Consider the following 251,174-nt stretch of genomic DNA (forward strand, 5'->3'; position numbering starts at 1 on the left):
GCTCCTGCAGCCAAGCTGGTGGCCACTATATTGCTTTGCCACATCAGTGAAGCCGAGAGAGGGGTCTTGTTGCCTCAGCAGCCCAAGACCTCCATACACACAGCCCATGCTTGCACCCTGGAAAGGTCACCTTGGTGCTGCTAAAGCAGCAAAAGCAACGCGGGAGGCAGTAGTTATGAGTTACCGGTCTCTGCAGCCACAGCAGGCGCTGTGATTCTCCAGCAGTTTGGCTTCACCCCCAGAGGTGCACTCCATTGTCTCCTGAGACAGACAGATGCCAACAATAACTCTGCAGCCTCCTTGGCTTGCTGCACTTCCCGATACGAAAAAGGCCCACAAGATGACCTGCTTTATAATGTTTCTGGCTTAACTGAAGCATGGGAGCCATGGCTACTGAATACCTAGGATTGGTGCGTCTGCTGATTTTGTTTTAAGGGAAGTATTTCCTTTGGCCTTTTAAAAAAAAAGAAAACCACACTGATGCCTTTAAAGGTTATGTTTAACAAAGTAAGAACAAGCAGCTATCAGTGAAGAGTAGGCAACCTCCCAGTGCTAACAGGAAAGCCCACTGGAGGATGTCATGGGGTTTGCAGGAAAGATGAGCACCCAGGAAGGCTACAGAGTGCAGACCACCAGAGAAAAGATATGTGAAATGAAAGAGAAGACCCTCACAAATGTCCTTTGGCTCACCTTGAAAGTAAGGTAAGCAAAGCAAAACCCTGCACTCCACCCATGAGAATGTTGCTGAAATCTTCACTCATCTTCAATAACTTTCAAATACAATTTCTATATCATTAATTGATGGAAAATGGTTAAAAATAATGCAGAGTTTTGTGTGTGCGCTTGGGCGTGAAACCCTGCACTATTTTGAAAATATACTTTTCAAACAGTGTAATCCATAGCCCAGAACAATATATTTATGGGATCAATAGGAACTAACCAGTTAAAGCACGAATATTTCAACTTAACTGGCCACACAATCCTATGCAATTTTTTAAGGAAGTTAGCTCCATTGAGCTCAGTGGCACCTACCTCTGAATAGAAAGCAGGACTGCACAACTCACTATGGATCGAAATTAAGACTTCATTAAGATTTACAGTACAATCCTGTTTTCATGAAACATTTTCAACGCTGCCCGTTTTCAGAGCAACAGTTTTAAAAAGAAAGTCAAGTACAAAAAAGGGAATAGTTTGTTTCCATTTTATTGTTCAATTACTTTATTTCATGTATCATGATCATCATTTTGCATTATGTTTGGTCCCACTGTGAAATGTTTTTCTGTAAACAACATAAAAATACAAAAAGGAGGACACAAAATACATAATAAAAGAAAAACAAACCAATAACTTGTCCCGCCCCCAAACACATTTAAAAGACCATATAATGATCATCAGCCCAAGGCCTGGTTGTAGAGAGATGTTTTCACCTGGCACTTAAAGATATGTTATGAAGGTGCCAGGTGAGCATCTCTGGGGAGAGAACATTCCACAGACAGGGAGCCACTGCAGAAAAGGCCCGTTCTTGTGTTGCCACCCTCTGAACCTCTTGTGGAAGAGGCTCAAGTGATGATTGCAGGGTCACTACCAAGCAAGCAACAACTATATGAAAAATAATTTATTGTTAATCCCTTCCCCCAAGGTATGGAGACACGTTAAAGTGTCTCATGCAACATGTCTGGCAACATGACTAAGAATCATTTCCATTAATCACAGTTCTTATAAAATTTGGTAAACCATTAAAAGGAAATGCATTGAAATCCAACCAAGGGGAAGTGAGGAAGTCACTTAACAATGTGTAATTTTTAATAAGGTTATGATTTATGTTAGTTTGTTATATGTATTTGTTTATAATTTTGTGGAAATCAATAAAAAAAGTTGGGGGGAGAATCATTTCCACTAATACTGCCTTTTTTTCATTTCTGATACATTCTGTGTGCGCCGTGAATTGATTTTGAGGAGACGCTGCCATAAAAGGAGCATGGAGAAACTCTAAATCTTTTTCTAAGCTTTTGGCGCCCTCATGTGTCTAGTCCTGTTTATGGCTAGAGAATTTTTTTTTGTCAATCGCATCCTTGCAAAATGGGAAGAGCAACTGGCACTGTGTGTGTCACAGTTTGTACTTGACGGGCAGGTATCAACTGGCATTCTTTTCATAAGTATGCTGAAATAACAACACAAAGAACATGATTAAAAAATAATTGCTTGGTTGCCGGAATAATAATAATATAATAATAATAAATTTTATTTATATCCCGCCCTCCCCAGCCGAAGCCGGGCTCAGGGTGGCTAACAACAATCAAATAATCAAACAGTAAAATAGTCACACAATCTAAAAATATTTCATTATAAAAATTAATTAAATCAAATTGATGGCAACCAATTAAGCAAAATTCTGTGCAGGTTGCCAGAGGAGGGAGTCAGGCTGCGCCCTGACCAAAGGCCTGGCGGAACAACTCTGTCTTGCAGGCCCTGCGGAAAGATGTCAGGTCCCGCAGGGCCCTAGTCTCTTGTGACAGAGCATTCCACCAGTTTGGAGCCGCAGCCGAGAAGGCCCTGGCTCTAGTTGAGGCCAGCCTAACCTCTCTGAGGCCTGGGACCTTGAGGATGTTATTGTTTGCAGACCGTAGGTTTCTCTGTGGGGCATACCAGGAGAGGCGGTCCCGTAGGTACGAGGGTCCTAGGCCGTATAGGAAGTAGCATGGCTTAGCTTTTCCTTTACAGCAGTGGCAGGAGGCAGGTAGAGTTAGGCTTACCAGATGTCCCTGGTTCCCAGGTACAGTCCCCAGATTCACCAATCTGTCCCTGGACAAAATCCATCCCCGGAATGTCCCCAGAATTTAATTAATGTCCCCTGATTTTTCCCAGAGAATGGGAAACCCAAGCTGAGGAGGTGCAGGACAGGCCCTTCCCTCACACACTGGGCCACCGCTCTTGCCCTCCAAGCAGCCGCCCCACCCACCTGTCACTCTCCTTGGGCATCCCCAAGTACCACCAGCAGCAGCAGCAGCCCCAGCAGCAGCCAGAGGCACAGCATGCTCGGTGATGGCCACAGCACCAGCAGCAAGAAGGTGCTTGGCACCTCCACCGCTGCACCATTGGGCGGTCTCACTGCTCTTCTGCACAGAGCCCGACCTCTCTGGCTGTGTGGCACACGGGCAGAGAGAGAGAGAAAGAGGGAGGGAGGCGGAGGCGAGCTGTGCCCCCTGCGGTGGGAGCAAGTCAGCGGGGCCTGTCGCAAATTCCTCGCTGCGCTTCTAGCAGAATGCTCAGAGTCCCAGGTTCTTTAGTGCAGTATTTATTATTGTGAGCTAAATATATATGCAAATATCTACAGAAGCAGTTCATATAATCAGACAGAGTACCTGGCTGCACCTTGAGGCGAAAAGACGACACTCCTCTACATCACCACAATTACTATTGGACAGGCTTCCCTTTTAAACTGGCGACAGCCAGCACCTCCACAGAGAGTATTGCATCAGCCTGTTGTATAATCTAGCAAACTGAAGCCTGCAGACTTACTTACACAGCATCCTGTGAATCCCAACAGGGCCAGCGGTGTGACCAGCAGGAGAGAAGAGACATGCAATGGACGGCGCTTGGCTAGGTGAGGAGGAGAGAAGAGGGGGATTGGGGGGTGGTGACCAGATGCTTCGGAGAGGCAAGACTGGGTTGCTTTACCCACCGAGGAAGCCGGGGGGGAGGGAGCAGGAGAGATTTTGCCAGATTTCACTGAGGGTGGCAACCCCAGGAAGTGTTGGCTTGACAACAGTGCATTATGAAAAGGATATAGGGTATTAGTAGACCAGAAGCTTAATATGCTTCAACAGGTTGATGCAGCAGTAAAAAATGATAATGTAATTCTAGGCTGCATCAACAGAAGTACAGTGTCCAGATCAAGGGAAGTAATAGTACCCTATTCTCCCTTGGTCAGGCCACACCTGGAGTCCTTTGTCCAGTTCTGGGCACCACAGTTTAAGAAGGATATGGACAAGCTGGAATGTGTGCCGAGAAGGTCAGCCAATATGATATTGGGTCTGGAAACCAAGCCTTATGAGCCAAGGCGAATCTGGGTTGGCCAGGTTGGTTCTGTCAAGAGTGCCCGGGGGGGGCAAAAATCATGCCTTGCTACTCTGGCATGGTGTGGCTAGAAGCCCACACACTCCCTGGACTGCTCCTCCACTGCTCTGGGTGACCAGGTGAGATGTGCTGGCTCCTCTGGCAAGGGCACATGAAGCAGGGGACACCGATACAGGTCCTTGCCAAGGAATTGTAGCTCTGTGAAGGGAATGGGAGTCTCCAAGCAACTCGCACTAGCCTTGCCAAACTACACTTGCCAGGATCTTTGGGGGAACCCATGACTGCTTCAAGTTGTATGAAATTCAATGTAGCCCATTTAGCACCATCCACACACCAGAGGGAACTGTGAGCTTAGAGTAACCTCAAGGTCAGCAGCACTCCCCAAAAATCTTTAGGGTGGGAAATCCTCAAGGGGGACCAAGGCCCAAAACGGCCCAATGCGGACTGGTCACAAAATGCTCAGAAATAGCTCAAAAATGTCCAATTTCTTTGCAAAAAAGCTCAACAACTTCTAAAAACAGGTAGGTAGCTGTGTTGTTCTGAGGCAATTGAAATGTATTTAAAAATATAACAAAATTGTCCAGTAGCACCTTAGAGACCAACTAAGTTTGTTCTGGGTATAAGCTGTCTGAAGAAGTGTGCGTGCACACGAAAGCTTACACCCAGAACAAACTTATTTTAAAATTCTTTTTTTAAAAAGTGTCCCCGGATTCGTTGAAAAAAATCTGGTAACCATAGGTAGAGTGGAATCTACTCAGATGCTGCTTTGGGCTTGTATCTCAAGACATCAGAAGCTGTCTTAGGGCTTCTTCTGTGCAAGTTCATGTGGATGCCCTATGCTTCCTATGCACAGATCTGAGCAGCTTTCCATTTGCTCTGCCATGTCCTCCCAGGGAAACCCAAGTTACATTTGCTCTGATTCAGCAGCAAAGGGCAGGTTTTCTGAGGAGAAAACAGCAAGGCAAGCAGTTGTGCGAATGATCGGATCCCAGCTAAGCAAAGCTGCTCAAAGGGAACACAGAGTCCTTCTCACACAGCCTTCCCGGAGCCAGCTCAGTTTTATGAGTCTGGGATCGGATCAGATCCCAGCCTTGCAAAGGAGCACAGGGCTAGTTTGGGGAGGGTGGCATGAGTAAAAGGTAAAGGGACCCCTGACCATTAGGTCCAGTTGTGGCCGACTCTGAGGTTGCGGAGCTCATCTCACTTTATTTGCCGAGGCAGCCAGCGTACAGCTTCCGGGTCATGTGGCCAGCATGACTAAGCCACTTCTGGAAAAACAGAGCAGCGCACAGAAATGCCGTTTACCTATTTATCTACTCGCACTTTGACGTGCTTTCGAACTGCTAGGTTGGCAGGAATTGGGACCGAGCAACGGGAGCTCACCCCGTCACGGGGATTTGAACCACTGACCTTCTGATTGGCAAGTCCTAGGCTCTGTGGCATGAGTAGCACCCCCCTAAACACACCCAGGGCGATTGCCCCAGCAGTACTCCTCATGCTATGGCCCTGCATACAAGGAATACAGATCTTAGCACCTCTGCTGGTTGTCGTTTTATACATTTGCCTATTTCTGCCTAACTTGCCAAAGCAGAGTGAGGAGCATGCTCTGAACTGACTTCCAAGACATGTAAAAAAGAAAGCAAGATAGTAACTGATGGTCAGTTTGCACAATGAATGGAATGAAATGGCACTCACCCAGGGTCTGTGTTCCTTTGGAAAACAGACATGGTGGAAGCTGCGTAGCTTTAATACGGTAAATGGTTTATTCACCTATTTACACCTCCAGTCTGCATGGAGGGGTCCAGATCTTGCAGCATGGTCATTTCAAGAGGAGCAGTGCAGCATCAGAACTCACAGCCTGCCTTCAGTCAGCCTGCCCAAGATGGATCCCAGTCATTGTTCTCCTTCATCCCAGAACACCTTGCTCAAAAACCCTCTTGGCCTGGCTGCAGGCGGGGTCATCCTCTTATATACCTGCTGGGATTGACAAGGCATTTGACCCTCACCTGAATCTCATAGCTCTCTTGATTAGTTATCATTTAACTCTTGGGGAAAATAATTAGCATCACACGTCATGTGCATGGAAGTTGCTGAACCAATTAACCGACTAGAAGGGTTACTGTTAATAGCACCAGTTTTCCTATAACTTGTTATTACTGGATAATTCTGATGAACTGCAAAAGCATTTTAAGTTTGCTTTCTGTTGCTACCCTGGAACTTTTCTTTATTAGTGCTACTTTGTTTTGTACGATTCCTTGCAAATGAAGGAAAACAACTTTTCTGCTTATATATGTTGATAATATAATTTTGGTTACTAAGGACAAACAAGATTGTACAAAAACAAGATTAGGTGCAGGCCTGGCCAGGGCATAGGCATCCTGACTGTAACAAAGGTGACCTGTGTGCTTGCTTGGTTGATTAACAGCTGTTGGAAACTTCAAGGTCCCTGCTCTTCCTTCTTATGGTCTTTGTACTGGACCTGGAGACTCCAATAGAGAGCATTCCATGTCAAGAAGGAGGGCAAGTGGGCACTCTATCAAATGACTGGGTAGGAGTTACACGGAGCAGGGCCATTTCACTGGTGGTGCCCATTGTATGCCTCGCTCTTCCCAGACCTACTCTCTTTTGGCCTGTATTTTAGAGCTTTATAATTTAGGAAGACTATGGAAGAACTGGTTGACAAGTTTTATCAGTCGCTGATATATGAGCAGATTTTATTTGCTGCTATTCTGGGCTCACCTAATAGCAACAGTTCTGCTACTCCTCCTTGCCAAAGTTGCGCTTTGTGTGTGGAGGGAAAGCGGCAGGTTTAACCTTTTGCATGGAAGCCTGCTCTCATTTCATTTTAAAGCACATAAATATATATCAGTCATCCCCACCTCCACGCAGTCTCCACTTTTCTTTTTCCCCCAACCGCGATGGATGACAAGAAGGGCAGATGCCAGGAGCGCAAAAAGTGTAGTACAACAAGCAAGCCAGACGGGAGATGTGATTGGGGGCAGGGGGGAAGTGTTTCCAAGCCTCAGCCCCTGCTCCAAAAGCAATCGCGGAGAGCAACGGCCGTGAATGAACTGCTGCAGCCCAAAAAAACACAGACACCGAGCAAGCATGCCTAGAAGAAAGGAGGAAGAAGAGCCGAGCGGAGGAAGAGAAGGAAGAAGAGGAGACAACAGCTTGCTACCTACCACCCGCCCTTTGCACCCTGCTGCCCGCTCTGGCCCCGCTTGCGCTGCTTGTCTTTTTTTTTTTTTTTTTTGCAGAGCTATGCAATATTGCACTTGACCTTCCCAGCTCGCCAGAGCCGCCAGCGCGAGACGGGAAGCCGAGGGGAGAGCAGCAGAGCCGGTGTGAGCCCCCAGCCAAGTGGGTGGGGCTCGAGTCGCCCGCAGCCCAGAAACTGGACGGGGATGGGAGCAGAGAAGATAGAGACCCTGTCTGGGCAGAGGCGAGGTCACGTGGCAGGGAGCTGCGCTCACCTCTTGTAAAAGAGAGGGGGCGGCAGAGGGTCTCTCTCTGACACATCACACCGCTGCCAAGCTCCCGGATTGCACATGGGCGCGCGCCCCAACACATTTGGAGCCTCCCTCCTCCCTGGCCGGCAAGGAGGGAGGGGGAGGAGCTGCTTCTTTTGAAACACAGGAAATTTAAGGGACTTTATCAATCCGGGACAGCAGCGGGACATGGCGCTGGGATAAGGGACTGTCCCGCCAAATAAGGGACGGTTGACAGCTATGCCCAGAAGAAGGCTGGAGAAGGAAGGGTGTGTGTGTGTGTGTGTGTAAACCTCTGGCCTTTTGTACAGCTGGAAATGTCACCTACTGTACATTTTCTCACCTGGCCCCACTCAGCACCATCATGCTGTCCCCATAACGTTGCCCCAGTGAAGCCCTTGCATTGAAAAGGTTTCTCCACCATTGGAGCCCGGTATGTATTTGTTTCCCTACAGTTCCTTTTTCTCAAGCGGAGACGCACTTGGGAAGTTACTACATGTTTCTTTGAAGGTTGAGATGCCTCCTTCCTTCCACAGTTAGTGTATTTTACAGTGCAGCATGACAGCATGCTGCTGACAGAGAAAGAGAAAAATCTGATATGACTTTTATTGAAAATTAATTGTACAATTTCTCGTTCTTTCTCTAGTAACACTGGCTTACCCTTTCTGAACCAGGCGTGGGGAAAATGAGCCAACACTACCATCTGCTGGTAGTAAATCATATATATTCCTCCTGGATTCACCATGATCTGTTATCTCACTGTTGCAATTGCTTGGTTTATTTTTTTCCATACAGAAAGAGCTTTGAATTATATTCTTCCATTGAAAAGTTCACAAGGTGGTATTCCCTTATTTAAAAAAGAAAAAGTTCAGAAGAAGAGGTGCATCTGAGAAAGTGAACTCCGGTCCATAAAAGCTTAGTCCATAAAAGTTTTGTCGTATTCAGGGTCCTACAAGAATTAATTGCTTCTCATTTTGTTGCTTTTAATGAACTGCTCATTTGTATGATATATATTTGATGATGACTGTTCTTTGATTTATGTTTTCTGATGCTCCGAGTACGTTAGAAGGAGAACAGGATATAGAAATAAATAAACTTAGGTTTTCTGAGGTTTTGCTGCAATAGACGAACGTCGCTGGAAATTTTGCCACTGATATCGAGCCCTACAAATCATAGAATCACAGAATTCCCAGTTTCACCCAGACTTGGGAATTGGATTGCAGCTTGTCTGCCTATTTGTCCAATGGCAGGCAGGCAGGCTGCAGTCCCAGTCCCAACACTGGGGCAGATCCGACTGAAGCAGCAGGCTTCACTCTGGTTCACCCCATGGATTTTAAGAAATAATTTTACAATTTCAAGCTTCAAGGTGCCATATTTACAACAACATATTTCTTTACAATGTTGTAGGATGTAGATACATAAAAGAATGCAAATTTGTCACGGCATCCTTCTGTTTGTTTGCTTAAAGAAGGTAGATTTCGATGGGAGGGGGCTGAGTTATTTATTTATTTATTTTCTGAAAAGGGAGTGGTAGGCCAAATAAGTTTGTAAACCTCTGATGTAAATGTTTCACATTTTATCAAAACTCAAAGCATAGGCATGGTGTCCAAATGTAACCACTTCTTCCTTAAAGGAAAGCTTTCTCTAGTCCTTCCATAGAAAGCAAGACATTCCAAACTGACAACTGATGTAGCTATAGATATAGATGCAGAAAGATAGATATCCAACTTCTGCTAATGTGGGCACATGCAAATGTACAGTGGAACCTCAGTTCCCGAACACCCACATTGTTGAACGTTTCAGTTCTCGAACGCCAAAAACCCGGAAGTAAATGCTTCCATTTTCGAACGTTCCTTGGAACTTGAACATCTAACACAGCTTCCGCTGAGTGCAAGAAGCTCTTGCAACCAAACAGAAGCCACACCTCGGTTGTTAAATGTTTCAGAAGTTGAACGGTCTTCCAGAATGGATTACATTTGACAACTGAGGTATCACTGTACATTAAATTCTTGTATGTATGTATGTATGTATGTATGTATGTATGACAAAGAGCTCTGTGCAATGCAAAACTTGGCATGTTCTGAATTTATCCCACACAATTTCTCCCTTTTCTTATTCAAGATCTTCTATGCCCTGGGGACTAAACAGTCTAATTCAAGCCTCCTATGGTCACCTGATACACTGGGTGCCTTTGACTCCCATGGTTCTGCTCACATTGCTGACCGTCAGTGGAAGGAAACAGCCAGAGAACAATCTTAGAGAGTGCTAGGCAACATAATAGCAGGTGCTACAGCAGATCTCAACCTATAATTTGGAAAGCTCCAAAAGCAACTGCTGCAGTTCTTTAACACAAATGCAAGCCATAACTAGCAGAGTTCTTAAGATATTGTGTTCCCCCAATTTACACCTTGCCCATGAGAAGATTTGTTACTTGATGCTAACAAGTTCGGGAGAGTTATTTTCCTTTGTTTGCTTTTAATAAGATGATCCCAGTTTAGTTGACTTCAATGGAATTACAGGAAGGTCTGCCCATCAAATGATTAATCCATTTCTTGAACAGATTTAGCCCCCCAAAAGCCTGCAAGGATCAAGAGATTGAAAACACCCTTCTTTTGATCACAGGGTTTGATGGTTCAATGGGTAAAGGGAAGTCCTCTTTCTGCACATAGCTGTTAGTTCTCCTTCTGCCCATAACTGCTGCATTATGGGGAAGCCTTGCTCCTTTTCTCTTGCATCCTGGGAAGTCTTGCTTATAATCTGCCTCTGCACAAACTGCACAAAACTGTTCCAAACACCAAGACATTCCTTCCTTGTTCAGTCATCCTAAGCTCATGGAAAACAAACTGTACCTGCTCTTCATGCCTAGCTGAGCACATCTACAGAACTTGATTGTTATAATGTTTCATGTTATGATCAATCATTAGTAATTGTTTGTGCCATATTAATCTCTAGTTACAATTTAATTAGGAGGCTTCATGCCTGTCTAGTTCTAGCTCCGATTCTCAGCCTTTAATGATCATATGTAATATGATAAATGATCATATGTAAATCCCACCTCTCACATGTAATCCCCGCCTTGTACTTATGTTAACCAATCACAAGTTTCTTTGTGTATGTATCAACCAATCAGCCACAGGCCCACCTGTGGCAATGCTTGCAACATTCAATAAAAGAGGCTCCCTGACAGACGCCTCATGTTGCACCTGCCTCTCTCGTCTCCCGTGATTTTTCATTCCTACAAATGGGGAAGAGATTTTTGCTATGTTTGCAATAGACTAGCTTTCTTTCTCATGTTAGCTGCTACTCATTCTTTCTTGCAGGAGAGTGTTTTCTTCACACCCCTCCGAAATGAGGACAAGCTAGAGCCTAGCATATGCTGCAGAGTCTTCTATGACTTCTGTCTGCCAAGCAGGGAGGCATTATTCAAAAGTTGAAAAATCAAAGAAGACGAAGAAACCACCTAGAGTAGGGAACTAAAGTGCAGTTCTTTGATTTCCAAGTGATCTTATGTTGTTTTGCAAAGAATAACTGAGCACCTTCACTACCCCTTTGTGCGGTCTGGCTGTACTGAAGCTCTGACACAGCTGGAGCTTTCTGACACAGAAAATTTATTTGCCCTAGCGAGCAGTTCCCATAATGTACCATGTTTGGACTCACAGCATTTCTGACAAGAGAAAAGTCCAAAATGGATGCTGAGCAGAAAAACTTGTGAGGTGCAGGAGGAAACAGCAACATGGGCACTTGATGGCCTAATTGCAGTGCTGTCTATTGCTGGGAAAACAACTTTACTCAGTGACACAACCCTGGTACGCATCCCTATTACAAAACCCTATTATAAAATATCATCATAAAACATGTTCTCCGTTTGACATGTGTCAAATGCCATGGTCCAGCTGATTCCACTTCATGCCATATTCTTAGGTTTGTTGGATGAGAACAGCTTCAGCTCCTGGTTATAATTGTTTTAATTATACTGTATTTCCCCTACTGCCTTGAAAACTCCAATTGATGTGTATGTATATATGATGGATGATTCAGTCTGCTTAGCACAGTGGCATCAGATGGCGCTTGTTTATACAAGTGCTTTTTTACTTTTTTATTTTGTTTTTTGCTTAGCTCACATCTCTGTTGCAACAAAGCCAGCTGCATTCAAACAGAGAAAGAGAGAGAGGGAGAGGGAGAGACAGAGAATGCAGTTCAGCAAACTGGCAGGGCAGGAGAAGAGGGGAATTATGGAGCTTGTTCGAAACCTGAGTTCGCCTTAAGAATCTCCAAGCAAAAATGCTGGATGGCTGATGTAAGTTTATGGATGATTTGATATTCTGCCACTTGCTAGATAATGAACTGGCTGGGCCATCTGCCCTTGGAGAGGTGTAAGATGGCAGTGAACCCATCATTTGCTCTTTTTTTTCCTAGAAATATATATTGAATGCTGAAATCAGGACATTTTGCTTATGTTTTAATGAGCCAAGATGATACTTCAAGCTCTATTTCCCTCCCACTGGCTTGGAAAATTGTTGCTTTAAAAAAAAAACCAACCCAGAATCCGTGGAGCTTTTTGTCTTGTCATCAGGCAGGCTTCTATTTTCCTTCCATTCTTTTCCTTGTTGCCTCATTTGAGGACCCTTAGCCAGCAGTTGCAGGATAAAATACTCAGAGCTGAAGTTGATTGCATGGAAATAAATGCCAGCCAGTAAGTGGGCATTGCTCTCCAGAGGGAGAGTGCATTGAAACTAAGAGCAAATAAAAGGGGATATAATCTGAGATTTTATGGGGGAGGGGGTATTTCCTCCAGAAATGTTGTGTGCATAGCAGAATTTAAATGCATGGACAAGCATTGCCCCTGTAAAATTCAGATTATAAGAAATACACAGTGGCTGGTTACTCACTTAAGAGAGTGTTTCAGCTGTAGAACAAACTACTTCAGGACATGGTGAGCGCTCCTTTGCTAGAAGCATTTAAGCAGAAGCTGGGAGACCACCTGTCAGGGATTCATCTTTAGCCATTGATCCTTGCAGTGGGGAGGAGTTGGTCAGGGAGACCTCTAAAATTCCTTCCAATTCTAGGATCAAATGCTAGGATTCTGTGCACCTCACAAATATGCTTGAGTCTAGCTCTTGAACAAAAACATAACAGTCCAGTCATGATTATGATTATTTCTAATTATATTTTATTAAGTTTCAATGTTTTTAACATATGCAGTCAAAACACAATTTCATCTTTTCTCTTGTTTTTGTCGACTTCCCACACCTTTTCCCCATGGAGTTGTTGTTTCTCTCCTTCTGCTGCACCCTATCTTCAAATCATAACCACAGTATTATAATCTAATTACTTCTGTTGCTCATAGCTCAAATCCTGCTTGCACGTTCCCCATATTGTAATATTCCCTGCAGTAAATAGTCCAAAAAAGGCAGCCATTCTTACATAAAACACGCATTAGATTCTCTAAATTTTGCTGTTCGTTTTGCCAGTTCTGCATAGTCCATTATCTTACTTATCCATGAGGATTGAATAGGAAACATGATGTCATGTAAAATAGTATCCTGATCCAGATATCTAATAAAGGGGCAGACTGACTGCAGGGCAATCTTTACAATGGGCATGAATGACATATATGACCAGCACCGCTCGCGGGGCTAGTGCCTGCCAGTTGTGTCCTTCTCAGCCACCCTCTGGCAGCTGGCACTCTGAGAGCCCAGCCCCAGGCCACACTGCTTTGGAGAGCAGCATGCCAGGCTCTGGGGTGTCTGGACTTATGCATCACCTTGGGCTTATGCGTGCCACCCCTAGAGGTAAGTGCCACCGGGGGCGCCCTGCCCTCTTGCCCCCTAGCTATGCTACTGTGTCACAGACTCTTCTTGTCCACTAACCCATTATCTATTCAGCTCCTGACATCTCCTCCTCCTCCCAGTCTTCTCCCTCCCCCCCCCCAACCACTCATCGTTGTCCCACTACAAATCCTCTGGCTCTTAGCCTTCTTCCCTTGTGGATTCCCCAACTGGTGCCTCTCACCACTCGTGCATCCAGCCACTCAATGGCATTAAAGGGACCCCTGACCATTAGGTCCAGTCGTGACCGTCTCTGGGGTTACGGTGCTCATCTCGCTTTATTGGCCGAGGGAGCCGGCGTACAGCTTCCGGGTTATGTGGCCAGCATGACTAAGCCACTTCTGGTGAACCAGAGCAGTGCACGGAAATGCCGTTTATCTTCCCGCCAGAGTGGCACCTATTTATCTACTTGCACTTTGACGTGCTTTCGAACTGCTAGGTTGGCAGGAGCAGGGACCGAGCAATGGGAGCTCGCCCCATCACGGCGATTCGAACCACCAACCTTCTGATCGGCAAGTCCTAGGCTCTGTGGTTTAACCCACAGCACCACCTGCGTCCCTCCCGTCAATGGCGTTAGGGATAAATAAATAATTCTTTGTAACGTTTTCTGTTGCTTTGAACTTCCATGCAAATAAGGAACTATCTCATGCTGCATCAGCTATGTTCCTTTTCCTTTCCCCGTGTGCCCCCAAAATCTGCTCTGGAGGGTCCCCCCAACCCTGCAGAAGTGATCTGAGAGCATGCTGGGGGGGGCTGGAGAGGGACCTCCTTTGAGCACACAAAAGTCTGTTGCACCAGCAAAGCTGCAGCATTGGATATGGCCCAAGGAACAACTTCATCGCCATAGTGTCTACAAGTGTAGCTTGGTCACCAAAAGAGCTCGGATGCAAATAATAATGATCAGGCAGACCCTGCACAACCAAAGAAACCATTTTTTAAAAACTCCTTTTCAAATGGATATAGCCAGAAGGGAGGATAAATAAGGAGGGTATTTCTGAGTTGTGTCAGAGGAAGAGAATGTGGGGCACTGTTTTAGAAGGGGAGGGGAGGAAACAAGCAACCAATAAAGCTGAAGAGAACTGCCCTTCTTTTGGGAGATATGATTTCTCTATTCTCCATGGGAGTGTGGGAAAAAGTGGTTTCACAATATATAATTATGTCTGAATCAGATAGTAGGTAGGCAGTCAAAAACCTGGGAATCTTACACAACTCATGGATTAAATAAGAGCATTACTATCGGTGTACACAACCTAAGGATATACCGGTAAGTGGTATACTAACACTCTGTAGTTGCTGCAGTGTAGTATTTTTATCAACATGCTACAGTAACACTAATGGGATGATAACAAAATACAAAAATAATGATAGTACATTACAGTGGTACCTCGCAAGACGAATGCCTCGCAAGACGAATGCCTCGCAAGACGAAAAACGCGCAAGACGAAAGAGTTTTCCGGTTTTTGAGTCATTCCACAGGACGAATTTCCCTATGGGTTTGCTTCGCAAGACGAAACGTCTTGCGAGTTCTTGCGAGTTTGTTTCCTTTTTCTTAAAGCCGCTAAGCCGTTAATAGCCGCTAAGCCACTAATAGCCACTAATAGCCGTGCTTCGCAAGACGAAGAGACTCGCGGAACGGATTAATTTCGTCTTGCGAGGCACCACTGTAATTGCCATTGGTGCGACTTAAGGGAATGAAATGTTGTCAGTATGGTGGGAAACAGGAGACAGGGCAGGTGCACACTTACCGTAATTCCAGAAGCTGTAAGTTTTCATATGTGTAGTGCATATCTGAAGCTGCCATAATGGCATAATGCTGTGTGTGCCTACTCAGTGTGTTCAGTTGGCCTTCCTTCCAAGTCAGTGTGCACAGGACTGCAGCATGGCAGGGCAGTCCCACATTCCTTTCCTGTGAACATCTTGTATATAAATATTTTTTACAAATAAAGATGAAGTGAAATTAGTTGCAAACAAGTGGCTTTGGAAATAGCAACTTCTGCTCAAGGCATTTGAGCTCTGCAATGCATTTTGCCACCTCAAAAAGGTAAAGGGACCCCTGACCATTCACCTCATACTTGCCAGATAAAATCTCCATTCTAAGGCACTTCTTTGTTTTGGTGCCCCACCCAGGCTTCCTGGCCATCTCTTCTACTGCTGAGTAATTTGTACTCTGATAAGATTGCTCCTATCCCTTGCTAACATTCTCCTGGGTTTGGGAGATTCCACTTAGATAAGGATGCCGCTGCTCTGCTTCCAGAAATTCAAGTCCTATCCATTTGCATATCTCCTTTCTCACATAGATTCATTTTACTTTCCAACCTGTGCATACTGGAGCCTTTGGTTTAAGGGCATGTGAAAGAAACAGAGATCTTGAATGGGTGTGGGTGAGTGGGCAGGTTGGAGTCCATCTCTTCAGGTTGGTTAGAACCATACTAACCACCAAGAGGGTGCCTGAGGGGAAGAGAGCAGGCAAAGATTCCAGTTCTGTCTCATTAGCTGGTTCTTCCAGCTCCTCCAGCTTGATCTCCTGTTTTTCTCTCCACCATGCTCTTCTGCACTCCCTCCCTCCCTCTTGCTTTCTGTTCCAGTTTGGGATGCAGCATTCCTACCACCACTACTCTGTTGACAAATAACTTACTCTCCCCTCACCAAATACCTGAAAGGGGCTAGGCCTGCTCAAGGGTCCTTTTTTGCTGGTCACTCTGCTCCATGACTGACTCTCCGGATGGTAAGTGCTTACTTCTGACCATCTTTTCCAGTTCCACAGACTCACTTTCATACAAACAAACAAACAAACAAACAACAAGTGTTGACAGGCTGGTCCTAGACCAGGAGTCAGCAAACTTTTTCAGCAGGGGCCAGTCCACTGTCCCTTGTAGGGGGCTGGACTATTTGGGGGGGGGGGGATGAACGAATTCCTATGCCCCACAAATAACCCAGAGATGCATTTTAAATAAAAGGACACATTCTACTCATGTAAAAACATGCTGATTCCTGGACTGTCCATGGGCCGGATTTAGAAGGCGACTGGGCTGGATCTGGCCCCCGGGCCTTAGTTTGCTACCCATGTCCTAAGCCAAATATCACCTCAGGCAAGGAAAGGCTTTGACACCTTTCTTCAAAGTTTTAACTTTTGAAGAGCCTCTTTTAAAAAAAAATATTTGCTTTCCAGTTCATGACTGGGATGCATGATTTGCAGACACGATTTACCAGGCTAGGATCAGATTAACTGTTAATATTATTTATTTCAACTGTTGACGGGATATTTAAGTAGATAGCCTACACAGCATGTGTGCGCCGCCGCCCCCCCAAGCCTGGCACCCCAGGGAAATTTAGGGTCAATTGGTCCTAAAGCCAGCCCTGCATGCACGGCACCGATTCACTCAAATACAACAGCATGGACCATGAGAATCTCCCCCCACCCCCAGTGGCGTAGCGTGGGTTGTCAGCACCCGGGGCAAGGCAAGTAATTTGCGCCCCCTAACCCGTGGATTTTAGCACTCGAGTGCGAGCGCGCCCCCCAGATGTTGCGCCCGGCCCCCCTGCACCCCCCCACGCTAAGCCACTGGGGCTGGGGGCGAGCGAAGGAGCCAAGGACCCCCCCCCCCAAGGCTCAGCAGGAATTTATTAAATTTATTATTTGCGGAGCCCCCGCGGGCCGAGGCAGCCGAAGCCCCCTCCCCTCGGGCGCCTCCCCGCCCCCTCCTCTTGGGCTGTAGGTGGAGCTCCAGATCCGGGCTTGGTGAGCGCCTCTTCTCCTCCCGGCCGGGTCCGGGGGCTTCCAGCCTTGCTCTGTCCTCGCCCCCCCCCCCCCCCGCTGAGACTTACGCTGAGAGCCGGAGCCAGCGGCACCCCCTTCTGCCGGGAGACCCTCGCCCGCCCGCCGGCTTCCTCTTGGAGGGTTTTGGGGAGCGCAGGGCGCGGCGAGGCCCTTCGGAGCTCTCCTCCCTCCCAGTCGGCAGAAGCAGCTGCCGCCTGTGGCTGGGCCGAGGGGATGGCGTCGGCGTCGGGGTGCGGAGGCTGCCCGTGCCCGGCCAGGCGTCGGTGGCGCCGTCGGCGCTGCTGCAGCGGCTGCTCCTCCTGCGAGCAGTGAGTGGAGTGCAGTGGCAGCGGGGGGCGCGCGCGCTAGGGCGCAAGGCTGGCGGTGGCGGTGGGGAGCCCGGCAGAGGAAGGAACTTGTCCCTTCCCTCTGGACTCGCGCCCCCCCAGATGTTGCGCCCGGTGCGGCCGGCACCCCTGGCACCCCCCACGCTACGCCACTGCCCACCCCCACCTTCATGTGCCCTTGTCCTGTGCTGCAGCTTTGGATTCTTGGTGTAAGAAGTGACTCACTCAGCTATGTATGGCTCTTTTGGTGACTCAGTGGGGAATCAGTGACAAGTCTCAGTGGAACGTTTGTAAAAAGCAGGTTGAAATATACGCTCTGTGTTCAGGTTTGCAGCTAAACAAGCAAGTGTGCAAACTGCTGGATCAGCTACTCTGTTTGTTGATGGTGGGGGTCAGTACAAAGAATTGAGGGCAAATAGAGAGGACTGTATCAGGGCTTGATTTCCCAGAACAAACTGTATATCTTGTTACGTATATCTGTATATCTCCCCTTTGGGAGAGGAGCAGACTCGCCATAATCTCTAGAGTCGGTGAAGAGTTACAATTTGAGCAAACTCATAAATTCACGAAGTAAGCAAAGTCTGGTTTGTTAAAACTAACCCAAGTGCTGTTGCATTCAGTTTAGGAGCAGGTAGGTAACCAGGGATAAGCCAAGCCTATGACAAAAGGCATTGATAGTCCATCTAAGTACGTAACCACCCAGTAACAATAGCATGTGCATTTGTGGTTTATTTAGCAGGAGTTGAGGCTGTCTCACCTTGCCTGGGAGAACCTGCACTGAATTCAGTGGGACTTACCGTACTTCTGAGAACACAGGGTTAGGATTGCACTGTAAGTCTATGAATGTGTATACACCACACATTTCAAGCACATGACTCCCTCCCCCCCAAAAAAAAAACCCAATAATGGGAACTGTAGTTTGTTGAGGGTGATGGGAATTATAGCTATGTGGGGGGTAAACTACAATTCCCATTATTGTTTTCTCTCTGTGTGTGATTTACATCCTTTAACTATGCTTTAAATGTATGATATCAGTAAAATTTAATCTTTTACTGCACCTTTAGACCAAACATTAATTTGGGGACCCATTTCACCTTTTTTCCTATTTTTAAAACCACCAACTTTAATGCTGTGTATCTTCTTTGTTTTACCCAGCATTTTCAGCAATGGCCATGAATTCACAAATGCGTCCCATTCTGACTCTTTTCATCTTTGCGGTTTTCCTCTCCATCCTATTCTACACCTCAAGACTATCAGATGAAAACATCCCAAGGAGATTCAACCAGTCGGCCACCTCGTTCTTAGCAGAAACTTGCAAAGCTATTACTGAAGGGAAAAAGCACTTCTCACCCCGAAAGATGCTGAAGACATCCTTTGGGGAACCCAACTGCAGTGATTACATGACCCAAAGCCACTACATTACCAGACCCCTCTCTGCAGAAGAAGCTGCCTTTCCTTTAGCCTACGTGATAACCCTGCACAAAGAGTTTGATACTTTTGAGAGGCTCTTTAGGGCCATATATATGCCCCAAAATGTCTACTGTGTCCACGTGGACAAGAAGGCCACCCGTGCGTTTAAGAGAAAGGTGGAGCAATTACTAGGCTGTTTCCCCAATGCTTTCCTTGCTTCAAAATTGGAGCTGGTGGTTTATGCTGGGGTATCGAGGCTCCAGGCTGATCTGAACTGCATGAAGGATCTTGTAAAATCCAAAGTGCCATGGAAATACCTTCTCAATGCTTGTGGGCAAGATTTCCCCTTGAGAACCAACAAGGAGATAGTTCGGTACCTGAAAGGGTTCAAAGGGCAGAACATCACTCCGGGGGTGTTGCCTCCACATCATATTCTTAAGAGGACAAAATACATCTACCGAGAACAGGTTTACAGCATCTTTTCCTTCATGCTGTGGACTTTTCTGCGGAAATCACCAGCTCCGCACAACCTGACCATCTATTTCGGCTCTGCTTACATTGCACTTTCAAGGGAATTTGCAGACTTCATCCTCAATGACCAGAGGTCTCTTGATCTCCTTGAATGGTCTAAAGATACCTACAGTCCAGATGAACATTTTTGGGTGACACTCAACAGGCTTCCAGGTATGCTCCGTTTCCTTCAAAAAGTTGTTCTGTTGTTGATAATAATGGTGGTAATAATAATAGTGTTACAAACATCAGGTGCCCACCCCCTCTGCCATGCGATGGCAAGGGTTCATGGGGTTCCAGGCACTCACCCAGGGTCTGTGGTCCTTTGGAGAACTGAGACATAACGGAGACTGTCATAGCTTTAAGATTTACACCTTCAGTCTGCATGGAGGGAGTCCCAGTCTTACTGCATGGTCATTTCAAGAAGGATTTGTTCCCTACAGCAGTGCAACCAGCCTTCAGCCAGCCTGCCCAAAATGGATGCCAGTCCATCTTTCGCCAGCAACCCTTGCTCAAAACTCTCTTTTCCTATCATGCCCAGTTACCCAGGCAACCTTCCAAACCCCTGTCTCTGTTCACACCTCAGGGCATGGGGCAGGGGAGGACAGTTCTCTTGCGTTGCCAATGGCCCTCAATGGCTCTGTATTGTTTCTTAATGGCCCTAGCTTGGCCAGGTCATTTTGCATAGGCTAGCCCAGGAATTCCTCTGCAGTTTCCATTTCTCCCTTCACATCTGAAATCATCAAAATCCTACAATTCATAAATTCCTACGGTCCCACACCCAATCTATAACAATATTAACCAACTTTTCAAGGCAATCTTCCAGTGATGGAAAGGAGGGATGGGGACCTATGGCCATCCACTCTACAGCTCCCATCAGCAGGTTGAGGGGCTTGGCTCTTCAGAGAGGTGGGCTGCCTTTGCCATCCTGGCTCCTTCCATAGGCTTTGAACTTTGGTTCCCATCAGCCCCAGTCAACATGCCTTAGATCGGAAATGTTGTGAGAGCCCTCCAGATGTCACTGGGATACAGCTCCCATAATTCTTGACCTTAGGCCATACTGGCTGAGGCTGATGGGAGTTGGAGTTGGGGTTCAACAGCATCTAGGAGGTTTCTCATCTCAAACTTAGATGTAAAAAGATGACTAGTGGCTCTTTTTCTCTTTTTCAACTTTTCAAAGAAGAGGCTCACAGTGGCACTAGGGCTCCTATGCCCAATCTTTCCATTGGCATTTCCTAAAAGGGCTTCAGCACAATGCAACAAAACATGCCATTGTTTTTGCTCTGGTTGCACTCCAGATGAGTATGGCAAGAGGGGGAGCCACAAACTAGACTTCCAGGACTGGGTCTGGAGTGCCTTTATGCAAAGACTCAGATCCCTTCTGTGGACCCCTGTTGGCCCAGAGAGCGGGCAGTTTCTGATCTACCTTCCTGCCCTCTGGAACCAGACTTGAAGGTGGGGGTGGAGAGGCATGAGTCCTCAATTAAGAGCTTGGACAGAGATATAGACTGTGAACACACCATACATTTACAGCAGGTTTAAAGCCCTTGACTCCCCCCCCCCATTAATCCTGGGAACTGTAGTTGACTCCTCACAGAGCTACAATTCCCAGAACCCTTTCCAAACTACAGTTCCCAAGATTCTTGGGAGCAGTCATGATCTTTCAATGTATGGTGTGTACACAGCCAAAGATCCACAGCAGTTAACACTCCAGTAGTCGATGTTTGATGTGATGGTCCTGGGGCAGGGTGGGAATTGAAACTGCCATTATTTTCAGTTGGTCTGATATTGTATCCAGTCACTCCAGCCTCCAGTATGGAAGATCCTAAGTGGCTTACAGAGCACATAGTTCTACATAAATACCTAATGCCTCCCCGAATTTTTTTTTTTTTTTTGTAAGATCTGTGCATTTTATTTCTCAAGCAAAGTTTCAAAATGGCATGTGTCCTTGACACACATACTGTGAAACTATTCTATAATCAAACTTTCCTGGCAAACTATGTAGATTTCAACTTGAGTTTGTTCTACCTCATTTAACCATGCGATATGTTGTCATTTCTCCACCACATAGTCCTCCAGAACCAAATGCAAATCAAATACAAGCATCTGGAAAGATGATTGAAGTACTTCTCCTATCTGAGAGAGGGCAGTCTAGAATAACATTTGAAAACTGATTTGCCTTCAGAGGGAAGAACGTGAGATGAAGTTGATTAGGCAGAGCTGGCAGAAAAAGAGCAACCGTTCCACGCATCTGCACAAAGTATCCTTCTCTCTCCCCATTGTGGAAACACATTACGTAACATTGTGTTGTGTGTTCCCACACTACAATAATGCGCCACATTATTGGCTGCTGTAGAGTTTTGTAATTCTATGAAAGGAGGACCTGAATGTGGAGCTAAACATCTGGCAACAGTGGAGATACCATAGGACCCACTGTGCTTGCAGAAGCTCCTAGCTGGAGCCCTTAGCATCACCAATTAAAGGTACCATGTATCAGATGATAGTAAAGGTGTCTGTCTGAGACCTTGGTGAGCCAATGTTAGTCAAGACTTTGTGCAAGTTAGTCATGGAGGATAGGATGTTCAATAGCCACTTGCCATGGTGGCATTGCTCTACCTCCAGGAATGGAGGCAGTATGCCTTTGAGCATCAGTTGCAAGGAATCACAAGTGGAGGAAGCGGGACGCAGGTGGTGCTGTGGATTAAACCACAGAGCCTAGGGCTTGCCGATTGGAAGGTCGGCAGTTCAAATCCCCACGAAAGGGTGAGCTCCCATTGCTCGGTCCCAGCTCCTGCTCAACCTAGCTGTTCGAAAGCACATCAAAGTGCAAGTAGATAAATAGGTACCGCTCCAGCGGGAAGGTATACGGCCTTTCCATGCGCTGCTCTGGTTTGCCAGAAGCGGCTTAGTCATGCTGGCCACATGCCCCAGAAGCTGTACGCCGGCTCCCTCGGCCAATAAAGCGAGATGAGCGGCGCAACCCGAGAGTCGGCCACGACTGGACCTAATGGTCAAGGGTCCCTTTACCTTTTTACACACTGAGGCAGGGAAGAATGCGGAGGAATCACTGAAGTCCTTGGGAAATGTATGTGTGATGTTTGCCTGAGAGTTCAGGAAATCTGGCTGCGTCTGCACCTTCTATTAATAGAGAGAGAACTAGAAATGCCAAAGGAGGAACAAGGAAGAAGAACCAGGAGCCAATTCTCTTTGCTGGTAAGAGAGGAAGTGGTTTTCATTCAGGGGACAGGAATGAGGATGAAACTTATCAAAAGAGAATGGAACCACAGTATTACAATGCATTACAGTCATCATCACAGCAGCTTTCCCTGCAGCCCGTATCATGCTTAACTTCTTCAATCCAGGGAAATGTAATCGATGGGGATGAGATGGGTATCAGGATGGTAAGAGGGAAGGGCTTGTGTTGTTTGTTTATGGAGCATTCAGTCTGATTTGTTTGTGCAAAGTTTGCAGGGAGGTCACATGACACCAGCTGTTTATTGAGGATTCAGTCTGATTTGTTTGCAAGGAGGTTAAGGGATGCCACTTCAAGAAGTTGTTATCCCACACCAGGGTTCAGCAACCTTTTTCAGCCATGGGCTGGTCCACTGTCCCTCAGACCATGTGGTGGGCCGGATTATATTTTTGGGGAACAAATGAACAAATTCCTATGCCCCACAAATAACCCAGAGATGCATATTAAATGAAAGCATACATTCTACTAATGTAAAAACATGCTAATTCCCGGACTGTCTGCGGGCCAGATTTAGAAGGCGATTGGGTGCATCTGGCCCCCGGACCTTAGTTTGCCTACCCCTGTCCCATACTTTCCACCAGGGCATTTTCCTGTCACTTTCTTAACCACAAACAGTCCACGGGGCAGGAGGAGAGAGAAAGAGGGTTTGCTGTTCAGGAGCACCTAATCTACTTTAACTGGGCAACCTGAATTTACAGGTATGCATTTTCATCCCACCCACAAAACAGTGACAGTCTGGAAGTGACCCTAGAGAAGAAATTGTGGGCTCAGGCTGTTAAGAGGTGTGGAACAGAAGAAAAGGAGGCATGTGGATTAAGAAATTGTGTAAAGTTGTGAGGAAACAGGGATGGGGCTGTGAGAATGTGCAGCAACTCACTCTCTCCAATGTAGCTATTAGAGATACAGCCTGGAGTTGTACTAAATTGAAAACCGAAGCAACAACTTTGAAACAGCAATTGATTAGAAAAGAAAGAAAAGCAAATGGGAATTTGGGAAATGTTTATTGATTATGCATCCTGATGTGTTTGCAGAGAGATTAGATGAAGCTGGCTATTTAATAAGCATTCACCCTGATTTGTGTTGCATCAAAGCACATTTTCCAGTGCATTTTCCAGTGTGTGTGTGTGTGTGTAGTCCAATCTTTTCAGGAACTGGGTTGTTACACAAGACCTCCACCTGACTGTAATGGTGCAACCTGGATTTCTAAGTATGTGATTGATTCCCACCTGAAAGTAATGATATCTGGATGCGCCCTTGGTAAAGTAAGAGGGATAGCCATGAAAGGTGTTGTCTGGCTGAACGCCTGGTATAGACAAGTAGAAGTTTCATGGAATAGACAAGTAGAAGTATAAAGGTCACATAATGCCTTTTGGGGAATTTTTAGGTGGAGTAAACCTAATGGTTGAATTCAATGTCATTTCTGCTTGCCTGATGGAACCATCTCCTCTCTCTTCCTCCCTGTTCTATGGGCTCTCCCAGCCCCCCTAGAGAGGAGCTCAGGGGTGCTCAGGGGTGCTGGGGAGAAGGGGGGAAACCCTGTTGCACTAGCAGGACTTGTTGCATTGCCTCCCACTACCTCAACTATTTAGTTGGATCCAACTCAACGACTTGATCTGGAGTTGTATTGGTGGTAACAGCCCATTCCTGATTTGATAACTGATTGCAACATGGTGGCATCCTCAGCTGAAGGTACAGCACCACCACTCTTATCACTGTTATGTGATTCTTTGTACAACCTTTGGACATTACAGATACCATCTTCGTCAGGCTTCCTTACATTTGCAAAATCCAAAATGCCACCCATAGCTTCTTCCCTATCGCACTCGGTAATCAACATTTCCTCTTTGATTTGGAGAGGGTGTTTTCATGTCTTTCATAATCTACCTCCAGGTAACGTATAGGGGTGCCCCATTAAAACAGGACTCTCTGCATTTTTCTCCTCATATGGAGCAAGCACAGCTTCTGTCCCCCAGGGCCCCGGCCTCCAAATGCATTGGACAGAAGAAGCATGTCAGCAGAAGTGTCTGTCTTGCCATGTGGAGTCACTAATGTCTTTGGACCCGTTTGGAAATTTGAGAAAGTATTGTGGGCACCACCCCTCCCCACCTTGTCATTCTGCACATGCAGAGAAAGCACACACACACTTTTTGCTTTTCCATGGCCCTGGGTAAAAGTCGGACCTAGCAGAATAAAAAACGGATCCTCTTGGTTTTACATACGGTACCTCCTCCAAACTACCATCAGATTAAAATTTACATTGGTAGGTAAAGGTAAAGGTACCCCTGCCCGTACGGGTCAGTTGTGTCCAACTCTGGGGTTGCGCGCCCATCTTGCTTAAGAGGCCGGGGGCCAGCGCTGTCCGAAGACACTTCCGGGTCATGTGGCCAGCGTGACAAGCTGCATCTGGCGAGCCAGCGCAGCACACGGAAACGCTGTTTACCTTCCCGCTAGTAAGCGGTCCCTATTTATCTACTTGCACTTAGGGGTGCTTTCGAACTGCTAGGTTGGCAGGCGCTGGGACCAAGTAACGGGAGCGCACCCCGCTGCGGGGATTCGAACCGCCAACCTGACGATCGGCAAGTCCTAGGCGCTGAGGTTTTACCCACGTCCATTTACATTTTACCAATACAATACAATACAAATTACCAATTTACATTGGTAGACCGCAGAGTAAAAAGAGAAACGGATCCCGTGCCTGCCAGCACCACAGCACCACTGAGCCAAGGCACAGATCCTCATGGATCTCCTTGATTCTCACCTGGCATAACAATAATGTCACTGACAAATAACAGAATACAACTGTGGACACAGAAGTCGCCTGTTATTAGATGATGACTTTGAAGAGATCCCTTGTAAAATCCACAAGTGAGTGGGATGGCTGGCTAGCTCAGTTGGTAGAGCATGAGACTCTTAATCTTAGGGTTGTGGGTTCGAGCCCCATGTTGGGCAAAAGAGTTCTGCTTTGCAGGGGGCTGGACTAGATGACCCTTGTGGTCCCTTCCAACGCTACAGTTCTATTATTCTATAAGGCTTTATTACTCAGTTTTTGTACAATGGCAGCACTGGAAAGACTCAGGTCTGCATTTTTTAATAATATAATATAATAATAATAATAATAATAATTTATTATTTGTACCCCGCCCATCTGGCTGGGTTTCCCCAGCCACTCTGGGCGGCTTCCACAGAAACCAAAAAACACTAAAATATCATACATTAAAAGCTTCCCTGAATAGGGCCGCCTTAAGATGTCTTCTGAATGTCAGGTAGTTGTCCATCACCTTGACATCCGATGGGAGGGCATTCCACAGGGCGGGCGCCACCACCGAAAAGGCTCTCTGCCTGGTTCCCTGTAGCCTCACTTCTCGCAATGAGGGAACTGCCAGAAGGCCCTCGGCGCTGGACCTCAGTGTCCGGGCAGAACGATGGGGGTGGAGACGCTCCTTCAGGTATACTGGGCTGAAGCCGTTTAGGGCTTTAAAGGTCAACACCAGCACTTTGAATTGTGCTCGGAAACGTACTGGGAGCCAATGTAGGTCTTTCAGGACCGGTGTTATGTGGTCTCGGCGGCCGCCCCCAGTCACCAGTCTAGCTGCCGCATTCTGGATTAGCTGTAGTTTCCGAGTCACCTTCAAAGGTAGCCCCACGTAGAGCGCATTGCAGTAGTCCAAGCGGGAGATAACTAGAGCATGCACCACTCTGGCCAGACAGTCCGCGGGCAGGTAGGGTCTCAGCCTGTGTACCAGGTGGAGTTGGTAGACAGCTGCCCTGGATACAGAATTGACCTGTGCCTCCATGGACAGCTGTGAGTCTAAAATGACTCCCAGGCTACGCACCTGGTCCTTCAGGGGCACAGTTACCCTATTCAGGACCAGGGAGTCCTCCACACCAGCCCGCCCCCTGTCCCCCAAAAACAGTACTTCTGTCTTGTCAGGATTCAACTTCAATCCATTAGCCGCCATCCATCCTCCAACCGCCTCCAGGCACTCACACAGGACCTTCACCGCCTTCACTGGTTCTGATTTGAAAGAAAGGTAGAGCTGGGTATCATCTGCATATTGATGGACACCCAGTCCAAACCCCCTGATGATCTCTCCCAGCGGCTTCATATAGATGTTAAAAAGCATGGGGGAGAGGACGGAACCCTGAGGCACTCCACAAGTGAGGGCCCAAGGGTCTGAACACTCATCCCCCACCACCACTTTCTGAACAAGGCCCAGGAGAAAGGAGCGGAACCACTGTATGACAGTGCCCCCAGCTCCCAGCCCCTCTAGACGGTCCAGAAGGATGCTATGGTCGATTGTATCAAAGGCTGCTGAGAGATTCAGCAGAACTAGGAAACAACTCTCACCTTTGTCCCTAGCTCGCCGGAGATCATCAACCAGTGCGACCAAGGCAGTTTCAGTCCCATGGTGAGGCCTGAACCCTGATTGGAAGGGATCCAAATGGTCCGCATCCTCCAGGCGTGCCTGGAGTTGTTCAGCAACCACACGCTCAATCACCTTGCCCAAGAATGGAAGATTTGAGATTTTTATGAGTTATGTCAGTTTAAAATGTAAAACTGCACATGGTGAGAGTATTTTTTTTGTCGCTGCTTATTAAGGTTAATAAATTGATGTTTGTTTTATATCAGGAGTGTGGAATGTAGTAATCAAAACATGGAGTGAGGGGAGATGCCTGCTTTTCTGGCTTGTCTTATTACCACTTTTTGCATCTGAATGCTCTATTACCTTTATAAGGCATGTGTGTGTGTGTTTTCCTCTTTGAGGTTTTTAATCTGAACTCATCAAGAATAAGGCAATGGAATGGTGGGACAGTGCTTCCCAGCTGAAGAGTTGCAATGCAGTCTCCTAGGGCAGTGTTTTTCAACCTTTTTTGGGCAAAGGCACACTTGTTTCATGAAAAAAAATCATGAGGCACACCACCACTGTGTGCGGAGAGGGAGATGTCAGAGCCCCGCTGCTCTCTATGGGGAATTGGATGAGAGCGCACCGCTTGTCCGCTCTCATCCGATCCCATCCAATCTGATCCCCACCCAGAACGGATGGAAAATAGGGTGGACACAGTCCGGTGCCAGCCTAGTGGGCAAAAATTTGACATTTATTTTTTAAAAAATATTTTGAATTTTTCAATTTTTCCCACGGCACACCAGGCAACATCTCGCGGCACACTAGTGTGCCGCGGAGCAGTGGTTGAAAAACACTGTCCTAGGGAGATGCAACAGGAAGGGAGGGGTTGGTTAAGTTGATTGCAGCCAGGGTGGGGTGATTAACCGCTTCCCTGCCCATGGGGGCAAAATAGCAGGGTTCTCAAGAGGAATTGTTGCTGCGGGTATGAACATTTCAATGAGTACTTTCATGCCAAAACTCTCAAATCTTGTTTCACTTCTTTTCTTTTCTTTTTAAGTGACTTCCTGACTTTTGATGATAACGTTGCAGGTAGATATGTTACTTCCTTTTTAAAACAATTTAAATCTTGAATTCATCCAAGCATGGGCATCTGAACAACATTGCTATAAATCTCATTTGCGTTTGGAACCCTTCCACCCCTGGTCTCGCACTGAATGTTGCATTGTCAACGCAGGATCAGTTGATGAAAAGCCTACAGTAATATAAATGCTTTGCAATGCATAAAACTTGAGTCTTTTGTGTGGTTTACAGTTGCCTGGTAGACTCCATCAGAGACGGGTAGCTACCTTGGTCAGTAGATAGAAAAAAGTGCATGGGCGTAGCCAGGATTTTGTTGGGGGGGCAGAACCTCAGTCAGCTATGTATTTTTATTTATTTTTATTGATTACGGGGGAGCGGCTGCCCCTTCCTGCCCCCCCCTCCTTGGTTATGCCCATGGTAGATTGTTCTGTATTTCACCAGCAAAGATCCCTGTGTTCTCCTAAGTCCTGCTTGGTGCATGCTCAGGCTGATTTGCAGTTAGGGATTGGTCAATGTGCGATTCTTTTTTGGCAACAGAATGTTCAGTATTATTATTATTATTATTATTATTATTATTATTATTATTATTATTATTAATCTAAGTGGACCAATAATCTAATAATGGCCGTATTATAATTACAGTTTCCTATGCATCAGTGTTAGTTTTCAGTGCTCCTCCTGACTCAAGTGCGTTCAGAATAAGATTGCAGGCTTCTTTTATTGTATCGCATGCCTGCATGTGACGTATGGTGAGCTTCTGCTTACCAATTTGCAAGGTGCTACCTATGGCCAGGAGACGTGGGTGGCACTGTGGGCTAAACCACAGAGCCTAGGGCTTGCTTATTGGAAGGTCGGCGGTTCGAATCCCCGCAACAGGGTGAGCTCCCGTTGTTCGGTCCCAGCTCTTGCCAACCTAGCAGTTCAAAAGCACATCAAGTGCAAGTAGATAAATAGGTACCGCTCTGGCAGGAAGATAAACAGCATTTCCATACACTGCTCTGGTTCGCCAGAAGCGGCTTAGTCATGCTGGCCACATGACCCAGAAATGGTACGCTGGCTCCTTTGGCCAGTAAAGCGAGATGAGTGCCACAACCCCAGAGTCGTCCGTGACTGGACTTAATGGTCAGGGGTCCCTTTACCTATGTCCAAGCCAGCAAAGGGTGAGAAAGTTCAACCAAATTAATGTGTGGGCTCGGACAACCAGTTTATTCAGTGGTGTACAGGCACGCACACAGTCAGAAGTCACAACAGCTTATTTATAGCAACCTCCTCCTTCCTGAACTCAATTAATATTATATTTCATAAAAAAATTAAAGTGGCTGCTGTATAAGATAAACTAGGAAGGCTATATTTCTATGCCTGTTAATAAGAAATAAATAAATGGTCAAAAAGGTCAAAATCACACTAAGTGTGTTCTTTCTGTGCCAACATTTCCTCGTATTTGACAGCACAGTATTTTAAATGGCTAGCAGCCATGAGGTAGAACATGACTTCAAACTGAACATTAGGGAAGGCAGGAGTTAGTCATGCCTTCCTTATCCTTAGCATTAGGATTACCGGTAAATATTATTTATTCAGCTTTTGGGGTAGAATTAAGAAGTTTAATATTACGTTAAGCATAACGTAGAGCAACACAATCAACCCTCCTTTAAGTTATTGCCACCTCCTTTATGAATCATATGTTTTCTAGATTGCTTTTTCTTTCTTTCTCATTTATGATTTTATTGTCTAAATTATGCCAATGAAGGCTGAATGAATGAATTGATGAATCATATGGGTGTGAATGTTAAGAATGTTTGGACAAATCAAATCAATCTTGGTTATATATTTGGCTTTGAAATAAAACGATGACTGAAAGGTTGACTTGTCACAGACTTACGGGCTTGCCAGACAAGCAATATTGTTGCCAGAGTCCTTTCATTTTACACAAAGGTCAACTTCCGGATTCAGTACAAGGGTTGGGTAGCCAAAAGGGTAATTTCGGATAGGAGATGCAAGATACCATAATTCTCTGCCTTAAAAATTGCACTGTAACAGCATTAGGCTGTGCCTATGCCACAGATTTACAAGAACTTCAGTTCTCTGCAGTAATCGTGATTCTAGGCTTGAAACTGTGAATTGCAATTGTATGAAAATGAGGGGGTTTTGGGGGGGGTGGGACACAGAATCAACAACTTTGATATTTCATCCCCTCCTGGAAATGCTTCTGTTTCACTAGGTGTTTTTTGAGAATGAATTTGCTTCAGTGTTAGTAATTTGCTCCACATTTTATTTTATAATTTTGTGACATTTTAATGATTTTAGTGCATACCACCGTGATAGCTCTTTGAACGATGTCAGGGGTTCAGGAGCAGAGGCGAGGGCAAGGGAGGAAACAGAGAGCGAGGGGGAGGAGGCAGAAGAAAGGATGAGTGACGACGACGACCCGAGATCTCCGAGTCTGTCCAGTGAATCAGAAGATTCACAAAGAGGAGCACCAGTGGCAAGGGCAAGGGGGGAGACTAGGGGGACACCCCAGGAAGAAAGAGCCAGAGGGGACTCAGAGGGGAGCAGTTGGAGATCGGGACCTACGTCACCGCCAGAGAGTAGGGAAGAGGAAGAGCGCCTGGGAACTAGCGCTGGCAGCTCACAACAGGAGGGAGGGCACGAGTCAGGAGTGGCCACACCTTCATCGGGGAGCGAAGTGACGGTTAGACGGAAAGTGGAAGGTTGGGCGCGCGCGCCAAGTTCAAATGCACAGGAAGGTGGCGCAGTAGGCAGCCCGGAAAGAGAGCCAGGTCCTAAAGCCCGGCGCAAGGAGACAGGGGAGTCAGGGGGGTCAGCGTCAGAAGAATCCCGGAAGGGAGAGACCCAGGGGGGCAGAGGGACCCAGAGGAGAACTGTCAGGCGGAAAAGGTGGAGCAGGGCTAGGATATTAAGTTGGTGCGCAAGGGGCGGAGACTCAGAAGGAGCTTCGCCGACCTAAGCATAAGGCGTAGGGTTGCACGCAGCAGCTCAAGAATGGAGACTGTAACTCAATAAAGACTTTTAATCAACAACCGCTGGCTAGCGTGATCCTCTGTGAGCTAGGATCTGGAAGTAACCCTGACAGTAAGCTCCTTCTCTTCAAATTGTGGACATCCACGACCTCGCGGAGAGGAGGGAAAGCGGGTGCCTACAAGAAAGCTCACGAACGGTAGACAATATGACGGCCGAACAGCAAATAACGGAACTCAGAGACGCGGTTTCACGACTGACTGCCGAGGCGGTGGCGTCCAGGAAGAGAGAGGAGGACGCAGCGGCCGCCTACAGGGATCTCCAGGTCAGGTTGGACGTGCTTACGAAGCAGGGGCAACAGACACCCAAATCAGAGGGGATTGGGTTGGGGAGACGCACAGGCAGTCTGGTCTCGCACTTCGATGGGAATTTGCAACAGTACCCCAATTTTAGAGCAGACGTAATGTGTGCACTACAACTACTGCACAAAGACTTTAGAGATGAACAAGAGAAAGTGGGGTTCATCATGTCCCATTTGCATGGAGACGCTAAAGCATGGCTGCGCAATTTGTGGAGGGATAAGGATCCTGCGCTCCAAAATGCGGACGCCTTTATTAAAGCGATGGATGGCTGTTTTTTATCAAGCATTGACGTGGATCTTGCCCGAAGGGAGGTGCACGGACTAAGACAAGGGAGGGCCAGCGTACGGCAATATCATGCCCGCTTTTTCGCTTTGGTCAGTGCCCTGGAATGGGACAGAGATTCGGCTCCCGTCAGAGACCTTTTTTGGGAGGGCTTGAACAGCTCGGTGAAAGATGAGATTGCGAGGGGGGAGAGACCCCGGACCACGCAGGAGATCGTTCAGAGGGCGCTGGCGGTGGGAGTGCGGCTGGAAGAACGTCCGTGGAGCAGGGACGAAGGGCGCAGCGGGCGCGAACCAGCCAGGGGCTCCTCCTTCCTTCCCAGAGAAGCAGCGCGTGCGCAATCCACGCCCCCAACAGGGGGAGGGGTGGAACCGATGGAGGTTGGGAGTGCAAGGGCTCAGTCGGCAGCCAGAGCCCTAGCACCGGCAGCAGTGAAAGCGAAGCCTCCTAGAGGGAACAGGAAGTGTTACATCTGCGAGGATCCAGGCCATTTGGCGAAAGAGTGTCCCCGGAGGCTCCACAAGCACACTGCAGCCTCAGCAATGGTGACTGCAGCAACGCAGCAAGGAGAACCACAGCAGGGAAACGACGATGTCTGGCTGGAAGAGGAGGCACTGGGGCCCAGCCAGACGTGTCAGTGAAGCAGTCCCCAGAGATTTTACCGCCCATGGACCCCCTCCCGCCCAAGCCAGTAGTGAGGCTCACCGCATCGCTCCAGCTACCCAATGGAATCACCATGGACGTGCCAATCACCGTCGACTCGGGAAGCAATGCAGACTTCATAGGGCAGGACTTTGTCGACCGGCACGCTATACAGTTGCTGCCTGCCACGCTGCCCCTGCAGGTTGTCACGGTGGATGGCAGGGAGCTGTTAGGGGGGCAAGTGGTGAAGCAGACGCCACCTATGGTGCTGCGGCTTGGAAATCACAAGGAGATTATCAGCTTCAACGTCACTCAACTCTCAGACACGCCTATCGTATTGGGCATGAGTTGGCTGGACAGGCACAGCCCGACGCTGGCTTGGTACCAGAGGCAGCTGACCTTCGGTTCTTCCTTTTGTGCTGAACACTGCATCATGCCCCAGCAAGAAGGGGAGCAAGAGGAGTCACAGCTGCTGCTCGGCACGCTGCAAGCGATTCCCCACAAGTACGCAGAATTTTTGGAGGTTTTCTGCGAGAAGGAGGCAGACAAGCTACCCCCCCACAGACCATATGACTGCAAGATTGACCTGCTGCCGGGGGCGGCGCTGCCCAAAGGGAAGCTGTATTCCATGTCTGAAGATGAACTGCAGGAACTCAAGGAGTTCATTGATCATAATTTGAAACGCGGTTTCATCCGAGAGTCCCAGGCAGCGGGGGGCAGTCCTGTATTCTTTGTGAAGAAGCGAGACACGCCCCAGAAAAGGCTCGTGGTGGACTACCGCATTTTGAACAGTGTCACCAAGCCGTCGGACTTCCCCATGCCCCGAATCGACGACCTCCTCGCGAAAGTACGCAAGGGCAGCGTGTTCACCAAGTTGGACCTGCGAGGGGCGTACAACCTGATTCGCATGCGGGAAGGAGATGAGTGGAAGACAGCCATGTTCACACCCCTGGGCACCTACGAATATAGAGTTATGCCTTTTGGATTGCAAAATGGCTCCCACGTTTTTCAAGCTTTCATGCATCACGTGTTGGCGGGGCTCCTCTACAAGGCGTGCGTCTGTTTCTTGGATGACATCCTGATCTTTTCGGAATCGCAGCAGGAGCATGACAGACACGTCAGGGAAGTGCTGAGCAGGCTCCAGCAACATAGGCTTTACGCCAAGCTGGAGAAGTGCCAATTCGACGTGACGGAGGTGGATTTCCTGGGATACAGGTTGTCTGACAAGGGGCTCGCCATGGACAGCGCCAAGGTTCGAGCGGTGTTGGATTGGAAAAGCCCACGCAACCGGAAGGAGGTCCAACGATTTGTCGGCTTCGCGAACTTCTATCGCAAGTTCATCAAAGGCTTCGCTATGCAGACTGCAGCCATTACAGACACGCTCAGTTCCAAGAAAAAGAAGTTCATCTGGACAGCGCAGGCGGAGCAGTCCTTTCAGGCACTCAAGCGTCTTTTCGCCTCGGAGGAACAGCTGCTTCATGTCGATCCTAGCAGGCCGATGAGAGTTGAAACAGACGCCTCGGACAGGGCCGTCGGAGCAGTCCTGCTGCAGAAGGACCCGCAGGGGGTTTGGAGGCCCGGAGCGTTTTACTCCAGGAAGCTCAGCAAGTCCGAACAGAATTACACCATCTGGGACAGGGAGTTGCTGGCTATTCATGCAGCGTTCAAAGCATGGAGGCACTTCCTGATTGGAGCCAAGCACACGGTGCAGGTCTGCACGGACCACAAGAATCTGGAGCACTGGCGCACGGCACAGTTCCTGAACCAGAGGCAGATACGTTGGGCTGAGTTCTTTGCGAACTTCGACTTCCGAATAGAGTATGTCCCGGGGGACACCAACATCATGGCGGACGCGCTATCCCGTAAGCCACAGTATCTGGAGGACGCCACGCCAGCGGCCGCCATGCACATCTTCGCACCAACAGTGTGGGCGTGCGCTGCAGCGACAGTGGACCTGGAGGCGGTGCGACAAGCGTTGCAGAATGACTCTTTCGCGCAAGCAAAGATGGCTGAGATGCGAAGGGGCACGGCAGCGACCAACGGGTTCCAGCTGAGAGATGGATTGCTCATCCGCAAAGGGGCCATCTACGTGCCGGGAGACGAACTTCGCGCCAAGGTACTGCATCAGCTGCACGACGCGCCCACTGCCGGGCACTTTGGCAAGGAGAAGACGGTGGAATTAGTCGCCAGGGATTTCTGGTGGCCCGGAATGAGAGGGGAGGTCGCGGACTACGTGGCGAGGTGCGACACCTGCCAGAGGGCCAAACCAGTGCACAGACCGCCGGCCGGACTGTTGGAACCGCTGCAAACTCCGGTCGAGCCATGGGAGTCGCCCTGGACTTCGTCACGGATCTGCCCAGCTCGAGGGGAAAGACGGCCGTGCTGGTGGTGGTGGACTTGTTCTCCAAGATGGCGCATTTCATCCCGTGTGCGAAGGTGGCCACGGCGGAACAAACCGCCAAACTGTTCATAGACCACGTGTTCAAGGTTCACGGTCTGCCACGGTCTATTCTGTCCGACCGCGGGCGGCAGTTCATCTCGAACTTCTGGCAGAAGCTGATGGGCTTCCTAAACGTCAAGATCAACCTGGCGTCGGCGAGACACCCGCAGACCAACGGGCAAGCGGAGCGGGTCAATGCCATCATGCAGCAGTACCTGAGATGCTATGCGAATCAACAGCCTGCGACGTGGGTGGATTACCTGCCGCTCGCCGAGTTCGCCTACAACAACACGAAGCACGTGTCCACGGGGGTCACGCCATTCTTCGCCAACAACGGGAGGCACCCCAGAACCTTCCCGGGACTGGAAAGACTGGTGGAGGGGGAGCCGCAGACAGCAGATGCGTTCGCGTCGGAGTTGCAAGAGGTTCACGATCAGCTGCGGCGGCACCTGGAGCTGGCCAAACACGCATACAAGGTGCAGGCAGACAAACACAGAAGGGTTGGCGAAGAGATCCAGGTGGGAGACTGGGTCTGGTTAGCAGCCCACGCAGTGCCGGCCAGGTCGTTGGCCAAGAAGAAACTAGGGCATAAGCAACTGGGGCCCTACCAAGTCGAAGAGCAGGTCAACCCGGTGGCTTTCAGGCTGGCGCTTCCGGAGGGTTCCAGAATGCATCCGGTGTTCCACAGATCGGTGCTCACTCCCTACAAGGCACCGCACAGGTTTCAGGAACCCGGCACGGCGCCGAGTCCGCTCCGAGAGGGAACCAGGCAACGGGGAGTGGCACAGGAGGTGCGCCTCAACGAAGTCACGGAGATTTTGGACTCCAGATGGGGGGAAGAGGGGGTAGAATACCTTCTCGCTAAGGAGGGCACCCCGGCCAATGCCAACAGCTGGGTGCCGGGCTACGCTCTAGATGAACCTCTGCTCAAGGAAGAGTTTCATGCCCTCTTTCCCCATAGGCCAATGCCGGCGGACTTTTTCGACGACTGGCTTTTCACGCCCACGCTTTCAGCCAGCACGTTCCGGGGGTTCGACTCGGATGAGGAACCGACACGAGACGCCCGTTCCCCGGAGGGGTCACCCTCGGGATCTGCCTCAGAACCCTCGTATTGGTGGGATGATCGACCAGAGGAGCAGTGGCGCAGGAAGTGGCTGGAGGGTCCAGGACGAGCTACGCCTACAGAAGGAAGCGAGGGAGAGACCGACATGGACTTTTTCGGGGACAACCAGGGTCTCGAGCACGGCGGCACGGAGATGGAAGCAGAGGTGACCGTCGTTGACGAGAGCAGGGAGGAAGAACCGGGAGTCTGCGGATGGAGGCCGGCCACGGGAAGCGAACTGTACCCGACATTCGTCCCTTTGACACTGCAGCACCCAGTTCCCGCACCGGAGGGAGGGGAGGGGGGAAGGGGGGGCTTTGAGGGGGGGATGGATGTCAGGGGTTCAGGAGCAGAGGCGAGGGCAAGGGAGGAAACAGAGAGCGAGGGGGAGGAGGCAGAAGAAAGGATGAGTGACGACGACGACCCGAGATCTCCGAGTCTGTCCAGTGAATCAGAAGATTCACAAAGAGGAGCACCAGTGGCAAGGGCAAGGGGGGAGACTAGGGGGACACCCCAGGAAGAAAGAGCCAGAGGGGACTCAGAGGGGAGCAGTTGGAGATCGGGACCTACGTCACCGCCAGAGAGTAGGGAAGAGGAAGAGCGCCTGGGAACTAGCGCTGGCAGCTCACAACAGGAGGGAGGGCACGAGTCAGGAGTGGCCACACCTTCATCGGGGAGCGAAGTGACGGTTAGACGGAAAGTGGAAGGTTGGGCGCGCGCGCCAAGTTCAAATGCACAGGAAGGTGGCGCAGTAGGCAGCCCGGAAAGAGAGCCAGGTCCTAAAGCCCGGCGCAAGGAGACAGGGGAGTCAGGGGGGTCAGCGTCAGAAGAATCCCGGAAGGGAGAGACCCAGGGGGGCAGAGGGACCCAGAGGAGAACTGTCAGGCGGAAAAGGTGGAGCAGGGCTAGGATATTAAGTTGGTGCGCAAGGGGCGGAGACTCAGAAGGAGCTTCGCCGACCTAAGCATAAGGCGTAGGGTTGCACGCAGCAGCTCAAGAATGGAGACTGTAACTCAATAAAGACTTTTAATCAACAACCGCTGGCTAGCGTGATCCTCTGTGAGCTAGGATCTGGAAGTAACCCTGACAAACGAGTTCATGGTTTATAAACACACTTATCAAGCAATATAAGTCATTTTCAGAACCCACTAATTCACTTTCAGACCAGTTTAAATTTGCAATGTAGATATGCCAAATATTAACACAAATTTTAATGGCATTTAAAACAATGAACTTTCAGATGAAGTAGTGCCATATCAGCAAATATTTCTATCACCTTAAGCCGGCTTTCTCCAAAAAAAGTGTCATTGGTCCCCATTCCACTACATTAAGTTGAGAAGATGCCAAGGATGCTTTCTTAGGGAGGAAAGTGAGCCCCATTGTATTCAATGGGACATAGGTATACTCCCTGGAGTGTGCAGGAGTGCAGTTGTGTTTATGCTGAAATATTGCTGAGCAATAATCTCCCCAGAGAGGCTTGTATGGAGCATCCTTATGGCCCTTTTTATGTTTCAAGTTTTTAAAATTCTCTCAGGTTTTTAAAATCTCAGTTTTTATTATACTGGTCACATGGATATTGGTATATTGTGATTGCTGTTATAATATTTCAATATTGCATCTTATGAATTTTTCTTTTCTTTCTGAGCTGCCAATAAGAATATTGTGAGCTGCCTTGAGCACTGCTTTGATTTGTGTGTGTGTTTTTTTCTCAAGAGTGGAAAACCAGGATATATGCATATAAATAAATTCTTGCATTGTCGGAGACCTCTGCCACCTGCTACCTGGTTCACCCCTTCCCAAATATAAGGCTTTGCTTCTTCAGCTCTAGGGCCACATTCTCTCACAGGGAACATGGGGTGGGCTTGGAGGGAATGCAAGGGGTGAGCAGAGCCAGAGAGAAAACTGCATGGAGCCAGAAGCAAAAAGTGGGCAGAGCAATGGGTGTGACTCTTACCTTTGTACAATAGATTAAATTCCAGTCACATAAAAGTCAGAGGTTCCTACACATGTAAAGGTAAAGGTAAAGGGACCCCTGACCATTAGGTCCAGTCGTGACCGACTCTGGGGTTGTGGCGCTCATCTCGCTTTATTGGCCTAGGGAGCCGGTGTACAGCTCCCGGGTCATGTGGCCAGCATGACTAAGCCGCCTTTGGTGAACCAGAGCAGCGCACGGAAACGCTGTTTACCTTCCCGCTGGAGTGGTACCTATTCATCTACTTGCACTTTGACGTGTTTTCGAACTGCTAGGTTGACAGGAGCAGGGACTGAGCAACGGGAGCTCACCCCGTCGTGGGGATTCGAACCACCAACCTTCTGATCAGCAAGTCCTAGGCTCTGTGGTTTAACCCACAGCACCACCCTTGTCCCTCCTACATATGTACACACCTCTAAAGGCTAGCAAGAGGCACTATCACAATTCAAACTAGGCAAAGAGGACTGGGGAGCAGTGTGGCTTGGGGAGCAGACATGTGTGCCCCAGGGAGAGCATTTCCAAGGCTGGATAGAAAGGGCATGGAGGGCTGCATACCCTTGTTTCAAACATGGCGGCAGTGGCAGAGCTTTATGCTCCAGCACCGGGGGTGGGTGGGAGTGGAGAGCAGGCGGGGATGGGGCTGGCACGTGTCCCAGGGGTGTGCTACACCGCCACAGGGGTGTGACGTGCGTCCTGGAGGTGTGGAGCGCCACCCACAGGGATGTAGCATGCGCCCTTGGGGAGTGGCGCTTAGCACAGGTGGGGGATGCAACTGCGATAGCACCACATTGGGATTGTGCTGTCAGGGGCGGTGCGCTCCCCCCGCACTCCTCTTCCTCCTCCAGTGCATGACGGGTTTTTATTTGCATAAATCTACTCAGCTACAGTGGTACACTGGGTTACATACGCTTCAGGTTACATACGCTTCAGGTTACAGACTCCGCTAACCCAGAAATATTACCTCAGGTTAAGAACTTTGCTTCAGGATGAGAACAGAAATCGTGCTGTGGTGGCGCGGCCCCATTAGCTAAAGTGGTGATTCAGGTTAAGAACAGTTCCAGGTTAAGAACGGACCTCTGGAACGAATTAAGTACTTAACCCGAGGTACCACTGTACTCTGCCTGCATGTTCCATTCCGTGATGCCAAACCAGGGTTTTTGTGTGTGAGAGAGACAAAGAGTCCACTGCAGCATACTAGCACTTCTTACTTTGCTGCCCATGGCAGCCAGTTTGTGCCGGCACCTGTGGCACTTTTATCAATACAGTGGTACCTCAGGTTACATACGCTTCAGGTTACAGACTCCACTAGCCCAGAAATAGTGCTCCAGGTTAAGAACTTTGCTTCAGGATGAGAACAGAAATCGTGCTCCGGCGGCACGGCGGCAGTGGGAGGCCCCATTAGCTAAAGTGGTGCTTCAGGTTAAGAACTGTTTCAGGTTCCGAACGGACCTCCAGAACGAATTAAATACGGTACTTAACCCGAAGTACCACTGTATATGCATACCAGAACAATTGTAGGTTTTTTTTGAAGTGCAGAACCAATGGAAACTCCCTCCGGATGGTGTGTGAGAATGCTGTTGTGATTTGAGATAGCAGGGATTTTATAAATCCTCACCATAGATGGGACTAGAGGGGGCAGGTGGGGCAATTGTCCCATTCCCCCACCCCCACTGCCACCGCTGCCAAAGGAGCTCACTTCCTCTCTCGCCTCCCCATTTCTGAACTCCTGTCATTAACATCTGCTGTTATTTTTCTTTCGTACCCACCGAGAAATATAACCACCTCCTCCTGCAACAATTTTTTTTCTGGTGCTGGTACTTACTTTCACACTAATGTGTGTGTGTGTGTGTGTGTGTGTGTGTGTGTGTGTGTGTGTGTGTCTTCTCTCTCTCCCTCCCTCCCTCCCCCTCCTTCCCCTCTCCTCCTATTTACACAATTTTTCAATTGTTGCAAAACTTTGAAATTGCCACTAGCTTCTAGTGCTTGGCCAGCTCGTTCCTTCACCATTCAAAAGCCTGAACATGGAAATAAATAAGCAAAAACCTCTCCTCAGAGCACAGCCAAATTCTGCCTTTTAACACAAAGGTGTACACTCAATAAGAATTAAGTCTGCAGCACACCCAGAAACTGGTTTGCTTCCCCAAATGATGTTGAAAAAACACACCAAGGCTGACCTGTCAGGTTCATGAAAAGCAGGAAGAGGAAACCTGAACCAAGCTAATAGTTACACAATCCAGCACTTGGAGCCATTTGTTACTGTCCACTGCTGGGTTAAAGGCTACAGGAGTCTAGGGCCACACACACCGGCTTTGGGCCTCGTATCAGATCCTTATAGAGCCCTGTCTCCTGCTTCACAAGGCAAATGAGAATGCAGGTTCACAGTCTTGAGCACTCTATATAATATTGTAAAACACCACCCCAATCTCTGGAGCTGGATCTAGACGCAGCAAAGAAGCATTTCAGTTTAAAGAGTTGTAAACTTAAACAGGGAAAACAGGTAGAGGAAAAGTGGGATTCCACGTTGGCATCTGTGGGCACAATGTTATACTGCACATACAAAGCATATGAATCACTTTTTCTTTACAAGTCTAGCTGAGTCCTGGGCAAATGAGATATTCCAGCGTTTCCAGGTGCTCATCCAGGGTTCAGTTTCCTTGGAAGGGCAGCAGATGCCATGGCGTCTTAATTATATAAGGATTATTTACACATATATACAACCTGGGGCTAATTTGGGGGGGCCCACAGCGTTAACACCTCAAGAGGTCTTGCTTCTCCCATAGTCACAGCCTTGGGTTCAAGCAGAAATCAAGCATGGCTCTCATTCTCTCACTTCTGCCTGTTTATAACCCATCTCTCTCTCTCTCTCTCTCTCTCTCTCTCTCTCTCTCTCTCTCTCACACACACACACACACACACACACACCTACCTCTGTCTTTTGTTTTTCTCACTACCAGCCAGGTGATGGAGGGACCCCCCACCCACCTGCCCTCTGGCACAGGGCCACTTCCTCTGTTATGCTAAAAACACTATTTAAGCCATTATCTCACTAAGAAGCTTACCTGGCTAGTTCAACAATGGAACCCTCTATTAGATTTAACCCTCTCTGGATTTTACCCCAGGAACTAGAAAGGCCTCGGGCATCATGCAGACTAGACTAACCACAAACCACACACCCCACCCCCAGCTCACAACAATTTTATTTTGGGGTTTGGCAACCAGAACTGAACACATCATTCCAGGTTTAGCCACACCCCAGATTTGTACCAACAGTTTTATTTTCAAATCATTTCCTCTTCATTCCTAACACACAGAATACAACCCCCCCCCCAAAGTTACTCCATACTTTAATTCAGCTGTCCATCTCTTTCTTAGCTGGTCAATGCCTGTTCAAGCCCCATAGGCATAAATGTGAAGTCTGGATTTCTTTTGCCACAAAGTTCCATCAACCCCAGGCAATACAGTCAATGATCAGGGAAGATGCAAGTTGTATTGCCGCAACATCTGATGGGCACCACATTACAGTGGTGCCTCGCAAGACGAAATTAATTCGTTCCGCGAGTTTTTTCGTCTAGCGAATTTTTCGTCTTGCGAAGCACGGTGTCAGAAAAGTTTTGGAAAAGCTTCAAAAATCGCCAAAAACCTCAAAAAAGGCTACCACACCGCGTTCTGTGAGTTGCTCCTTGAAGTCAAGTCGCAACTGTATTAACAGTGTTAAGAAAAAGGAAACAAACTTGCAAAAACGCAAGACGTTTTCGTCTTGCGAAGCAAACCCATAGGGAAATTCGTCTTGCGAAGCAGCTCAAAAACCGCAAAGCCCTTTCGTTTAGCGAGTTTTTCGTCTTGCGAGGCATTTGTCTTGTGGGGCATGACTGTAGATACCTCTGACCTAGAAGGAGTCATTGTTAATACTGGAAATTTTCCTCTGTTCGTGTTTCCCTACATTTTATTATATACATTATATACTAGCGTTCAAATAGTAACATATAAATAAAAAGACATCTGTATTTAAGAAAAATCATTTTGCAAGCTGAGTACAACATGTCACACACTGGTTTTATTAGTTTTCTTCCCCACCTTAGGTAAATTTGGACTTTGGATAACTAGGTTCTGTCCTAACCAGGAAGTATGTATATAGCTCATGTTAACAGTAAATCCATTAAAAAATAGCTCTTTCACAATCCTCAAAGACTGTACATGGGGTGTTAATTTCCTATGCTGGCTATTCATATCTGTAAGATTTCAGCCTTAAGACCTGTGTTTTATACTAGTGTGTACTGGAAGGACAACACTAAACAAAAAAATTACTTTAGAATTTTGATTATGCATTTGAGGCACAAGTCAAAGTGAAGATATATCCTTTTTATTACTAAGCTATCTTATTTAATCTATCTTTTCAATAGGTTATTGATAGATATTGACATTTCTTTCAAAATACAGTGGGCTATGATAGGAAACCCATTATTATCAAAAACTGGGAAAGTACCTTGATCATCCTCTAGTCCAGGGTTTCCCAAACTTGAGTCTCCAGCTGTTTTGGACTACAATTCCCACCAACCCTGACCACTGGTCTTGCTAGCTAGGGATGATGGGAGTTGTAGTCCAAAAACAGCTGGAGACCCCCGTTTGGGAAACCCTGTTCCAATATCCTGCTGATATAAGAAATGCATAATAGGGGACCATCTAGGCTCTGGTTTAAAAACTCCAATGAAGGAGAGTCCATCAGGCCTGACCTGGGAGCAGGATAGGAGGAGAGGTGGTGGGAGCACCACTGGGCTGCCCAGTCTGCCAGGGGAGCACCACACTTGCCCCGCCCCGGGAGCCAGCAGCCACTGCTACGCCACTGGTCCCTCATGTCCCTAAACTCTTGATTCATGCTGCCTGTGTCTGTGTGTGTGCATGTGAGCCGAGTTTGATGGGGAGGAGGGAACAAGCTGTCTTAGTCTCTAGGGAGATCTTCACTCCCCTCCCATTCTGTTATACCAGAACCACCCTTGTTGCTCAGGGCAACAAAGCCCTCAACAGTTCATATACAGGTACCCATTCAACAACTTGCAGAGAAGTAGCCAGTCTCAGTGCATTTCTGCAGAAGACAGAGGGATGTCCAACGCCATATGGCAAAATTTGGTGCCTTCCATAGTACATAGGCCTACCAACTGAAGATAAAACACCTGATGCATCTCACGACTGGTCCAAGACTGTCATCTGTTAGTCTTCAAGGTGCCACAAGCCTCTTTTGAGGTATTCGTTTATATTCGTCTAAACGTGGATATGAAGAACAGAGGTTATGGTGACTGAAGTATAAAAGACGTGCGGCGTAAACGGTGGAAGTCTTTTAAAACATTTTAATTAAGGCTGATATCTTGTAAGATGGAAATATATAGCCGTATGCAAGTATAGATCTGAAACTGCTGTTTATGGTGAACACTTTTCTATTTTCTAAATTTCCATCTTTAATTTTTCTTTCTTCTTTTATTCTTTTATTCCTTTTTTCTTTCTTCCTTTATTCTTTTTCCCCTCCCCCTTTCTTTCTGAATATTGCTTTATAGATGTATAAATAGCTATGTTTATGTGTATATGTATGAAATTTGTTTCGTATTTCTTTTCTTATTTGATATTCTTTTTTTGTATTCAATAAAATTTACAATAATTTTAAAAAATTAAAAATTTGAAAAAAAATATATTCGTGTAAACGTGGCTTGCTCAATGGAAAGAAGACCCTGGGTTGCTGTTCAGCTCTTTGTTTCCCAATATGTTCGCCTTGGCTTGCAGGCTTGTTTCTCCCTCCTTCACCCTGAGGGTTTCCCTTTCACATGCTAAGCGGGTCGGGCGCCCCAAACCTGCTCCACACGCGCCCGGAGGTTTCGGGCCCCAAACCGACAGGTGGGCGGGGAAGCCGCGGCGCCAGCAGCCAATCACACGGCCGGGAGCAAAGAAGAAGCCCGCTCCCCGAAGGCGGGGCCGAGCCGCTGAGCCAAAGGGCTACCAAAGAAGAGCCGGCGAGGAGTCCGGCGAGGAGGGCGCGCGCGCAAAGAGAGAGAGGCTCTCGCGCCTCTGCGCTCTGAGGGGACGCACAGCCTGCTTCCATTGCGGCCGCTAGGAAGAGGCAGCCGGGCGGCTTGCTTAGCAACAGGCTGAGCGAACACAAAAGCCCTGCCTTGGCGACCCCGCTAGCCGCGGGCATGCGGGAAGAAGCCCCATGCAGCGCGGCGGCGCCCAGCTGAGGAGCCGCCGCATGCCTCGCGCGCAGCAGGGCTGCAGCCGGCGGGAGCTCCTTCCTGAGGCGGTGGGCGGGGGGGAAGGCGCGCTGCGCCTGGCGGCTCTGGCGTCGCGCGCCACCATGCTGCCTCGCAGGCTCTCCTGCCTTCTGGTAGCGCTCGCCCTCAGCAGCCTGACGGCGTTGCTGGTTTTCCTCCGCGGCCAGCCCGACCCTCCGGGCCCCAAGGAGGAGGCCCGACGGCCGCGGGGTCAGCAGCCCCGGCCTGGGAGAGAAGGGGACTTCCTCCGCGGGGCTTGCGGCGCCCTGGCCGCTGAGGAGAAGGCGTTCGTGTGGGGCAACCACCTGCGCACGCCCTTCGGGCAGTCGCCCGGCTGCGCCGAGTACGTGGAGGGCAGCCACTACGTCACGCGAGCCCTCTCGGAGGAAGAGGTCGCCTTCCCGCTCGCCTACGTCATCACCCTCCACAAAGAGTTCGCCACGTTCGAAAGAGTCTTCCGCGCGCTTTACGCGCCCCAGAACGTGTACTGCGTCCACGTGGACGAGAAGGTGTCCGGCGACTACAAGCAGAGCGTGGAGAGGCTGGTGGGCTGCTTCCCCAACGCCTTCCTCGTCTCCAAAGCCGAGCCGGTCATTTACGCGGGGATCTCGCGTCTCCAGGCCGACCTGAACTGCATGAAGGACTTGCTGCGCTCCGAGGTTCGCTGGAAGTATGTCCTCAACATGTGCGGCCAAGACTTCCCGTTGAAAACCAACAGGGAAGTCGTTCGCCACCTGAAAAGCTTCAAAGGGAAGAACATCACCCCCGGCATCCTCCCTCCTGAGCCGATCACCGTAAGGACCAAGTACGTTTATAAGGAGCACATAGACAGAGAGTCCTCTTACATGAAAAGGACTGGTACCCTCAAATCACCTGCGCCCCACAATCTGACAATTTACTTTGGCTCTGCCTACATTGCCCTCACCAGGCCGTTTGTGGAGTTCCTTTTCCAGGACAAACGGGCCCTCGATTTGCTGGAATGGTCCAAGGACACCTACAGTCCGGATGAACATTACTGGGTGACGCTCAACAGGATACCAGGTACGTTAATGGCATCTGGCAGTTTCTGATTTGGGTGGTTTCTGGTCTCCCAAGGCGTGCGTATTTTCTTTTGTCCTGTAGCCAGGACTTGCTTGCTAAGGGCATTTCCAGATGGAGCCTCTTTAGCGTGGGAAATAATTCACTGCATCTCTCAAAACTCCAACCGTGAGCTGTCCAAACCACAGAGCAAAACCTTATACAGCTTTCCACCTTGCTTTTCTTTTTCAAGGACACATTTCCCACCCTTTCCAGTTCAAAAATAAATCACATTGTTCCCAGTGGTGCAGGGAATAATTGCCTGGATACAGGCACCGCTGTTAAGGGTTGATCACACAGGACCCAAGATTATTGAGCTCTGTAATAATAACAGCATATGGAACTTAGTTCAAAGTCCTGCCTAACTTGGCAGATGCAGGATGAGAGGACAATGCCTCTTTCTTATAGATAGACAGATGTATCAGAAAGAAGGAAGTAGTGGAGTTTCCCAATAATCTTGTCCTGGGGCTATTTAATGTAATTTATTTGTGCGTGATCTGGAATTGAGGGTAAGCAGTGAGGTAGCCAGGATGAAAACTCAAGGAGGTAAAGCGCTCCAAAAGAATCTCACCAAATCTATGCCTGCAGGTGAGAAAAGGGAAAATGAAAGTGAATGTAAGTAGGTGTGAAATGATGCATATCTGGGGCAACCACACACACAGCTTTCCATATGCACTTATGGGATCTGAGCTGGCTGTGATTAACAGCACCACAGGTATGTCTGGAATGCCTGCCAGTGGCTGTTAACATGAAAACGAACAGTGAAGCGATATGCCTATCTATTTAGAAGTAAGCTTCATTGAGTTAGGTATTGCCACCTAAATGTTAGAGCCTCCATGCCTCTCAAAACCAGTTGCTGGGTAACTTACAATGGCGATGAGCTGTTGCCTCCACATTTTACATTTTTGGGCTTCCCTGGTGCATCTCCTTCAGAGGAAAGGTTAAGCTTAGCAGGAGAAAACCATGAGTAAGGAGAGGGTGGCATGATAGAGATGTGTAAAATTATGCGGAATGTGGAGAAAGCAGACAAACTTATTTCCTCCATCTTTCATAATGCGATAACTTGGATTGCTTCAAATTAAGCTAAGAGTTGGAAGATTCAGGGCAAACAAAAAGGAATCACTTTTTCCACACAAAACCAAGCTAAAATATGTGGTTCATGTGATTTTACCACTGAAAAAGTGAATCTGTTCCTTTTGGCAATTGAAAACCTTAATTCCATGACAAGTTTGTAGCAAATGAATGGGCTGTGATGTTCCTAGCAACTGACAAAGCTCTATGAAACATTGCGTTAAGAGTTGAAATCGAGAAATGATATAATACTGTGCTTGATGGCAGGACCTAGGGCTCAGAACAGGCATGCAAACTTGGACTCCAAGCATGTTGATTATGGAAAAGATAAACAAATAAACCTGATATTGTGTTAGGCTTAACATATTTTAACAACGTCAGAATATTTTCAATGTTGTCTCCCTTGGTTACCTCATGTGGTCAGAAGAATGTGTGCAGTATATATTCGTAATGGTCTTCTGGTTTGTGATGCATTTCATTGCAGTAGCTGCAGTGATTTGGGGTGTCACACAGAATGTGAGGCACTCTCCCAAATCTTGCTTCAAAGGGAAACTCCACTCAGAGGCTTCCTAGCTTCATTTGCAGTGCCTGCCATGCCTCTATGCTGGCTTCATGCTGCATTCTCAGTAGAGTGTTATCTTTGGGTACTGAACCAGATAGTAAATCACACTTTCCTTTGACTTATAGAATCATAGACCTGTACAGTTGGAAGGGATCATGAGGGTCATCTAGTCCAAACCCCAGTAATATATACACTCCCCCCTCCCCACTTGTAGGTTATATAGTGGGTAAGCTTTAGACATAAAATGTGTCGTGAGATGCAACATGAAGATGCAAATGTGGCTGGTCATTCCACCATTTTCTACAGACCCTCATTCACTCCCCCGCCCCCCAATTTCCCCCCTTTTCTTATTTATTGAATCAGTCTTATTGTAGCCCCAGTTTTCACTTTTCCTCTGAGAAAGATGTTTTCTTTATCTAACAGCCTGCTACCTTTGCTCTTTTGGTTGGGTACTACACAGTGGCCATACCAGCTCCCTGAAGGTATGGTAATAGCTAGTTAGTTGCATCCCCTAACAAGCCCAGGCAGGTGAATTGGGCCCGTGGAGCAGGGTGGTTGCTATTATTGTCCATGCATCCTAGACACAGGAACATTTGGCACAGAGGGAATTCTCAGTGCCCTTGCCTTTTCTTCCTTTCAGATCTCTGGTTTCTCTTATTAATGTTGCTTCCCGAAAGAAATAAAATTGCAGAAGCTTTGTTCACGTGTGTGTGTGTGTGTGTGCGCGCGCGCGCGCAATTTGAATTTGCAAACTATTTTCCAAAGAAATATAATAGAACTTGAAAGTACCTCCAGTACATAAAGAAGGTTATTAGATGTCAGTGTCTTAATGCATTTCTGATAACTCAGAGGGATGTATCTGACTCGGCCACACTCACAGCTGACCTAATGAAATCAATAGTCTTAAGTTAATTGCATTTGATTTAAATCCATTCATTTCAGTGGGTCTACTCTGTGTATGTCTTGAATATAACTCATGCTGATAGCTTCGAGAACACTGTCCAGCCATCTCGTCCTCTGTCGTCCCTTTCACCTTGTGCCCTCCATCTTTCCCAGCATCAGGGTCTGTTCTTGTCAACTAAATGCTTGTGGGAAGCACATAAACAGAGCCTGAGCACAAGAGCACTTCCTCGACCTCAGCCCCCAGCAACTGATATTCAGAGGTATAGTGCTTCTGATAGTGGAGGTGCAACATGATCATCATGGCTAGTAGCCACTGATAGTCTTATCCTCCATGAATTTGTCTGATTTTCTAAATCAACCAAGTTGGTGGCCTTCACTGCCCCCTGTGGGAGTGAGTTCCACCATTTAACAGTGTGCATTGCTGAAGAATATCAACAATGGCCTTCATGGTGGAACTGGATGATTACTGTACTGGGTGCTGAAGCTTTCGAAAGGCACAGATTGCAGAATTATCTCATAAATCTGTTCGTTGGACTAAAAGGTCTGCTATGAATGTTCTGTAAACCTTGGGACCTCACAAATCAGGTTTTTCTGTGGTTTTGTGGCATGGAACATGTTGCTTTTCTGATGTTGTTAAATTCCATCTCCCATGAGACCCGGCTAGCATCTTAGTGTATTTTTGGTCTCTGTGGAAGCTGCCCAGAGTGGCTGGGGAAACCCAGCCAGATGGGTGGGGTACAAATAATAAATTATTATTACTATTATTATTATTATTATTATTATTATTATTAGCATGGCCAATAGTCAAGGGTTGTAGGAGCTTTAGTCCAGCAACACTTGACAAACTGGACTCTGGCACACCATTACAAATTTGTCATTTTTTGCTGCAGTGGAGCAACACCACTATCCCTTTGGAAACAGGACTGTGGAGAGGCAGAGAAGCTGAGCATCAGCACAAAGCAGAGATGGGGAAGCTGTAGCCCTTCAGTGCAGCCAATGGTCAAAGATGATGGGAGTAGGGGGCCCAGGAGCATCCGGGGGACCATCAGTCCCCATCCCTAGCAGTCTGCAGAACATGAGACTCCTAATCTCAGGGTCGTGGGTTTGAGCCCTATCTTGGGCAAAAAAAATCCTGCATTGCAGGGGATTGGACGAGATGACCCCCCGTGGTCCCTTCCAACTCTGCAGCTCTATGATTCTATGATCAGCCAACCAATCCTTCTAGGAATGCCCATGATGAGCAGCCTGGTAAAGTAGCACAACCACCCTGGCTAAAGCACACAACAGCTTTGATGTATCGCAACAGTACTTGCTGCTTGTTGTGTAATTCATTTTCTAAGAGCCCAGCCCTTTTCTTCCCGAGCTACTTTTCCTGACCTTAAAACCTTCCCTGAGGGCACTCCTTTGTTAGGAGCGTTGCAAAGTGCTCATACTTGTCACCTGGGGTAAAGTAATGTTTCAACTATCTTTCAAATTATACCCTTTGGCAAAAAAAGAAAAGAAAACCCACCTCCTTGGATCTTGTGAAAGCTACACTGGCTGGAAAGACAGGTCAGCCCTCCTGAGAGCTTCTGTTTCACCCTTTCCATTGCTCCAAGCTATTTCTCAATCTTCAAGAGTGAAACCTGAACAACAACGAAATGTCCAGATATTTACATGCCCTTTCATCCATTTCCTGGGGGGCAAATGAGCCAAAGAAAAGGAAGCAAGGATCTTAGGCATAACCTTGGGGTGGGGTGAGGGGACAAAGTGTTTGGATGCCAGAAGTGCATAAAAGATAGCATAAAATTGGTTTCACCATCATGAGATTTCCAAAGAAGCTGGCCTGAGGATTATAGTTGGGGGGGAGTGTCCCAAGTAGTACTCACCTGAAACCCCCCCAAAAAAAATCCATTGGACTGCTGCTATTATTAGTTTATCTGCAGTGACTTTGATCCAAGATACGGTTCTCATATTTTTCTTGGGCTCCGGCAGTCTCCTATACACAAACTCCAGAAAAAGCCTCATGAACAATAAATAGACATACATACATACACATGTACATACATACACATTTGATGCATTTCCATAGTTAAAACCATGCTCAAAGCAGCTTACAACATGAAAAAGAAACCAGAATTACAAAAGTTGAGAGAAACAATAAATAAAACACATCAAAAAGCACACAACCAAATTGAACAGTTCCAAGATAAATCATAGTAAGATAGCCAAGAAGATGGTCTCTGGCCTCTTCAGCAGCCTTAGCGTTTGTAGCTGGAGTCAGTCAGGGCCCCTCCCTCCCAGACCAGGTGGGGAAAAGCCTGCAAGGCAGGGGGGAGGCAAGGTCTTCCAGGACTCACAGCCAATATGGAATCATCCAAAACAAGGCTGTGATCCTAGGCTAAGTTGACTGAAAGAAGTACATAGAAAGAGCATTTCTGTCCTTTCCTTCTGCCACTCTCCGTACCCACATTCGCCAAGGCTGTGCCAAAGTGACTGCTGCTTCCAGGCCACCTCTGCCATCAGCAAAGCAGACATTAGGAATCTGTGGCCTTCCAGATCTTGGTTGCTGGACTCCAAACTTCCATCAGCTGCAGCACCCTGCAGGGCCAGTGATTGGGGATGATAGGAGTTGTAACCCAGCAACGTCCGGGAGGCCACAGGCTCCCCAGCCTAGCATGAAACCCAATGCGGTGGGGTGACTTGCTGGAGACACTTCTCAGGGGCCCTTCAGGCAGCTTTGCATGCAACTATCAACCTAGCAGGTTGATAGACTAGCTAATAACCTGGGATTATTATTTTTTATCCCTCTTGCTTGAAAACTGGCACCACAATGCCAGTCTTCCAAACTCAGTAGGCTATTCCTTTTCCATTGATTGTGGCGAGTAATGCCACAAGACCAGAATGCCACCAGTTAAGGTTTGTTGTAGGGATTTGTTGCCCCCAAGAACCTTGGAGCTACTTACCATTTTTAATGAGATTCAGTTTCATTGGGGAACAAAGGAAGCCAACTAAGTATATCATCTAAGAACCAGTTCAGTATATATATCTGTGGTATTTGGAAGCTTAGCTGCTGAGCAGTGTCCTTGAAACACGCTGGGAATTGTTATTGTGATCAGCCGACACTGAGAGTCAGGAAAGAAGCCTATCTGCTTCTACCATAGGAAGGAAGTGGAATTAGGGAGTTGAGAGTAAGTGCCATTTATTGAGCATAATTTGCTGTTTCAGGTTTGTTGCAGAATGTTGTGCGTTGATTCTACTATTGCGTTGTAAATAATCTTATGCATGCCGTGTCTACTGTTACTTTAGTGCTTTTCCTCTACCCCAGAGATGGGTAAACAAGCAGATCAGAATCTGCTGGTAGATGTTTGTGTGATCTGTAGTAGATAGCCCTGGCTTTCTGACTCCCAGTTGCTTAACAACAGGAAGTAAAATATGCAAGTTAAAAAACAAAATTATCTGGGAGGAATTCAACATCATTATATGGCTAGCGGTGCATTTAGGGCAGTGCGACTGGTTCCCGTGCACTGGGCGCCAAGCCTAGGGGGTGCTGCAGGACATTGCAACTATAACGTAGTGAATTGAGCAGAACAGAAGATGAGAAGTGGGGGGTGCTGAATTTTGGGCCCACACAGAGCACTGCTGAAATTTGAAAGATCAAAATCTGCCTCTGCTATGGCCATTGTTCCACCAGTGCAAACATTTCAGTTTGCCAGGTGGAAGGGTCACCCATCTCTTGTCTCCCCCTTGCACTGTTTTTTTTAGGGGGGTTCTCCCACCCACCTACTGAACCAATTTTGGGGGCACAAGGACAGGGGTAAGCAGCTCTGCATTACTAGAAGTCTTTGTGTGGGCTTCTGTTAGCAAGGCTCATTTGCCGAATCTTTCCCTCTGTGTTGTTCACCTATAACAGGCTTCCTCAACCTTGGCCCTCCAGATGTTTTTGAGACTACAATTCCCATCATCCCTGACCACTGGTCCTGCTAGCTAGGGATCATGGGAGTTGTAGGCCAAAACCATCTGGAGGGCCAAAATTGAGGAAGCCTGACCTATAACATATTCATATTCATTGGTTCCCTTTTACCATATCTTAGTGCAACCCTGTGGGGTAGTTTTAGAGGTTTGTGCTTAGAATCCTTAATCTGCAGTAACTCAATACATATGTACACCTGGAGAATTTGGGCTACAGTAGGTAAGGCTCCCATGCTCCAAAAGCACCGTTTTGCATTGTTCTGCAGCTGCTATTTTGCACCGGCTCTGATTGGTGGACCTTTGGGTCATAGTAAAAATGAAGTAGATGCCACAAATTTCACCTTTGCTGTACTCCATTCATGCCTGTGTACAGTGCAACCAGTTCTGTTGACTCTCGGCATTTCTTCCAAAAGTTGGTATTGGGTCCAGGAACACAAACATTCCTCATGGCATTTGCAGGACGTATCATAAGCAGCACATGCAGACTGACCGGAGATAGTATTTCCTCCAGGCTCGTTCTTGTGCATGGACAGTCAACTTTGTTTTACTGCAGGGTTCACAGGTCGACAGGAAAACCATACCTCCCTTTGTGATGCAGAAACTATTTGTACAGCTGGAGATTTTGGAAATAACTTTTAGAGATCAGGATATGTGTGTTGTTTTTAACACAACCTGGCTTGGGCAAAAGCCAGAGGCTTCCAAATAAAAACCTTTGCCTCTGAAGAAACTGAGATGAATGAGGATCTCCAACAGGGTGGCACAACAGTGTTCACTTCTTCAAGAGCGAACCACCTCATTTTAAGAATAAGACTTACCTTTCTCTTGTGTTCTCTCTTCAACAAACAGGTGTCCCCGGCTCCATGCCAGATGCTAGATGGGAAGGTGACCTGAGAGCTGTCAAGTGGAGCAATGATGAGACTAAACATGGAGGATGTCACGGTAAAGAACACATAGTTTTGGCATTTTGTTTCAGTCAACTGCAGGAAGCTTGATTCTCCCCAGTGATTTTTTTCCCCAAAACCATTGTTAACATCCATAAAGTAGGAAAGATAAAGATCCAGTTAGCAAGGTGAAAGGGTAAAATGGGACTTTGTTTTTAGTAGACCTACATAAGACTGCTCAGCTGTCTCACGTACAGAACCCTTGCTCGGTTGACTATATCTGGGAACAAATCTGTAGGAGTTGGGACTGTAAAGAAAAAGAAAAGGAGAAGAAATATCAGATGCACAGAGGTGGAGGAAAGGGAAGAGTAGGAGGCAGAAAGGGTGGCATATTGAGAGGAAGGAAGTAGTAAAGAACAGGAGCAAGAAACAGGAGAAAAACAAAGATATAATGAGCAGAAAACTATTGACAAAATAGAAAAGAAAGAAGAGGAGCTAGAAAAAAAATAGAAGGGAAGGCACACAAAACAATGGTTTTGAACTGCAGCCATAGTGAACAAGCTTAGAGGAAATGACAACAAGGAGGGTGCAGCAGCCAGAATTTTCCCGGAAAGGGAACTGCCTGCTACTCCCTTCCCTCAGTAGTGGTGCATTGTCATTTTGCTCAGCCGCCGGGGATGGAGCCACCAGCCAGCGTGGAGGGAAGGGGGCTGCTTGGGGACAGGGATCCAGGATGTGGTCGTTCCACCCCTCCTGAACGTCACACCTGAAGCAAACTGCCTCCCTTTGATTCCAGACAGGGCAGTCTCCTAAAGAAAGCTTCCTTTCTTTATTGCTCTTTTGTTTATTTCTCTGTAGCTTTGTGTACTTTGCTCATCCAGCCATGTAGCACTCATCTCCTTGAATCTGAAAGGAAAACAAAGACGGGAATGTGGTTTTGCTACACAGCAGAGATTTCCCTCTTGCAACACAGCTCTCGCTACTATGTGGTCACATTAAATGTTTCCATTGGTGATACACTGAGAATGCTCCACTAGCGCCCCTCCCCTTTTTAGTAATATGTTAAAATGCCTGGAAATTACATAAAATATTTACACGCATAGAATCATACAATTACAATTACACACACAGAATCATAGAAGTGTAGTGTTGGAAGGGACCCTGAGGGTCATCTATCTCAACCCCCTACAATGCAGGAATCTCAACTAAATCATACATGGCTGATGACCACCCAGCCTCTGCTTAAAAACATCAAAGGAAGCAGCTGGGATTCTGTTTCACTGACAAACAACTCTTACTGTCAGAAAGTTCTTCCTGATACAGTGGTACCTCGGGTTAAGAACTTAATTCATTCCGGAGGTCTGTTCTTAACCTAAAACTGTTCTTAACCTGAAGCACCACTTTAGCTAATGGGGCCTCCTGCTTCTGCTGCACCACTGGAGCACGATTTCTGTTCTCATCCTGAAGCTAAGTTCACAACCCGAGGTACTATTTCTGGGTTAGCGGAGTCTGTAACCTGAAGTGTCTGTAACCTGAAGCGTATGTAACCCGAGGTACCACTGTATTTAGTTGGAATTTCCTTCCTTGTAACTTGAAGTCATTGGTTCGGGTCCTAGCCTCCAGACGATGAGAAAACATGCTTGCTCCATCTTTCACGTGACAGCCCTTTAGATATTGAAGATGGCTATCATATCTCCTCTCAGTCTCCTCTTTTCCAGGCTAAACATACCCAACTCCCTCAACCTTTCCTCATAAGGCTTGGTTTCCACACCCTTAATCATCTTGGTTGCCCTCCTCTGCACACATTCCAGCCTGTCAATATCCTCCTTAAATTGTGGCAGCCAGAACTGGACACAGGAGTGGTCTGACCAACTTAAGGTCTTGGGCACAGGCATGCATTCCAGGCCCTTCCTGTCTTGTCCACAAAAAAAGAAGAAAAGTTTTTGTGTGTGATTATTTTTTCTTCTTCCCCTATTCCTTGGCAGGTCGTTATGTCAGAGCCATTTGTATCTATGGAACTGGTGATCTGAAGTGGCTGCTGAAATCCAAAAGCCTTTTTGCTAACAAGTTTGAACTGGAAACATACCCACCAACCGTGGAATGCCTGGAGTTGAGTGTTAGGGAGAGAACACTCAATCAGAGTGAGATACCAGTGGAACCAAGTTGGTACCTATAGGAAAAGATACCTTTTAAGTTGATGAACAGAAACAGTCATGGAAAGCCAGCATTTTGGCTGGACCATTCATCGCACCTTGAAGCTGCGCTTCTTCTTCAGGATACTCAATACGAGCCATTTTTATAACACTTTGAACACCTTTGCACTAAGACTGAAACAAGATTTCAGGGCAATCAATATATTAGCTGAGCTTCCTTGATATTTTAAAGATTTTGGAACAGGGTTATTCACCCTGCCCAGAAAAAAAACACTCAGGTATTATTTATTAATACTTTGGGAACTGGTTTGTATTAACCAAGAGAAAGACAGTGACTTCAGATTTCAAGCTGGTCACGTTAGAGCTTGCCCTTTGTTACAGTCAGGTCTCACTAAGTGATGGTTCAGGTCAGTGGATTAAAATTGACTACATCTCCTCAGCTTCAGCTTTCAACTCGTTAGCCGGGCAACTTGTGCCAGCTTCTGCTGTCCTACATACAAGCATTGTACTTGATACTGAATTGACCTCTGCCAACAATTTAGAAACCTGGTTCCTGGACCTCCAGGATTCTCTCAGTAGAAGGAGAACCCCACACCCAACCCCACAAATGTCAACTGAGTTTTATCTCCCCTCTTTAACCCAGGAAGTATTGCATGTATGGCCAGGGTAGTGTGGGAAGTCTGAATCACAGCCCCAGAGGGTTAAGTAGGAGAGTGAAATAGAAACTCAGAAATGGGAGGGCAAATGTTTCTATTGGACCAGTTGCCTGTTTACACTTGCCATATTTGGCTTGACTGTTAATTGATCCCAGAAATAAAAAGGAAAGGGGCTATCAGTGGTGTCCAGGACCTAGTTCATTAGGCCCAACTCTCTTTGTGGCAAGGAACTGTTGCTTGGGAGAAACGAGACTGCCTTTTTCAGAGGAAATGAGCCTAAGCACTATTGCACACATTCTGATAAAGTTAAGCCAGATCTGTATCTAGCCAGGGTTGTTGTTTTTTTTGTCCCAGGTGAAGCCTCCAGGGGGGCACCATTGAGAATCCCAGCCTGTGTATGTGTGTACACAAATGCGCGTGGGAGGTGGGATGCAAACTGGGTCTTTGACTCGGGTGAAATAAAGTCTAGTTTCACCTCTGGTTAAGCAGAAGTCATTTCCACTTCTGAAAACATTTCTGCCCACAATCTAAATCTCCCAACTTCTGGGATTTAGAGACAGAAAAGGTGATTAAGAAGTGCTTAAAAGCATTGGGGAGAAAGCTAAATAGCCCAGAGACATTTCCCTCTCCAGATGTTAATATTATAAGATTACACACACACACACACACACACACACACACACACACACACATTTTGTGCATGATTCCAAACTTCTCCCCATAAAAATGCAGAAGGGAGTGGTGGTTGGAATCTTGCACAAAATGTTTTATCCATCCCAATGTCCACCAGCTCTTCTGAATGCTTGAAAAAGGTGTGTTAACATTTGGGGTTGATGGATTTGTTAATAAAATATCCACTTCGAAAACTTGTGATACAATTTTAGTTAAACAACTTGTGATACAATTTTAGTTAAACAACTTGTGATACAATTTTAGTTAAACAACTTGTGATACAATTTTAGTTAAGCTCTTGCTGTGAAACATAACCTGTCTCAGATATGATCCATTGACTGCTGCATTTTTAACTGAATTGTATGTTTTCCTACTAAGGAAGCACATTTGCACATACCAAGGATTGGAGGCTACTCACTGTAAAATAATAATAATAATAAAGTTGGTTGGTTTCTTGTTAATTTTTAAAAGCAACCCTCACCAAACTGACAAGTTGCAGGTATAACTCAGTGTCTCCATGCTATGAAAAGTGTTACCTGCTAATTTGTACCAAATTGCTTTAAAATGCAAAGACCACTGTATGAATTGGTGGCAGAAGCTTGGGCCAGCTGTAGTAACAACTTTCAGGACAAGGAATTCACCATTTGCATGGTATTGACCATGCCATAGGGGCTACAAACAGAAAGTGTGTGGGTGCCAGAAAATCCAAAGGTTCTAATCTTCTGATTATTTTGAATATTTTAAAAACAACATGAGGTAGGATGGGTTGTCAACACTTTGGGAACAATGAGCATATTTGGAATGCTGAGAAAGACTGGCTTCTGTGGGCGCCAGTCACAAAATGGCTACCATGGAGGTTACAATCCTCAGAGGAAGGGCTGTATAGAAATTTAATAAACATATAATAATAATAATTTATTATTTATACCCTGCCCATCTGGCTGAGTTTCCCCAGTCACTCTGGGCTGCTCCCAGTCGAGTGTTAAAAACAATACAGCATTAAATATTTAAAACTTCCCTAAACAGGGCTGCCTTCAGATGTCGTCTAAACGTCAGATAGTTGTTTATTTCCTTGACATCTGATGGGAGGGTGTTCCACGGGTGCCACTACCAAGAAGGCCCTCTGCCTGGTTCCCTGTCACCTCACTTCTCGCAATGAGGGAACCACCAGAAGGCCCTCGGCGCTGGATCAAACAAACAAATAGCAGACCAAGCTGTTTGCTAAGTGCTGCATATCAGGAATGTTGGGTGTACCTTGTGGAATCTCAGTCACAGAAAACAGCCATTTAGTAGAGTTGTCTTTACTAGGTTATCACCAACATACTCGCAAGGTTATCAGTGCATAGACAAACAGTAGTTAGGCTATCTGTCAAGATAGGGATGCAGCTGGGCCACTAGATGAAGCTGGTGGCGACTGAGGCCACCTGAGCCTCAAGCAAAGGTTCCAGAAGTAGTCCCAAGCTATGTACCTGCTCCTTCAGAGAGAGCATAATAACCCCATCAGGAGCAGTTGTTACAAGTAGTCATCTCTCTCTGACCCCAGAGAGGGTTCTTTGCTTCAAAGTCCTTGCTCTGTTAGTCCACAGCCAAGTCCTTAGTTCATTGGCTTGCAAAGCTCTGAAACAGATAAAGAGGTTTCAAATTCTGAAGTCTGGCAATATCCCAACTTCTTCCTCAGATGTTCTCTTCGAAAAATCCGAACTTGAATCCACAACCAACCCCAACAGAAAGCTTTCAACAATTCATGCAATCTCCTCCCACAACCCACACAGTATACATGAAGTTACACACAACCCACCCTTGTATACATGAAGTTACTTGCCAAATCTGCCCACTAGCACACATAAAGAGAGTCGCAAGGTGCCTGCAGGTGCATTATGGGTGGTTGAGTTGTGTCTGCTGACTTATGGAGAATTAGCCCATTAACTGCATTACAAGGGACGCTAAGCAGTGTTGCTAGGCTATAGAATGAATGCTGAAATGCACATTATACAAATGAGATACTCCCAGGTGTTCCTGTCATCCTTTAAATAAATAAAAGGTGCAGAGAAACATATGAACCAGAACTGACCTTTGACCAACCTCCCACCCACCCCCATTCTTGAGGATGTGTGCATTGCAGCTACTTTTGACCTTTCTCAAGGTCAGATATGTAGAGGCGAATCTTTTCATAGCATGCTTAAAAGAAAATTAAAAGTAGTGGAAACAGATTCTGCTGCCTAATTTGTGTGCATCAAGCTGCTGTTAAAAGGCACAGCAGACCCAAAGCTGCAACTGGAAATCAAGCAGTTGTTCACCATTAAAAAAAAAAAAAAAGGATTATCAACTGCGTATTTTCCACACTGGCTTGTTTACTCCTATAAGTTCTGTCTAGGCAAAAACGATATCTGATAACAAGGAAGTGTAAAATAGAGACACCAATATTGTTTTGCATCGTTTGCCTTTTGAACAGCAAAAAGTTCATGAGTTTCCATCAACAGTTTTAAGGTCATGTCTTATCACTGGCATTTCTAAGCTGCTCTATGAGCCTTTTGAGTGAGTGAGCAGGAAATTAAATGAAAAAATAACAATGCATGGCTAAATCATAAAACCTGTTTAGTTAGAATTACAAACCCTCTCAGTTCAGCAAAGCTTTCTTCCTAGTGAGCAGGGTTAGGATTGCAGCTTGAATCTGTGCAGGTTACTCAAGAGCCAGCCGCACTTATTACTTCAAAGTTGGTGTGTTCAGGATTGCAGCTTTGGAGTCCCGTTGACTTCTGCAAGGCTGATATTATATCTGCAAAGGCTACAGGTGCCTTTCCCTAGGATCACAACCTAAACAGGCAATGAGAATTCATGTTGTGGGGTGGGGGAATTACATGGTCAGTTCAGAACTGTTAAAACGACCTCTTTCCTCACACATATCACTATAATCAGTACAGATATATACAGGCAGAGTGGGTAGGTGTCATTCTCCAACCAATCTTTTCCCTGTTTTGTATACTTCATTCTAGGGACCTCTGTATGTTTTTGTGCAATGGAAATTAATAAAACATGTTATTCAGATGCATTCCATGATAACGGATTACTAGAAGAAACATGAACTTCCTTCCCTGCACTCTTTTAAATCCATTAATTACATGTTTGTTCAGTTGCATTTATTGTATTTTAATGATCTGCTGGAAGCCGCCCAGAGTGGCTGAGGAAACCAAGCCAGACGGGTAGGGTATAAATAATAAATTATTGTTGTCATTTATATTTATGCAGATGCATTTATATAGTTCCCTGACCTTTTCCTGACACAGTTCTGATCTTTGTGAAGAGTTCATATGTAATAATAATATTAACAACAGCTTCACACAACACCCTCCCTTTAAAATAATACACTGATCAAATCAGCTCCGTACATTTAAAGCACAAGGCTATCTCCAAAGAATCCAGGGACCTGTAGTTTACCCCTCACAGAGCTACCATCCCTAGCACCCTTAACAAACTACATTTCCCAGGATTCTTTGGGGGAAAACATTGTGTTTTCAATACATGGTCTGGATGTGACCAGGGTTAATTTCATGCCACCACTTAAGTAGGAAAGCCACTTCAGATTATTGTGTGCTCTGTCGTCACAGAGTGTGCCAGTGAGTAAAATCAGACCATTCAATGTTGGACTTAACTCTTTATTAACAAAAACATGATCTCCACAGACCTGGCTGAAGGTCAGGTATAATGAGCACAGCAGCTCATTCCTTGTGGGTCTTACTCCATGAAATCAGTTGCTGAGACTAAGGTCCCTGCCTCCCCACAGCTGTCTATGTTACCTCCTCTCCAAGGTGTTTTCCAAACAATCTGAGACTGTGCCTGCATGCAGCCAATCTCTTCATCCTTTTCATGCCTCTCCTGATTCTGGGAGATGGGCAGGAGGAGCTTGTCACAGCAGGAGTCAGGAAGCGGAGACACCTGTGACTCTCCACCAGCCTGACTCATCTCTGTCTCTTGGCCTTCCTCATCCCAGCTGCCAGGTTCAGCTTCTGATTCTTGACTTCCTTCTGCCACAGACTCTCCCAGCTCACCAAGTCCTTCCGCTTCTGACACCTACTCTTTCCAGTCTTCTCCCTCTGACCACTTATTGTTATCCCATCCCACTCCCCAGACTCTAAGCCTTCTTCCCTTGGTTGCTTTCCCAACCTGGTTCCTCCCACCATTCCTTTGCATCCAACCAGCCCATGACAATTGTCCACAAATAGTACACACAACACACACTTTCACACATACGTGATTAGGGCTGCTACTAATTCTACCTCAGTAGCTGTGCCTAACAACAGCTTGAGCCATAGAAATAAGCAAAGGAGGCATTTCATCTCTCATGACAATGTGGTAGTGAAAGGATTGGGTTGGGGAGATTTCCACTCAGCCACAAACTGGACTAACTCAAGAAATTTTGCTGACTGAGACTGCAAAACAGAGTACCCCTTTCCCCTCATAAGACTAGTTAAGTTACTTTGGAACTTGATGGCAGAAAATCACACAAATGCCTCTTTCTGGCAGCAAAAATAGTCATAAATCAAAACTATCCATTTGCTGCCTTTCTACTCTTTCTCTTGCCTCACTCTGCCTAGTGGTAGGTCTATCCCTATCCACAAAGGCTTACTGGGCAACCTCGAGGCAGTCACTGTTTCTCAATCTAATCCACCTCACAGTGTTGTTGTGAATATAAAGGTGATGTATCCCTTTACAGCAGCCTGGAATCTTGGAGGAAGTATGGGGACACCGAGCTGATAGGCGGGGTATGACATTTATCTTGTGAAATCTGAGAATTGCTGCAAAACAACCCGCTGTGACAAAATCCAGTTGAAAAGGTGCTGAGCATCGTAACCTCCACCGACCTTAATGGTATTTCATGCAGCTTGCAGCCAATCTTTTCTGCAAAGAGGCACAACAGGTAAAGTAGATGCTGACTGCAAGCAAAACGCCCGTGCGCTATTACAAGCTGCATGTCATATGCCTATGATACGTTGCTTGAAAAGCTAGGGTTGTCCTCTTTCAAAAAGCAAAAACCTTTGCGAAACTTTCCTGTGAACAATGTTTTAAACTATGCTGGCAGAGCTGCCATATCTTTTCAACACCTGCGAAATACGTTGCCCCTTTGTTTATTCTCCATCTAACACCATGAAGCCCCAAAGGATTCCTCAGAGCACAAAAGATCCACTTTGCTTTGGAATCCTGGGTGTGTTTCTGTGATAGCTGCCACTGAGAATGCCTTCTGCCAGGCTGCTGCCACCAGCACCCTGAGCCTCTGAGGATGGAGGAACTACCAAGAGGGCCTCCTCTGCCTGTCTCAGCATCCTAGAGGGATGCTGTAGGGAAGGAGGCAGTCTTCCATATATTTGAGGCCCGATTTATTTAGGGCTTTAAACACCAACGTAAGCACCTTGAACTGGGCCCAGGAACAAACCGACAACCGATGCAGCTGTTTTAAAACAGTGGTGATACAAGATCTAAATGGAACCCTAGCTGTTAATTGGGCTGCTGCATTTCTGAACCAACTGATGTCTCCAAGTCATCTTCAAGGGCAGCCCCTTTTACAGAGTGTTGGAGTAATAATCCAACCTGGAAGTAACTGAAGCATGGAGTACAGTGGCCAGATCATCTCCGTCCAAAAGGGATCTGCATCCAATCCATCACTGCCTCCATGCATGGATCTAACTAACACCTCAAGTAGCTCTCCTGATTCAGATGGAACAGAGAAAGAGCAGGGTGCCATCAGCTCCTGGAGGCTTCGTATAGTGGTTCCCAATTAGGGGTCCACGGCCCCACCCCTTGCCTCCCACCCCTATTTTTTGTCATTTTTGCATGGTAATATCACAGATTTTATGGTCTTTTTGTTTGTTTTTAGCATACTTAAAATCCTTTGCTTATTAGGGACTACCCCACATTTTGTTCAAAAAATTGTAGAGGTAATTGCCATAGAGTTATCAAAGTTTTCAAAAGTATGGGGTCCGTGGCTTGGCTTTTGAAAAATAGGGGGTCCTCAGTGATTAGCTAATTGGGAACCACTGATATAGATGAGAAATGACACAGGGGGGTAAGACTGAACCCTGTGAGACAACCCAAGACAACTCCCATGTTGCTGAATGGAAGCTTTCCATGATGACTACATTCTGGAATTGAGATACTTTCCCAACCAAGTATGTGTGCACATTGAACTGTTTTTTTCTTTGACTTGTAAGTGTCATAGCTACAAGTTTTAGGCATTGTTTCTGTAACCGCGGGTGTGCCTTTATTTTGATTGTGTGCCCTGTACAGTATAATATTTCACAAGATAATAAATAACTCATGCTCAAGCTACACCCACCTGAAGGCAAATATGTCAGTTAAGGTTCAATGGAATGCCTTTAGACATTGTACACTTAGGTAAAAAGGTAAAAGGAAAAGAACCTCTGGATGGTTAAGTCCAGTCAAAGGTGACTATAGGGTTGCAGGACTCATCTCACTTTCAGGTCGAGGAAGCGGGCATTTGTCCACATACAGCTTTCTGGGTCATGTGGTCAGCATGACTAAACTGCTTCTGGCACAACGGAACACCATGATAGACACCAGAGTGCACGGAAACGCCGTTTACCTTCCCGCCGCAGCGGTACCTATTTATCTACTTGCACTGGTGTGCTTTCGAACTGCTAGGTTGGCAGGAGCTGAGACAAAGCAACGGGAGCTCACCCCGTCACAGGGATTCGAACCACCAACCTTCCAATTGGCAAGCCCAAGAGGCTTGGTGGTTTAGACCACAGCACCACCTGCATCCCTGAGATTGTACATTCAATGATGTGCCATAACTTCAATCCCTCATTGACATCTGCTTCCACCTACATTGATTTTGCAGAAAACAACAAAACCAGAGGTTTTTTTTTCTTTCTTTTCTTTTTAAAATCTGTCCCCCGCCCCCCAGGCCTTCACATCTCTAAGTTAAGCCATGGCTTACTACTGCATAGCAGAGCAACAGAAGGATCTCTGGAGGAGTGCTGTGATCTCTCTGGGAGTGCACACATTTGCTGGTTCATGCTAAGTCATGGTTTGGCTAACTGTTATGTGCCAACCAGGTCTTAGGTGGCAATTCTATACAGTTACTTAGGCCCAAGTCCCATGGAACTCATTGGGGGCTTACTTCTAAAAAGGCATGTTTAGGACAGTGCTCTCAATAACACCAAATATTCTACCTTGCTGTACTCAAATAATTATTTGATATTAAGGAGTTAAAGGCAGAGGAGCTTATTCTGGCACTGAAAAGCAATTTCCTCCTATCCTTTTATAATCTGCAAACAAAGGATTGTTTTTTCATGGCTCTGAGTTTATGAGGAGAGTTTGAGATTCCCACGCATGCATATCTAGTTGCATTTACAGTAGTTAAAGGTCCTCAGTTTGCAGTTGTAATTTGTTTTGTGGAAACAAGATAAGTGGGGCGAGGCTGAAATTGCTTTTGAATTGAGAAGCTTCATCCCTTGGCCTTCCAATGCCATTAAAACCCAAGGAGATAAACTCCAGTTCATTAGAGGTGGCTGTGGTGAAAAGCGTGCTCTCTGCATATGATCTGAAGCACTCTTAACATTCCACTGAAATTTATAGAGAACCGAACCCTGGTATTCAAAGCAGTCTCAGCAGATGTGTGTGCAAAGGTAAAAAAAGAATGAAACCCAGCTTCAAAAGCCCTTCCCATTGGCCGATGAGTTGCAAATGACTGTGTGTGGTGGAGGTGTTGGCTAAAATGGTTTAAAACTTTGCCATAAAGTCCCTCTCTCTCTCTCAGAGAATTAGACAAACACATTTTGATGGCCTGAACAAACCCCCAAACAAGTGCTGTCATATATTATTAGTGGTTGTTTCACAAGATCAGCCCTCAGATATAACATTTTCCTGGTAATAGGAATTGTAATTGATTGCATGTTTGGTTCCTATATTCTAAATTATATATATATATATATATATATATATATATATATATATATATATATATATATATATGCTTTCGTAGATTTTCACGGGTACAGGAATGCAGGTTTTGGTGTCTTCGGGTGTCTTCCCGTGTAAGAGTCGGGGTGTCTGTGCGACGTTTCGACGAGGTCTCACTCGTCATCTTCAGGCTGGTGCTTTCGGCTTCTTGTTACTGGAACAGAGCAGAATCTGGTGTTTGAGTTCCTATAAATACTGTTGAGGGGTGTGGTGTATAGCCTCCAACGTTCTGGGCAGAGAGGAAGTTCCTAGATTAGTGTGCCTTTTCTTCTTTTGTTCCTTAATTACTTGAGGGATATCTTGAGTGATTTCATGAGTGATATTCTGAATACCACTGGGTGGGTCATTAAGTGTAGATTAGTTGCTAAAGCTTTCGTGTCTTGACCTCTTGAGCTTGTGAAGAGTTTTTCTGAGAAGATGGCTGTGCTGCATTTAGTTGTGCTCTGGCTTGGCTTCGTGTATAGGGGCGAGCTGTAATTTTGTGCCTTGTGCCAGCCAGATCTGTGTAGGGATTGCAGGGGGGTGCAGCATCGGGAGGTGCCACTATAGTTTGGCTACTGGATGGAGTCTGTAATATGTCTGTGGAGAGGGTCTGGGTTTGGGTCTGGTGTGGTTGATTGGTGACGGCGTTCTGTGTGCCTCTGGTTCTGGTGTCGGTTTTTGTGGGGAGGGCTAATTTCCAGATGTCAGGCAGGCGGGACGTGTCGTCACGCTTGTTCATGTTGTGAGGGTGTTTCTCTATCTCGATGGCTTCCATGATTCTTCTCTTGTGGTGATGTTCCATGTTAAAGAGCAATTTGGAATCTGCAAAATTAATTTCGTGTCCTGTTTCTTTCATGTGTTGGAAAAGAGAGGAAGTTTTTTCTTCTTTTTTGACGGCATTCTTGTGTTCTGCGATACGTGCATTTATTCGTCTGTTTGTTTGTCCAATGTACGTGGCTGGGCAGACTTTGCAGGGTATTTCATAGACCCCTTGGTTTTCGAGCTGTTGTGATGAACACATCGGACTACCAAGCAAAACTATCAAATCTACTCCAAGACCCTACCTACCAACCTATAAAAACAGATCCCACCACCTATCTGGAAAAAACCACCAAATCCAAAATAAAAGCCTCTCCTATCAGTGAAGAAATCCAGCTAAGAATCATCCCCAGAGAAAAATCATCCAGATGCCCCAAACTCTACGGTCTCCCCAAGATACACAAAGAAGGAACACCACTCAGACCAATAGTCAGCTCCATAGGCTCACCTCTACAAAATCTCGCTAAATTTCTCGCTAAGCAACTTCAGCCCTATGCAGAATCCATCGCTTCACACGTTACTAACTCCTTCCAGTTCATAGAAACAATAAAGAAGCAATACCTACATCCCGATGACCTACTTGTGAGCTTCGATGTTGTATCTCTCTTCACTCAAGTGCCCATTAATGAAGCCTTGACAGCCATTCAAAACAAATACAACCCCCCCAAATACATTCTGGACCTGACCAACCACTGCCTAACCAACACGTACTTCATCCACAATGGACAAAGATACAAACAGATAGAAGGAGCACCTATGGGATCACCCCTCTCACCGGTCATCGCAAATTTGTACATGGAACACTTTGAAACCAATGCTTTAGACAAGTCAGAACACAAACCCAAACTTTGGCTCAGATATGTTGACGACACCTTTGTAATTTGGCCACACGGGAAAGAAAAACTAGATAGCTTCCTCACACATCTCAACAGCCTACACCCCAAAATACAATTCACTATGGAAATAGAAGACAACAACCAACTCCCCTTTCTTGACGTCCTAATCTACAAAAAACCTGATGGCTCCCTAGGACACACTATCTACCGGAAAAAAACACACACCAACCGCTACTTACATGCACAATCACACCACCACCCTGCACAAATAAACTCCGTAGCCAAGACTCTCATCTCCAGAACCAAACGCCTGGCTGACAAAGACCACTTGACAACTGAGTTACAGAATCTCTCAAATGTGTTAATCGCCAATGGATACCAGAAAAACAAGGTTACGAAGCTAATCCAAAAAGAAACACCCCCAAAAAACCAAGACACAGAAGAAAACAATGGCATGGCCCTCCTTCCTTATATCAAAGGCACTACAGACAAAATTAGCAAAATCCTCCATAAACACAATATCAAAACAGCCTTCTGCACCAACCAAAAAATAGCCAATATCCTCAGAAACCCAAAAGACAAAATCCAGCTCGAAAACCAAGGGGTCTATGAAATACCCTGCAAAGTCTGCCCAGCCACGTACATTGGACAAACAAACAGACGAATAAATGCACGTATCGCAGAACACAAGAATGCCGTCAAAAAAGAAGAAAAAACTTCCTCTCTTTTCCAACACATGAAAGAAACAGGACACGAAATTAATTTTGCAGATTCCAAATTGCTCTTTAACATGGAACATCACCACAAGAGAATAATCATGGAAGCCATCGAGATAGAGAAACACCCTCACAACATGAACAAGCGTGACGACACGTCCCGCCTGCCTGACATCTGGAAATTAGCCCTCCCCACAAAAACCGACACCAGAACCAGAGGCACACAGAACGCCGTCACCAATCAACCACACCAGACCCAAACCCAGACCCTCTCCACAGACATATTACAGACTCCATCCAGTAGCCAAACTATAGTGGCACCTCCCGATGCTGCACCCCCCTGCAATCCCTACACAGATCTGGCTGGCACAAGGCACAAAATTACAGCTCGCCCCTATACACGAAGCCAAGCCAGAGCACAACTAAATGCAGCACAGCCATCTTCTCAGAAAAACTCTTCACAAGCTCAAGAGGTCAAGACACGAAAGCTTTAGCAACTAATCTACACTTAATGACCCACCCAGTGGTATTCAGAATATCACTCATGAAATCACTCAAGATATCCCTCAAGTAATTAAGGAACAAAAGAAGAAAAGGCACACTAATCTAGGAACTTCCTCTCTGCCCAGAACGTTGGAGGCTATACACCACACCCCTCAACAGTATTTATAGGAACTCAAACACCAGATTCTGCTCTGTTCCAGTAACAAGAAGCCGAAAGCACCAGCCTGAAGATGACGAGTGAGACCTCGTCGAAACGTCGCCCAGACACCCCGACTCTTACACGGGAAGACACCCGAAGACACCAAAACCTGCATTCCTGTACCCGTGAAAATCTACGAAAGCATATATATATATATATATACACACCCCATCACCTCCCATCCTCAAGCACATCTGCTTGGAAATGGTTGGTACCACCCCTATGGGAAAGGGCCATAGCTAGTAGTAGATAATCTGCCTTGCATGCAGAACATCCCAGGACTAGGTATAGGGCTGCCATAACTGGGATTTGGCCATCGCAAACAGTGTCTGGGCAGAAATCACTTTAAAAACAAACAAACAAACAAACAGAAAAGTCTGGGGAAATCTGGAAGCATTGCAACCCATGTCGGAAGTGTAGATTTTGCAGAATTTATTTAAGAATAGCTTAAAAACTTCATTTTATTTTGGGAGATTTTGCAAAAAAAATACACACCCAAAAAGTTCAATAACTTTGGGTAAAACTAAAAAAAACCCAAAACTCAATACCCCCCCCCCCAATACACCTGGAGAGCCATTGCCGCTCAGTGTAGACAATACTGAATTAGGTGGACCAAAGGTCTGATTCATAGAATTGTAGAGCTGGAAGGGAGCCCGAGGGTCATCTAGTCCAACCCCCTGCAAGGCAGGGATCAAATCTGAACCAGGATTCAGTATAAAACAGCTTCTTATGCTCATGGGGTAACGCACGCCCCTCTCCAAAAACAACAACAAGGGACGGCAGCTAAGCAAGAGAGTCACCGCACTGAGAGGGCTTGGCTCGTGAACTCCGGGCAAAGTGCCGCTCGTCCCTCCCTCTCGAGCACGGAAACTTCGGGCGTGCTGCTGGTTGTCCACGCTTGCGCGCTCCCGCAGCGGAGGGAACTCTGGGAGACCGAGTAGCTCGGCGTCAGCGGGGGAGGGGGAGCGTCCCAGGCAATCCTCTCGCTGTGCGCCCTTGGAGGAAGAAGGTCAGTCTGGGGCGCTGCGCTGTGCGCTCCGTTGCAGCAGGGGGGAATCCTTTGCCTTTGCTGCAACTTCCCTCTGAGTTACAATTTGGGGTTGGAGGAGTAGGAACTGTGGATTCCGCCCCATTGCAATGGTCTATGGCTGCCTGGTTGGTGCAAATGTGGGGCGATCAAGCCAAAGTGGTGGATTTGCTTCCTATATGGGGGAAAGAGATTCCCTACTTTGCAGGTGCATCGGGGCATCTTGCTGCATTGGGCGCGCTGCCCTCGCTTGCAGGAAAGCACCCGATCATCGCGGAGGTTGTGCCTCCGGCTAGACTCAGCCGGTCTCCGCCCATTGCCCGGCCTGTTTATTATTAGCCCATCTAAAGGCCGCGAGTTACAGTTCCTCCGCCGCCGGGATACAGTTGCTCTCTCTGTTTCCTTAGTGGGTGATACATTGACTGACTGTTTCCTTACTGGGTGCTACATTGTTTTAGACTCCAGATCAGGCATAGGCAAACTCGGCCCTCCAAATGTTTTGGGACTACAACTCCCATCATCCCTGGTCCCGTTAGCTAGGGATGATGGGAGTTGTAGTCCCAAAACATCTGGAGGGCTGAGTTTGCCTATGTCTGCTCTAGATGCTGGTGGAGGCTCAGAGCCCCTGAACAGCGGCACGGCAGGTGGATGTTCAACAGGCGCAGCAGGGTGTGGAGGGGGTTAACTTCCCCCCTGCCACACAACTTGTTTCAAGGCACTTTCTGGTGGTTCACCTAATGCCAGCTGTTTTGCTGAGGTTCTGACCCAGAAAAGCGCTTAGAATCATAGAATTGGAGCGTTGGAAGGGACCCCAAGGGCCATCTAGTCCAACCCCCTGAAATGCAGGAATCTCAGCTAAAGCATCCATGACAAGATGACCAACAAACCTCTGCTTAAAAATCTCCAAGGAAGGAGAGTTCACAACCTCCCGAGGGTGTCCCTTCCACTGTCAAGCAGCTCTTGTTGTCAGAAAGTTTTTCCTGATGTTTAGTCGGAATCTCCTTTCTTGTCAACTTGAAGCCACTGGTTCTTTTGGCACCCTGAAGCAAGAGTGCCTTTTTCTGGATTACTTAACACAGAATAGTCCTGCTTGTCACCTTCGTATATTTTAAATGTGACTGCAGGGATTCTAGACTGCAACAAGAAGAATGGTCAACCCACTATTAAGCTATTAAGGAGATAGCTCAGTCTGTAGAGCATGAAATCTCAAGGATCGTGGGTTTGAGCCCCACATTGGGCAAAAGGTCCATGCATTGCAGGGGGGTGAGATTAGATGACCCTCGGGGTCTCTTCCAACTCTGATTATTAGCTCCTTTCTCGCTGTGTGGTGGTCCCCTCTGGTGCCTTTCCCCTGACATAAAATTTTAATTTTAAATACAGTGGTACCTCGGGTTAAGTACTTAATTCGTTCCGGAGGTCTGTTCTTAACCTGAAACTGTTCTTAACCTGAAGCACCACTTTAGCTAATGGGGACTCCCGCTGCTGCCACGCCGCTGGAGCACGATTTCTGTTCTCATGAGGAAGCAAAGTTCTTAACCCGAGGTACTATTTCTGGGTTAGCGTATGTAACCTGAAGCATATGTAACCCAAGGTACCACTGTAGATGGATGTGTGCTTTTTTACACCTGGATTTCCCCTGCAGATTTATGAACTGTAGTAGGGGTAGATAAGCTACTGTTGTTTCATGACCTTCACTTCCCCTGTGGTGGGACTCATTCATCGGTACTGTTTTGTTGCCACCCTCCTTCTTCCAAGGACATTGAAGCAGAGCTCTCGCCTCAACAACTCTGCATTCTGTCGTGTCAAAGTGTTGTGTTGTGAAGGTCACTTTCCCTAACATGGTAAGATCTGTCTTACAATGGAACTGACTGCAAAGAGGTAATGGTGGAGTCTCCCTTCCTGGAGGTCTTGAAGCCGAGGCTAGGAAGCCCTCTCGATTGAATTAAGCAGGCCACCAGGCTCCCTCCAATTCACTGATTTAGGCATCATTACCAGTAGGGAATGGCATGGTAGGGATGCAACACTCACCTGACCTCTCTCTGGCTGCATCACGGCTGCATACCTGGACAGAAAGGGGGAGAGGAGAGGAGTAGTGATGGTGGCGAGATCAGTGCAGTGCAAATGCGCCGGTGGAGCCAAGCCAATGCTCCTGCTGCCATGTTTGCACTGCACTGGCCTGGCTCTTGTTGACATGTCATGGTGATACTTGGTAGTTCTTAAATTTGCAAGTGAAATCCAAGTGTAAAACAGGTATATGCAAACATTTCAGGGCATGGAATATGTACCTTTTTATCCTGTTGCCCTTGCCCCCCCCCCCTTCAGCCTCCTCTGCGCAACATCACCTCCAAGAGAGGAGAAGCATTAAGATAAGGACGTATTGCTGTAAAAGAACCACGAGACCTTGGGAAGTGGAACCGCGTGCCCCTAGCAAACAAACAGGTGAGATGAAAGCCAGAGGAAGGAGAGAGGTAACTTTTGTTCTGAGTTACCTTCTACTGCCCCTTACAAGAAGACGGGTCTGTAGCTCCTAAGCTTGCCTCTTGTGCAACTGTGCATGCAATACCCCAATGCATGCTAAATAAGGGAATGTTTACAGTGTATTTAGACCTAGGAAATACTGCGTTGGTTTTCCTGATTATAAGGCTAGCACTTCTGTCCCATTTGCTAATATATCATTCACGGTACCTGTCACATTCTGGAACTGTGGCTTTTGGATCAACATACTGGCAGGTCACATTAAATTTCATTTGCAAGTAGGCATGGCGTGACACGACAACAAACGTCATTGGGCAGTGTGACTACTCCCCCACTCTTTCTGCACATACATGCTTCTGTTCCCCTATGATTCCCCCATGAAGACAGTGGGGGAGAAATGCATGCTGGTATTCTGCCCCACATTTCATCACTTTACGCCTGAGATTTTCTGGGCTAATGGGGGTTGCAAACATCTTTTTTCCCTGGAAGCAATTAATACAGAAATGGGTGCTAACATTCCATTACGTTCCACTCCAAAAGCGTTTTTTTTACTTTGTGCGAAAGCTCAGATATAATGTCTTTAATAAGTTTTGATGAATGAATTAGGCATTGCAGCCTCCATTTTTAATAGCCATGAAATCCTTCGCCATCAGCTCAGCTGAAAATATTTGAACATTGCATTTTCATCTTTATGTTCCAGAATGAGTACGGACTGGCTTGGCTATGGTTACGCAGCACTGGTTGCTTCAGGTGGAGTAATTGGCTATGCAAAAGCAGGTATAGTATTAAGAAGTCAGACCCTTTTTCTGTTTTCTCCATCCTTCATTCAGTATTATGACATGGATATTTGTGCTTCGTAGCCTTTGCTGGTACAATAATTTTTAGTACGCACTTAGTATATGGCAATAAAGGCATGTGGTCCTCATTGTGCCAAACATTCAGGGATAGCTATCAGCAATATAGCAATGCCTGCATTTTGGAATATAACATGCTGCAGTTTGCTTTCTTCCATGATTCGTAGTCCGCATTGATTTGTTGCGGGAGCAAATAAATAAATCACAAAACTCAGAACTCACTTCATTCCCATTATCACCAAATGTTGATTCAGGGCAGACAAAATCATTTATTCAAACAGCACATTAAGATAATTATTTCAATTATTATTTTAAGCAGCATGAGCATGTAATGTGTTTTTTAATTGTACTGTACTTTAAAAAATTAAGCATGTGTTTTCTTCCCTGGGACCATTTGGTTAACGGTTCATTACAGTTTTTCCAAATAAGGTTGACTATGGACTCAGCACCCACAAAATGTAATGTCCCTTCATTGTCTTTTCTCAAAAAGAAATACTGGTTTGTAGATTTAATAATGGAACTCGCTTCCCAGAGGACATCATTAGGCCACCTCTGTTCTTCCTTGTCAACAAATTATTTTTTCTGTTCCAGGAGCCTTTCAGGGGCTAGATGAGTTTTAATTGCTGTTGGCTAGCTTGCCTTGAAAAGGGGCCTGTTGCTAGTAATTTGAGCCACGTTAAATTAATTTATTATGTGCTGTTTTTATTCTCTTTTAGGATTTCCAGTTTTAATGGTAGTATTATTTTGTCTGTTGTGACATGCAGTGAAGTAAAAAATTCAGACAGAAACTGAATGGCCAGGCCCTGTTCATTTGCATTTGTGTCCTCCCTCACTTTAGTAAGCCTTTCAATGCTGAAGAAATCCAAGGGAGTTTTGCTGCTGAGGCCGTTACTACTCATTGGCCTTCCACAACCCTCTTGTGCTTTTACTCTAGGTAGCGTTCCTTCTCTTGCTGCTGGTCTCTTGTTTGGTGGTTTAGCAGGCGTGGGTGCTTACCAGCAGTCTCAGGATCCCAAGAATGTTTGGCTTTCTCTGAGTAAGTATTTTATTTAGATTTGACTAAAACAACAGCCCATCCAATGTAATTCCTTCTTCTGCAATCTCTTCCCAAGTTCCCATTTTCTGCAAAGGAAATGGGATGTGACATGCCCAGCAAGCTTCCCCCCATGTACAACTGCTGCCTAGTGTCCTTTCTCCATTTTTAAATAGCAGCAAATTCAAATTCTAAGCAATGAAACACAACATGGAACCAGAAATTGCAGAATTTGGGGTTTTGATGTAAGGAATTATACAATTCCTTATGCAGGCTTGGGCTGTGGTCTAAACGTGACCATGTCTTATGGCATGCGTAGGCAAACTAAGGCCCAGGGGCCGGATCCAGTTCAATCGCCTTCTCAATCCGGCCTGTGGACGGTCCAGGAATCAGACTGTTATCACATGAGTAGAATGTGTGCTTTTATTTAAAATGCACCTCTGGGTTATTTGTGGGGCCTGCCTGGTGTTTTTACATGAGTAGAATGTGTACTTTTATTTTAAATGCATCTTTAGGTTATTTGTGAGACATAGGAATTCATTCTTTAAAAAAAATAATGGTTCGGCACCCCACAAGGTGTGAGGGACAGTGGACTGGCCCCCTGCTGAAAAGGTTTGCTGACCCCTGTCTTATGGTATCAGGTGATTCCTAGGTTGGCAGTCCCAACCTCTTTTAAAGTGTCCTACAGAGGGCTGGCCACCCTGGATCCAGGCAGGAGTCCAAGGGGTGGAGAGTGGAAAGGGGATTTGTCATGTTCCGTGTCACCCATGAGGCAGGGCTGGGAGAAGAGGAGGAGTCCAGGTGGTCAGAGAGAGGAGGAGAGCAGGCAGAGAAAGAGTTGTGCTATCTCCAAGGACAAGGAGGGGCTTAAAGTGGCAGCAGCAGCTGGAGCTGCCTTGCAGAATTCACCAGTTGCTTATGTGCACTACATCAGATGAGGGGGATTAACTGAGCTGGAAGGGGCATCATCGTGCTGTTGCTCCAATGGTCCAGGTTGCAGCACAAGTCTGAAGAGGGAGGTGCCCAGCTAGCTATTTAGCAGGAGCGGTGCATATAATTACTGCAATTTAGGAGCTGATGTAATAGTTGCCAATAAAGAACTAAACTTCCCAATGTTTGTCTTCACTGGAGCTGGGTGCTCAGAGGACACCCCTTGTCTTAAGGCACAGGACGTAACAGTTTGGCAGAGGCTAGAAAGGTCTAGGTCTGCATGGGGGAAGCACCTGGGAACTTTATGCATCCAAGCTTCGGCACCACTGAACAAAATGCAGGATGTAAATGTAACACTTGAATGAAGCTTTGGCTTGCATTAAGCTTTACAGGTAATGTGGACTCATGTATCCTCCTCAATTCTTGTGATTTCTCTCCATTAGTTGCTTCTGGAACCTTAACCGGTGTGATGGGAATGAGGTTTTATAACTCCAGGAAATTCATGCCTGCAGGGTTAATTGCTGGTGCCAGGTACAAAATTCCATTTTGCCTCTCCATCTTTCCTGCCATGAACTATTATTTGCTTTAATGGAATGTGTGTACCTGTAAGATATAGTTAACACAGTCATGACAACATAATTACGTCATTATCGTAAACTACAGTGAAACATTTAGATTATAGTACTGTGTTGTTTACTGAAATGTTGGTTTTTGTTTGAATTTAAACAGTCTGTTGATGGTGGGAAAACTTGGACTACAGCTGATGGAAAAACCCCTCCAGCCATAAGCGTGCAACAGATAAAAAGTAAATAAAGTACCTGAAGACAGCTTTCAAGCCACATAAAAACAGCTGAAGTTTCTGACTTTTTAAAATATTGTTAGCATCTGGAGAAGATACTTAACTACAGAAGCAGAGCCTTTCAATGTGAACAGCATATTATCTCTGTTGGCTCCTTTTGCACTATTCTAAAGTGTCATAGCTACAAAAGTACAGCTTCCACATCACACTTTTTAAATTAAAAAACGTACACATTTCTTCCCACAGCCCTGTGCACTTGAAGATTGTGAATGGGGGGGTGGGGTGGCAGTGATAACCACTGCTGCTGCTGTGTTCTCTATCATAAATATTTCCTTAACTTGTATTTCACTTCTCTGTCTTGAAAAACTTTTGATGCTGCATAGAGGGACTTCTTAATATAAATTTGTATCTGTACTTACAGGGCTACTATCAAGGTGACTAATTTTGTTTAAGTGTCTACAAATAATATATATTTTAAAAATCAGGTGAAAGTTCGCTAAATCTGTTGAGTTTTTTAAAAAAAGATAGTAGTAAATAAACCATTTATCCAATAATAAAAAACAATTAGTTCTAAGTACCTTTCAGGCTGGAAGGCAGCTTTTGTTTTGTGCATCTCTGTGTGTATGGGTATGTTTTACTTGCTGGCTTCCCTTGGTCAGCAGTACCTGAAAATATACTATTCAGGTAAAGATACTAAATGCTTACACAGATATTTGTTGATGGTTAATTGCCTTTAAAGAGATTATGGTACTGATCCAGTGATTATGTGGGTGCTGTGATATATCCCTACTGTAGCAGTTGAATGGAATGAATACATTCCCCCCAATGTTGCATGAGGATAGCACTGCATTGCAGCGACTGAAGCGGGGCAGGGCACTGTTTTTAATAACAGTCCAGAAAGACCCTAAAAGCAGATAAAGAACAGTCCTAAATGGCTTCATGAATACATAACCCCTTGCTGCTGAAGTAGGAGAGCTGCTTCTTCCTTTGTCTGATTCAGGCAATTTTAGTCACACTGTAAACACAAGCAGTCCAGAAATTAAGTTATCACAATGACACTTTCTAAGTTTCCAAAATCTCCTGCCGCAACCAACATCTCAACTTTGAAGTCATGCACCCCTGTTAGCATAGGAGCCAACTCCTAGGGGCTGTGGGGGCTTTGGCCCCCACAATAAAATATTTGAGGGGGACATTCCCCAAAATTGATGGGCATTGCCATTCACATGGTGTGTGTGCATTGTGTCATGTGATCAATTATGTGGGGCTTACCTGGGCCCCCACAATATTTTATTCAAGTTGACACTCCTGCTGTACCATTTCCCAGAAACTAAGCATGAAATCACACGTTCTAAAGGACACTGCCACAATGCCCCTCTCTCCATAACATCATTTACCCTGTGGGTTGAGGTCAATTTCATGTTTCCATCCTAGCCCTACCTAGGGGGAAAACATACATAAGCATTATGTCTAGGTACAGAACAGAACGCGGGTGGCGCTGTGGGTTAAACCACAGAGCCTAGGACTTGCTGATCAGAAGGTCAGCGGTTCGAATCCCCACGACGGGGTGAGCACCCGTTGCTTGGTCCCTGCTCCTGACAACCTAGCAGTTCAAAAGCACGTCAAAGTGCAAGTAGATAAATAGGTACCGTTCCGGCGGGAAGGTAAACGGCGTTTCCATGCGCTGCTCTGGTTCGCCAGAAGCGGCTTAGTCATGCTGGCCACATGACCTGGAAGCTGTACGCCGGCTCCCTCGGCCAATAAAGCGAGATGAGCGCCGCAACCCCCAAGTCGGTCACGACTGGACCTAATGGTCAGGGGTCCCTTTACCTTTACCTTTACAGAACAGAACAGTTCATTACAGGGATGGAACAGGTTCTCTGTAAATGTATAGCTTCAACCTAAAGTTAAGACTCTCGTGTGTGTGTGTTCTAATGGAAGACTATTATAGTCTTGTGTATCTGAGAAGTTAACTTTATTATAAAAGAAAATGATTTTCAGCTGAAAACACCCCAGTCAGAAAGGCAAGTTCCTTGCTTTTTCCTAACATACAAACCTGTAGATGGTTACCTACAATATAGCATTTCAGTGAAACTGTAAACCTGGAGAGACTGAAACCCCACTTAACACGAGGGAACTAGTACAGTATTAGTCTGATTAGCTCTGCATAGGAACATAATATTGCCTGCATAGCAGCAGCTTAGATAAACTACTGAGTTAATATAATCACTTGCCCCCTTTTGCTACTAGTTAATTCAAGGTTTTCATGTTAAAACACACTTAACACATCAGTAAACTATTCAAATTATGAAAATGTGTTCAAGTGAGTTATAGCTTAAATCCTAATTCAAGCCTCAAATCAACCAATAAATACTCTACAACAGAACTGTACATTAAAAAACACATAAAAATACATGTTAGCCTGCAAATAACTCTAACGTTTTACAAGTTAAAAATATACAATACAATACATGCTATTTTTTAAACTTTGGATTGTCAGGTTTAATACAACATAACATATTATAACATTTAGCAGTTAAAGCAGCAGACCTTATATCTCTCTCCACAGTTTGTATCTCTGTTGTCTAGTATATTAGCAAATCTACTAAAAACAGAAATATACTGAAATAGCAAATAGGTTTGGGGCCACTGTGTACTTTATGGTATCCAAAAGGGGGAAAGGAGGTCATAAATGTGTCCCTGGCCAGATAATGCAGCTAACTCTATGCTACGAGTATGAGATTTCAACGATAAATACGCTTCTGGAACTAGTAGGAAATTCTATAGTTGTTCAGCTTTGGTTACCAGGCAAAGGCACTACAGTAAGTGGGACTAACTAAAATTTCTGATTCAACAAAATTAGTGAAGAGTAAAAAAAAAAACAAACACAAAAACCCACAGTGGCCTAGACTTCCTGCAGACAATTTGTGACAAAACACCAGAACTCTGGTTCCATAAAGGTGGGGATAAACGTTGCCTCCAGAGCACAAAGATTAAAGGTCTTCAGTCAGTAATTACAATTAAAATACCCATCTATTTCCTGGCTTGGCAATTATGCTAAACCTATTGGGTAAGAAACCAGGCTTTCTCAACACCATTCAGAGGTTGTATTTCTCAATCACAAGATTAAACTTGCAGATGATCTCCAAGAAAACTTTCACCTCAATCCAGGGGCTCTTTAGGGTTCCAGTGTTCCTGTTCACACATCCTTTGTGCAATGAAAGGCTTCTTTCATTGCAGTGTCATGCAAAGGTAACAACCACCACATACATGTATCCAGTACACTTTTGCACATAACAGTCTGGGCATTAGGGCAAAAATGCTGTACAGATGAATCTCTTCCCTACTCACTTGTAAGTCAGACCCAGAGACAAGCTGTATACATTGGTCACTAGTTAAATAGTTTACAAGGTTTACAGCCTTCACAATACTTCTGCAGGATCCACATGCAAGGAGGGGTCCCATGCCTGCGTAATACAACATGAAATGGGCTCTTGGGGATATGTCACCTTTGTAAAACACTTATTTTCGTGGGCTCGCTGACTACGGATGGCCGAGGTGGGAAATCTGTGGCCCTCTAGATGTTGTTGGCCAGGATGATGGAAGTTGCGAGTCCAGCAACATCTCAAAGGCTGCAGTTTCCTCACCCGTGACGTATGGATTCACTCTCTGCAAACAAAAAGGTAGTTAAGGACATAGAGCAATCCAAAACAAAGTCAAATGGCTGTGGTTTAGTTCTGGACCCTTTGATGCTAGCTAGACAATGCAATAGAAGATTCTTCTCCAGCAATCATTATGACTTTCATTCTTCAAATCTGATTTTATCTGTAAATGTTCTGGAAGCAACATCCGTTTGAAAGTCACCCTTTACCCTACATTTTGCACATCTGCTGTTCTCCACATAGAAATGACTCACAGTTTCTCAATGGTAAACATGTGCATTTGCTTTTTTTATGTCATTTAAAAACATTTTTAAAAGGAAACATCAAAGGGATCCAATAAAAACTTACCTAGAAAGAGTTGAAATACTCATTAGTTTTGGCAATATACTTTATAGAATACTTTGTAATGTAAACAAAATTAAACAACAACAACAACAACCCTACCTTAGAGACACTATTTTGAAGAACGCTTTCTAAGTAAAATGTATTTATTATTATTATTTCCCCCTAGAGGTAATAAAATACAGGCTCTCGGTTCTTTCCAGAATTGATATTCTATTAGTAGAAACGTGCTTTAAAGCGTCCTGGAAGTAAATGAAGGGAAGTGTATAACAGTCACAGTAAAGCATACATAGTGGGAGCAAGCCCTCCTATCGATGCCCGCCATATTTGGCCACCCAGTCAGTCCTTCCATGGATGGGTTGCACTGGAGGTGGGCGAGTTAAAATGTTCATGCCTTTCGCTGCTGGGTTGTATGTCGGCCCTGGTAACTGAGAACGAGCAGCTTTTGTTTTCCAAGCATATTCTGCATATTCTGAATAAAAAAACACAAAAGTCAATATAAGCCAGAATCCAGTGGCTAAAACTTTACTTCTCTCTCTGTTAAACACAGTAATAGGGGTTTTTTTTATTTTAATAAGTTTATAGTACACAATACTGAATATTACTATTCACCCAAAAGGGGGGGGGGATATACTCTAGCTGTAATAGCACACATTGGTAACGAGCAGAGAAGGGAAAGAAGGGCGTTTATCTTCACTTTTTGCTGATGTAATGGCATATATGTCGCTACCAAAGCCATACAACTAATCACCTATGCCAAAACCACAGAGTTCTACAGCAGTACAAGGACAGACAACAAAGCAGCCTCAAGGTAAGCTATTTCATTCCTGGATAGTTTGGCTGTCTGCATCAGTGTTAGAAACTCAGATATATATAAGCTAGGCGCCAAATGGCTCCTTAAACCAGGGTTACAGTTGCCAAAACAGAATGCCTAGTTGCCCTTTTGGAGGCAGACGGCTTGAAAGTCACATTTTTCAATACAACTTTTTGGTTCCTGAAATTCATTTTGATTGTGCAGATAAAATATAATGGATAGAATTCTATAGGATGTGTTGCTAGTGTGTGAAAACAGTCAAGATCCAAGGATCCCCAGGCCTGCACCTCCAGATGGCGGAGACATAAGCCACCATCCTGGCACCCAGGCATCTTCACTTGGTTGCAAGTGGCCAATAGCCAGGTGCAAAATGCACCTGGCAAATTTCAAACACTGGCCTGTATCGTAACTGCTACCAATGGGAATGTCTCTGGACCTTGTCATCCAGCAATACCTTAAATTATAGAACATATTTACTTTTTGCTATCACTCACAAGCACCTAAATACCTATGAACCCACAAAACACATCTCTATAAAGAGCATGAATAAACATACACAACTCATTCAAATGCTATGGAAACAAACCTTTAATAGCATCAACTTACTAAATATTGCCATATTCAAGTTTTTAAACTGTCATATTACCCCACCCGCCTTATTAAACAAGCATATACCTGTCCACACAACCAAAACATATAAATGCAGATATAGGATTCATTTCTAAGCTAACTTTAAATCATGCTTCAAACATACCAACTGGACTAACAAAAGCACTTCTCAAAATCTTAATGAGTGTTTTCTTCACTGTGGCTATTAAACTTGTTTTCCTTAGCTTCTCCATTCTTTACTCTTTCCAAGAAGTTTGATCTATTCAAGTCCAACTGCATTCAATTGAGATTACTTCCCAGTAAGTGTGTATGGGAATGATGCCTAACCTTTCCCGCCTAATTTCAGCACTGCATGAAATAAAATAAAAACTAGATGCACAGCCCTAGGCAACCCTCATTTATATCAGACAGGAGAGGTGATATTGCTGAGAATGGTACCCAACCATGGAGCAAGGTAAACAATCTCTGGACCTCCCTAAACCAAAGCCTCCCAGAAGATAGAGAACTCCAGACTGAATTCACTTGCACTGCAGAGAACTGCCACCCTGTTCTTCTGAATATCACCCACACAGACCAGCATAATAATGATAATAATAATTTATTATTTATACCCTGCCCATCTGGCTGGGTTTCCCCAGCTACTCTGGGCAGCTTCCAACAAAATATTAAAATACAATGGTCCTTAGATATTAAAAGCTTCCCTAAACAGGGCTGCCTTCAGCTGTCTTTCAGCTTGAGGCAGGTAAGCATTGCTTTGTTTGCTTATTCATTAAGAAGTGCAAATACTGGCACTCAACTCCAAAAGAATAGAAAAGTCTCAGCTCATTCTCTGACATTTCAGATCCATCATCCCACATACTATTGGCAGGGACTCCAGGGAAAGGAGGAGAGAAAAGCGATGTTGCCAGAGATATGTTCAGATTCAGCAAGTGCATTTGAGGTTTTATTATAATCAGTGCTTCCCTCCCAGGGGGGAACTCGCAGTACCGGCACCTCTTTTTGTTGTTGTTAAAAAGTGTGGCACTTACTGTAACAACTTCATGGTGCAGACCGGCACCTATTTTTCCTAGAAAAAAGCACTGATTATAATTAAGTGGTATACAAATCTTGTGAAAGAATAAAGTAAGTTCAGTGGCAATTTGCAGTCATCACTTGTGGCACTGAAAGACAACTGCACTTAGGAGCCACGAGGGGCTGTCTCTTTGCCCCCCCTAAAATATTTGCGGGGCCCCGGCTCCCCCCCCCCCAGGTTGATGGGCATTGCCATTCAAATGGTGTGTGTATAATATTTTGTCAATTATGCAGGGAGGGGCTTAACCAGGCCCTTCAATATTATTTTCAAGTTGTCACCTGTGGAACTACATATAATGAAGGTAATCCACTCTGCACCTTTCAGCCAGTATTTGCCTAGATGTGCTTTCCATGAGGCAGCAGATTCAAACCCATAAACTTTTATCAATAGGGTATGCTGGACACACTGCTTTATTCATGCTCCTCATGACATCACCATCAGTTCTAAACAATTTATTCATCACACAGCTTCCTAATTTTACCTTTCTTTGTGTCACAGATAGTAGGAAGCTCTGACAGGCAAAATAAATGAAGTGATAAAAAGGTGAGAACATGACAAGAAAAATAAACATGTTTGCTGTATAAAGTGGGAGGAGAAAGCTAGAATACAATAGAATAGTTAAGCCTTTCCCTCTGGGTGTTACAGAAAAAGATCTCCAGCTTTTTCCTGACAGAGTTTCTGTTCAATTAAAAGCTGCACAATGGGCAGAAATTCAGGGTGCCATGTTTTCCATACCATGGTGATTTAATGGGGAAACTGTAGCGGTTGGTATTTCTGAACACCAGGGAGCCATTATAGAACTGATCTCTCTTTCAGGGAAAAAAAGCTGGTGGGCAGGAGGGAAACTAGCAACCCTAGTTATGGGGCAAGGATTCCCACTGGTAACTGCATTCCTAAAGGTTGCAGAGTCAAGGAATAATTTTCTCCAACAAGCAACCAACAATTTCTAGTCCATGTATGTAAATGACTAGAGACAAACCCATTATGTGGAGACAGTTAAAAGGTGACTAGATATGGCACTAGCCAGACAGCACGTTTTGTGGAATAAGGGCTACAGAAATCGATGTGCCTCACACACTAGATCTGTAGTGAGTTGGAATACCCATCTCTTACTCTGCCTTTGATGTTTGTGGTTTTAAATGGGTGTTTTTTTCCTTGTTGCAACTATCAAGGCCCAAGCAGAATAAGGAAGTGGGACCTTTTCACCCACTATGGCAGTACCTAAGTTTCCTACCTCAAGATTGCTCTGCCCACACCCTGGGTCCGCTCTCTCTCTCTAAAAAGCCACTTCCACAGCCCTTATATCCAGGTGGAGATAACGAGCCACCTGCAAATAGTGAGTCAGTAAAACACACACAGTTCTAGATCACCTTCCGAAACATGGGAGCGCCAAGTATTCCCAGCTTACTCCTTTGTAAACTTAAGCCCTTGTCAAAATAAAAATACACCGGCATCATGAATGTAATTCTGAAGAGTATAACATAAAATGTGTGTCCGGAATCTATAGAATATTCATTACTTTAAAAAAGTATAGTGGCCAAGCGGTCCTGGAAGGTGAAGTAACAGGTTGCCAACTGTTCAATTCACCTCTATAGGTTGTGATTTGAACAACGGCAATTGGCAAAGGATGCATTTTATCTCCACACCATGAAAAGTTTCACCTGCCAATTCCCTGCATATCACCCTGCTTTTAAAAATCAACAGCTACAGGGTCCGGCTGAAGACTTGGCAACCCCAGGGTGAAGTTTCATTTAGTCTTAAAGTGCTGTAGTCTGCACATCTATTACTGGGCACTTAATCAAGGGAATTCGTGAACGTCCGATTCTTGCTTTTATGGTGCTTTAAAAAATACTCTCCAATTAATCAAGGGTTCTTTGGCAAAGGGGTTTCAGGTATGTATGACTTATCACAGACCATAAAGTAATACATTATTAGCCACATTTTAATATGGAGCCAAATCTTTAACTGCTGCACAAAAAAACAAACATCCTATAACGTTTTTAAACAGAAAGCCAAATGTTAATGCTCAGTGGCAGTTGTGGAATTTACTGTTAACAAGATAAATGTCATTTGTGGTGCAATACCCTATAATAACAACTAGAAAGCTTTTCCCCCCCCCCTAGCTCCTACATGAGATAGATGTGACCTTTAAATAATTGCCAATAGGAATCAAAACTAAATATGCCAAGCTGAAGTGAAGTTTTAATATGAAAATGGGCAAACCTACGCTTGAGAACAGTTTTATCACTGTAGTTCAGTTCAGTTAGTTATGGGTGGTGTTTATGCTACTCAGTAACAAAGTTATATTTGTGTCTTACAACAAAGAAAACAATTTAGATACAAAATAAGATATAAAATTATAAAATCAAGACAACTAAAAAACAAAAACACACCTCATCACACACTCAAAATTAAAACCTTTGCAAGACCAGTCTAATGTTTCAGACGTGATACATTAAGGGTGTTATTCAAGTAAGTGTTATTCAGAATAGACCTACTGAAATTAATGGAGCAGTCATGTTCATTCATTTCAATGGGTCTAGTCTTGAGAAAAACCTTAAGCACAGCCATAGTGATAGAGGCTTCAGAAACATGTGATGGTTTGTTTCACTATAGATAAGACAATAATGCAACCTTACCAGTCGCTGATGGACCAAGAGGTGCTAGTTGTATCCTTTGACCAGCTGAACCAACCTCCTTTTTGTGAAAGGAAGGAATATATCCAGTGGTATTGTAAGCAGCTCCTACAAAGCCAGGATTTCCTGTTGAAATAAACAAATTTTAAAAATAAATAAACCAGGGGGCGTTTCAAGCACCCAGCATATTCTTCCAAAGATCTGAAGGGTCATTTTAGGACTGTACTAGTCATTCAGAGGTATTCAAAGATGTGTTCACTGTTCGTAATTTTGTAACTTTCTTCTTGCCTAGAAACTTAGATGCAAGGGATGTTTCCTGTGTGTTATAAGCATCCCCAGATAGACTGGTACATACAAAACTGGTACAAAGAATTATCAGCGGAATTAGATGCAAGCATTACATCTTACATAAAGTGCAGGCAAACCACAAGACAGTAGAAATGCTGTGACAGAAAGTTGTTCAACACAAAAACCCCAATGATCAGTAAGTGCACCAAGTCCAGCTTTCTTCTCTCCAGGTCTTACTGGTTCATTCTTCAGTGTCAGTGTGCATACAACTAAAAATGCAATCATACTGACAAGAAATAGTACTATCTATAGTTTTGAGGCAAGCGGCACTGCACTGGACGATCAGCTTCCGAAAAACGTTCCAAAACTGGAACACTTATGGTACTTCCGGGTTTTTGGCGTTTGGGAGCCGATTTGTTCGTGAACTAAGCCTTTTGAGAACTAAGGTTCCACTGTACAGTCTTGGTTTTAAGAAATTCAATCTCCAATGAAGCCCACTGGAGTCCCAATGCCAGCATCACACTTCTAGTGGTGCATCTTGCCCAAACACTGAACTCTTGATCAGAGACGTTTTCAGGGAGATTAATGCACACAGTTGGTTTTACTGTCGTTCTCTAGCCCCATGTAGGCATCCAAGACCTCTCTGAAACAATAGTATCTGCACCAAAGGAACCGATTTATCTATGCAGTCTCAGAATGAATTATCATTAACCCTCCACTGATAGAAAAGTTGACTTTTCCAATCCAGTATTAGGGGTCAAATGCACCTGAAGAAAGCCAGAGAAATAAAATACTGGGTGGAAGTCGTTAAGCACAACACTATTGGCTAATATCATGGAAATGTAGCTTGTCCTAGGCAGGACTTTAGTTATCTTAAATAAACAGGCAAGAACAATGATAACCAGCAAGGCGTCCATTTATTTATTTAATTCTGCTACAGCAGGTCTTTACCCCAGGTCAAAACCCAAAGGCACAGCCCAAACAAAGAAATTGTCAAGCATTTCATACATTTTAAAAAAAAATCCAAATGATTTTTATTGGTTTTCATGTAAATACAAGAACCACATATAAATACAGTAACTTATACATTCTTATTCAGTTTCATATGCAGTACACAAGCAATACGTTTACTTGGGCACTTTCAATTCAAGTATCCTCTCCACAAAGATTCTTGTCTTGTGGGTGGAATAAAAGTATATTTTGTCTCATTTATAAAGGAAAAGAATGGAAGCCAAGTCTCACCAAAAGTGTCTATCTTTGAAGTGCCTTTAATTACCCTTCTATGGCGAGTAAGGTATCCCGATAGAGCTACATTCCAAATATTATTTACCCAGATTTCTATGGGTTGTTTCCAGTATTGGGCATTTTTTTGTAACTAGAAAATAATGAGCAAATATTGACAAAATGTATCAAAGCAATGAAAATATGGGTGTTCATCGGCTTTATCTAAATTTGTATCAATATTCTTTATTGCTGCTTATATCTGTCAGATGGTCAATCAACCTCTGCTTAAAAACCTCAAAGGAAGGGGAGTCCACCACCTCTTGTGGAAGTCCATTCCACTTTCAAACAGCTCTCACTGTCTGAAAGTTCTTCCTGACCTTTAGTCGGAATCTCCTTTCTTGTAACTTGAAGCCATTGGTTCAGGTCCTACCCTCCAGAGCAGAAGAAAACAAGCTCTGCTCTGTGTATTCCTGGCTGAGTTGGGGTGAGAGAGTTATAATCAAAGGCATAAGTTTTCAACAGAAAATGGAATGTATGCAGATTTGCATTCTTAAACATATGCGCTTCATTAGGTATATTTGAAAGTGGGGGCATGTGGACAGCCTGCCGGGATACCCTGCAGATCTAAGTGTTGGGAAGGGGGGAAAGAGAAGAGGACGGCTAATTAGCCGAAACCCAAGAAAAATTGTTTTACCAGTTTTATTTAGAAAACTTTTTTTAAAGGTAACCTCAGTTGTGTTCCCCATCACAATTGGCTCCTTTGAATTCTTACTGCAGAAGGCAAAGCAGAGAGTTCAAAAGAAAGTAGCTGAACCTTTTGCAAGCCATATGGAAATGCATGAAACATGGAATGTCTCCATCTCTGGAATCTAGTTAGAAATACAAAAGAGAAACAGATTGTCAGTGTGGGTAAGAGGAAAAGCTGCAACAATAAGAAGAAAATTAGAAAATATTAAATCCAAGCCTACAAATACGGAAAGATTAGGAAAGGGGAATCCTTACCTCTTCCAAGCACTGTCATTCACAGGTGGTTGTGTTCATCCTCATGCGTATATGGCCTCCCAGACCTACAGATGGTTTGGAAGTGAATACAGAGGGAATTGTGTACTCTCTGCAATGGTATCAGCCAGAGTGGGATGCAAGCCGTACTACTGTAAAATTATGCAATATTCTGAGAATCATAGAATTGTAGAGTTGGAAGGGACCCTGTCATGCTGGCCACATGACCCGGAAGCTGTATGCCGGCTCCCTCAGCCTATAAAGCGAGATGAGCGCCGCAGCCCTAGAATTGGCCATGACTGGACCTAATGGTCAGGGGTCCCTTTACATTTAAGAGACCCTGAGGGTCATCTCAGCCAAAGCATCCATTACAGATGGCCATCCAGCTTCTGCTTAAAATCCTCCCTCATGCAAAAAAGAGCAATCATCATTTGAAGCAGCAGTTGGAACAATTCAGATGTTTGAAAAGATACACAGTATGCCAGAGAAACCTACCAGCTGATTACACACTAAAGTGAAGGAACTGGAAACCTGATGGGAACCAGAATCGGGTATGCTACACTTTGTAATTATTACGTTTGTATGCACATACAAATCTCTCTCATCAAAGTAAGTGCTTCAGTACCTCAGCCCCAACCTTCTGGCATGGGAAAACCTACAGAAAGAAACATAGCATGCCACTGTAAGCATGATTCAGACAGCTCTGCCACATTACAGTGGTACCTTGGGTTACAGATGCTTCAGGTTACAGACTCTGCTAACCCAGAAATAGTACCTCGGGTTAAGAACTTTGCTTCAGGATGAGAACAGAAATCGTGCTCCGGCGGTGTGAGGCCCCATTAGCTAAAGCGGTACCCCAGGTTAAGAACAGTTTCAGGTTAAGAACGGACCTCCAGAACGAATTAAGTTCTTAACCCAAGGTACCACTGTATTAAAATGAATGGCATAAAGTTACGCACCCATTTGTGCCTAGCAAATTTAAACAAACCAACAGGAAATTAGAGGACTCCTTAAAGCCTCTCATACTTAAGCGAGTCTGTTTACACAATCAGGAAACTTTTGCACATTTCCCATGCATTTGTAGTGGATTGCGCCCTTTGCAAATTCAACAGAAGAATCACCATCTCAGTGCAGCCCTAGTCAAAGGAAATTATTGCCATTTTCTTTTGCATATTTTCATCTTGTTTATACAACAAAACATAATAGGATACAGAAAGAAACACAATAAAAAGAGACATAAACAATATCAACATCATTACTCCTAGTTTCCAAAACACTAAGTCCATTGTAAATAACAAACAAACAAGGAGAAAGCAAGTAGAAGTAAATTAAAACTTTTTCAAATAACTCCAGAGATCCTTGCTCAAATGTGTTGGAGAGTCACACAGGATATGTACAGTTTCTTAGGTCTTTAAAAACCTAATCCCAACAAGGTATAGTTTGTACTTGATCTATAATGCTTGATGCAAAGCCAAAGGGGACAAAGTTCACTTTGGAACATATTGTTTACGCTCCATGAGTACCATCTCTAATTCTATACACATTTACCAGGGGTAAGCTACATTTACTTTTAAATATACATGTATATGATCTCACTGTAAGGCAGCAATTCTGTGTGTATGTACCTGAGTGTATGCCCTATTGTACACACACAGGATTGCTCCGTAAAGATTTTTCTAAGTATAACTCCCTTTTCAGCTGAGGGAAAAGACACACCCTTCAGGACAGTGAACAAATCCTGATTCTACTCAGTGTTCAAAAGGTCCAACTTCTGTCTTCCATATCCCTGGAATAATCTAAATATGTGCAAGTACCTTCAATTGCTGCCCAACAAGTCTGGCTTAGATTGCTTCCCTGAATTATCTGGACCTAGTTAGCCTTGAAGCATCTTCTCTGTGCCTGTGACACACAGTGATCCAGAGACTGGATGGATTGATGGCGGTTGATTTTTCATTTTTTGGCAAACATGTTTGACCAGATGGCCCTGTGGAATCTTCCAAATCCAAGAGCCTCTTGCGATCTCTTTGATCATAAAAGTGAACAAGGAAGCTTCTGCACATACAAGATTCTCTGTGCACATTGGAGATGCTGAGCTAAAGCCATGACATATGTCAAACTAAAATACTAAGGCTCAAATGATACAATTAATGTCTTTTCAAAAGCCAATAAATATGATTTGAATATGAAAAAACCCAAAACCTGCAAAAGATTAAGCACTGCCAAACATAATTGCCAGGAATTACCTTTTGGGTCCTCTAATTTTTCATTCACTCTTTCTTTGCATGACAGTTTTTCAATTGGTTTAATTAAGTTTTCTTCTTCAGAGGAGGCAGTAAAACAGATGGAGGAAAAGAAAAGGATGAAAATAAATACCTTAGGCAAACAGAATGAATGGATGAAACTAATGGAAGACACACACAAAAATAAATAAAAAAGCAATCTGGAATATAGCATGTGTGAGTGAGCCTCTAGGATGCCGTATCAGTTCTGTAAATGTTGAAAGATTCATCTCTAAAACAGGAGCTAGACCAGTGAATACTTATTACCAAGAATCAAACAAGCAAAGCAAAAGGTAATTAAGATTGGTTATGATCATAAGCATGATGAAGGAATAGGATACTGAAATACCAAATTACCTTTATTAATCCTAGAAAGAGAATATTACAGAATTCTAACAAATCTGTATTTAAATGCATAGTGTATTTTTATTGTACGAAAAGGTTGCAGGACAATCCTATACATGTCTCCTCAGAATTAAGCCCCGTAGACCAATTCTCATATACCGGTAAGTGTGCATAGGGCTGCAGCCTTCATATGTGCAGTCAGCTAATAATCATCAATACAGTAAAAGTAATTACTATTATTTGCTAACGGAAGAGTACTTCAAATAGGTTAAAGAGTAAAGCTGATTTACCTGCCTCTAAAGCCCAGACAGGATATTTATAATATTTTCATATATATTTTTATCTGCCCTGTATGATCATGCAAAGGTTTAATACAAACCCAGAAAAATAAAGCAAATCTAGCCCCACGTAGAGTCATAGCAATACGAGCTTTATTCCATGTGCTGCAAACAGATAAAGTGAGTGGTCTGAAGAAAAGAACAGAACATTACTTACCAGAAAACCTGGACCCTCCAATTTCACAATATACAAATGTCATTGTAACACAAAAGAAGCAGTCTTATTTATTTGAGATTTCTGATTATCTTGATATTTAGGGTATTATGCAAGGGTTTGAAATAAACTGCCATGGAACTGTAATCATAGCTGTTTTAAAAAAAAGCTCAACCTGAAAAACGTTGTCTACATAGAAATAGACTAGAACTTAGGTTATGCTGCTTTCAATAACTTAAAATGTTTTGAGTTTAGTCAGATCTACAGTTTTAATTTTGAAGTAATTTGCTTTCTTTTGATAAGCGCTTCTTTAATATTGTTTGGCATCAACAGAAGAATGATGGAGGTCAATTTACTTGTAAATTAACACAGGGTAAATATGAAAACTTCCCAGGCTGTGTTTCAGCATTATACTTAGCATATACTTGCCCTATACATGTCCCAATTCCCTTTCTCGACTGAGAACCCCTCATACACAGACATGCATCTGGACGCTGATGAATACCATAAAACACATTCCGACAAGAGGCATTTGACACAGCCATGTTCAGCACTATGTAGTGCAACGCTGATACAAATGGACAATGACCGTCTCGGGCTGCATACTTGCTGCTCTGCACATTGATAGCAGAATTACAAATAGAACACTGAAAACACACGCTGCTTGACAACCATCACAAAAATAACATAGTAAATAAATTTTACAAAATCTATCAAATATATCAGACAGGGGAGTACACAGAGATTTTTAACTATCCATTACATTAATTACCTGCACTGACTCTGCTGAAAGACAGTCCTCCAATTGGTGCCATCGGTTTTGAAAACAAGGAATTATTCCAGTTACCGTGGGATCCTTCTTTACCAGCTGCTGCTGAGGAGACATTCTTAGGGTTTACACCTTAGAAAAATAATAATGATATCAGTTAGAATATAGTTGCCAATTCAGGGCATAGCCTATCAAGAGCGCTGAAGTCACAATGTGCTTTTCAACACCTTTCACTGAAAACTGTGCCTCTTGAAATAAAGTTTGTTCTAGCTCCTGGATTCCTCCCTCTTCTTTGCCCACTTATTCCTCTGACCTATGTATACTAGCAGAAGAAAAGGCAGAAAAAACCCCCACCACCCAACCAATGTAATCAAAAGCATTAAAGAATTGCCTCCTTACCAGGTAGGTATCTTGACTGTTTTAAGTAGTACTGTTTTGCTGAAGTCGTTGATATTCCAGAGTCATTTCTCTTCAGAACTTTGTTTTCTCCTGTTTGGCCAGATCTGGGGGACATACACCCAGGAACACTGAAAGTGAAGATAACCCATGACACAAATTAACTCTTGATCCAAAACAACAGTGTTTTCCAGCATCTTAGGGATGCTGCATTTTCACATTCAGTGCAGAGTTGAAGCAGACCTAGACCTAGAATGCAGATTCCATGCAGAGCCTATACTGAAAAAGTTTAGGCAAGAATGTCAGAAAGCTGTGTGGGAACAGTTAAAAAATGAAGCACTTCTGGAAAAAAACCCTCTTTGTGATTCAAAGAGATACACTGACCATAATTCCACACTAAACCCGCAGGCAATGATTGCAATGTGTATGGATAGGTCCAGCCTGCCTTTGTGTATTTTGCTGCTTTGGTATAGGAAGCTCTCCAGACTTGAGGTGGTAAAGCTCTGGGGGTGGGGGTGGTCTCAAGCTAGCCCAATGGGACATATTCCCCAAGCTACAACCACCTGTCCACCAGCTGGGTGACGTCAGCTAAGGGGCAGGGTTCAAGCCTGCTGGGTACTGCTTCGCCCACCCTGTGGGTCAACGTTGAAAGGTGAATGGGACTGCCCACCTGTAAGATACCCAATGTCAACATTACATCAGATGATTAACAAGTTAAGTGGTCCTGCCCATCTGTCAATGTTGGCCTGTGGGGGTGGGTGGGGAATAAGTATCAGGCCTACTGGGCCAAAAGCTCTAGAGCAGCGGTTCTCAACCTATGGGTCCCCAGATGTTGTTGGACTACAACTCCCATCATTCCTGAGCGCTGGCCTTGCTAGCTAGGGGTGATGGGAGTTGTAGTTCAACCACATCTGGGGACCCACAGGTTGAGAAAGGCTGCTCTAGAGAAACAACTCATCCTGTTTTTGGTCTTCAGACGGCAAGTATTGCAGATTGCTTCCCTGCTCCCACACATACCGATTATAAACTAGGAGGGAAAACAGGACAAAATATAATGCCTTACCTAAAAACAGATTCCTTTGTTTTCTTTTCACTTAACATGGTGATGCTAGGCTTCTTAGAATACGAAATCCCAAATTCGGAGTCATCCAAATTGTCCCAGCTATCCATCGCCTGTAACATAGTCTGCCCCCATCGGCGCCGACAGTTTTTCAGGCCTACTGCGCCATTTGACGGTCCTATGGCTATCTGCTTCTGTTTCAATTACACAAACACAAAAAGGCTATATTATTTCTGAAACATCTTGCTACCTGTACATTACTATCCTAAACTGGAAAGTGGTATTTCTTGGTTTGTAGGAGTTCTGACTGCAAAACTAGAATAAATCTGGTGTGCAGAGAGTGTACGTGCTACAGGGTAAGGAAAGAAGTAAGCACCACAGAGAGAAAAACAAGAGATATCAGAGAAATCTATAGTAGTTTGCTTGAGGGAAAGGAGTGGCATGGGTACAAGTGGAAAGTGGCTTTGTAAAGAATGGATTTCAGAATAAAACACCAAGTCAAAATTTACACAGAATGCTGCAGATTATGCAACCCTATTGAATTAATACGAATGTAAAACAGGACTTCAGAGTAATTACTTAGTACTTTTGACTTGTTCATAGGTAAACAGCCACTTGACAGCAACTTACTGGTGTTGAATTTTTATTGATGGCTGGAAGGAATGATTGCTGCTGCTGCTGCTGCTGCTTTGATGGTTGATGATTGGCTGCATTCTGTGGCAACTGAATTGCCTGGAGGGGCTGCTGGCTATTCTTTGATACACACTGCAGCTGAAACTTATCAAGGACATCTGGTGAAGACTGAGATTCTGGCTTAGATACAGGTTCTAATTTTGATACAGGGTCCAGCTTGGATAGAGACGGCTTTGGATCTGCTGCTTGAATTGATTTGGGATGAGACTGTTTCTGATCCAAATATTGTGGAGGGGGTCCTAAAACTTGGCCCACTTGAAAGTAAGGATACTTCAATGCCTGAAGAAAGAGAGAATGCTGATAACTAGAATGCAGATAAAATGACTACAATCATTCTAGCGTACGGCTGATAAAACAGTTCTCCTTAAGCAAAATCCTATACAAGCAAGTTTTGTGGCATGGACAATATCATGCACAGGATAGAACACCCAAGGAGGAATTTTAACTGCATGTAAAATGGAGAAACTGGTGTAGCAGTCAGAAGTCCAAGGCAGGACATTCCCAACTGAAATATCATATTAACCTTAAGTTCAACAGGCCCTGGGAAAACAACAATTTCTCAATTCCTTTACAACATGGGAACAGCATTACTGGTGTACCTCGCAGGGGTGGTATTATTAAGGTAACATATGAGATGTGCCTTGTACGCTTGAAAGAACCTTTTATGGATTTTATCAACTTTGTTTTATTCTCACTTTTACTGTTCACAATGCCATAAAAATAGGAAGCAAAACCAACCCAATACTGAATAAAACATCAAAGCCAGGTACAGCACTGAGCAACCACCTGAGGTCAATTGCTCCCCCTCTTTCCTTTTGATCTAGGCTTTGCTCAACAGGTTAAATCTTACATGGGCACTTGAAGGCCAGCAAGGAAGGATATGAAGATGCCTCTTGGAGGATATCAGTCCACAAAGATGGAGCCACCACTAAGAATGACCTGCTCCTTACTGGTGACTATCTGATTTCCACAGAAGGAAAGAGTTTGTAACATGCCCTTCAAAAATGAATTTAGAACCCCCAAACTTTCTATTGGAGTGCTACTTTCTTTAAACTTTAAACTGTGATAGGGAATTAGATGTTGCTGACTTCATTTCCCACAGTCCCTAACTACTGGCCATGCTATCTGGTGCCGATAGGAGCAGTGGCCCAACTACTCATGATAATTTTTTTAAACTATTTTGCATATGACATACCTGACTTGCTGTAGGTCGTTTCTTTGGATCCCAGTTCAGCATTTCACACATAAGCTGTATTGCCTCATTACTGGCATTTGGAATGAGAGTCTTCAAGTTTAGGGAGACACATTGAGGGAAGCGAAAATTCATTGCAGTGGCAAGTTGGTATCCTTCTGGCCAATCATTCTGAGAAAAAGGCATACAACAGCAGTCATGAAACATCAGATAAGAAGAGGATTCATTTTTTAAAAAAAGCTGGGGGTGGGGAATGAACTCTTCTAGACCAGGAGTGGGCAGATTTCAGGCTTGCGGAATCTACTTTCTTTTTTATTAGAAATCTGAGATCCACCAATGGGAGCCTAGTGTAAAAGACATACAGGCAACACCCCATTTACGCAGGGTGGGTGGGTGTTCCGAAGCACAGTTTGTGTCCCCTTGTGGTGCCAAAAACAGAACATGTGTCAGTGATCATGTGCTTGCTGATCACACACAAATGGGGGAGCTGCCTGCACATTTAAAATTAGAGAATTATGAACCCAGAAATTTGTTTTCAGTACAAAATTAAATGGAGCTCACATTCCGGCGTGCTCTGGTCCATGGGGTCACGAAGAGTCGGACACGACTAAACGACTAAACAACAACAACAACACCACATTCCATCTACACAAAAACACTCCTGGTTACCCGGCTTTCTGCCTTTCAGCAGTGTACCACTGTTAAACAATATGAATAATAAATCATTGCCCCTATTTCACATTGCTCAGGAGCCTCCTCATAACCCACTGCAGAGGTGTGGGGGCAGAGAAGAGATGACAAACTTTCCATTTGTGAACTTGCTTAATTTAGCTTAGCATCCAAGCCATTACATATTCTCAGAGTAGCTTACCTTCTTTGGAGTGCCTAACACCTGGCAAATTTTGAAGATTTCATCAACTTCACTTGTTCCTGGAAAAAGTGGTCTTAGTGTGTATAGTTCAGCCATTATGCTGCCAACAGCCCATATGTCGATAGGAGAACTATAAACAGAGGATCGCAGTAAAACTTCAGGTGCACGGTACCTGTGATGGTGAAGAGAAATAATTGAATACATTCATGCAGAGATGCAAAAGGTAAGTCAAGGTCATGCTGAATAACAACACAGTCCTAACCATGTCTATTCAGAAGCAAGTTATGTTGAATTCAATGGGGTTTACTCCCAGATAAAGTGGGGTTACAAATGCAGCCACACTTACCATCTGGTAGAAACATAATCTGTATATGGAGGCTGAGATCTAAGTTCTCTAGCCAGTCCAAAGTCAGCTATTTTAACAAGTTCAGGACCCATACAGAGAAGATTTTCAGGTTTCATATCCCGGTGGAAAAATCCTGTAAATGTGAATACGGACAAAGATATAACAAACAAACAAACAAACAAACAAACAAACAAACAAACAAACAAACCACAGTATCAACAACTACCTGAAATATGGAACTAGGGCATGGAATTCAAGTGGAAAATAAAAGTAATCTCTCGAATTAATTCTAAACTAGTTTGCCATTTCTTTTTAAAAAAATCTGTTTATCAAATTAAATACAGAGAACATTCTGACCTGTAGCAGCTGGCATCTAGTAATTATGGCAACTAATTAAAGAATTTTAATTAAAGAATGATGAACCATCTACTTTTAAACAAGGGCAAAATCCTGCAGCCCCAAAAATGGTGGTGGTGGGGTGTTAAAAGGTCTCCCTGTGGCACCTGCATTTTAACTGCCAGAGCAAATCTATCTGTGATACTTGCACTTTACTGCTTTACTATTTTAAGGTATTTTTACCTACTCATATGTACTACTCAGTGTTAACATTGTGCTGGATCATACATTGGCATAAAGTTTTTAATGGTTTGGATTGCTGCAACACAGGGATGGGAAACCTGTTGCCTGTCAGATGTTGCTAGACTACACCACCCATCATCCCTGACCAATGTCCATGGGTAGCTGAAGCTGATAGAGAATTCAAATATAAAGTCAACTTGAATTATGTGCTTAGGAGAATGTGCTTTGGGGGCATGGTCAGAGCACCTCAATAACCAGGGTCATTGTTTGGAGCATGGTCAGGCCAGCTGAGAAGTGGCTGCATCTGGACCATCTCTCAACCATCCCAGTTTGAATGACTATGTCAATTTGCCTCCCACTGCTCCCCAAGTGGTGCTACCGATGAACGCATCAGCCAATAATAAAATTACCACCATCCATGATTTCATTTTGGATGAAGGGGTCAACTTGCAATGTATTCAGAAAACCTGGGTGGATCTACCTTGAACCAGCTCTGTCTACCTGAGCATTTTGTACAGAACCAGCACAGGCTGGTGGGTTGGAAGGGGGCATCAGCCAAAAAAAATGCAATCTTTCTTTCAGGGAAGCCAGTGCACCTGGGCACCTGATTTGATACTTTCTTCCCTGTGACAGAACAGGGATCTTATTAGTGTACCATCAATCCCACTACTAAACAGCTTCACTGTGGCCATGAAGTCCTGGGGCTGGCCTGGAGCTTCATAGTCTCCATGACAACCATGCGTCTGTCTCAGTACATCACTGGCCTAACACATGGAGCAGTCCTAGATATTTATTTTTATTGCTACAGGGCCTTCTGCTTGAGGTCCAATGGTTGGATGGATTCAACTTGAGGTAAAATTAATATTGCCTTGAAAACTGAAGATAGAGCAAAGGATTTAAACATAACACTCCTTGGGTGGGTGAGTGGGGAATTGCCAACTATTGTGTAGTGACAAATACACAGCCTGGGAGTCATTTTAGATTCACAGCTGTCCATGGAGGCACAGGTCAAATCTGTGTCCAGGGCAGCTGTTTACCAGCTCCATCTGGTACGCAGGCTGAGACCCTATCTGCCTGCGGACTGCCTCGCCAGAGTGGTGCATGCTCTGGTTATCTCCCACTTGGACTACTGCAATGCACTCTACGCGGGGCTACCTTTGAAGGTGACTCAGAAACTACAACTAATCCAGAATGCGGCAGCTAGACTGGTGACTGGGGGCGGCTGCCAAGACCTATAACACCGGTCTTGAAAGACCTACATTGGCTCCCAGTACGTTTCCGAGCACAATTCAAAGTGTTGGTGCTGACCTTTAAAGCCCTAAACGGCCTCGGTCCAGTATACCTGAAGGAGCGTCTCCACCCCCATCATTCTGCCCGGACGCTGAGGTCCAGCACCGAGGGCCTTCTGGCGGTTCCCTCATTGCGAGAAGCAAAGCTACAGGGAACCAGGCAGAGGGCCTTCTCGGTAGTGGCGCCCACCCTGTGGAACACCCTTCCAGCAGACGTCAAAGCGATAAACAACTACCTGACATTCAGAAGACATCTTAAGGGAAGTTTTTAACGTGTGATATTTTACTGTATTTTTGGTTTCTATGGAAGCCGCCCAGAGTGGCTGGGGAGGCCCAGCCAGATGGGTGGGGTATAAATAATAAATTATTATTATTATTATTATTATTAGCTGTAGCTTTGTTTCAGAGGACCGTCTGAATTATGTATCAATCAGAAGGTTCCTTCTTCTTTTGATCCACTGACACTGCATAACAGTAATAATATACACCAATCTTACTTTAACAAATCATGAAGCATTTCCCCCCAAGTTACAAATGCTTATCACTGTACATTTACTTTACTCAGATAAAGCAAGAATAGTGAAGTGTCTTACCGTGTTTATGGATGAAAGCTAACCCTTGTAATATCTGGTACATAATGTTCCTGATAACAGACTCAGGGAACAATTTATTTCTGAGAAGAAACAAATTGACAATGTCAGCAGATTTTTGTAACATTAAAGCTTTTTCTGCTTATGAAGCAGAAAATCTCATTTTAAAATGCAGCAGCCTTATATAAATGCAGTAAATCAACACATAAAGTGAACAGCCTTGATTTAACCATCCAAAATGGCATTCAGTTTTCATTTACTTCTTCCAGTGAATTCACACCGCAACTTTTCTAAGGATGCCCAACAATATAAATATAAAATCACAATGATTGATGTTCACAATTATTCTGAACTTTTCTGCAACTCTTCCTACATGTAAACAATTCTGAACTCTAGCAATCTTCTCACTGATCTTCTCTAGGGGCGATATGAGAGCAAGCTTACATCCCCCCCCTCCCAGGTATGTTCCCAGTTCTGCCAGACATCCACAAATATGCACTAACATCTGAATAGAGCATATGTGCATAAAAAGCAGTAGGTGTAGGCTTGAACAGTGCAGTCAATATCCATGAACAATTTGGAAATCATGCAAATTGTACCTATGCGCACTGTGTTTTATGCACTCTTCAAACACATGGGTGGATGTCTGGCAGCATTGGAGACTGGCAGATGGGTCTGATGAGCAGGGCAGAAAGCTGCAACCTTGCCGCTCTGCTGGTTCTCCCAAGTGATCCTATGGCTTTGATGACCACTTCATTTGAAAGCTGCTGGGTTAAAAATTCAATTTCATTTAATTTAATATTGACTACAGAGCACAACTGAATACAAATAAATAAATATTAAATAGTATAACAGAATCTATATTACACCAGTTAAAGCAATAAAAAAGCGAAATGATTAATCTGTACTTCTTGATGGCAATTATGACATGCAACTCAACAAAAGCAACACAAGGTTTAGATAATTCCCAACATGTTGCTGACTAACAACAGGATACAATTAAATATGTGCACTAGTGCATGGATTAGCGCTATGGGACTTCCCCCCTCCCCGTGCATACCCCACTCTGTTCCAAAATCTTCTCTGGAGGGTTCAGGAACTCCCAGAACAGATTTAGGGGGCGCACAAGAGGAGGAGAGGGGCAGAACATTCCATTGTGCAAGGAGAAATCCTTGGGCTGAAAAAACATTCTCTTACTGCAATGTTGAGTACAACTCTTAAATAACAGTCTGACACTTTCTGGCTAACAAAGTAAATCTTCTGAAGAGTTCACTAGTTTTCTTTGTCCATCATAAATTGCAAGAGAAACTTGTTTCAGACTGACATACAGATAGGATGCCAAGGATGTCAAAAAAGTAATATACAAGGTTCTCAGTTTCTGTTGTGCCACATAAACAAGGCTCCCTTCCAAGACAAATCGAAAAGCATCCAATTAAAATTGAGTAACAAAAAGGCTCTTCTCAGAGGAAAATAATTGACCTGCTTAAGATACCTGAGCTTGCAATAAACATAGAATAATAGAATCATAGAGTTGGAATAGACCACAAGGGCCCTCGAGTCCAACCCCCTGCCAAGCAGGAAACACCATCAGAGCACTCCTGACATATGGTTGTCAAGCCTCTGCTTAAAGACCTCCAAATAATATTCACATGTTCAATAGATCTGCTGTAAACCAACTAGGTCAGGTTCTTAGATATGTGAAACATGAACATTTCCCCTTTGATATTGTAATAATCACCTTTCTGTGCTGTACTGAGAACTGTGAACAGAGTTCTAGGGGAAAAAACAAACAGGATGTTGTACCCACTGAGCAGTGGGTACCAGATCTAAGCAAAGTTTTAAAAGTGGACATACCTGTCTTTCATTAGCTGATAGAGATTTTCCTTCATATATTCAAACACGAAATAAAGATGGTCATTTTCTCGAATAACTTCTTTCAGCTTTATCACATTGGCATGATTAAGTTTTTTCAGAGACTGCAATACATCAGAGAGAATACCGTAAATTTCGCTCCATAACACGCAGATTTTTCCTCCTAGAAAGTAAGGGGAAATGTCTGTGCGTGTTATGGAGCGAATGCCTACAGATGGCGGGGGAATCTGCTGCAGTCGTGAGCAGTCCGTGGCTCGCTTTGAAACAGCAAAGCGGGTGTAAGCGGCTCCTGTCAGCTAGCGGAGCCGGGGAGGAGGGAGAGAAGCAGAGCGGGAGTTGGCTGCTTTAAAACAACCCCTGCTCTCTGTCCCTGCCTGCAGTTTTTTGCTGTCCGATTTTGGATTAGGCACTGTAGGGGCTGTGTGTGTGTGTGTGTGTGTGTGTGTGTGCGTGTGCTTGAGCTATCGTTCTCCTCCTCCTGCTTCCCCTTCACTCTCCCTGCGCCCCTGCGACGTTAGAATCCACACTCTGTGTGTCTCTGTGTGTGTGTGAGGGCTGCTTCTCCTCTTGCTTCCCCTTCACTCTCCCGTTAGAATCCACACTCTGTGTGTCTGTGTGTGTGTGTGAGGGCTGCTTCTCCTCTTGCTTCCCCTTCACTCTCCCGACGTTAGAATCCACACTCTGTGTGTCTGTGTGTGCGTGAGGGCTGCTTCTCCTCTTGCTTCCCCTTCACTCTCCCCACGTTAGAATCCACACTCTGTGTGTCTGTGTGTGCGTGAGGGCTGCTTCTCCTCTTGCTTCCCCTTCACTCTCCCCACGTTAGAATCCACACTCTGTGTGTCTGTGTGTGCGTGAGGGCTGCTTCTCCTCTTGCTTCCCCTTCACTCTCCCCACGTTAGAATCCACACTCTGTGTGTCTGTGTGTGCGTGAGGGCTGCTTCTCCTCTTGCTTCCCCTTCACTCTCCCTCTGACGTTAGAATCCACACTCTGTGTGTCTGTGTGTGCGTGAGGGCTGCTTCTCCTCTTGCTTCCCCTTCACTCTCCCTCCGACGTTAGAATCCACACTCTGTGTGTCTGTGTGTGCGTGAGGGCTGCTTCTCCTCTTGCTTCCCCTTCACTCTCCCAACGTTAGAATCCACACTCTGTGTGTCTCTGTGTGTGATTTGCTTCCCATTCACTCTTCCTGCGACTTTAGAATCCACACTGTGTGTCTCTCTGTGTGTGAGGGCTCCTTTTCCTCTTGCTTCCCATTCACTCCCCCAGCGCCCCTGCGACTTCCAGCGCCCTGCAACTTTAGGGCCAGTTCTCTCTCTCTCTCTCTCTCTCTCTCTGTGTGTGTATGTGTGTGTGTGTGTTGACCTCACTGTGCTTGTTGGGGGAGAGTGTTGGTCGCACTTTTTCTTGATTTGTCTCAGAGTGGTTACTATCGTGGTTTCCTTGCTGGGGAGGAGGGAGAGATGCAGAGCCTGCTTGTTCTAAAGGAGCAAAGCCGGAGAGGAGCCTCTCCTGCATTATTAGCAGCACCCTTCTCCACACACCCCCACGTGTGCTCCTTGTCCCTTGAGTGCTTTTCCTTCCCTCCCCACTTAAAACGTGGTTACAAAGCACGGATCCACATGGATCCTCAGGATTTTTGCACTGGGTCACCCCAAATTCACCATCAGATCACATAGCATGTCCATGGCTACAGCCTGCACAAAAACACACACACGCACCCACTGTTTCATGGGGCCGCAATGGGGCAAAAACGTGGTTACAAAGCATGGACCCACATGGATCCTCAGGATTTTTGCATTGGGCTACCCCAAACTCACCGTCAGATCACATGTCTGTGGCCACAGCATGAACCACAAAAATCATACATCCACTGTTTTGTTTAGAATATTTTTTTCTTGTTTTCCTCCTCTAAAAACTACGTGCGTGTTATGGTCAGGTGCGTGTTATAGAGCGAAAAATACGGTAATTATGATCATGTCATTGGTTTCAACACAGGCCTAAACAGTTATTTAGTAAATATGAGCATTACCTTGACTTCTCTAAGATTCATACATTCATCCCAAGAGTAGAACTTTCTTTTCATTCTGAAATAAAAGTTACAAGGAACCCATGCTTATTAGGTAAAAAGTGAAACACACAAAGAAGATAGAAAGTAGAGTAGATTATACAGAGCACTGAAATATTATTTCCCGATTCAGAAGTTACAACCTGCTCTACTTAATGTCAGAACAAATTTAAAAGTCTTGGCAGCAATTTCAATGCAAGCTAGTGAACAGAATTTGAAAAAGGTAAGAAATGAATGGGCAGTGTACACTCCATGACGGCTTATTCCAATCAGCATAACTTAAAATAAAGCAGCGCAGAAAGGGTCCCAATGCTGCAATTCAGCTAGCCAGAAGCAGCAGCCCAGCAAAAGGTAAAAGGCAATCTCAGAAGGCAAAGTGGGAGAAAAATGAGGTGGCTCACAGAGCACAAGCCAACAGGGGGGGAAATTACATGTGATTTCTACTACTGCTTAAAGAGCATCCAGAATGAGGCTTCAATCATTTACATATTTGTTGTTATTTATATTTTGTTAATGTTTCACTAGCAGCAACCAACATCATATGCTGACTCCTTCCTACTTGGAAGTAATTCCCACTGACCTCAATGGGGCCTACTTCTGAGTAGACATGTGTAACATTGCACTGTCATGCATGAAGATTGAATGGCACGTACCTTTTGATGGCCACAAGCTCCCCTGATTCATTGCTCTTCCCCATCAGTACACTGCCATATGTTCCATCCCCAAGTTGCTTCATGGTTGTGTAGCGATTCATTTTGTAAAAACAGGTTAGCCAAATCCTTAAAAATGCTAAAAATGCTTCTTTTTCAAGCAGGGACTTTTGAGAACATGGGCGAGTAATCTGTCATAGTACTTGCTTAAGTCATCAGTCTTCTTTTCCAGTATTATAACCACACTATCCGGAAATAACGTCGTAGTGAAGGGAATAATGCTGCCATTCTTACAAGAGTCCTTAACAGAAACAGATATTTTGTTTAAGTATTCTGTGGGAAAGCATGTTACTATCATGCAACAAGCAAACTAAAACATTTTATATTTAAAAAGTAAACATGGATTTGAGCTAAATCCAAGCAGAATGCCAAACTAGCTTTCCTGCAAAGTGGGAAAATTCCCTCTAGGATAAAAAGAGAGAGCAAGAAGGGCTAATACTACAGTAGAATCAAGTGAAACGACACTGCAGGTTCTGACTATTAATAATCATGATGACTAATTAATTATACAACATATTATTTCAAGCCAACATATAGGCTGCCATATTAGCAGTGCATTCCTATTCATGTTTACTCACAACTAAGTCCTCTAAGTCCTACTGAGTTTAATGGAACTTACTCCCAGGTAAGTGTATAGGATTGCTGCTTTAGACCATACCTAAACCCACTTACTAGAAAGTAAACACTACTTAACTTTGTGGGACTTACTATCACCATTTACTTAATTAGTGGGACTTAATTCTGCCATAGGACTGTGCAGGATGTCACCAAAGTGATCAAAGTTTTCATTTCTAGACTGCCACAACACTAGCTACAATTCTAATACTCTACAATTTAATTATTAAATACAGGTTTCTAGCTCTCATGGAGGTAAAGAAAGCTCCAAAACATGATTCTATTAGGCATGTCAGAGTAGTTCCCAAACTGAGATGCTATAGCAGCACATATGCTACAGTGAATGCTTTTACAAGGAATGCTCCAAACAATGCAGTGAAGAAAAATTCCTAAAGCACACAAGAGGATCTTCAGTGACCAGTGGCTTGTATGAAAAGAGATTCTCTGGTGGTGCTGAAACAGATGAAACAAATATAGAACCCCCAAAAGGATACTTTATGTGTTGTCTGATAAAAAATAATAATAATATAGTGAAAAACCAGAAGCCCGTGAAACTGTCACCTAGCTATATTTGAAGGGTACAAAGGAGACAATTGTGTCAAAATAGAATTAAAATGGAATTAACTGGGTAGCTGAGTTTTAGAGGATGGAACTGAAGGACAAAAATATATCTGAAGTAAATTAAATGGTTTTGCAGCATTTCACAGCTGTTGGTATGATTTAATTGCATAACAGAGCTTTCAGAGGAAGTATCTAAGGAGAGAATAGGATGGTGGTGCAGGAATAAGCAAATGAAGTTCTTCTGTTTATTGCACATTCCACCCACTTCTTAATATGATTTTTAAAATCATTATTCTTAAGGACAATTTGATCAGGGACGCAGAGCATTATATGCAGGCCCCACAGCATACTTCTAACTCTTACGCAGAACTTGGAGACAAGTGTATATCACATTCCCCTGGGAGTTTCCCAAGGGAGATGGAGAAAAAATGCTATTGTAAACAACAGATTGTTCCTCATTGTTCAAGACATGCTGCCAATAATCTCCTCAAGGAGGATCAAGGGAGGATTAAAGCAGAGGACAGATAAAGGTCAAGTTGCCATAATGCAAATGCGCCTAGCAGTATCAGAAAAATTGCAGAGAGCGATAGCTAGCCATGTATGAATCAAAGTAACACTGAACTGACTAACTGCCATCCTTTCAAGACAAATTTCAATAAAAAGATAGTTACCAGAAATGCCATCTTTATGTTAAGGCGTAACCTTATAGAGAAAGCATCACAACTGAAAGAGAGCCTGCAGAAGCTCTGATGCACATACATTTGTTTCCTAGAGATGGATAACTAGAAATTTTTCAAAAACAGAAGCCATACTTAGTGGGCAAAAAGCACATCAAAGTTGATGACACTGCCTGTAAAAATGCTATTCTAAAAATAAAATAGTACAACTGGCAGAACTAAAGCCTAAGTAATCAGTGCTGACTAACCAGTCACTGCCAGTAAAACACACACACATTCTAAAAAACCATCTGTGGAAATGTGCCATCCTTCAGGTAATTAAAGTCATTAGCAGCAACAACAGAAGATGCCTATATCACCTTTCCAGTTACTTGCTCAAGTGATTCTTCTGAACCAAGAGAACTACTATGGGACATTGGCTTGTCAATCTGCTACTGCAATCCTATACTTGTCTACGTAAGAAATAAACCCCACTAAGTTCAATGCGGCTCACCCTCAGGTCAGGGAATATAGGACTGTGTAACATACTAGCTCACAACAAAATGCCATTATTTTCAGTAACATTCACTGTTTAAAATCAGGGCATGACAGCCAGATCCAAAAGCCTATTGTCATTTTAGGGCTTTGTGAAGACATCATATATAGGAAAGCTTAGAAAAGAACAGAAGCATTGGCAAAATGGGAGAATGAGAGAGGATGTGGATTTTGCCCAAATATTTGGAACTTCACGATCTTTAGACTTCATTTGCTTGACTGAGCAAATGAAGAGGCACTAATTGGGACAATGACAGCGTACTCTCCATCAACACTTGTAGAGGGCATGAACTGGTTCCTTGCAGAAGGCCCATGAAATTAGGTTGAGGGTCACAAGTTGCCTACCCCAGCAGCCAAGTATGGCAAAGCCATTCAACTCTACCATACTTTTAATGAAAACCACAGGTGTGCTACTGTGCGGGATTACATAAACAACCTTAGATCTTGTGCTGTGGGAAGGAAAATCCCTTCTGTGCTCAAAGCAAGCATGTTGCACTGAATAGCAGCGTCACAAAGGGGCTAGGGGAAAGCAGAGGCATAGTAGTGCTGATAGCTAACAGTTGCACCATTGGGTCCCTGCACTGGAAATAAAGAAACAAGAAAATATCAGTTGATATTAGTGTCTTGTTTAGAATACTGCTTCACATTTTTTTTAATCGAAAAGCAGGTCACACTGATCACCTCCCAGAAAACTTCTCACAGATAAAGATAAACCTTATGAATACTAAGCAATAAAAACCCAGATCAGAATCACCTTGCAAACAATTTGGTCACTGGATTCGTGAGAACTAGCAGTGACTGTTCAGTTCATTATTATTATTTTGTTTAAAAATGCAGTAACAAAAATTGACAGAAAATTCAGAAAATGTTCAGAAAGGTAGCTGCTCACAAGCAAAACTCTTGCTCCATTGGCAATAGGAAACAGATGGTGTTTAAATGCATGGCAGGGGGAATTAATGCATACTCATATACTTGAAGAGATTTCATTTTGCTTTAGTTTCCTTTCCGTGTTTACTTTTACAGGACAAACTGCTGCTGTTGCTAAACAGTGACAAGTGGTAGTCAAGGTAGTAAACAAGGTAGTTTCACATATTTTTATTCAAGTGGAAACTGCACCCTTCATTCTGTGAATAAAGAACACTATTTGAACTCTTCTCTTCTTGGCATTTGTACATCTGTCATCATCCCTATAGTTAAGAGAAGACGCTGTCCCTACCCTTCTACGTTTCGTTCAGCACACCTAGAAACAATATGCATTCAATAATTTCACCCACTTTATTATAATCTGCTCTTAATTGTATTTAATTGAAAATGTTTATAAGTGATTTCAGTGGAGGGAACATTAAAAAAAATACAGTACTATCAAGTGCAGCATTAACCCTACCTATTGGAATCAATGTAGAATTTCTCTGCTTCAGATTGAGCTCAACATATATTTAGGGTTGCAGCCATAGTTCTAAATTATCTTAGGCTAATTGAAAATTTTAGATTTCTGAATCTCCACCTCATAGCAATTTTAAAATATTTCTTTCCCATATGAAAAAGCTTATAAATGATGTTTGGCAGATTGTGGTTGATCTTTGTTTTGATCAGCTTCTTGAAGGCAAAACCAATCCTCCCGCCATGGAATTTCAGCCCACAGCCTCCCAACAATAGTTCTATCTAACTCTGCAACAATCCTGTTATCACAAGTGAATAGAAAATACCTAAGTTTGGATGAGGAAGGTGACAGCTGTGATTGGTCAAGCAAAACCTGCACAGGTGCTTCTTTTTATTTTTGGAGGGGATGGGGGTTGATGACATACTGTAGATCAGTGTTTCCCAACCTTTTCCCAACCATGGTCCCCTTCTGACCTTGTTTCCTTCTTGTGGCCCTCCAGTCTTACCAGTAGATAGGGTAGCCAGAGATTTTAAAGAAATACATAGTTGAGTTGGGATAGCCCAGTTCGTAGAGCATGAGACTCTTAATCTCAGGGCTGTGGGTTCAAGCCCCATGTTGGGTGAAAGATTCCTGCATTGCAGAGGGTTGCTCATGCTCTCTTCCAACTCTACAATACTATTATTCTACCATCTTACAACTCCCCATTACACCCATCAGATCTCCTTCTGGGTAGTACACGTTTCGGACTGCACCGTCATTCTTGGAAATTTCAACCCACGCCTCATTAGATACCCAGATTAAGTACTGTTAAGAGCCACTGTAACACAGTGGAAGAAAGTAATATTAGATCCTGGGAGGAGGCCCGATTCAAACCCGCATACAGCTATGAAACTCAGTGGGTTGCCCACCTCCTTTCAGGCTTACCCACTCCTCCCTGCGTGGATAAAATAAGTGATGCGAGCCCCTCGGAGGAAAAAGTGAGATACATAAACGAAAAGCGCAAAGTCGCTCCTATGCTTGATATCCCATTTTAAGCTGCTTCCCACTGAAATAGACGCGATTCTAAAGGCCCTTATAGCTTGATCGCGCCTGAAGTCCCGCCCAAAGTTAACGGGAGCCTGGGAAGTAAAACCCCAAGTCACAAGAATCATGGAACCGTAGATTTGGAAGGGGGTTCCCACGGTCATCTAGACCAACCCCCTGCAATGCTTCAAACGGGGCTGCTCCAGAATAAGACCGCGCGGGGGGGGGGGGGATAAAGGCTTTTTTCTTTGCCTGCCCGCCTCGTCACCCTCCTTAATCCGCCCTCCCTGCCGCCGCCGCCGCCTTTAGCCTCACTCACCGCTGAGCTGCTGGCCGCCTGCGGAGGCTCCGGGGCCGCCCCCTCCGGGTCCTCCTCCTTCTTCCCTTGGCCGCCTCATCCCAACCTCCGAACCACCAGCAGCTCCCTCGACTCTAAACCCGGCCAGGGGTCTAGAACCGGCGGTGGCGGCGTCAAGAAGCGGCGGCAGCGGCGGCGACCCGTTTCCTAGGCAACACGAATCGCCGGCGCCAGCTCTCGAGGCACGCAGGAGGAGCGGGCGGGCCTAAGAGCAGTTGAGGAGGAGTAGGGCCGTAGGAACGAGAGGTGGGTGGCGGGGTGGCGCTCGAGCTTCGCGTCGTTGATCCTGATTGGCTGGGCGCTGACTTGAGTGACGGTTCGAGAACGGCCGGCCCAGCAACTCGGGAGGGCGGGGCGGACGCAAGCTGCGCGCGCGTGGCAGCTGCGGCGGCGGCGATGACGCTTCCCACTTAAGCCTCCGAGCCGTAGAAAGGCGAGAAGGTCGCGCGCGCGCGTTCGACTTGTTGATTATGCGCGCACGCGCCGGCGAATTAAATAAAAAAAAAGTGGCCTCTTCAAGAAGAGAGAAAGAGAGAAAGTGCGCGCGCACCTGCTTGTAGAATCGAGGGGGCGGTCCTTTGCGCGCTTGTGCAGGAGTGTCGTTGCTGAATATTTCATCTTTCGAATTCCAAAAAATGAGGGGTGTTAAAAAGTTGTACAGTAATATGAACTTGGGAATTCAAAACACGTTTGGACTAAGTTAATACGATCTAGTTTTGCTTGCTAAGTAAAATGTGTGTAACGTTGCATAGAAATGATTGCCAAGTACTTGCAGTTTTATTATATATTGATTTTATTTTATTATTATTATTAGTTAGCATTACCTTACATTTTCAGAAAATGAAATTAAAATTATTTGGTTTCCCAAGAGCAATTTATGTGCTTTTTAAAAAAATCAAACGTAGATTTACCAAGCAAAATGTCCCGTTGCTAAAGTAATATCGTAGCAGATTTGAATTCCTCACACCCAGAAACCCCTCGCTAAAGAAATGTGCAGAAAATAAGTTTCACCCCTAAAATGACACCCCCTATGCGCTACACTGTTCAGTGTCCCCCTCTGATAGCCACGATGGCTGTTCTCTGGACCCTCACCCTGGGAGTCAGCAATGCTTCTGAATGTCAGTTGTTGGAAACGCATACCCTCCAACATTTTTCTGATGAAAATAGGGACGTCCTATTTCATAATACAGTCAAACCTCGGTTCCCAAACGCCTCCATTTTGGCATGTTTTGGCTCCTGAACTCTGAAAACATGGAAGTAACTGCTCGGGTTTTCAAACGATTTTCGGAAGCCGAACGTGCTATGCAGCTTCCGTATTGAGGTTTCCACTTTCAGTTTTCAGTTGTCAAACATTTTGCAAGTCAAACTGCCTTCCGGAATGGATTACGTTCAACAACCGAGGTTTGACTGTAATAATAAGAATAAGAATACCCCGTCCATTTGACTAGATTGCCCCTGCCACTCTGGATAGCTTCCAACATATATAAAAACATAAAACAAAAAACTTTTTGTAAAAAAAAAAGACTTCCTTATACAGTACAGAGCTGCCTTCAGATGGCTTGAGGGGTCGGTTAGCTCATTTCTCCAGTGAAAATAAGGATGTCCTACCATGCCCTGCAACATTTCTCCGATGAAAGTAGGGACATCTTAAGGAAAAGCGGGACATTCTGAGACCAAATCAGAAACCTGGGCAGCTTCTGTAAATCCGGGTCTGCCCCTGGAAAATAGGGACACTTGGAGGGTCTGGAAACCACAGGTGGGGAGGGCTTTCTTGCAGCGCACATGTGCTGTTTGTGGTTTCCCCACAGGCATCTGGTTGGTCACTGAGGACAGGAAGATGGACCAGGTTGGCTGTTGGCCTGATCCAGCAGGACTTAACTTTCATTCCAAAAGGATGTGTCTACTACTACTCTGTATATTTATATGGATGACTTGTGAGGCTGTGTACACATTACCCTTTTGCTTTGGCTCAAGTGTACTCCGGCTTTTGGGTAAAAAGGTAAAGGTAAAGGGACCCCTGACCATTAGGTCCAGTTGTGGCCGACTCTGGGGTTGCAGCGTTCATCTCGCTTTATTGGCTGAGGGAGCCGGCATACAGCTTCCGGGTCATGTGGCCAGCATGACTAAGCCGCTTCTGGTGAACCAGAGCAGCACACAGAAAAGCTGTTTACCTTCCCGCTGGAGTGGTACCTATTTATCTACTTGCACTTTGATGTGCTTTAGAACTGCTAGGTGGGCAGGAGCAGGGACCGAGCAGCGGGAGCTCACCCCGTGGCGGGGATTTGAACCGCCGACCTTCTGATCAGCCAGTTCTAGGCTCTGTGGTTTAACCCACAGTGCCACCCACAGCTTTTGGGTACCTGAAGCCAAGTGCACACAGCATTAGCCACAAACCATAGGATCCTTCTGTTTATTGGTGCAGTTCCCCTCCAACTAGCTTCCATCTGATTTAAAAACGCAAGCTGTTGGTTGTGCTTGCGCAGATGGCAGCTTTCTTGTACAGTTTAGGAGTTCTGGCGGGGCTGCAGGGGTGGGAAAACAAAGCAGGTAACGTGCATTGGCTGAAGCGAAGCCACCCCTACGTCCTCTCTGTACAGCAGATTAGAAGTGAAAATTCACTTGACTTACTTTTCTTTTTGCATTCAACTGTAAACCTGATCGGCTTCTTTGCTGCAGATATAGGCGTATGTTGACAGACAAATTGATTCTACAGCAAGTCAACTGGAAAGTCAGGGTAACAGAGTCAGTTTTCTGGAATCCAGAGGATAAACTGTTGAAAACAATAGATCTTGCCGTTGAAAAGATGTTCAAAAGAAGTCTTAAAACTAGTGCCATAAACCAAATTAGGCATGGAGCCCTACTGCTATTGTTTACATTAAATGTAGTAACACTTAATTCCTGGTTTAATGAGCAATTTAAACAAGGAGGAAAAGTTAAAAACATTAGCTATTTGGAGTTCAAATGGCTAAAAACACATTGCCGGTTAAATAGCACTAACACCATACACGAAGATTTCAATCAGAAATCAGACTGCTTTATATCTCTGGATAAAAACAGCAAGCTTTACTGCTCTGTACATCAACAAGATAAGAATTCCTAGCAAACAAGCATTTTCAAAGTCTTATCTTACCCTGCAGCCACTGATTATTAGATAGGTCCAGTCATTTGATACCAAGAGCTGGCTCAGTGTTTATGCTTCAATACCTTCTCAAGGTAACTGGATTGTGCTACAGATTCAGTACTGCTAGTGTAGTTTCACCTTATGTTTTGCTTTATTGCATTTATAACTATGCATTTTTGCATTGATGCCTCACCTTTGCAGGAAGAAGAAAAGGCTAAGGAGTAAACAAATCTTGAGTGGAGTCCCTAAGACAGTTGGATGTCACCTTGTACGCCTCCTTCCAGTAACTGCCGCGGCCAAACTGGTGCCAAAAGTATTGCTCTCTTTTCCTTTGGACCATATCAGTGAGGCTGAGAGAAGGGGAGTCTGGTCATCTGGGCAGCCTGGGACCTCCATACACACTGGCCAGGCTTGTGTCCCATGGAGGTCACTACGGTGCTGCTAACACAGCAATTTGACATCACCCCTGGAGGTGCACTCCATTGCCTCTTGAGACAGATGGATGCCAAAAGACTCACCTTTCCCTCAAGGTGGCACCCATATTATTCACCCTTCCCCATTTTATTACCACAACAACCCTATGAGGTAGGTTAGGCTGTTAGTGTGTGAATGACCCAAGGTCACCTAGTGAGCTTCATTGCTGAGTAGGGATTTGAATCTGGGTTTCCTTGGATTAAACTGTATGCAGAATGTAGAAGCATATCCTGTCCTGATAGAAGAAATTATATTTGTTTTGTTAATTCAAATATGAATGGATATGGAATGGAATCCCTGTCTATTGAAATTGGGATTTCCCATAAAGTAACCTTTTTATGGCACAATCCTAATACAGTGGTACCTCAGGTTACATACGCTTCAGGTTACAGACTCCGCTAACCCAGAAATAGTGCTTCAGGTTAAGAACTTTGCTTCAGGATGAGAACAGGAATCGTGCTCCGGCGGTGCGGCGGCAGCAGGAGGCCCCATTAGCTAAAGTGCTGCTTCAGGTTAAGAACACTTTCAGGTTAAGAACAGACCTCCAGAACGAATTAAGTACTTAACCCGAGGTACCACTGTATATGGCTACTCAAGACAAGAACCATTATTTTCAGTGGGTGTAGAATTTCAGCTTTAAAGGTCTTTCCTTTCCTTCCACCACCATCCTCTCCCTCTCCCCACCCCCCTCACACACATACCACATTTTAACCAATACCTCTTTTTTGTCAGAACTTTACTAACATCTCTATAGGCAGTCTCATTGTAGATTAAAATTAAATTCATATTTCTCATGTTTCTATTGCATCTTTTCCTTTTTTTGCATTTTTTGTGCCACATCACATGTCACATTTTTCATATTTGAAAGCACTTCTGAATAGGAAAAACTGAAACGTAGGACATCTGATGATACAGGGAAACACTGGCCAGTCACAGCTTGGAAGTGACAACAGTGAAAGAAATACCACATTTTTTGCTCTATAAGACTCACTTTTTCCCTCCTAAAAAGTAAGGGGAAATGTGTGTGCGTCTTATGGAGCGAATGCAGGCTGCACGGCTATCCCAGAAGCCAGAACAGTAAGAGATCGCTGTACAGCGATCCTTCTTGCTGTTCTGGCTTCTGAGATTCAGAATATTTTTTTGTTGTTTCCTCCTCCAAAAACTAGGTGCGTCTTATGGTCTGGTGCGTCTTATAGAGCGAAAAATACGGTACTTGTATGGCTCTCTCCTACTTTTTGAACCCTTCAAGCAGCAGCAGTAATTATAAATACATTTCTATCAACTATGTGCCTTAGTTTCAAAGATACTAAATGCACTTAACGATATCATGTATTCCACCATCATATCTATAGTAGTCAGCCTCTGACAAGAAGAATTATTATTGATGCTTAATCTTTAAGTAGCAAAGGCATTGGGCAGTAGTTCTTTAGCAAGCTTAGCATTAAGAATAAATAAATATGATGTTGGTGTATTTGAGCTTGTGTGATCATGTTTACTGCACATGCCTGTGTTGCTCTTCATGGGTTATCTATCACACAGTTGCTTTTTGATGTTGTCCTTTGATAGCAGTTCTTAGGTTTCATAGATAATAGGTCAGTTTGACCTTAGAAGAACAACCTGCCAGTGTTTCCCAAAGCAATGGGATCAACAACATGTGCCGATCAGTTAGCACGTCATTTTGCCCCACAGACATAACAGCAGCAGTGTGCCTTGCTCTTGCTGTGAACCAGGAAATGAAATGAAAGATAATAGGCAAGAGCTAAAAGATCCATGAAGAGCAACACAGTTTGCATTTTTACAAAAGAAACTGGAAACGACAACACCCAAACGCACCTGCTCCCTGACTCATTTTACATTTCGCCATGTTCACATTATGGGGCACCGAAGTTGGCTCCTATTTTAACTGAATATAACTTTTTGAAATGGACTTCAGGCATATTCCCCTACCAAGTTAATAAATAAATTCGTTGTTTAGTTTGAATTTATTCCATATCCCACATTTCTTCTAAGGATCTCCAGGAGCTGCAGGTGGTTCTGCCGCCTTCCCTTCAGTCTCGTGACAAATTGGCTAGACTGTGTGACTCGCCCAAGGTTGCCTAGTGAACTTTGATATCCCAGGGAGAATTTGAACCCGGGTCTCTCCTAGTGTAGCACTCTTGTCTCAAGGGTAAGGGAAGGGGCCTTCTTTAGGCTGAGGGCCACCATCCCCTCCGGGGTAACCTTCTGAGGGCCACATGCAAGTGTTGGGGAGGACTAGCAATGTCATGGTCAATACAGGCCAAGTTTTTTACTGTCTTCACGGTTGCTTCTAGCTGAGAAATAACGGTTGCAATAGCAGTGCAGATTCCACAAAGCAAGGAACATTAGGCCACATTCCAGTGCCCACTTCCATAGCACTAAGCCATGTTCTTTAAAAACTGTTTCAAACTGATTTGGGCTACCACATAAAAACGAGACACAATTGAAGATGTTTAATTTTATTTTAGGAGCCTCTTAACTACATAGCAGCTGCTACTGAACAATTCTGATAATGCAATTATCTGTATTAATTAGAAGGGAAAATAAACAGCAAAGAAAACAAGCTTTCAATGAATACATGAAGGACAAAGGCTGCTCTGAGAATCTGTCTGTTGTGAATGTGGTACGGATGAGATCAATATACTGTATTATTTTTCTCACATTTCTATTCCAACCTTTCCTGCAGTGACCTCAGGGTGGCACATGCATGAGTGCAATCCCATGCTATCCTTACAATTGCCCCTGTGATATAGGCTCAGGGATGGTGTAATAGGCCCAATGAGCTTTATGGCAAGTGGGGCTTTGAGCCCCAGTCTTTCCAGTCCAAGTCTGACTTACTACCAAGATGATTAACCACTGGATCAGTAGATCTTGTAAAAGGTATTTGTTGTAGGGAAATGACAACCCATCGAGGAGCAACAGGTAAATATTTTCAGGCACTCTGCAAAGAAAGTTTCTGTCCGTTCCATACTTCATGATGCACGAAAATGTGCCCAACTTCATTTTACTGTTTTAATCTCACCTGCTAAACTGGCTTCCCATTCATGAGTACTGTATGGATCAAGAAGAATGGTTTTCCTGCAACCAAGCTTCCTTATGAGAAATATGGTCGTGTGAGCGAACCTTACACAACCTGGGGATCTAGATGGCACTTGTATACGTGTTGAAATAGTTCCACTATCACTTCTTCTGTTTTTTTGAATCATGAAAAGGTGCTTTTAAAGAGTGCTGGGGAACCTATGAGACTCTGCATGTTGTTGGACTATAACTCCTGTAATCCCAGATCGCTGGCCATCTTGGCTGACGGGAGAGTACAGCAACATCTGGAGGGCCACAGGCTATTGAAATGGATATTACAAGCCTTGCAAGCTTCCTTTCGCCATTCTGCTGAAAAAAATATTATCTAATCATAGAATTGTGAAGTTTGAAGGGACCCTGAGTCCAACCCTGTGCAACACAGGAACACGCAGCTGTCCTATAAGGGATTAAACCTGCAACCATGGCATTATAAGCACCACACTCTACCCAGCTGAGCTTTCCGGCCCGTGCAGTGAATGAGGGCTGTTCTTTATGTTAGTTTCATTTTGTAGTTTTCATTGACGAAACTGATTGGAATATTTGTTGTTGCAGTGAAATATAGTTCTCCAGCATTGTTGTTGCTGCAGTGAAATTCAGCCCTCCAGGAACACAAATTCTGTTCCATGAAAATTATAGTGATGTGTGCTCAGAATCAGAGAATTGTAGGGTTGGAAGTGATTAAAAAAACTAAAATAAAACTGATTCAAGTTCATAAAATATCATCATGTATTGGGATGAAGGGCTGTATAAAAATGCAATAACTAAAATAAATAAAATTGTTTGATTTTCATCTTATGTCTTCAAATTAATGTTTGACATAATAGCTTAATAAATTGATTTTTGAAGGTGATTTTGTTTATTACTTGTTGGTTGGTGGTTTTTCAGCCCTTAAAGAGTCACATTTTGATAGCATTTTATGCTGCCATAAGGACTGAATAGGTGCTTTCAACAGGGATGTGGAGCATGTGGTCCTCTAGATTTTGTTGGACTTTGTCTCCCATAAACACAGACCATTGTCCCTGCTGGTTGGGGATGATGGAATTTAACGTCCAGCGACATCTGAAGAGCCATATAGGTTCCCCATCCTTACTTCAAAACCTAACCATAACCACACAATGAGCTAATGTGAAATAATATCACTACGAAGGGCACACACATACTGATAATTTATCATGTGCACGACAGATTAAAAAGAATAGAGGTTCGCTGTTCACTCATGCAGTATCCATGTGTTTCCACTGAGCATGCACAGCTGATGTTCTCAGTGATCTGCACTCACAATACTTTAAGCTGGAGTGATTTTGAGTAAAATACCAAAGTTTACAACAGCATTTTGAGCCTATATAATTCTGGTACTGTACGTATTGTATACGCCAACAGCTTAAATACTTGCAAATCTTTAGATGATATCCAACCAAGTCATTTTCAGATTTCAGTGGACCTCTGGTATGACTGACATTGCATCACCCTTTAACCTAGGCATGACTTAACTGCTGTGTGGTTTCTACACTGTGACTTTAATGTTATGTTTAGAATGAATAACATGAGCCACAGTGTTGATCAAATCTCCCAAAGCCAACAGATTTCCCACAAAATATTTTATAATCTATTGGTTAAAAAAAACAAAAACCCTTATCTTCTCTCTCTCTCTCTCTCTCTCTCTCTGTGTGTGTGTACACAAATCTTGCCACACCTGAGGCTTAGTATTCAGTATTCTCAAATTGGAATGTTTGTCCTTCATATCCAGTATAAACTTTTCCTGCATCAGTACTATCCTGGCATTCATTCACTGATGCTATATGCTCGTCCTTATCAATTGTCAGAAAATGCTCACCAATCTCATTTGGTTTGCCCATTCCCCAGTCATCTTGAAGGCTTATCTCTCGACAGACATTCCCTGAAATGCTTTCTGCCAAGGAACAACTCATAAGATCTTTTGGATCATATAAACTGTCATCGTACTTCACAGGAGGCTTGTAGGCTTCAAGGGACATCTTAGTAGTTGTGGTTATAACAGTTTGCAAAGGCGGGCCTTCCAAAGAGGAATGACTGCTATATCTGCAAGCATATTCTTCACAGTAATGGGGATGGTTAACATTGATTTGACTCGATCCATCACTGTAGTTAGTTTCAGCTAAGGCCTGTTTTAGTCCATGATGTTTATGGGTGCCATCAAAGTTCTTTTCATGGGTATTTAGTGAATTTACATGGTACTGAAGTCCATTCAACACAACATGGTCAGCATCCCCCGGAATATCCATTGGATCTTTGTGAAATGCATACAGACTGGAACTGATGTAACCAGGAAATGAGCATTCATAGCCACAAGTTGGTTTAGATGTATAGATTTTGGGGCTCGAACGCTTCTGAAGCGGTGATAACACATCCTCTTGAAAGCTGGCTGCATCGTAGGTAATGTTGTAAGGTTCTATATTTTGAAATAAATGGTGAGGCTGAGCTAGGAGCGGCAAGCCGGTATCTGTAATTATGTTGATTTTTTCTGATCCTTCTTCACATCCCAGATGATGAATATAATGAAAGTGACTGCTGTTCTCAAAACACATTCCTGTCTGATGAGAAAATAAAAAGACTTCAGGAGAAATGGCTGCATGCACCAATGAAATATGGCAAATGGCTACAGTATTTCAGTTGTTGCCAGTTGTGGTTCAAATTAATTTTGCTCAGGTTTTTCAAATGAAGCATCAGAGATGGCTTCAAATGGCTATTTGACATCAGAAACACCTGCTGATGTTCTGTACACATCTTGAAATCACCATAAACATTTGTTGGATAATTTTATTGGTTTATTTCAAGCCTAGGGCATCTCCAGATAGGTCTTTTGCTGTGGATGTATGCAGCAGCAACCCACTGATGGGACTGAAGTGAAATTGTACTGATTTTGAAGTGGGCTATCTGCACCTCCTACTTCATAAATTATTATGTGATGTTCCTGCATCACTGCCTCCACACTAGCATTGCTCCCCGCCCCTACAAATTAGACAACCCCCCAGCCCTTGCAACAGATATTGCTGCTCTTGCTAGCGCTGGACACACACACACACCACTTCCCTGCTTTGCCAAAGGTGAGGAGTGAAGCAGATGGACATAGTGGCTAGGTAACTGCCTGTCTACCCCCATGCACTGCAACTCGCAAACACTTATGCCTGGATAAATTTGTTAGTCTTTAAGTTGCCACAAAGCTCTCTGTTGTTCTGCAACCTTATAGTTACCTGAAAACCCAGAAGCCTTTTTTTCTGAGATGAATGAGAAGGTGGTGTTTGCTTTTTAAGGGCACTTCTTCGGATTTCTGTTTCTGATTTACTCTCTGGTCTAGGGTGGTCATGTATTCCCTTGGCCTGGAGAAATACGGACACGTGAATGTTCTTAGTTACAGGAAACATATGAGCATAGAGACATTTCAACCCATCCATAAACTAGTTAATTTGGAGTGATCTTATAACCAGTTTAATTTGGTATAAAGGTCATTTTCTTCTGTTGAAAGCCATGGTCAGGAACATTTAAAAGTCTGACCTTGTAACAAGAAATTGCTTTTTAATCTATCTGGAGTTTTGTTAACATCTGTGGATTGAAGTTTGTATCATTTATAAAAAATGATGACAACTTTTGTTGTGCAAGCCTCATTGAAACGAACCAGAGAAACTGATGAACGTGAGTGTTGGTAGTCTCCTCTGGCTCAGATGGACAGCTTATTTTCACCAGGACTTGTGCATTCAGGCCTAACTCTGTAGTACCGAGCTGAGATCAGGCACCCCTCTGTTGAGCCGCAGGCACCTGGGGAAGAGCTTTGCATCCCAGCAGGCATTATAAGTAAGTTGTATTAGGCCTATGTGGCTTCTATTGATTTAAACACCATATTATTTGATTAGTGAATTGTTCTATTGATTGATTTGTAAACTGCTTTGAGACCATTTACGGTAAAAAGTGGTCTATAAATATTGAGAATGAATAAAAAAATGAAATAAGTAGTGAATGCTGGATCAAACATAGGAAAGGACCCAGAGAGCTGCTTTGGACATGCCAAAGAGTTGAGGCATACCCATCGTGCCATATGATGACAAACTCTTTGAAATGTCCTTCCATTTCAAAAAAGTTTGCCATGAAACCTTGGGGCGACAATTTAGCTTCAAAGTCCTTGGGGCATAAATTGCTCATATAATTAATTGGATTCCGGCCACCATGTTTTTGGACCTCTAAATCAATGGCTTTGGAATTATGTCAATATTCAATATATCAAAGAACCAAAAGTTACATGGCCTGCCATCTTATCAATGCCAGGCTATTGCTGCAGACCCTCAATGAGTGCAACATAATTAATTTCATTCAAAAGCACTAAAAAAATGAAAAGGGTGAGTACAGGTGATTATCACAAGCAATTCCAGTACGAATTCATTCTATGTGGTGCAGAAATACAATCATCGATTTTCCATCCACAAATTCCAAATCACTGAAGAGTAAAAAAACACACAAGCTGCTCAAAACCCAAAAGCACTATTTATATTTTACCTGGAAAAATATTGCCTTGCCTTCATGTCTCCAGAAGTTAGTTACTGGGTAGCCGCTGTGCCCCCGGCAAGGAATTAATTCAAGAGCTGAATTGCAGTTTGGACAAAGTTTTTCTGTGAGACAGAGGGATAATAGGTTAAAGTGATGAACAGAAGGGAAGTCAGATTTAATCATCTGTATTAAAATCTCCAGGCAGAATTATTTTTGAAGTAGATTTGATAAATGGTGGAATTATTAACTTAGAACCTCTAAAGTACAAACCTCTTCAGAACTGATGTTGCTTGTAACATAAAATGATTTATGAATCTGATAGCCTTCCACATTTTATGTACTCTCCAAAATTGAACCCACCACCAACTCCTCCCCTCTGTACCATTCCAGGAGCTTTCCATTGGTTTGTGTGTCAACACTTGCCACTCCAGCAATATTGCCTACTTCCCCTCAACAACCCAGAAGGGGAAGTCCTACAGGCAGGGTGGAATGACACAATCGTAAATTTACTTTGCACAGAAATACATTAGTAGGATGGTGTATAATAACAACGGTGACTTTGATTTAAAGATGTTTGAAACCCTATTAATTGCAAGTGCTCTCGGTTGCCAGAATGAAAGGTAGGTCTCCTAGAGCTGGCTCAGATATCTTTGGCATTTGCAGGATGCTTCGAACATGATTTTTTACATCCATGAGACAAAAGTGATCCTATAAGTACAATGCAGAAAGAAAAGTTACACCTGGAACAGTTATGCCTGCAGTTTTTCTAGGGATAGTATTGAAAGCAGATATTTGATTCCTGTTGGTTGTTACTCACAGATTCAAGATTATGTTGGGTCTTCCTTGGATTCCTCAGATAAATTCCTTGGAAAGTGATGGAAATTCCAGGGTAATTTTTAAATAGAAAAGTGGTTTGCTGTTACAGGATCACTTCAAAACATCATCCCATGAGTGCCAAAACAATATTCTCTAAAAGGACTCTACAGTTGTACCTTGGATCTCCAACGGCTTAGTTGCCAAATGTTTTGGCTCCCAAACAATTGAAAACCGGAAGTGAGTGTTCCGGTTTTTGAACTTTTTTGGGAAGCCGGACATCCAACAGGGCTTCCAGGGCTTCCGATTGGTTGCAGGAGCTTCCTGCAGCCAATCAGAAGCTGTGCTTTGGCTTCCAAACTTTTTGGAAGTCAAATGGACTTCCAGTATGGATTCCGTTTGACTTCCAAGGCACCACTGTACTTTTAAAAACACAGAGAAAATATTTAACGGAGATGTGTTGAGGCTTGAAATCTCCTGGACAGATTTTCCTTGACTTTTTACATAAACCACCTTTCATCTGAAAACAGATTCCAAAGCGATACACAAAGAAATTTAAAATGGCAGAAATGTTATAACAAAAACCAGCACAATAAAATTAAGAGGAATGAAGCTGTCCAACCAGCTAAAAATGCCAGCATCTAAAATGCCTCTGCAAATAAGAAGACTTTAACCTGGCATCAATAATGTTATAGCACGGATGCCAGGTGTACCTCCCTGGGGATGCCATTCGACTGAACTCTCTGCTGTAAACTCCACAAAGGTCCCCTATGGCTCCCAAATCAGAGCAAGATGCAACAGCCATTGGGTGGCTTCCCCCATCACAATTCTCTCACTTTGCTGCTTCTGGCGAGCCTTGTCGCATATGGCAGGCCGGAGCTGCAGCTTGGCCCCATCCAACAGGGTACAGTCCCCGGCACATGCCACCACACCGAGGCAGGACTTCTTGAGGATCTGGCAGTTGTGGTTATTGGTGTTGCGCATGGCCCACCCGCTGAGGTGGCGCTGTGCGTTTTTATCCTCGTTGGAGTAGATAAACCGCAAATAGCCATCGGGCCACTCCTGGAAGGAATCAAAGTGCTTGGGCTCCTGCATCAGCGGCAAAGGGAGGAGAGAAAGAGGAACAGATGGAGGCTATATTAGCAAAGCATCTCATTAAGGTGAAAACCAGTCTGGGCCTTTATCATTTCTACACACACACACACACACACACACATAATGCAAGCAGCGGCTCAAACGCACATGTGAAGATCCACCATGACAGCAACTTCCCAAAACCGTGTCCAGTTCAGCTCCACACTTAGATCCCAGATTAATGCTGCAAGTCTGCACATTCCATTGAAATCAGTTAGATTTATAATTGTGGGCTTGTAAATGTGCAAATGTCACAGGCTCAAGCAGCTAATGCAGTTTCCTTGTGACTTTATTGGTGATGAACAATGCAATTCTCCTCTATGGGCTTTATTATTCAAGCTATGTATTTCCCCCCCAAAAAAAAAAATGTGCTTCAGTGGAGAATATTTTTAAATAGAAATGAGCAGCTAATATAACTCCATTGGCACAAGCATACACATATACAATATCGTTTTGTAGTCCTCTCCTGTTTTTAATTTTCAGGGGTGCTTTGCTCCCCTTCTCTTCTTCTGGAGCAAATATCCAGCTGGATCTACAAAGTAAGAGGGAGAACAAGAACAGAAACACCTCTGCACCACTCCTAGCAATTGCCTATAGATCAGCCATCATACCATTATTGCTTGTTTGCTGTTGCAGGAGCATCCTACAAAGATACAGTGAGGTCCAGCACCGAGGGCCTTCTGGCGGTTCCCTCACTGTGAGAAGCCACGTTACAGGGAACCAGGCAGAGGGCCTTCTCAGTAGTGGCGCCCTCCCTGTGGAACGCCCTCCCACCAGATGTCAAAGAGAACAACAACTACCAGACTTTTAGAAGACATCTGAAGTCAGCCCTGTTTAGGGAAGCTTTTAATGTTTGATGTATCACAGTATTTTAATATTCTTTTGGAAGCCGCCCAGAGTGGCTGGGGAAGCCCAGCCAGATGGGCGGGGTATAAATAATAAATTTTTGTTGTTGTTGTTGTTGGGGGTGTGCTTTGTTGGGGTTTTCCGGGGCATCCTATACACACCAACTCAAGAAAAAGCCCCAATGAGCTCAGTAAGGCTGACTTTCAAGTGTGTTTTGCAGCCTTAGAAAACTAGCCCACAAATTCATTCAATTAGGTTTCTTCCAAACCTCCCTCCTTGAACTGTACCTGTGGTAACTTGGGATCATTGATATCCCAGGTTAACTTCATCCCATAGGAGCAGGTGTAGTCTGAGTCCTTTGACATGTTAACCATGGATCTAGGTAAATAATATAACAAAAAAGATACAGCAAAAAGTAAAGATTAATCTGGAGATAAAGATTAACCTTAAGCTGTAAAGAAGGCCATAATTACCTTATATTTACTTTATTTTTTATTTACCAGAATTTATATATACATAATATTCTGTTAGAGGTAAACCTCTATGCGGTTTACCTAACATATAAAATGTGCATTAAAGGCAGATGTTAAAATTTGCCTTCTTTTCTCCAAAATAAAACCAGTAGTTAAAAAAACCACTACAAACTAAAATGTCCTATTAAAATGCACATCATATTTAGACATCTGGGTAGGCTTGCTTAAATAAAGAAGAGTTTAGCAGTGGTAGAGAAGGTGCTTGGCTAAGGACAATGGGCAGGGAGGTGCTGCCAAACTGAAGGATGGAAATCCTTGCAAGTCCCACATTTCCAAGTGGTTGAGCAGGCAATTATGGAGGAAGGTGATCCTCATGTCCCATCTAAGAGGAGGGGAGGGGAATATAAGAGAATCATGCAATTCCTAAGGTCAGGCAGCAAGTTCATGGTTGACGTGGGAGTTGATATAGATGATTTCTGCTCCCAGTTCACCATCCTCACCCATGGCCCAACAGTCCTCAGCAGCTGCTGTGGAGAGGCGGTTAAAGGGCTGCAGTCTCCAAATCCCTACTCAGCCACGAAGCTACTTGAATGCCCCTGGGCCAGTTTCTATTTATCGGACTGGCCTACCTCACAGGACTGCTATTTGCAGCGGGTGGGAGAAATCATGTGAGCAGCTCTGGGCTCCTTGGAGGAGAGGCAGACATAAATAAATACCCCAGCACCTCCCTTTGTAAGGTGCCCATGTCTCTACGCAGCGGTTCTCAAACTGTGGGTCCCCAGATGCTGTTGGACTACAACTTCCATCATCCCTGAGCTCTGACCTTGCTAGCTAGGGGTGATGGGAGGTGTAGTCCAACAACATATGGGGACCCACAGGTTGAGAAAGGCTGCTCTACAGTGATGGCAAAAGAGAACAAACCGAAAGGGATGAAAGTGAGGATGAGAGACGAGACAGGACAGGACAGGAGAGGGAATCAAGGGTGTTGCACAACCTGCCTTAAACAGCGGCGTCCTCGCCTTGCCTTTGCGTTTGGCCGCTGTCCGTCCCTTGTGGTGCTGAAATGAACCCGCTGTTGCCCTTACCCTCTCGAGCTCCGCTTCTGATCTGCTCTCACTCCGCGAAGGGGATCTTTTTTGTCCCCGACCTTCACCCTCCCACATAGCTGTCCTCCGAGGTGTTAAAAGCACGTGGGGGGGGAGGGCGACTCCTCCTTCTCCTTCAGCCCCGGAGCTGAAGGCTCAGGAATCCAGTATTCTCCGCCCCGCACGCACAAAAAATTAATTAAAACAAACAAACAAAAAACCCAAGCCCCTCAATAGGGTGCCGATCCCCAAGGCAGCAAAGGTGTGCTCTGAATGGGAGGCTGCAATGCGAAATCCGCTTACTCAGAAGAAGTCCGTTCGCCTGACTGCAGTTCAGTAACTACTACAATAACTTATAATTTAGGATGATTATCATTACGCATTCCGGCATTTTAGCACTCTCTTCGGCCAAAAACAGCTTCCAAATTGCGCTCCACAAAACCGCGTTGAGCTTCAGCGTCGGCTCAGAACTGCTGAATGGATTTCCAGCGCTGAGTGGATTTTAACTCAGCTGCGCGCTCAACTCGAAGAGGGTGTATAGTTATCTAAGTAGTGATTAGGCTTGCCAACCCGGCGACCTCCAGATGTTTTGGACTAGAACGCCAGATGTTTTGGATGGTGATGGGAGGCACCAGGTTGAGCAAAAGCTGAACTACAGGAAATATTAATTGGAGGTTTTTAAACCGAGGTTGGCTGGCCATCTGTCTGGGATTCTTTAGGTGAGATTCCTGCATTGCAGGGGGCTGGCGCAGATGAGGTCGCTTCCTTGAGGTCCCTTCCAACTCTACAATTCTATTATTCACTGTCCCTGAAATGGTTAGATACAAAGGAGCTTAACAACTACAGCGAAGGCAGCTGGAGTTGGAAGCGACCAAGTACAATCCGAACCACGTCTGCTTAGAAGTAAGTCCTGTTGAATTCCATGGGACTTACTCCCAGTCAGGTAAGGGTAAGTGGAGAAAGGACTGCAGCCTGAATTAGAACATGAATTAGACCATGCACCATGTTGGTTCTCTCATATCCAGTGGTGGAAAACCGGAAGGCTCTGCAAAGTTGTTGTTTGATATCCTTTGCAACGACTCAAGGCAAGCTCTCTTTAATCTTCTAATTTTAATTCTGCAATGTGACAAAATTCCATCACACCGATGGCGGCAGGCAGGGAGAGAGGGGGGGGGGAGCCATTTCTGCACGCTGACAGCGAAAAGTATTGTTCCATAACGATTTTGCATTTTTCCTATGATGTTAGTTGGTTCACAGTTTTTAAACCGATAGGCAGGTAACACATCTTCGAGTTAATTAAACAAACCTCTGCTGTGTTCTATAAGATACAAAAGCCTAGACTCCTGAGCACACTGAATACTTTCCTGCCTTCTCTTTTTTTACTTTCGATTTTGCCTTTTATTCGCCGATGCCATCCTGAAGACATTTAAGCCAGCTCTCTGGCACGTAAAACGACGATCCAATACACAATTACCTGGGAGTAAATCTCATAGAACTCAGTGGGTCTTACCTTTGAGGAGACACGTTAAATAAAGTCAGCGTTTGACGCTCAGCATTGTGCAGGGCACTGGCTGCGATCGTATCCGATGCACACTTACGTGGCAGGTAACGTAGGCGTTATTAATTTCTGCCCTCCAGTTTTGCTAAAATACCCTAAAAACTTTACAAGCTTCTGGGGTATTTTAGCAAACCTGCAGGGCTGAAATTAAAAACGCATTTATTCCGCCGCAGTCTCGATCCCTAAACACACTTGCTAGGGAGTGAGTCCCAATGAAGAAAATGGGATCCACTTCTGAGGGGGGGAAACGCGCGCAGTATTCCGCTACCGCGCATTCTTAAAAGCAGACGACGCGGCTGCGTACATTCAGCGGACTTGGTTCTGCCTAGCACAAACCTCTTGGAAAAGGATCATTCTGTTAATACGGTAAAATATATCACGGGGTATATTCTGCCTTTTATATATATTTTTGATTTTTGTCCCCGAAACAAGCATGCTAAATAAACTCAGCGTAATAGTTGCAACAGAGTTTGTTCTAAAATTATGAACTGCTAGGATCTACTGTATTTTGTTGTGGCCAATAATAAAAGAAATCGCCATCCCTCGACCGTTTGGCAAATATATGACGCCAAACTTTATAGATTTTTGTTCTCCAATAAAAACAATAAAATGCCAGTTATTTTATTTTCGGATTACTGGAACGAGAATCATATTGATAATGTTCTTCCTTTGTCTTTACTTCCCTCGCTTTGCGTTACATTCTTTCAATTTTTTGTGACCAGGATTTATCAATGCTAGACCCGATTTATGAATGTATGTTTTTATTTCATTGGCCGCTTTTCCATCTGTCTGTCTGTTTAAAGCATGAATAAAATAATGACCCTGGAGGCGTGTTTTCTGAAATATGTTCCTAAACATTTTTAAAGGCATAGATTATTGTTTGTTTAATGTTAACCTCCATAGTTATTGTGAAGCAAAACTAAATAAGTGGCACCTGTTGAACTGGTCATGACGCATCCACAACACCGTTTTACATGCGCCGGTTGGTATTTAACTAAGTTTTACTCAAGAGTCAGAGTAGACTCGTTAATGAACATGCATAAAACTTAGTTGACTACCATCCTTTATAGCTACTCTGTAAAAGAGCAGTCCTATACGTCACTGTAGTTTGCTCCAAGGGAAACGGGTATAGGATTGCTAAACCTAAAGCTTACAAGATGGCTATAATGGGCGAAAAATCCGGTTGCGGTAGGCTTATTTTTTGGCAGGATCCTAAGGTCTCAAACACAATGGAACTTCCTTTTGAGCAGACAAGTCTAGACTTGCCCTGTAAACTGCGTTCTTGGTAGTAGTGCCCTCAAGGGAGTATGAAATTCCAATTTTCCTTTGTGACTGGAGATTTTAATCTGCCTTGGATACAGAAAATATTAACCTTTGGGCTTCAATCATATATAGGCACGCCTTCACTTAGGAAGTCATTAAATCCAGTAGGTCTGCGTAAACGTACTGCAAAATCCCTTCTGCGTTTGCAACACCTCCACCGAAGTGACCCTTTAAATCCAGCTCTGTAGGCTCGTCTTCCAGGCAGAATGAAAGGCGCACAACTCTTTCGGGACTCAGCGATCCCGCTTCCTTCCTCTCCCTTTTAAGTCGGGGACAGAAGTAAGACTTCCTAGTCGGCGGGGTTTATAAGGCGTACAGGATTGCAACCGTGGCACGGAACTCCATCTCTTCTCGTTCCTCCTACTTACAAAATAATGTCCCCATCTTAAACGCATAATTGATAAACCAGTCCTAGGTACATATGCGCAGCAGCCGGGAATAAAATCCCCCTGCACCCCCGGAATCAATGCCTACTAGGAAGGGATGCATAGCTTTCCTTTCAGGAAATCGCCTCTTAAAGTAACCCCTCCGACGCAAGGGGGGGGGGGGAGAGTGGATCGGGCTCCGAGCGCGCTCAGCTACCATCAATTCACGCCCTTGGGCGCAGGTGGCAGCATCAGCTGCGCGTGGAACGCGAGTCAGACGCTGCCCGAACGCTTATTAAGGCCGCGCTTGACGCGCGCGCCACTCTCTCCTGGAGGATTTGGAGCCGGCCATGCAGGATCAGGTCGGTGGGCCGCTTGCAGGCCCGCGGGAGGGGCTCTGCTGACTGGTGTAAAGACTGGGTCTCCAGCATAGTGCTCATGACAGTTGGGGTGGCAAGCCTGTTGTGGGCTTTTGTTTGGAGAGTGTGCCCCATGGGCCCTCCTCGCGGGGGATCCTTCTCAAGTACACATGCGTCGGATTAGGCTGACCTGAGATTAACCTCTTGGAGATGCATAGGGTCACCTTGCAAAACGCTCAAGGTGGGGGGGGGGTTACCCAATGAGCCTCAAAGGTCTTTTTTTCTGGGATTTTGGCTGACTTTTCTTGCAAATGGGTGGTGATATTATTTTTTTTTGCTGCTGGGGACACATTGAAAATCTATGCCCCATCTTTTAATCAAATACTACCAGGAGTGGCTTATAGCAGATGAAATACTCTGCAGGAGGAGGAGCTGCTTCTGAACACCAGCTGCTGGAAATCGCAGGAGGGGAGAGAGCTCCTGTTTCTGGGCTTTCCATTGATGCTTTTCTTATGTTCACTTAAAAACAATTATGGCACAAGTTCACTGATGCTCTTTCTTGAGGACATCTCCAGTCTTTTTTGCAGTGATCGACATAAGTACTGGAATTACTGAGGTGGGTGGGGAGGCATTACGGAGAAGGCCATCACCTCCACCTTTCCTAATGGTCTTGGGGTGGGGGCCTAGTGGGCAAAATTGGTGAGTATGAGCAGCTGGGCAACTGAGCTTCCATTAAGGCCCCCCCTGCCATTTCTGCCCACAATTTGAGCTCTGGGGAGATATTTCTAATCAAAATTTGTATGTTTGAAATGATTGTGTGTGTGTCCCCCTCACGTATAGGAAGAAGAGAGTAGAGAAAATGATGGTGACATGCCGGACAGATCTGAATACTATGTAAATATCACCATGTGCACAACATTGTTCAGTCAGCTTAAAATCAGATGTCTTTGTTTTAGAAACACTCATCTTTTCAGCATATTGAGGGCCAAATGAGCCCCACTCACAAAAGCTCACACAAGACTTCCACCATTGTCCTCCCCCCCCCACTCTTCCAAATTGGCTTGTGTGTGTTTCAGGAGAAGCACCAGAGAAGAGTGTAGGGAGAAGAGTGAGGAGCAAGCTAAAATGCTTGTGCTGATGGAGCCATTTCCATAGCGCTATGTTGAATTTCTCACTCTGTTTTCAAAGTTGGTATGGACCAGGAAGTGGATAGACCAGTGGTGGGAAAGCTACCGTAATCTGTCCATAATTGAGACGCTACAATTTATTCCAAAAGTTGTTTCTGCATGTTTTATTCTAGCTAGAGTCATTACTGAGTGATGCCTTCAAGGGAAAAGGATTTCAGAAAATAAAAGAAATAATCCAAGGGAATGATATTTATCCTCAGAAGTACAGCAAGCAACTGTTAAACCAACTGGACAAAGTTCTAAAAAAGGCAAGTAGGAAAAAGCTCCATTGTTTCAGCTACAATTCTGTAGCTTCTTTCTGAAGAGTAAGCCCCACTGAACTCAATGAGGCTCGCTTCTGAGTAGACATTTATAGGACTGCAGTGTTAATCTCTTAAAATTCAGTCCATTGAATTGCTTGTTTATGCAGTAATGCGGGATTTCCCTCCATCCTAGGAACTGGACAAAAACGAGTTCACAAATGTATCTCTATTGTTGAAGTGCATTCAGCAGTATTGTAGAAGTGATCCTCGAGATGGTGTAAATTTGCTTCTTCAGGAGGGATTGATAGCAAAGATAAGTAACCCTATGCGTGAATAGTTGTTTAAGCGCTATGCTGTGTATAAACCATACTAATGCTGCATGAAACAGAAATTTCCTTGTTCTAAGAAATGGTGATCTTAGCCCAGAGCTGACCAAACCAAACTTCTAAATAGCCCTCCTTTCCATTGCGGATTGATTATCTCCCCCCCCGCAACCCCCCCAAACCATTTAATTTTTTTGCAGTCAGTTTGTTTGACCTCATTTTGTTACTTGTGGACAAGGATGACAACCTTCCTTTTTTGTTTTATGCAGCTAGGCATGGTTCTGTGAAGATTTGTGTTATTTAATTGAAAGAATTAATTTGTTTCATAAATTGGGAATAACCTCCATAAGACGGGCAGGCAATATCCATGGGCAGCTTTTATCTTGCTCTTCATCCCTCCCTGTATAATGAAAAAACTCGTGGGTCCCCATAGCTGTATAATTGTCTTCTTTCTCCTAGCTGCATTTCTGTAAGTAGAAAACTAGCTTTGAGACATTCCTTTGACTTTGATTGTGTGCGTCTTGTTTGTTTTACATGGTCATTTGGTTTGAAAGAACCAGAGAATTTCTGAGCCTGATAGAACCAAGTGAAAGTACATTCTTGGTCCACCTTGTTGAAGACTTCTTCGACACTGCCTTGGTAAGTGCACAGAGACAAACGTGCTGTGTTGCGGCCTTTTGGCAACCATATTTGTGCGCCACGAAGCGGCTGGTTATGAACCCCACAAATCTCCCTTTTCCCTGTAGCCATGCCCATTTGTGACCTTTATTTTGAAAAAGTGCTTTTTGGACCTGACCTTTTCCCACATGGACATAGGGATAGGGGAGCCTGTGGCCTGCCGGAATTTGTCAGACTCCAACTCCCATGAGTCCCAACCAGCATAGCCAACGGTCAGGGATGATGGGAGCTGTAGTCCAACAACATCTGGAGGAACAAGTTCCCCAGATCAGCAGTAAGCTAATGCTTTCCTTGTATGTTTATAATTGACCATATGGATGCAGCTTTGTGCAATACTAGGACATCATGGTAATGTGGAAAGCCATCTTGTGAGCCTGTTAAGATGCAAAGATGCATGTGGATGTTGTGCAGACCCTCCAAGTGTTCCTGTTTTCCAGGGACAGTCCTGGATTTACAGAAGCCGTACCAGTTTCTGATTTAATCCCAGATTGTCCCACTTTTCCTTAAGATGTCCTTATTTTAATCAGAGAAATGTTGGAGGGTATGGAGTTTTGTCACACACACACAGAGCCAAAGAGATAAGTAACTATACAACCTTTAGAAGGCATCTGTATGTATAGGGACTTTAAAAAAAAGTTTAATTATGGTTCTATATACGTTGGAAGTTGCCCAGAGTGGCTGGGGTAACCCTGTCGGATGTGCGGGGTATAAATATTATTATTATTATTATTATTATTATTATTATTATTATTATTATTGAATAAGATGTCCCTTTCTTTATTGGAGAAATGTTGGAGGGTGTGGTTGTGCAAGCTAAGGCTGATTTTGATAAATGCTCCCAGTGACAAACTGGACAATGGAAGTTGCTTCTGGGCTTTCAGTGCCCCATGTGCTTGCAGGAACATTATGTTCACTTCCCATATGGTTCATCCGCATTGTAGCAAGTACCCATGCCAGCGCCACAGGGTGGCAATGCTAGTGAGGCCAGCATCCATGACATCTGTGGGACAAATGTGGGATGCTGCTTCAGATTTTCCCGTGAAGACCCAACCATGCAATTTTTGCTGGAAGCTATGTGGGTGGCTCTGTAGGTTAAACCACAGAGCCTAGGACTTGCTGATCAGAAGGTCAGTGGTTCGAATCCCTGCAACGGGGTGAGCTACCATTGCTCGGTCCCTGTTACTACCAACCTAGCAGTTCGAAAGCACGTCAAAGTGCAAGTAGATAAGTAGGTACTGCTCCGGCGGGAAGGTAAACAGCGTTTCCGTGCACTGCTCTGGTTCGCCAGAAGCAGCTTAGTCATCCTGGCCACGTGACCCGGAAGCTGTCTACGGACAAATGCTAGCTCCCTCTGCCTATAGAGCGAGATGAGTGCCGCAACCCCAGAGTGGTCACGACTGGACCTAATGGTCAGGGGTCCCTTTACCTATGTTGTTCAAGGTACATAGCAGTTGGCCCTAACTTGTCATCGTACTACGTACTTTTTTTACAAAACCTGCATGGAAAAATGGGAATGTAGAAAATGCATGTGAAAATCTGTACATGGTTGAAATGCACTGCATGAATGACAATGATAATAATTCAGGACGAGTCTAAAACTCAGTGTTGAGGAGCAGAAACTTGTTCTGTTTGAACCTGGCTGGTATTACGGTTAAGCACACTTTACGATGCTGTGATATATTAGTACTGGTATGTAAGTTTTATAAACTGGGCAGTATTTTGAATGTGCTACATTTTGATGCATGCCAATAAGGTATTACCTTTGAGTTATATCCATTCTGTTTCTCTTCCCATCCCCACAACATCTTGCTTTCAGATTATTGGCAAAAGCAACGCTGAAGGTCAGTCGCTAAATACCTTTATGTATCTGATGATGATTTATTATCAGAGCAGTCCCAAGGCAATATGACAAAAGACAAATACAAAAATTACATTTTTAAAAAAAGAAATGGCGGTTTGAAGTAGAGAGAATTTATGGCTGTTAAATGCATATGATTTGTGACTACAATACTATGCATACCTCTCCAGGAGTAAATCCAATGGAACACATTGAGATTTACTACTGTATAAACATGCAATGTTTTTATTGAGCTTTCTTTCTAAATTGTTTTGAGTCCTTGTGGAGAATAGGAGTAAACAAAAGAAGTGAGGCTGTCAGGTTTATTTAGACTGAATTAGACAACTAATTAATACTTTGGATCAGTGGTTTCCAATTAGCTAAGTACTGAGGAGCCCCTGTTTTTCAAAAGCCATGGACCCCCTAATTTGGAAAATTTTGATATCTCTGTGGTAGTTTTTGTTATGTGAATGGTGCCACGGACCCCCTGGTGTCTGCGGACCACCAGTTGGAAACCACTGTTTAGATCATTCTAGTGGGTCCCCTCCAGTTAATCAGACTGAGAGATTAGGATACTGTTGTCTGTTTCTGATGTTTTGTTTCTGATGCTTTGCTGTAGTAAGGAACTGGAATGGGGGACACACTAGAAATGGATTTTCCTTCTGTTGTCTTCTGTATTGTGAAAGTCACACACACTTCAGTAATGCACAAATATATTTACTGTATTTTTTGCACCATAACACTCACTTTTTTCCTCCTAAAAAGTAAGGGGAAATATCTGTGCGTGTTATGGAGGGAATGCCTACGGGTGGCATGCCTACGGATTTTCCTCCTCTAAAAACTACGTGCGTGTTATGGTCGGGTGCGTGTTATAGAGCGAAAAATACGGTAATTGACTAAAAAGCAAATTATGGATCAGCTAAAAATCTAATCTGTGTACAGCTCTAGTAAAAATGCAGTAGGTATTTAAACTTCTACAATGAGGGAGCAAAAAGCAAACCTGAGTGGTACCTCGGGTTAAGTACTTAATTCGTTCCGGAGGTCCGTTCTTAACCTGAAACTGTTCTTAACCTGAAGCACCACTTTAGCTAATGGGGCCTCCTGCTGCTGCCACGCCACCAGAGCATGATTTCTGTTCTCATCCTGAAGCAAAGTTCTTAACCCAAGGTACTATTTCTGGGTTAGCAGAGTCTGTAACCTGAAGTGTATGTAACCCGAGGTACCACTGTACAATATTACAAAAAGCAGGTCACACTGATTTGGGAAGATTGCTATTCCAATAAGGGAGACTGTGGCACTGCTTTGAAACTTAGAGGTCTTGCTGCCGAACTGGTAACAAATGTGTTTCTCTCCCAACTTCTCTGTTATAGGGAAAAAACAGTTGCTGGAGTCTTTCATACCATATTTAGGACAGCTAGCTGCTGATTCTCATGTGAGCTGTTTCCTCCGACAGGAGGTCAGTTTCAAACAAGGAATATGTGGAATGATTTCTAGGAAGTAAAACAAAGTCGTAGTTACTTATTCTTGTCTTCCTATATTTCTTACACTTCCTGTATCAAAGGCTTTGAGAACCTTAAACACTCTGCTGGATAAGACCGGAAAAGAGGAGAAAAAGAAGTTTGCCGGGTCTGAAGAGATGTGTCTGCTTATGTAAGTATCTTTGTAACCTGTGGGCTTAATCCTTGTGTGTCTTCTGTGCTCTGTTAGGTGCTAGGAAGGAATCTTTCCCCTCTTTCCCAGAATTTCTTATTACTGTATATCTACTTAAGAGAAAGTTTGAATTTTTGCTGAAGTAAATGAGATATTTGCATCCAATAATGTCTTGCATTTGTGCAGTGTGGCTAGCCTATGTGGTCCTGCAGCTGTTTTTGGACTACAACTCTTATTATCCCTGACTCAACTAGACCAAACGCACCACTGGCTACCTAAGAACATAAGACTAGTCTGTTGGACCAGGCCTATGGTCCATCTAGTCCATTAGCCAACCAGATGCCTGTGTGGAGAAAGCAGAACATGAGCACAGGAGCACTCCATAAATAGTCCTGCTTCAGTTACTGCTGGGAAACATATGGAAACAGTTATAAATTTTTGTATACCACAGCACTGTGCCTGTAGCTGAAGATCCATATGACTGTTCAAGTGAAGAACTTCCTTTGATGAATGGTGCATTTGAATATTAGGGAGAAAGGCATTTGGTTGCTGTGGCCCTAAACTGCCACGTTGCTTTGAAAATATTAAATTGGACAGTCTTGGCAAAAGTTCCCTTTCAGTCCACTCCTGTTATGCATGTTTCTTGGTTTTGACTGTTCATACCTTATGTCTAAATATTTAACCCCCAATTGTTTCTCTCTCGCTCTCTAAGGCTTAAAGCTCATTAATGTCGTTTCAGGAAAGAACTTGCAAAAGCAATTCTGGATGTTGGTGGTAAGAAAAACTTAGCATCTTGGTTGGGGCTGGGGAAAGTCCAGGTACCTGTTTTGACGAGGCCTTAGACATCTGGTGCTAAAATCCAAGAATACGGAAACTCCTGTGTAGAGTGGTGCTTTTCAACTGATGTTAGCTGTAAAACTAAGCTGCTGCTTAAGAACTGAGTGAACCACATGTCACCTGATGTCCCAGTGAAATGTCCTTACCAGTTTTTGCCCACTCAGATGATCAGCTGATCATCAGGACTTACAAAGCACTTTTACTTGCCTCACATCTAGTGGCGCAGATGATGCCAGGTGGGCAAAAACAGCCTCATGGGCCAAATGCAAAGACCTGGTAGGCCTGATTAGTCCCAGGGAATGCTAGGGTGAGAGTGTTGTAGCTTCCCTGCCCTCACTAGTTGCTCTAATATCTGATACACCCCATTCTTCTTATTCCTGTATTGTGTTAAAATGTTAAGGGAATACTGACTAGGCATGGGTTAAACTGCTGTCTCTAAAGAACAAGAATTAATCTGAAGCAGCTCTTCTTCAGAAATGCTATGTGCAAACAAGTATTTTGATATGAGTGACATTTTAAGCAGTAGGTTCTTTGGAAAGGTGAGATCTCTTCCCTAGCAGTAGAATTAAATTAGGTGCATTAGTGGCACTAGTTCTAATTCCCATGGTTTTTTATGGGACAAAAGTGGCAAACCTTTGTTGAGTCGTAGCCAATGAACCTGTAATGGTTGCATATGACTATTCTCGGAAATGCAAAAGTCATAAGACTGTAGTAATAAATCACATTTTCCTTTAGCAAGATAAATAGTGTAGCAATAGCATCAAACTTCCCAGGAGGGAAAGCATGCTGCATTTTAAAATATTGGAATAATGGACTCTGGCAAAGGCTGAATATAAAGCGGGATAGTTCTTGATCTAAACTTGTAGCGCAAGGAAGGATGGAAGGAAGTTCTTCATCACTTGGTAAGATACTTTGCATATGGGATGCTGAGCATATTGTTTTCAAGAACTCTTTTCTTTGTGCAGACTATGATATCCAGATTGCTATTGTGGAAGCCCTGTTCAGGATAATGTTGAAAAAGCTGAGAGACGATCTTGTTCACAACTGGTTTGAAGATCAATACCTTGCTAAGGCTTTTAGAGAAATCAAAGAAAGAGATTTTGAGACAGTAAGGGCTTTTGTTCTTTCGGCTTCTTGTTTTTGCTAATCTTCAAATGTATAGCAACAGCAGATTTTTTTGTGTGAAAGAGTATAGCAACTGGTTTCTCTTCCTTTTCACTGAATTAATGGATGTAATCTGCTAACGGTGCATTCTCAGTGAAGAAAATCAAGCATGGCTGGTTGTCTTTAAAACAACTCTGAAGCTGATTGATTTGTGATACTCAGGCCTTCTGAACGCATTTTGCATTGGTACGGTGGCTTATGTGCCACTGGGAAAAGCATGCAATGTTTATTTTTTAAAAAAATGGAATTAGCGTTGAAACTATTTTTGAAAATGATTGTCACATTCTGCTTTGCTTCCCCCCCCCTTGAAGGATTCCAGGTTATTTCTTAACAAATTGAATGAAAGACTTGGAGATAAAAGAAGGTAAGGACTTGCCATGAACATGCTCACCTGAGAGTGTTTGAGCACCCATTTATCACAGGCTTTTGCAGGTTTTGTTTACTGGCTCTATTTCTGGGCTTATCCACAGAAGTAACTGGGCGCCTCAGGCTCTTTCCTCCCCACCCAATGCAGGCACATCCCTTCTGAGGTGCTGCTGAGGCAAGCTTACGAGGAGTCCAAGTTCTCCCGTTCAGGCCAGTAAGGCATAAACTCCAGTGTCTAGGCATGTGAAGTTATGTTGCAAAACTACACCAGTCTTGAGCACTGAAAGCAGGGAGGTAGAAAGATGTAGCAGTACAGATCATGTCAGATACAAATTCAGCTTCAGAATGGATGGTAGTTTGCAGAGTTGGTCTTAAAAGCTTCAAAAGTTACAAAGCTAAGAATCAGCATGCTGTCACCTTGATACTTAAATGGGAGACAATCTGGATGGTGAGTTTTTCGGTTGATCTCGCTGATGCACACGTGGAGGAGACATTGGGGTGGAATTTTCCTGTGGAAGGCTTATCCAGTTGAGCCCAAAAGTACAGGGCTTAGTCATGTACAAATATTGGGTCAGCTTAGTGGGGGAAGTCATCTTTGAAGCTGGCCCTGCCAATCATGGGGTTTAGCTAATTATGTAGAAATATTATTTCATGGTTTCAGTATTGGGCATTTTGGATAGTAAGGTCTTAATACTTAGAATCATAGAATTGCAGAGGTGGAAGGGAGCCTGAGGATCATCTAGTCCAGCGGTTCTCAACCTTTGGGTCCCCAGATGTTGTTGGACTACAACTCCCATCATCCCTGAGCTCTGGCCTTGCTAGCTAGGGGTGATGGGAGTTGTAGTTCAAGAACATCTGGGGGCCCACAGGTTGAGAAAGGCTGATCTAGTCCAACTCCCTGCAATGCTGGAATATGCATCCCTCCCATACAGGGATCGAACCTACAACCTTGGCGTTATCAGCACCACACTCTAAGCAACTTAAAAAACAACGATGAATATTCAGGCTATTGAGCGGCATTTTCACATTAAGTAGCACATTTGACATGCTTGGAATGATTTCTGAAATTTGACGGTAGGCTAAGGCCATAGATGTGAAATAAATTTACTTATGAGTTATGTCTGCTTCCCAACATACAAGTCTCCCTTTGCTCAAGCTTCTAAACATCTTGAAAGGGCAAACCTTCTTTCAGAGGAGATGGGAGATGGTTTATTCATTTGTTTTTCAATATTTTTTTTTGCCCTGATTCCATTGTTGTCGAAATCTGCTGGGTGTTTCCCCAGCGGCATGGAAAGGGCTATGTGGCCACGTCAGAAACTGGAAGTCATGTGTGCATGTCTGCTTCCCATTCCAGTGTTGCCCCCCAGTGCGACGCTGGCTCAGGAAGTATCCGTATTGGCAACCTCACTTGATACGTTGATATGATTGCCTTGGTAGTAGTGTGGAAAGGAAAGGACCTTACTTAATGAAGTGTGAATTGCTGATGGGGCATGGGAAGAGATGCGGGCCCACTTTGTTTGCCATGGCAGATGGTGTTGACGTGAGCTGGTGCTGACCTGCCTTGAAGTTCTCCAAACAGATGGGCTAGCTTAGGCTCAATCACCACCTCTCATGTTCAGTCTTGCTGTAGGTCATTGCTAACTTGGAGGCCTGCCACTGCAATTGTACATTAAGCGGCTTCTGATGCTGTGAGAGAACAGCATGGGCACGTAGATCACAGGGAGCCAACGGGTCACCCTCCGGTTACAAATGCTTCGGGTTACAAACGCTTCAGGTTACAGTCTCTGCTAACCTGGAAGTAGTACCTCGGGTTAAGAACTTAACCTCAGGATGAGAACAGATATGGCGCGGCGGCAGTGGGAGGCCCCATTAGCTAAAGTGGTACCTCAGGTTAAGAACAGTTTCAGATTAAGAACAGACCGCCGGAACGAATTAAGTTCTTAACCAGAGGTACCACTGTATATTGTTAGATTTCAGGTCCCATCAGCCCCAGCCAGCATGCCCTGTGGTCAGGGGTGGCAGCAATCTTAGTCCAGTAACATTTTTGTAGGACACCAAACTGACTACCCCCTGGCATGCATACGGTTACACATCTCAAACATGTTTGTACTCATCCATTTCCATGCTCAGGCTTGCCAGCACTGCTTGTGGGGCATTTTCTACCTGCTTGGGCTGTACGTAGCATTGTCTGCTTTAAATAAAAACGTTGCGAAAGGCATTGATTATTATTATTGAAAGATTTTTCATAGGTAACAAAAGTACATTCGGTGTCTGTTTTAAGCATCCATACAAATCAATGACAGTCATTTTGAGACATTTTTTGTTGTAGATAATGTGGGGTGGGGGCAAGGTGGGGAGGGGGAGGGGAGAAAGTAGAGAAAGAGAAAGTTTGGAGGGAGACGAGCTATTTCCATAGCTATAAGATGGGGGAAGCAGGGGTCGGAGCAGATTGTATTTGAGACCGATATCCTAGTGGCGAATTTGTTCTTTTTCAGGGTTTACTCAGTTCCATGCAAAGCTGCTGTTGCTGATACGAACATGGTAATGCTTAAAAATCGCTGTGATATTGCATTAAGTTCGATAATGCTTAATAGGTCTCCTATGGCCTTCTTCAGGTATTCTGCATCTGAGCAGTGTAAATACATGAGAGGGAGGTGGTGGGGAGCAGCATGCCACCTCCATCGTTGTCTTGGTTGCTGTCTACAAGTGGGAGGGCAGACTTCTGAAACTAGAAGCTTCCTGTCCTTTTAGAGGCTCCCCGAGTGTTTTTAGACTTCTCATCTTTCCAGGGACCTAAAATGTACAGGAGGCTCTCCCTTCTATCTCACAAAAGACCACAAGAACAGAGTCCTTGATCCTGCCTGAAATCAGAAAAAAAAACTACTGTGCTTGTTGAATTGTCAGTGCCTTTTTTATTCTAGGCAGCTAATTCTTTAAAGCTGGCTAACTTGGGAAAACCTGCATTTTACACTGCAGCTGTCCATGTGCAGCAAAGGCTAAGTGGCCTCGTTTCTCTTGCAAGCCACCTTTGGGGGAGATGTTTTGGGAGAGATGGAGAAAGGACGGCTTAAGCACTACCACTGACAATTGGTGTTGGGACCCCCATGGTGGTCAAAGCAGTACTCATGCAAGGGAGAGGGGGACAGTCATGGCTTTGTAACGTGTGTGGCTTGTTTCTTGTGTTCCCTAAACCATTAAGCAAGATATTTACAATTTGTAGAGGGCTATCCATGTTAGTTGCAGCAAAAACATCAGTGTCTTACAACAAATGTGGCTTAAGCTTTCATGTACTGAAGTCCACAGGTTATTAAGTTTTTCCTTTCTTTCTGAAAACAAGCAGAAAAGTTTCCTTTTTCTTTCCAAGTTACAGAAACCAGCTGATGACAAACTAAAGGAGTTTTGGATTGACTTCAATTTTGGAAGTGAGAGCATTACTTTCTACGTGGACAGCCTTGAGGTAAAAAGAAAAGAAAAAGATAACGAGCCCCTTTGCCCTTGGCTGTTCTTAGCTGTACTAAAATAACGGACACAATTTTACTTCAAATATCCTTTCAGGGTGGTCTTTGGGAGTCGGTGAGGTTGGCAAAGGAAGCAGTTAGTAGCTATCGTCTGTCAGGTGAGACTCCTCATACGCTCAAAGGAAACATATATGTGTAAACTGAGCTTGTGCGAATGGACAGAAATCTTAGTTACTGTTGACAGGAAATAGACACTTGCTGTATGAATCCAGATGTGAAGCAGGAAGAGTGTTTTAGATTCTTAAGGTGTTTTGTGGGGAGACATGAGTGGCTTCAGATTAAAGAGAGCCTTTTCCTGGAATTTTCTTGCTCTGCTCCCCCTAATTATCCCACTCTGTGTAGATGACAGGAGCGGCCATATTGCCATAGGCAAATAATGGTAACTTTTGACATGTAGGGAGAAGATAGCAGATACGAAAACACCATGAGGTTTTCTTGGGTTTGGAGAAAGGTTAAACCATTATTGCAGCTGCAATTGTTTTTGTGATCTGCCTTTGTGGTGCCTTATTTATGCTGTTTGAACAAAGTGTTGGCATCTTCTAGAAAACATGCATTTTTCTTTTTTTCTAAAGAGGAAAGGGGAGAAAAGATTCTTAAAATGGTCTTGAAGGATCCCACGGCCATCAACAAAAAAGAAGTAAAAAAGATACAAATTCACTTTGATAGCCAGTTTGATGTGTTGACACAGCTCTTCAATGTAATGGGAAAGGATAAAGTGATGGCAAGTATTTCTCCCCCTCCCTTCATTTGACCTTTGTTCAGAACCCTTCTGTGGTCTTGAATTTTGTGTGTCATGTTGGTTCTCTTTATGGATGTTAATATAATAGCCAAGTGCTCAGGTCATTTGTTAAATAAGCACAACTAATACCTGCTCCATTTGCCTCATGTTATAAAGCATTGGCTGGTTGCTTAATAATAACAACAAAATTCAAGATTGGAAAGCTGCAGATTCTGAACTTGGCAGGCATTTTTTCATTTCCTACAACCTTTATCCATGAGCAAGTGCTTTTCCTGGATTAAACTCTGCTTTTCCAATAACTTAATTGGACAGATAGTGCTTGACCAAGATGACGATAACTGCAGTGGAGATCAGCCACAGCAAAGTACAATAGGTGAGTGTCTTTTGAATGCGCCAGTATTAGTATCCAAGTCAGATGTGATGCTTAATTGTAGCCTTCCTGGGTCCTCTGGTCATTTGATGCTAGATGTCTGGTACCCAAGGAGAGGGTGCTCTTCCTTGTGGCATCTTGTGGTTGTAATTCCAGGTACATCGCAGTGAGGATTGCCTGGTGCCAACTGTGATTACTTTTTGGGTGCTGTGCAAAGTCGTCTTTATTTGCTCAGGCAATCAGCATGCTTTATAATAGGCAGTCAATTACATGTGTCTTACAGATTTACTGATTTTAACTGTGGCTGTTGCTTCTGTGATTTGTACTGAATGCTTTTTTTTTGTTGTTGCTCATCACTCTGAGGAGTTTTGTACTGGAGGGCAGCCTGTAAATTTACTGATAGAGTCTTAACTGGTCTCAGCCATGTATGTACATGTCCTCAATCTTACCTTTTGCCATATCCTGTATATAAAGATCCCCATCTGTACAACAGCAGCAATTTTAGCCGGAAAAAAGGACTCTTTCTAGGCCTTTCCCCCTTTTGTGTTGGTTTAATTTCACAACTGTCGTGTGCTTCTTCCTTGCACTCTCTTGGCTATTGCTTCAGGAGACTTGAGTGTGGAAGCATCATTATTCTTTTTAATATTACACACACACACACTTATTGATATAAACACATACAGAATACAGCCCTTGTTTTTATCCATGACCGGAGTTCACTGAGATTGAGAAGACAGGGTTGCATTCCTTCCCCTTTGCCTTTCCACAGCTGGCATTCCAGAAGCATTCCTTTTTAGAGTTATGCCTCCCTATCTTCACAGGAAGAATTAAACAAAGGGTAAATTGAGAATTGGGTTGGGCTTTCCCTTGGTCTTGGCGCCACGCTTCATTTGCAGTAAGAGCCATCTCTCTTCCAGAGTATTGGGGTCAAGGGTGTTTTCTTAAACACATGGCTTGTGCAAATGTTTCTGATGAGAGAAATAGTTTGTGCATCCGAAGCATCCCAACTGAACATGCCCGACTGAGCCGGTTTTCTCAATAAAGAAGTCATTGACAAGTCAAGATGGACCATGGCAAAGAGGGGCCAGAAGTGAGGGGTCTATGTGTGTGGTTGGAGACTTCATGTCTCTTCTGTTTACATCCTGAGTATGTTTACATCAGGGGCTGTATGGGTGGCACCAGAGCTAATCATGAAGGAAAAAAGTCTTGATCTGGAACAAATGCCTCCTTCCTTTAGTTTTCACCAGGTATAGGCAAACTCCGGCCCCCCAGATGTTTGGGACTACAATTCCCATCACCCCTAGCTAACAGGACTCATGGTCAGGGATGATGGGAATTGTAGTCCCAAACATCTGGAGGGCCAGAGTTTGCCTATGCCTGATTTTCACCATATCTGCCTCTTTAGAGCCTCGTTCAAGCCTATTCTGAGTTTGGTGGGATTCATGTCAAGTATTTTTCTTCTTTACTACAAGTAACTAATACAACTACAACTTCTGTGTATCTGAAGAAGTGTGCATGCACACGAAAGCTCATACCAAGAACTAACTTAGTTGGTCTTTAAGGTGCTACTGGAAGGAATTTTTTTATTTTTAATACAACTACAGTACTGGAAAGCAAGTGAAATTAATCATTTGTGACCAGGGCTTTTTTTCTATCCAGAATGGAAGCCTCCCCTCCCCTCAGCTGAGCAGCCTCAACAAGCCTCTGGCTGGCGAGGAGACACCCAGAGCCCGAAGATTATCTTCTTTGAGCTCTGGGGTGGGTCTGCTGGGGAAAGTGCGTTCTGGCACCTTTTTTCTGGGATGGGGGGGAAGCACTGTTTGAGACTATAGTGTGTCATAGAATGTAGAATACACACACATATATGCATTACACTTCATATAAATGGTAGACAGCTGGGATTGAGGCTTTTTCCCAACCAAACCATACAATTATGAAAATGTTTATATTCTTTCAAATTAAATGTGGCTACTTCTGATAGTTCTGAAACTGCATAGAAAGAGGGAAATGCTTTTAAAAGCTGGGGGAAAGAAAGAGGAACTTTAAAATGGGAACTCTGGAAGGATGGTAAAATGGGGCAGCTTCTGGAGGTATTGGGGGGGTGTGGAATAACATGCATTTGCACCCTTAGGCAACAGCATGCCCATGTTTGGCCTAGAAAATTCGTCTAGACTGCTGATTTTTTAATTATTATCATTTTTTTACAGTGGTAAGCAGACATGTGGAGAGTGGAAAAGATCTTGTGGGTTCAGATTCCTTACTGAATGTTTCAACATTACTGTCGGTTACAGCTACATCCGTGAGCATATTTGGGTACACCATTTGCCAGATGGGGTTGTCGCAGTTGCTGGGTGCCCAGCTTACTGTTATTTCCTTTGCTGCTGAATACAAGTGAATACAAAATGACATAGAGCCATGTGACATCATAGCTCAGTCGGCAGAGCATGAGACTCTTAATCTCAGGGTTGTGGGTTTGAGCTCCTTGTTGGGCAGAAAGATTCCTGCATTGCAGGGGGTTGGACTTAGATGACCCCCCATGGTCTCTTCCAACTCTACAATTCTCTTATTCTGTTCTATGAAGTACCCATCAAAATCCAGTATCCCCAACCCTCATAATGTCCTCAACTGACAGCTGCTGTAAAATTGTCAACTCAGCAGCCATGTATGAATGAGAGAGGTGAAAAGGTGGGAACTGAGAAAATAAAGAAGGTGTTGGAAAAAGTTGCTGTTTGTCAGAAGAAGCACTGCAGTAGCTGAAGCAAGGTCACCTAAATGGGGTTGGAGTGTTACTGTCTGAAGAGGTACTTTAAAAGTTCCCAAAAAAGTACATTGCTGCAAAGAGGGTGGCAAAAAAAAAAACCCCAATAGGATTTGTTGGGACAGATGGGGGAGGGAGGAGGATCTTGATAATTAATTCACTGTATATTTCAGAAAGTTGTTTGTTTGATATGCATTTGTATGCCTCAATTTTGCATGATGGTTCCTGAGATCAAGGAACAGGTTTTCAACTATGTTTGGATACAGTGGGAGCCATTTTGAAACAAGTCTATGGCCCGAACCTTTCAAAACCGTACTGATTTTCCCCCCGTTTCTTAGAATTCTTGAGCAAAGCCAGGTATGAACCTGCTAGTAGTATAATTTTTGTTTATCCTGGTTAGCTTTCCCAGTAAGTCCATACAAATGCTACCGCACATCATTGTTTGGCCCTGTATATATGAAGGAATGTCTCTACCCCCATCGTCCAGTTCTGAGGGCCTTCTGATAGTTCCTTCACTGTGAGAAGTGCAGTTACAGAGAACCAGGCAGAGAGCCTTCTTGGTAGTGGCTCCCATTCTGGGGAACGCTCTCCTGTCAGATATCTCCTGTCAGATATATTAGTTTTCCTAAGAGATCTGAAAGCAGTCCTGTGTCGGGAAGTTTTTAATATTCGATTATGTTTTTAAATCTGTTGGAAGCTGCCCAGAGTAGCCGGGGCAACCCAGTCAGATGGGCGAGGTACAAATAGTAGTAGTAGTACAGTCATACCTCAGGTTACAGATGCTTCAGGTTGCGTTTTTTTTGGGTTACGGACCGCCAGAATCCGGAAGTACTGGAACTGATTACTTCTGGGTTTCGGCAGTTGCGCATGCGCAGAAGCGCCGAATGGCAACCCGCACGTGCACAGACGCGTTGCTGCGGGTTGTGAAGGCTGCGGGTTGTGAACATGCATCCCACACGGATCACATTCACAACCCGAGCGTCCACTGTAATAGTTAATAATAATTAGTCAACGTTTAAATGCTTGTATTAGTTATTCATCACCTGAAAGAAGAAGAAAATCTTGTTATGTAGGACTTCTCTGATTTTGCCCAAAGGCAAGTCTGCTTAAAAGCCTGTTTCCATCTCTAGCCTGGAAAAATACATTTCTAACTGGTGTAAATATCTATTTTCTTACATCTCCCAAACAGACATTTATAAATGTCCTCTGTTGATGCTCATCCACTACCTTTTTCTTTCTAGCGGAAAACCATTGCTCCTGTGGATGCCCCTGCAACTAGAGAGAGTCAGCTGACAGGAAAACAAAATGACAGTCAAGGTCAGAATGGTTCTTGCTGTTTCCTGTTCCAAGGCTGCAATCCTAACCATGTCTACTCAGAAGTAAGTCCCGCTTAATTCAGTGGGGCTTGCTCCCAGATAAATGAGGTTAAGATTGCAGCCTGTGTATGATTACTTAACAAGAAGGTTATTATTTAAACCAGTAGGACTTGCTTCAGAAAGTAAATGAATTTAGGGTTGGGTTTCAGAGTTTATAAACTCTGCTGATTTAGTTTTCTCTCCCTTTTTCAACTGAAAGCTTCTGGTGATGTAGGTGCAGTTCCTGGAACAAATGCTTTGAAAACTCCTCCGCCATTGAACACACGTGCATCGAAAGCCTCTCCGCTGAGTCGAAAGGATAGGGCTGTGTAAGTGCAGCCGTAGAGATCTCTATTAAAAGACCGTTTTCTTGTGGAATGTTCAGTTGTCTGACAGTCCATCTGACTGCTTTGCACCTTCATCAGTTTATACAGAAAGTGTCACGGGGGGTGGGGGGCAAATTTTTAGACCTGGGTTTGAACTTGTGCCTTGTACAGGAAAAATTACGAGGCATCTTAGCATGGTCACTCAGCTAACCTACTTCACGGGTTCAGTTACAGATAGGTAGCCGTGTTGGTCTGCCATAGTCAAAATAAAAAAATTCCTTCCAGTAGCACCTTAAAGACCAACTAAGTTAGTTCTTGGCATGAGCTTTCGTGTGCATGCACACTTCTTCACGGGGATTGTAATAAAAAAGAATGTACGTTTGTAATTTGCCCTATTTGGAAGTCAATAACATTGGACCTAAGTACCGTATTTTTTGCTCTATAAGACTCACTTTTTCCCTCCTAAAAAGTAAGGGGAAATGTGTGTGCGTCTTATGGAGCAAATGCAGGCTGCGCAGCTATCCCAGAAGCCAGAACAGCAAGAGGGATCACTGCTTTCGCTGCACAGCGATCCCTCTTGCTGTTCTGGCTTCTGGGATTCAGAATATATATTTTTTCTTGTTTTCCTTCTCCAAAAACTAGGTCCGTCTTATGGTCTGGTGCATCTTATAGAGCAAAAAATACGGTATCTTTACTTCAGAGAAAAATCCCACTGAAACTGGCTAGACTTCCTTCCCAGCAAACTTGTGTTAGGACTGACATTTAAGCGATCTTTCCACAGATGCTATTTGGTTCTGTTGGCCTTGGGATGACAGCTCTGGCATATAATTCTTGCCTGTCATTCTTTCTGCTGCTTTTAGTGAGCCAAGCATTGAAGGCGAATCCCTTCTGCAAGGTATACAAGCATTTCCCGTAGACGTGGATTTAACCCTGTCACCCGGTTGCAACAGTACGGATTTAGTGAAGGTAACTTGCATTTTTAAACTTGGTTTTCTTAGCAGGTTCCAAAGGTTTTAATTCTTTGCTTGTGTTCTGTTTCACTTGATTAGCTTATTGATTTTTTTACTTATTTAAGGGACTTGCACCTCACATTTTGACAGGTTTGCCGGGGGGGCGGGGGGCTTAGCACTGCCAGTCATACAGTAAACGTCCAGTGGGCTGGAATGGAAGAAATTGTATATAATTGATTTCTGACAGTTAAAACACTGTTATTCCCTTTGATAATTGGCCCTACTTGTATTTTTTTCTAAAAAGTAACTCAAGAGACTTACCTTTACCGGTGTGAGGTAATTGCTGTTGTTTCATTATACCCACTTTTAATTAAAAGAAAGCAGACGAGGTTCCCATTCTTGAATTTGTGATTATCTGACTCTCCATGTTTCCTTTCCAGGATGCTCTGCTGGAGAAGACAAATGCGGTCAGAAGTTCAGCCAGACAGATCACAAAGGCAAAGTAAGGAAGTTTTGTTTGGTATGTTTTAAACCAGGGGTTGACAGCCTAAGGCCCATGGACCACAAGCAACCCATGGGGGTCATTTAATCAGCCCATGGACCCCTGCCACCCGCTCGGTCGGCTCCCATGCACTGTGCTAAACCAGCGCAGAGCAGAGCAGGGACCGCCTTCCACGATGCTGGCCGGCTTCCCATTGGCCGCAGGAAGCTCCTGCAGCCAATGGGAAGCTGCACACGTCGCCTCTGTGCCAGAAGGAGCGAGGGAAATAGCGTTTACGTGTGTGCGCACACACAGTCCGGCCCACCGTGGCGTCTGCGGGACCATGAACCGGCCCAAGCCACAAAAACTTTGCCGACCCCTGTTTTAAACAGCCGGGGCGAATATTTTAAGTTAACATCTTATCCATTGATTAAGGGCAAGTAATTCTGTTTCAAACATCCACAATACTCTGTTCATGGCAGAAGTATAATATTTTTAAAGTAGCTCCTAAGGATCAGAGGTTACCTTAACTTTTTTAATACGTTTCATGAGGTGATTTTTCATGTTCATTTCGCATGGTGACAAACTATCCATATTCGTTCTCTGTGAAATGAGAAGAAGTATTTTGCACATCAGAGAAACCCACAGGAATCTGCCATGGCCTGGTATGAATGATACCAAGAAGCACTAAATTGGTATAAATCCCTATGTTACTGGGGTGGACTTTGGTAATCTTTGCTAATATGGTGCCCTAAGGGAGGCCAAAATCTGGCACAAACAAATGGATCTTCTCAGTTATGGATTGTCTCAATGTTGTGCCCTCTCAGCTCGGCGTCCTATGTGGGCAGTCCGCCCACACCACCCTAAATCTGGTGTTGACCGTGTAAAAATGTAACACAATAAATGTCAGTCCATTGAGAAGCATAAGGGCAGGAACTGGGAGATTCCATGCCTGCAAGCAGACAATTCCAGGTTGAATCTTTGACGCTTCCAGTTAAAACGAACTAGACAGCAGATGTTTTGGAAATCTTCCACCAGAAATCCTGGAGAACCGCTTCTGGTCAATCAAAGCAAGCCTGGACTAATAGTCTGCCCAATATGCAGCTTCTTGTTGTCCTAAGAGGCCATCATGCTGGGTACCTGAGTTCAGCCATTGATTTGGAAAGCTATGGCTGCAGCTCTGTTGAGCCTCCCATCTTTGAATTTTCATAGCGACTTTGAAAATGCATCCTGCTTTTAGGTTATTTTCACAGGAGTAAAAAGTTCTGTTTATCTGGAAATGTTCACTTTGCAGGAAGGATGCGTACGAATTTGAATACACGTCTGATCCTGCCACACATGAGATGGTGAGACACTTAAGTTGGAGAAATATTTTGAATAGAGTTTTTGGTGAACAAATTATATCGTGAATAGTTAATATAAATTGTGCCCTTCTCTTCCACCTTCCCCACACACCTAATAGTTAGTGGTGTTTCACAGACATCCTGAATTTGGTGTGTTTTTTTAAAGAGAAAGATTTTGTGCCCTAGGTACACTTGCTGGCAGTAGTAAATTAGAAATGAATTCAAACGCAGCCTTGGAGGAAATTTGGTGAGATCACTACAGGACCTAGTAGAATTATTGTGCTGGGGTTGGGAGTGTTTTTCATTTAAAAAAAACCAAACCCCCCCAAAACCTTGAATGTATTTTCAGTTCACTTTGTTTTCAGGTCTCTGAAATGAAGCAAAAAGTATTTGTCCAGAAGGCTGCTTTACCCAGGTATAGTTGGAATCTTGCACTGAAATTCTCTTGGGGCTGTTGTACAGATTTAATTATGAAAGTATATCCAGATGAGATGCTGGAAATGAGAAGCAAAATCAGAGAGATGCTGCCTGAGAAATGGAATTGAGTGGTGAATGAAAGACTTGAGAGTATTTTAGTTGTGTTCCAGTTTGAGCGGTGTGGAATCTTCCAGTGAGAAATAAGCCTTTGCTTACCTGAGGAGCTCTTGGTCATTGAAATTATGGGAAAGGGTTCTGGGGTGAGAGCCAACTCTGTGTTGTCATGACTGAATTAAATTTTGCTTGTGTTGTGACTTTATGGCCTGCTGGCCAAAAGTGTGGCTCCGCCCCTTACAACCCACCACTGCTGCCGCTTAATGAATTCTGCTTGTTTGGGTCAACCCTGGGAGGTAATAGTAACAACAACAACAACAACAACAACATATCCGATGAAAATAGAGGTGTCATATTATATTATATTATATTATATTATATTATATTATATTATATTATATTATATTATATTATATTATATTATATTATATTTTATACCCTGCCCATCTGGCTGGGTTTCCTCAGCCACTCTGGGTGGCTTCCAGCTCATATAAAACATAAGTTTATAAAAAGATTAGATTTTACAGAGCAAGTGACTGGCCCAAGGTCTTCCAGTGATCTTCACAGCTAACCAAGGATGTGAATCTGGGAATCCCAGTCTGATGCTCTAACCTAGTGTTTCCCAAACTTGGGTCTCCAGCTGCTTTCGGACTACAGCCTCCATCACCCCTGACCATTGGTCTTCTTAACTAGGGTTGATGGGAGTTGTAGTCCAAAACCAGCTGGAGACCCAAGTTTGGGAAGCACTGCTCTAACCCGAGGGCCACTTTTCCCCTTAGCCATCACTGGCAGCCCAAAGTGGGTGTTGCAACCTCACACATTCACATGCATACCTCCTCAGCTCACCTCTTCCACTTACCAGTGACCAATCAGCTGAGGTGGGGATGCTTGTTTTGATGATGGGAGAGGACAGACCTCTCCACCCACTCAGCACTGGACTGCCTGCTTGGTTTTCTCTTTATTTTTGCTTGGCACTGCCACAATCAAAGGTGTCTTGTGAGGGGGCAGGGGGAAAAATTGCTTGGGAGCGCAGGATCAGGTCCAAGGCTGTGGCGTTGGCCACCCCTTTGCCCTTTCTGGCTCTCAACCAGGATATTTTAACGCCTGAAGGTAAAGTTGCTGTAATTAGCAGGGAAGTGTGGGCAGGAGCTGAGCTTGGGAGACTTCTAAAACTGTAGCCTTCAATATCTAAGTATGTGTAACTCGGGACTCTGCAGAGTCGTCCTAAATCCTTTGGAAGCGTCTTCTGCCATCTCTTTAACATCCTGATTTTTGTGTTGTGCACAGGAGTTCCAGCAAAGGAGACCTTGAACGGAGCAAGTCTAAGAGAAGACTGGTAACAAGGCCCATTCTTAAGTCTTCATGGGAATAGGGATATCAGAAATGGATGGTTGTCAGGCATCCAGAAAGAAATAGTAGTTCTTTAAATGTGTGATCAGCCGTGGGGCTTTTTGAGCACTTACTTGGCTTCTGAGTTGGAATCCTTTATCATCATCATCATCATCATCATCATCATCTGGCTGGGCCTTCCCAGCCACTCTGGGTGGCTCCCAACAATATATTAAAAAACAGAATAAAACTTCAAACATTAAAAATGTCCCTAAACAGGGCTGCCTTCAGATGTCTTCTAAAAGTTAGATAGTTGTTTATTTCCTTGACATCTGGTGGGAGGGTGTTCCACAGGGCGGGCGCCACCACCGAGAAGTCCCTCTGCTTGGAAAGGTCCCCCCTCCACCCTGTATTGTGAAACACTGTGTCTGAAACTAGAGTCGCTGGCATAACTTTTTTTAAAAAGCTAGTTCTGTGTTTAATGTTGATTTTGAGATGATTTATGCATTTAAAATGTTTTGATATGGCATCCCCATTCTTTATTGCATGCATGCAATATTTACTTTAAATGTTTGGATGTGACATCCCCATTCTTTATTGCAAAAGATTGGTAGACTGAACTAACTTCTATCTTCACCTCTTTTTTTACAAGTCTGCCAGCTACAGGAATAATCTCCCTTCAGAAAGCAACCAAGAAACTCCAAGCAACAGTGAGAGTGAGAAAAGCTGGGTCCTTGACTCTCAGAAAAAGCTGGTGTCAAAATCCGCAGACTATACTCGGAAAAAGAAGAGGGTCAGGAGCAAGTTAAAAGGTGAAAATGGGGTATACAGCACAATTTTGAATTAGCCACCTGATGCAGACTAAATGAGAGGTGTAGCCAGATTCCGTTTTGGTTTGGAAATGAGCCCTGAAAACTTCAGCAGGACTTGCACCCAAGTAAATGTGGATGGGGCTATAGCCAGAGCCTGTAACGACAGATACTTGTGGCTCTCTAGGCTTCATATTATTCCCTGTCTGGGTGTGGCTAAAATAAGAAAAGCAGGAAGAATGCAAAGTGTGACTTGAGAGTGTGTATAAATGCGACAGTTTGTGGATTGGTAGTTCGCGTTCCAGTTAGTGTTAGGGGGTTGGAGTGGGGAGACTGGTCTATTTCCTCTTTTTTTGGTTATAAAGGACTGTTGCATTTTGGGGTGGGGGGAACAGGGCTATCAAATCAATTTTGGGGTATGGAACAGGGCTGCCCAATCAAGGAAACTTCTGAAGCCAGGGTTTCTTAAATAAGGTGCTGCTTCCATTAGGCTTTACAGAGCATGCATCTATATAGAGAGTTGACCATAGAGTTGTAGAGTTGGAAGGGACCACGAGGGTCATCTAGTCGAACCCCCTGCAATGGAGGAATATTTTGCCCAATGCGGGACTCGAACCCACAACCCTGAGATCAGGAGTCTCTTGCTCTATACTGGCTGAGCCATATGACGCACAGAAATAGGAAGCTGCCTTAGAGTGGTACCTCGGGTTAAGTACTTAATTCGTTCCAGAGGTCCGTTCTTAACCTGAAACTGTTCTTAACCTGAAGCACCACTTTAGCTAATGGGGCCTCCTGCTACCGCCGCACCGCCAGAGCACGATTTCTGTTCTCATCCTGAAGCAAAGTTCTTAACCCCAAGGTAGTATTTCTGGGTTAGCGGAGTCTGTAACCTGAAGCGTATGTAACCTGAAGCGTATGTAACCTGAGGTACCACTGTATATGAAGCCTTAATCGGCAAGAGCCATTCATAAGTATTATTTCTAGTTTGTTAACTTTAGCAGGTTAGAAAAGCTATCTTGCGTTTCCACTGTTCTTAATGAATACCTTTTGTCTGCCCCTCCCCCACTTAGTATTGCCACTGTCTTCTCCAAGTAGTGGCAGCGATCACCGTGGAAAGAAGGTAAGGAAATGCTCAATTCTAATATTTATATTTTTTTATTGAGACCAGGCTCTTGCAGTGTCAGTAAGCCTATCATTCCTGAATCATCTAGATCTGCTTACATAAGAAAATCTTCATGTGCCGTTTCCGATTCTTAGAAATAATATGGCTGACTTTTAATCAAACTTAAAGGGATAGCAAAGATTCTCAGTCACAAGTCTATAACTCATCCATGTATCCCAGTGACAAAACACATCCTCACAGTGACATTTAACTTGAATTCTTTCTTACTACTTGCAGAAGCTGCCTTTATTCTATTGGTCTGCCTCTCTCAGTATTGTTTAAGCAGATTATCTCCCTAGAGTTTGAAATGGGAATCAATCCCAGCCCTGGTGAATCTGGAACCTTTTGCATAAAAACTATCTGCTCCACTAGTGAGCTCTGCGACCTTCCCAGTAGAGTATGTTTCATGAGCTACATGGGTAGATAACTTTCGTTTCTTAAGAGCCTGGGTTGCACATTCAATACTCTGCTGCTAGACCTTTCTCCCATAGTAGACTTGATGCCTTTGCCTTCTCTTCCAGGTGGGGAGTTCACCAAGGGGGGAGCAAAGGATGGAGCCAAGCACAGAGCTGTATGACTTTGCCGCAATGCAGCCACCAATGGTTTCCTCAACCCCTATATCGCATGTTAGACACAGTAGGTGGTTCCCCCTAATATACCATATATCTCTGCGATTCTCAGGCTTTTGTTTTGAGAGGAAAAGATAAGCCAGTGGATCTCTGGAAAGCATAAGCTTCGTTCTATATCCTCTCTTAGTAGTTCTTGCCTTGATTGAGAGCTGAGTCCTTATCAGTCACTGCAGCGTCCTCACAACTTATGGGGGGGCAGTCACGTTCCAGGGGTTTGCACGTTACAGCAAAATTGCATTAAGTCAGGACAACTTCCAGGACTGACCCTGTGCAACCATCCCTACCTGACTGAAGCCAGCATGCTGAGTGGGCCTTTGCCCCCAGACCAAAACACTGAGTTTTTAAGCCCTCCATCTTGCTTACTGGGCTCTGGCGAGGTCGCATATGAGCTCTGCAAGGTCTTGGGAGGCTCCCACAAGATCTCGCAGGGCGGTCTGAGATCCCACAAAATCTCTGTGGAGTTCCCCAGAGCCCGGAAAGCGAGGCAAAGGCAGAAAAACCTTGTGCGGAAATAGCTTTTTAAGCCCCTTTAGGCTCCCTTGCGGCCTTGGCAAGGAGCTATATTGGCACCCACTCTGTCCTTTGGCAACCACCAGCTCTCTTTGCCTTTCTTCTTGCACCCCACCTCATTGGGCTTGGGCCCTTGGCAGGGGCCAACCTGGCTAGTCCCTAGGGATGCTGCTGAGTGTGGAGTGGTAACGACTGAAGGGGGCCTGTATTCACTTGAATGCACTTGGAAGTCTCTCAACAATGGGGAAAGCCCATGCCATGGCAACCCTCAGTCGCTAAGAATTGTACCTCCTCCTTCATCTGCATAGCACAATCCGAAAATCTGTTTCTAAGGCCTGTTTCTCAGAAGAGGTGAGCTGGCAAGGCTATGTCTGGACTGTACCACTTGGATTAACTGGACTGTACCACAGTGGAATAACAACAACAATACCACCACCACCACCACCAACAACAACAACAACAACATTTGTATGCCACCCATTTGACTGGGCTGCCCCACTCTGGGCGGCTCCCAACAGAATTCTAAAAACATGATAAAATACCAAACATGAAAAACTTCCCTAAACAGGGCTGCCTTCAGATGTCTTCTAAAAGTCAGTTGTTTATTTCCTTGATATCTGATGGGAGGGCATTCCACAAGGCGGGCACCACTACTGAGAAGGCCCTCTGCCTGGTTCCCTGTAACTTTGCTTCTCACAAGGCCATTTAGGGCTTTAAAGGTCAGCACCTGAATTGTGCTCGGAAACATACTGGGAGCCAATGTAGATCCTTTAAGACCGGTGTTATAGGGTCCCAGTGGCCACTTCCAGTCACCAGTCTAGCAGCCACATCCTGGATTAGTTGTAGTTTCTGAGTCACCTTCAAAGGTGGAATACTTTCTCCATACATAAAAATCCCTGCAGATAGTAAATAGCATGTCAAGGAGAAGAGTTGTAGTCTAGCCTTCTTGGCATATCAGTTTCCTATTATTGTATTGTTTTATTCAGTTGTGGGGGAAACAACATTCCATCCTACAAGTCCCCCCTTGCTCGATTGGACCCTGACTCAATCTCTAGTTTGTGGATTTGAGCCCCGCATTGAGCAAAAAGATTCCTGCATTGCAGAGGGGGTGGGACTAGATAAGCCTCGTGATCCCTTCTAAAACTACGATTCTGTGATTCTTCTCCCCACCTCAGTAGTGCAAAGTTCTACGTGGTTAAAGGTTTGTCACCTCATCCGCAGTTTGGGAGGCTGTGGTCTCAGCAAAATGTGACAGAATGGGGGGGGGGAGATTTGGGTAGTGGCTTGTCTGTCCAGATATACAGACTTCTAGGTAATGGAGCAGCACTTCTCATTGATGCTTTTATGCTGTTGTGTTTTGGTGAGATTCTGTGGACTTCAAGGACCTGCAGATGTGTCTCACAGATTAATTGCTTCTTTTTAGATGACTTGGAAATGGCAGACGACACTTTGCCGAGTCACCTTTTGCCCAATAGCTCAGAAGCTGGAGCGAGCAAGGTACAGTTCCCGAATGTGTGGGTGACGTATTTGTGCTATTTCACCTGTTCGCACATGAAATATAATAAAGCTGTGTGTGGAAACAGAAACGCTGCACTTGTTATTTGCAAACAGACAAACAGGGAGCCGCAGAAACCAGAAAGAATGCAAAAACGAAGAAACTTGATCTCAGAAGTGCTCGCCAGACAGATTTATTGCGGCTCAGCATGTTTCGAAACCCAGCTTTCTTCTTTGGGAACAATCTTAAACTTCATTCAATTCTGTAGGGTAGCTGGAACAACATGAATGGCTGCTGCTGTCTTCCTGGCATCATGGTAGCACTATTTGCCAGATAAGCAATATGCAGACAAGCTGCAGAATTTGAAGAAAGATTTCAGATTGCTCCTGAAGAATGCACTCATGTCCCCAAATGGGCTGAATGAAAATGAGTTTCTCTCTGCTTTGCACTATCTCTGACTTTGTAATTCCCAGTAGTAATACAGTCGTACCTTGGTTTTCAAACAGCTTAGTTCTCAAATGTTTTGGCTCCCAAATGTCGCAAACCCAGAAGTGAGTGTTCTGGTTTGCAAACTATTTTTGGAAGATGAACGTCCGACGGAGCTTCTGCGGCTTCCTATTGGATGCAGGAGCTTTGGAAGTCAAATGTTTGACGTGCAAGGTACGACTGTATGGGGATATCATATGCCTTTTTTTCACCGTATTTTTTGCTCTATAAGACACACTTTTTCCCTCCTAAAAAGTATGGGGAAATGTGTGTGCGTCTTATGGAGCGAATGCAGGCTGTGCAGCTATCACTGAAGCCAGAACAGCAAGAGGGATTGCTGTGCAGCAATCCTTCTTGCTGTTCTGGCTTCTGGGATTCAGAATATTTTTTTTCTTGTTTTCCTCCTAAAAAAACTAGGTGCGTCTTATGGTCGGGTGCGTCTTATAGAGCGAAAAATATGGTACATACTGCAGTTGCCGTATTGTCTTGCTTTTGCTCTTCTTAGAAACATGAAGCTGCTTCTAGTACTCTGCCCATGGAAGACAAAGTCTCCAAATCCAAGCGGAAGTTTTCAGGTAGAGGAAGGGTCTCCAACCCCGCCCCCGGCATTTACAGTATCCTAAGCCCAGGGATATGAACAGCCGCCATTATTGCAAGGCAAATAATAATAATAATAATTTATTATTTATACCCTGCCCATCTGGCTGGGTTTCCCCAGCCACTCTGGGCAGCTCCCAACAGAACACTAAAAACAGAACAAAACTACAAACATTAAAAACTTCCCTAAAAAGGGCTGCCTTCAGATGTCTTCTAAAAGTTGGATAGTTGTTTATTTCCTTAACATCTGGTGGGAGGGTGTTCCACAGGGCGGGCACCACTACCAAGAACCACTCTGCCTGGTTCCCTGTAACCTCACTTCTCACAGTGAGGGAACCGCCAGAAGGCCCTCTGGGCTGGACCTCAGTGTCCGGGCTGAACGATGGGGGTGCAGACGCTTCCTGGTGGTGAAAGTTTGGAATCTCATCATGGTATGGACCTAAGTTTGCTTTAACAGAGAATTTTCACTGAAGTTCCTTGAGACTTAATTCAAGGAGAATGCATGTTAGCATTTGTCTGTCAGCAAGCAAAGCCTTATAAGAACCTCCGGCAACAAAGAAATGGGTTTGGGATTCTGTCTTTGCTAGATTTGTCAGCTGGTGCCAGTGGAAAGTGCTCAAAGCTCACCAGGAGGCAGCCCAGGGATGAGTGCTCCCCTACCATTCCTTTTGTGCCAAGAAAACTCTTCAACTCCCCAGAGATGGAAGAGGAGACTCGGGAAGGTGACTAGTTTTAAACAGAAACCAGCAAGCCTTTGCTGCAGCTGTACTGAATTGAATTCCTTTCACATTTCCTAATTCCCCTACTTCCTGTGTTTTGTTGACAGTGAAGAGCTACCTGTGTTTTCCAGAACATTCCACTGCAGAGGTTTCTCCTTTGTTTTCATAGTAACTCTGGCTTCTAGCAGCCATTGATGCGGATGCTTTTTTAATGTACTCTGTGATTGGCTTTTATTATCAGTTGCTCTCTGGAAAGGTGGCCAAGCTAGATTTGATGTGCTGTGTGGTTTTTCTGTGTGTGTGTGTGTGTGTGTGTGTGTGTGTGTGTGTGAGAGAGAGAGAGAGAGAGAGAGAGAGAGAGAGAGAGAGAGTGTTATTTAACTAAATTTATATCTTGCCCTTCCTCCTAAAGAAGCCCAGGACAGCAAAACACATTGAATTGCTTCCAGAGTATTCCTTTAAAAAATGCTGCAGTTTAGTAGTGATTTCCCCAAGATACTGAGCATACACAAAGTTCTTATGTTGTGTGTGTGTGTGTGTGTGTGTGTGTGTGTGTGTGTGGTGTCTTTCTTGCAGGCCATAATTTAGAAGAGTTAGAGGAAGATGTATTTTTCTCCAAAATACTTGAGGAAGGAGCTGGTGATTCGGAGGTCATTGCTGCGTTTGAAAGCTTCACACACGTATTGAAGAAAACGTTTTGGGTAACCAATAATTTGCAACATCATGCTTATTTTAAGTGCACCGCGAGTTGCTTACAGACTGGCATGAATATTTCAGCATGTATCTTCACCTGCTCCAAGTATTTCCCCCATTCTAATTTGCTGGCATTGTGACTAGTCTAGGTACAAGAGGATGGCGATTTATACCCAAAATGTTCTGAGGACATCTGAACGGCATATTTTGGCATTATTGAATCAGATTCATCAGGGCCGGTACGTGGCATCCATCAAATAACTGTGTGGCATCTCTTCTGCACTATGGTAATTGCTGTCAAAAGCCTCAAGTCTTATCATGCATGTGACTTGTTCTTAGTACAATTGCAGGAGGTTTGCAAGAAGAGACTGCTGTACAGTGTTGTTCACTTGAAGTGAAGATGATTATTCTTTTTTGTACAGAGGTTTTCCTAGAGCTAATGAAGCCGGCTTGGGAGCATTGTTATCTAAGCTGCTTCCTCCCTTATCTCAGTCAATGAAAACTGTTTTCCAGCTTGTGTCTTGCATTTTATTAGGCTTGCTTTACTAATCCAGCCCAAGAGGTGTCTATCAGGGAGTCACAATGTCGAAGGACCTAGCTGCAAGCCAGCTGCCTGATGTAGTAGCAGTGGCATAGCGTGGGGGGTGCAGGGGGGGCCGGCCGCACCGGGTGCAACATCTGGGGGTTAGGGTTAGGGGGCGCAAATCCACGGGTTAGGGGGCGCAAATTCACGGGTTAGGGGGCGCAAATCCACGGGTTTGGGGGGGCGCAAATTACTTGCCTTGCCCCGGGTGCTGACAACCCACGCTACGCCACTGTGTAGTAGATGGTTCTCCTTATACTGTTTTCCATGTTGTGTTTGCATCTTTCCCCCCAGCTCTGTCAATTCGCATTAGTGAGATGAGTGTCAAGTGCTGCTTTCCTGAAACGGTAAAATGACTTATGTTTGTCCGCAACAGGCTGAATGAACTGGAGCACTTCCACAAGACAGTTACGCAGGAACTTGCCAATCTCGAGAAGAGAACTCGGTTTCTTTCTAACCTTGAGAAGGATACTTTGGTGTGTGTATTTATTTTCCATTTTATTTGTTGTCTGTGGATTGATTTAACGACTCACCTTGAGAATGTTTGTTTCAGGAATTTTGGACTAAGCAATCCAACAAACTCAACAGCAAAATGAGCAATTTTTGTATTCGTCAAATGCAGAGGTATTTATCATCTTGTTGTCTGTCCAAAGTACACCGCTCAAAAAATTGTGCACTCTTTTCCTCCGTCTGTTGGGCTTGCTATCTTCTGGGTACTTTAGCACATGGACCTCCACATCACTGACGGTGTCTCCAAATGGCACAGCTGGAAGAAGCAAGCCCAGTTGACTGGGTGTTCCTTCTACTGTACTTTTCTTTTCACACAGCCACCCTGGAGTGAGTGGGTGGGTGGGTGTATATCTGCTCATGCTTTTCCAGATTATTTTATTTGAACAAAGATGTGCTTCTGCTGTCAGGGACATTGGATTCCCCCCGGCAATTCTCAAAGCCACAATAAATTGTAAGTGTGGAGAAGCTGAATGCCCCTCCTCCAACAAGTCTGCAGCCCAACTCCTGTGTAAAATGTAAATGTCAATTTCCTTATCCGTCACCACAATTTCAAAAGGCATTTATGAAAAATAATATAATGGCATTAAAAAAACAACAACACAGTCCATGCAGAACCAGTAATCCACAGAACATTCACCGAATCTTGGCTTCCTGGCTCCTGTTTTTATTTTGTAAAAATTTTAAAAAGACGAATAATAATGGTGATGCTAAGGGCCAAGTTGTGTCCTACATGAAATGCTTCTTTAGTTTTGCTTGTGCATGTGGTTTGGGGTGTCATTTTCTTTCTTTTTAAAAATAACAGCCATGGTGCACCCCCCCCCCCCGGTTTGGATTGAGGCTTGTGTAGGGGCTAGTTCTGTAGTTCCGTCCCCATCTCTGTTTCTTTCATGGTTAGGACTTTGTGGCAGGAGGAGGAGGTTAAACCTTCCCTGATCTCCAAAATCCATGTGGCCACTGTATTCTTAGTTGAGGATCTCATCCTTGCATTCATGGATAAACTGTTGGGAAAGGAGACTCCACCAGAGAAGAAAGTTTAGGGTCAATCAGGCTGAAATGTTTGGGCCACTTAATGTAGTGGGTGCAGTGTTCAACAGCCCGTCACTGTCTTAGATGTCAGGATTGCCCATCCCAGGCTACAGCTGTTGTCATACAAAGAGCTGCCTTAATTCTATTGGCAACCAAAGTCATCAGGCAGCATCCATGAGCTGTGGAAGAGCTGTGTTTCCCTCTCTCTCTCTCTCTCTCTCTCTCTCTCTCTCTCCTGCTCGCTTCGGCCTTCACCCTGGGTTTTGACTGCAGCTTGGGGGAGCATGAGCAGTAACTTTAGCTGCACCAAATTCAACTATACCCATTTTGGTTTCTTTCATAGGATACAGTCCATGGATTCAGAGCTAGAGGGAGCAGCAAAGAACCTGGAGGATGCAGCCCCAAATGGAAAGGTAAGGGCTGTCGCTGGGCAGATTGCCACACATTGCATACTGAACAGCAGGTGTGAGTCTTAGCAACTACAAGGAGAAGCAAAGGCTCTTATTGAGCAGGCAAGATGGCAGTTCTTTATCTAACTATTTAACACCTTCATTTATAGTCAGTACATCTCTGAGCCAAACCATGCCTTGGGACAAATCCACAGGCTTCCTGAGAGGAGGGGGCGGCTGCTTTGGTATAAACTGTGGCTTGCTTTAGCATGCCATCTGAAGCTTGGCTTCAGACCGATCGCAGCCTGTAGCCAAGGTTTAATCCTGGTGTAGTTAATAGGTTGGATGTAAGTTTGAGACTACTACTATTTCCTTATCCCTTTCCATAAAGGGTTTGCTGCGGTCATTTTTTGTAGAACGAGGCTTCCCGCAGTCATAATGGCTTTTGTCTGTTCCTGTGATTTGTTGGTCCCAAATGTATGAAAATACTTAGGGTGGTAATCAGTGGCAGTGGGACTCAGAGTAGACCTATTGAAGTTAACAAGCCATAGGTGCTCTGATGGTGTTTCCTGCTTGGCAGGGGGTTGGACTCGATGGCCCTTGTGGTCTCTTCCAACTCTATGATTCTATGATTCTATGATTCTAGGTTCATTTATTGCAGTTGGTCTCCTCTGAGTAGTACTTGGTGAATATAGGTAAGGACTGTGCTGTAAAGCACTAATAGATTCTGCATGCTTTTTTTCTCCCCCACAGTTTGAGGAAGCAGAAGATCATGAGGAGAGAAGCAAGACTTCTGTCATTGCCTCCGACTGATTAAAATTAATTTAAGCTGACCCAAAGAGCTCTGATCAGATGCTGACATGTCTGAATCATTTCTTAAAATATGCTGGACAAATGCCTTCAGTCCGTAACTATAAGCAATTGTCTGTTAACATGTACTTGATGCTTAAATAAGTTTTACTCATTCTCTTTCCCACAAGGGGGTAGTGTTGAGGGGTTTCTGGTGCCAGCAATTTGTGAAATGCATAGCATAGCTGATATTTCAGTTGATATCATTCCTTCCCATCCTTATCTGTCATTTATATTTTATATGCAGCCAATTGTGTTAGAAATGTCGTAAACACAAATTAAAGATAACCTTCTCCTAACAAGAAGCAATTGTTTGAGTGTCCCCTGCCCCCCAATTTCTTATTGGATGAAAACTCTTTTTATTATTTTATTATGATTTACCACTTGCTTGACTTGTCTAAGGGAGTAACAGATTAAAAAATGTATTTGAAGAGTGTGGTCTGTTGGACACAAGTGATTCCATCTAGCAGTGTTTGGTGTGGCCCAAATCGCAGCTCAGTTTTGTCTGCCTCAAGTGCCCATGAAAGGGATTCGTGTAGCACAGAAGGTAGGGCAGCACAGTTCTTAAAAGCCGTAACTGCCAGGTTTTAATATACTGGCAACATAGGTAGAAAACAATTAAGGGGCCCCAGTGGCGTAGCGTGGGGGGTGCAGGGGGGGCCGGGCGCACCGGGCGCAACATCTGGGGGTTAGGGTTAGGGGGCACAAATTACTTGCCTTGCCTTGCCCCGGGTGCTGACAACCCACGCTACGCCACTGAGGGGGCCTCATGACTTCACATTTAATCAGCACCTCAAAAGGAAATGGGTAAGAGTTGTCTTGCACTTCTACCTGACAGAGTGCAGTTTCCAAATTGCTTTATTTTATTTTATTTATTAGATTTATATACAGCCCTTCATTGCAAGATCTCAGGACGGTTCACAAGATAAAAATACAAGGTAAAAGCACAAATAGTTAAAACAGAAACAATCAAAATAATAACCACAAGCACATTTAAAAGGCTGTAGAATATTAATCAACCAAAGGCGTGGTTGAAGAGGAATGTTTTCGCCTGGCACTTAAAGATATTTAATGAAGGTACCGGACGAACCTCCTCCACTAACAGGGAGCCACTGCAGAAAAGGCCCATTCTCGTATTGCCACACTCCAGACCTCTTGGGGGAGGGGACACTTGAAGGAGGGCCTCAGATGATGAACACAAGAGTTTGGGTCAGTTTATATGGGGAGAGGCAGGATATAATGGGAATATAATAGGGCATATAATGGGTGATAGAATGTGGCTCCTCCCCCCCCCCAACCTAGTGCTGGAAAAAATAATTAACACCCTTCCCCCACCCCCATTATGCCAAATCTTGGGTATTTTCATATTCCAAGCTATTGCACCGTCACATAGGAAGAACAGAAGACCGCAAAACGCACTGACTGTAAAACGTGTTTTATTTTCAACAGCAAACACTGATACAGGAAAATAATTTCAGAAGTTGTTATCCTGATGGTTGTTCAGAATAGCAGCATGTTACTAGTTTTTGCGTATTCAGACATGTACCTGATTACGATTTTATCAAGTGGTTTTAAATCTACAGTGTATTTTTCAGCCCTTTGAAAGATTGAGTAAGGCAATGTTCCTCCCCGTCCCTGCCCCCCCCAACACATCCTTAAAAAATGAAACGAAAACCCTTTAAACCCAGGGGTGAGGTGTGCAGTGGCTAACACTCGCAACAGCCTCCAGTGCCTGCCAGCCTGACCAAGATGGATGGGAGTTGGGGCTTCAGCAACACCAGCAATGGTCAGCCACCCCTGCTGTGAATGTTCGCTGCACAGAACACTCTCATACCTGAACTAACAAATACCAGGAGATCTGAGAGCTCCTTGGAATGGCTTGTCATTTTTGGATGAATTCCACATCCCCGATGCAAAGGTTTTCAGGCTGTGTTTGGATTAAAAGTGTGTCTGTCTCAGGTTAAAATTCAAACACCTGTTTGTTCCAAGAGTTGTTTTCAGCAGTCATCAAGTGTTGGAAGTCAAGTGGAACCATGTCTCCCGGAGATGAAGGAATCAGGCACCCATCACGGCTTCAGCAGGTTACATATCTGTAGGTTGCTCCTCACACAGATGGGGATTGCTTCAGGCATTATGGAATGCTGGTGAGAATTTCTATGCCAGAACTCTAAATTCAAGTGGATTTTATTTGAGTAAAATAGAGGCAAGGAATTAGTCACTTCAAGGATCTTTCTGGCAACACTCAAGTGGTCATTTGGTTTCATGTAGTGCTGTGTGTACTACCCTCTAGAGGGGAAATTTGTCATTGCTTCCTGGCTTCCACTTGAATTCCTAAAGGTTGATGGTTTCTAAGAATCAAATGCTTAGGGTGCTTTGATGAATCTTATTTTCTTACACCCAATGTGATACTGTTTTTACCCATCAGTGGCAACAGTTCACCTTCATAAAGGCATGGTGCATATATTTGCTGCGCCCGCCCCCCCCCCCCCGGTCTTCTAGCAAAGCTTTTTTTCTCCCCTACTGATTTAAGTGAGAATCATTTGCAAGTAAACATGCTCAGGGTCATAGTCCTTGTGCTAATGCTGAGCTTTTAGGATTCTGTTGTGTTCTGCACCTGGACTCCAGACACAACTATTTTTTCCTTTTCCCAACACTTCTGCCTCCAGGTTTTAATGTGTGCCGATTACATTTGGAGCCATCAGTCGTACAAAGTTAGGGTGCCAAATTGTGTAAGGTGGCCAGTCTTGCTTGCACCAACCGGGAGAGGGGTGGCCAACATGGGAATGAAATAATGGATGTGTGGAATGGTAAGTGTTTTTCTTACGCCAACTGCAGGCAGCAAGGCTGAGCTGTCTTAGCTGCAGTGCTGCTTCCTCCTGCTGATGTTTTGTCATAGTACAGAATCAAGCAGCTGCTTGGTAGGCTGAATTTCTTAGGTTCATACTGGGAATAAAAGGTGCATTAAACCAAGCTCTGTCACTACCAATGTCCATCAGTAGCAAATGTTAAGTGTCCCACAATATAAAACTGTTTGAAAGGGGACTATATGCTTTGATGACACTTATGTGTGGCAGAATCTAGCTTCTTACCACTGTAACGGTAGGCCATAGCATCCGAGTGGCGAACAGGCTTAATCCGCTGGTAACAGACCACACCTAAAACAGGTATGGTGGCTGCTAGAATAGAGAGAGAAGCACTTAAATGTCGGAGACGGTAGCTCAAGCATGTGGGCTTTGTGGACCCACAGCAAGAAATTAAGAAGGTGCAAAGCTCATGAAGTAGGGGTTCAGCTTTCAGAACAGGGGCTGCTGGTGGTGCAAGTGATCCGACTGGTCATATTTTAATGCTAAAACTCTGAGGCTGCAATCCCTCACGCAGGACACTAAGTCCCATTGAAATGGGTAGGATTTTTTTCTCAGCAAACCAGTATAGGGTTGCCTTAAAAGACTTATCAGCTGTGCACTTTTGTGCTGCAGTAATGATGCCTGCCTGTAAACAAGCCCCTCTTCCTGGTTTCCACCTTATTGCTTCATAGGAAGCATATTATGGTGCATCTAGTGAACTTGTATTCTGCAGTCACACAGATTTAAAACCGGGGGGGGGAGGGTTGGATATAAACCATACCTTTCTTGGTTAGCCAAGGAAGCATTATGAAGGGGGGAAAGACAATAGCAAGGTTGCAGCCGGCTCTGTCAGGTGACCGATCGCTGCTTATCATAACGGGTTATGCCCCAACACATTTTCTGCAAGGTGATCTGCAGCTGGTATTCCTGTTGCAGCACATTTTTAAAGGGTGGCAGCAGGTACACCAGCATTTGGATGGTTTCAGGGTGGACAATGCAGTTCAGGTGTTCTTAGTTGGCACGTGAAGTTGGAGGAAATTCTGGAGCACCTTACACTGCCTATTGCTAGAACTTGGAATAGGAGTAATCCTTCTACCTCTCTTTATCCCCATGAAGATAATAACAAAGTTTTTTAGTATACAAGTCACTTTTTCCCCTGGAATCCAAGGGGGAAACAAATTTAGTGTCACCATGCAACCATACTAAAACACACACTTCTTCCTAAGACAGAGATTATATACTCTGTATGTCTGCACAACTAATACCTGTGAACCTGCCGCTGGTTTCAATAGGTAGGATTTTGTTCAAAGCACCACCACCCCAAACCTTCATCATCCCAAGGAACAACTCTTGTCAGGCATTCTGCCCATGATTAAAATTTACAAAATGTGGCTTTGTTTTGGCTGGGTGAAAGAGACAGCATGTCCTCACCATTTCGATGGAGGTATTTATCAAAACACTTGAAACTACGTTGTTAAAAACAAGTCATCAATCGTGAGTTAAACAAGGGAGTAAAAATTGCTAAACGTTAACGAAACAGAGTCGAATCTTGTACTAAAGCTGTGCACAACTGCCTGGTCAACTCGTGTTTCGGGGGGGGGCTTAGCAAAAAAAAGAAAGAGGAAGGATTTTGTACACTACAGTATAATAAAATATATTTCTTATTGTGCTTTTTTGTTCAGAGCACCATTAGCTGCCATTATGTAGTCTTTATGGAACCCGTTCTTGACTTCTGTTACTAGAGAGGCCTCTTTTGTATTGGTTCTTGAAGGTCTTTTCCGATATGTCTGGAAGGAAAAACAGAAGTAATCAAAATTAGGGCCATCCTCTTCTAAGTAGATTTGAATGTTTTTAGCCATAGCCAAAGTTCTTTTTCCTGCAGTTAAAAAGCATACAACAGCATGACTTTTGTTTTAACAGTTTCCACTATTGATAGTGCCTCCTTATCCAGTATTTTTTTCCAAAGGCTAATGTACTAATATTTCCCCTCACAAAATAAACATACACATGGCTGTATCCAACTAAGGTTCACATCAGGTAGACCTGTTGAAATTAATGGACCTAAGCCATTAATGGGTCTACCCTGAACAGGACTAACAACTGTTGCAACCCCAATTGAATACTAGCCTTCATCAAGCTGGTGTTGTGGCAACTGCTGTAACATACTGGTGCTGGCTGTAGAATACCATACTCAACAGAATGGAGAAAATGCATTCATTATCCACAGAGAAATCTCTTCCAGAAGCCCAGAAAACGGAATGGCAGTTCAGAAGAACAGAAATGTGCTCCTGAACTTACACAGAGAAATTCATTGCAGATGCATTTGTTTGAAATACATGGCATCATGTTGGAGAAATTCTGTTTTTATATGTGTTTGCTTTTGCCACTACTAAACAACTCTCTCTTAACAAAACCTCTTCCTTATAAGTTACCTAAACAAACTCAATAGACATCCTTTATAGAGGGCTAAAAAGAAATGGATCAGCAAAACCACTAGAGGTCAGCAAGTCAGCAGCAGTTACCCGACTGCCCGCCACTGACTTCATCGTCAGCCCTGCTGTGGCTTACCAGGAGAAAAAGGTGGAGGGGTGGTGGTGCAGTGCAAACCCATCAGAGGCCACATTGCATTGGCTCAGCCAGTGTGTGTGCACCAGCCTCACTCCCCTCAGCAAGCTATAGAAATGCTGCTGACCACCCAGCCAACTGCTACAGAGAAGAACACCTACAACAATCTTAGATGTAGATCTATTGCATCTAGAAATGATTTTATCTACACCTGACTGCAGGAAGAACTGCTGAGCTGCGCTATGCAATAAATTTAGAGCCATTTTGTAGTGTATCCCCACCCCAGGCTGTTGCTCCAGTTTCTTTTCCCATTTAAGCATTGCTGTGCAAGATTTCATAGGAAAGTCCTTTCATTTGATCCTTTCCCACACTGAGATCCAGCCCTGAGGGCCTTCTGGCGGTTCCCTCATTGCGAGAAGTGAGGTTACAGGGAACCAGACAGAGGGGCCTTCTCAGTAGTGGTGCCCGCCCTGTAGAACGCCCTTCAGATGTGAAGGAAAGAAGTAGCTATCTTATCTTTAAAAGACATCTGAAGGCAGCCCTGTTTAGGGAAGTTTTTAATATTTAATGCTGTATTGTTTTTAACACTTGATTGGAAGCCACCCAGAGTGGCTGGGGAAACTCAGCCAGATGGGCGGGGTATAAATAATAAATTATTCAACTTTTGTAATAATAATAATAATAATAATAATAATAATAATAGAGTATGTCACAGTAGTTGCATTCTGTCATTGGTGTACTATTTCTCTGTGACACAACAGCATAAAACTCCAACCCTGTATGTAAAGGATAAAAGGGGTTAGCCATGCTGCTGTTCTTTTTTAAAAAAAAAAAATAGGCACATAGATATGTAATTGGGAGACCTCTGTATAATGTTCATGAAATTACTGTAGGCAGGGGAGGGATGTGCTTTGCCACCTTTTTTTTTTTTTTTGGAAAGTGCAGGGTAAGCACTCGAGTGCTAGATTTGCTGAAATGTGAACAGCGCTGCTCTTACAAGCAGGACTGAATGTGCTACCATCTCAAATAATTTAGATAATAAAACAAGTAAAGATAATAAGAAGAAGAACGCTGTAACTCTTAGCAGAAGAACAGCCTTGAGAAAGAAAAAAGTAAGTGGAGCGAGTGAAACAAGTTAATAGCAAAGCAAATTTATTGCACAGAAAAGTGATGTGGAAAAGGTGCTTGTGCTCTCTTCTCAAGAATCTGTCGCTGGAACTAAAGTTGCCCTTGATTCTGTCCCATTCTGCACCCGGAGAAGGGATAAGAGCCACTGTAGTGTAGTGGCTAGAGCAGGCATTGCCAAACTTGGCCCTCCAGATGTTTTGGGATGACAACTCCCATCATCCCTAGCTAACAGGACCAGCGGTCAGGAATGATGGGAATTGTAGTCCCAAAACATCTGGAGGGCTGAGTTTGGGGATGGCTAGGCTAGAGTGCTGGACCAGGATGTGGGAGACCAGGGTTCAAATCCCCACTGAGCCCATGATGCTCACTTGGTGTCCTTTGAGTGGGGAGAGGGGAGAGAGAAGAGTCACTATCCCCTAGCACAACCTGGGGTGGGGGTGGGGAATTGGAAGGAGAACCCATGTTACCTTCAGCTCTTGGAGGGAAGGTGGGATGTAAATCTAATAATAAAGCTAATACTGGATTAAATATTTCAGCCCTGCTTCACCAAGAAAGGTCTGCCCACAGAAACAGCTTCTACATATGCAGCAGATGAGCCTGCACTGCGAAGCCCAGCTGGGCCTGGGTGAAGCGGCCAGATTATTTTCTTTTGATGTGGATGACAAATGCACATTCCTAACTCGGCCTGCCCATCATTTTCCATTAGGACTCCACTGTAGCCATTGAAGCATAATTTTTGCCTGTATTTGCTGAAGCTTTGTAGTATAGAGTTTGCTGGATTCTGCTGAATTGGTGGACACACTAGTGGACACCTATCTTTTCATTATAAGTGAAGGTTTGGTTTGATTTTGCTGTCACGTTTCCTTTCCCCCACGTTTCTCGGGAACTGAACACCGGCAAGGAGCCTTGCAACAAAGGCTCTTAACATTGCAGAATTGGACACGCCAATAAGAAACATTATATCACACTGCAGTGGATGTTGCATAATTGCTGATGGCATGACTGTGCTTCCTTCACCTCAGTGCCCCCTTCAAGTTCAACTCAATGAGCAATTTGAGGAAGATACTTAAAGTTTGTTTTAAAAACAAGCATGGGGCATAAACCAAGCTTGACACCATTAAAGCTAGGAATGCCAAGTTTCAAGACACTCTTCATTAAGCATATGCAGCGACCCATTCCCTGTTCAACTTACCTGAACATAGAAGTTAACAAACAGAATGACCAGTGTGGCCATGTATGAAGACTGGAAGATGAGGCAACCAAATGGAAATCCACATGGCTTCACAACTGCACTGAGCGTGTGTGTAATGGTGAGCAAAAACTGGATCTGTTGAAAAAAGAAACATCAATGCCCATCATTTTCAGGATTAGCCCTTCCCCAGGTGAAATTCATACCCCTTTCTCGTGGCTGATGGTTGTGTTGTCAGTCTACAAGTTCCGCTCTACCATCGCTCACCTACATTTAATACCCAAGTTGTTAATGAATGTTTAAAAAATGGCAGTTTCCCTTTGGAATGGCTGTTTTGCTGGAGAGAAAAGCCAGGGTGACTCCACATCAATTCTGTTCAGAAAGTTACAGGTCGCACCTTGACACCATGGCAGCAGTGTTGACTACTCATACCTGTTGACGCTTGTGGCAACACCAACAAAAATAAGGCCATTAATGTTTTAGGGGTTCTTACATATTCTGTTCACCTGGCCTTAATATCTTGAATAGTTTGCCACAAGGATCCTGCTTAGTGCAGGAGAGCTGTGATGTCTGATGGCACCAGCTTGGAAACTCTTCGGGTGATGAAGTGTCACTTAATGCATGAGTTTTCTACAAGTCAAGACAGGAGCATGGAGCAGCCATGCTCCAAACTGCAACGGTGTCAATGTGACGGGCATAACACTATCCCTCAAGAGCCCATACATCGTCTCAGCACAGAGCAGTTCTGGCTATTACAGTGTTGTATAAGGGGCAGGATGCACAAGTGCAAAGGCCAGTTATATCTGGAATGTGAGTTGCATCTGTGCCACACAGGTTGTCCTTCGAATTTGAACCTAGGCAAGGCTCACACTAAAACATGGGGCAGTGTCAATGAGTAGAGGGATCAACTACAATTACACTGGGGCTACTTCTATTCCTGCCAGCACTTGGTGTTGCTCCAGTATAGCATATTCCCCCACCCCACCCACAAAACACCCAGTTCTTACAAGATCCTTGTGGCTTTTCAAATTGATTTACATCCATCACACTTCTCCCAAATACTGGCCTTGAGCAACTCATTGCCTGGCTGTATGTTCCTTGCTTCCTTCTTCCAAGACATAAGGTCTCTTCATGGTTCTCCTGGTGGAGCAGCTAGACTGAGATGGCCCCAAGCCTGATTCTATGTAGAATTAGGCATACACATCTTAGAAGATTTGTGTTGCAGACAAACCCACTACATCACGCTGATTCCCACATGCAGCGTGAATGTGTAATGCATGATGCAGTTGTGCACATACATGTTTGGAAGCTGGGATAGGGCTGTGGGTCCTTGCCATTGTGCAAGTGTCCCTGGACAGTGGAAAAAGAAGGAACATAATCTGCCTTGAAGAACTAAAAGCTTCCCCACCCTCAACTTTGTCTTCCATTGCAAACTGGATCATTGCTAGCTTGACCTTGCTACACAGGATTTATATTTTTCAGAACTATGGTCAGTACAAATGACAAAATGTTGTAAGCGTACCAGTTGTGCCTGAGTGAGGTATTTCTTCCACCACAGATACTTGCGCATGGATGGAATGACGGACAGTCCATAGTAGGAGTACATGAGGACGTGGATAAAACTGTTCAAGGTGGGTCCAAAGAAACCTGTGATTGAATTGAACACATTGTTAAGACCTTGCTTCTGAGAATCAATACTATGGTTCACTGGCAATGTAAGGAACTGGCAGGGTTTCCTTTGGCAGCCGAGCTCAGAGCCTCTGCTACCATGGCATGGGAGTGTTATGATGGTTCTTTGAGTTTATGCTGTTTTCCTTCTTGTAGCCTATATGGGTTTCTTTCTAACCTTGTTCAAGTGGTGTTGGTTCTGGTGGTGAGCTGGCTCACAACTGCTGCTGGGGTGGCTAAAGCTGCTTTAAGGGGCAGGTAATCCAGGCAGCTGGTTTGGGGCGCTTGACTGGGGAGGCGACAGTGAAGCCATATCTCTATGGCATCAGGTGTAGGATGAGCCTAACCCTACACCTGAAGCCATAGAGATGTGGCACCACCAAAAGGGGATTTGCAAGCACCACTAAGTGGGTGGTGCCTGCAAAGTTCTGTGAATAGTTCTCTGCAAACACTGGTGATTAATCGGGCTTCACAGGCTGTGTATTTGCTAGCATGGTTCAATTCCAAACTGCAGGCAAAAACATGCAATCTGATGTCATTCGGGCAGCAGTTGAAGAAGGAGCAAAAAGGAGACACAATCTCAAGATGGAAGGGGAGGGAACAGCTGCAGTCGCCTGCGATTCCTGCGCAATGTTTGCCATCTTGCCAAAGGTTGCAGGCAGCTTTACCTGCAGCAATTGCATGTTGATTGCCCTTTTAAAAGACAAAGTCCAGCAACTGGAGGAACGTGTAGCTACGCTCCAAATAATTAGAGAGCTGGAGCTCTTCTTGGAAGCAACAGAGCACACCGTCCCCACCAAGGAGGAGACAGGGGACTCCCCTGAGAAGGAGGCTAGTTCACCAACTCAGGAGCCAGATATATGGAGAAACGTGACTCAAAGAAGTAGGAGGCCCAGGGTTCACTCTGATTGTTTAGAAATACACAATCGCTTTGAGGTCCTTTCCCCTAGCATGGAAGACGAAGAGCAGACTCCATTTGAGGATCTCTCCCTCATTACAGTCGATCAGGTATATGAAGACGAGCAGCAAAGTCAGTCCTCAGGGAATGTGCAGGCGACCTTGGAACGGACAGCTCACGGAAGAACCCCGACCAAACCCAAGAGGAGGCGTGTAGTGGTGATAGGGGATTCCCTACTGAGGGGAACAGAAGCAGTGATCTGTGGGCCTGACAAGATGTCTCGGGAAGTGTGCTGTCTCCCTGGGGCTAAGATCCAAGATGTAACTGAACGACTGCAAGGAATCATAAAACCCACTGACAAGTACCCCTTCCTCTTGGTTCATGTGGGAACCAATGACACTGCAAGCAATAGCCTCCAGAAGATCAAAAGAGACTACGAGGCTCTCGGCAGGAAATTGAAGCAACTAAATGCACAAATTGTCATCTCATCTGTCCTCCCAGTTGAACGACGTGGCCCAGGGAGAGAGGGGAAAATAGTGGAAGTGAACAGCTGGCTTCGCAAATGGTGTAAACAGGAACGGTTTGGATTCTTAGATCACGGACTGCAGTTTCTTGAAGATGGACTTCTGGCAAGTGATGGGCTGCACCTCACAACGGTTGGGAGAAATGTTTTTGCCAAAAATCTCAGAAACCTCATCAGGAGGGCTTTAAACTGACTAATGTGGGGGAGGGAGACAGTGCTCCTGAAGGTAGGAGTCTATCAATTATTGAAGATGATCATCCAAATGTCATAGACCAAATGGAGCAAACAGCATGTGGACCTAGTGGTGGGAGGAAAAAATCCTTAAATAAGAGACACGGGGGAATGATTAATGGACTTCAATGTCTGTACACTAATGCGCAAAGCATGGGAAATAAACAAGATGAGCTTGAGCTCTTGGTACAGCAAACTAAATATGACATAATAGGCATCACTGAAACCTGGTGGGATAAGTCCCACGATTGGAATGTAATAATGGGGGGATACAATCTATTTCAGAGAAACAGACCAGACAAGAAAGGAGGAGGAGTGGCGTTATATGTCAGGGATGTGTATACCTGTGAAGAGATCCAAGATTTAGATCGTCAAAGCCAAAGTGAGAGCATTTGGGTCAAAATTAAGGGAGAGAAGAATAACAGAGACCTCATTGTGGGAGTTTACTATAGATCCCCAAGCCAAACGGAGGACATAGATGATGCCTTCCTGGAACAGATGGCCAAGCATGCAAAAGGAAGGGAGATAGTAGTAATGGGGGACTTCAATTACCCGGACATTTGTTGGACGTCAAACTCAGCCAAGAGCATAAGGTCAAACAGATTCCTCACTGGCCTTGCAGACAACTTCATTGTCCAGAAAGTGGGAGAAGCAACAAGAGGAACAGCCATTTTAGATCTGGTCCTAACCAATGTTGATGACCTGGTTAGTGGGGTAGATGTGGAAGGATCATTAGGCGCGAGTGATCATGCTCTTCTGAAGTTTACTATACAGCGGAAAGAAGCAGCCAAGCATACTAGGGCTCAATTTCTTGACTTTAAGAAAGCCGACTTCATAAAACTTAGGGAAGTGCTGGGTGAGATCCCATGGACAGCAATACTAAAAGGAAAGGGAGTTCATGATGGCTGGGAGTTTGTTAAGAGGGAGATAGTAAAAGCACAACGTCAGGCAATACCAATGAGACGGAAACATGGAAGGTGCCTAAAGAAGCCAGGGTGGCTATCTAAAGAACTTTTAACTGAATTAGGATTAAAAAAGGATGTGTACAAAAAATGGAAAAGGGGGGAAACCACCAAAGAGGAATTCAAACAAATAGCCAGCACGTGTAGACACAAAGTCAGAAAAGCTAAAGCACAGAATGAACTCAGGCTTGCTAGAGAGGTTAAAAGCAACAAAAAAGGCTTTTATGGGTATGTTCGTAGCAAAAGGAAGAACAAAGAAACAGTGGGGTCACTCAGAGGAGAAGATGGTGAAATGCAAACAGGGGACACAGAAAGGGCTGAACTCCTCAATGCCTTCTTTGCCTCAGTCTTCTCCAATAAAGAAAACAATGCCCGACCTGAAGAATTTGGAGCAAATGATTCAGCAAAGGAAACACAGCCCAGAATAACTAAGGAGATAGTACAAGAATATTTGGCTAGTTTAGATGTATTCAAGTCTCCAGGGCCAGATGAACTGCATCCAAGAGTATTAAAAGAACTGGCAGATGTGATCTCAGAACCACTGGCAGTCATCTTTGAGAATTCCTGGAGAACAGGCGAAGTCCCGGCAGACTGGAGGAGGGCAAATGTTGTCCCTATTTTCAAAAAGGGGAAAAGAGAGGACCCAAATAATTACCGCCCAGTCAGTCTGACATCAATAGCAGGGAAGATTCTGGAGCAGATCATTAAGCAAACAGTCTGTGAGCACCTAGAAAGGAATGCTGTGATCACCAATAGTCAGCATGGATTTCTGAAAAATAAGTCATGTCAGACTAACCTGATCTCGTTTTTTGACAGAATTACAAGCCTGGTAGATGAAGGGAACGCAGTGGATGTAGCCTACCTTGATTTCAGCAAGGCATTTGACAAGGTGCCTCATGATATTCTTGTAAAGAAGCTGGTAAAATGCGGTCTTGACTATGCTACCACTCAGTGGATTTGTAACTGGCTGACTGACCGAACCCAAAGGGTGCTCATCAATGGTTCCTCTTCATCCTGGAGAAGAGTGACTAGTGGGGTGCCACAGGGTTCTGTCTTGGGCCCGGTCTTATTCAACATCTTTATCAACGACTTGGATGATGGACTCAAGGGCATCCTGATCAAATTTGCAGATGACACCAAACTGGGAGGGGTGGCTAACACCCCAGAGGACAGGATCACACTTCAAAATGACCTTGACAGATTAGAGAACTGGGCAAAAACAAACAAGATGAATTTTAACAGGGAGAAATGTAAAGTATTGCACTTGGGCAAAAAAAATGAGAGGCACAAATACAAGATGGGTGACACCTGGCTTGAGAGCAGTACATGTGAAAAGGATCTAGGAGTCTTGGTTGACCACAAACTTGACATGAGCCAACAGTGTGACGCGGCAGCTAAAAAAGCCAATGCAATTCTGGGCTGCATCAATAGGAGTATAGCATCTAGATCAAGGGAAGTAATAGTGCCACTGTATTCTGCTCTGGTCAGACCACACCTGGAGTACTGTGTCCAGTTCTGGGCACCACAATTCAAGAAGGACACTGACAAACTGGAACGTGTCCAAAGGAGGGCAACCAAAATGGTCAAAGGCCTGGAAACAATGCCTTATGAGGAACGGCTAAGGGAGCTGGGCATGTTTAGCCTGGAGAAGAGGAGGTTAAGGGGTGATATGATAGCCATGTTCAAATATATAAAAGGATGTCACATAGAGGAGGGAGAAAGGTTGTTTTCTGCTGCTCCAGAGAAGCGGACACGGAGCAATGGATCCAAACTATAAGAAAGAAGATTCCACCTAAACATTAGGAAGAACTTCCTGACAGTAAGGGCTGTTCGACAGTGGAATTTGCTGCCAAGGAGTGTGGTGGAGTCTCCTACTTTGGAGGTCTTTAAGCAGAGGCTTGACAACCATATGTCAGGAGTGCTCTGATGGTGTTTCCTGCTTGGCAGGGGGTTGGACTCGATGGCCCTTGTGGTCTCTTCCAACTCTATGATTCTATGATTCTATGATTCTATTCTATGAAATGATTGACAGATAGACTGCCCCACCTGTCAGACTCGATGGGGAAGATAGCACCTTGCTCTAGCCTTTGAAAAGTTTCTCACCCCAATATAATTATATGCAAGGAGAATAAAAGGGGGGGATGGAAACCAGGGGGGCAGGGGGAAGTAAATTAATGAAAATTTGTATTAGATATGAATATAAGATATGTATATATATTTATATGTATATATAAAAAGAAAAATGGTATTTTCAAAAATGAAAAAAAAAATTTAAAGAAAAGTTTCTCACCCTTGCTCTATCCTTTTAAAACTGCAACCGGTTCCTGTGTTAATTGGCTAATTAGCTCAGAGTCATTTCCTTTACTTCACCTCACTACAAGGGGGAAATTGATCTATGAGTCCCCTCCAACCTTTGCTCTGCCGGAGGACTACAGAAAATTCTTGCATCCTCAGTATTTCTCTTTGCACAAAAGAGACTCAAAAAGGAAGAAGCAGGGGCTTCTGCACAATGCTCACAAACCAAGATCGGGATGGTATGCGTGTGAGTTTTGAACTAGTGATCTCAAGGAATGTGCTGCAGTATTCCAGCTGTTCTGCGCACTTTAATCCATCACACCATCTGCAGGATACAGGAGGTGTCTGAGGTTGATTCTACAATATACTAAATGCAGCAGAACATTTCAACAGAGCAAAATGGCAACTGAGTTGCTGTTGCTGCTGTGTGTTTACTTCAGGCGGAGAGTGAGGCTAAAAGCTTACTCAACACTCCGTTCATGTTTACTAAATGAGATTCACCTCCACTTTCCCCCAAATGGCAGGACTGCATAGATCTGCTGTTAGATCTATCATATATGAAGGTACTCTAGGTGTGTTGCTTGGTTACATTTTAAGTCCGCGTCTCCGAATACTAACTTTGTCCGCAAGGTATCCAGTTCATGACGCACCACCAGATGTTAAACATAGTGGCATGATGATAAACGTGAAGGAAAGTAATCTGACTGTTTTTCTTCCGCAGAACAAAGAACATCGTGTCAGCAAATTCAATGACTTTGGAGAAGTAATACCACCACAACACCTTGGCCACCTGCAGGAACAAGACAGATGAATTAATACCTCTCTTCTTGGAGGAACATGTTCTGCTATCCTTGAATAATCCTTTAGTCAGACAAAACTCAGATTTAAGATAATTTCCTATGGCTTAAAACAGGGGGGATGAACCTGCCCTTCTCAAACTGTTGTTGGGTTTCCACTTCCACCATCCCTGGCCATTGGCTGAGAGGAGTTGTAGTCCATCGACATCTGGATTGCCTCAGATTTACCATCTGTGGCTTAAAGTAATCCAAAATTGGGTGGTGCTGCCTGGTCCTATGCAGATGCAAGTCCCCCCTCCCCCCCGTATTCCATGGGGCTTACTCTTTACAGGCACAGGTCTGCACTTAAAAGCTCTGTGTCCTAGCTGTGCCTTTTGCCTTGGCGTTTTCTCCATGAAAACTCACATTTTTGTGCTCAATCACAGCAAACATCAATTCAGGTTTTCTTTGGGTTGCTGTTTGCGCCAAGTGAGCTTCAAGGAGCGGGTTTTAAAGAGCAAACAAAAGGGTTCCCAGACACAGAGCTTTTAAGCATGGACCATGTCTGGAAAGAGCAGTGTGCACAAGCCCAGAGAATGCAACAGATTCAGACTTCGTTCCTAGAGGTAGTCTTAAACACAAGCCATTGGAAGTAATCCTCGTAGATTCCAGTGGGATTTAATTCTGAGCAACTACAATTCCTGTCTTAGAAAAGGAACCTACTTAGTATGCAATGCTGAGTCCCCGAGCAGCTGTTGTTTATTAATGCCCTCTCTCCTTTGCATTTTCTCAGGAAGGCTTCCAAATTACTCCTCAGAATCACAATCTAGCAGCAGAACTATGCAATTCATGGTGGGCTTTGCAACAGGGTATCAGGCTCTAATAATGGATAATGAATTGAGCAGAAAAAGTAAATTGTGCGAGACATTTACATATGGCCCTGCATGCCATTGAGTGGGGAGAAATTCTTACACACGGTGGGAGTAAATACAATGTTCTCAGCTGACAAAGAACATGCTTGCTATAATCAGAGGCTCCCTTATGTTGGGGCAAATCGTTTGTGCAATATTTATTTACTTACTCTCTCTCTCTGTTCTGCCAGACTAAGTTTCTGTGCTACAAGAGTGTCGTGTACCATATTTTGACAGGGGACTATCTCCTTGAATCCCAGCTTGGGAGAAAGGAGAGTTATAAGTACATTAAATCTCTACTATGGCATTTAATTGATTTTATATTCCGCCTTTCCTCTGAGGAGCTCAAGGTTCTCCCCTTCCCCATTTTATCCTCTCAACAGTCTCATGAGGGAGCTAAGGCCATAGGTCCCAACTCTATGGGGCTGAAGATACCAGAGCCCCCCTGAAATATGTGGGGATGGGGCTGACCCCCCGCCAATATTGAGGGTCTTGGCTGCTGCAGGCCTTGTCAGGCCTCCCTGCAGTGGAAGAGGATCCAGCTGGGCCTCCCTGCAGTGATGTTGGGCCTCTCTATGGTCAGCCCCAAGGCCTCCTCCCGACACTTGTGATGTCACACGCATGTGCTGCACTTGTGACATCACACGCACATGACAAAGCCCCCCAACGTCAAGCATAACTTGGCACGTATGGTTAAGGCTAAGAGTCATTGACTAGCCCAAGGTTACCCATGGCTGAGTGGGAATTTGAGCGGGAGATAATAGGGACCGTCCTTTGCATTAACTCATTTGAATGCTGGGGGGGGCAGGTACAACAACCCTGCATGTATTTGCACAATAAGCATCCATCTAGAAGCACCATCACTTCTTGCAGGTACCAAATTCCAGAGTTTAGCTGTGCCCTGAGTGCATAATTCAGTTAAGCCAACTGCTTGGGGGCCAAGTACTGATATGTTAAGAGCACAGACAGGCAAGCAAACATCAGAGAGGGTTGTTCGTTTGTTTTTTGTTTGTGCCAAACACTGCCTTTCATCTGGGTCACCTTAACTTCAACTGAGCTAGTTGCTCAACTTTTTTTTGGGGGGGGGGAACAGCACAGGTCACAGGCACTTCCTCAAAACACAGTGGGCAGAAGATCAGCACAGATAGCTCCTCGGTGCTTGCGCCACCCAGACCTACAGCCTACAGCCGCAGCCCCACCATAATACAGTCATAGCACTGCCACCAGCAACACCAGGGGAAGGTATAGCGATACCACCAGCCTCATCATCACCCAGCTGCACTCCTGCACTCTGCCCTCAATGAAGCTGAATTGGGGGAGGGGGGAAGCAGCAGGGAGGGTGATCATTTGCCGCCGGAAACAAGCACTTCACCTAACGGTAGGGCCAGCCCCGACGCCACTTGTTGCTAGAAAATCCATACTGAACCAGACTAGTGGGTTCCTCTAGCTCAGGGTTTCCCAAATTTGGGTCTCCAGTTGTTTCTGGACTACAATTCCCATCACCCCTGACCACTGGTTTTTGCTAGCTAGGGACAATGGGAGTTGTAGTCCAAAAACAGCTGGTGAGCCAAGTTTGGGGAGCCCTGCTCTAGCTCAATGTTAGTTACACTAACTGGCGGTGGCTCTCGGGGGTCTCAGGCTGAAGTCTCCAGGCATTGCCTGAAGATGCTGGGGACTGGAGCAGGGTTCTTCTGCATGCATTGCAGATGTGCTACCCACTGACCTATGGCTCTGTTCCTGTCTATGCAACAGTCTATGCCTAGCTCCCCCCGCCTCATTTCCCCTCCAACTAGTCTTCATAAAAATGCTTTCCCACCCTAACAACTGTACTCCCTTTCATCTTATAAATTAATTGCATACCCCTCTCCTACAACTTTCTTTGCGTCAAGACTCACACGGGCTCAACCCAGGAGCGTTGTCTTCAGTGCCAATTCTTGAGTCTGGAAATAGGCAGGATTGGAGGTTAAAACCTTGGAGGTTTTAAGCAGAGGTTGGACAACCATCTCTCACGTGTGATCTAGCTGAGATTCCTGCATTGCTAAAGGGGGGTGGACTAGATGACTCTTGGGGGTCCCTTCCAACTCTGCAATTCTATGCATGTGAATAGTGCCTTTGAATCTGGAGGAGCAGAAACAGCAAGCCAAGAGTAAAAGCATCTAATGTGAATTCAGCACCAAGGCTTTTGGGACGAAAGTTCAGAGGGAAGTGAAATCAGCAATTGCAGTTAGAAGAATACCTTTCGTGCCAGTTCTTTTTCTTGTCTCACTTAGAACTCTAAGATTAAAGATATAAAGAGTATACAGAGAGAGATATACACAGACCCACATACACATACAAGTTTGATAGGCAGTTTCTTTATGGCTACTCTCCGATTCCTGCTTTCTCTACCAGGCATGTAAATAGTGCAAAAAGGGAAAGAGAAGAAAAACATAGCTTCTTTTCTAGAATTGGGTCCTGGCTGAATCCAGACAGCTGCTGAAGAAGGTGCAGCACGAGAAGAGATACATGGAGAGGTAGGAAGCATTTTCTTAATTTTGAAGGGGGGTGGAATAGCCTCTCTTAGCTGCAGAAGGTTGTAAGCTTTTTCCTTTTGAAAAACTATTTTTAGGAAATGCTTGCTTGAATTTTCCCATTAAAAAGCACCAGCGTAAGCTGTACACCAAAGAGATGGTCATGTGAAAAAACAGCCTCAAACAAACAAACCCACCCCAATGGACAAAATTTAAAAGGCAGAGTTAAAGATTAGCCATAGAATGAGAAATGCATCTTTAAAAAAATTCTACCAAGGTATAGAAATGTGGCAATGGTGCAGTCCTCTATATACCTATCCAGAAGGAAGCCCAATTGAGTTCAGTGGGACTTGCCCCTAAGCTAAGTGTATATACATGAATACAGCCTAAGAAAGAACTGTGAGACATTAAGGTGAGGCTAGCCTAGTCTTTGCCAGCCTAGTGTCTTCAAGATATTTTGGAATATGACTCCTGCCAGCCTCACAGCCACCTTTCAGTTCTTGGGTTGCTTTTTATTTCTTACCCGGATGTCGGCTTCTCCTGCACTGGTCAGGTTTTGACATTGTAAGTTATAACCTCCTTCCCAAGTGGCAAGAATTAGCTGGAGAAGAAGAAAACAGATTCTGTTACTCCGAATAGAATTTCCCATTATTAATAATTATTAATCACTGCAAGCATGTGGGGTTTTGAAGGGTAAATAGCTTTCAGCTTTACGCATGGTAACAAATTTAAATCCCTGTTCTCATAAATAAAGATGTGCAAAATTATAAGTATGGGAGGGGAATTTAAAATCATGAAAGAACAACAACAAAAATCACCAGGAACAAAATTGCAGGTATCTTCAAAAAATTCAAACATAGTCTCACTACTAACACCCTAAATAAATATCTACTTTGTGTCTGATCCAGACTAAGTCAGTCTTAGATCCCAAGGAAATCAATGAGATGACTTCTTCATTACTGAAGTCCCATTGGTTAATTAAAGGTAACTAAGTCTGAATTTTCAGGTTGGGGGGGTAATCACCACTATGAGCTCTGCTCAGATCTAATCCAACCTTCGACCTACAAGCAATGTTTCAAACTATTCGTATTAAGTATTTTACCCATCACTCAAAATAATGGTGTTGATCTAGAGATTCCTGCATGTAACAGTAGACTGAATGTGTCTACCTGCATTCAGGAATCATCCCAGTCTCCAGGGGCAGCCTTTGGTACTATGGTGCCCTGAGCTAGGCCAAAATTTGGTGCCCCCTCCAGGCCTTCTGCTGTTTGGACTTTGGGAAGGAGGTGTGAGGGCTCGGGCAGGGTCCTAGAGCCCTCCCTGCTCCTTCCCAAAGCTAGAAAAAAGCTAAGTAGGTTTTGGGGAGGAGGAAGAACTATAGGACCCTGTCACAGCTTTCATGTCAGGGCCCAATGTGGGGAATAATAATAAAAAAATTTATTTATATCCCGCCCTCCCCACCCGAAGCCGGGCTCAGGGTGGCTAACAACAACAAAACAGTACAAAAGTACAAAAGTACAGCACAAACAGCACTCTAAAATCATTCATTATAAAATTAATTAATTCAAGCCACTGGCAACCATTGGGCCAGAGCTCCGCGAAGATTGCCGAGGGAGGGAGTCAGGCTGTGCCCTGGCCAAAAGCCTGGTGGAACAGCTCTGTCTTGCAGGCCTTGCGGAAAGATGTCAAGTCCCGCAGGGCCCTGGTCTCTTGTGACAGTGTTCCACCAGATCGGAGCCACGGCCAAAAAAGCCCTGGCTCTAGTTGAGGCCAGCCTAACTTCTCTGTGGCCTGGGACCCTCAAGATGTTTTTATTTGAAGACCGTAAGTTTCTCTGTGGGGCATACCAGGAGAGGCGGTCCCATAGGTACGAGGGTCCTAGGCCGTATAGGGCTTTAAAGGTTAAAACCAGCACCTTAAACCTGATCCTGTACTTCACCGGGAGCCAGTGCAGCTGGTAAAGCACCGGGTGAATGTGATCTCGCAGCGAAGACCCCGTAAGGAGTCTCGCTGCAGCATTCTGCACCCGCTGGAGTTTCTGGGTCAGTCTCAAGGGCAGCCCCACGTAGAGCGAGTTACAATAATCCAGTCTGGAGGTGACCGTCGCGTGGATCACAGTGGCTAGGTCAGGGCGAGAGAGGTAAGGAGCCAACTGCTTAGCTTGGCGGAGATGGAAAAATGCCGCCTTTGTTGTAGCTGCAATCTGTGCCTCCATGGAAAGGGAGGTGTCGAAGATTACACCCAAACTCTTAACGGATGGTGCTGGCACTAATTGCGCCCCCGCAAGAGATGGGAGTTGCCCCCCAATCCCATATCGTCCCGTCCCAGCCACAGGACCTCTGTCTTCGAAGGATTTAGCTTCAACCGGCTCCCACGTAACCATCCAGCCACAGCTTCCAAACATCTGGTCAGTGTGTCTGGGGCCGAGTCAGGATGGCCATCCATCAACAGATAGAGTTGGGTGTCATCAGCATACTGATGGCAACCCAGCCCAAAACTCCGGACAAGCTGGAAAACTGCCTCTGCACTCTTGATTCCCCCCCTTACATGAAGAACTACTTTGCATGTGTGAACCTGATCCCTAAGGAAGTGTGTTTCCATGTGCAGTATGCAGGATTAGAAAAGGCAATATTGCTTTGTAAGTTCAGCTTTGTAAGCTCAGAAGAAAATGGGCATTCATCTAAAAGACAAGCAATAATTATTAAAGGAGCTGAAGAAGGTATGAAAGACAGGCATGAACCCCTCCCCCCTTGGTGGAATCGTAGTAGTTCTTTACAAACATGTTGCAGGGTTCCTTTTTTTTTTTTAAGGCAGCTTGCATAACCATGGACTCTCCCTATATTTCTGGGACAGAGCCATTGTTGCCCACAGTGTTCCCACTCATTTCCTTTGCCTGCCCAGAAAAACTGGAAAAAAACATGCTTACAATCAAAGAGCGGGACTAGATTGGAGCAGAAGTGGGAAATGTTGAATGCACGTTTAATGCAAAATACCCCCCTGCAAATCAGTTTCAATGGGAATGAGGCACAAAATGGTGATTGCCTGCAGCGTAAGAAGCTCTCTGTCACCTCACATTTAACTGTCTAGAAAAAAGAAAAGGGAAATATGTGTCTCCAGCCACTACACGACTTCTGAAACTTCTTCATTGGCATTTTATAACATTATGGATGAAATTCTAAATACTGGCCTCTGAAGTAGGGGGTGAGGAACCTTTTTCCAGACTGAGAGGACTTAGCTATGCAGCTGCAAATAAATGTTTTAAGTGTGTTGTAAAGTGCATTCTACAAATTGCATTCTACTAGATGTTGTAAAGTGCATTCTACTAGATGGCGAGATACGGTGAATTCAATATATTTTTCAAAACTTTTTTTTAAAAAGCATTTTCACAGTGTTTTTTATGTGTGGATTCCACTTGGGTCACATTCCTTTCTGGGCAACCTTCGGGGATGGTGGGGGGCAGGGGTGCCAACTTGAATAAAACAGGGGGGCAGGTAAGCCCCGACCCACATAATCGATCACAAGATGCAGCGAACACACACCAATCATAGCTGTCAACCTTCCCTTTTTTTGCGGGAAATTCCCTTATTCCAGTGCCGTTTCCCGCTGCTTCCCGCTGCTATCCTGGATTGTTAGATATCCCGTAGACTGTCCCCAGGACAGGTGAGGCTGCTTTCCTCCCTTTTTTATATATAAATATATCCCTTGGGCAACATATGCTTTCCTCCCCCCCCCTTTTTTTTTTGACAGGTGAGGCTGCTGATCCCTTATTTTCAAATCTGAAAGTTGACAGCTATGACACCAATTGAATGACAATTCCCATCAGCTTTAGCAGGGCCTGGCCCTCTCAAATATTTTACGGGGGGCAGGGAAGGGACCAAGGCCCCTAGGAGTTGTCACCCAGGGGAGGGCATATGCCAGTGGAAGGTGGGACCAAAGTGAAAAGAGAGCAACAGATGTAAATTTTACCTTGGCATAGCAGGCTCATCTATGCACATGCTGAGACACCCCTCTCTAGCTTCCATCCAGGCAAGGAGAAAGCATTAGCTAGATAGACTCAAATGACTGCATTCAGTCCCACCCGGGGGCTGAGGTTTCTTCATCCCTGTTCTAAAGATTGGCTTTATTCTGCTGCTGCAGTGCCCGCCCCTGCCGCCATTACTGCTAAGAAAGCCAACAGAGCCCTTTTAACCATAGCATCCTTCTTTTAAGGATGCATGTATGTATAGATGCCTTACTGGCAGCAATCCTGCACATACTTACCTGGGAGTAAGCCCCATTGGAAAGAATGGGACTTCCCATGTATAGGTGTGAATGTATAGGTGTGCGCTGCCAAACCATGCTTTACTAAAAGCAAGGTACTGTATTCCTTTTTTTAGGCCTGTAGGGCTCTTGAAAGCCAGGTTCTTGATGCTAATTGCAAAGCTCAATGCCAGTTACTAATTGCCAAGGGCTTGCAATTCATTTCCAACTCTCATCACTTCCCACAACAGTGCAATTGCTGAACTCCAGTTGGTAATAGCATGACAAACATAACTGAGCACTGCACTTACTCTGCTGCCAGAGCTGAAACTGATATTGCCCATTAGTAATTCCTTACGCTGGCTATTTGCCTGAGCAGCTTTTCACTTGTCCTCTCTTTGGAAGCAGAAGACAGATATCCTTACTCAAAGGCACACTACGTGCTAACACATTTCAGAAACTTTCACTTAATAAAACAAAGCGGCAACCTTCAACAACTCTATCTCTTTTGCCCTTCATCATCACCTTGTATTGCTGTAGGCATTATTTTATTTTATTTTTTTAAATCTAACATTTAATTTATTCTAAATACTGCCTGCTCAGAGCGTAGTGGGAGAGTGAATAGGTTGGTCCCCCCCCCCAGTGTCTGGGAAAACCCCAAGACTTCTGTTTCAAGAGTTGAAAGGCAAACAACCCTGTTTTCTTTACAAAAGTAACTCACTTTCTGGTAACTCATGTTCCAACTTAGAAGATGACAAGTCAAAAGGATCCATTCAGCACTGCAGATGTGGAAACACCATTCATTTCAATGGAGGTTTGCTCAAGTCGAGCTGAGGGTGGACTGGACTGCAGCAATTTTTAAAGGAATTATACCTTTACTCTGCCAATCTAGGGAGTTGAAATGGGTCACAGTCCCTTTAACTCTGAAATGTCACATGCCTGCAGTCAGAATAATCCGGAGAGCAGTGGCTTGCACCCAGCTGAGTGCAGGAGAGGCAGATGGGAAGAGTAACGTGACCACAGCATACTGACAAATATATTTGATGGAAACTAAAGGAGCATAGATTTCTTATTCATTAGAGCAGCCTGCATATCATTTCACTTGCTTGCAGGGTGGTGTGAGGTCACGAAGGCAGGCAAGAAGGCTGGGGACTCTGTCTTCAAAACAGAGCCAGGAGGTCCCATTTAAGGGCCTGATAAAGCTACAGTCCTACTAATTCTACAAAGAAACACCTGCTCTCTCCCCATTTGTTACATCCCACTAGTTTCCTCCATGCTAGGGATGCGTCTTCTGTGGCTGTAAGGCAGCCTTTGCCAACTTGATGGCTGATACTCTCCAGAGGTTTTGGATTGGGGGTTGAAAGAAGTGTAAGAAGAATTTATTTGGGAGGGTTAAATAGACAAGCAAGTCTTCACTTCTGAATTGTCGGAGTGTTACCCCTTTTTATTTGGGCAAATTGCTTTTGCATACCACAAAGAGGTGCAAGCTACTTACTTATTCCCCACTAAAACCAGAGAAAATACCTCCATGCACTAACGAAGTGGGGCAGGCCACCTGCAAAATTCACCATAGGAACCATTGCAAAAATAACCACAGCCCTAGAATGCTGCAAAAGTTATGTCTTTTGCAAGCGGTTGGAGAGAGTGTGACTCAGTGAGACAGTAATATTTATTTCCCATCATCTAACGCAAGGCTGCATACCTGCGCTGATTCAGGATGCAGTTTATTAAGAGTCTGCCAAACTTCAAGCTATACTGGTTGGCTAATTCAGAGAGTGAAAGGAAACTAAAGCTCCCTGTTCCCCCAGAAGTGTATCGAACTTGCCACTGTGCATTCCTAGGCTGGACAGGATATAAATGCTTCCAGGTTAGAGGCTACCTTCTGCCCTTGCCTGTGTGGCTGGTTCTCTTGCCTCATTCTCTGCTTGCCTTCCCATCAATCTTTCTTCCCACTCTTTCCCTGCATCCTAATTTCAACCATCCCAGTCCAAGTTTCTTAGCTGTGACCGTGTGGGTGATCTTGTGATCCTGCTAGGTACCCAGAATACCTACACAGTGGTACCTCGGGTTACATACGCTTCAGGTTACAGACTCCGCTAACCCAGAAATAGTACCTCGGGTTAAGAACTTTGCTTCAGGGTGAGAACAGAAATCATGCTCCGGCGGCGCAGCAGCAGCAGGAGGCCCCATTAGCTAAAGTGGTGCTTCAGGTTAAGAACAGTTTCAGGTTAAGAACGGACCTCTGGAATGAATTAAGTACTTAACCCGAGGTACCACTGTAGTGATTTTGTAGAAGAAAAATCATCAGAAGAGTACATTCAGGGCTGCATCTTAAGTGTCCAGTTCTAAACATTTGTCTGTTTCTAAAAAGCTATCTTAACACCCCTTCAATGGCAGAGCAGTGTTTTGTTTTGTGACAACATCCCTTCATAAGTTGTAGCACACAATCCATAATAAATGTTTATTATTATTTCCTGAAGGCAGCTCTGTATAGGGAAGCTTTTTAAATGTTTAATGTTTTATTACGTTTTTATGTATGTTGGAAGCCACCCAGAGCGGCTGTGGAAACCCAGTCAGATGGGCAGGGTACAAATAATAATAATAATAATTGTAAGCATATTTGTAGCATGTTGCCTCAGCTATCATAATGTATAGTTATGCTTTGTCATTAGTTCCTGAATAATGAATACTACAAAATTCTGCACAACAGCAAAACATCCTGAAATTTAATTTTAGGGGACAAATTACCTCCACTCGCATAACCTAATGAACAAATCTCCATTGTAATATGAGTAAATGGCCTCTGTTTGACAATTCAAGTATAAATAGACTCTGCTCACAATGGCAGCTTTGTTCTAAGCATAATTATCCTGCCTGTTTGAATATATGTGGGAATTTGGGAAAGAAAACACCCTTAATTTGAAGTCACATCCGAATATTGACATGGGGAAGTGAAACTATGCTGAAGATGGCAGTATATATACTTTTACTGGCTGGCTTGAAAGAAGACCTGGCAAAGTTATCTGAAGGAGAAGTTCAAGCAAAGTGAACAGGCCCGAAATAGCCACTGCAACCCGGCAAGAACTCCATGACAACCATCCAAGCATACAACTCAAGTACCGCATATGAATACAAACACCCTCATGTGCAACTGCTTCACAGCTCTCTGAATTTGATGGGAGTGTGTCTGCATATGTAAATGAAGCTCCACATTGCAACCACATTGGAGGCCATTGAAATAAAAAAAATAAGGTCTTCTACAATAAATGTTCATAAATGTACTAAGCAAACACGTACATAAATATATAAACTGCATGTCTGAAGCAGCACAGGAAAACAGCCCTGAAACGATTTTGACTCCCAAACTGACCAAATGTTTTCTCTGCAAGGTTGAAGGAAAATGGAAACGCCTCCCCATTGTCTTTTCCTTCACAAATCCTGTCTTAAGGGTATGTCTGTGTATGAATAGGGTGTGCCTGTGATCTGGCTCAGGAACTAAGTATTTGTCATTACAAAAGACTGGCCAGGCTCCCCAGGGTATCCAATCAAGTGACCATTAACAGGTCTGCCAGGCAGGAGATAAACAACGCACTCAGATTTCTGTTGTAGACCGCCCTTTCTGTGATGTAGGTATGATGCATCTGGGGGGTGGTCTTGAGCTACACCCCTTCTGTGACGTATGAGGTTTCTGGGGGTAGTCTTGGACTCCAGGGCAGGCAATTTAAAATGTCTATATAAGGGCGGGCACACCTTTGTTCAGGGTCCTTCTCCTTTCCTGCATGTGAGGGGAGTACCCTGTTGCAACACATCAGGCTTACGATCTGCTTTGCTTCTCAATATTCTCTGGTTGGCCTCTGGAGAACCTACAAAGGACTCTAAGGGTTCTTGTGTTCCTCATAAGGGAATAAGGGCAGATGTTTGTTTATTACACCATGCACAGCAGGTGTGATCTGAGCTGGCTGAGGACCCAAGAAAGGTTTGGTATAGGCTATTCCCTGTCAGCTCTATTCCTGTTATGTACTAAGCTTGGATCATTGTAGGAATTGCCTTAGAACCTGAGGATGAGGCAAGACTCTTCTGTTTGGCATAAGCAAAGGGTTTATTGAAACCAAAGCCTTGGGTTTTGGCTAAGAGGTGAAGTCTGCTTCTTTTCAGATGGATTAGGAGGGATCCAAGGAAAGAACCAGAACAGATCCTGCAAGCAATAGCCGGAGGTGGAGGGCAGGGAGAGAGACAAGGCCCCACATTTCTATTTGTTCAGGAAGTTAGAGAAAACCCAGCACTCCAGAGTTCCTGCTTCACTGAAGCCCTGCTTTCTATGTAGGTTGCCTATTTTTAGATGATCTTCGAAGAGCCACTGTTTAATCCGTGGTTTTAGATGGGCTGCTGAGATATAATGCAGCCCGTACTTAAAGACTGCAGCTAGCGTGCCCCAGAGACCTCAAATACTTGAACACAGTGGAGGTTACTGTCTATGCTACAGTAAATATCCAAAATAGGGTTGATGGTCCAATACTGACAATGTAGTGACTGTCAAACACGGGTAAACAGTCCCATGCCAAGAAGTGAGGGGGGTGCCTGAAAAAACCAAATGGAGCTAGACAAGTAAATGTGGATAATAAACATTATGTAGTTGCTCACATTCACTGGTCTGCCTTTATATGTTCAGAAGCTGCCTGAAGGATTTGCAACATCTTGGCATCCAGTGGCACACCTGAGCCAGAGGTATTTGTCTCTGGCAACCTGAATAATGGGATTTATGGAAAGGAGACTCCTCCTCATGCGGTCATGGGTTTTCATATGAGAACTGCCACTTCCCACATGTTCTGAAGGCAACCATCAGAGTTTAACTGGACTAGTGGTTGACCTTTTAAATACACTACCATTAGCACAGATGTACAGCACAGTCCTAACCATGCCTACGCAAATGTAAGCCTTATTGAATTCAATGGGTCTTACTCCACCAGTAAACGGGGTTCAGACTGCAGCCTTAGCTAAACAGGAAGATATTATTACTCTGGCCGAGGTGTGTTACCTAATATAATGACTCTCAGGCTGGAGAGAAGTGCTAGATTCCACACACACGCACACACACACGCACACACGCCTGCCTGAGTCAAATTTAAATGCTTGGAATGCAGGGAGGAAGAAAGCATTGTGTGGGTTTGTTTTTGCTTTTGTTTTGCAGTGTGGAGAGAAAAAGCGACTTATGCATGGCCCCTCTGCTCAAAATGGCTTCTCCCAATCCAGGAAAGTATCCACTGGGGCTGTTTTGTACATAATTTGAGTATCATGTGTGCCCTTCGGTGATAGTGCTTCAGATCCTCCCCCTTTTCCTCTCTTTTGTAAAATAAATGGCTAAAAATTGGTAATGTAAGGCATCTCTTATGTTCATGCTTCAAAATATAGTTCATTACAGACTCATTTCTAGAAGTCACCAGAAGGTCACCCAGTCCAGTCTTTGCACATATGATTCAATAAAGCTCCTATAGGATCACTGAGATCTCAGAAGATCAACTATGGAAATAGGAGCAATAGATGCACCCCGAATGTAGAGCAAGGAATAATTCAAACTGTGCATGTCTGGATGGCTCAGGCAGGTGAGCCAGGTGAGCCATGTGATACTGGTGAAAATAAAAAGCAGAAAGTAGAAAGTAAAACACTAGTATCCCCAGAAAATATGACCTGTGAAAAGCAATTTTGCCAAACTGCCCAATCTATTAAACTTGGAGACCAACAACAAAACTGGGCCAACACTGAAAAGACTCACCTCTATAAGCATGTAAAACGAAAGCATGGTGACTCCAAGGTTATATACAATGAGAAGACCCCTGAGTGACAGAGCAGGCCTGTTCTTCATAAATGTGGTACCCAGCCATATGAAGAGAAGATACGCAACAGTGAGGGAAAAAGTGGGCAAGTAAGAATCGAGCAGGAGCCATCCTCTGACCCTGGGATCTGAAGAAACAAAGCAAAGCAAAAAGCCTCATGAAATCAGCACATATAAATATTTCTTGTTCAATACAGTCATTCAATGGGCGACCAACGCCTTTTCAGTCTCCCAGTAATACCCAGCCTCCAGTCTTTACAACCTCCTCCTAGGATGCTCTTATAATGTGGGGTTTTTTGAAACTGATGGAATACGCAGAATTGGACAAATTAACAGGGAAGATTCGGAACCGACGAGACCAGAGATTCACTGAAGACTGGAATAAATTTACAGAATATATTAAAAATGTGATGAACAGTTAACGTTTGTAAGCTTTCAAGAAGCTCTGTGAGAAGTATTGGTAGAAATACTGCTTAAAAACTATGATAAGGCTAACAATGATAAAGTGCAATTTTAAATTGAGAAATGTGAGAAGATGTGATAATAGGGAGAATTGTCAGACATGCTGATGGAAGTCCAAAAGAAGTAGTTGTTGAGATTGGGATGTTAAATTGTGTTTAAATGTATATTGGAAAACTAATAAAAATTATTTAAAAATATATATAATGTGGGGTTTTTAATTTGTTCTTGCTCTTGTTTTTATTATGTCCCCCCCTCCAGTACTTTTATGTTGTGAACCGTCCTGACATCTATGGATGAAGGGTGGTACATATAATTTTTAATAAATAACAACAGCTGATTATTCAATTAAATTTAATGGGTGAGAACTGAAATAGCACAAGCAAGTGTCTTCTTGTGCAACAGGGCTTCTATTGCTTCTCAACCCCCTACAAAACCCACGTGCCCCAAAAATCTGCTCCGGAGCGCTGAAGGACTATCCAGAGCAGAGTTTGGCGGCACGAAAGGGAGTTGGAGGAGAGAAAAGAGAGAACGCACAAGCAGATTTCTGCTGTGGAGGTGGGGAGACATCACTGGATGTCATCCAATATATTTGCATATTACCAAAACCCCAATAAACAATCAGATTGTATAATGCTTATAATATAAGCCTTTGATTTTTTTATCATTGCCATTTGTTAGAAGAAATAGTCACCTTCTACAACGTCTTTTTTCACACACTGTCCAGAACCAGAACAGCTTAAAAACCATAAAAGGCATTCATCGTTCCTGGGTGCAAACATAAGTATGTCCTAAATAGGCAGTAATGCCTTCCAGTAGGCAGGTTAAGGCCTAATGAAGTGCTGTCAATTTCAGTCAAAGCAATCACAGGTGGATGGTAAGACCCACCTTATTTTTATGCCCATAAGTAGTTTTACATTGTTTTTAATGTTGTCTTTTAATGCTGTGACCCACCCTGGGAACTTAGGGTGAAGGGCGGGAAATAAATAAATAAAAATAAATGAAAGGTTATTGGTACAACAAAAGATAACAAACCAATAAGCTTCACAAATCAAAGCAAGAGTTAACACCTGTGTGTGATGATTCAGTTAGAACAGGCATGGCCAAACTTGGCCCTCCAGATGTTTTGGGACTACAATTCACACCACCCCTGACCACTGGTCCTGTTAGCTAGGGATGGTGGGAGTTGTAGTCCCAAAACATCTGGAGGGCCAAGTTTGGCCATGCCTGAGTTAGAAGTTACTCTAAGAGAACAAGAAGGAAGATTAGAATCAGAAAAATAAGATCCTACCTTATTTGACCATAGCAAGTGGGGCTCTGTTTAATCATTATTAGTACAGAGTCACCTGGCCAGTATCTGATCCCCATTATTTATTGTCCCCAAACCACAAATATTGCCGTCCTCACACACCCTGGGTAGCTGTGGCAAAGCATCAGTTCATTTCCATTCTAAGCTTGGAATTTCACACCTGAATCTTTATGCATTTCCTTGTAAAGCTATAAGTCCTTACATTATCAACTAAATGCTTTTGGCGCTTTCTTAAGGTAGCTGACCTGAAGCTTTTGCACAAGTGAAGCTTTCGATGACTAGGGATTATTATCATTTTTTTAAAAGGTGACTCATCCCTTCCTGCTATCCATGCTGCATTTTCCTTTTCTTTATCGGGCTCTGATGAATGCCAAGCATACTGTATTTTTTGCACCATAACACTCACTTTTTTCCTCCTAAAAAGTAAGGGGAAATGTCTGTGCGTGTTATGGAGGGAATGCCTACGGGTGGCATGCCTACGGATTTTCCTCCTCTAAAAACTATGTGCGTGTTATGGTCAGGTGCGTGTTATAGAGCGAAAAATACGGTAACTACCTCAAAGTCTCCCAAAATGGGTGACTATTTGTGCAAAGCCCACTAACTATACCAGCAATCAACTTGGATAATACCATCGTTGCTGTGGCTGTGACTTAATGACTGCAATGCTGCAACGATCATTCCTTGCACTTCTGAACCTGCTAGGTAACAGCTCCAGGTAAAAGCACCCATAAGGAAGCGCCCTTTTAAAACAAACAACAAAACATCCTATGCTATGATTTTTTTACACATTTGACACTAGCCTATTTAAAAGTAAGAGGAGGAAACAGAGGCAAGTGTGTTGCAAACCAAGACCCTGTACTTTAAGAAAGTGTATCAAAACAGAACCCTGTGATCTGCAGAGGTATCCCTCTCTGCACCAGAAGATAAGGACAAAAAAGAGCAAAGAGCTATTGCTTCCAAGCCCTGCTTCTCAGGGGCATCTGAATTTCCACTATTTGAAACACAATGCTGCAGTTGAAATAAACTTTTATCCTCACCCAACAAAGCATTTTGCCTATTCACGTTTCTAGCTTCACACCATATTCTGTTTAAGCTCTTTAAGTTGCCTAAAAAGCTGCAAGAACACGAATTATCTCAAAATTCAACACAGCACAATGCTCCCTCTATGCTTACCTAGTCAATAGCTGGACTAGTCAATGGCTGGATAAGAAATACGTAGTTTCCTCTTCCCACAATGAAATCCTGATGGTTCTACTAAATCCTGGCAGTTTCCCTTTTTGTTGTAGCCAACAAAGCAAATGTTTTCACAATTGTATCCTCCTATGACCAGGTAAAAGTCATTCACATCAACTTGCTTTCACTGGAAACACTGGTTTCTTCCTGTCAAGCAAGCTTCCCCTTTCATCAAATGAACAAATTGGCACAGGTAGAATTCATTAGACTTAAGTACCTTTAAGTCCCTTGGGAGCTATAACAAGTGATTTTTATTAGCCACAATGAACAATCGCTCCAGCTGCATTTCTGAACAGAAAAGGTTTATTTTTTAAGCACAGGCAATTGGGAGAGCAAAAAGTGTCACTATCTTCTTTAAACTAAGGGCTAGCTTCCAAATCTTTAACTAAAATACTACATGAGGAAATAAGAGGGATATATATAGCTTAAAAGAGAATGAAGTGTCATGTAAAAGAATTCCCTGGGAGTAAACAGATGAGATATGCTGCTTGTTTTACATTCTGCTAGGAGTTATCAGAACCAGCTATATATTCTTTTTGAACTAAATGCATTTATCTCCCAGTTTTCTTTAATCACCATTGTACACATATTATAATAACCCTCCAGCAGAGCTGGTGCAGGTGAGGAGAGCTTGGTAGCACCATGAAAGGAACACCTACCTCTAGCTCCAAACATATAGTCCACAAACTCATTTACTTCATGGTCAAATGCCTTCAGATGTTCCTAAAAAGAAAGCAGAAGGGTCAGGTTTGTTATGTCCTCATTTACAGAGATGTACAGTCTCTTGGGCTTGCCAATCAGAAGGTTGGCAGTTCAAATCCCCACAACAGGGTGAGCTCCCGTTGCTCTGTCCCAGCTCCTGCCAACCTAGCAGTTCGAAAGCACAGCGGTGCAAATAGATAAATAAGTACTGCTCTGGCAGGAAGGTAAATGGCATTTCCGTGCGCTGCTCTGGTTTTGGTGTTCCGTTGCACCAGAAGCAGCTTAGTCATGTTGGCCACATGACCCAGAAAAACTGTCTGCAGACAAACACCGGCTCCCTCGGCCAGTAAAACGAGATGAGTGCCGCAACACCAGAGTCATTTGTGACTGGACCTACAGTCAGGGGTCCTTTACTTTTACCTTTTTACAGCCATAGCAGCTAAATTGACCTCCACGTGGAGTACCAACGTACATCTGGGTATCTAATACTAGCAGCAAACAACGGGGAGAGGTTGCCTTTCTGCGTTTCTTCATCTGGGTAGTCATTTTTGGAAAAATAATGTTGGACAAGATGGATCCTTGGGCTGATCCAAAAGGGATCTTCTTCATAGGATCTTAATACAAACGTAAGATTGGCGGGAAACAACAAAGAGACTTGAAGCACTTTAAAGACTAACAGATTTATTATGGCACAAACCCTCACGATTTAGAAACGTCTCCATTTTATGCATGAAGTGCTAACCTCAGTTGACAGGCATATATGGATCCACTAGTACAGAGGGGAGGAATTGTAAACAGTGAGGTTGTGGCAGTGAAATGCAAAAGGTACTATTTGTGAGAATTAAAGCTCCAAGGAAGACTCAGAGTAGAGCCACTGAAATTAATAGATGTAACTTAGTCATGTTAGTGGGTCTACTCTGAATAAGCTTAATTGAATACTGCTCCCCAATGAGCAATAATCACAATGACCACAAAAGCAGTATCTGGTGATTCCACAATAACCTTATCATTCCTAAGTAAAAGCAGGAAACAATTGTCTCTATTCAAGTCCAAATGAATAGAATCAAACTGTTATAATTCAGCTATTTCACACTTTCCCTCTGAAATTCCTTTATAGGAGAATGGCAACTTTTAGGCGAGTAGCAAAATATCCTGAGAGATTGAAATGTTCTTTTGCTAGTTGCTAGGAGTTGCCTCTTCCGAGGTCAGATGAAACTGGCAGAGATTCTTTTCTGCAAAAGAGCCTCAAAAGTATCTGCCAACACAGGCTGACACTATGGAGGGTTTGAACGGGCAAGGCACCATGTAGGCTCAAAGGCATGATCTGCTGTGGCTGGCAACTGAAAATTACAAGTTAGGAGGGGGTGGGGAGCAAATCAATAAAAGCAAACAAGTGGTTCATAACAGGAATTGACCCAGGACATTGCACCAATGTCATGTTGATACTACAAACCAAGATAAGCCAATGAGGTGCTGCAGCTATTTGCGAAATGATTATGCAACAGCACAAAAATGAACACAGAATAGACAGAACACGAGAGGATGGGGGCAAAGCTTGAGACGATCTCCTAATACATTATCCTACAGGTCTTTCGGCTTCTACTGAAACCACCTGTATGGAGGACACAACCCTATGCACTTAATGTACTGCATAGAATCATAGAATCATAGAATCATAGAGTTGGAAGAGACCACAAGGGCCATCGAGTCCAACCCCCTGCCAAGCAGGAAACACCATCAGAGCACTCCTGACATATGGTTGTCAAGCCTCTGCTTAAAGACCTCCAAAGTAGGAGACTCCACCACACTCCTTGGCAGCAAATTCCACTGTCGAACAGCTCTTACTGTCAGGAAGTTCTTCCGAATGTTTAGGTGGAATCTTCTTTCTTGTAGTTTGGATCCATTGCTCCGTGTCCGCTTCTCTGGAGCAGCAGAAAACAACCTTTCTCCCTCCTCTATGTGACATCCTTTTATATATGCAGTAACATGTTATAAGTGGCAGGCTTGTTCCACAAGGGTTGCCAGCATAGTAAGCTTCTGTGCAAATTCTGCCAGCTACAGGTATCAATAGGATCAATGCGTTCTTCAAACACTCCTTAGGGAAGACCATATTCTGCAGAGAATCTACATACACAGTTTACATTGTTTAGTGAAATCTGCATGCACAAAAGCAAAGGCAGGATAGATGCCCCAAAGATGCTGTTGAGGATATGTTTGGGTTGAAAGATGGGGAAGCATTAAAGTACCTTTGAAAGGTATAGTGATTGCAGCATGGTTTGAGCATATAATATCTCCTGAGATATGAGGGGAGAGGACTTCCGGTTGTGAGCGACGCCATCGCAAGCGGGGATTGCTTCCAGGCGGAGAATCCCGGGTTTTTCGGAGGATTAAGGGGGTCTTTGGGCGCAGTGACCCCCCGAAGTAGTGTCTGGAGGGTGTACAGACACTCAGGCTCCCGCGGAGAGCCAAAACGCAGACCACCCGGCCGCCAGGTAACTCCACGGAGCGAAGAGAGCGGCGGGGAGGAGAAGCGGGCTAAGGGGAAGCCATAGCTAACTCCGGAAAACGAAGCCCCGAGCTTGCCGGGGGAGCTCACAATTCTCGAAATTAAGGAACCCGGGCTTAAAACAATTCCAGGACAAACCAGGGGAATTAAGGAAAGCACCGGTGGATTATATTTACTTACGAGACCAGCGCTATCTCCAATCAATTTGTACGCATTGGAGAAGCAAAGTTGCCGAAAGTGAAAGTGTGTCGCCGCTAGCGGCTACAGTTTCTTTCCCCCCTCAAAGCTGCTACAAACTATCTGATACAAACTAACTCTTTGATTGAGAAAGAAGAACTTAAGCTAAAAGGGGGGAACGGAGGGTCAAGAGCTGGAATTCTAAGGTCCTTTTTGGAATTCTGAAAGAGGAAGCTGAAAAGAATAATTGTAACTCCTTTTTTTTTTTCTCAACAAAAAGGCTGCGTAATAGAGGAAGTGCTTTTGACTCCATTATACGGTCAGTTTTTCGGGCTATTTCCGTTCCTGTCCTTGCCTTGCTCTGCAAAAATCCTTGTTTGGGTGCCTCTTATGTAACCCATTTGGATTTAATTCAAAGTACTGGTCTCTAAATGGCATCAGAGAATTGAGGAACTGGGCAGGCAGCTGAAACCCTCATTTTCACTATACCACGGTTTTTTTTTCCTTTCCCTCCCCCCCTTTTTTGGTAGTCTACCCAGTTAACTTCAGGAATCTAGGACACCCAGTGGCCAGAAGAGTAACTACAGCTAGGTTATATTTTTTTTTTCAATCAGTCTCAATCATCATATGTGTTTTATCTGACTTCTTTGTTTAAAGACTGAACTGGACTGAATAATTTTACAACTACTTTATAAACTTTACAAGGAATAGCCCAACCGGGGTAGAAGGTTATTATATATATACATATCTTTATTTATTTTTTTTTCCTTTTTGTTTTTGCTCCTTCAATTTTGGACTGGGGAAAGAGGACTTGAATTTTGAATCTGGAATCCTTTTTTTTTTTTTTCTTCTCTTTTTCTTTCCTTCTTATTATTTATATGTATCCATCTGAAATCCTTTACGGCATAACTGGACTATAATTGGAAAAACTACGATATCTAAAGGGACTAGCCTAATTGGTGGCAAGAAGATTTTTTGTTTCTGTTCCGTTCTCTTTCTCTGCTTTTTTCGCCCCCTCTTTTCTCCCTCTTTCCCTTCTCTCTGTGAAACTTTTTGGACGCAATTAGTACTTCACTTGCCATCTGTGCTCCATTTGACTCCCCGGTTGGGAGTCCGAACTAAACCAGGTTTTGCAACTACTCTAAAAGAACTTATACGGACTCTCCAATTGGGGGCAGAGGACTGGTTCTTTCCTGCTTCTTTCTGTGACTGGAACTTTGAACTTTGAACTTCTGTACTCCCCTCTATATGGGGTTACACTCTCCCGTGGTATAACCGGAGTATAAACTTTTTCCCTTTCCCCTCCCCTTCTTTCCCCCCTCCCTTCTTTGAAGCTTCCCAGACGAAATTAATTACCCTTCCCCGATTTGGGGGAGGAATTTGGCAACTTTGGGTAAAAAGGTTAATATTGATTCTTCTAACTTAAATTTAGAGGAATTTGGGACTGGGAACTATATTACGAAGGTTGTAAGTGAATAAGGTGGGAACTGACATAAAATTGAATAATACTAGGGGGGTGCTAACCGCCGTTAAAGGCTATACTGGAAGGATGTCTCACGTGCCTAAGAAGGGTGCAGAGGGCGGGACACCAGGAGATAGGAGGGGATCTAAACCAGATGCAGATTTCAAGACAGAAATTTTGAAAATGTTTGCTGAAATTAGACAGAGTGAAAAGAATATGGAGGATAAATTGGAGCATGTGAATACAAGAATAGAACAGGTGGATACGAGAATTGGGAAAATGGACCAAAAGATAGAGGAAACTGTAAAAGAGCTAAGAGGTCAAATTAAAGATATTTCCAAAAGAACACAATCTCTGGAAGAAGGAATGAAAAAAACAAGAGCAGAAATGAAGGAAGTGAAACGGGAGGAAGAAAAACTAAAAGTAGGATTATCGGAAGTCAATAAAACACAAGAAGAATTATGGGACGCAATCGCGATGAATGAATTGAGGCAACGGGAGGTGAATCTTAGGTTGAGAGCAGTCCCTGAAATACAAGGTGAAAACATCAGAGAGAAACTGATAATAGAAATAGCACGATGGTTGGCAATACAAAAAGAAGAAGTAGAAAGATCGGTTCAAAATGCATTCAGAATAAGAACAAGAACAACTAGAATAAAGAAAACGCCGGGAGATTGTTTGATTACCTTTAAAGACAAAGATATGAGAAGCCTAATCCTACAAAAAAATAGAGAAAAAAGGCTAAATATTGATGGGAATTACATAATCATTTTCAAAGATATTCCAGTAAGACTGTTGAAACGAAGAGACCCATATAAGCCATTGGTCCAAATTCTCAAGAAAAACAAGATTGAATTCAAATGGGAGTTCCCTCAAGGGGAGCATGGTTTGTTGCATTTTGAGACCCATGTATATTTTCTAGTTTTTTTATTTAATTGTACTGCCATTCAGCTAATGTTTGGGCTGTTAATCATCATTACAAAGTATACATGCCATTGGTCCCAGGGCCTCCTGTATATCAGAATGCTCTGTTTATATTCTAAGTAGTTAATTTGAGACTCCTTTTTAATACCATTATCTGGTTGGAAATACCAGCCTGTTTCTCCAAAAGTGCTACTGATTTAACAGAAAAAGAGAAATTGTTTCAATCAAAACTATACTTTCACTTGCTCTATTAAGATGATTTGCTTTCACTTGCTTTATTAAGATGATTTGGGATGCGAGTGGCACCACTGAAGCCTCTTGGGCTTGCCGATCAGAAGGTTGGCGGTTCAAATCCGCACAACGGGGTGAGCTCCTGTTGCTCTGTCCCAGCTCCTGCCTACCTAGCAGTTCGAAAGCACGCTCGTGCAAGTAGATAAATAGGTACCACTGTGGCAGGAAGGTAAACGGCATTTCTGTGCACTCTGGTTTCCGTCATGGTGTTCTGTTGTGCCAGAAGCGATTTAGTCATGCTGGCCACATGACCTGGAGAGCTGTCTGTGGACAAATGCCAGCTCCCTTGACCTGAAAGCAAGATGAGTGCCGCAACCCCATAGTCACCTTTGACTGGACTTAACCATCCAGGGGTCCTTTACCTTTTACCTTAAGATGATTTAACCTATATCCATAAGAATATATCTTCAAATAGTTTGAGTTGAAACATTTGCCTGCATTACTATTAAAACATTTAAAATGTATATCTAGAAATGTAAGGTGCAAATGTGATAAATACAAATTTCCAAATATGTCTATCATACTCATACTAAAACTTATCAGGGAACTGTGTTCACAAAGCTAGCTGGTTTCAACAAAAAATAGTTTCAGATGAGGAGCTGAGTCAGGAAACGTGGAGTGTGAGAAAACAGAGAACCTCAACTTTAGCCTTCTCTTACTGCTTCTGTTTCACAGAGATCCCATTGTCCAAAGTTTTAACATGACATTTTAAAAATGTAACAATATTTTGTTCATCTCTATGTGGCTTATAACAAATGGAAAATCAAAGCACAAAAGCTTGAATTTATTATTAGTTGACACAAGTGGTATTTACACAAAATAGGAACAATATCACTATTAACATGAATTCTAATGCCAGTGGACAAATCTCTGCCCAAGGCTGAATTTTAATACATATGAGGGACATGTGGGTTTATTGGATGAAGGTTGGGAAATGCAAAAGGGGAATTCGTTGGGAAGAAAAACTTCTGCATCTAAGAGGCTTTCCTGTACAATTGCTGTTTTCATTTGCTGTGCACATTAACCACATGAAATTGTTTTTCATCAAGCTTTTTCTTTTGGTGTGAACGAAATCTATACAACTGCTGCTTTCCCTTCAGTCCTTGTTAATGAGTGAACTTGTTGAATTTAGTGTCATTGCTGTGACTGCAATACTAAGCTACTTGACATTGCACAGCAGCGAAGAGACTGAGATGCAAAGCAGGAAGTCCCCAGCTCATTTCTCACCTTTCCATGAACTCATTAGGTGCCCTTAGACAAGCTGCTCTCTCTGTCTCAGCCTTTCTACAATATGGGGAATACTAACAATTTTGATTCATTCTGTGATGTTGCTGTAAGGATTGCAGCTATCTTATGAATTATTACTTTATTTCCCATTATTTGATTACTCAACAGCACTTGATGCAGCTGGTGCTGAATGTGTGATCCAACTCCATCTGAAAATATTGCATTTAAAGTGACACAGGATCACAATAATGTTCTATATGTGGTATGGCTTCAGATCCGTGATGGTCTATTCACACACACATGCAAGTTGTCACTTGATGGCACAGTTATCAAATGACAGGTGTGCATGTGTGAAAAAGCGTTATATGATCTGGCAGTATTCCACCATGGCAAAATCTCTCACTGAAAAGTTCCCTCCTCCATCTAGACCAGCTCTCAGAGAACCGAAAACATTAATCTTAGTATAAGTAAGGTGCAGGGAGATGTGTCCTCCATTCTGGAATAGTCAGGTCATTTCCTCAATCTCAGAGATGAAGACTTACTATATAGAGTTTTTATTTTATACACATTGGAAGGAAAAGTTATGTAACAGCAGAACTATTTCCCACATGACTGAGCATATAATATCTCCTGAGATATGAGGGGAGAAAAAAGAGACAGGATCACGTAAGAAGGATGTGGGGTTTTTTTAAAGTTTGCTTTTCTAACTCAAAATGTGTCACATGCAATTAAGATCAAGCTATTCAGTGCTTCTCAATTTGTTTGTACTCTAAAAGCTTTTCTTAAACTGTTTTTTTTTTTTAAAAGCTAACCACTTTCTGTCTAGGTTTTTACACAGTGCTTCTGTTTCTCAACTCTCCCTGAACCCAAAGGGGAACCATATTCAGTTATGCTATTTAAGCTGAATACAACAAAGTGGAGTTATGATGTTCCACGTTAGTGATTAATCAGAGCTCAAAAAAGTAGGACGTGTGCATTTTCTCTTGAAAAACTCCCCAACTCTGCTGTCTGACACCTTCTGGCCATCTGCTGTGCATGATGGTCAGTCTACATGTTACATACAAATGGGTGTAATTAAACCCTAATGGCCATATCACTAATAGAACAGCAATGTTGGGAGATAGGACCAGCCCAAGAAATTTAGTTGCCCGAGCTGAGGAGCAACATAGTGGCACCACCCCATTCCACAGAGAAATGCTGACCAGACTGGCAGCTGAATCTGACTTCATCTATCACCCAGGGGGGCAGGAAGCAGGTTAACTTAGGGAGGGCAGGCTGTTCACAAGGAGATCTATCCTTCAATTCCTCACTGCTGTTCCCTCATTGTTTCACCTGATGCCTGCTTGCTGCCCAGGTCTAATTTAACTTTGGAGGCTTATGGAGTTTTCTAATATTTGTGTTTAATTACAAATATGCAGGTTGAGCCCCAGCTTAAGCAGTCAAACAGAGGGCCAAATCCGTTTCCCCAGACAGAGATGGCGCCCTAAATGCTGTTAGCTTAACGAGCCCCCAAACACAGCTTTTTCTAGGGTTACACTGAACGCAACTTGTTTCTACACATTTACAAGAGTGTAACACTTCTTGATTTGTACAGTGGTACCTCTGGTTAAGACTTCATTCGTTCCAGAGGTCCATTCTTAACCTGAAACTGTTCTTAACCTGGGGTACCACTTTAGCTAATGGGGCCTCCCGCTGCTGCTGCTGCCGCCGCACGATTTCTGTTCTCATCCTGAGGTAAGGTTCCTAACCTAAGGTACTACTTCCGGGTTAGCGGAGTCTGTAAGCTGAAGCGTTTGTAACCCGAGGTACCACTGTACTCCTGGACTATTGTGTACAGAGGGACACAGACTGCACAGATGTTGAATGTAATGTGTGAAGGCTCCTCTTGTAACTTCTTCCGCACTCCAAAACTGTGGTCTGTGTTTTCCTATATACAGACATAGATGACATAATCTTTACCTAGGAGTTGGGGGAGAAAGTCAGGCCCTGTTTCAGGTATCTCCTAGCCCAGTGGTGGCAAACCTATGGCATGTGTACCAGAAAGGGCACTCAGAGGCCTCTCTGTGGGCACCCATGCAGGGCTGTAGCTTCTGTGCTGGGGGTGGGGGAGGGAGGAGAGGAGAGGAGGGCTTGCATGCTAGCAGGAGGGGAGGCAGGGATCTCTCAGAAGTGGAATGAAGGCTTCGTGCTAACCAGTGGCATAGCGTGGGGGGTGCAGGGGGGCCGGCCGCACTGGGCGCAACATCTGGGGGTTAGGGTTAGGGGGTGCAAATCCACGGGTTAGGGGGCGCAAATTACTTGCCTTGCCCCGGGTGCTGACAACCCACGCTACGCCACTGGTGCTGACAGATTCCCGCCTCCACTCCTGCTTGCACGCAAGTAGGAGTGGGATTGGGCTGCTCAGTTGAGAAGCGCCTGGCTGCCTTCAGGTGGTGCAGAGACTCTCAGATGCAGCTTCCGGGCTGCCTCCACCTACCCCAACCCCAGCAACTATTCAGCCTGACTGCCTTCAAGGGGTTGCAGGGGATCTGATGCGGAGGTGGGGACTCCTTTAAACTTCTCCCTTGAGGGGAGTACAGCCATGAACCCTCAATGGACATTGTGACGGAGCCTGCATCTCCCCAGCTGAGCAGCCGGGATCCAGCTCCTGTTCCCATGCAAGCAGCAACGCTGCCTAGCAGAGTAGCCCAATCCCACTCCTACTTGCCTGCTTGAAGGAGTAGGCTGGGGAGGGGGTGGCAGCAACATCCCTTGCCTGCTCGTGTAACAGAAGTGTGGCACTCAAAACGGAAGTTATACTCAGAATAGAGCACGTTCGGCTTCTGAAAAAAGTTCCAAAACCGGAACACTCATTTCCGGGTTTGAAGTATTCAGGTTCCAAGCAGTTTGAGAACTAAGCTGTTCAAAAACTGAGGAACCACTGTATTTATTTTTCCCAATTTGAACTGTATTTATCCCCCCCCCCCCGCTGCCGTGGTGAGTCAAAATGAGAGTACAGTGGTACCTCGGGTTACAGATGCTTCAGGTTACAGACGCTTCAGGTTACAGACTCCACTAACCCAGAAATAGTACCTCGGGTTAAGAACTTTGTTTCAGAATGAGAACAGAACAGAACAGAACAGAAATCGCATGGCAGCGGCGCGGTGGCAGTGGCAGTGGGAGGCCCCATTAGCTAAAGTAGTACCTCAGGTTAAGAACCATTTCAGGTTAAGAACGGACCTCCAGAACGAATTCAGTTCTTAACCCGGGTACCACTGTACCCCTAAACATTTATTTAGAAAAAAGTGCTGAGTTATACTACAAAATTATATATCAATGGAAGGATAATTTAATGAAGAATGTAATGCAATAACTTTTATGAATTATTATTTATTACAACAGCAGTCATCAAGAAGAAACGTGAAACACAGAAAAAATGAGATATAAGGGGTTAAATTGCTGTGTTGGCACTTTGCGATAAATAAGTGGGTTTTGGGTTGCAGTTTGGGCACTTGATCTCTTAAAGGTTCACCATCACTGTCCTAACCATTCAGAAGACTCAAGAAGATCCTGCTATTGGGAGCAATCTGCCAATCTCTCTAACAAAGGAGGTACTTGTTAACTTTGACAGATTACTTCTGGCTCCCTTTCTTGTATAACCCATTTCCAAACTCCCAACTGTGTTTTTTCAAAATACAGTGGTTTTTAAAGAGAACTGATCTGAGTCAAGAGGAATAAATTAAAATCCCACACTGAATAGTGTTCTTCTAACCAAAATGGGGCAAGGTCCACTAGATTAATAGCTTCATATGCCTATTATTATTACAATAATATTGCTTCAGAGGAAGGAAGAGCGGCTAACATTCTGCACATTGCAATTTTGTAAATTGGGAACTTGTGGCCAGCCTTCTTGCTGAGTGTGAAAGGGTAGGCTTCTATGGATACTGACCATCCCTGGACCTGTTTGGGAGAAAGGGACCCAAAAGCAAGTGAGTCTATAAGCTTATTTCCTCTGTATGCCTGCTATTAAGAGTGCATATTTGCATCCTGATTCTATTCTGCTTCCAAATCCGGAATTTAATTGCAAGACTCTAATTTAAGTTTGAGCAAAAGAAAAAGAAAAATGCTCGTTCGTTCTTTTCCCTTAGTGCATATTTGCTTAGTTTTGTTGACTCTTGTTCCTGCTCAGATGGTGAAACTTATGAATCAACTAGTAGAATATCCTAATCCAGTGTTTTATTAATGGTGGGAATGCACCTGGAAACCTTGAGTGGAAGGTGGCACTGAGGGGATATCCACAGATACCAGGTATTTCACAAAAAGCATTCCATACACCATCTCTAACTGGAAAGACTGAAATGAAGTGACATTGATCAAAATCTTTTAGCAAAGAAGAAAAAGCAAACACGCTGGTATCTTTGAGCCCAGAGTCCCAGCACTAAAGCCTTTCCTTCAAAATAAATAAAAACACAAAAAGGGGTTTGTGTGTACCCTTTGTACTAAGTAAGTCATCTCTGTGGTCAGTGTGTCTGTGTGCAGAATTCCTGCATTGCAAGGGATTGGACTGGATGAGTCTGGGAATCCCTGACAACTCTACAATTCTATGATCCTAGCATTTATTAGACGATTGCCTAGTACCCATTCCACGGTTATTTTACGGTCTTTTTTTAAAAAAGGAAAACAACCCTGTTATAATGAAGTGTTGCAAACATATGTATCACACATAAAATCTGGCCAAATAAAGAAAATATGATGTTTGCAGCTCTGGAATCTCCCTGCTCTTAACGCTGCAAAATGAGCCTGGCCCGGAAAGGAGATTAGTGCAATCCATTTAAAAGTAATCCTATTCTATTCTACCTACTTCATAGTGGAACATCAGCTTAATTTGTAATTAAGGAAGATTTATCTGGGGAGAGTATCTGAAGAAGCCTTCTTTCCCAATCCAGTGCCCTCCAGATGTTTTGGACTGCAATTTTCATCAGCTGCAGACATGAGGGCTGAGGCTGATGGGAGTCTTAACCACTGGCGGAGGAACGGGGGAGCGCACCGCCCCCAACACCATCGGGGGAGGGGACTACCATTGCGCCTGTCCCCCCTGGACACACTTGGTGGATTTTCCCCCACAGCGCTGGGTGCCAAGCCCCCACAAGCAGTGTGTCATGCCCCCAGGACACATGCCATGCCCCTGTGGGTGACACGTCACACCCCTGGGACACATGCCACACCCCCACAGGCAGCATGCCACATACCCCAGGACGCATGCCACGCCCCCGCAGGTGGCATGCCATGTCCCCGGGGTGCCAGAGCATGCAGCTTCACCACTGGTCTTAACGCCTTAAAGGCATCAGACTGGGGGAGGCTGGTTTTAGCTCACCTCACCTCAAAATGGGTATTGCAGAGTTGGAAAAGATTCAGAAACAAGCAACCAAAATGATCAAGGAAATGGAGTGACTTTGCTATGAGGAAAGGTTCCAGAATTTTTGACTTTTTCCATTGAGAGAAAGGGTGACATAACAGAAATTTGCAACTGATGAATGGCCTGGGGAAAGTGGATAGAGAAAAAAGTGTTTCTCCCTCTCTTGTGGGCATCCCATGAAATGGAATGTTGGAAGGTTCCAGATAAATAAAAGGAATTAGGGTACTTCTTCACACAGTGCATAGTTAAAACTACGTGTATTGTTTTTTACATATTGAACAAATATTGTTTCATGAGATTTTATGTTGTTCACTGCTGAATATTATCTTATAAGCAAGCTATAAATTTGTATAATAAGTAAATGCGTAAATAAATAATTCACTTCTATTGTTTACTCTTAGAATTTAAAATGTTGGCTTTCTACTTGAGTGCAACATCAAAGAAATCTACCAACAAGTTTGAGGCTTACGCTAGCTACAAAAAACAAGTTAGATGGCAGCTACCATGAAATGATGGGTTTTAAAATAGAATACATTATTTTATCACACTTTCACCCCGCACTTTCTGCAAGGAGCTTAGACCAGCATGCATATTTGCCATTCATCTTCACAAATTGCCCTCTCTTTAGGCAAGGAATGTGTGTGATTTGCTCAGCATTGTTAGTTATTTGTAGTGTATTTGTAGCGGAAATGTATTTCACACACACACAAAATGGTATTGGGGAAAGGAGGTGGCAGTTGGCTGGTTATTTAGTTAGTTCTATCTTTAACTGTGAATGTGAGAGTTGTGGGGATGCTGTCTGGAGAACACTGTGAGGACAGGCAAGTTAATGGGTGAATAACGTATTGTCAGGGGTTCAGGAGCAGAGGCAAGGGCAAGGGAGGAAACAGAGAGCGAGGGGGAGGAGGCAGAAGAAAGGATGAGTGATGACGACGACCCGAGATCTCCGAGTCTTTCCAGTGAATCAGAAGATTCACAGAAAGGAGCACCAGTGGCCAGGGCAAGGGGGGAGCCTAGGGGGACACCCCAGGAGGAAAGGGCCAGAGGGGGCTCAGAGGGGAGCAGTTGGAAATCGGGACCAGCGTCACCAACAGAGAGCAGGGGAGAGGAAGGGAGTCAGGTATCAAGCGCTGGCAGCTCACAACAGGAGGGAGGACACGAGTCAGGAGTGGCCACACCTCCATCGGGGAGCGAAGAAACGGTCAGACGGAAAGTGGAAGGTTGGGCGCGCACGCCAAGTTCAAATACACAGGAAGGTGGCGCAGTAAGCAGCCCGGAAAGGGAGCCAGGTCCTAAAGCCCGGCGCAAGGAGACAGAAGGGTCCGGGGGGTCAGCGTCAGAAGAGTCCCGGAAGGAAGAGACCACGGGGGGCAGAGGGACCCAGAGAAGAACGGTCAGGCGGAAAAGGTGGAGTAAGGCTAGGATATTAAGTTGGTGTACAGGAGGCGGGGACCCAGACAGAGCTTCGCCGGTCTAACCCATAAGACGTAGAGCTGCGCGCAGCAGCTGGAGAATGGAAACTGTAACTCAATAAAGACTTTTACAAAGTGATTGCTGGCTAGCGTATCCTCTGTGAGCTAGGATCTGGAAGCAGCTCTGACACGTATGCATTAGGGACGCGGGTGGCGCTGTGGGTTAAACCACAGAGCCTAGGACTTGCCGATCAGAAGGTCAGCAGTTCAAATCCCTGCAACAGGGTGAGCTCCCGTTGTTCGGTCCCAGCTCCTGCCAACCTAGCAGTTCGAAAGCACGAAGTGCAAGTAGATAAATAGGTACCGCTCCGGCAGGAAGGTAAACGGCGTTTCCATGTGCTGTTCTGGTTCACCACATGACCCGGAAGCTGTCTGTGGACAAATGCCGGCTCCCTCGGCCAATAAAGCAAGTTGAGTGCCACAACCCCAGAGTCGGTCACGACTGGACCTAATGGTCAGGGGTCCCTTTACCTTTACTAATGCATTGCTATGAAGGAGTTTTGAAAGCAAAAAAGGACTAAATTCTCTCTTGAGCTCAAGGGAGAGAAATGCATTCCATTCATGAATGCATATGTAAATAATACTTGTTGTTCAACTGGGGCCAGCATGACAAGTAAAGATTTATCTCCAGCTGTTTGTAAGGCATATATTTCTATCTTCTTCTTCTCCTTTGGCGGTCACGCGTAGCCAAGTAAGACTGTCTTCCATAAACACCATTTTATATAGTGTCACCTAATGAGCTTCATGGTTTAGGGAGAAATTTGGAACTGGGTCTTCTTCATCCTAGCCCCATAAACTACACCAGGAGTGTAGACCTAGGGGCCAAACAGCAGTCCTCTCTGATGCTCAAGATTCTCTCCAAGCCACATACCACTCACTGGCCCTGCTCAGCACCCTCCCTGAGTGCTCTTCCATGACTGGAAGGTACTGCTTAATTGTAATAATGTGCTTCTTGCTTGCCTGGCTGGAGGAATGTGCATATAGAAACCTCTGGCTTTGGTGTGACTGCAGTGCAGCCTACTATACAAGGAAAGGTTGCATTAATTGCTCTGGTTACTTTTCCTTCTGGCCCTGCCCACCAGTCTCAAGAAAGAAGCCCCTGAAAAACTGCCTACAACCAGGGCCAGCCCACCCATGAGGCAAGTTGTGGAGATTGCCTCAGGTGGCAGGATTCACAAGGGCAGCAGGTTCCATTGTAAATCTTTATTGCCCCTTGTTCCTGATGAACATCTTCCCTCACCCCTTCATCCCTGGTGGGAAGGGGGCCACTGTTTTGTGGTTTGCCTCAGGTGACGAAATGTTTGGGCGAGCCCTGCCTACGAGGGAGCAAAGCCCTTAGGCTGAAAATAATTCCCTGGCTCTGTTCCATCCACTAGGCAATGACCTGAAGACTGCTTGTGATCTTGTTTGGTGATTCCTACAGTTATAGCAGCGGGCCATGGTGGGAGAAGTCTTGCTGTGCTGCTAGGTTTATCCCCGAGTGCTGCAGGCTATGAGACATGTTGCCCTTATTGACAAATGGAACCATAATTAAGTAAAAATTAATTGACCCACATCTACACAGCATCATTCTTAAAATATTTTACAATTATCTGACGATCAGAAAAACTGAGCAGTCAATTGATTGCTAGTTGCTTTTTGGATAGTTTTATGGATTTTGATATCGTATCAGTTTTGCAAGGAAATAATGTATGCGTACATCTGTGCAGCTAGAATAACAAAATATTAAAAGAGTAGGCTGGTGCATGTTATGTTGCTGACATAGACAAATGCACATTAGTGCATATGTTTAGGCACTGGATGTTTAGGAAATTATGGTGCCTTTGGCGTATCTCCTAGCTAATAGTGCAAGTGAATGTAAAATCTCTGGCACAAAGAACAAAACTATTATGCTACAGCCAGGACACATTCACACAACCAGCAGGCATGTGGAAACTTCAGCACATACACTTGGCATGCATGCTTGTGATGACTGCCAGTCTGTAGTGAGGCATTACCACACACAGTATTCAGCTTTCAGCATGTTTGGGGAAGCATCGGTGGGGTTAGGTTAGAGGTAAGCATCCCAATGGGTGCTGTAATATAAATCCCATGCTTGGTCATAGATTTATATTGCACTGGGCTTCCGCATACTGGATTCCGCATACTGTGGCTATCTTGTGGTTAGATGGTTGCCTGAGTAGCTTCAATAGACCTGGCAATCTTTACGGATGGAAAATAGTTTGCTAACTTTTACTGCTCAGGTTCAGTTCCATGCATTCAAATTTAATAGCAGATCAGGTATGCTTATCTAAATTAGTATCAATTTCTGCACTTTCCATTGCAGTCTATATTTACTCATACAAGTGTAACCAAGTATTTCTAAGCAGCCAGGCTGAATGACAACACTGAGTTGGCTAATGGTAGAAACAATGCTTTAAAATGTTTCCATTTTATGAAAACTGAAAAGGAGCGCCGGGGGGGTATGAGAAAAATAATCCAGTCAATGTGATGCAGGGTAATTATCCATTTAGGAGCGGTAAACATCGCTAATCAGATTAGCTGGATTTGGACCTTAGGAAAGTCTGCTCTTTAACCATGCAAGCCTATGTGTGTCTACTTGGAAGTAAGCCCTGTGGAGTTCAGTGGGACTTACTTTCAAGAAGTGCAGCCTAATGGCCACATCTATTATTTATTATTTTATTTTATTTATAAGGTTCATATCCTGCCTCTCATTACATGCAATATCGAGAGGGGCACGACCATTTGCAACAAAATATAAAACACTTTAATCATACACTCACACTTCATTCATTAAATATATCACTCAAGATAGTGATGCAACTCAGCACACTTTAGTAAAAGTGAATACTTTGTTTACAAATGCTGCAGGAATAAAAGGCAGCAAGGGTCCTCTAAACGGGAAATCAAAACAGCAATATGTAACTGCATCTCTTTGTTTCTTATGCTGACTATGCTCCATATAGGTTCCGTTTGTATGTTTATGTGTACATATGCTTATTTTTTTGAAAATGTCTAAAAGGGAAAAGGAAGTACAGAAGGAGAAGGTCGAGGAGAAGAGGGGAAAGCAGGCAAGATCTACAACAGAGCGGGGAATCAAAATTCTGTACACTGGTATAGATTATGTGCACATGATGAGACTTGTTGGCCAGCATTGGATCCCAAATCTCTCACTCCACACATTCATTTGTACACAGATCGATGTCTGAATAGGGATGGCGCACTCTAGGGCTTAAGCGTACAGGCCATGATCCAGGAAGTGTTTAGCTGAAATCTTTTCTCAGTCACATACTCATTAAGTGATCGAGGCTTAAGCAAGCCCCTTTATGTCACCCACCATCTTACAATATGGAGATGATGATATTGTCTTCTCTTGTAGGGTTGCTGTAAGGATTACCGGAAGAATGCATGGGTGCAATTCAGCACTCTAAAATGCTACATAAATAATGCATGTGTTTTATTAGTTAGTTAGTTATTAGTTAGACATTGCAAAAAAATTACAGTGGTACCTCAGGTTACATACGCTTCAGGTTACATACACTTCAGGTTACATACACTTCAGGTTACAGACTCCGCTAACCCAGAAATAGTACCTCGGGTTAAGAACTTTGCTTCAGGATGAGAACAGAAATCGTGCTCTGGTGGCACGGCAGCAGCAGGAGGCCCCATTAGCTAAAGTGGTGCTTCAGGTTAAGAACAGTTTCAGGTTAAAAACAGACCTCCGGAATGAATTAAGTACTTAACCCGAGGTACAACTGTATAGAAAAAGTTTTGAACGAGTATGTCAAAGTCATACTGTCCATACATTTCTGTTAATTCCAAATGATGATGATACCAATTTTGATAGCTTTCTGTTGAACGGAGGCATAAGAATGAGTTAGTGTTATTTATGCCATTGATAAACTATCTGAAATAGAATGAGATTATCTTGCTATTTGAAACGCTTTTTGGATTACTGCAGGAGAATAGAAACAGGGTGGGAGTAATTTTACCCCACTGAGGATCTTTTTCACATCTTTCATTTTAACACATTTCAGACACCGGGCGCACAGCTTGTGCACAGGATATCTATGCTAGTTCAGCAATTGAACTTTTTAAATAGAAAGAGAGAGGGAGAGAGAATGCCTTCAGTTTTACAACAGCTCCCTGTCTAGCCTTGAGACAAAGGCGGCTCTATGTTTAAGAAGGAGGTTTCTTGGTTGCTGTCCCAGCTGCCTGCAATGTAACACTGTGTCCCCAAGACTGGGATTAATGTAACAGGGGCTCCTCCTCCTTTTGCTGCTAGGCAGGGTCATAAAGGATTTTCTACCACACATCCCCTTTACTGTACCATGCAGTATTGCCACCTTAAAGAGCTTGCTCTAGATGGAAATGCAATTATTCCCCTGCTTACTCATTTAAACATTTGGCTAAGATGTCATATTCCAAATAAGCCAAGTGCTTCAGAAACCAGAAGGCCATGCATTAAGCACTGCATGCGTACATTAGCTTCCACATCCCCAATTCCAACAGTAACCTTCCAGACTGCTTGGGAGGCATGCTTCCTGAAAACTTAACATAATCTCCTTCATTATGTTATGCTCCTTCATCTGTTCCAGCTCCACTTCTACCTTTCAGGGTGTTTGTATCTTATATGGTTTGGTATCAGATCTTAAAGCAATGTCCACAGGATCTCCTTTAAGTAGACCAGTGTCCCCAAATATATCTCCGCCCCCACCCCCTACTGTTTTCAGTAGTCTCATACTTGGAGCTTCTCCATGACTGAGATTATCCAGGTTATGACTATTGCATACTCAGTGAACAAAATCTGCTTCTCTTTGTAGCTTGTTTGTGTCGTAAAGCATAAAAAGTGGCATCTGTGTAAAATGATTTCTGCTTTATGTAAATATGGGGTGGGGTGCTCTGGAATCTTCTGTAGGTCATCCCTCTTAAATTGCTGTGGCATCAGCTCATAAATCACTTTTGGAATGATGATTGTCCCAAATATATTCTTCAGGAAGGGTTACTGTCTTTACAAAAATGGAACCTAAGAAGAATAAGACATCCATTACTGTGGTCACTTTTGAACACAGCAAAATAACCTATTTTGGAGCACATCCTGAAATGTGCACTCCCATCACTGGGGCAAACTCCTCTGTGAATTCTTCCACAACTCGTGCATGCTGTTTGAAAGGGTATCTTTGTGTTGCAGAATGCTTTTAAAATGGCAGGATTGCTTTTTCTTGGACTTCCAGTATGAATCTACTCTTTTCCAAAATGACCACCAAGTCTTCTTCTCAAGTTTTGTGGACTAAAGGTTACCTTCTCCAAGTTGCTCCAAAGTTATCTTTCCTATCCTGCTCTGAGTTTTTTATGTACTCTGATTCCCTTGCTTATCCCCATGGCTTGATGAAGGACTGAGTCTTCTATTAGCTACATTCTTTCAGGAACCCTTTCTGCAGAAAAGCCTTCCCCAGCCTAGTGCTTTCCAGATGTTTGGGTCTACAGTGCAGTGGAGACTGGTGCATTGGTGTGAACGGGGCAGTGCCCAACCAACCTCACTCTGCCTTCAGCCAGCCCCCACCTTCTCACAACCAGCCCGGGGGGGGGGGGCACTGGCTGTCCACTTGCCCTTCCTCAGTCTTGATGTTGCTCTTGTGGAACTCAACAGGGAGGAGGATGGAGACCAAACTAGCATTAGTAGGTTTTGCTTGCAATTGGCTCTGATTCTTCCTACAGTTGGCATCCCTGCTTTCTCCCCTACCAGTCCCAATGCCGAATACCACTTCTACAGTACCCACCGGCCCCATCAAGCATGGCCCATAGTCAGGAATGGTGGGAACTGTGGTTCATAACTGATGGAGGGCAAAAGATTGGAGAGACCTTTTCTAGAATTACAGCCACCAATCTATCTCTACCAGCGGTCTTCTGTTTTGTAACAGTAAATTCAGTCTTGTTCAGACAAAGCCCTAACAAATGACTCAGGGATTTGACTAGTCTTCGACATCAGACTTCTCATAAGCTACAGTCCTCTTGGGAGTGAAATAGGTATCTAATCTGGCTACGGTTGTGCTTGTTGCCCTCTTCAGCAAAGATAAAGGAATTGCAAACATTGGGCGATATTCAATGTTAGCCATACTCAGACTATACCCACTGAAATCAGCCAGTTGAATCCAATTGGTTTACTGTGAGAAAAGTTTACATGAATAGCAGCCATTGTTGGCTTCTTTCCCCATAACATAAAGTGATGAGCTTTATGTGCACTATTCCTCTGAGGCCAGGCAAAAGCAAGCAAATATTTTCTTCTATTTCTTCCAGGGTGCAGGATTATTACAGCTGAAGACTTCTGGTGCAGGGAACAGTGTCATTTTCCTTGTCTGGTTAGGAATCTGTAAATTTACAACATGACTTCTGACACCATGTTATGGTCTTCCATCGATGTGTCATGCATTAAGACGCACATCTATCAAGACTCCTTTTATGTGTCTGAGGAGGAGCTCTGTCAACTTTAATGGAATCACTCTGAAATAATTAGTTACGAGAGTGAATGTTAAAAATTTAAATGTCAGTAAGCATTAGAGGTCCAAAGTTTCACATAGATGTCCCATTGACTTTAATTCATGAATTGTGAGCTACTGCCCAAGGTTACAATTCTTGCTGCGATCTAGTAAAATCAATGGGGTTGTAGTGGAGTAAACGCAGTCAGAATTATACCTGGCTGTCTTTTCCAACCTCTAAACTACCACCCCTGGCTCAGAACAGAGCTAAATAACATGTCCCTTTGTACCAGCCAATGCTTATTAAAGACACTGTCGCAATATAATTTATTCGACTTCCTACCCAACTAACCAAAGCAAGCCATTACATAACAAGTAACTGGAAAGCAAATGTGGTGTGGATGCCATTATTTGGAACTTGTACTCTGATGAAAAGAATGCCAATTCCTTGAAACAGTATTTTCCCCACCCCCTTTTGGAGGTTTGTGCCAGTCATTCACTCGCTGCCAGTATGATGCTTTTTGGAAGGATTCTGTTCAGAGTTTGCAGCAGAGATTGCTGGGGATTCTTTTTTCTTAATACTGGCTGGGAATAATGCATGTGTGAAGAAGGCAGTGGAAGCTGCAGAATCAGATACCCAGTGCCACTTGAGTGGATGAAATGAATACTGGAAAATAACCCTCTCTTAAATTAAAACTAAGTGGGCCCCAGTTAGGTTACTTAAGCCTAGATTTGCAAGTACAATTACATAGGCTATTGTATAAATAAAAAAACTAGCCCAGGGAAGACTGTTGAAAGGGGTGGGTAAGGGAAGGAACAGGTAACAGAGAATGCAAGATTGCTCCCCCCCCCCTTTTATAAATTTAATCACTGATGTTGCACAAAGCTTTCCATGCTTCATCATGCTAGCAACTATCCCCATCCAATGGAATTCTGTTATTCCCATTTTGGTGATGGGGAAGTTGAAGCCAACAAATTTTATCACGAGTCAACCAGCGGAGGAGGAAGCGGAACTTGGACCCAAATCTCCTAGATCAAAGGCCAATAATCCACTGGATTGTGCTGGCTGCAAATCAATGCAGAGACATTCTTTTTACAGGGGGAAATGTCAGTGAAAAATCAAATACCTGAAGCCTTTTCCAGATAGTTCAATATGAGTGCTGCAATCCACAATTTAGCAACACTAATTTATTTATTTAAGTGCAGCACAAGCCCCTGGCACAAGTTGTATGGTTTTCCAAAATAAGAGCCTAAACCTATAACTAATCCTAAGTACATATAACTGAAATAATTGCACATTCTACTCCTGTTCACCCCTGCCTTCACTCCTCTCCTCTTCTACTGTTGCCTTTTCCTGTGTTGAATTTTAGACTGTATGCTCCTTGGGGAGGGGCCTGTCCTCTTGCAAAGTATCATGAATGTTGATGTCTCCATATCATTGATCCAGATCCATAGGTGGGGGGGGATCAGGGCAGGGCAGGGTAATACCTTTATTGGAACCAATCAAAGTGTCACAAAATATTGAGCAAACCTTCATGTTCTCCATAACTTTTCATCAGGAATAAGGCTGATGTTGGTTAGTAGTTCCCAGTTCCTTATTCCTAGTTCCCATGAAGGGTTGAAACAGAGCTGCATAATCAGTGGTAATGAGGAACACAATTGTACAATGGTACCTCAGGTTAAGAACTTAATTCGTTCTGGAGGTCCGTTCTTAACCTGAAACTGTTCTTAACCTGAGGTACCACTTTAGCTAATGGGGCCTCCCACTGCTGCCGTGCGATTTCTGTTCTCCTCCTGAAGCAAAGTTCCTAACCCAAGGTATTATTTCTGGGTTAGCGGAGTCTGTAACCTGAAGCGTCTGTAACCTGAAGCGTCTGTAACCCGAGGTACCACTGTACCATTAAAAAAGCTTTGTACTTTCCAATGTCATATATCTCCAAGACCAGGGTTGTTCCTCTTGAGATGCACAAGAATTCTCTGCAATCAAAATGGTTGGGTGTTGGGTTGTTTGTTTGTTGCAACATTATTTAATGCATGACAACACCAGATGATATACCCGCATCTCCAGGAGGTTGTCCTTTTTGATACACCCCAGTGTCGCATCCAGTTCAGTGCCTAATTTTGGCACACTACACTGTCAAGGGCTCTAGCCTCTCATCTTGCCAATGTATCTGCAAAATAAAAAGGAGCTGGGAGCGTGCCCCCACAAACTAAGCTTTAAAAAGGCAAGGTACCCCTGACCATCAAGGGACGCAGGTGGCGCTGTGGGTTAAACCACAGAGCCTAGCACTTGCCAACCTAATGGATGTCCACTCGTGGCTGACTCTGGGGTTGTGGCATTCATCTCGCTTTATTGGCCGAGGGAGGCGGCGTACAGCTTCCAGGTCATGTGGCCACCATGACTAAGCTGCTTCTGGTGAACCAGAGCAGTGCACCAAAACGCCGTTTACCTTCCCGCCGGAGCGGTACCTATTTATCTACTTGCACTTTGACATGCTTTCGAACTGCTAGGTTGGCAGGAGCAGGGACTGAGCAATGGGAGCTTACCCCGTCACAGGGATTCAAACCGCCGACCTTCTGATCGGCAAGTCCTAGGCTCTGTGGTTTAACCCACAGCACCACCCGCGTCCCTAAACTAAGTTTTAGGCCTCCACAGATCATTTATCCACACCTCCAGATATTATGCCAGACCAAATGAAAAAGGGGGGGGGAGTTGTTATATAATTGCAAAGAGGACATTGGTTTATGACACTTGCTGAAGTAACCGAACTCCATGAAGATTCCAGGTAACATGAAGCTCTAGCTGTAGGACAGTATGTTCATAAGGGAAGGACTGTAGCTCAGTGGAAGAGCATTTGCTTTGCATGCAAAAGGTCCCAGGTTCAATCCCTGGCATCTCCAGATAAGGCTGGGAAAAATGCCTACCTGAAACCCTACAGACTCATTGCTAGTTACTTTTGATAATACTGAGCTAAATGGTTGAATGGCTTGACTTTGTATAAGGTAGGTTGCTATGCTGGGGCGAGGAGCATTTTTCAGTGTGGGGGTTGCATTCCTTCACGCACAATGCTTGTGCCAGTGGTGAGCAGGGCCAGAGCAATGGATGCAACTCTCACCTTTATGCAGGAGGCAAAAGCACACAAAATTAAGAGGCTTCTCCACTCTCTCGCTATCCAGGCAAGCAAGAGGCATTGTCACAGTTCAAGGTCACATTCCAGCAAGGCAGAGGCAGTCAGGGAAGGCATGAAATAGAGCCAATCGGGTGTCTGGCTTGGTGTGTCCTGGGGACAATCCTGAAAGCCAGACAAGGACATCTGGCCACCCCATCCTATGTAGCTGTGAAGAATCTCTGCACAGTGGGGGTGAGGAAACTTGTGGTGTGAATTGGTCCTTTGTCACTAGGCATACCGATAGTTATCATCAGATTCGCCAGAGATAGGCAATGCTCATGGCATGCCTGGGGTGTTCCACAGTTTGCAATTGCTGCAGAAAACATTGGTGGTTCCTGAAGTCTAGTATATGGGGTGACATCCACTGGTGTCAGCCTGCCTGCACAAGAAAATTCAATTCAATCTGCATAAATGGAGATTCTCCTGCCTATTCTCTCCCCTCCCCGCTGCAGCTCCCCAGTAATTCCAAAATCTGCTCCATTGCCTCTACTGTTCCATCTGGCTCAGCAGGGTCTCTTCTTACTGGTAGCGGCTTTCCAATGTATTTCCATGCATGTCTACTTGAGATGATCCAGTTTTAACTGGAGATCCTGGGGAAAATCAGGCTCATGGCTCAGAATAAGCATGCAACTGAGACTGAGAATGCTGGTTAATATGGGAGGTCTATTCCATAATAGAATGTATGTATGTATAATAGATGTATGTATGGAAGTGAGAGCTGGACCATAAAGAAGGCTGATTGCCGAAGAATTGATGCTTTTGAATTATGGTGCTGGAGGAGACTCTTGAGAGTCCCACGGACTGCAAGAAGATCAAACCTATCCATTCTTAAGGAAATCAGCCCTGAGTGCTCACTGGAAGGACAGATCGTGAAGCTGAGGCTCCAATACTTTGGCCACCTCATGAGAAGAGAAGACTCCCTGGAAAAGACCCTGATGTTGGGAAAGATGGAGGGCACAAGGAGAAGGGGATGACAGAGGATGAGATGGTTGGACAGTGTTCTCGAAGCTACCAACATGAGTTTGACCAAACTGCGGGAGGCAGTGGAAGACAGGAGTGCCTGGCGTGCTCTGGTCCATGGGGTCATGAAGAGTCGGACACGACTAAACGACTAAACAACATTCCATAAACAGCAAAACAAAACAAACAAACACCCTGATGTTTTCAAAATGATTCTCATGCTTGAGTGGGGCGAAACATTGTATCCCGATTCTCACAAATACTTTGCATGACTATATCAAAAGATACAGTGTAATAATACATGTTTACTACAGAAACTGTATGCAACTTTCAAACTAACGATTTCCCAAATAAAACACAGATACTGGCACCTTGACCGTGGGCATCACTGGCATTTCAACAAATTGCACTTGCTTCCAAATGACGAGTTTATGATCAGCATGTAAGATGGCCAAGAGAATTTGTTTTTGTATGTGTTTCCAGGTTTGTAGAACTTTGCAACCTCGGAAGCTGCTTTCCATCACATAACAGTGATCACTAAGAGTCTCCTTTGTCATTTCATTGTAGTTCAACTACACATGTCTCTGTGTAAAAAGTGTGTCCATCTCATTCCCTGCATTGATTTTCTCCGATAAGTTACTGACTTAAAAAACCAACTGCAAACAAAAAGCCATGCTGCCATTTCTGAATATGCTTTGGATGGAGCGAGTTCCCTCCATGGGCAGGAGATTGGCACATATTACCTTCCAACTCTATGATTCTATAAAACACATAAAACACTGTCAGGATAAATCACAAGTATGGAATATATTTATGCTGTCCAAAATCTAATTTCCCAAAAACTACTTGGGTGTATGGAGAGTTCAGAGTAACTGGTGCAAGCCAAAAGTTTCAGGTTTGGTGTTAGAATAAAAACTCAGTAACACCTATATGTGACCTGATTCCCAGTTGATGTGCGCTAGGTTGTTCATTATATCATACATCATTAACTTCATCTTATCATTAGTGCAGTCCTTGTGATCCTCTGGGACACAGGCTCAATGGTGTAACTACAAACACACACGAACACATTACTGATAATTGGGTTAGCTACTGAGCCACCTTGAACCTTCGTTTTCTCATCTGTATATTCATTGAGATGACTGATAGGCCCAGCTAACAGGACTAACATGAGGCTTACGATCCCCTTTGTGGATCACCCTTACATTTCATGCTCTTACATTTCAAAAGGTGTAAGCTTGGCAGCGTTTTTTAATTAAAAAAATTACACGCACGAAAATCACCCAGTAAGACTGCATTTTTCATTCATCTGTTAGCTCCCCACTTGTAAAACCTGCCTTAGTTAAGAAAGATTTGAACCCAGGAGAGTACCTTTTTAAAACTATCAACAGTGCAGAACTGGGTTTGTTTCTTGGAATTGGCACAGCCAGAAATGTATACAATAACCTTTAAGGGGTTTCCAAAGCTTATCTGATTCTTGTTTTATGTCATTCTATGAAAGGCATGAAATCTATTAGGGATAAAGCTATATACAACTGGAATTTCATCACAAACACACCCTTTCTCCTTCCATTCTTACTGCAGTTTTTCTGTGATGTGACTGTAAACTGTTACAACATTCATTAACATGGCTTTCAGCTAATTGTCAAGAATAGGTATTGTAGGTCTTGGAATACTTATTAGTTCTTTCTCATTATGTACAGCTTAGTGTTCTTTTAGATAGATGGGGGGGGGGGGAGAGAAATCCCATTTTAGCTTTGTTACTGTCAGAGGTGAACGGCTACATACCTGTCATCTGGCTACAATGGTCCTTTGGTCTGGTAACCGATCTTCCAGATAGTAACTAAGGGCTTTTCACACAGTAAGACCCAAAATTTGACCAAAAATATATATGTCATTATCCTCGTTTTGTCTTACAGGGTGAAAACATTCCCTGAGCTGTTATCCTAACATGAGTTTTTAATTTTGCCACAACAGAATACATATACAATCTGAACACTCACATAAAAGATCTAATCCAAATATGGTCATGAAGAACCCGACTGAATAAGGATAATGGTGGTGAAGCTGGAATGCTAATTCTCTAACATGCATTTGTTACATTCAGATGGATTTGTTCCCAAAGCTAGTAGCTAGATCCAAATTTCCCAGGATTTTCTAAATAACTTGGATATGCAGCAGGAAGGAAGGAGCCTTTTAAAGTGCAAAATCTGTTGGGCAATACTTTTATTGGGACCAACAAAAGCATCAAAAAAGTGTGGAGCTTTTGTGATATTTTGATTGATTCCAATAAAAATATGGCCCCACTATGTATGGTGGGGGGGTTAGGAACCTACATGTCTACCTTGGTTTTTTATGTCCCTTTAAACTGGCCTTTCATCTTTAATTTGCATACTACTAGGGTAGGTGGAGAAGGAGTAATTTGGAAGTACTATTGGCAGCCAAGGATTCCTCCTAGAATTCTTCAAGGCTTGCCTAAGCTGATGTTAGGGCTAGTTTGTGACAATGGAGTGGTATAAACTAACTGCTTCACCCATTTCTACAACAGAGTTAGGTAAAAGGAAAGTTTCTTCTTCTTTTAACCCTTACTATAGTGGCACCATGAATGCTTTCTGTTCAAGTCTGCACAAAGACAGGAGATCTGCAAGGGCAGCTATTTAAGCCTGCAATCCTATAGACCCCTTTATCAGAGAGTAAGTCCTATTGAACTTAATGGCACTTACTTCCAAGTAGACTTGGATAAGATTGCACCATATAGGAAGCAAGTGTGTGCATGAGTAGAGGAGCTCTTCATATACAGAGAGCAACCCAAAACTGCACCCTGATTCTTCATAGGGTGCATTTTGAAAAAACAAGCTGTGGGGCAGAAAAGGAGGGGAAAGAGGGAGCTCAGTGTCTTCTGTTGGTGAAACCAGTATGTAAAATATGGCTTCCTTGAGGTCCTCAGTGTGCTTTTGTTAACGGGTCTGAGAGAAAGAAATGAACAACTGTGAATCTGTCTGTGTTGAGAAACAAACACCTGTATGCAGATAAGAACATGTGTCTGTCTGTGTGTGAGGAAACATTAGTTGGGGATGTCAGGTGTGGGCGGGGAAGAGAGGATAAAGTGATGTGGGCACAGCATTTGTTGCCTACAGACACAGAGAGAGCGAGAGAGCGCTATATATATATGAGATACAGTGAGAGAAATGGATGGTGTTTGCCTGTGTGAGGGCTGTGTGGGTGTGCTAACAAGAACAGTGTGCATATCAAGAAAATGCGGTGCATATGTTGCGCGAGGTGCATTGTCTTGCAGAGAACAAGCATTTGTGTGCAAGGAAAAGGCTCGAGGTGTAAAAAAAAAAAATGATGGCATTGCGCTAGATATGAGACAAAGGATAAAGTGGGCACGAGAGAGAGAGAAATGGGGTATAGGAGCGTGAGGCAGCATGTCATGTACAGGTGTGAGAAAAAGTGCCTGCGGGTAAGGATGTGGGAGAAAATGAGGGGATGAGGCAGAGGAATAAGGAGGAGGGTGTGTGTTTGAGGGCAGGGAAGCATGTGTGAACGAGAATGAAGGGAATGTGTGCACCTGCGTGTGTGTGTACGTGGGCAGAGAGAGAGGTGTTGTGTGTGTATCCTTGGCTTGCTAAGCGTCTCCGAGGAAAGCATGAATGGCGCGCGCGAGGGCGAGGGCGCACAGAGAAGCGAAGGCTGTGGCAGGTGTTGGGGTGGGAAAGGCGCTGCTGTGGGTGGGCGCCTGTGAGGAGAGAGCCCGGCTCCTGTCCGTGGGGTCTCCTGGCTTCTTTCTCAGCCCTCATGGCTGAAGAGGGAGAGAGAGAGCGTGCGCGCGAGAGAGAGAGCGCGCTCTCCTCCTCCTCCTCCTCCTCCTCCTCCTCCTCGGAGGGATTTAGCGTCTCCCGGCGGGAGAAACGCGGCTGTCCGCTCCGGGCGCGCCAGAAATAGGCTGGTCCCTTCACTCCCTCACTCACCATGTTGCCGCCGCCGAAGGGGGTCTCTGGGCGGGAAGGCGGCGGGGCGCGCTCGGCAAGGCGAGGAGGAGGCGGCGGCGCGGCGAGGCGCTGTCCAGGGTATCCCGGCTCTCCGTCAGCTCGGCGAGCACTCCAGCGAGTAGCGGCTCCTTCCCCGGCCGGGCGTGCTGGGCTTCCCGCTCTCTCCGCCTCCGCCTCTCGCTCTGCAGCTTAAGGCCAGCTCCGGCCTCCCCATGCTCCGCGCGCCCGCCCCGCCCCCCGGCCTCGCGCGAAAGGCGAGGGGCTGCTGGGGTGACTTCAGAGAGGGGGCGGGGCCGAGGGCGGCCCGGGGGGGGGAGGCGCGGAGGCTCCTCCTCTTCTCCCCGCGCGAGCCGAGAGCTCAGCTTGCGCGCGCCAGCCGGTGGGTTTGCAAGGGAAAGGGAGCCGGCGGCGCCTGCTTTTCGCGGATGCGTTTGATCTTTGCAACCCCTCCGCGGGGCTCCTTTGGCCCACTTGGCTCCGGGGCTGCTGCAAAGCTGCCAGCCCGTTTCTTTTGCAGGGGCGGCGAGTTTAGCGACCTCCAGTTGCAGATCTGGAACGTTGCAATAGATTCCCTGACTGTGGAGAGCAGGGTTAGGCACCTGCCTGGGAGACCAGGCAATCCCTTCTCTGCCATGAAGCTCACTTGGGCTGTCTTCTCTTAGCCTAAACGACCCCGCCGTGTTGTAGTAAATGAGGAGAGGGAGAACCGTGCACCTTGAGCTCCTTGGAGAAAAAAGGGGGGTACAAATTGCGATCGATCGATCGATCAATAGATAGACAATTCTGTATTAAAGAGAAAGTTGCAACAGCAAGCAAGCAAGCTGCGGCAGCTCCGAGGGTCCCTCGCCTGCAGCTCCTGTGCACTCCTGTGGGTACCTGGAAGTAAGCGCCATGGAACTTAGGGCCCCTTCAGACGTGCTTTCCATTGCGTGTTCACGGTGGTTTGTGCTCGTGGTGTTATAATCGCAGGAGTTACGCGCGATCCCCGCTTTCCACACCCGTTTGCACCAGCAAACTTGGGGAGAGGGAGAGAGGATGTGTCGCCATGAAGCTCACCTAGGGTCCATTAGCATCCTAACCTGCCTCACAGGGTTGTTGTTAGGATAAAACAGTGGAGGGAGAACTGTGTGAACCACATGACCTCCTTGAAATTGGGATATTAATGTATTTTTTAAAAATAAAGAAATGTTGCAGAACTGCAAAAAGGCACCAGTATGGAGGTGTCTGCAATGGGGCTTATTTCTACCTTCAGACAGTTACCTAAGATTATTACTTTAGTAGGAATATTTGGCCTTTTCAAAAGTAATGCAACTTGTATTCTGTAAAGGCAACTTTTGGTACTGTACCACTGAGGCACAGAAGCAGAACTGGTACGAGACTCTTTTGTACGAGACTCTTTTGTACCCCAGGCAAGGCTAACTTCTTGCACAAACACATCCTAAATTACTCACTTCAATTTTCAAAAACAGACGTCCTGCAGAAAAAATGAAAAGCACCAAACTTGACTCTGCTAAATTTATTTTAAATTGCAATAAATAATACAACAATCTTTTGTTAGCTTCTCAATAACAAAAGAAAATGTTTTAGCATGCAAATCATTTTGAATAATCTTGTGAATTGTGGTGTTATAAGTTTCAATTTCAGGCACACCAAAATCTCGCTTAGCATATGCTTTTTCCTTTGCAAATTTTGCCACTGGCTCCTTCAAGTCAAGCGCTGATGCTTGAGCATTTTTCATGGATATAGTTGCTAAGCCAACCAGTTTCTTTTGCAACATTGTTGAGCATATGTAAGTTTGTAAAAGTTTGAGTTTTGAGAAACTGTGTTCATCGCTTTCTACTGACACTGAAAGTGTGGGAAGGATGCTTAGATCAACAGAAACATTAGGCATGTTATCCAGGAGTTTTGTTGTAGTACGAAGAGAAGTATTCCTTTTGGCAGCAAAGACTTTGGAAGTCTTCAAGCTATTGCTATAAGTTCACAGCACACATCTTCAGCATCAATATATTTGTTTCCATAGTGCATCAATTATTTTTCCAAATTCTTGCAGGCCTGAAGTGCATCTTCAGTAGATTTGTTGTTGATACTGTATATATTGTTGTAGCTGTTGGAATCTCTCTTTAGCAGACTGTATGGCCATGTCTAGATAGAAACCTTCCTTAGTACCTTCAAGGGAGCTTTGTTACTGACAGTGGTCATTTTAGGAATTTCTGCTGTGTTTCTCTGAACATGAAGGGTAAGGTTTTATCTCATTTCTGATAAAACTGAGCACACCTCAGCAAAGCAAGGTCCAAGGCTGCTGTCCACATGGCCTGTATGGCTGGATTATAGAAAAGCAAAATACCAGACCCAATGTGTACGGTCTTTGCTGCCTTACCTTGTTCACTATCAATTGCTGGATGTGATTGGAACCTAGCCAGAGACCTAGCACTGGATAATGTAGCTGGGTGATCATAATAGAATCTTGAGAATATCAGGTCAAATCCAGTAAATCTAGTAGACTACCTGGGGTGCTGGATTTATCACAGGCTACCTATCTAAGGGGTAAGCAACTTGGTGTTCATGGATGATGGAAGCTGCGGTCCAAACATCTGAGGGTGCCACCACAGCTGTCTCTGATCTACCTCCACAGTTAGCCACTCAAAAGCTTCCACATATGGTACAAATTTCACTTTAGGCAAAAATGATGGTGGCAACTCAGAAAAACAGAGTTCCTCGTCTGCAGCTCCAAGCTTTTATTTTGCATCTGGTGTTGGACAGCTCCATGTATGCAGCGACCATGGTCAAACCACTGAGCCCTCTTAGGCTTGCTGATCAGAAGGCCGGCGGTTCAAATCCCGGCAACGGACTGAGCTCCCATAGCTCTGTCCCAGTTCCTGCCAACCTAGCAGTTTGAAAGCATGCCAGTGCAAGTAGATAAACAGGTACTGCTGTGGCAGAAAGGTAAACAGTGTTTCCATGTGCTCTGGTTTCTGTCACAGTGTTCCGTAGCGCCAGAAGTGGTTAAGTCATGCTGGCCACATGACCTGGAAAGCTGTCTGTGGACAAACGCTAGCTCCCTCGGCCTAAAAGTGATGAGTTCCACACCCCATAGTTGCCTTTGACAGGTCTTAACCTCCCAGGGGTCCTTTACCTTTACCCTCACCTTGCATCAATACCAGTTGGAAGCATCTATTTGCCTTTCATGTGGACTTTCCTCCCACTGTCTTTATCTCCTTTTTTCACGACAGCAAAGGGCCTGCTTACATCACCAAAGATTAAAGTACAAAGATAATTATAAAGCTCCCAATTATTTGGAGCCAGCAGTTTTTAAAGAAATGCACCAAATCTGCAATGCCCGAAGCTGGGATATGCAAAACCTATGTATTTCATTTCTTAGGTTAATAACTTGACCAGACATCATCTCTGCAAACAAGCTCCAGTAATAAGGACCAGTTTAGAAAGATTAAAATAAATCCCAAAGAATTTAACTTGTAAACTTCTGTCACTTAAGATTGCTAGGAAGGAGCCATAAATGGGCTCATTTTTTGAGACACTTTTCTGAATAGCTCTCCAGAACAAAGTGAGCAAGGGTACCCTTAAGGCAAGCTTCATATTCCCAATTTTTAACCAAGGCCTGTTCTTCACACTAAGGTTTGTTCATGGGAATTTGTGCCCCGTGAAATCATAGATTTATACAGTTGGAAGAGACCCCAATGTAAAGTGGCTTCTAACCAATGCAAGAGGCCATGTGAAACTATGCAGTGGATGTTAGGAAGGGATTTTGAAGAAGGATGTTTGCCTATTAAAGGCAACCTATTCCAGACATTGGAACAAGCTGGCAGAAGGTGTGGAGGTCGGAGTGTGAGAAAAAAACAAAACTGGTGATAAATGGAACACAGCATGCAGAGCAGGACATAGAAGAAGAGATCTTAAATCTACAGTTACATATTGTGGGATGGTCATGTAATTTAGAAATTTGATGATGATGATGATGATGATGATGATAATTCCTAATAATCTATCAGATTTGTGGTACATATTGCACCCCCCTCCAGTCCTGGCTGGTATTGCTGCTCTAAGTAGTGCAATCACTGTATTTCTTTCTCCAAATAATTCCATACCTTCAAGCCACCTTGGGAGAGAAGCATTCCTACTCAGATGAATTTTTTTCTGCTGCAAGGAAGCACGTCTTAGAAAACTGGCCAGTTTTCTCTTCGTTTTTGTTTACTAAAACCTCTTTGGTAGATTTCTGGAATGGAAAAGTGTTGAAACAGATGGCTAATGTTTTCCATGTATCTGTGTGAACACTCAACATGGGGCTGTGCAGGCTTCGAACATGTTGCATGATGGTCTGTACTGTGTTCTTGTTTTTTGTTTAATAAAAGTGTAACTCGGCGTAATAACTATGTCTGTCTGTGTGTCGGGGGGGGGGATTATCTGTGTCTACAGAAAAACCTCTGCTCCCCAAGCACACAATAACCTATGAACTCTCTCTCTCTCTCTCTCTTTCACCTCTCCACCTCCCAAGAGGTTTTCTGTTCATCTCAATATTAGTTAAATGTTGTTTCCTTGAGGTATGCATGCGTTATTGGGATGGATCTGATGCCATGAAATGGTTGGTTAATGTTCTGGTTCGCATGTGGTTGTGGGGAATAATTATTGCTCCAAATACCATGCAGCTTTTCATGACAGAGCAATTGGGGGGGGGGGTTGTTGGGAGTTTAAGTGCAGTTTTCCTGTGAAGAGTTAGTGTGAATGTTGCTTGATCAGAGAAGTGCTTATCTGCCACCGCTTGCCAGGCAGAGGATAAGGCAATCTTCCCTTCAGTTTTCTGGGCATGACTTTTAAACTGTGTGCTTGTATCAGATTGACACAGATGGGTTTCCTCCAGAGCCCTAACGGGGTAGTCATTTGATTTTTGTTGTACTCCACCTCTGCCTTCCGACTGCTGCCAGCTTTTATTTGGTCTTGCTTTTAGATGCAGTGCTAACACAGGACTCACTTCCTTGCTTGCTAAGGAAACTTTCCTTTCGGATATTGGGCCATTTGGTAGTTTTTTGTTCTGCTGCTGTTGTCTGTTCAGTTTCCTTTCCCCCAAAGATTTTTCTTCTACAAAATCACTACAGTGGTACCTCGGGTTAAAAACTTAATTCGTTCGGGAGGTCTGTTCTTAACTTGGAACTGTTCTTAACCTGAGGTACCACTTTAGCTAATGGGGCCTTCCGCTGCCACTGCACCACCGCTGCACGATTTCTGTTCTCATCCTGAAGTAAAGTTCTTAAACCGAGGTACTATTTCTGGGTTAGCAGAGTCTGTAAACTGAAGCGTCTGTAACCTGAAACGTCTGTAACCTGAGGTACCATTGTACTGGGGGGGAAAGGACCAAGATCTCATCCACACCGTCAAAATCCATCTTTCAACTAACTGGCAGTAATGCAGATTTTTTTCCAGAACTGATCACAGTGTTACCTCGGGTTAAGAACTTAATTTGTTCTGGAGGTCCATTCTTTACCTGAAACTGTTCTTAACCTGAGGTACCACTTTAGCTAATGGGGCCTCCCGCCACGCTGCCGCACAATTTCTGTTCTCATCCTGAAGCAAAGTTCTTAACCTGAAGTACTATTTCTGGGTTAGTGGAGTCTGTAACCTGAAGCGTCTGTAACCTGAAGCATCTGCAACCCGAGGTACCACTGTACATGGTAATTTGCCTGACAGGATGCACCTGCCATATCAAAGTTCTTCAGTTATCTCTGTTTTGCCCTTCTCAAAATTCCACCTATTTGGCCTTATGCATACCTTCATCACAAGGCCTCACCCCTCTGCTCCTCATTTGCCTTTTTGGTTTCGCTGCTGTTCATTTCTGGTGGAACCTTCCTCTAATTCCATCTTCCAGTTCATTATTTATTTATTTATTCATTCATTCATTCAGGTTTTGGTGCTTAAATGCATAACTGAATTAATACATATACATTCAGCTTATAACCGCCCATTTTAATTCATTTTATTGCGAAAGAGAGGTAATCATTACTGGTGCTGTAGGAATGCAGTCTACTTTCTCTGTCTACTGTATATTTCCTGTGCCTTTTACTTTTTTTTTTTAATCTTCTGCCGGTTGGTGCTGGACTCTGGAGAAGGTCCAGGGCCACTGAACGCAGTCTCTGGACACAGTCTCTGACACAGAAGCTCCCTTATGTAAGCAGTCACCTTATTATGGAGAGCTGGTCCTCTGCCAAACATGCTGGTCTTGGGGGCACATGGGTGTGACAGAATTAACTACCACCACTGGAGTGCTCAGGAAACACACACTGGTCCTTACACATGTGTTTCCAAGGGACCTGAGGGCATCTGCTGTAGCACTATGTGTAGGTGTGGTGGTTGGCTTGTGAAACTGTGCAAAGTGCAAACTGGCAACAACGTGCTGCAGCAACAACGTAGTACTTACAGCCCTCCATTTGACTGAACACTTATGGACAGTGGTTTGGAGGGTGGCTTGTCATTTTTACAGACTTCTGGATTGATATACCCATAAGGTGCCTGTCAGGGCTGCCTCAGGTCTCAGCTCACAAAAGACCAACACCAGGCTCTTCTTATATACAAGGATGTTTATTGCAGTTCATTATCAGTTCCACAGCCGGAGCGCGCAGCCCCACGTCTCTTAGGCTAGACATTTGAAGTCCCCTCTGAATCGGTTCCGCCCCTACACCAGTGTAAGGGGCTTGTGCTAGACCACCTCTTCCTGTCCTTTCTTTTCCGCAGGGTCTTCCTGCCCCCCTGGGTTGCTTCCCTCCTGCTCTCTCCTGAAGCGGATCCCTCAGATGCCTGTTCCCCCCTCCTTCGTGCTTTGGGGCCAGGCTCCTCCTCCGGGCTCTCTCCATTTCCGCGCGCCTCCACATTTGAACTTGGCGCGCGTTCGCTACCCCTGACCTTCCTCTTGACACTTACACAACTCCCTGTACTACTCTCCTCCTTTTCCGGCAGGACGTCCTGCCCTGATCTCCTTCCCCCGTCTCCATCCTGCTCCGCTCCGTGTGTCACACTGGGAACTCCTCTCACTTCACTTTGTTCATGCTGGGAAGCCGATCCCGATCTCCCACTCCCACTCGGGGTTTCCCCGCTGCTTCCCTGCTCTTGGCAGGTTCCCCCTGTGGCCCCCCTTTGCCTGACTAGTGGCGCCCCCTTTTGGGAATCCTCTGATTCACTTGACAGACTCATGGAAGACCTCAAGTCATTGTCATTCTCTTCCTCACTGTCCTGGGATTCTTCCCCATCGCTCTCCGTCTCCCCCCTCATCTCTGCCTCTGTCTCTGAACCCCTGACAGTGCCTATGCAAAACTGGTGTCCAATCATCCTTGTTTCCCCATGCGCACCTATGGAAGGGAGGCACCCCAACCTTAACATCAGCCATCGCTGGAAATGGGGAAAGCTCATAAGGAGTCAGGGTGGTGCCACTGAAAAATAAAATAATAACCTGCAAGCTGTTGTTCCCAGGCTGATCTGCATGGACAAGTTCTAGAGACAATGCACAATCTCAGGACAGATTTATAGATATGGTTTTTGGCGCTTGTTCACATGATTTTCGTGCCAGCATGAACACATGACATAAATTATGCGGGTTGCTATACTGTTGAAAATAAGCAGCTTTCCATTGAGCCTACTTGAATTGCTTATTTATCAAACCGTTCATGTGTAACCTCTGTCCTAGTTTGACCTCTGTGCTTCATCCGAAATTCTGTGCAAGAATGTTGAGCACTTCTTTTGCCAGAGAGGCTACCCGAGGGCAAGACTGCACCTCACCAATGCAACGTATGCCTTTATGATAGCTCACTGTGAATGCATAGTAAAGCAAATAATGAGTAAATCAAAATCGAGACCAAAAAAGAAGCAAAAACTAACAGAAAAAGCATATGCAAAACACAGGCTCAGAAGAGGTAATCAGACCACCTTAGATGTTCTGCTTAAGCAAATTGTCCTAGACAAACCACGAAAGGGCCATAGCTGAGGCAACTTGATGAACCTGCAGTGTGTTGTTAATGAACCTGTATTTAGTTACAAGTAACATCCCACCTTGAGGGTACCCCAAGGCATGCTGCAAGCTCTGTTCAGCCACTTAGAACTTCTTGGTTGAATGTTGATGAGTCTATGCCGCCCCTTAGTGGGCTTTTGAATTATAACACTCTCCTCCTTGAGTCAATGTTTAGGTGAAAAACTCTTTCCCGCCAGATGTTGTCGGGCATCCAACTTTCACCAGCTCTATCCAGCGTGGCCAATGGTTAAGGATGATGGCCTTTGTAGTCCAGGAACATCTGGAGGGCCACAGCATCCCCACCCCTGGCTGAGTGCCAGCAATTTGGATTCTTCCAACACATGCCATGCATGTTTCAGGAACCAAACAGCATTCTCACAACTCCCATGCCAGGGGGAGAATTCAACAAGAGAGTGGACTTGATTCTTGATAGAAATGCATTGCCCAGAAAGTTCAAATATCCTGTTAGGGAAATTAAAAGTTAGGGGAAAGCCATGAAAATGGAATAAAATGCTGGAAGCAGAATGGGGTACATACAGGGATATATTAAGGTTTAGTGGAGATGATTGTGAATGGGGAAAAACAAGAAGTGCAGGATTGGGTGACACGATGGCTTCAACATCACCAAGTACCATATTTTTCACTCCATAAGACACACTTTTTCCCTCCTCAAAAGTAAGGGGAAATGTGTGTGCGTCTTATGGAGTGAATGCAGGGGGGAGGCAGACAGGAAAAGCCCTCTTGTGGGCTTTTCCCCAGGAGGGAGAAGGGACTGACGTGGCCAGTCAGTCCCTTCTCCCTCCTCATAGAAAAGCCCGCAGGAGCCGCGCGCTCCTTAAAGGGTGCGCGGCTCCTGTGGGCTTTTGCGGGAGGTGGAGGAATTGCCATAGCCGTGAGCAGCCTCTCCCAGTCGGAGAGGTTGTGAGCGGCTAAAGAGGAATCCAGGACAGCGAGCGGGATCCCGCTAGCTTTGCTCTTTGGGGTTGGGGGGAGGAACCTGGGCTTCCCCCGGCAGCCCCGAGAAGCTCTGGGAGAAGTGGGCATAATATTTTTTCCCTTGATTTCCCCCTCTAAAAACTAGGTGTGCCTTATGGACAGGTGCACCTTATGGAGCAAAAAATACGGTAAATGAATTATTTAAGAAATATAGGATATTTGGCTTTATAGAACAAAGATCTGAAATTGAATTAAGAATGTTAGAAGGTAAAGAAAAGCTGGTTTTGAAAATGTATAAAATGTTATTAGAATAGGAAATGAAAGATGAACTGGTTAAGTCAGCAATTATACATCAGGCTAAAGATTTGGGGCATAATATTGATATGGCTGCCGGGGAAAAGTTGTGGGAAGTAGATATGGAGTTCACTGCCTGTTATACATTCAAGGAAAATTATTTGAAAATGATATACAGGTGGTATTTAACACCTAATACACTGACCAAGATGCATAAGACTTTTATCAAGTAAATGCTGAAGGGTCTGAAGGGTCATTTTTTCATATGTGGTGGCCTTTTAAAAAAGCAACAGGCTTTGGGGAATTGAAGAAGATGTTTAAAATAGTTATTCACAAAAGGCCTGAATAATTTCTTTTGTGAATAATAGGGGCAGAGGTGTGTCCCCCCAAAAAATCTGGGTAAACTGTTTATGTATAATGAGGGTAAAAGAGGAGAGCACAAAATATGGTTTGAAGCTCAACATCAAAAAAACTAAGATTGTGGCCACTGGTCCCATCACCTCCTGGCAAATAGAAGGGGAAGAAATGGAGGCAGTGAAAGATTTTACTTTCTTGGGCTCCATGATCACTGCAGATGGTGACAGCAGTCACGAAATTAAAAGACGCCTGCTTCTTGGGAGAAAAGCAATGACAAACCTAGACAGCATCTTAAAAAGCAGAGACATCACCTTGCCAACAAAGGTCCGTATAGTTAAAGCTATGGTTTTCCCAGTAGTGATGTATGGAAGTGAGAGCTGGACCATAAAGAAGGCTGATCGCCGAAGAATTGATGCTTTTGAATTATGGTGCTGGAGGAGACTCTTGAGAGTCCCGTGGACTGCAAGAAGATCAAACTTATCCATTCTTAAGGAAATCAGCCCTGAGTGCTTACTGGAAGGACAGATCCTGAAGCTGAGGCTCCAATACTTTGGCCACCTCACGAGAAGAGAAGACTCTCTGGAAAAGACTCTGATGTTGGGAAAAATTGAGGGCACAAGGAGAAGGGGATGACAGAGGACAAGATAGTTGGACAGTGTTCTCGAAGCTACCAGCATGCGTTTGACCAAACTGCGGGAGGCAGTGGAAGACAGGAGTGCCTGGTGTGCTCTGGTCCATGGGGTCACGAAGAGTCGGACATGACTAAATGACTAAACAACAACAACAAAAATGCTACCACCGCAGCCAGAATTCTGTATGTGAGGAAATGGAAAGAAGAAGTTCCAACACAAGAGGAATGGACTTTAAAACTATTGGACTATGTGGAGATGGCAAAATTGAGAGCAAAAATAAGAGACCAAAGAGACAAACTGCTTGTGGAAGAATGGAGACCCTTCTCAGACTATTTTAGAAATACTATAGTCAAATGAAATCATAGGCAGGACATGAAATACAGTGGTACCTCAGTTGTCGAACGTAATCTGTTCCAGAAAACCGTTCGACTTCCGAAACATTCAACAACCAATACGCAATGGGCGGTTGGCAAATTCCATTGAGAAAATGGAGAAACGTGCCTCAGAAGCCGTTCAACTTCTGAGGCGCGTTCGAAAATGGAAGCATTCACTTTTGTGTTTTTGTCGTTCGGGTTCTGAATCGTTCAGCTTCTGAGACACTCAAAAAACCAAGGTTCCACTGAATAAGCAAAGGAATGAGAACGATAAAGGAATGTAATGTAAGATATATGTTTTAGGGAGGAAAGTATTGCATTTAAGACAGTCTCTTTGTTAAGCTAATGGCCCTAGACAAGCCTGTTAAGACTCTTTTTTACATAACAAAAAGAGTTGTCCAAGTACAGGGTGTGCTGCCATAGAAACAACAAGCTTAGTGTCACTTCCAGAAAATGAGGCAGGCCTTAACTCCCTCACCTGGCTGTAGACCAAGGTATATGAGATGTAAGAGAACAATAGGCCAAGGACCAGTCTTGTCTGCTCTGGGAAGACATAGCTGGGAAGACGTAAAGGCCTGACTTGCTCTCTGTGCTGAAACAAAAGCCATGGCTTTTGCCTCTCCTCCTAGAAACCCAATCGGAGAGCAAGATTTGTTGGAATGTTAATGCTGTGAGATCTTCCAACTTATACTCAGCCTGAATGTATGTGTAAGTAAAAGCATGTGTTACAATCTTTGGTCCCCTTTATTCCAAGGAAACCAAATGTGAGGAATGTGCTGGCTGGCACCCCTGAATTTTCTCACTACTCAGAGACTGGGGCGCACACAGCAGGGAATATTATTTTAAGAGAGAGGACCTAGCGCTTTGCTGCTGTGTCAGAAATGGACAGAAGCCAAACTGCAAATACCACTTAACGTGAATTCTTGTTGCCTTCCTCAAGGCATAGAAATGAAAACGTCAGGTCACAAAGGGTTTGCTAGATCCTGCTGCCACATTATATACTAAACAAACACAAGGCACTGAGGTTAAGGACAACAACTGGTCCGTGGAAAATCATTAATCAGAAACAAGGTTGCTGCTGTCCTTAGCTACCCTGGCAATGAATCATTGGAGGCTGTTGACTGAACGTGACCCCGTCTATTCAGTGTGTTGGAGTGGATTAACAGCTGCCTTCTTATCCATTTTATATTATCATAACGATTATAGCCATATTTGCCTTCTGTTATGTATGCCTCCTGCTGTCTGTTGCATTTCACTGTCATGTGCAGTGTGTTCCTAAACAGATATATCGGCTTTGTTTTCCTTTCACTGGCAGACACTTATTTCTTGAGATAGGTATTTGGCCGCCAACTGGCTGTTGTGGCTAGGTCTTCTGAGGATGAATATTGTACTTACTTTCTTATTCTTCATGTGCTTTTAAATAGTTTTAAGTTTTTTTTTTCTAGTGCTGTCTTTAATATGGTTACTTATTTAATTGTGCTTTACAAAATATTCTATTGATTGTGTATTTGCAGCTGGATTTGTTTTAATTCATGCTGTGAGCCACCTGTGTCCTGTACTAGGAGAAAGGTGGAACAGAGTTGGAAGGGACCATGAGGATCAGCTAGTCTAACCCCCTACACTGCAATAATTTTTTGCCCAACATGGGGCTCAAACCCACAACACTGTGATAAAGAGTCTAATGCTCTACTGACTGAGCTCTTTCAGCAGCCAAATAAAATAAAATAAATGATACATACATATGTCTATATCTATGAAGTAAACCCCATTGTGTTCAGTGGGACTTACAAGCTGGTGAGTATAGCACTGGCAGTTTAAGTCCCGATAGTTTTTTAAAATGTTCACGTTTACTCATTTACATTGCACACTTCATGTATTGAACAAAAGTCAATGAAAGCTCAACAACTTTGCGGATGTCAGGAATTTTATTTTTTGAAATATGGCAACCCTACTCTTGCCTAATTCTCCACGGTGGTGCCTAGTTTGAGAATGAGCTCCCCATGGAGATCAGGTGGGTCCCAATTATGGCTTGTTTCCACTGACAACTGAAAGCATACCTGTTTATTCAGGTATTTGCCAGACCTTTAATACCACTCCTACTATTTGATGCTTTTACTCAGGGGTAGGGAAACCCTGGTTCTTGGGCCAATCTTGGCCTGCCAGAGGATCCAGTTTGGCCCATGAGGCCATTTCCCTCAAACCACACTCACCTGCCCATCAGCTGATGTCACTGGTGACATCAGCTGATCGGCGGAACTACGGATTTTAATCCTGCCTTGGCTATGTGCCTTGTTCTCAGGAGGGAACAGGTTTGCACAGCCAAGGCGGCAGGATTTAATCTCTGCTAATCTGCTTTAATTCATCAGTGTCTGTGACTAGCCGCTTTAGAATAATGCAGTACATAAAATCTACCAAAACCAATAATTAAGATCCAAGAAAAGAACCATATCCAAAACCACTCAATTTTAAGCATGGTTTTAGTAAGTTGGCAGCCCAAATAAGCAGGAGCACTCTGTCCAATTTTTGTATTTGGTAGTATGCTATGCTTTGTTAGTGGCATTTATGTTTGTGATATTCATTCTTGCATACGATGCTTTTTAAAGTATTAATCAACCCTCTCAAATTCCATGCTATCCTTTCACGATTAGTAAAGGTGTGTTTGTAACCCAGTGAGTTTAATTTTTGCATGAAGATATTCAACCTGGGTGGACACTGGGGTCTGTGGCCAACCAAGTTAACAGGGGGCAGTGGCGTAGCATGGGTTGTCAGCACCCGGGGCAAGGCAAGTAATTTGCGCCCCCTAACCCGTGGATTTGCGCCCCCTAACCCCCAGATGTTGCGCCCGGTGCGGCCGGCCCCCCCTGCACCCCCTACGCTACGCCACTGACAGGGGGCATTGTTTTCTGATTTTCCTCCCATCCTCCTCCCTTGCAAAGATACTGTGTACATTTAAACACCAGAGCCTCTTGCTCTTCTAGCTAGGTTGCAGACATGGAAGAAAGAATACGTGGTTTTAAATGTGTGTGTATGTGAAAGTTCAATTTTTTTATATCTAAAACGCTCTCCACAGCAATCCGAAGCGATTTGGAGAACCACTGCCCTGATTTAGAAAACCACTGCCCTGATTTGGATCTATTACAATTCTTCCCCCCCCCCCGCCCCCGCGTCTTTCAATCAACTTGCGCCAAGCGCGGGGAAGGCGGGCCTTCACCCGCAAGGCCCGATGGGAATCGAAGTCCCAGTCGCTCGCTTTCTTCCGTGCGCAGCCAGGGATCTCACCTCTACGTTAAAACCACACTTCCCATGATGCCCTCGCTGTTGAGTCCGGAGAAAAGAGAGAGACAGCCATGTCCGGGTGATGGGAGGCTGAGCTACCTCCCTCCTTCTCCCGGCTCTTTTTTTTTTTTTGCGGCTGCCGGGGGCGTTTTCAGGGAGGGGGAGAAACCACTCTGCGGCTGGTGGAGGGGGGCGACGGTGTTGGCGCCCTTCCTCCCCCCGCGGAAGGAGCGATGGAGCTGCCGCCTCTCAGCCTCCGGGCCGGGAGGAAATAGCGCTCTGCCCACTCTCAGCTGCACGTCTCCCTTTCGGGACCACCGGTGCCGCCGCTCCTCTTGCTTTCTTAACCCCGCAAAGCCCTGGGAGCCCCTTACCCTGACTAATTTTTAATCCGTGTAGTTTAGGCTTCATTTATTTCCCCTGTTCCACCCTTCGAGCTCCGGGTCTCCGGGAACCCTCGTCCTGCGGAACTCCCTGCCTCTTGATTGCCAGCGCGAAGCCCTCGGGAAAGGGGGCAGGCGCGCTCCAGTCCATCCGTTTGCTTGTCGCGGTGGATTCCCCACTCCTGGCGGGCAGCGATGTTGCTGTCGCCTCTCTCCTCCTCCTCGTCTTTCCCGCAGTTAACCCAAGGGAACCGTGAAAAGCAAAGCCCCAGCTCTTAGTTGCGAAAATGTGGCAAAGCATTGGCCTGTCCTTTTTGGTCGTCGTGGCGGCCCTCGCTTGCTTTCTGCTGCTAGTGCTTTGCGGTGAGTACTTTCTATTGATCTATCTTCCAGTAACCAGAAGTGTCTTGCTTTTCTCCTCTCTCTCCGTTCCCTTTCCTGTGGTGGAAAGAAGAGGAAGGTGCAATAGCATGAAACAATAATGATTTCCCCAGCCTTTCTTTGTCCGCTTTGATTTTGGGAATGATGCTAAATTATCATCCTCATTGTGGTCCAGCTAGAAAGCCACAAGTGCTGCAATAAGCCTGGGGGGATGTGAGTTCGAATTCCCACCCAGCCAGGAAGGTCGCTGGGTGATCTTTGGGCCAGCCATTGACCCTCATCTTTACCTACCACACAGGGTGGTTGTTCTAATAATAAAACAGAAGGGGAGAACAGCATATGCTTTCTTGAGCTCCTTAGAATAAAGGCAGGATATAAATATAAGTGACAGACATAAAAATAAACAAGCCACACTCTTATTAGGGGTGAATAGTCAGACAAGAGGCCCTTAAATGGATTCACGTTAAACCTGTTGTTCTAATTGTGTGGGTGTGTTAGGACACACACACACACCCTGGATTTGTGATGAGGCAGGTGAGTGGAGGAAAGAATATGGGCACCTTTCCCTTTTTTTACTCAAGAAAAGATGAAAACCCAAACACCTACTAAAAATATAATTCCAACTGAGATTGTAAGATGTCACCAGAGTTGATTATCTAGATTTCTTTTCAAAAGACCAAACTGATAAAAAGGACTTTGGTGACATGGAAGTTTGCTAGATGGAGTCTATCTTGGTGTCCAGGCAGTAGCTTATAGTCCCAAAACAGCAGCAATAAAGAATCATCCTCCAGCTTCCAAAAATAGCCAGGAATGAAGTTAAGAAGAGTCTGTGTTATCTGAATGACAGTGTGTAGTTATTTAACCCTTAAGAGCTTTGGGCTTGAATGGAAGCAGTTGGTGGTTTTTAAGACAGCCACGGGTGCTATGATAGCTGGCATCCATTTATTTTTGCCCTGTTTTATCTCTAATCATACAGGTTTTGCAGCTGGCCAAAGCACAGAAAGAAAATTGCCTGGCAGGGGTGATAGTGGGATGAGCATGTGCACCACTGGGGGGGGGGGCACAGTTGCTGGCACCTCTAGTTAAAAGGATCAGGTAGCAGGTAATGCGGGAAGCTGCTTCCCTGCTGTGCTACACATTTAAAGCAATATTATACCACCTTAAGTAGCCATGACTTCTCCCAACGAATCCTGGGAGCTGTAGTTCCTTAAGGTTGCTAGAGAGTTGTTAGGAGACCCCTGTTCCCCTCACAGAAGGACAGTTCTCTGGGTGGTTTTAATAGGTGGCCATTCTTCCCATGGAATTCTGGGAATTGTTGCACTTAGAGGGCTCCTAAGAATTCCCAGCACCCTTAATAAACTACACTTCCCAGGATTCTTTGGGAGAAGCCATGGCTGTTTAAGGTGGCATGGTGCTGCTTTAAATGGATAGTGCGGATGGGGCCCTCAGGGTTAGACAGTCCTTGGCTAGATGGACAGCCTGATCTGGTAAAAGGCAGCTCTTCATAAAAATGAAAGGAATGTTGAACCAAGTGCTGAACCAAGACTTACGAAGCTTAGAGGGGTGTCACATTCTGCAGTCTCTTAGGACTCAGCAGCGGCGTAGTGTGAGTTGTCAGCACCCGGGGCAACGCAAGTAATTTGCGCCCCCTAACCCGGGGCAAGGCAAGTAATTTGCGCCCCCCGCTGCCGCCCAAACGACGCCGCTTGCCCGGAGGAGGAGGGGGGCAGAGAGGCGAGGAAAATGCAACGGCCCAGCAGCTGCAGCAGCACCGGCGGAGGCGGGGCTGTGAGGAGGGGCTGCCTGGCGCGTCCTCCGCGGCGAGCGCTGAGAGCCGCTGCCTGCCGGGCGCCTTCAGCCCGGACGCGCGCACAGCTCGTCGGTTCCGCGAGACATGCGGCTCCGCTACAGCCTGCGCCCGAGGCTCTTCGGCGACTCCGGAGGCAGCGAGCGCGCCCCCCCCCCAAATGTTGCGCCCGGCACCCCTGGACCGCCCACGCTACGCCACTGGGACTCAGTGAGCATCGCGTAAGCTCGTCATGAGCCTATTGTCGGCGTTCAGTCCTGCCCAGCTGAAACCTGAGGTCTCCTAAAAGGAGGAGAAAGGGGAGCAGTGCCCCAGCAGATTTCCACGCTGCCAGGAAAGAGCCATTTGATCTGGACATTCATTGCTGAACCAACAGCTTTCTCGCAGCTCCAAGCTCCTTGATCCAGAAATATGGATCCTTCACAACCTTCACTGCTCCCTTCCCACTGCCTTATCACTGGTGATGGTATGTGACAATGACAGAAGTTAGTAAACCCTGCAGGGTTTTTACATTTGCAATGAAGCCACAACACCTGGTGCATTAAAATAAGACACTTGCAAGATTTTGGCCTGGATGACTAAATTGCCGTGAATGTTTTTCTTCCAATACCCATGTGGGTCAAATTGAAAGCACTTTTTCGTAGAACAAAATTTACAGCTGTAGATGTTACATATGCAGCGGGTTTTTTTTGAAATGGAGGCATGGTTTATAAAATTGGGGGGGCAGGGAGGCAAATAAGTGGCTGGAAAAGCTGTGCATGTTTTGACTTCCAAGACACTTAAGGGGTGATATGATAGCAGTTGGAGGTGGACCCTTATCATTAGAATGAAATGGCTGCCTCTGGTGCACTGAAGGATGCTATCCTGTAGCTATTGTTAAGTAAGTGTCCAGGTGGCTTTATATGGAACGGGGAAGGGGTTCCCTTCTTGACAGGAGATTCCCCACCACATTCTGATACTCTCACAATTCATGGAGACACACAGCTTGTGTACAAACACCTGTTAAATGCAGTAAGCATGCAACTTACATGCATTTATTTGTGTGCATTCAGCTTTACATACATGGCAATATAAATAAATAATAAAGGGGGCGAGGTTCCAGGAAAAATGACTTTGGCAATCCCACCTACCATTGCAGCCGATGGGTTTTGACCATATACAATTTTGGCTTTAGGTGCGATCCCCATAAAGTAACCCCCACGTTAGTTGCAAGATTCCTCTCACAACAAGAGTTGGGTAGAAAATTGCCAAGTGCAGCTTTTGCGACATCTACACAAGTGATAGATGAAATTTTCTCCTTTTAATGCAAATCCTAGACGTTTTAGAGTCGCTTCCAAAAAAGCATTTTGAACATGGCATCAAGTTTGGGGGAAAATCTATATTGCTGATACCTGAAACTGGAAATCTCTTCCAATTTTCACCTAGTATAGTATGTCTTATGCATGGAATGTAATTTCCTGACCTTTTCTGTATTCACTGAAGGCCTTCATTGATGGCAAACAAAAGCTTGAGGACGTTGGGAAATTTAAATTTAAATTCATGTTGCTAAAGATTATGGGCAGAGAGCAGAATGTCTTGGGCTGGAACTGGGAGCGGCCTTCAAATATCTGAAAGGCTGCCACACACAGAAGATGGCTTGTTCCCTGTTACTCCACAGGGCAGGGCTAGCACCGGTGGATGGATGTTACAGGGTAACTGATCTTGGCCAAACGTTAGGTGTAACTACCAAGTCAAGTCAAGTCAAGTAACCTTTATTGGCATCACATAAGAACATTCAGAATACATTCAGAATAGATAGGCCAGTGCGATCTCATCGCCCCCCCCCCCACGGCACAGTCACCCGCCAAAGGGCAGAAGAGGTGAGCAATCCACCTCATCACTGTGGGTTTCCAGCACGGGCAGGATCCTGTAGCGTACTTCGGTGACAAAAAAATCAAATAGAGGAACTTAGCTACTGTGTTGTTGAGCTCCTGGTCTCTCCCCTGTAATAAGAAGCGCATAACCTCCGTCTCTGGTTTCCATGTTGGATACATAGATGGTCTAGAAATTGTTGGCTGAGATCATCGTACATTTTACATTTAAGGGCCATGTGAGCTAGAGTTTCCACCAGGTGGTAACAACCTAGTGGCAAGAGCTGTTTGCCAATGGAATGGCCTGCCTTGAGAGGTGGTGGGGGCATCGCTCTTCCTGCAAGGTTCTTCCCAGATCTTTGATTCTAGGAATAGAACACAGACTTGTCACGAGGTTGTGTTCTATGGTGCTTGCCCTCCTCTCCTTGTGTTGCTCTGGTCCTGCTGTGACTGAGATGGATACAGCTGCTTATCCTCAGATACTGAGATGAGGTGTTCCGGATTATTTCATTGCCAATAACCGAAAGCAGCTGCTTGTGCCCCCTAGGAATTTGGCAGATGCTTTTAAAAGATGCTGGGTTTTGTTTACTTTTGCTTTGCTGCTTTTCCAGGTGACCTGCTCAAGCTTAACTCTTTCAGCATTTGGGTGTTGGGTAAAAGGAGCTTCTTTCCACCAAACCACTAAAGGCTTTGAACATTAGATGGTGTCTTGTGACAATATAGTATTTGCTTCCTGCGGACAAGTGATCTGTGGCATAGATTTTTTATTTTTTTAAAAAATAGCAACCAGGAGGTGTAACTGGATAGGGAAAAACAAGGGATTGTAAAACCACAAAAATTGATGTGAGCATGTAGCCGGCAGGTGCAGGAACACCTGAAAGCCTTTAACAACCAGCCTCCTGTATACCTAAAGGAGCGTCTCCATCCCTGTCGTTCAGCCCAGACACTGAGATCCAGTGCCGAGGGCCTTCTGGCGGTTCCCTCATTGCGAGAAGTGAGATTACAGGGAACCAGACAGAGGGCCTTCTCAGTAGTGGCGCCCACCCTGTGGAACACCCTCCCTTCAGATGTGAAGGAAATAAGCAGCTATCCTATCTTTAAAAGACATCTGAAGGCAGCCCTGTTTAGGGAAGTTTTTAATATTTAATGCTGTACTGTTTTTAACATTTGATTGGGAGCTGCCCAGAGTGGCTGGGGAAACTCAGCCAGATGGGTGGGGTATAAATAAATTATTATTATTATTTTATTCAAGGTTGCTCGGTTTTACTGTCGCTATGTTTGCTTTTGCAGTATGGCTGTCCTTTTTGACAATCTGCCTTTCAGCTCCTTTCATCATTGACTTGAAATCTGGATTTTACAGTCTGAATTTATACAACTTTCTGGTCTCCCTGGCCCTAGTTTGACACTCTAACCACTATATCACGCTGATTCTCAACAGTTAGATAGGTTGTCTTGCCTTTCCTCCAGGGAGCTGAAGGCAGCACACATGTTCCCATCTCTGCATTTTATCCTTACAACAGTCCTCTGAACAGGGCAGCAGGGCTCCTCCCAGGGGAACTTACAGGAACTCAGTTCCGGCACCTCTCAGTTGGGTGCCATTGCCATTATAAGACAACAAAGGAGTTGTTCACAGTGATTTCCGGCACCTCCATTTCTAGGAAAATAGCACTGCCTCTGAAGTTTTATCATCCTACTGGCACTTGGAGACATATCAGTGTAGACAAGCATGCCCCCGATCTCTGGACTCCAACCTCCTGCTTTAATTGTTATTCCATTTTAACAGGCTTGTTTTATTGCACATTTTAAATCTGCAGGTTTAAAATGTTTATTAAAATATTCCACATTTAAAATGTTTGATGTTTTGATGGAATTGTGTGTATTGTGTATTTTCAATAAACATGCGTTAATATTTTGTAATTGTCTTTTATACTTGGAAACCGCTTAGAAGCCACTTTGCTGATTAAGCGGTATATAAAACAATAATGGTTATGGTGATGATGTTGATGATGTGTGGAGTGGGGACTTGAACCTCGATCTTCACTGTCACAGCCCAACAGTCCAGCAGCTACATCACACTGGCACTTAAGCTTTCTGTGTGTGCCAAAGGTAACATAAACATCTACACATACAACAGCTGTTCGTGTATGGGGCAGTGTGTGTGTGTGTGTGTTTAGTTGTCCTGGCACAGCCTTTTCTTGTTTTCCTATGTAGATGTTCACAACATCAACTTTTTTTCCTTTCCTGGCACCTTCTGTAGGTTGGTACGTTGTCTGGCACCTCTTCCTGTCGCAGTTCCGGTTCTTACGAGAGCTGATAGGAGACACAGGATCTCAACAAGGGGATAATGCCGTGGTTGAGCCCGAAGCAGACCAGGATGTGCCAGCCGCTCCACAGAGGAGATCTGCCCGGCAGCGAAGGGCGCCTGCTGAAGAAGCAACTTAATTGGAGCTTCCTGGGCAATCCTCAAGAGATGGGCAGCCGGCGACTCTTCCGTAGCTTAGTAGTTCGGTGCTGCTGATATGCCGAATGAGGACAGCCAAGTATTTGTGAATTCCTTTACTCCTGGAATTTAACTATGCACTGCTTCGGAAGAAGTTCCGGTGAGATTTTAATGGGGAGCAAGTTGGGACCGAAGAGAAACAGGGAGAGCGGAGCAGAAATGGCTCCTCCCTGCTTTGGAGAAGAGTCGGCCGGGAGTGACACTCCTGGATCTGTTCCTCTGTGGTTAGGCCCAGCGTGAATCTGTGGATGAGCTTCCCAAAGCTGAAAATGGTTACTGACTGCTTTTGTGTAGGACTGCAACTCATCGCAGGTGGCATCTCTTGCGATCCTTCATTTCTACGTCTTGCAAAGAGGAAGCGTGTCTTTACTTGAGCCTTATCCACTTACACAAGGGTGTTCTGCTTTGGTCAGTGACCTAAAAGCATGCCTCTGTCCATAGGCTAAATTCGCTGTTAGGCTCATGTGGAGGCTTTGACAACTGACTTAAATGTAAGAGGGCAATGAAACACAGCATTTTAGTTTCAATGCACAGCAGTTCCTTGCTCTGCTTTGCTTTTAATCTTAAGAGCTCATCAGGCTTGTGCAGGAGTGTGTATGTGTCGTCAAATCCTTTCTTATTTCCATAATAGAGAGAGGACAGGAGTATCTGTTACAAACCTTTCATGGAATGTCTTTTTTTTTAACGCACTAACTAATTAGTTTGAAGTAAGCTTCTTTCTTTTTTTGCATCCTTTGCACCAAAAATCAGTTGAAACGAGTTACAGACAAACCTCTGGGGGGCAGCTTTTTAACCATAGTCTCGTCCTATTGCTAAATTGTATGACTGGGAAATTTGCATCTTTTGCTCCTCAAACAAATGATCAGTTTAGCAAATGCTTCTGCTTTGTCTTCAGGCAAAGGGAGCCCCCACTTGATTGACACTGCTTTCAGTATTGCTAAACGCATAGAACTAGCACCTGTAACTGTAGTAGAAGATAACTGATACTGACTTTGAACCAGTGGTAGGTAAGAGATGATGATGCCCCCCCCCCCAGGATGCTCATGGCTGACTTTTCCTTCAAGTCCAGGATGTGTCTTGTTGAGTTGTGTTGACTTTCTTCTTGTTCAACTCCTTGCAGTTTTGCTCATCATTGACTACGGAAAAGTGTCTTAATGCTTGATAGTAGCTGAAATCAAGCCCTCCTGAAGACTCTTATCTATAGACTCCTCATCTTGAACAGCAACCTTGAGTGACCTCCTTTAACATTTGGGTCAAGAGCCTTGTTTGTTTGGGGTTTTTGTTTGTTCTTTGTCTAGTTACCTGTGTATACCCTCTGGAAAAGCAAAAAGCAATTTGAAGATGACAATATTCATAAACCCATCAATGGCTCCTATCTTCCCACCCTCTGAAGTGGTTGCCCTGCTCTTATTTTATTTTCTTGGAAACTCCTCTCTGTTCTGTTTTTAATTAATAGCTATTGGAGCATGTAATGAACATGGCAGTACAGGCCTGTTTCATGTACTGCACGACAGCAAACCTGGGTCTGTGCACGTAAAAAAACGACACTCTTAAATCTGAAAACGTTGCAAATGAAAACCTTGGCGTATCAAAAAAGATTTCTGCAACTGGCTTCTTTAAGGTGGATGTGGTAGGAGGAAATACTTGAAATTAAATAATGCCAGTTGTTTTCAGACTAATCTGCCTCATTTTCTCCCCCCTCCCAATCCGTCCCACAAATGGTTGCCTTATCAGATTTATATAACAACAGTCCACTGGATGATATCAGCTTTAAAAAAAATGCAGCTCAAAACTTATTTGTCCATGAAAGCCAATGACCGATTGTTCCCTGCCTCCCATTAGACTCTGTGTCGCACCTGCTGATTTTCAGGGTTCACCAGACATTTTCAAATTTGTGAAACTCTCGTGAGCACCACACTCCCGTGTAATGTAACCATGCCCCTACTATAACCTATTCCATTGGCTCCTGTAAATGCTTCCTTCAAGACTTCAGTGGAGGCAAGCAGAGCAGCTCCTGGGAAGGCCTGCGGGTGTCACGTTGGTGACCCCTGCTTGAAGTTTTCATCCTGTTTCTGATGGCTCTTGTTTTTCTCTGTAATAGCTATTCTGAAAAGGCTTCACTTAGGGGGGAAGCTAAGATGCATTTCATTCAAAGATACGGAAGGGCACCAGACACCCCTCCTGCAGCTTGGTGAAATGTCCGTACCATAGCTGCTTTGCTGGAAAACTAGCGCTTGTTGTTTGTTCCCTCTGAACCAAGGAATGGATCATCCACCGGGCAGTTTCAGAAGTGGGCAAAATTGTGGCCATACAGGGCTGTAATGACCTCGCCTTCAAAGCAAAGAAGCACAGTGACTCGGAGTTGATGAGGACTTATTGCTTGCCTAGATTTTCCTTCAATGTAGCATTCAGCAGTGTGACACAGAGGGCTCAGGGAAAGCTTGTTGACACGGTGCCCTTCTGGCTAGATTGGTATCCCTTGTCCAGCTCACTGCTTCTTGAGCAGGACACCTGTAATCATTTCCTCCTGACATTTTGGAAAATGGAGAACGCTATCCCCTAAGCAATCCTGCTGCCCCAGTCTGTTTCATACCAGTAGCACTGCGCCTGCCGACAATGTAGCACTCTTCTAGCTATGTTTGCACATCACATGCTTGGTCCACACCAAGTAGCTTCCGCCTTTTGGATTATACAATCAGTTACAGGCCGAGTACTCTTCCCGCTGAGCCCCCTCCTGCATCCCAGTCAAGCTTGGCTGTGGTGAAGAGTTTGGTTGAAATGCTACACACGTTAGCTGTGTATTGAGTTCATGAGCATTTCCTGCGAAAACAGAGATGGAGAACCTTCGGCCCTCCAGATGTTGGTGGGCTACCATCACCCTTGATCATTGGCTGTGCTGGGCTTGATGGGAGCTGGAATCCAATGACGTGTGGATTGCCCAAGGTTCCCCAGCCTGTGCTAAAAGGTTCTCAAATGAATTGTGATGTTAATCAGAGTCCCCAAAAAGGCCTAGGGAAGATCTCTGGAAGTCTGGTTGGAGGAGGAGGGCTGTTCCCCTGAGCTGGAAGTATTCCTTTCTTAATGGAAGCATTGGTGGGGAGATGTGACGCCATGGACTCTCCATTGACTCATGACCTAAAGAGCAGGTGGTGATGAACTCAAGATTCTCCCAGGCCCACAAACAGCCCCTAAGCAGAGACTGAAGAGATTTCAGTGACAGTGGATTGAGGTAGTTGAGTAGGGGGAGGCCAAAATGCTTCTCTGCCTCCAAAGTGGGCAACCTCAAGCAGATCCGATCTGTTTCTCCTTAACGCAAGCTTGCATTTAGTACAAACGACAACAACGTTATCGTTCACAAACCTGCACCAGTGTTTGGACTTGCCCAAAGACTAATAGAAAGGTTACCTAACTGCAGGTACTCTTTAAACTGATCAGTGACTATGAGTTGACTCAGTCACATAAGAAGTGGAGGCAGGTTCTAGCCACAAAGGCTAGCTGGAGTAGATTGAAGTGGTGCAGTTGAGTTAAAATAAATTGCACCTATAGCAGATGAAGGGTTTTCTTCAGAACCTTAGAGCACATTGCGCCACCAAGGCTTGTGGAAGTTATGTGAGACCCAGTGAAATTCCGTGCAGGTTTACTTGGAAATTTACCATCGTTCTCACTGCTGCTTACTCAATAATAACAACAGAGGGTTGCAGCTTTTGGCCTATGCAAGCATGGGCAATTGACTATGTGAAAGTGCTTCATAGGAGATAGGGGCATGTGCTCTCTATATAGCTTGCCACTTGCAAGAGTGGCGTTGTGCGTGTCACTTTGCACATAGTGTCCAGCTGTGACACGTGTTTTGCAATTGGGAATTTTGCCTTAAAAAACAAACAAGCCTGCTCTTTGTCCCCCGTTTCACCTAAAATCCAAGCTATTTCATCTGGACCCATTTAAGATAACCCATTTTAGCTGTTGCTCATCTTTTCTTCAAACATTATGGAATTTTAATACGTGCAAGGGAGTTGAGAGTTTTATGTTTGTCGCTTCCTCTGTTAGTATTGCAACCATTTTAATGAATATGGCAGTCAGTAGTTTGACCCGCTAGCTGTCAACTTCGTTACGACTTCTGCAGATGAGTTGGGTAAACACTCGGCATGCAGACATAAACAGAAATAATAGTAGATATTATTCCTCCCCCCCTCCAAAATGAAGATTGCATTTAAGATCCGTTTGCTTACAAAATGCTCCTTTGTCTCTACCGCAGTGCAACTAGTAGGTGTCACATTGTGGAAACACCAGGTAGCTTTGTAAAATAACACATTCTGAATTGTACATTCACAGCACTGCTGTTGCAGTCATCTCTGGGATATGCCGTTCACTGCATCACAGCTGATAAGTAGTTTTGCTGCTCCCGGTGACGTTCGCGGTGAATTAGTTTACACCTGCAGATGTTCCAACATCAGTCATGGCCAGCGTTATACATAGATGGCCGCAGTAACAACACATGAGGTTTCCTGTGCTCATTGGTTAAATATGTATACTGTACCAAATGTTTTTGTGTGTTCTGACTCCATCATGCTATTTTCTCTTTTTTAATTATTATTTCTTAACTTAAAACTGACTCCACCAGTAACTTGACAAATAAAATGTAAACAACCCAGCTTGATATGGGTGCCCAAACGTTTTGCATCTGGATTTTTTTGTACACATGATTCATTTATGGCGTGCCCACTTACAAAGGTTTGGTGCTGGGGTAGCAGAAGGTAGATTGGGATTTACTGGTAGGTCTCTGGGTGGTTGACAAGGGGATCAGCAAGGCTTTCTGACAGCCAGGCAGTGACAGTGAGGCTGGGAGCATGGCATTATTTCAACCGAAGGAATGTCTTGGAGCTAAATGGCAGTCCCACAAGCAACACATTGCGGTAATCTAACCCTCATGTAACAGGAGCATGAATAACTCTGGCCGGGCAATCTCAGGGCAGGAGAGGCCACAACAATTGTTTTTCCTACAATTCTAAACAAGATGACATTCTAAATGCATATTTTGTGATAATTTAAAAAAAGAAAAAGATTCTTGCAACATATAACAATATCATACATAAAATATCCCACTCTAACCCAGAAGATGGAGTTTAGGCAACACATCCAAAATAACGTCAGTTCCTACCCTGCAGCTCATGCTAACCTAAAAGTTTTAGAATGTGAGGGGAATCCTTTATTTTTATTTTTAGTCATAATAAACCTGCACCAGTCAGTTGCAAAAGAGCCTTTATGCTTCATACATTGTGCTAACTTTATTTTATTATTTTTTCCCCACAAGCATTATTCGCCCTAATTTATTACACCGGTTTGTTCAAAGAAGCTCCCCCCCCCCCTTCTCTTCCCATATCTCATTATGAGCCAGGCTGCCACTAAGAGAGACCTTACTAGGGATTTGCACTAGGGGTGTTATCTTCCGTGAAAAGACTGAGCAGTTCCAGCTCTGGATATCTGAAAGTGTTTCGTCCAGTAACTGCTTTCATTTCAACAAATAACTTCCCCCACTTAGTTTCATCGGTACATTTTTTTAATCATTACTGAAAAGATCTGGCAGAATGGCCTGCCAAACTGACACAGGTTGGAAATGGGCAAATCTGTCTGTTCCTACTGTATAATAGCCAAATCAGAAGAGGGCACCTCGGATAATCGGCGTCCTTCAAGCTTGCAGTCAGCACCAGTAGCTCCCCACACAGCAATCCAAACACAGCTAGCCTGAAGCAATAAAGGGAAAATTATATAAATGACTTGATGACTGGCTGTAGACAGCTCTTTTCAACTTTGTGTTATTAATTTCATGCTTTCTCAAGCCTTATCTAAAAAAAATCAAGGCAGCAATAAATACAGTAATTATTTAATATTAGCAAGCCCTGACATTTACTAGGGGGATTACTTCAATGATGTACATAGATACTGAAGCTTCTGCTTTAATAAAAAGGGGGAGCGAGAAGGCTGCTGTTTGATTATCTGTTAATTTATGTTCCAAAGCTTGGCTGGGAAAATACTACGAAATTCAGAGCGCAACAAAACCATCCGTTGATAGAAGCCTTTTTAAAATTGGAACAAATTAGGTTTAAATTGAGTCTGGAACTATTTCAATTTCAAGGACTGGCTGGATTCAGAGGAGTGGTGAGAGGCGCCAGCTAGGGAGGCCCCAAGGGAAGAAGGCTCAGAGCCAAGGGATTGGTGGAGGAGGTGTTGAAAGTTGAAGAAATAACTGGGCTTAGTGAGTGGGCAGGGTCTGTGGTAGAGAGAAGCCCGGAATCAGAGACAGAAGCAGAGGCTGGAGAGGAGGGAGGGACAAGAGGCAGGGATGAGTCAGGCTGGTGAAGAGTCCTAGGTGTCTTTCCCCTCCTGCTGCGACAAGCTCCCCTTTCCTCTGGTCTCCCAGAAGCTGAAGAGTTATGAAGAGGGAGGAACAAAGGCAGGCGACACAGTCTCAGATTGCTTGGGAAGGACCTGGAGGAGGAGGACACTTAGACAACAGTGGGAAGATGGAGACCTTCAGTCCCTACCAACTGCCTCACAGGGACAAGATCTATCGGGACAAGCTGCTATGCTCACTAGGCCTGGCCTGGGCTGACTGTGTTTCCTTGAATAAAGAGTTAACTTCACTGATGTTGTGTGGTTTATTGCCAACCTGCTCCTGACTGCCATTCCTGACACTCAACAGATGGGGGTTCTGAATTTTAGGCTGCAGTCCTGTATTCAATAGGAGTTACTTCTAAGTAGATGGCATGGGATTATTCTGAGACATCAGTAAAGAAGGAGTAACTGGCTTTTGTGTGAAGCAAAGTTTAAGGTAGGTTTAGAGTGTCCTGGTCAGCCAATTTTTTTCAGAAAGCGCCTTGATAGATTCACATTTTCCAAGGGAAGAGGAATGTCCACACAGTCCATGACTGAGGGGCTTCCTGCGACAGGATCCTGCTAGCAAAATCACTACAATTAAAAGACCATGGTTTCTGTGTTGGCTCACCACAAGATGGCACCTCTCAACCAATTTAGCAACACTGTGGTGGCTGAAGCCAGTTCTGAAACATGCCCGGTTTTTTAAAGCATGAAAATGAATAAACGGAACAGCAGCAATCTATTTAAAAAACAAACAAGCCCTGTACTAATAATAGGCATGTCATATCTCAATTTGGCTGACAGGACAAATGATGATGTGAGCCTCGTGTTCTCTTCCTCACAAGGCCCTTGGTTACTTAGGATGCTGAGGAGGCGATTGTTTGGCTGCTGTGGTCAAAGAAGTGCATTTATTTGAGTTGGAACAGCAACTCTTTTCCAGCTGCTCTTGCAATAGAGAACATCACCACCAAGGACTTTGCAGGACTTAGAAAGTTGTACACCCTCATACCATGTTGTTATTATTTTGGGAGCAGCAGGCTTCTGAAGACCACTTGGTAATTGCACTCAGAACATCACAGAAGAACTTGGTTAGCCCCTGTAAGAACGGGTTGCTGGCCTATTCCAGCAAGTTGTGTCAAGATCAAGGGAAATAATAGCACCACTCTATTCTGCCTTGGTCAGACCCCACGCGAAGTCGTGTGTTTCATTCTGGGCACCACAGTTTAAGAGGGATATTGACAAGCTGGAATGTGTGCAGAGGAGGGCGACCAAGATAATCAAGGGTCTGGAAACCAAGTTGTGTGAGGAACGGTTGAGGGAGCTGGGTATGTTTGGCCTGGTAAAGAGGAGACTGAAAGGAGATATGATAGTCATCTTCAAATATATATGGAAGACAGTGCAATCCTGTTTTCTCCTGCTCTGGAGCGTAGGACCTGAAGCTATGGCTTCAAATTACAAGAAAGGAGATTCCAACTAAACATCAGAAAGAATTTTCTGATTGTAAGAGCTGTTGGACAGTGGAATGGCCTCCCCTGGGAGGTGGTGGATTCTATTTCCTAGGAGGTTTTTAAGCAGAGGTTAGATGGCCAGCTGTCATGGATGTTTTAGTTGAGATTCCTGCATTTCAGGGGGTTGGACTAGATGACCCTCAGGGTCCCTTCCAACACTACACTTCTATGATTCTGTTTTCCATCACTTTTAAAATTGAGTTTTTGTTGACCACAAGCAGCCTATCAAAACTAATAGGAAGAAGTGTCGCCTCCATAAGAGCTGCCCCAAGATAGCAAATAATAGTAGTCAAGAGGAGGCCACTGGGAAAGTGAATTGCTCCAGAACAACATGTACTGTATTGCACTGTATTGACACCAAGATTATTGCTGCACTTCCCTTCACACCCACCATACACAGTGGTACCTCGGGTTACATATGCTTCAGGTTACAGACGCTTCAAGTTACAGACTCTGCTAACCCAGAAATAGTACCTCAGGTTAAGAACTTTGCTTCAGGATGAGAACAAAAATCGTGCTCCGGCAGCAGCGGGAGGCCCCATTAGCTAAAGTGGTGCTTCAGGCTAAGAACAGTTTCAGGTTAAGAACGGACCTCCGGAACGAATTAAGTACTTAACCCGAGGTACTACTGCTCAGTACAAACTCAGGTTGATATAAACACTCATTTCCAGAAGTGGTGCAGTCCTCCTGCAGCCAAGATGCTGTGAGGTGTGCAGCAGTGAACTGGATCAGGTTTTAAAAAAAGAAGGGGGAAGGAAGATGAACATATAGCTTAAGTCCCCAGTGCTTCAGCTTGGATTCAAGATGGCCGACTTTACAGATTTTCTCTCTCTATGCTGAAACCCTTTGGCCTACATCCCATGCTTTTTTACAGGGTCTCCCAGCCTTCGGAAGCAGCCTCCTATAGGATGCAAGGGGCTATGCCAGGAAGGGAGAAACAAGAAAGCCCCATTCCTGCTCACAGAGGTTAGCCAAGTCACTGTGTTCTTTAGACCAGGGCTGCCCTGGTTGGACTACAATTCTCATCACCAGGTAGATCTGATGGGCTACTGGTTCCCCAGCCAACATCCAAAGCAGGGTTTGCTGCTGATTTTGGACTACAGCTCCCATCATCCCTGACCACTGGTTCTGCTAGCTATGGATGGTGGGAGCTGTAGTCCAAAAACAGCTGGGGACCCAAGTTTGGGAAACCCTGGTCTAGAGAGCCACCGGTTCCCCAGCCCCAGATTATACAAAAAAAAGGGGGGAGAATTTAGAATGGAATGGTTGTATTCATTTAATGAAAGCTCAAGTTGTTTCAGTCAAATATTTATTATCCACTGCCTTGAGGTTCTTAAATCAGGAGGAAAGACAGAGCCCAAATAAAGTATCCAGCCTCCAGGACTCCTTACTCTCTCCCCAACCATGTTATCTGAACAGAGGAGACTTTGGTAAAACTGCCTCAGGAAAAGCCGTTTTAACTGTCATCACCCCAACCTAAAAATTCCATTCTCTCCACCGCTCCCCTTTAGACAGGACCTTGCATAAGCCTTACGTCAGGTCGCTTGCAGTGCCTTATATTCCTTGTGCCTCGTGGCTGCATCGTTTCAGATCATGAGTGTGTTTATTTCTTATTTGAAAGTTCCCTGGTACGAAAACAATGCAACATGTGAATAGCTTATAGATCACAGAGAACTAAAAGATCCAGGAGGGTGTTTTATAACAAGTGCCCTTCTTTCATGTGATATCTGGGGTAGCACAATTGCCTGAGGCACATCAACCCCAACAAATGTCCTCCTCAACTAAATAATCACTGCTTTGCGGGTCTCTGAGTTACGAACCATTGACGCACATTCTTCACGCATATATCCACTGTGCCTGGAAGCTATTTCTACTCTTCTTCTCTCTCTCTCCCTAGTTTTCAAATGTGTGGCCAGCCTTCCATTCTCCTGTCTCTTTCCCTCAATCTCAGCATGCAAATCTCAGAAAGAGAGTGTTCCAGAACTCCAAGTGCCCCTATTTTCCAGGGACAGTCCTGGATTTACAGAAGCCGTCCCGGTTTCTAATTTGATCCCAGAATGTTTCCACTTTTCCTTAGGACATCCCTATTTTCATTGGAGAAATGTTGAAAGGTACAGAGTTATGTCACCCCCAAGCCAAGGCGATAAGCAATTGTACAACCTTTAGAAGCCAACTGAAAGCAGCCCTGTATAGAGAAGGTTCCCCCCCCCCATGTTTAATGTTTTATTAAGCTTTAACAAATGTTGGAAGCCACTCAGGTTGGCTGGGGGAACCCAGTTGAGGTGGCTGAAAAGGAGTGAGGCCCACCAGTCACACAGTGGTGGTAAACAGAAGCAGAATTGGCGTAACCAATCAGAGCAAACAGCAATCTAGAGTTTCCATGGATTGCCATTTGCTCTGATTCAGCTTTAAAGAGTGGACTTCTGTGGGGAAAGCTCCAGAGCAAAAAGAAAAAGAAAAAAGGAGGGAGGGCACTTGGACACAGAGCTTTAAAGCATGGAAAGCATGGAGGAAAGCTAAGTTTGGATAATTTCACTCTCCAGGGAAGCCCGTACTTCAAGGCAATGTGGCCAACAACTGGAAAAAGTTGAAGAAGGGCTTTGAAGTGTACATCATTGCTTGTAGTGCAGATATAAAGGATGAGAGATTCCAGACTGTCCTGTTTCTGTACATGAGGACAGGGAGGTTTCTGATGCCTTTTAGTTCACTGATGAAGCTGATAACCAAAATATTTCAGTCTGCTGTGGTGCATTGTTAATAGAAAGTTACACAAGCAGATGCACGAGGGACCCACCTAAAAATACTGCACTCCCTCTTATCTCATTCCATTCTATTTCCTGGTTGTTTATAATTTAAAAAAAAATTGATAATTAATACTAGCTTTTCCTTACCTTTTAATTTCCTTCAACGTCTCCCTTTGTTGCTTTCTTCTCAGAGGAGGGAGACCTCCCTCCATTCTTCCTTCTTTGTCCGGTGTTCGAAACTCACATTATTCTAGGCGCATTTTGCGACAGGGAATTTCATGAGGGTGAGCAGCTTCTGAGCTCTGGGCGCAATACTGCGCCTAAGATTTTTAGATTAAAACAGCAGAGTGGAAGGAAAGGAGGACCATTTTCTGCCTTCCCACTCCCAGCTACTCTCTGAAGACTGGAGAAGAAACCCTCTTAAGACTAGACCATGTGAAAAGTGAACATAATATTTTAACTGCAAGTTCATTCATTTTCAGCTTTGTATTCTTCTCATTATAAAGTGTGCCTAGACATTCTGCTGTTGCACCCATAACCTAGGTTTAAGGTGCCATTTAGCTCCTAGCTTTCATATCTCAGTTTCTAACACTGTCTCTGTCTTCTGGCTTGTTGAGAAATACAGCTGTAGGGTGTACAGCATTGGCACAAATGTTTGCTGGTACCAGAAAATACAACCCATCTGACAGATAATACTTTATTCTGTTGAGCCAACTTTTTTGTGGATATAGGCAAGCTTTTTGAGCTACTTAAGTATGACTGGTGAAGTGCCCTATCAGAAACAGAAACCCACAGTACTCTATTCCTGATCACTTCCCCATTCACCCACAAGTTTAAAACAAGTATTTTTTAAAAATATTTTTTAAAAGTATATAAGGCGACATTATACTGAACTGGGGAAAATGTGTTGCAAATGTTAGCCTAAGGAAATATTATTTTTAGCTTGAGCCGGACATCGAGCCATCCCACAGCTCTGAGCCATGTGAAGTGGTTTACATTGTAATAAAATCAGCATGCATCTAATGATTACTTCAGTGGAGAAACTTCTAGAAGGGATCATTTTAAACCCTCAAAATGACAGTAGTTTTTCTTGGGATGGCCCACTAGCTCTGTCCAGTAATGTTTTCCTTACCATAGCCCACATGTAGGTAACTTGAGTTTGCCTCTCAAAAATGCACAATGTAATTCAGGCGTAGGGATGCTAGACAAATTTTATTTTCTGTGGGTTCTGATGCAAACTAACCTGATCTGTGCCTCTGGAGCAGCTTGGAATGTCCTTATCCTT

General features: G+C 44.4%; 7 protein-coding genes across 15 annotated transcripts; 4 read left to right on the forward strand and 3 right to left on the reverse strand.

The window, feature by feature from the left end:
• Positions 1 to 11,735: 11,735 nt before the first annotated feature.
• Positions 11,736 to 56,516, forward strand: GCNT2 (glucosaminyl (N-acetyl) transferase 2 (I blood group)). 3 transcript variants are annotated; one of them, XM_082234515.1, is made up of 6 exons: positions 11,743 to 11,865; positions 15,988 to 16,121; positions 18,656 to 19,594; positions 52,540 to 52,632; positions 54,560 to 56,252; positions 56,320 to 56,516. In XM_082234515.1, the coding sequence occupies exons 2-5, from the start codon at positions 16,103 to 16,105 to the stop codon at positions 54,748 to 54,750; spliced, it is 1,242 nt and encodes a 413-aa protein (XP_082090641.1). In that variant the 5' UTR covers positions 11,743 to 11,865; positions 15,988 to 16,102; the 3' UTR covers positions 54,751 to 56,252; positions 56,320 to 56,516. The 3 variants fall into 3 exon arrangements, with proteins under 3 accessions (XP_082090642.1, XP_082090641.1, XP_082090640.1); XM_082234516.1 differs by lacking the exon at positions 15,988 to 16,121 and having other exon boundaries at positions 11,736 to 11,865; XM_082234514.1 differs by lacking the exons at positions 11,743 to 11,865; positions 15,988 to 16,121; positions 18,656 to 19,594 and adding an exon at positions 41,743 to 45,170.
• Positions 56,517 to 67,969: 11,453 nt separating this feature from the next.
• LOC309538815 (transmembrane protein 14C-like) lies at positions 67,970 to 74,783 on the forward strand. Its single transcript, XM_082234722.1, has 6 exons — positions 67,970 to 68,097; positions 70,438 to 70,554; positions 71,291 to 71,367; positions 72,379 to 72,480; positions 73,851 to 73,938; positions 74,137 to 74,783. The coding sequence occupies exons 3-6, from the start codon at positions 71,292 to 71,294 to the stop codon at positions 74,192 to 74,194; spliced, it is 324 nt and encodes a 107-aa protein (XP_082090848.1). The 5' UTR covers positions 67,970 to 68,097; positions 70,438 to 70,554; position 71,291; the 3' UTR covers positions 74,195 to 74,783.
• Positions 74,784 to 78,335: 3,552 nt separating this feature from the next.
• Positions 78,336 to 106,777, reverse strand: MAK (male germ cell associated kinase). Of its 7 annotated transcripts, none has more exons than XM_082234406.1 (15): positions 106,506 to 106,774; positions 101,339 to 101,636; positions 100,650 to 100,704; positions 98,605 to 98,726; positions 96,754 to 96,833; positions 94,293 to 94,425; positions 93,947 to 94,118; positions 93,079 to 93,246; positions 91,821 to 92,162; positions 91,194 to 91,384; positions 90,134 to 90,261; positions 89,738 to 89,866; positions 88,093 to 88,164; positions 83,342 to 83,464; positions 78,336 to 78,679 (listed from the first exon to the last, which is right to left on the reverse strand). In XM_082234406.1, the coding sequence occupies exons 2-15, from the start codon at positions 101,437 to 101,439 to the stop codon at positions 78,516 to 78,518; spliced, it is 1,980 nt and encodes a 659-aa protein (XP_082090532.1). In that variant the 5' UTR covers positions 101,440 to 101,636; positions 106,506 to 106,774; the 3' UTR covers positions 78,336 to 78,515. The 7 variants fall into 7 exon arrangements, with proteins under 7 accessions (XP_082090532.1, XP_082090531.1, XP_082090534.1 ...); XM_082234405.1 differs by having other exon boundaries at positions 88,093 to 88,167; XM_082234407.1 differs by lacking the exon at positions 78,336 to 78,679 and adding an exon at positions 81,937 to 82,029 and having other exon boundaries at positions 88,093 to 88,167; positions 106,506 to 106,777.
• Positions 106,778 to 114,935: 8,158 nt separating this feature from the next.
• Positions 114,936 to 120,917, reverse strand: GCM2 (glial cells missing transcription factor 2; the record flags this gene model as incomplete). Its single annotated transcript, XM_082236138.1, has 5 exons — positions 114,936 to 115,805; positions 116,466 to 116,591; positions 117,760 to 117,872; positions 119,400 to 119,652; positions 120,831 to 120,917. The coding sequence occupies 5 exons, from the start codon at positions 120,915 to 120,917 to the stop codon at positions 114,936 to 114,938; spliced, it is 1,449 nt and encodes a 482-aa protein (XP_082092264.1).
• Positions 120,918 to 126,576: 5,659 nt separating this feature from the next.
• On the forward strand, positions 126,577 to 158,289 carry SYCP2L (synaptonemal complex protein 2 like; the record flags this gene model as incomplete). Its single annotated transcript, XM_082236139.1, has 33 exons — positions 126,577 to 126,606; positions 127,007 to 127,141; positions 127,329 to 127,452; positions 127,997 to 128,097; positions 129,953 to 129,977; positions 131,344 to 131,429; positions 131,535 to 131,623; positions 132,363 to 132,397; positions 133,426 to 133,568; positions 133,936 to 133,988; positions 136,486 to 136,531; positions 137,355 to 137,447; positions 137,546 to 137,606; positions 138,081 to 138,229; positions 138,560 to 138,620; positions 142,951 to 143,059; positions 143,917 to 144,022; positions 144,447 to 144,508; positions 145,782 to 145,833; positions 146,196 to 146,245; positions 147,649 to 147,697; positions 148,343 to 148,502; positions 149,570 to 149,619; positions 150,183 to 150,297; positions 152,224 to 152,297; positions 153,287 to 153,356; positions 153,966 to 154,100; positions 154,674 to 154,798; positions 154,935 to 155,029; positions 155,750 to 155,849; positions 155,927 to 155,997; positions 157,253 to 157,322; positions 158,052 to 158,289. 33 exons carry the CDS (start codon positions 126,577 to 126,579, stop codon positions 158,109 to 158,111), a joined length of 2,784 nt encoding a protein of 927 aa, XP_082092265.1. The 3' UTR covers positions 158,112 to 158,289.
• A 1,277-nt stretch (positions 158,290 to 159,566) lies between these two features.
• On the reverse strand, positions 159,567 to 218,713 carry ELOVL2 (ELOVL fatty acid elongase 2). Its single transcript, XM_082234648.1, has 8 exons — positions 218,450 to 218,713; positions 190,376 to 190,439; positions 186,656 to 186,843; positions 177,170 to 177,247; positions 173,068 to 173,239; positions 167,395 to 167,519; positions 165,876 to 166,010; positions 159,567 to 162,777 (listed from the first exon to the last, which is right to left on the reverse strand). Exons 1-8 carry the CDS (start codon positions 218,450 to 218,452, stop codon positions 162,652 to 162,654), a joined length of 891 nt encoding a protein of 296 aa, XP_082090774.1. The 5' UTR covers positions 218,453 to 218,713; the 3' UTR covers positions 159,567 to 162,651.
• Positions 218,714 to 232,402: 13,689 nt separating this feature from the next.
• Positions 232,403 to 243,933, forward strand: SMIM13 (small integral membrane protein 13). Its single transcript, XM_082234732.1, has 2 exons — positions 232,403 to 233,090; positions 239,023 to 243,933. Exons 1-2 carry the CDS (start codon positions 233,015 to 233,017, stop codon positions 239,205 to 239,207), a joined length of 261 nt encoding a protein of 86 aa, XP_082090858.1. The 5' UTR covers positions 232,403 to 233,014; the 3' UTR covers positions 239,208 to 243,933.
• The last annotated feature ends 7,241 nt before the right edge of the window (positions 243,934 to 251,174 follow it).

This window comes from Podarcis vaucheri (genome assembly GCF_965113315.1).
Source record: "Podarcis vaucheri genome assembly, chromosome: 8".
In the NCBI taxonomy this organism is placed as follows: Eukaryota; Metazoa; Chordata; class Lepidosauria; order Squamata; family Lacertidae; genus Podarcis; species Podarcis vaucheri.

Coding starts and splice junctions, on each gene's coding strand:
- GCNT2 (XM_082234514.1), top strand. CDS start 44,072: ATGCAGCGCGGCGGCGCCCAGCTGAGGAGCCGCCGCATGCCTCGCGCG. Junction 45,171..52,539: donor GACGCTCAACAGGATACCAG/GTACGTTAATGG, acceptor TTCAACAAACAG/GTGTCCCCGGCTCCATGCCA. Junction 52,633..54,559: donor TAAACATGGAGGATGTCACG/GTAAAGAACACA, acceptor ATTCCTTGGCAG/GTCGTTATGTCAGAGCCATT.
- LOC309538815 (XM_082234722.1), top strand. CDS start 71,292: ATGAGTACGGACTGGCTTGGCTATGGTTACGCAGCACTGGTTGCTTCA. Junction 71,368..72,378: donor AATTGGCTATGCAAAAGCAG/GTATAGTATTAA, acceptor CTTTTACTCTAG/GTAGCGTTCCTTCTCTTGCT. Junction 72,481..73,850: donor GAATGTTTGGCTTTCTCTGA/GTAAGTATTTTA, acceptor TCTCTCCATTAG/TTGCTTCTGGAACCTTAACC.
- MAK (XM_082234405.1), bottom strand. CDS start 101,439: ATGAATCGCTACACAACCATGAAGCAACTTGGGGATGGAACATATGGC. Junction 90,262..91,193: donor ACAAAGGAATCTGTTTTTAG/GTAAGGCATTAT, acceptor CTTCACTTTCAG/TGTTCCTGGGTGTATGTCCC. Junction 78,680..83,341: donor TCTTGGTCCATCAGCGACTG/GTAAGGTTGCAT, acceptor TTTTTTATTCAG/AATATGCAGAATATGCTTGG.
- ELOVL2 (XM_082234648.1), bottom strand. Junction 177,248..186,655: donor CGTTTTACATGCTTATAGAG/GTGAGTCTTTTC, acceptor CTTCTTCTCCAG/CTAATTCTTGCCACTTGGGA. Junction 162,778..165,875: donor TTGTTAACTTCTATGTTCAG/GTAAGTTGAACA, acceptor TTTTCCTTCCAG/ACATATCGGAAAAGACCTTC.
- SMIM13 (XM_082234732.1), top strand. CDS start 233,015: ATGTGGCAAAGCATTGGCCTGTCCTTTTTGGTCGTCGTGGCGGCCCTC. Junction 233,091..239,022: donor TCTGCTGCTAGTGCTTTGCG/GTGAGTACTTTC, acceptor CACCTTCTGTAG/GTTGGTACGTTGTCTGGCAC.